The sequence below is a fragment of the Megalops cyprinoides genome, chromosome 19 (genome assembly GCF_013368585.1).
Source record: "Megalops cyprinoides isolate fMegCyp1 chromosome 19, fMegCyp1.pri, whole genome shotgun sequence".
NCBI lineage: Eukaryota > Metazoa > Chordata > Actinopteri > Elopiformes > Megalopidae > Megalops > Megalops cyprinoides.
The window spans coordinates 13,498,940-13,713,770 of NC_050601.1; the positions used below are offsets into that span (position 1 = coordinate 13,498,940).

Here is a 214,831-nt window from a genome sequence, read left to right on the forward strand (position 1 = left end):
CAAATTGTTGTAATGATTGCTGGTGATTCCAATTTATAGATGTTAATTTATAAGTTATCACCTATTGACGTATGCAAAGATTCTGATTTAATTTAAAGTTTGATTGTAAGAACTTGTTTTAATTGATGACACAGATACTTTTCTAAGCCAGGGATGCAAATATTCTCCATCATCAAGACAAAGACAGAACAGACTCCACAATCATCACGTCACACTTTCTGATATTACATTATACCTGCATGTAGCTTCACCATACAGACATGTAAATGTAATGACAGACATGGTTTCAATATGAAAAGATCAAAGGGTTGATTTAATTAAAAAGGGAGATAACTTGCCTATGCCAGTGGTAAAATATGCAGGTTGCGAGCATGACAACACAAAGACTCATGGGAAAGGCTCAATAAGAGGGCGCCATTCGACCCCATAAACTCTGAGTGACCAACAGCTTTCCCGTTCCAAATCAAATTTCCATGCTTTGTCATAGGAACTCAGGACAATTGATCGCAAAGCAGCTGGCTGAACTTTTGCTGGCTCCATTTTCAAAGGTCTTTCAGAGGGGAAGAAAAAGAGATGTGTTCATTCGCAGGCAGGTGATGACCTCTCTCATCAATACAGTGAAGTAATTATGGAGAGAGACTTTTAAGTCCAGGGTTAAAGTCCATAACACTCTGGTCACAAGCGCAGTGCTCTGACCCTTACATTACATTACATTACATTCATTTAGCAGACCAGTCCAGAGCAACTTCCAGCACAGTAGAACGTAAGTGTATCCATTCAAGTTGAATGAGCAACAGTGTCAGACCAGGCGAACAATGCTGGCAGACCAGTGAGCGTGACCATAACACTACTCAAGCCCTAAGTTAACTTGTGCAATCTGACTAGGCAACAGAAGCCAAGTATACTGCCATACATCAGTCACTAGAGCACAGAATCCAAAATACATTGCAATATTACGTATTACTATGTAAAACAAACAGCACACTGTTGCCATAACCATGAAGGGAAATTGCAGATGAGATGAGACAGAGCCTAGCCACAACAGGAAGTACAGTCTGCCTCTCCAGATGATTCACTATTCATTGATGCCAGACCTCACCCCTAAAACGGCTACAAAACCAACGTGATCGGTCCGTTCACCGTGTCTGTTCACGTGCCCCCCCCCCCCCCCCCCCCCCCCCAAAGATCTTTGGTGACCCCCTGTCCTCTCCTGATGTCTCCTTATGTGCACCCACTCGCTCGCTCTTGGCCTCCTGACAAGCAGACGAACCCATGATGTCCGACCAATGAGAGTCTCTTTGTCTGCCTTCCCCCTCGCAGTGCATTGAGCATGAATCAGTGAGACGTGAATACGACCTTCTACTGGAATTACTCGCCCATGTTAATAGACGTCAAATGGGTCTCACTGTATGCGCTACACTTATTTGTTTTTAAAACCCCAAGGATTAATGGGATGGTCTCATCATTAGTGGAGCACAAAGCATGGATTTTTGGGGATGCCTCAGCGTTGCCTCAGATCTGGTCTCTGAGGTAATTCCACTCAGTGGGGAAGCATTTGGACAGGGGTGAACCTGAAGGTTGGGGTAGGGGGTGGGAGGGTGACAGTCACACACACGCACACACACGCACACACACACACACACACACACACACACACACACACCTCTCATCCCAGCAGAGCAGAGGCTGGCAGAGGGCCTTCAATGGACTGTGTTTCTGACCAGAAGCCAAGATATGCCTCTCTGCCCCCAAATGCAGCCTAGGGTCGAGTCAAACAGCTGATTCATGTGTCCGACATGAAGAGGGCAGAGACAGAGACTTGGCTTGGAGCAAAATCCTTTTATGGCTCCTTGTGTTCCCAGATCGGTCTCCTGCCAAACTGGCCTGGCTGCCAGTTCATATTGGCTGACTTCGGACAGGCCTGTCAGCCTGCTCTGGGTCTTTGACTGCTGTCCAACTGCTGTGATGGGAAGTACAGACCAAGGCTGAACTCCATGTTGTTCAAGGCTAACCCTCAGCCATGAATCCCACAGCAATTACCCATCTGACTCTCCGTGTCACGGATGGAGCTGAATTGGGCAGAAACAAGAGATAGATGGCATATAAAATACACATTATCCCAATATTTCAACCCATCACTTCATCTCTGAAGGCTGCTGTTGAAAAATTACTCAAAAGCACTAATGGGCAAAGTAGTCAAAAATAGACTATTAAGACTAAACTGGAATGTGGAATGAAAAGATTCCACAACTGTTCTTAATGACCTATTGTTCTAAATAAAAACATTCCATTTCCAATTGTTTTTGAAAATTATTGTCAGATTTTTTTTTTTGCTTCACTTCCAAAGTATTTTGACAAACAATTTTATGTAGGCCCACTTGGAAATGTATGCTTGTTGGCCTGTCCCAAACCATAAACAAGAACACTCTTGTCTGCCTGCACACCAAATTACATGTCCCATATGAAAGGCAGACGCATGCGATCCAATATACACCTCCCCTCACTCAGCAGCCCTCATTTTGGCAACTTCATCCAACAAAGCCTCCATTGATTCCTGCAGGGTGTCACCATGACACTTGCCTGTGCCTGTGAACCCCAACTCACACTCAGGGTCAGAGTGGATGCTGGGTTGTCAGGGCGACCCAGCCCTTCCCCGCCGATGGCCCCCAAAACAGCGGTGGTGTGGAGGCAGGGCATGTTTGGCAGCTGGTGGGCAGCGTTCCATCTTTATGCAAGCGAGGAGAGGACCAGGGGGGCTTAGTGGAAGCCGACGGTCATGCCCGATGACTCATCCCCTCTTGGTCCAAAGAGCGCCGGACACAATGAGTCTGTCCAGCAGCACTAATCGCTGGGCTCTGGCAGGTCTGACACCGCATAAACAGAGAGCCACCATGGTGTGGCCCGGGCGAGGGCCGTGCAACAGGCTGTCGGGTCCTGTGCGGGTCACTCCCATTCTGTTATACTTCACTGCGCTATAGTCTGGGACCAGATGGCAACAAGAGGGTCTCACTCAGCCATACACCAGCTCATGAACACAAAGAGGGACAAGTGGTGTATGAGAACAGCAGAGAAGATCTTGTCTCTTCATAAAATAAATTACCTCAGAATGTACTAGATGATTGAGGATTTATTACCTTATGACAATTCTCTCATAAACTGATTAATTACCTACACTACATACGAACTGTCACAGAAAGCCAGGAACCTAATGCTTTGTAAGCAGTTGGGTATCTTTATATTGACTGATTTAAGTGCTACTCAGTAAACGCAGTACAGGAAACAGACTACAACACACATGCTAAAATTGACAGTAGAATTCACAACTAAACCTTTGACCACAACTCAAAGACATAAAATCCTTCAATTATAGTACTGAGGCACAACATAAATAAACAAAACAAGCCCTGCAATTGTTGACTGATAAAGCAGGGCAAAAGTAAGGTACAAAACACTAGTGGAGCTGTATGTACCAATGTAACTGATGTCAACATTTATTAGCGGAACAGGGAGCAGCTGTGTGGCTGATTGGCTGCACATCTTGCCAAAGTTCTATAATGAAGGCGACATACAAATAAGCCTGAAGAAGCTGACCCATGTGGACCCATTTGGAACAACTGGATGAGAACTCCAGGAGGATGTATGTGGGTGTTTATACCCCAAACTACACTACTAGTATAAAATAAATGACATTCATGACTTTACTTATTCAGTCCATTAAAAGGCCAGACTGCTCTTGATTCAAGATTGCAGTGATTTAATTAATTTTCTTTTTCTGAAATCTCAGCCAGATGCTTGAACAATTGAAAGAGGAGGTGGGAGGGGAAATGTCAGGAATGGGGATACAATGTCAGGAATTAGGGGTACACCTCTCCGCTCTCTCGTTTTTCGGGTGAGGCTGATGGGACAAAGACAAGCCAAAGACACAAAAAGGGGAGGGGGGCTTAACCAGACTCCATCCTGGGGGACAAAGGCGGCTTTGTGAGGGAAGGAAAGGGTGACGGATAGAGAGGAGGCCGGTACACTAGTGCATGTGAGGTTACTGAAACGGACACGGCCTATTGTGTCCCAAATTACGACAAATGCTGTACATCTCTCACTCAGACGGCTTGGGCTGAATCCAGAATCCTCATCGAGCACCTAGATGAGGGCACCTGGAGCCTCCTGTAAATTTATTCAAATCAATATTATATCTGCACTCTGCTCAACAATATTCCTGAAATATTAGGCTGTACTTCAGAATCTGTGAGACACATTTACTTAGAGGTTTCAATAGTGTTTACACTTGTTGCTATGGGAGAGACCAGGTTCCACTCAGTTGGTTTAATGGCGAAGTTGTAAAGTTTTAATGGCGCCGGTTTTAATGCTTGTCCGCCTTCCTTCCAGTAGGCGGTGCTTTGGAACCAATTCAAACAATCACGTACAAACTGTACTGTGTGTCATGCCTTCAGTGTACCCAAACCCAAAGACAGATTCCGCAGAAACGTTCATCGAATGATGGCAGAGCCGGCGAGGGGTGACTTACACGTGCTTGCTGAAAAACAAAGCCATAAAACTCAACTTGTCAGCTGTTCCGCAGTCAAACTGGCCTCACCAAGGAGCCATTGTCTGCCAAAAGCTTTTCCCAGCTCGCTGTGAAGCCCCCCGTTAGCGGTACTCCTCTCCTCACTATGCATCCCTTCTTCCTTCCTTCGTTTTTATGAGCCTCACGGATGAAAAAAAAGGAAATCTGCTCAGTTGTTTTGCCGCCACAATGGGCTTCATTCATGGAGCTGCTCTTTCGTTTATGGCCACGGCTGACTCACAACCCGCGGCGGCTCCGCCACAGAGAACCAGTGCCTTCAGATGGTCCAGACCAGGGTGTTCCAGAACCGCAGACCTCATGCACACAGAGTCCTGTCCTACTCACCCGGTGAGGAACACAGTGCCCCTGTGCTGTCTGTACACCCGACCTCCTCTTAACCGAGATGGACAGATGTCCCAGCAATGTATGCGGCCTCCTTTAATTTAGGCTGTTTTCACACACAATTCCATACAATTCTGATTAATATTTATGCTGTCTCACATTTGGGACCCATATATGGGTTGTTGAGAATATTATTACGTGTTATTGCCCATGTACTTGTTATTAATGAGGTAATGGATGGATGGCTTAATTGTCAAACATTAGCAAGACTGAGACACCACCCTCATGATGGAATAACAAGCAAAGAATGCTGTGTTAAGATGCTTGTCTTCATGTCTTCACGTCTGTATTTACTGTTCCTGTCAGTAGCATGTCAATCAGCAGATGCCTCACTGACTTTCAGCTACACCTTCAGGAAAATGCCCCTTTTCCCCTTCAAAGCTGACTTTTCAGGTAACCTTGGCAGCACCACAAACAGGAAAGGTAGCAATCAACACCTTCACTGCAGAGGAAGAAGAGAACAGAAGAGCTACTATCAAATAGTAGCTATACCATGAGACTTGTGGATGCTGAGGGACAACAGACAAAACTCCAGTAGTTTACATACTGTCCAGTTTAATGTAAATACTTTTTATATGAGGGACTTTGCACTGCAAGTCCCAAGTCAAGATACATATTCACATATATGTGTAGTATTTTTCTTTTGCTTACCCCAGGGTTCTTTGAATAAACAATACTTTGTTTCCCCAATACTGATTTGGCTGCCCTCTGAACTTTGAGTAGCAGCAATAAGATACTGATTGCTTCCAGGAGTGGCAGTCTCTAGGAATAAACAATACAAGCAGAGGACATGTGAAAACAAATTAGAGAGGCAAAAAAACATGCCAGCATTCCCCAGTGCCTGGGACACGGGGCACACGTCACATTAACCCTGGGCTAAACAAAGTCGTCGTTCTGGGTGACACTTCACTCTGATGCCTCCATGTCAGCTCCTTTCTTTCCTCTCAGCAACGGTAGGAACAAGCTCTTACTGGACTTGTGCACCATGGCATGTGGTATGGACACAATATTGTACTTCTGTACAAACTGTACACCTTGGAAGAGATTTCTGAGAAAACACTGCACATAGGAGGTGGTTGTGTGGGAAAAAGACAGTTCATTACTGGGGCAATCCCCGCTAATCCCCAATTTCCCCAAGTTTTTCCAAGCTCAGAGAGATAAGAGGTACCATTTCTAAAAGGTTTTGGTATGAAATCGTCAGGGGATAATCACATAGCCTTACAGTTTGAGGGTGGGCACCAAATAAAGTCACTAAAGAGGAACCTCTGGGAGCAGGTTGTGTACAGTGTGTGCAGGGACTGAATGGCTCCATGCTCACTGAGTCCAGGCTTTGGTGTGCTGCGGTTATCTGGTGATTTTCATACCTATAACGTGTCTGCTCCATATTAATACTGAGTACACGGGAACATCAGAGCTTGTTTTCAACCCAGTGTCTTAAAATGTTAATAGAACCATTGTGTAATCTCTGCAAAACCAGCTGCTTCAATGATGCTTTTTCAACTTAATTACAGTTGAGAGTCAATATATAAAAATATATGTATTTGTACATAGAGATTCATATATAAAATCCTATTAATGAAAACTGAGATATAAATACAAGAAGACACTTCAAATAAAAAAAAGAAAACAAAGCAAAAAAAATAGACATTCGTTTTCCAAGAAAGTGCATTTCTGATGAAAATGGGTGACAACACTAAGTGATGCAATCAGGGAAGAGTTCCTCGGAAAGGAGTGAAGCTGGGACAGCCCCACAACCAAACCCACACTGACTTTTTCCCTCATGCGAGGAACACTGACGTGGCTATCTGAAGCCATCAATACGACACTCAATAAAAGGCAAAGCAAATAGTCCGTGTCTTTTTGGGGATTATTTTTCCTCATCTTAATCTGATCCCAACGTTGGAGAATCCTGTCTTCTCCCCCCTCTTGCTGTGGGGCAATTCTCTTTGGTTTACTGTGAGCATGTGTGCACAGCAAAGAGAGGTCAAAGTTCAGGGCTGTGCAGGCTCTTGCTTTTCACAGCAGTGACACACGACTGCTGTGCTGAGGAACAGGGAGGACAGAATAAGGCACTGTTCCCATTTTTGCGGGTGGATTCTGAGTGCCCATATTTCATGGCCTTGACCTATGTGAACCACTGGAGAAACAACAGCAAGACATCCACCTTACCAATCAGATCATGGATTGGCAATCAGAACTGGATCCAGGGTCATTATGAGAAGCACCATACTGTTCATAGGGCAGATAAACAGAAAACAGACACATTAACATCCAATCACCTACGAGTATTACCATCTGCTCCTAAGAGCAACCAATTCCATAGGTTAACCTCCATGAAAACAGTGAGTTTTTGGATTTCACTGAGCATAGAAAGTGGAGCCAATGTAAGCCTTTACATTTGGTGCATTTAAAGACATTTTCAGTTAACGCCTTAGACTCCTTCCTTCTTTTAAAAGGCACAGAAGCATACATTAGAACTGTCAATGACAAGGCCTTGAGTTTCTGTGAAGATATGAGCCAATGCCATTCCACCCTCTGATGCACAGAACTCCAGCTGTTGCTCTCCCTGCTCCTAGTACCTCCTGGAATCTTGTGGTGCCCCCTTGTGTGGGGAACTGGAGATGCATGATGTCCGAAGGCTGAAGACTCCCCACTTTACCACCTGAAGCAGGGTGCTGCAGACTGCTAGACTCCCAGGGAGGAGGTGATGACTTGGGGGTGGGGTGGTGGTGTATAAGGAAGCAGTGGGTGTTGGGGCAGGGGTAGACAGTGTCAGCACAGGATCTGAGAAAAAGGGTGTCGCAGTAGCTCCTCGGCGCTCGGCCGGTGTTTGGCCTCCACGAAGATGCAGCGCACAAAGTCGCGGGTGTGCTCCGAGGTCTGGGAGGGCAACACGGGGTTGGTGGGCTGTGTGGCGATCTTGAAGATTGCAGCCATGGCTTCGTAATCTGCCCAAGGGGGCTTCTCTGTCAGCATTTCCACCACAGTGCAGCCCAGGCTCCTGTGAGGCAGTGGAGAGGGTACACAAACACACACACACACACACACACACACGCAGAGAATACTTCAGTGACAAGAGAATACACCGAGACAGAACTACGAAACCAGCCATTCCCTGATACTGCCCACTGACAATACAGCCTCCTCAGCCACTGCACAGCACAATAATGAAAAAGCACAGCACAGAGCAGAACAGCCAGCTGGAGTTGAGCTCAAGGCTTTTACTGGGAACAGGGCAGCAGAGATCAGACCGCTCTATTTTAAGAGCTTAGATGGAAACGTTTCCCCACTGGCTGTTTGCTGGCTGTAGGGACACAGTGACGGTATAGGGAGAAAAAGAGACATCTGCTTCATACTGGCTCCCCTCTGCCTGTTCTATTGCCAGTGTCCTTTGGGAGCCGAGAGCTGAAGACTTTCTAAACCCCCCAGAGACCTCTTTGGCTGCAGGAATTGGCTTGCTCTCTGCTAATCACAGCAATTGACTAACAGTACAGTGTCCAATCCAACTGCACAAGATCACCATTGGGAAACAAGAGGGACCCTGTCAGTGTAAGTCTTAGAGTCTATACTGGGCCTCTTTCAGGCTTTCTATTAAAAACAGCATTTTTAATCTTTTTTTTGTATTTCAAAGGTTATGACATCCTTTATATCAGCTCAGGATGTGTCATCCAAGAGCAGTTTGTGTCTTCTCAGGGCAAGAGGCTCTAAAAAAATTCAGCATTATAATGAGGAAAACACAGGACCATAGCAAAACACTACACACAGTATTGTTCGTAAACATGAGATTTGCACAGCTGAAAAACGCTGATCATAGCTATTGGTCCACTGAGTACTTCTTCAGATTCAATATAAAAGCTCTAAGTGAGTTACCTAATCAATACAATTATAAATACATTGCTTTCCTATATTATTGGCATTTTAGCAGACGCTCTTATCCAGAGCAATTTACATCATTGTTTTTACAATGTTATCCATTTATACAGCTGGATATGTACTGAGGCAATTCTGGGTTAAGTACCTTGCCCAAGGGTACAGCAGTAGTGCCACAGCAGAGAATTGAATCAACACTATTCACATGGTTTTCTAGCGCTCAAGTCTCAATCCTACTGAATGAAGAAGAATGAAGGATTGCTGATGCATTACACATCTACTATTTGCAGCCTTAAGATGCCAACTTTTCAACTTAGAGCACAAACCCTCTGCCCGTGTGCTATGTACGCCCACTGTGATGTATCCTACTTCCTGGTTTTCAGCTGTCCGTCAGCTCCCTTACCACACGTCTGCCTTCCTGCCGTAACCCTCTCCGCTGATCACTTCCGGACTCATCCAGTAGGGGGTGCCGGACACAGAGCGTATGCCAGTGCCCGACATGCAGATGGTCTGGAGCCTCTTGCTAGCACCGAAGTCTCCCAGCTTCACATTCCCCTCAGAGTCCCGCAGGATGTTGGCACCTGGGGACAGAAAGGACCAGGAAGGAGTAAAAATTCCCCTGGAATCATAATCACAAATTTTCTATATAAGACATCCTCACCATAATAATGTCATAAACCAGTTATTAATATGAAAATTAACATGGATATTCAAGCAGTGACACCATAAGACAAGGCAAGTATACGGGATGGGGGTCATGATTCATAAATTCAAAATGGCAGAAGTCTGTGTTGTATGTACATGACATTTTTTAATTAAAATATTAAGGGACAATGCATTCATTCATTCAAGACAGCTCAGTTCATCAGCAATGTATAGCTGTCATGTGCAGAATGGGAAAAGCATAATCTATAAAACTGTTTTCACAAACCCCAAAGGCTGACAGGTGTTTGGATATAACAACAGAAGTGTAACACTTTCACCTTCAGTGTAAATATCTGAGTCATTAGGATCAACACTGAGAACACCTGCTGGAGTGTTAAAATTCACCGTATCAACACTGACTGCCCCCTGGTAACACTGTCTCACAATCACCTAGGCTTTCGAACTAGCCTGTCCGCATTGGTACCTTTGATATCGCGGTGCACGATCATGTTGCTGTGTAAGTAGGACATGCCTTCCAGGATCTGACGGGTGTACTTCCGGGTCACATTCTCTGTCAGAGCTCCGTAGGCTTTCAGCTGGTCCTTTACTGACCCCTGAGGAAAGATTCATTAGCAGCACTGTTCATTTATTCAGTGTCAGATGTTTTTTGTGATCTCTGTGAACTTGAGTCAGTAACAATGCAATGTTGTCAGCCCTCCAAAATCATGCCTGTGATGACTAGTCCCTTTGGTAATGTAGCATAGTTATTCCACTGCATTCCTACAAATGAGACATAACATCTATCACATGCAGAAATGTTCATGTTTTTTCTTACACTCCCTTCAAAGTGTTTTAGTCTTGTGTGTATAGCAAAACTACAGAGAGGTGAAAGCAAGACTTCAATAGACCGGTGGCTGTTTAAGTTAAAGGAAGGAAGTTTCTCATTGATTAAGGAGGACAAACAAAACACCAATACGGCAGACGCATGGGAAAAGTCTCCCAATCATAAAGACAGGGTCTAGTGCGGCAGTGTAGCATAGTGGTTAAGGAGCAGGACTCGTAACCGAAAGGTTGCCGGTTCGATCCCCGCTGGGACACTGCTGCTGTACCCTTGGGCAAGGTACTTAACCCACAATTGCCTCAGTAAATATCTGGCTGTATAAATGGATAACATTGTAATGAACTGTAACCTATGTAAGTCGCTTTGGATAAAAGCGTCTGCCAAATGAATAAATGTAAATGTAAATGTAGTGCTCCTGTAGCTCAGCGGTCCTTCGCCCTGACCCGACTCGACCCAATCCAGACGACCCAGCCCGTGACCCCCGTGCTGTCCCCGTGATGTCATGGGGGGAGAAGACCCACCCCCGGCATGTACTCCATGAAGATGGTGAGGGTCTTCTCGCTGTGGTCGCGCAGGCAGCCATAGTACTGCACAATGCGCTCGTGGTGAAGGTTCTTCAGCAGCTGGATCTCACACTCCAGAGCACTCACCTCCTACAGAGATGCACAGAGAGTGACAACGTGGGCAATGGATCAGACAAAAACTCCACAGACTAGGATAAAAACAGCCTGGCCATGCCTACAGGCAACCCAGCTACGTGAAAAAGAATGAACAGTTACACGCTAGAGACAGAGGCTACGCAAAAAGATGCCCATGTAAGGTTATAATGTGAAGGTTATAATGTATATATAGCCAAGCAAAGCTTACTATTGTACACAGACAGATTCCTCAAAAGCTCTTACGTGCTCGTAAGTACACAGAGTGGAAATTACTTATGCAAAAAACTACCTCAACGCACATTTACACAAAGCATCATCAGTTCAACATCAGACAGACAGGGGAGAGGGAGAAGGCAGGACAGTATGTCAGTATAAGCACACATATTCCCCATCCCTCACTAACACATTATTAGAGTACAGACTACTCTGTGCTCCAATACTTTAGAACAGAAGAAAATCCACAATATTCTATTCATTTCACCCTCAGGCAGAAGAAAACATTTCTGTTACCAAGAGAGGCTACTGCTTAGTCAGAAGGCATATAAACTTGTTCACTGGCTGACCCAAACCCACCAGCTTTTGTAAAACTTTTTTATATTTTTGCAGTTTTGTAAAATCACTCCTGGTACAAGTGTAAAAATATTCAGAACTGAATATTCCATTTGCATGTTTCATAACTGTAGAGCTGTTTGGGCTGAAACATAAAAATATCACTAGCTGTTCCTTCAGACTATCTATCAATGGTACTTAATGCACAGAAGAGTGTTCTGAGGTAACGTGGATGATGCAGGTGAGGTTTCATCCTCTGCTCTCTCACCTTGCTGGTTTCAAGGCTATCCGGGTCAAACTGGACCTGCTTGGCAGCCAGTTCACGGCCTGTATCCACATCATAGCAGAGGTAGACCCTCCCAAAAGTACCTTGTCCCAGCAGTTTGCCTCTCCGCCAGATCAGGGGGGCGCTGGGTGCTAAGGAAAGGTTGACACACAGAGAGAGGAATGTATATGAAAAATTAACATTAAAAATTAGATTACACGATGCAGTCACAATACATTAATGTCAATTTAGCATACGCTATGATTGACTTATATAGGTTACATATTTACATGTTATTAATTTATCCATTTACAGCTGAATATTTACAGAGGCAGCTCTGGGTTAAGCATCATCCACAAGGGTACAGCAGCAGTGCCCCAGTGGGGAATTGAACCAGAAACATTTTGTTTTCAAGCCCTGCTCCTTACCACTGTGCTACACTGCTGCCCAACATCAATTCATCTCTGTTTCACTTGGTGTATGTCTTGGTTTCAATGTGCCACTGATACAGGTGAGAGTGATCAGAAGTGTGCTAAGCAGGGTAACCACCCCCCCTCTAAGGTAGAGCAGCAGCACTCACACTTGTGGGGCGCGCCGCGGTCTTGAGGGCGGAGCCGGCCCTGTGTGTCCGCCAGCTGCCAGCCAGACCAGAGGCTGTCCTCGCTGCCGTTCAGGGAGCGCCGGGACGGGACCAGGGTGAAGAGGTTCCCCTGGGGGCGGCGAATCCGCGGAAACGTCCGCCGGCCTGCAGAGAGGAGGGAGGGACGGGGGCGCACAGGTTCCTCAGATACCGCTCACATTCATAACAGAGGGATGCAGAGGAGAAGGAGGTACTGACATCAACAGTCCAACATTCATTAATTCACCAGAAAAGATTCAAGTCTACAGCATTTACTTTTCTGTTTTTAAATGCAAACTGATCCAGATGTACTGCATAAAACTGATGGTGACCTCTTCTCTCCATTAGAAATTCCATCCCTGGATTGTCGAACCTCAAGAACAATCACTTAATTCAGCAATTTAAATAGCAACTGCACATCCTTTGGCAGACCAGGAATGACTAAGAGTGGACATCCTCTGCGGTGGTAAACAGGCTGAGCACTGCCAATGTTCCCTCACCACCTGCTCATTCTGTTCATGTCATCAGACTGGTTACTCTGCCCAAAGTCTAATGCCTGCAAGTACAAGCACGTACAAACAGGGGAGAAGGTGACTGAACGCCTCTGACCTTCACTGTGGTCCTTGTGCTGGGGGGAGATGTGGTATCTGCGGGGGTATGTCCCTCCCTTGCCCGCCACCTTGTCGTAGAAGTGGTTCTCGTGGTCTGTGGTGGGTTGAAGAAAGCAGCTGGTTATGTTCCTGAAAACGGCATGGCTGTGTGTGGTCATCTTCTCTCCGTGCTGGTGCCTACCTGAGAAGTCCTGCCGGTTGTCCGGGTAGCTCTTGGCCCTGTGTGTCCGGGACTTCCTGACTAAGGGGCTGCAGAGCAGAAGGACATAGAGTCAGAGATGGGCAGTGGCCAGACTCACTCAGCCTGTCCTGGCTTCTCAGCGCATGACCACGGCTTGGCCAGCTCACCTGTCTGAGCTGCTGTCCAGGGACTGGCAGCTGCTGGATACCAAGTTTTCCGTGCTGCTCCAGGGGTCCAGCATCTGGGGAGGGAGGGCATCAGAAGAAGGGGTCTGACTGCAAATACATTCTCTTCCATTTGCAAAGCTTAAAGGCTTTGGCATGAGCTACTATTTTGAGGAGTTAATCCACAGAAATGGCTCATTATGTGTTTGATTTATAGCTTTAACTGTCCTCACATTTGTGTGAGATGATGCCACGCTTCAGTAATGGCACGTGGTTGGGCCTTCTGTGACATGGCAGACTTTTACAGAAGATGAAAAAAACGCCCCCTTGCAGAGCTGCTTGCACTCTATCCCAGCAATGATCAGGCAATTTGGGGACAGACAGGAAACAGACTTGGGTCATGTGACTGGAAACGTGTTCACGTGTTGGCTGTGACTCTAGGTCTGTCCGTGTTATTTGTTGCTGGTGTACTATTTCCAGCCAGTCACCGATCATATCGACAGCACTGCATTAGAAACAGGAAACGGAGGGAAAACACTGTGCGGCTGTGGCCACACACGCGCGCGCGCGTGCCTGAGAGGGAGACAGAGTGAGCGAAACCTTAAAACTGTCTCACCCCTCTCTGTTCCTCTTTCTCATGATGGAACCCCACACACCCTTACTTTGTGGCGTTCTTTCTAGGTACGTACTGGATTGTAGCACTTAATTCTTTTTCTAATGCCTTCTAATAATGTGTTTTCTTGGGCCTTCTAATGCCACAGTCAATACTTGACTGCGATATTGACACTGCACATATTTAACATATTATTTAACACACACAACCATTTACATACATACAGTACCAGTCAAAAGTTTGGACATGCCTGATTAAGAAACATGCATTCAAAGAAATGTTGTTTGAAAGATCAAAAAATGCTTGAAATTTGTTTCATAGACAAATACAAATACTGAAGCTCATGTACATGTATGAATTTGTTTCAAATTCTTCTCTAAAAAATTGGCTGCTTTGAAGAAGTATAAAAAGAAATATCTAAAATGTAAGATAGTTTTGATTTGTTTATTTCATAATTCCATTTATTATTTTATAGCTTTACTGTCTTTACTATTATTCAAAAATGTGGAAAATAGTAAAAATAAAGAAAAACCTTCTATGAGTAGGTGTTTCCAGACTTTTGACTGGTATTGTATATAAAAAACCTCAAAATTATTGTAACAGTGGCTCTACCAAGGTAAACTAAGGTATGTCCAACCAAATTTTTTCCTGTGTTTAGATTCTTCTGAAAGGGCCTCTCGGTGAGACTCACACACTGGTCGCTGGTCTCGGGGATGAACTCTCCCTCGCTGTTGATGCTGGTGTAGGAGCCCTGGCGGGCGACACGCTGTTGCCGTTCTGGGACGTAACCCGGTGGGGGAGAGCTGCGCCCCGTGTTCTGAGGGCCTGCGGTGGGGGGAGGGGAGGGGGGAGTGTCTTAACATTTTATTCAGGTTCAGTAGCTCAGCATGAGGGTATAACAGCAGTTCTGCATCCTGGAAATGATCCTGCAACCCCTGTGGTTACAAGTCCATTTCCTGTAGCGTTACACCACACCCCCACCTCTGTGGCACTTCACTAATATTTTACAGGGAGGAAAACTAGATTAAAACTCTTAAGAGGCAGCAGGTGGGAGACGGGATGAGCAGGGGCACACTCACTGCTGATGAGGTGGCGCCCCCTAGGCTCGGAGGACTGGTAGGCTGCGCTGCCATCCCCAGTGGACTGCGAAGTCTTAATGCGCACTTGCTTACATACTGTGGGATGGGAGGGGGAGGAGACCTGGGGGCAGAGAGGAAGGGGGGGAGTGGGTCAGAACACTGCTGCATAAGGTACCACTGCCAATCCCAGAGTGTGACTTTAACAGAGGTATGATGTCCACCTATGATGACCACCTACAGGTATGGCACAGAGTCCCAATTCTACACTTGTCAACTAGGTTGGAATGAATGGGTAGCAAACTCTCACAGAAACACAGAAGCACAGGTCAGCTTGCATGAACCTTTATTCAGAACATTTTTCTGTCACATGAGTTTATAGTAGTTTTTCAAAGCTGCAGCTCCATGGATCCTTTATCACATATAAAAAGAACACAACCCTCATGATAGGCTGCATATAGAAGAATGGGAACTCACGCCGTTGTGCTCCTGCGTCAGCAGCAGGATCTTGATGCTCTTCATGTTGAAGCTGCGGTCCAGCAAGTCGATGGCTTTATCGAGGTCGTCCTGGCTGCGCAGAGGGATGGACAGCTGCGCAGCGGGAAGGAAGGGGATGATTGGCTCATGTACCTTGATTGGCTCATGTACTTTGATTGGCTCATGTACTTTGACTGCTAACCGCTGTAATGGTGCTGCAGATTGTCTGAGTGGAGCAGTACCTCATTATTCATGTAGTGCAGATCCAGCTGCTGGCCGAACACAGTCTTCACCTTCTGCTTGACTTCTTCAAAGTGCACTGGCCGCCCAAACATCAGGATCCTGCAGCAAATGAGGAGAAGGGGACAGAGAGAAATAAAATCATGCAAGGCACACAGGCTCAAAGAAATGCGTGCACGCACACACACACACACACACACACATTTTCACACGTGCATAAGCACACACAAACATGCACATGCAAAAGTTCTCACATGCTCAGAGGCTCCCTCTCAGCAGTGGTGAAATGAGCTTGTGGGTGAGATCTGGCTGTAGGCAGCTGAGGAACAGAAAGCTGCTTCCTCTCTGCGCACCTAGCATTGCTGTGGTTTCCACTGGCAGCCATAGCCAAACCACAGTCCTGTTATGCACTATATTCCACATACCAGCACAAATGAGAGCCAGCACTGCCTACACTCTAATACACATACACACATCAAAATGTACTCCTACTCTCACTCTAATACACTGATACATAGACATGTGTTAATACATGCACTTACAAATGCTAATACACACACTTCACAAACAAACTACAACATAAAAATAAACACATATAACATACCGTAATGCTATGATATATACACACATACTCACATACTAATACACAGCCACATACACATACACTTACTCTCTCACATACACATACAAATATTAGGGAACATGCTCACCGTCTCTCTCCACAGAACTCAAACTTGATTCTGACATCGTCCTGAAAAGGACAGAGGGAAAGGAGGTGTGGAGGGTCACACAGGCACACAGAAGGCTCGGTGAGACAGTTTAACAGCAGCTCCAGACCACCCTAAGACCTGGTTTGAACCCTACCTAACATTGACTACCACACACACACACACACACACACACACACACACACACAGTACTCAGATGCCTCTGAGCTGTCTGTGGTCTGGAATGCCCTAGTGGGATTCTGCACTAAATCTTTTAATGTTCATTACACAGGTATAAATCATTAACCCACAGTCAACAGCTGAATCAAATTAAATATGCAGTACCATTAAAACAACTGGACACAAATGGACAAGGCGGGTGAAGCTGCATTCTCTGCTCACAACAAATGGACACAACTTTTATTCTTTATTTTTACTATTTACCTCATTTTAGAATAATGGTCTAGACATCAAAACCATAAAATAACACAAATGGAATTATGATATTTTGTGACCAAAAAGTGTTAAACAACTCAAATCTATCTTATATTTTAGATTCTTCAGTAGATAAAACATATTTTTTAAAAATATAATTATTTTGGAAGGAAATTCATACATAGCACAAACATAAATAGTGAATTTGGTGCCTAAGAAACAAATTTCAAGCATTTAAGCATAAGTCTTTAAATCAAAATGTCTTTGAATGCATGTTTCCCGTTAACTTAATCAGGTGTGTCCAAACTTTTGACTGGTACTGTATATCTGCTAAATATGCATACAAAACCTGAACTTAATTTAATACCTACCTGTCTGCTCGGAGAGGTGGCAGCCTTGGGCGGTCCAGTATCATGGCTGACCACGGGCTGTCGCCGTGTCATCTGCAGCGCAACCAGGTCCTTCATAATGGAGTGAAGAGCCTGACGCTCATCTGCAAGGAACGAGAGACAGAAAGAAAAGAGGGACCAGAGAGCCGAGGGAGAGGGAGAATAACCCAGGAGAGGGGACAGTGAGCCAGGCTTGCACAGAGAGAGAGAGGATGTGATACATGGGAAAGAGACAACACAGACATATTGTGGAGGCAAGACGCATCATACGCTGCAGAAGAAAGCTACAGTGTTTTAACTTAAGAATGGGGCTACTCTTTTCTTATCAAACTTTGTATTCACTATGCTCTGAGCATGCAGGATTTTGAAATGATGCTTTCACTCTCAGATGCCTAAACAATTTGAAGTGATATCATACTTAATGAAAAAAATACATGGGGTCATTGTGTTTTCAGCAACTGCGCCAGGAAAGGGTTAAATACAGCGGCCTGTCTTAGAGTATCAGTGAGTTCCATTTGCTAAAGGTCAGACGGTACTTCCAGGCAGGCTCTGCAGCTCCTCAGCTACGGCAGACAGGACAACCAGAGATGAGGAGATCGTTAAAATATGAAAGCCATTCTACTTCTCTGTGGTGTCACCATCACCAAGGAGCTTGTCAGTCCTAGACTGAGAATACTGGTAAAGACAAAAAGCTTTTCCTATGACCTCCAACACATACATGTGTGTTTGGGTAGTTGCTTAATCATTCCTAAACAAACCTAATCCAAACAGTCAGAGCATGAAGTGTGTAACGCAGGCAAACAAGCAACATGCAGACAGCTGTTAGAAACGGGGGGCAAAAAAGAATTCGTTTAGTCTGGAATGTTCATCTTTGATCTGAGAGGACGCTGCTTTAGCTCACAGAGAGGGGGAATTTGTTTCACTTGTGTAGCTTGGAAGGACATCACACAGCATTGTTGCAGGGGATAAGCAGCGTGTTTCCCCAAACACTGGCAACCCATCCTTTTAGATGACTGACTCTGGTGGACCAATGATGATTCCTCCCTACCGGACATGACCCTGGCTTGGCTGGCGGGGGGGGGGGGGGGGGGGGGGGGGGGGGGGGGGCGGGGGGTGGGTGCGTTCTGGATCGGGGTGCATGAGTAAAAACAGCTGACTGTCCTGTGTTCTCTCCCTGTCAAGGATCTATTACTGATACTCCAAAACAAATCTTATTACCGATATCAGTTCCGCAGAGCTGAATGCAAATGATTAATCAACGAGGAATATGATGTTGTACGATTCTATCCACAGTTACAGCTGCACCTTGCATGCATCCACCCCCTCTACCCAAGAAAAGAACCAAGGTCCCCTTCACAGCACATTATTATGCCTTGCCCTGCTGTCATAACTGACAAACACAGTGTTGTGACAAACACCATACGGACCCAAACTCAGCTCAGAGAACGGCTTTAATGCACTGAACGACTGCTCTCCCAGCGTTAACCACTCCACCCCAACGCAATGGAAAACTCACCCATTTTTGCAGAATGCGTTGCCGTTCCCTCACTGCTTGGAGATGTTCAGACGGTCTGCCCTCCGGGGTCACCCATCAACTGCCTGCGGAAACAATGAGCGTGCTCAGCCCGGCCATCCTCCACGGCAGCAGAGGGCACAGTCAAAGTGCAGGATGCAGGGGCACACTGTTGGCCTGCACTCAGAAACACTTTTAACTGATGCACAGCATTAAAGAACTGCTTATGACCTCCTGTCTACAATTCATTTGACATAAGAAATTTCAACCGAGTAATCACCACACCACAGTTGTCTGGTATGTATAAGCCTGGTCCTTTTATGACAAGAAATTAAAAACACTATTTTTGGAAACATATTACTTTTTTAGTTTAATTACCATTTCTGTTAGGTTGCCCCTAGAAATTGGAAAATTATTAGATAAGCCCCACTTATGCATCAAAGTTGCCTACCCCTGGCCAGGACTAATGTTTGTACAAGCAGGCTTATAGTGGTTAGTGTGAAGTCAAAGAACTGATTATCTGTTGTGTGGAATTCAAAGAACAACTGGAATTAGATCCGGACTAGAAAATACAAGTTTAAAATGTCTGGAGTCTAATCTACATTCATTGTAAATGGAAAAAAACAATTGTATGATTCATGCATTACAGTGGTTTTGAGCAGGAAAAGAAATGAAAAGCCAGCAGGCCATCACTTTTTCATACCGCACAAAAAAGGCAACATAAACCTTATATGGTAACAACTTATCTATATGGTCAGAGTCATCAAGAGCACACTGATAAAAAAGGTAGAGACATTATCTTGCAACAAGTGCCAGAAAATGCACAATACTTTACTACTTTACAAAGATGCACAAACTTAATGGTTACTTTACTTGGTAATCTTTTCTTGATGTTCAGCATTATCACCAAAAACACTACTCTATCCCACTTGATAAAACTCTCAAATTACCCATATTCCAAGTTAAATCTCAATATTCCACTTAAATAAAGAATCCAGTGCCTCTTAGATCATGATCTTTGACCCTCAGTGAAAGTCGGTATGACATAGTCTGGCTTGTGGCATTACCTTCCAAAACTATTATCTAAAGACAGAAATTACATTTAAACCATGGAAAGGCAGACATACGGAGTAGATGGTGATTTATAATGCCTCTGGGATGTCATCTAAACAGAATCAAACCAAGGTGAAACTGAATATGGTTTGCATATTTGTAATGGGCATACATAAATACAGACTGATCTCTGCAGTAAGCTTCTGTACAGGACACATCCACCTTTCACCATACAGAGCCCCTGGCAGTAACCATGCTGAGCCACAACTTCCCTGGCAGCTTCTTCCATTCGCCCGCTGTGTTCTCACGCAAAGTGGCCATACTGCTCCAATCAGTGCACATATACAGCCCACCAGTCCAAACCCACTGTTTACAACTAATCAAATTAATCGCCACTACATTAGTAATAATTCAGATGAATGTAATATATGTGTCCAGGCAATGATAATAAGAGAAAATACAACAAAACACATTTCATACTTGTGATCTGAATGGTTCAGCATCTGAAGCTGCAGACAAATGCAGTCATTGAAGATTGGGCTCAGGTGCATGAGAAGAGTGGGACGCCGGGCCCACACCACTACCTCTATTGCGTAACCATGGACACCAGCCCCTGGGCAACAACCACACAGTGGAGGCATCATAGGTAGCACATGGTATGTCAGAATGTCCCTCTGCAGTCCTGGGGATCAGGGTGCACACGGCTTTTATCAACAATCACATCAATCAGGAATATGAAAATGGTTCCACTGTGCATACGCAAACACGCCCTACCCCACCACTGCCCTCCTGTTTAGCTTAAGCAGAGGGAAAAGTCTGGAGTGGTTGAAGGGTACGGGGCATGCTGACCTTCAGACAGACTGCTCCCCAAGTGCCGGTGTGATGTCACGGCTCTGCGCTGGGGCCCGGCGCTGTTAAATATTGACTGCACTCCTTCGGTCTCCCGATTTTAATCACCTTTCTGAAGGAATGTGCAGGAGCAGGAGAGGAGGAGAGCGGCGGAGCGGCGGAGCCCTGCCAGCCCAGTCAGCTGCAGCTGCTTGTTTTCCTTGTATCGCATTTCCAGGACCTGCAAGCGTACACTGACTTTTTTCCCCCCCTTTTCCTTTTGAGGTGTTTAGTCTATGGCTTCTTTTCCCAGCTCCAGTCCTGGTTCTGCCCCAGAGCAGTCATCCACACCAGGCGCATTTCTTCAGACACTTTCAACAGCATGTTAGCTTTGAGCTGAGGCACACTGGCTGGGTGCACACTGCTGTATCAAAAACTGTACTAGTAAACAGTTCTGCTGAGGTCTGTCAGACTGTGGAGTTAAGGACATGCTATGAAAACATATCCATTGCACATTCTCTGGATACATGAAGTGGAAATGTTATATGCAACAGCCTGCAAATGAACATACAAAGAAAGACACAGGGCCCAGCAGAAATCCAGACCCAGGGATGGAGAAATATGGATGGGTTTCAATGGTGAATTAAGGAGAAGTACATGAAAAGTAGCGAGATGTGCAAAGGTAAACCTGAGGCAACCTGAACATAACTGGCCTGGTAAGGACCAGCGTAATGCAATGCAATTTGACAAAATGCTCAGTCACTCGAGGTGAACTACAACTGTGCCAGATGATGGCCAGCAGTAACTGTCAGGCAGCAGCCACACTGTCTGCCAGCCAAACCACCCTAATAAAACTCAGAGGACTTGATTAAAGGCCTCTGTGCAAAGCCTACAAAAATCCAGAGAATTCTCCTCTGGTGAGTCACCACAGCCGCTCAGCACCTAGTCTGCCCTGAGCCGGTGGCACACCCCACACTGCAGCCACTCTCTGCACATACAGGCACAGCTCGACCACAGCCCAATTAAAATGTCAGAGGTCGTGAATTAGACTCATTTTTCGTACAAATGGGTAATTGTGTAGGATCGGCATGAGTTCTGACTGCTTCTACTCAAGGACCTGTATGGGTCAATAGTTATTTTGATGTAAATTTCTAAAATGCCAGGAATCAGCGGCAACCCTTGCCGAACCTGCCGTTAAGTATTGTTAACTCAATGTGAAGAAAAAGGCTCCCACTAGACACGTGCACTTAAAGTTTTTAAACTCTGCTCACTGCTGTGTGTAGTCTCTGCCATCTTTAAAGGAGACCAAAAACACAGGAAAGGTAAGGATTGTGAGTTAAGAGCTTCTAAATACCAGTCAAGTTCTCCAATGTAACTAGTCATCCAAAGATACAGTAGGTTTCATTTAAAACATGTATTCATGACATTATCAATTATTAAAATAGGACTGAAGGGTTACTCTAGTAGCAGTAGTTTGGTCAACAGCTTGTTAAATAAGGCAATATTTTTTCAGACTGAGCTGGATTGGTATGTAACTCAAATCGCAGGTACCTGTTTATGTTTACGGCTAAACTCTGACCCACACACGGCCTCTCTACACTTCCCCGGACGGACATTTAGGTACCAAACAAACATGAACAAAACGCGGACTGTATATTCATTGGCTATCTAAGGAAAGGACGCGGGGTCCTTGCGTGCTCTCCGTGTGCGTCAAGTGGGTAAAACAGAAAGACGGGCTTAACCTCATTAGGTTAAATGTTTTTGGTGAACTGCTGTGAAATAGCATGTTACATTCCTCTTGTGCGGTGGGCTGTATGATGACTAGTCTTTCGGTTATTTCTTTCCATACTGAATCGTTCCATAAATGTTTGAAAGGTCCAAAAGTTCTGGCTGAAAATGGACCCTTTTAACATGCAAAAATTCAAGAAGCTATCACCGCGTATAAGGTCGAATGCATGCATAAATTTTGAACGTGAACCAATATACTTTAAATCACGTGTATAAAATCTAAAAACGCTGTGCAACTTTCAGTTTTTTTCCCCCAAGTAAGACTGCTGTCTGATGATGTTGGTGCTTATTTATTATTATTTATTCAGATAAAGTGCATTTAACCATGTTAACAGGTAGAGACCTTTAGTAAGTTGAAAAAAACGGGAGAGACATCCGATACCGATGTTGGTTGCCAACTGTTTGCCCTGCAGCCATGTCTATTCACACAACATGGTGAGATACTGCACCGTACATCTCACATGACAGCGTGCCAGAATAAGGCAAGCAAAAACCTGGCATAGGATCGCCCCTAGCATCGTTCAAGCTCTGAAAGGCATACACTGTAACCCTGCAAGTGGTTATGTGAAAAGACGAGCTGGAAACAGATGGATTTTCGTAACGATATTCAGCCACCCCCGATCAAAGAAATAAAATCGGAATACGGGGGAACAGCGACCTTACCTGTGTTACTGCGTTGCTGACCTCTGAAGACCAAGCCGAAGCAGGTGATGGTAGAAACTCCAGTTATCGTCTTTCTGAGAGTGTCATCTTTGGTCAGGAGAAATTTTGAACAGACCAAAGTTTGAAATGCTCACGTTTCACCCGCCTTTAGTTTATGTAGACAACATTCTCCGATTATCAGGTAACTCTGAATATCATGAACGCCGATCTTCTCTAACTGCAAGAGTGAAGATTATTTTGGGAACCACTGTTTACGCAGTTACCAACAGTACAGTGGAGGAGTGGCGTACATGAATATAAGCCGGATATCATTCCGCTGTTCAGCGCCAGTCAAGTAAAACACGCACTGAGTAACATTAAATTTAAAATACATCAGTTGAATATCCAGAATATGCTTAAACTACATGGAACACATCACACACATACTTTGCTTAACAATGAGGAACTTTGGCCTTCACTAGAAAACTTTTTTTTTTTTTCAAAAAAGAAACGGTCATTGGCATGACGTTAAACTACTGCTCCACGGCGTGCAAACATAACTTAGCGGCATTAAGAAACAGTTTCCAAATAGGTTTTTAAAGACAACACAAAAGATGTAGATGTACAGTGCCGCTTAAAAATGTATCTATAACAGCACAACCGAGAAAGAAAGGACGAAGCACGGTTTCCGTGATTTGCTGGCTTCTTTTCCTGCTTAACTTTGCAGATTTTTCTTTCTACAATCCACTTCTCAGTACGAAATGTTTTGATGTTGTGCCTGCAAAAAGATTAAAATGGCACTGAGTGCGATACGTCTACCTGAATATGTGTGGGTATACACAAGAGCACCGATACTTAATACGTGCACAAAGCTGTTCATAACGTGTCTAAACAAAGACGTTTCTAATTTTAAAAGGAGTTAAATGTAACGGAATATTAAACTAACATTAATGTACATCGGAACACAGACTTTAAAAACTGTCATGGGTGTTTGATTGGCGACTATACTGTAAATTGAATGCATTCAAAATAAAAAATAATCCAATGCATGAAGTAGCCTGTGTCAGTCCACCTATGAACCCAGAAGCAACATGTAACATGCAGAAAAGTGATGTTTCAACAATAATCACATAAAGCATAATCGATGTCTTCGTCTTTCGGATCTTTCGGAGGGTACATAAAACAGCTGATAAAGTTAAGATAAAGCAGCTTCATCTGTTGATTGCAGGAAACTCAGCATATTGTCCACGATATACATGAAGAAGTGTTATGTCGCCAAATGCTGTCTTTCCTTTGGAGCATCCACAGCTAGACGCATTCGTATTTGTGCGTATCAAAGAACAGGACGGTCGGTAACTTTTATCCTTTCGTTCATTCTGTGTACCAGAACTCAAAATAACTTGGATACACGTGCCTTTTCTGGTAAGAAATGAAAGTTATCAAGGTAGAGCAACTCACAATACGGAGACCTGGACCAACGAAAATGCAAAAACCACGAATCTTGACGTACAATAGCAAGTAAAATGCATCTTATTGCTGCGAATTTCCTTACAGAAAAGCTGTCACCGCAACCCATTCTACAGTTCCCGAATTAAGTAAAGTACTCCAAAACAAACACATCGATTCCCTCGAAGCGCTGTCCTGTGTGACATTTGTATATAAAAGCGCAAAAAAATAACTTTACTATGTTCCCACACACAGTCACGAATTTTCCTAAAACGACACCAAGCATGCTCGGGAGCGCGCAGTCACGGTTGCCAGGTGTCAATTTCATATTTCCCCATGTTTGAGACAAATATCCCCCATTCGAAACTGTTGCAGATTTCCCTATGCTCCCAAAACAAAACAATCTTATTTAATTAAAGTAGTACAACATTCAAGACAATATTACGCATTTATCTTGTAAACACAAAGTACTTATTTAAATTTAGTTTGCTGTATATGAAGCAATTTAATCTTCCTCAAAGTAACAATTGATATAAGAATAAAAGTGCCATTTTATTTATTTATTTTTTAATGAGGCTGTCAGCTCCATCGCAGTCTTGCGATAGACTTCTGGTTTTTGTCTCATTCCTTTACTTTAGCTTGCATCCGCAGTGGTGGTTTTCGGAACTGATCAATGTGAGGACGTAGCTAAATGGTTATTACAGATGGCAATCGTTTGGAAAAAGCATGCTTTTGAAATATGGTTTATAAATGCCGCATTTTATTTTAGGGAATACAGATGGACGAGTTGAGGATGAGTGAGCCGAGAGATGGCTTGTGTTTTTTGGCTGTGCTATATCCAATGAACATGTACCCACACATGACTTCAGTGATTCTCACTGACAGAAAAATGTTCCATAACATATTAAATTGACTAGATTTTCTACTTCATGCACTCCAGATGAATTTTAAAAAATTAAAAAATGTTCCCCCAACAATTGCACCGTGACATCCGTTCCCGATTTCTATCGTCACTTTAAAATCCTCTGTGATTGAAGGATTTTTGAAACGTCTGGCAACGGTGCGCTCAGTTCATATGCCGTTTGCTTGCTGTGGGTAACGCGCATGATGTCAATTGCGCGTTTTAGAGACGGACTCGCGTAAAACCACGGACATTCACACATTTGTGACGTAGTTCTCATAGTCGTAAAATATGTCAATCTTTACTCTGAACATTTGGTACGTTTAGTCCTACACTACCATTGTTCTTAGAGTTGGCATGATGTAGGCGCTGTGCAACTGGTAACATGCCGGTTTTAGTAGATCATTGTGACTTTACCAGACAATGGGTATAGTGTGTGAAATAGAAATTGCTCTTGTACATGAATATGTGTAAAACAGTAAGGTACTGACACAGACTACGGCTGGCAAATAATTTACACATTCAATAACAGTCCTCATTTACAATCAAATCAAGACAGTCATTCAAACATGCAATTCAGATGACTGGCTATTTTATATCATTATCATATGTAGGCTAATGATATACATTATTCGCAACATAGAGAGTAATGTCCACCTGGCAACCCCGAACAGAAAGATAACCACAGAACCCCGTATATAGCACGGGAAAAAGCCCAAAATGTACAGCACTTAGGAATGTTTGCCACATTTGGGGTGTTAGTTGATGGTAGATTTCTATTCAGAGATGAGCTGAGAGCATTTTAAGGCATTTGAAGCCACCTGCCATGTACTGTATGTTACTGCTTCCCTGCCCTGAAGTTTTTATGAGGTTAGATTTATCTTCACCTTGCCCGTGAGTGTTTCTCAATGGAGTGTTTTGCTATGCTAACACAAAAGCAACCAATTTTAGTGAGCTGAATTCCTCTGGCTCCCTTGTAACCCCTATCTCCCACCAGCTTTCAGTAACTTTCCCCCTCTTCAGGTTTGAACAGCTTCTGTTGATTTATACTGCTTTTAAGAAATGTAAATACACGATGGTCTCCATATTTATTCACATCCTTGACTAAATAGGAACAAAGCACGTAATATAAAAATGTTCACCATGGATACTTTTCTCTGCTTAAAGGTCTATACTTACCATGCCCTTGGTTTTTGGATGAGTTGGGTGGGATGACCTGCATGGTGAGGTGGTCATGGGATGTTCCACAGTGTGTGACATCCGTAACAACATTTTTCTTATTGGAAGTTCAATGGAAGCTTCTGGACCTATACAGAGGCATCCAGAGCTGTTTGTTTTTTTTAATTACTTGTAGCATAAAATAAGGAAACACAGAAGAGACTGGTAAGTTGCATGCATTATGATGGTTAAAATCAGACAGCTCTTCAAAGACTGCAGTTAAACAGTCACTGACTTCCACAATTTGGAAGACCATAAAAGAATTCAAAAATGACTACATCTATCATTTTCTGTGGTAGTATTAGAATTAGAAGAATGATCTTTATTGTCATTATACACAGGTAGAATGAAATTTCGCATGGCTTCTCCCGATGTTGTTGAAAGAAGATAAAACAAACAAATAAAGCAGATAAATAAATAAAAGCAGTGTCAGAAAGACAGCAGAGCAGTAATAGCAGCAAATGTGTTTGTGTGTGTGTGTGTGTGTGTGTTTGTGTGTGGGCGCTCACAGTTCCTGTATTCTGTTCTGCGGTTGGGCAGGGAGGGGTGTGATGGAGGCCACAGCTCTGGGAAGAAGCTGTTCCTCAGTCTACTGGTGCGGGATCTTATTGTCTTGAACCGCTTGCCAGACGGCAGCGGTTCGAACAGGGAGTGGCCGGGGTGTGTGGTGTCCCTGATGATGCTGCTTGCTTTCTTTTTCAGTCGGCTGGCGTAGATGGCGTCCAGTTTTGGGAGCTCCTTCCCGACAATGCGCTGGGCCACCTTCACTACACGATGCAGGTCCTTTCGCTCGGCGACTGTGCAGCTGGCATACCACACAGTGACGCAGTTAGTCAGGTTGCAATCGATGGTGCTCCTGTGGAAATTCAGCAGCAGTTTGTCATCCATTGTCAATAAATTTAAGGCTATTGGTCCAGAGGCACTTCTACCAGAAAGAGCATGCATGTCTATCTTTCCATCATGGGCTCTGCGACAGTTGGACACGTCTTCAACAAACTGTCATCTTTAGGTTACAAAGAGTTAAAAATAACCACTCCAAGTTGCACGTGTGAATGTTGCATCTGTGGAAAGGTTGCAAGGCAGAACAATAGCCACAAAAACTTGATCAATTGTTCAATTTGAATTTGAACAACAATTGAGAGCCTCTCATTATCAGGTGTAATGAAAATGTACCTTTTGGACATGATCATTAGCTTTATGTTTAGCATAAAAAGTGACGTTTAAAATGTTCAGGAAGCATCCATGCCCATTGTGAAATATGGTGGGAGGGTTATTATGTTTTGGTGTTTGCATCACAAACTCCAGACCTCAATCCAATCAAACATTTGTGGGTCAGACTCAAGAAAGCAGATTTTAAAAATGTTTAAGTTGTAAATTATATTTGAAGTTCCCTATAAAGACCTCATTAACAAAGTCTAGTTTTGGAGGAAATATACTCTAAATATATTTAAGTACTTTTTTAAAAATGCAACAGTAGTGCTGGTGGAGTACTTGTTTCCTTGACTTCCTGCAACAATAACCCCTCCGACTCCGAATGGAACAGCTGGTAGTTCAATACTACTACTATGTGTCACTCCATAGCATTCTACATCTTAAATGTAATCCAGGTTTCAAGACTATGGTCACAAAAAACAATCCATTCATTGTGAACACTGCCATTCTTTTATCTGACGTTTTCAGATGACCATAAAAAAAGATCAAAATGAATACAAGGGACATTATTTGGTTGTTCGGAAATATGAACATTTTCACTTTTAATAATTGTTTATCTACAGTTCAGCTCAAGAGTAAAATACAAAAAAAGTACAAAAATGAAGAACGCAAACTAACAACCCAAACCACTGTGTGCTTTAAGGCCACATCATCCCTACAGGTCAAGTACATGCCACAGGCTTTCAGGAAATGCTGTCGTTACCTTTCGCCTCCTCGCTAAAAACATTGCCGTTTGCATTAAAAACATAACTACATAAACAAGACACAGCTGCTAATTCACACATTTAATTCATTTATATGCTTAGGTACCTGTGTGAAAACATGCGTACCTTTTAAACAAAACAACGAACAGGATTCGTGCAGTACCCCATGGTACCGCACACTGACGAAAGGATGTACAGTGTTGTTTCGGTTGATGGAAGGTTCTGTGCAATAATCATTGAAAGCTAAACAAAATCCACTCACCACAAGCATCTACAGTTCTAAAACACAGGTCTGAACAGAGTTGGAACTAAAAGACAAGAAACCATGCAAGAGACAACTACCCATGTCAAAATGTGTGTATCCAGACACCCTGGTATTGCACACTGATAGGGCTGGAATGGTTCAGAGAGCTAGAGGACATGAATGAATATTATGCTGAACCAGTCGGGGATATGTCCTAAAAGAGAGCACAAATTTGTAAAGCTAAAAATACTGATCAGCCAACACCTCACACATTGTTTATTTAAACAGGTTTGCTCGGAAACATTCTTCACATTGTGCAGGTTTTCTTCTAAGGCTTATAAATATCAAGTTCTATGTCATGTCTCAATTCACTGTTGCAGCACATTGAGGATCACAGTAACTTTTGATTTCAGAGGTTGTTGCATGTAGATAAAGTTCGTAGTTCATGGGATATCCATAGGGATTTTTAGTTGACTTGAGCCATTGGTGCTGGGCAAAAAATAATAACAATAATACCTATGTAAAATTAATAACTGGCACATTGTTACTTATATACCAAAACAGTGCTGTGGACAGTGGTATGACACACATAAACATTTACCAAAAGGTGAAAGTGCAACAGCTATGGCTCACATCAAAAGCTCCTATGGAAAATCCAATGTTTTATAATGAGGCCTCAGCTGAACAAAAATTCAAACCAGAACACATGTTTATCTGAAACAGATACACTTTCTCTTTTTAATGCCAACAAAGCCATTCCATTCAACAGCTGGTGTTATTTCATGCTAAACCTGTTCTGTTTCAAGGCTTCCAGCAAAGAATTAACCCTTTTCAAATATGTCATTAAACATTTTCGTATATGTCCTTCCAAAACTAAAATACACAAAGAATAAATGTAATGTAGTAAAACTTTTGTAGGATTAGTAAGGGAACACTTAAGAAGAAACTAAATTTCTGGATTTCCACCTTTTTTCACTGGTAGACAAGACCAGCATTTGACTTCTGAAATAAGTCAAGATTTTAATAAATCTGAGACAATGAGCTGGTTATTCAAGTGGAGGGCCTACAACTACATCACATACATTCTGGCGAATTCAGTCTGCGGGCCAAGTTGTAACCAGCCTTCCCTATTCTGGTTTGCTCCATACTGCCTTTGATGTCACTGGAAATATTTATGTCTGACAAGTTGGGGTACAGCCTCCCTCAGACTGACTGGATTCTGCACAGCGTAGACAGGCATACTGAAGGTTTTATCAATGCTTCTTTAGACTGTAACAGCTGACTACAAGCGTTCAGCCAGTTTGCATTACCTCAGATATTCCTCAACATTCTGACCAGTGACATGGGCAGTAGTGGCAGTGTAACATAGTGCTAAGGAACAGGGCTCATAACCCAAAAGGTTGCTGGTTTGATTCCCCACTGGGGCACTGCTGCTGCACCCTTGGGCAGGGTAATTAACCTAATTTGCCTCTGTAAATATCCAGTGGTATAAAGTAAATAATAATATATGCAAGTCGCTCTGGATAAGAGTGTCTGCTAAATAAAAATAATGTAATGTAACGTAGTGGGTCTCTTTTCACTTGCCGTGGAGAGCACAGCCCAGAACATCAGTGGTTGGCCCAATGTATTGCAACCCAGACCCCAGTCCCCCCTCCCCTTTGGGTTTCTATTCTATGAGTGGGACACAGGACAGACAGAATGCAGGCTTTATACCGACTGCCAAAACTATTGTGACAGGTCATTTATTGTGATAAAAAGGAATATTAAAAATCTCCTCTTGTGTCAGCACCAGTCTGGACTCCACCTTATTCCTGAGCAATACCATGGAAAATCCTGAGGTAGAGAGGAATCAACCTTTTCCTTTACCCTGCTATGAATGTCAACACAATTTTTCACAAAAGCTTCTGTATCATTCCTCACCCAGATGGTAGACTCTGCATACTTTACACTGAACGCTCTATTCCTGCATGCTAAAGCTGGAGCTCCATCACTAGAACTCCTTAAATCCAACCATTTAAACAGAGACCAGAGCTCCTTTGTTAGACGGAGGAGCAGAGTGCATAGTCTCCATAATGATAAACAGCCCCTGGCTTTGCTGCGATCTTGTGTGTTTCATTTCAACTTAAAAACTATAAATACTGTAAATAGAGTATGCAGGCAGCTGGGTAATGCCAAAACCTCTTTGACCACATCAGCGCTGTGCTGAGCTTATTTCAATTAAAAACAATTAATACAAAATTAAAAGCACCTTAAAATCCACTGACAGGATGTGGCATGGGGGGGGGGGGTCTCCTGGACAGCTCAGTGCTTTTGTTTATGTCCTCCTTGACAGAGTGTGGCACTGAATGTACAGGACATCAGTGGAATACTGTGTGTACATTCATTCAGCATGAGCTGCATGTCTATACAAATGCCAACTCTATGTGAAGCTTCTCATGTGCAAAGTGAGACAACAGCCCCACCGATCTATCTAGCGTACAGTGCTACGGGAACTACAAGAAACTGACACAAATTAACCTCACAGATATAAACCTTAGACAGTATTACACATTTAAGTTGACACAGTGACAGCTTCAAGCACAATCACTGAGATCAGATGCCCAGACGTGGCAGCGGGGGAAAAAGGCAGCCGAGTGCTCGCTCCCCCACACGGGAGTGGTGAAACTGATTTGCAGGAGATCCGTGGATACAAGCCCTAATCGACTGCAGAACATGAGCCCGTTTCTCTTGCAAAATCAAATGCGGTTTGGTAATTACAGTTTGGCAATCAGTGTTCACCAACCAATTCTTCCTCCCACAGTACTCTGTGAGCAAAGGTGGAAAACTCCAGCGCTCAAAAGTAGAAGTACTTGTATGCTTTTGTTCCACCTATGCACTGAACCAGCTGACTTCACTACTTAGTTCCCCTTCTAGCTGAAGAGTTGTTAGAGAATCCAAGTGATTGGAACAAATACTGGGAGTATTTCTACCTTCTACACCCAGACTTTTCCACCTGTCTGTCTGTGAGAGGTGGGGGAATGCCAGGTGGCCATCTTTCAGTGAGCGATATGTACAGCACACCCTGTAGTTTCACAAATATAGGTATACCCTGTCAGAGATATTCCCCACCTACGTTCCGGAGAAGACTGGAATTTCCATTCATTAATGCATGTTTTTCATTCTTCTAGAAAATTATGAATATCTTTCAGGGGAAAGTCTTGAGAAAAGTGGGAAAAAAATTATGATCAGCACTGAAAATAAGCAGTTTTTGAAATTATCTAAAGCTTATGTCCTCCAACCACAGTGATGTTTACCTGAGAACACATGTTATTTCGGTCTTCCATAATGAAATAAAATTGGCTGAGCAAGCAATCAATGGAACAATAATGACATCACATATATTCTCAGGTTAAGTGGAAAGACACTGGTTTGTTGATTTGTTTGGCTGGTGGCATTTAAAAAAAGGAATGCAAAACAAAACAGTTTGAAAACAGCTAAATCCAATTAAGAAAATAAATGCTCCATTCTATAAAGCAAAAGCCTGAGGTCAATGGAGCAGTCCTTTACTGGCAGGCATGTCTGGGTCTCGGAATGTGAGGGGCTAGCGCGTAGCATTAGCGTGCTCCTCATGCAAGCGGTGTGCTGGGAGGGCTGAGAGTGAGGTGGTGGGCACGTTTCTAAGTGCTCTTGGCGATTTTCTCGGGGTCCTTGTTGGCCCAGAGTTCCTTGTGCTGCCGGCGGCCAAAGCCCTCGTCGTAGTTTCCTTTGCTCTTGAACAGCTGCTGGAAGTGTGGCTTGCAGTAGAACTCACCCTGCAGGGCCGCGTAGGAGCCAAGACTGGGGAAAGGGAGGGACACAGTGCAGGGTCAGGAAACCAGGAAGCTCTGTTGAAACTCATTCATAAGTAGGCCGAATGCAATGCGACATTTACGTTGAAGTACACAGTGCAGTCGTTAGGGGTGGTGGTTTTCATTACATAATATTTACATATTACATACGCATTTGTGTGCACGTTTGTGTGTGTGTGATTGCTACACACAAACTCTATGTGCGTGTGACTGTCTGTATGGCACGGCTCTTACCTGAGTTTGGCATTACAGTGCTTACAGCAGAAGCAGGTTGTATGGAAGATAAACTTGTCCGCCACCAGCCTTTCCATGGGATAGACTGTCTTTGCACAGGATGAACACAGCTCCTTCTGGGTCTTAAAGCTGAAGGACTGAAGACAGACAGACAGACAGACAGGCAGACACACACACACACACACACACACACACACACACACACACACACACACAATCAGTAGGCTGGCATATCACATCTCACAAGTAATAGTGGAAAAGAACTACTAATGACATTAAGGCTACAAATGCTTGATCAAGACTGTGTTAAATTGTGTCATTTACACACTTCACACATTCTATAAGCTTGAGTCTTCGAGGCTGAAATGGAGAATAGGAGAACATCAGAGGCACAGAGAGACAGGGAGGGACAGAAGAGGGCCACTTACCTTGGAGCGCTGCACAGGTTTATCTTCAGGGGTGGTTCTGTTGTCCTGCAACAAAGAGGAAAAAAAAAGATCAGGACCAAAAACCTGTTCCCGCTTCCAGCAGACAACGTAAAAGCTAGGGATAGCCCTGCTGCTTCCCATACTGTCTCTATCCCTCTCCCTCAGACTTAGGCCTCTTACATCACTGGAGGCTCTGCCTGCTGATGCAGCACTGGGGCTGTGCAGCTGTTTCACACTGAGCCAGTATTCCACACACTCGCACCATCAAAAACTGAGCTACACTGCACCATCCGCACACACCAACCATCAACAGCAGTCCGTCAGTGGTTACTACTTTACATTACAGTATTGTCCTTTAGCAGACACGCTTAAATCCAGATCGAGGTTGCAATTGCGTAGGGTGCAATTTCCACATTACCCATTTATACAGCTGGATATCTTGTGAGGAAATTCTCGGTTAGGTACCTGGCCCACTGGTACAGCAACGGGGTGTCCCAACGGGGAATCAAACCACCAGCCTTTCGGTTACAAGCCCTGCTCCTTACCACTGATCTATACTGCTCCCCCCAAGAGTGGCCCGTTCTCTTATGAAACAGGAAGGGACACTTTTCTTCTCCTAAATTCTCATTCTGTACCTGATACCAATGCAGAAGAGCCGAGAAGCTGAAGGCAATGACTAAATGATGAGACAGTGGAGAAACCAGAGAGGTGGGACCAGTTACCAGTGTTAGACTGAAAACGCTGATATAAAGAACAAAACATGGGTCGATATCTTGCAATGCTTTTATGGCATGTGACTAACAGAGGTAAAAAGCCCAAACGTGTGATCACAAAACAAGGCAAGGTTTGCACTGGCACAGAGCAAGCCAGGCCTACAACAGCACATTAAGCAGGAGAAAATCCAGACTGGAGTCCTGTTATGCAAGGGGAAACTGTCTGGCCTTTCAGAGAGGCTTTTTGGTGGCTGCATGTCTGACAGCACAATTGGCAGACAGCTGTTGAACTTCACTTCCCTTCTACTGCCCTTTTATGTTACAGTATCTGATGTTCACACATGCACACACACACACAAACACACACACACACACACACACACACACACACACACACACACACACACACACACACACACACACACACACACTCACTTACACTTCTCCCTGAGCTCTCTTTTGCTCTCACAGCCTGCTGCTGGTAGACGCTTGGGACACACGCTTCACTTTCAACTCAAACTCCCGCAGGAACTGGTTTGTTCACACTCATTTCAAGCCGCCACTAGGCCTCCTTCAGGAAAACAAATGGAGGAAACCGGCAGAAAAAAAAACCCCTTAAGATCTGGGAAAGTGCTGAGCTTCCACAATCGAGCCGAGAGTGAAATCCATTTAACTTGGCAAAGAATTAGGTTATGATGCACTGAACAAATTACGTCTGCTGCCATCAGCAGATGGCGGCTCCTCGTTTGTTAACACACCATCGAAGGATGCATTCGAAGCACGGGAGAGCGGAGATCACTGGGGCTAACAGGAAAAGGCTTCCTCGCTGCTCCATCGGAGGACAGGAAGCTGTGTTGGGAAGACTGACCGAGACTGACCCCAAAAGATGAGCGCTGACGCACACGAAAGGCCTCAACCCAAGAGGAGCTCTGCTCTGGCAGGCTTTCAGACTTGACCCTCTGGTGCTCTCCACCCCTGCCTATCCATCATAATTAAATGAGAGAGCGAACGTGCCTACAAAACACAAGGGTGCTTCAGTAATACTAAGCAAACGCTTACACTGCTGCAGGCCTGTTAAACAGGATCAGGTATGAAGCCTGTATAGGATTATGAAAGGAAACGGGGGAGAATGGGTGACAGCCTGGAGGTGTCACCGCACACAAATGGATGCCAGGGTGACGGGGACGCTGCCAGATGCGAGACAGCGTCACGCTCTCCCCTGGGGGGGGGACCTGCCCTGAACACTCCGCGTGACCTCAGCTCCATTCAATTTACTCTCCGTTTCTCAGAAGCATACAAGCACCACCTACACATCAGCCTCCGTCATCTCATCTCAAGTGTCCCAAAGCAAGTCCCCTTCCCCCCTCAGAAGTGTCTTTGTCTGCAGTTTGACCATTGACCCCACGCCATTTAGTGTCTGATATGGCTATGAGGCCTGATCCAAAGACAGGACCCTGGGGGCGCCTGGGCTGGTCACGTAGGGAATGTGGGTGGGGGATGCACGGGACACAAACTACTGCTCTTTAGAGCTTTTATGATGTCACTTCACAAAGGCTGGACATCACCCACGTTATCCTCTCTAGCAGCTCTGCAGGCCTCCGCATTTCTGCCTCATGCTGGTCCCCCCTGACACTTGCAGATACATCAAGTAACTCACCTCGGCAGACTCAGAGTGTGTCACGCATAGACTCAAATTCAGAAAACACCAGCGTGGAAAACGCAGGACACCCAGCGCACTCTGTACAGAGGGCCAGGATAAATAACAAGCAACACAAGACTAACCTCATGTTGTTGAGTGATTATTGTACTTACAGATTATTGTATTTATTATGGCCTGGGGAAGACCCTACCAGTCGAAACAATCTATGACCAAAGCATGTGCCCTCTGTGCAAATAAGTCTCGGAGCTCAGAGTAGCTCCATCCAGAATAGCCCGTGGACTATGACATGGAACGTATTTAACTGGGAACACACAAACAATGATGAGGCACGGCGGCTTCCTGTAGATGTGAAATATAAACAGACTGCATGCACTGATGCGCGGCAAGCCATTTCCTGTTACTCCGACCAGTGAGGTCACCCTTGCATCTCTGGATCATATTACAGAGAAGGGGAAGAAAGCCCATGCTGCCATAACTGATTAACATGATACTGTGGACAAAGCACGAGGCTGAAGAGTCAATATGCAGCCGTAATGGATATGCAGCCTAACCACAAAGAGAACACAAAAGAATCAATAACAAAATAATGAAAGCCATTTTTGTCGAGATGTAGCAGACAGAACAAAAGGATGTTCTCTCTAACATAATAAGTATGGCAGATTAAAAAACATAACCAAACAAGCCGAGAATCTGGCGAAATCTAAGGGAAAAAACCCTTTGGAAAGTGATGACATACAATGTTACACAAGCACATGTACGTACACACATACACACACGTGTCTTTTGGTGTCTCTGAAGCAGACTGAAGAACTCTGCCATGGCTGGTCCCCTCTGCCTCTTTCCCCACTCTTTGCCTTATTTGAACATGGAAGCTTGTTGCTGACGCCTTGTCCTCACACTTCGAAGGCTGGCAGGCTTCCTGTGTGGTTCCCTGCAGGAAGGGAGACCGCAAACTCCATCTGCAGGCCTGTCAAGAGGCGTCGGCCGAGGGCCGCAGCGCTCACACATACTGATCTACAGGACCACCGCCGTTAGTACAGTGACGCACGAGCCCGGGTGGCCTCCTTCAACTGCACCGGGTCGCAGGAAGATGGCCAAAGCCAGACTTGGATACAAATGATGAAGACCCACAGAGCACGTTCCCACAGTTAATGTCTTGACTTTCTCCTTGCTGGACTGAAAAAGATCCCGAAAGCATTAGCAGAACAAAACACCCCTGACAGTCCCTGGAGTGAAAAGCTCATTTATACTTCCTGGAAATGCGGACGAAAATGTATTGACATCACTGCAAGACAAGGGTTTGTGAGGGCTAAAGGAACCATCCAGATTTTGAGAAGCAGCCACAGAAAAGTAACATTACATTACACTGTCATTTAGCAGACGCTCTTATCCAGAGAGACTTATATAGGATACAATTTTTTCATGCTATCCATTTATACAGTTGGATATTTACTGAGGCAGTTCTGGGTTAGGCACCTTACCCAAGGGTACAGAAGCAGTGCCCCGGTGGGGAACTGAACCAGCAACCTTTCAGTTAGTAGACCTGCTCCATATCACTGTGCTACACCGCCACCCCATAACATTGTAACATCAGCCTATCCTTCAGCCATTACCATTGGCAAAAAGTCCATAGTAGTAGCAATATTCTAGGTTCCACTCATGAGCCTGGGCTAAGGGGTATGAAGAGTTTTCCAAAGGAACAGGAGATGACTTCTGCCATTTGAATGTGCCCTGATCAAGTTTCATCTCAAAACCCTTTCAATGGGACACTGATCTCACTTCAGCATGATGGCTCTGAACTCAGGCAAACACATTCAAATGCATGTGGAGGAATTCCACTATAGGCTGGTGCTTCTAATTCATTGCATGAGGGCTTTTTGCATCAGTTTGCCTTTCTCACACCTTCTTAAATTTTGAGGTCACCCAATATATTCCAATGGCAAAGACAGGTCCTTAAAGCTAGAGATGTCGCAGTCAAAGTGGAATGGTTGGTACCCCCCATCGAGGCTAGGAGGGGTGACTGCTCTCACCCTTCGCTACAAATGGTCAGAAGTGGGATGGCTCGCCGCGAGGCCATCGGAGGCGTGCCCAGTATGTGAGCTGTACAAGGGACCCCCAGTTTCAGTTGACCCCGGTGTGTGAGGGACCCCAGAGATGGGTGAAGCACCAGTGAGTGGGGCACCCTGGGATTGGAGAAGTATGGCAAGGGAATGCATGAGGGACGCCTTGGTGCGTGAAGTGCATGGGCGCGCTTCCCGAAGAGGAGGGCAGTGTGACGGAGTGCGGAGTCACTACGGTTGAGTATGCGCTCTGACTGCCAATACCAACGAGCCTGGCTCTTTGGCGTCGCAATCAAAGTGGCATGGTTGGTATCCCGTAGACCCGGGTTCGAGGCCGGGAGGGGTGACTGTTCTCACCCTTCGCTACAGGGTGTCTGTATCTACCTTTTGAAGAAATACAGCAAAATAGTAGCTGGTTTTAAGGTTTAAAGAAAGTTTAAAGAAAGACCTGGCACACTTAGCTAACTAGCTAGCTAAAGAGCTGGGTCTACACGTCCGACAGAAATGAGAGAACACACACAGACACATATGTGAGGCAGCCGTAGTCCACTCCTGCAGTACACTGCTCCAGCTGTAAAAACAACTTCCACAATCTGAATACCTGTGTCTTCTGGAATTTCATATGGAATTTTTGACGAAAATTTCAAACTGACAGACTGCAGGGCACTGTGCATTGCTTCCATGTGAAACAGCCTTGGGGTGTAAAGGTCATTTGTCCTCTCCTGATACTTTTGGTCACCCTGCAGCAACTTCTGCACTCCTCCTGCACTGCAAATGCAAACCTGGAGCAGGGTCACCTGGCCAAGGGTAGGGGTGAATTTAAGGTCACACTACGCTGTTGCAAAACAGTGAAGGGGAAAGTTAGAGACAAAGCACATAATTGGAAGACTTTGCGCTCGTGCAAGCACCTGTGTACGGCTTCTGTAAAGTGTCGGTAAATGAACAAGCATTCTCCTCCTGACCTGAGAATTTGACACTCAAGTTCTTGCACTTTCATAAGCCTCCTGAGACAATTTCCTGCCAGCTGGCATGACGAACAACTTAAAAACAATGAGAGGCTGACAAAGCTGTGCACTAGGATAAGACTGTAAGGAGAAAATATGAACACCGTTGACGGTTTTAAAGAGCGTACGGGAGTGAGCTATATTTACCAAAAGGAAGAGGCGTGAACCAGCGTAATGATTTTGGTCAAGTTACTCCTTAGTCATAAGCACACCAAATTTCTAGATGTTCATAAATCACAGTGAATAATAACTCCATAAAATAATTCTACAGCGCACGACAAAACATTAAGCTCTCGAAACACAACAGCCTGTGTTGACACAAATGTGCAAGAACACAAGTCACATTCTGATTTCAAAACAGCCTTGAGCAGACTCCAGTGGTGTTATCACACCAGACAGCCAAAATCAACTGAGGCGCATAAATTCATGACAGCATGCCCTATCCTGTCCGACATTCGTGGTGAAAATGGGAAAGGTGGTTTTTCAATGGAATTTTAAATTTAGCATGCATCTAGGAGCCTTCCCCAGAAATCCTTTAGAATCTCATCAAATAAACTGTGAGCCCCATTCTGATGAGGCACCTCCCCATGCCAGAAGCCTGTTTTGCAGGGCAGGGTTACCCAGCTCCAGGCCTGCAGGTCCACAGTGCAGGAGTTCTGGCTCTCTCTCTCTCTCATTAACACTCTCGTAAGCTTTTTCAGTCAAGACAATGGCGAGTCAGTCTGCAAAGTTTCCAGCTGGAATGAAGGCCTGCAGACATCTGAACCCTCAACGACGGGGCATTCAGCCGATTCACCTTAAAGCCAAAGGAGAAGTGACATGGCAAGAAAGGCCAGACTCTGAATGAAAGCTTTTCAGTTCCATCCTGTAGCTGACCAATCTGTAGAGACTGAGGAATACACAAATGACCAGGGAAACCATAAGACTGTTTTATTACTGCTGTTCAACAAAACAAGCAACAAAACAAAAGTTTCATTTTGATAAGTCAAAGACCCTGTTTTCATATTTACGAGGCAAAATGGAATTTCTTTGTAATGGGCTCTAAAAAAGCCAAAAGATAAAGCATTTTCTACTGGAGCTAATGCTGGGCAAGTATGTTCAGTCCATGCTTCACCCATGGGACTCAAAAATCATTCAAATAAGATATCACATAAGGTGAACATAAACAATGTGTATGGTTGGCCCAAATTCACAAGCATTTTTAAAAGGCGCTACTACCTGAATCCAGACACAATGCACAGTTGAAAATGCTGATCTCCATTTTAGTATTTCTGGTCTATAATCATTCCCTTGAATTAAAAATGATCATTTTTAATCATCAACTCTTGAGTTACAACAGGTGATAGAAGTGCACCATCTGAAGTTACAACTGGTATGTGGGGGAAAAGATTTTGTCCCTCTGAAGCTGTTTTTTCTGCCCCCTCAGAATGTGTGCTGTGGGAAAACACAACATAAGAATAATTTTCCTTTTATAATTCCTTTCAGAAGCATCCCACCTTCCATAAACTACCTGTATGCAAACATAATCATGAAATCAGATCAACGCCACACGAGTCCTTCCTACCTGTACAGGCAGAAATGGGAGAAATTACCGCGCGGAATGTAGCTCTACTACATATTAATGCAAGAAACTGGTTTAGCCAGAACACCATGCTCTGTTCATTGCACATTTTCGAAAACGCACATACGAGCACATGCACAATCCAAAGGCGTCAATGCCATGTTCAGCCTTTTAGTTCAGGAAAAGTCATGTTAGTTCATCACCAGGGTACCTGGGAGTAAACGCATTCAGCCAACTAGTCATAGATATGTGTTTGCAGAAGCTTAAGTTTGAACTTAGTGTACAAAATCTTCCATTTTTGGAAAACTCTACTTGAGCCTACAGACATAGTTCACACAACGTTAGCTCCAACTTCATGCTCGCGGTGACTCAGTAACATTTTGCCCGTTTGCAAATCAATTAGCTAATCTTTGTCACATGCATTTTCATCATTTCTATGAAACCCGGTGTTAAGATGTGCTATGTAGTGTTAACTAACTGACATGACGCCGACTCTGTGGAGAGAAGACCCACACAATGAGCTTAATGTCTGGTCTTTGTAGCTACAGTACTTAACTTGGCCAGTCTACCGTCCCCATCAGTTGCTCTGTGCATTTTCTACATGCTTTTTCCAACAGCCATACCCAACAGCCACATCACGTCAACTGATGCTTCTAGCTAAAATGCTTCTAGCTAGTTCAAACACACAGTTTGGCTAGCCACCCAGCCACCACGTTAATTGTGCAGAAATCCGTTTCCCCAATGATATGGTTGTATGCATTGCTATTGTACGCCTGGCAGTTTGCATGCAATTAACCAGCTATCAAGCTAACCGCGAAACTAATTTTAAGTCAATGTAGTTGGCTAAAAATGGCATTGACAAGCTAACATTAACTAGGTAGCTAACTAAAGGGTTTGCTAGTCTAGCTAGAGACAAGCCATTCTGTATACCTTTAAAAAAGGTAACGTTACGCTGCAGCACAATGGACTGATTCTCATCAAGCCTGCCAACTAGATAATTAATTATAATTAATTAACGTTAAAAAATCAAATAAATTGGCAGCCCCGCTAACTAGCAGGCTTGTTCAGAGTTAGTGAAGTTAAATAACAGCGATGAGGGCTAGCAAGAGGCTTAGCTCTGAGGATCCCTAGCTGAGACAAATGAGAAAGGGGAAACACTTACCATCTGCTTAACGTTAGCTATTCTTGCCAGTACAGGAGACAGCTAAATAGAAAGACAACAATGGGGTCCAATCGTCAAGTTAGTGTGGTTTAATCGATGGCTTTCTTATGCTTTTCTCCCTCGTATCTTGTGTGGGTTGACTTCTCATAAGACTAGCCACCACCCGAACCGGCTTTTTGGGTAACTAGCTAGCAAGCTGTTCCTTTCACCACCCTCTCCGCTAGCTGTTCTTGCAAGTAACTATCGAGTCGATTTTTTCTCTTTTCAATAAGCAGGATGTTGTACGCTATTGGTCACATTTACCCCCCCTTTTCCTCGCCCCCTATTTGCAAATAATAGCACAAACAGCAAAGTAGTAAGATTTACGCTGGGGGTCGTATTTTTGTACAGTTAGCGAAATATATGCATGGAGTTGAAAGAAAGGGGGAGAGATTTTTTCTAATTAATGCCAACGTTTTTTTTTTTAAATGAAAATCGCATTTCAGCAATGAAGTTATATCATAACGGTTATTGTATTCTCATGAACGCGCACGGTGACACATGCATTCTGTTAGCGCTTAAGAGAGTTCACTGATTTCCTTACAAATATTGAATTCCAGCTCGCCTCAAAATGGCTATGAGGGAAAAGACGAGTGAAAACTGACACCGTGTTTTTCCAAAGTGGAGATGTGTTGGTAGCAAAAGTGATTTGCCCAACGCTCAAAAGGAATACAAATCCAGGAAGTGAATGTTCTTCCTTTGTTAAAGATATGAACATCTTTATGGATAAAAACACGTTTTACGTTTTTTTTTTTTTTTAAAGTATTATATGTGAGTATCTTAAGATGTTAAACCTTGTACTATGCCATTGAAAGGACTCTGAGTTACAGGAGCTTAGAGTGCTATTATTATTTACGATGCATATATGAAGCAACTGTCCATTAGCTCTGAGTAAGTGCAGATCAGTGCTTACATCAAATCTGGAGATATACTTAGGAAATAAGCCTGAACAAACAACTGAGGAAAATAGTGAACAAGTAAACTATATATAATCCCAGTGTATACAATTAAAATAACAAGAGGCAACTTAAAGCCCATTTCACTTAGTGTTTGTATCTAATGAGTAAAAAAGTTAATAATCTAGGTAAAATCTCAGTGCAAAATGCAAAGCCATTATAGAAAGGCCATTCACGACAGAGGCTAAGCAGTTTCACACTGTTAGCAGAGGTTAAGACTGTTGTGCACATTAAATCCGCAGCTTCATCACTATTACAAAACAGCTTGTGAAGCTCAGCTCAGCTCGTGCCCCATTTTGAGTCCAGCACTTAATCATCAAGTCATCTGGCTGTGTGTATGGGCTGCAGCTCATCCTATTGCCCAAGGAGAAATTCTCTGGGTTTAACAAATTAGAAAATCCAGCTATACTTGACCATTTTAATAGCACAAAGAACAGCACCCTCAGACCTTAATTCCCACTCTCAAAGCATGGCAGTTACCTACAAACGTGTAACAGTAAGTACTTGTGAAAATATTCAACCATCTGAGTATCACTAGAATTTATAGACTGAAATGAACTGTTTAAACTCAAAAAGATGCGTTTCAGAGAGGATGGGAGTCTTGTCATGCCAAAGTTATTTGCAAATTATTACTTAAAACCTGAATCCTGATTGATTAAAGGTGTGTGTGTGTGTGTGTGTGTGTGTGTGTGTGTGTGGCTGTGTGCATGTGGGATTGGCGGCACACATGGTGAAGAGTGTGGAAAATAATTTACAATAATCTAAACATTAATTAAGATTTAATATTTGAACTGACATGGAAACCAGATATAGAACCTAAAGAGAACTAAATTTGGAACTAAATGTAAGTTATTTAGATAATGGGGAGCAAAAGGACTAAATGCTTATGTTCAATTAATGGATGAAAAGAACTTTGAACATTTCTCCGCTAAATGCATCTTAACCTGAATCACAATGTACAAGAAATCCACTAAACATAACCAAAAAGAAAGTATCACGGGATATTCATCCTTCAGTGAAACATATTGTAAAAACCTCATGAAATAGCTATAATAAACAAAAGTACCAACCCAAATATCAATGTCAGCATGACTTTTGATTAGATATTGCACATTGTGAAGAAAGTGCAGCCTACTATGCAAATTAACTTAATGAAAATTAGCAAGTATTGCATAAAATGGCTGAAATATCAAACAAGAGAAATGACCAGTTAGCTCTAATGTTAGCTGAATTATGTCTTACACATCAACTATTCCTTAAACCAACACACCTAGTTTACCCAGTTTCAAGGCAATGACTGCTAAGGGGAAATGACTCCAAAGAAATGACACTCAGGGACTCCAGAGTGGCACAGTTAACAAGGCACTTGTCTTGAGAGCAGCCTAGGCCCTACAGTCCCCAGTGTGATCTCAGCTATGGCATCAGCCAAAATTGACCAGGAAACCCCCGGCAATAGAACAATCTGGCTTCGTTATGCCTGGGATAGGGGTGCAAGGTTTTCCTCATCCTGCTGCTTGCAAACTTTGCATGACCCGTCGGGCACCTGCTAGTTTCTTGGGTGATATTGAATGGAGTAGCGTCTATCCTCCTTTTAGCTCCAACTTCATTATGCCCCATTGTTACTTCTGGTGCAGAAAACGGCTGTTGACCGTGTGAGAGTGTATTGGAGAATTGCATTTAACTTCAGTGCTTCTGCACACCTGCAAAGGTGGTCACAGTGAGACCAGCCTAACTAGGGGTGACTCCAAATGGCTGCATATAGAGGAAAATAACAAAGAATGACACACAAGTCGCAAAACAACCACAATTTTATTAGAAAATGAAACCGTCAAAGCCAAAAGGATAGAATATGTATATTACTTCAGAAAATCATATCCGATAAATGAACACTCATTGTAAGCCAAAACATTCTTCAGTTTTAAAATGGAGCAAGTTGTGCCATTTAATACATGACCTAAAAAATCTGAAAAATTGAAGTATTTGAAATGAAAGCCATAAATAATGAAACAAGAGCTTGTGGGATTAGCTTTTATTGATCAGTGCCTCTAAGAGTAGAAATAAATAACAGCAAAAAGAGTAAATAAACATAATGGACACTAGATTTTCAGATCAGCAGGAAGAGTTAAACGTTCCACTGTGATTCAGCACTTCTGATTACAATGCAGCGATTTAAATTACTGTTTTTCACAGCTGGTTTCACACTGTAAGTGTGACCACTGGGAGGATTCCCAACGATTCCCAACTTCCCATGTGGCAAAATTTGGAGTTGGACAAAAGGATTAAGCTTAAGAAGTTCATGTTGCTACAGTGAAAGGAATCTCATTACAGTTTGACAAGAAAAAAAAACACTTTGCAACCCAAATAATATATGACACATTCACTCTCTCACACAATGAAACACACACTGTCTCATACACACAAACACAAATGCATGCGCGCGCACACGCACACACACACACACACACACACACTCACACACACACTCAAAGCTTCTCTTCAATTTCACAATACTTAACACAGAAAAATCCTCTCTGGGCTTTTTCTGGCACTGAGCTAATATTTTAACAAAACACAATGCAAAAAGCATTTTTCACATTAGTTATGACTAATTCACACAAAAGAGTACAAGTTTGAAAGGAAACAAAGAGATTAAACTTTGACAATGAGTCAGCTGTGTGGTGCTCACAAACATGGTCATATCACTCAGGTCTGCTGAGGAAAGACTTACCCCACCAACCCACTGAACTCCCCAACTGGGCAACTGGTGTGCCCTGCATGTAAGGAGGGTGACAGGGAGAAATGCAAGCTACTAGAACATCTATAAGTTGTCTAAAGTGATTGTCAATCTTGAATAATTGAATTTGCTCTTTGTCCTATCACAGTATTGATATATGTGCTGCCTTTGTTTTAATGGTTAAGAACAGAAAAATGGAGAGCTGCACTTTTTCTATGTAGTATTCATGGCCATTACAGAAACGGTGTTGTCTTCAGGGACAGCAGGATTTGCCTTAGTTATCCCATCGGCTTTTCTTGCGCTTTGGGGGCTCAGGAACCACAAAGCTGTCTTCACTTCTTTCTGCCCTTTCCCCCCTCCCCTCACCCCCTGCTCTGTCCCCACCCTCTCTGTCACCCCTCCAGCCATCCCGTTCTCTGTCCCTTCGGCTGCCTTCCCCATTCCGGCTGTCGCCGTGGCGCCCTCCGCCGTAGCGATCCCTGTCTCCTTGGCGATCGCGGTTGCCAAAGCGCTCCCGGTCGCGATCTCCTCCGCCATGCCTTTCGCTCCGCTCGTTGTGGCGGTAATGTCCGTCTTCGTGGCGGCCCCTGTCGTCGCCGTGCCGATCCCGTGGGAAGTCTTGCGAGGGGTCCCGAGGCGAGGGAGGGGTCAGGGAGGAGAAGCCCTGGGGTGAGTTACTGTAGCTGTCCGAGATGGAGCTCAGGGCTCCTGCGCTGGTGAAGCCGGCCATTTTGGTCCCCATGCTTGGCGTTGAAGGAAGGGCCACGCCAGTGTGGAGGCCGGCCCGGGACCGCTCCGCCTCCCCAGCACCCCCTGTGGGTAAGGAGCTGAGGCTGCCGGCGTTGGTCCAGCCCGATGAGCTGCTGGATGAGGCGCTCAGCTTGGGAGGGTAGCCGGATGCCGCGACAAAGTGATTCTTGTACTGGGCCTGTAAATCACAAGCACACACAATGGCTGTTAGGTGAACATTCGAAGCAGCTGTGCTCAGATTTAGAGGACACAGAGAGAAGTCACAGTGACCTGGAAGGCCTGCTTCATAGCTGACATCCGGTCTCCCATGGCACCTGAGGATGGCTTGTAGGCCTCGTAGCTCCCAACACCAGAACTGCTGCGTTCCTGCCGGGGGACACAGAGTTACTGTATAATTAATCCACAGTCTTACGCATGCATGTGTTGTTCCTTACTAATGCAAGAGCATTGATTATTATTTAACAATACAACAACCTCATATGAAATTCTTTTGTGGTTTCATCACCAGCTAAGCCTCATGCAATCCTCAGAACTCATTTTGCATTTGAATGGAGACAAAAAACTCAAACCTCCTTATGCCTGCTGAGGACTGGAGGCAGACAGCAGCAATGCTGAAGGCATCACTATTGGTCTCATCTGAAGTCTATTCTATGAAGATTTCTATTTTTTAATTGAGAAACACTGACAGGGAGTGAAGCATCCTCTCATTCATCACATAGGAATAGGAAATCTAATAGGCTTTCCAACAGCAGAGTTCTCTGCTCCTGAGACAATTTATTGCACTTCATTTGGATGCCAAATAAATTTAAAGGTAACAAACAAGTTGTTTTAAGGTCCCTCTGATACACAATTCCGACTTGGTATGCATCATCACACCCACGTGTGGCCAAAAACTGGAACTACATCCACACCATATGCTACTCCCATGTTGGTGCCACACTCACATAGCCACAACAAGTACTCATAAAGAACATCAGTGACTCAGCAAGTTGCGTTCTTATGTCAACTCACCGAGGTATCTGCTCCCAGGCCCGGCCTCTCTCGGTAGCCCAAACCTCCTCCACCGATGTTCAGTTTCTTCCCCTTGCCACCCTTGAAGCGAGATTTTCTGAACCAAGGATTCTGAGTGGAAAGGAAGAAGACAGAGATAATATGGTAGAGCATAAATACATGCGCACGAAGAATTGCCTCTGTCCATCCAGTGTTCCCATCTTAATGGATGGAACCCTTTCAACCAGTAAGCTGCAGGTAAGAGGAACAGAAGGATGTGAGATAATAATGCTTTCTCAAGCTTATGAGAAAATGCTCATTTACCTGCATAGCCAGGTCCATCAGCTCCTTACAAACATTCTGATTAGCTCCCTCGAGGTTGCGCACCAGGTCTCCGGCGAATGAGGTGTCTTTGGTGGTGAGCAGGGTGTAGGCCACGCCCTTCTCTCCGGCGCGGCCTGTGCGCCCGATTCGGTGCGTGTGCGTGTCGATGTCTCGCGCCACATCGTAGTTCACCACCGTACGTATCGATGGGATGTCCAGACCACGCGCTGAAAAGAGGACGGTCAGCAACAGCGGTGTTTAGTGCTTTTTTCTTCTGGTAACATCGAACACGTTCAGAGATCACACATCCGTTCTCATTATGATAATGGCGCCCTCTCTCCTCTCTTACCGGCCACGTCAGTGGCCACCAGCACAGGCAGGTTCTTCTTCTTGAAGTCGGCGATGACCTTGTTCCTCTCGCTCTGGTCCATGTCCCCGTGCAGCAGGCCCAGGCTGTAGCCCTCCTGCGTCAGGTTGGTGGCCAGCTCCTCGCAGTTGGCCTTCTTGGTGACGAAGATGAGCACGGAGCCGGCGGAGGTGAACTCCACCAGGCGGCGCGTCAGCCAGCCCCACTTCTCCAGCCCGCTGGGAAGGATTTCCACCAGCTGTGTCACGTCTTCGTTGGCCTGGGTGGACAGGAGGGGCATTGCACTTAGACTGGCACACCTGCATGCTTCTGCATGTTTACACCAAAGTTCAGCCTCCCACACTTACTATATTAGGCATATGTTCACATTTTCTGACAGGTCATCAGTACTCAAAAATGGGCTCTGTTGCCTACTACTAGCTGACAAAATCACGCAATGAGGGAAGATCGGGATTTTTAACTTACCGTGCTTCTGCATCATGACCACAGAATGAAAGCTGGTGGTAAGTTTTTTTTTTTTCTTTTTTAAACTTCTTTGGGATCCTGACTGGATCTAATCAACATGGCGTTCGCAAGATTCCATTACAGTCAGTCTAAAAACACGCTGTTAAACAGCAGTGGAAACATAAATATAATCAGGTAGGGTAGTTCCTGCAGTAAAATAGACTTGACTGTCACAGACTCAGGGTGCAGGGTCGTACCTCTCCGATGTCACCCTGCACCACACGGATGGGGTCCACCAGGATGTCCCTCGCCAGCTTCTCAATCTTTTTGCGGAAGGTAGCGCTAAAGAGGAGGGCTGTGGAGACAGACTTCCTCATTATGGGACAGGAGGTGCAGACTAACACTCTCACATAGAAGCGTTGGAGTAGCACATCATTTATGCGCACACGCACACACACACACACACACACACACACACACACACACACACACACACACACACACACACAGAGGTAAGCACACTTACTCTGTCTGTCAGGACGCACATGACTGGCAACGGACCTGACCTGATACTCTGAAAAACAACAGGACAGTTCAAAAATAATGTACAGAACACTTCCAGACAATTACTTACTGTTTGGATTATTGATTAACATCAGTTTTAGAAAACTATGAGCATTCTACATGTTTGATAATAGTGAACAACTCCAACTACGTGTGCAATTTTAAGGAAAGGCATTAGTCATGCAACCCCTGAGGTGCACCTACCGAAGCCCATGTCGAACATGCGGTCTGCCTCATCGAACACCAAGTAGGTCACCCTCTGCAGGGAGGTGGCCTTCTTCTTCACGTGGTCGATGAGACGGCCCTGTTTGCACACGCACATCGGCATTAACACACAGCGGTCGGTTTCAGAGGCAAGAGGACGCTCGCGACCCGGGACGGGCGGGGATCTTACCGGGGTGCACACCACGATCTCAGCGCCCTCTTGCAGGGCCTTGGCCTGCTCCCACATGCTGCCCCCTCCGTACACGGCCACCGAGCGCAGGCCGTACACCTTCCCGAAGCGCTTGCACTCCGCATGGATCTGAGTGGGACACCGGGGGGCCGGGGCTCGTCAGTTACAGCTTCCGTAGATCCCATTTCCCCCTCACTTAAAACCTCTATTCAGTCTGATGGCACAGTTTGATTGTATTAGGCTTTCTGCTGAAGCACATGGTACACACTTAAGTAATATACCAACATCGCTACACATTACAAGGCTTTATATCAACGTACAGTCTTCTTGCACACTTCAACATACTCTACAATGACAGAGTCTAGAATGTCACAGATATTGACATATCCGTCCCTCTGTCTCCTTCTCCATGGCCTGCTCGCTCTCCCTCCCTCACCTGCTGGCAGAGCTCTCTGGTGGGACACACGATGACAGCAATAGGCCCCTCTCCGGCCTCCAGCTCCTTCTGGTCCATGATGTGCACCAGCATGGGCCAAATGAAGGCCGCTGTCTTGCCACTGCCAGTCTTCGCGATGCCGATCATGTCGCGGCCGCTTAGGGCGATGGGGACTCCCTGTGAGAGACAGGAGCAGACTGTGAGGTCTCCTTCCGGCCCCCCAAAACAGCTTCCTGAAGGTCATGGCTTCTCAGGCAGACCCCGCTCTACAGGCTGCAGGATGACTTGAGTCTTTGCTCTATCAGTGGCCGATATGATTGGTGTGGGGGTAACTGGATCTCCCCTGGGGAACACGGCGGGGTACCTGGCACTGGATGGGCGTGGGCTGCGTGTACTCGGACTTGCGGATCTGGTGCATCAGCTGCTCGTCGAAGCCGAAGTGAGCGAAGCTGGTGCAGGGCTTAGGAGGGGCGGCGCCAGATACCTGCCGGCACCAAGTGGGGCACACAGGGAGGGTGAGAGAGACAGTGATACAAGAGACCGGTTCACAGAAACCTTCAGAAAAAAAAACGAACGCAACACTAAGCGGACACCGTCTTTGATGTTGTTCACTCTGTGCCTGTGAACGCAGCGCCACATTGTGCCTGGAGTGCAGCTTTCGCTGCGGTCCTGGTACGTACCCGCAGGTTGAGTTTCTGTCTGAGTTCCACCACCTGGATGCCAGTCAGGCTGTTCAGCTCTTCGTGCTCGTTGTAGAAGTTCTTTTCGAAGGGGGGGTAGTCAATCTGAAGACAGAGGAGAATGCAATTGGCCAGGGTACCAGAAAATCCTCAGCACCAGTAAAAGCATTTCAGAACCAAACCTAAAGACTGTAATGCCAATAAATGGCTCATTGCTAATAACCACTGAATTCATGACAATGATCTCAGAGGACGCCAATAATATAATGTCTGCAGATGTACAGTGTGTTGGAGGCCAACTCCCATTGGTGGGCATGTTTATTGGGGCAACAAAGGTTTGAGGAATAAAAAGAAATCAGGTCACCATCCCACGCATACCTCGGAGTGATCGATGGGGGGGAGGGGCATGATGATCTTCTTGGCGGTGGGGGCGATGGGATTCCCGTCGCTGTCGTACTCCACGTTGTCCTCCTCCTCCTCCTGGGTCAGGCCGGCGGTGGGGTTCTCCGCCATGTAGCGGAAGTATGCCTCCTGCAGAGAGCACAGAGCCGCGTGTCAGAGGCCGGCCGGCGAGGGGGGGGGGCGCGGGAGCAGAGGGGACTGTCCGAGTCTCAGACACCGCAAAGGGCACAGCTTGGGATCACGCCCAGCTCTACAGTCGGGCCACAAGCTCACTCACTCAGCAACCACAGTCAAGTTAGGAGATGCGCAGATGAGTTTTAATCTCGGGGTAAGTACTCGTAAAAAAAAATGCAAAACCACAATACAATGGTCAATGAACTTATTTACTGCGAAAATGTGAAGACTTTAAAAGGGTCAAGCACCGCAATACTGTTAAACTCAAGTCACAATCTCTGCCTAAGCATTATAGCTGCATTATACCTGCAGGATTCAAACTGCGCGGTTTCCTTATGTCTGGCAATGTGGCGAGAGGAAGTGAATATGGGCTCAGTCTGTAAATGACCTAACTATAAAAAGTGTATTGTAGTGACCTCAGTCAAAATAAAGTGCAGACATAATCATTTAAGGGTCTGAATCTGGCATGTCCTTCTGGACCATCAGGTGCACCAATCAGTTATGCAAAGATAGAAACAACAATCCCCTCTAAACCCTAATGAATTAAAAATAAGAGATGCAAATGCATGGCCTTGTATGCGGCTATGGCTCTGGTTGCACCAAACTGGCCTGCTCACCCCTAGCCCATGTCAAGAAATAGCCTGGCAATAGACTGGCTCAGTTTTACACCTTGAGAAATGGGCTCTTCATTTTCTACACTTGGGTTTTTTTGCCTGCTAGTGTGAAGGCCATTTAAAGCAGCCGTCAGAGAGAGGCTGGCGTGCGCTGAGTGGATGGTGCTGCACGCAGGACTGAGACACAGGTGGAGGAGGGGGCGGGTTTGAAAGGAGATGGAATAAAAGTCTGCTGGGTCTCTCACTCACTTGGTCATCTTCCTCTTCAATGTCATCACGTATACCCCTGGAAAAACAAGCGGAGAAAAAAAAAACTTCCCTGCAACTCGTCCATTCACCCGTCACCCACCCCCACCGACCCCAGCTATTTCTGCCCAGCTGCTGCCATACCCTCACCTCACCTCCTACCACAGGCTGGGGATACAGAAGAAGGGAGTGCAGCCAGACCTGCAAGCCATTTATACAGAGCTACAACCAAGACAGGACATGGAGAAGTATGCCAAAGCTAAACCGTGATGGCATTTTACAATTTTGAGAGGGCCTGTTATGATTTGTTTATGTGACCTGGCATCACTTGCTTCCTAGCCTGCAAAACTAGATTTTTATGCCAATTTAAACCTCCTTCAAGATCACATATGTTGTAACATACTCAAAATAGATGCGCATCTGCAGAAAGTTAAACATTTCAGTCAAAAAAGAGAGAGACTTACTTTGATGTTTTCTTTTCTTTTTCCTTGTCTTCAAGTTTCTTCATGTCCTTGGCTGCTTGGTTCTGGTTGAAACAATGAGACGGTGACAATGCTGTACAATAAATGAATTCAACTCTTTGGTGGACACCAAATCTGATAAAATTTACAAATTACCATTATGTTATCATTATGTAACTGGGAAGGGGACATGAAACATCTTTTATCAGTTGACAACTAAGGGGACACAGGGTGGACCAGGAATGCAAGGCATTGTGTAGCCAATGAACGGAAAATGCTGAAGTGGCCTGTTATAGAGCCAGGTTAAGAATTTGACCAGGAAACTGGGGTAACCACTCCTATTCTGCCAAGGAACCTTTAATTGCCTGTTTAATGACTCAGTACCACTGTTTAATGTCCTTTCAGTCCTGGATCATATGGTTATGGGTGCAACACCTGTGTACTACACAAGACCTGAGCGAGCTACCATTTACAAAGGAGTACAGCTATGCTACACTGCCAAACAAAGAGGTTGGCTAGTGGGGGTTGCTCACTGGACTTCACCAAATTATTGCCTGTAGCGAAGGGCGAGAGCAGTCACCCCATCTGGCCTCAAACCCAGGTCTATGGGGTACCAAACCTGCAGCTTACCCGCAATGCCAAAGAGCCAGGCTTCTTGGTATGGCAGTCAGAGCGCATACTCAACCATAGTGACAGCACTGTCACATTGCCACATAAAAAATATGCTGCAAACCCAAAACCAATTGGTGGATGGGGTATTTTCTTGCTAATATGACCTTCTATGACCTTCTTACTCACCTCTACCTCGGCCATAAAAGCGTCCAAGGGGTCATCATCACTGTCTGAATCCCCATCCCGGGACTGGAACTTCTGTCGTGTTGGGGAGTTCTCCGCAGGAATGTACGGCAGGTCCACGTTACCAGACTCCTCCTCATCATCTTCAAAATACCTGGGTTAACAGCCACAGGAAATCAACCTTACCCTTCAAACTGCTTCACAGACAGAAATGCCACCACAACAAACAGAGAAAAATTGAATATTGCATAAACCGTTGAATTAAAGTACCTCCTAGGTTGTAACCACAGTCTTATAGCAAGTTCACATTATTCATGATTGTGAAAATAAGTCAAGCTGAAAAATTATACGTTCAGCTCACTTGTGTTTCTCACCCCGGTCAGCCCAACACATGAAAAAAGTCCAACTCACGCATTCTCTTCGTCGAAGTTGGCCCTTTTCGTGCCTATTTTATAGAAAGCAGGGAGCTGCTGGTTCTTTCCATAACCTCCCGTCGAACCAGCTGATCCAAATGCCGTGTGGGACTGCTGTGCCAGACGGGGCTCTTCTTTTTTCGCCGTTGCTAGGGTGAAGCCTCCAAACCCAAACCCTCGCTTAGCCCCCGGTCCGCCCTTGTTCCAGTTCATGGCTCGTCTGCTACTCAAGTAAGACAGAAAGTGACGGCACTGGAAGTACTTCCCGAACACATGTCCACTGCTGCCAGTCCTTAAAATAGTGTCCAGTATTCCAATCGTTATTTATCTGACTTGAAGCCAAAACCCATATTAAGATGCACTGCCCAGACTAATAAAACAAACCGTAAGGCCCAACACTGCAAATAGACAGTGAAGTCATCGCGCGGCGTAATCATGTAACGTCAAGCAACTCTGTAACAGAGACAACCAGTTGTATTTCACAGGGAAATGTGTGTTGAAGGCTGTTAAATCTTCTCATTGGTGGCCATCGGGACGTCGTCTAAAACAACCTATTGGCAACCGCTGAACAAGATGTACAGATTTCGGTACTATGAAAAACTGGTTTAACAAACTATATCTTCAACTATCCTGAATAAAATTTAATTTCTACAACACACTAGCTATATAACTAACACACTGCTGATCCTGTTATTGATACACTAGCTGATCTACCTTGCTGCCCACCTAATTCAGCTACTCAGCGGACGGGCAAGCTCTACAACATCGCGAGCATTTTCCAACTTCCAAGTACAGCAGCGTTAGCCAGCTAGCCGTGCACATTTAAAACATTCTTTTATTGCAACCAGGTATCTTAGTAAACTACACTATATGGCCAAAAGTATGTGGACACCTGACCATCACACCTGTATGAACTTATTGGACATCCCATTCCAAAACCATTGGCACTGTGCATTTCAGTAGGTAGCGCTCTCCTGTCATCTGCCAAACCCAGATTCGTCCATCAGACTGCCAGCTAGTGAAGCGTAATTCATTTTTAATTCATCAGTCCAGAGAACGCGTTTTCACTGTTCCAGAGTCCAGTGGCGGCGTGCTTTGCACCACTCCAGCCGTCGCTTGGCACTGCGCATAGTGATGTTGGGCTTGCGTGCAGCTGCTCGGCTATGGAAACCCATTTCATGAAGCTCCCGACGCACAGTTCTTGTGCTGATGTTGCAGCCAGAAACAGTTTGAAACTCTTTGGTGAGTGATTCAATAGAGGATAGGCGGTTTTTACGTGCTACGCGCTTCAGCATTCGGCGGCCCCGCTCTGTAAGTTTGCGTGGGCCACCACTTCGTGCTGAGCTGTTGTTGCTCCTAGACACTTCCACTTGACAATAATAGCACTTACAGTTACCCGGGGCAGATATAGCAGGGCAGAAATTTCACGAGCTGACTTGTGGCAAAGATGGCATCCTATGACAGTGCCACGTTTAAAGTCACTGATTTCTCCAGTACGACCCATTCGACTTCCAAGGTATGTCTTTGGAGATTACATGTGCTTGATTTTATGCACCTGTTAACAATCGGTGTGGCTGAAATACCTGAACTCAATAATTAGGAGGGGTGTCCACATACTTTTGGCCATATAGTGTACCTACTTATATGGACCGACTAAGCAAACTGCGTTTCTACTCACAGGGGCCTGGTGGGTGTGACCACAATTGCTAGCTTGACTAGTAAAGTTAGCTACCTAGCTAGTTTAATCGGAGCTAACGAGCCAACTAGAAATGTTAAGATATGTTGCGTTATTTTCCTACTGTGCAACGTGCTTAATATGCATTCCACAGAGATTAACTACGTAAAACACATGCAAATCTCCTTTCTAAAAACACGTCTGTACCTGTTTTCTCGACGTGAAAAAGATCTGTTTATCCCCACACAGCCTCTGTTACCCTCGGACACGATAGAGCTCTACGTCATCAAAAACAATTGTGCACTACGTAATACACTCGCGACAGAGAGCTGTTGTTGCTCCAAAACTAATAGCCAATCATGGCGCGTACATCCGCAGAGTCCCTCCTTTTATGAGATGCAGCGCTAAAATTGACCAATGGCATAATCCGTGTTCTCCTCTGGAACCCCTTTCGGCCAATAATCGAGATTCTTATGCGTTCCGTCTTGTCAAAAGAGGACAACTGGCGAGTGAGGGGTCGAGGCTAAGTCGCAAGCTTGCTAACGTTACATACTTTTGGAAATACGCTGAAATCTGCTAACTACAGTTAATTCTTATCCTCAATAAGGTATGTGAAGTACTAATTCTAGATTACTGATGTATATAATTGGCTGGTCCTGTTTTATACGACAGAAATTCTTGCAGTGTAAAAAGTACAGTTGGTCCAGCAGCAGCAAACGAAAATCTCATTTGCGTTGTAGTAGCGAGCGAAAAATCTAGATTAGCCTCTGCTAATCAAAATAGTGGTATTGTTGTCTTACGCGTAACTAAAGGTGCGACGGCATTGATTTGATTAAATCATAAATGCTAATACTGAAACATTATTTTGCTGAGTAGTGAGATATTCGTCAATATACCCTGTCAAGTTGCGCGTAGCTCCATGTTATCTGCTAGCATGCTAACTATGCAGCTGCTAACTGTTAAACGTTAGTTTGCTAGCTATCTTGCATTCACTTTGTGTCTGGATAGCTAGTTAGCGGTATTGCTTGGTGTACCCCTTTAGGTAATGGATGAAAGCCGTTAATGGATGTAAAATAAGTCGTATCGTTGATTGTCTCACGTGTTTGTGTTTTGAAACGATTTCTGGTTTATTTAACGATGTAACTGTTTTCCAGCACCTTCGCATTAAGTGAAAAGGCTGATCTACACGCCCTTCTGCGTCCCTCCTTCTTGTAAGTTGTAATCTGTTGTTATAGTAACACCCCCCCCCACCCCAATTAACTAATTAATTAATTAAATAAATAAACGTCAAAATTGCCAGTCGTGAGCGAATCATCAAAAATAATAGGACAAAAGAGATCACATACATATATCATAGATTGTGAAACATTTTATTTATTTTTTAACTTTGTGATGTCTTTTTTTTTATTCTAGACATTCTTCCTGAATGGAGTTTCTGAGGTTCTAGCTGTTGCTACAGGCAGGACCCATGTCTTTTTTGGTGAGTTTTTTTTTGTCTTTTATGTAGGATTTTGGTGTGGGATTGTGATTTTTTCCTGTTTGTTTACCATGGGCTTTCTTCATGTGCAAAGTGATTTTACACTTCTCCTGTTGGTTATTTCAGTGAGGGTGGTCTTAAATAGTGTTATATACGGTCTCATTGGGATATTGTCCGTATCTATAGAATGTGTGTGATGTGTGTCATCTGTCAAGTGGATTTGTGTGTCCTCATGTTGGGCCCTCTCTCTCCGTCTCCATTAGCGTTGGGTCTCGGAGAAGCTGAGTGTGGAGAGCTTGAGGGATCTGGAGCTGTTTGGAGGTGAGTTGAAAGTTCAGGCCAATTGCCCCCCCGCAGCTGCTCACAGCCTCATAAGCTCAAAGCTGCCTCTTACAGCCGACAGACTGCTGGAATCCATCACCTCCCAGTGGAGCTTGAATTACCATTGCTTCTTACAAGGATTAACTGGTTTTGTTTAAATACTTGTTTAAGTTTGTTTCAGTGCCAGGTTGTGCCAGTATTTGGGGCGTGCCAGTATTTTTCAGTTCCATTTGCCGTGTGGATTTGGGTGCTCCTGTTTGCTTAGATGTGGTAGTTGTAGTAGACACGTGCATTGTGAGGTGACTGTGAGTCCATCCTGAACTAGTGTAAGTGCTTGTCTTGTGAGAAGAAATGCTGCATCCAGCTGTCCGCTACCAACACTAAAAGTCTACAGCCTGTGTGCCAGCCTGGTCCTCCTTTGGTCTGTTTGTCAGCACTTGTGAAGGTTGTGTGACTTTGTGAAGTGTACATGTTTTCCAGCTGTGTGGAGTCTATGTGATCATCATAGGTGTGTCACAGACCAGTCCTAAGAGCAGCAGTTAGCAAGAAGGCTAGGGAGCCGGCATATGTAGGTAGCTGGGTTGGATCCCGGCTGCAGTGACTGTGGAAATAAACATCCACACTGGTTTGCAGGGCTCTGTAATGGTAATGAAACTGCTACGGTGGTCTGGAGGTGAGGTGTAAACAGTGGGAGTTTGAGCAAAACATCTTCAGTCAGAAATATTCCATCCTCACAAGGACATTAGTTGGAACAGTGTGTTTGTGCGGGTATTAAGGAGTGTTAAGATGTATGCTGTACACACAAATGCTTGCTGTTTTGGAAAGCTGTGACTGTTAAGTCGAGCAACATATCTGGGCAGGTGTGCATGAAAAATGCAGTACTATTCTTAATAGTGTACTTGAACATTGCTCACTTAATGATTTTGTAGGTCTGTTTAGTTGTCTTCTGACATAGCTGAGAGCAGCTTCAGTAGAATATTGAGTTGTGTTAAATGGTTACACCATTGACAAGGAAGATGCATGTTTTGTTTTGGAAAAAGAAAAAATTACTCATATAACAGTCCTCATTTTTATTACTCTTTATTCTTAGTTTGAAGAATATTCACTTTTTGTGGAAGAGATGAGAGATTAATTGTTAAAGGCTTTGTGTAAAGTTGATAAATCAAAGCATCAGTTTTAGATTGATTCATTAATCAGATGGATAGACAGAAATGACAGATGTCTCTTCATGAGTTGAAGCTGTCTAATGAGATCTCATTAGCTTTTCTAAGCTTTTGCTATTTAGGTTTGTTTTTCTTCTGATCCTGGAACTTGTGAAATACTGTGAATACAGTGAAAGTTCTTTAACAGGTATTTGAGAAAGTCTTGCAGGGTCATCATGTGGGGAACTGCAGGGAGAATGTCACCAGAAAAGCCTTGCTTTGCAAGCTTGTATCATTCATTTTGCTGGTTATTCATTGCTTAAATGTTGCATGTTCATTTATATGTATCGTGACTGTTTTGGTTGGTCAAATAATTCTGTTAGCTACGTCTTCTATGTGGAGCACTGTGCAGTGTGCAAATAAGACATAACACAAGCCCACTCATGCATTCATTTAGGAATGCATCATTGTTGTTTATGGAAATATGAATTCCTTCTCGCCTCTATATTGAAATCTCATTGGACCTTCAGGTAAGATGCTGGTTTCACTCCACCTGTAATATGACATGTCTGGATTTGTTTGGCGATAAGGTGTTCAGTACAATAGCTTCTCTCATGGAAGTGAATGCCAGAGCATACAGTACACAGACATGCAAAATATCCACGGCTTATGTTTTCAGTCCATTTTTGTTAAAATTTTGTTTCCTGAACCCCATTTAGAGTGTTTTTTTCCTCAGGATTGAAATTAGTCAAGAATGTGCAGGATTAAATTTGGTTTCTTCTGTTTATTTTCACCATACTTAATTAATCAGTCTAATGATATTTAAACAACAGTGGCATTGTCCACAGACGACACACTGAGATTCAGGACATTATATCCCTTAAAATTCAGTGTGGAATTGCATAAGTACTACTGAACAGAAGGGTATAGATGAAAAGTGCTGCTTCATATGTTGAAAAAGCCTGGGCAAACTGTACTCATGAATGAGCAGGTCCACCCTGCCAAAGAACCTGCCTCTACTGTACAATGGCAAATGGTTCCTTTATCAAAGATCTGTACCCTCTCTGCATTTTTGTTTTTTTTTTTTTTGTTTGTTTCATCGCTGTGGTTTCTCTACCCCAGAGCAAGCTCAGGGAAGCTCTCACTGGAAAGTAAGTGCGATACTTCAGCTGTGTTGTTCTTGATCCCTCACTGATTTCTCTGCGTGTGTGAACGTGTGTTAATCCCCCCCCCCCCCCCCCCCGAGTTGTGTCTGCGTGCCTGTCGTGCATGGACACCCAGCTCATTGTGTTTCACGCTTTCTGTGATGAAGCTCATCCTATACCTCACCTGCCATAAGGGTTTCATATTGGGGAGGGGGTGGGAGGAGATCTCTGACCCCTACGAGTCCTGCCATCAGCGGTGTCCGGATGCAGGATAAGCGCTTGAGAGAAGAGCCTGCCTGTACGCTTGAATGGTGTGTAGAGTGGATCAGACTCGTCTTTATCTGCTGCTTGTTGCTCTGTCGCTCGACCTGCTGTTAGGGTATGAAGTGCACTTGCGCCGGGCTGTCTGCTGCAGATAAGCTTTGTGGGCAGGGGGCCCATTTCAGGTATGGGGGTGATGAAGGGTCATCATACCAGATAAATACTGTTTGGATTATATCTGGGGGATATGTGGAGGTTGTGTTTCTCTAAAAGGCCATTGCATTCTGAATACAGATGAACAAGTATCCTGGTTCAGGTAGGAGTGAGGAATGGTTGCTTTGAAAGCTTTGTAGACTGCATTACATTTGTACTTATCTACAAAAGAGCTGACCTGGATCCACCTGCTTAAATGTGAATGCATACACAAGGACACACCGTATGTAAAGTAGCTTACAGTAAGATCAGTTTACTTAAAGGGGCACTAAAGCTGAAAGCAATGTTATTTACTTGTTATACCTTACTGTACACTTGATGCAGCAAGTTATTCTTTTTAATATAATCTCAATATGATAAATCAAAGCATGGTTCAGTGGCTATCTTAATTGTTATATTTGTGCAGGGAGGTTCTTTCTTAATATTTTAGTTGAAAAGCACAGTGATGCTTCCAGCTTTCCTATTCGGTGTCTCCAGTCTCCAGAGGGCATAGCAAGACAGCCTGTTCTCTCCATTCAGATGCAAATAGTGGGAGGCTTTGATTATCGTAGTTAGTCATACTTCCACAAAAGACTTTCAAATGAGCTTGTTTTATTGTTTAATAAAAATAAAGGCTCTGTGGTGTGGGCTCCTGTGGTAGTGAAGGTGGGGAATAATATATATGAACACAAGAATGTGGGTGAATTGTATTTTAAAGTTGTTGTCTGGAAGGGATGCCTCAACTTGATTCTTGCAGAGTTCGTAGCTGTGGAGGAAAACAAGGCTGGCTTCAAGTGAATTGTTTGCGTGGGGCTGGTTTGGTATTTTGCAGCATATTGGACAGTCCTGCATATTCAGTCTTCATGTTATATCCCAAGAAAATGCCCCCCAGTGATTTGCAGACTGCATTGTACAGGAATTCATTTTATGTGGCTTTAGTATAGTGGATGAAGGAGAATATTAATATGCCTCATGGGATGTCCCCCATAGAGAAGTTAAGCTCCCCATATACAGGTCTTATTTAGCCTTTATGAAACCCTGTGTGGCCTGAACATGGTGCTGTTTGGTTTCTGTGATTTTCACAAAGTTCCCACTAATTTGACGTAATCCATGCTGTGTCCCTGAGCGGTCCGTCCACTGTCTGTGTCTGTGGCCTCACACTTAACCGTGTAAACGCTGTCCCTCACAAGAAAGTGGAATTGAATGTAAAATGGAATGATCCTAAACTTACAAGTGTTACCAGAGTTCCAAGGGTGGTGGAACTTTACCAGTCTGCAGTGTGTGCGAAGTTGTAGCTTCATATTGTCTGAGAGTAGTTTTACAGAGACACTCTCTAGTTGCATTGCTGCTGAGAATCAAATCTAAAAACCGGCTTGGCCTTGCTGTGCTGGTCTCCATGGAGACCCGTCATGCCTGGATGCACAGCGTCATCCTCTGCTGTAAGAAATATGGCTGCTGCTATCCGTCAAACTCCAGCCCTCGAATTCAGCAAGTCATCCGGAATCTCTGTCTCTTCTTCAGCTTGATTTGGACTAGTTCATTTATTTTTGGAATTGGCTGCCATTGCACAGAAATTCAAAACGGGGTAATTTCCAACAGTCTTAGTGTTTTAGGAAACACTTTGATCTCATGAACAGCTGGAATTTGATGCAAGAGCTTTAAGGAAATGATCTGAGCTTTTTTCAGCTCTCCAAGCTTTTTTATTTTTGTATTTGTAAATATGGAGAAAATTGTACAATGATTACAGTGCATATGTAATAATACTGGATGCATTTTGTATTTACGCTGGTGTTGTGAGACTAATGTGTGGATTGTTGACTGACCAGTTGAAGAAACCAGACTTCAGTTCCCATAATGCACCCGAGAGGAGCCTGCCCTCACTCTGCATGTGTCCAGAATTTTGGGGATTGTTTCACTGTTACCCTCACTGAATGGGGGTGGAGGAGTGGAGCTGAAATAGTTTGACCCATGCAATACCTTTATCCCTCAACAAAGCCAGAATCTGGCTGCCTCTTTCACAATTACTAGTATTCACCATGCAAAACAGTATCACGAGTTCCCTTTATTTGAAACATGCAGTATCACTGAGTTCCAAAGAGTCAGTAATCTGTGCTACCCACCCAGATGCCATGTCCACAAGGTGATCTTGGCGAATGAGTGTTGGAGTTGCTAAACCTCTCTCTTGCTGTTCTTTCCCCCCCACACTGCTTCCTGCTCAGGCCCATGAAGACAGCCACGAGTCCTTGACCTCCCTCCCTCGCCGGGACACCATGGGGAGTTTTCTGCCAGACAGCTCCTCCTATGAGCTCCTTACCATCATAGGTCAGTCCAGGCCAAGTTCTGCCTCAGGGCTCACTCGCCAACCTGTCCGCAGACACAAACACGTCTGCCTTTTCAGGAGACATTGATGCAGATGTGCATAAAACCTTCCTGGATTCAGAATATGTGGAGTGCACGTGATTGCACTGAAGCATTGGAGTGCTTCCAGTACACTTCTTGTAGGTTGCTCTGAACAAGACCGTCTGCCAATTGAATAAATATGAATGTGTTTAGACATGGGATTAAATATGTGATATGCATTATTTGAAAGACGACATTTTAGACCACCTTTTTCTACAGTAGGGACTGTAGGATATTCTGAATAGTAGGTCTTTGTTATTACAACCATTGTTGGAACAGCAGTTAAAGTCAGTCATTTGGAAGTTGCTCCCTCAGATTTGTGACGTGTGTTGATCTCTCTCGTTCCGTCTCAGGCAGGGGGCTGGAGGACCTGATGACAGTCAACCTGGCCAGATACCGTCCCACTGGAGAACACGTGGCCATCCGCCGCATAGACCTGGAGTCGTGCACCAACGACATGGTCAACTACCTGCAGGTGCCCGACACTGAACGTCTTCTCACCATCTCTACGTTTACGTGACTTAAAAAGGAAAACGGCGAAAAAATCTCACCTTTCTCAACACTACAGGGGGAGCTCCACGTGTCCAAGCTGTTCCATCACCCCTGCATTCTGCCCTACAAGAGCATCTTTATTGCGGAGAACGAGCTGTGGGTTATCACCCCCTTCATGGCCTACGGTGAGAGGAAGGACACACCGTTTCCCTTATGTATGATGTGTGCCCTTGTTCCTTCATCGTGCACTGTGCCCGCAGGCTCAGCCAGAGACCTGATCAGCACCCACTTCACTGAGGGCATGAGTGAGCTGGCCATCGCCTGCATCCTGCTGAGCGTCCTGAAAGCCCTGGACTACATCCACCACATGGGCTACGTGCACCGGTGAGCCACACAGCTCCCCCGTACAGGGACACACCATCTTCCAATGGCTGCCTGTTCATCCCTGCTTTGAGGGAACTGGCAAACTTGTTCCTCACTATGATGAGAAAAGGATGAATTTATACTAAGTTCATATGAATGTAGAATGTGTCGCCTGCAAGCAGAGGTGGACACCCCGGGTTCAGAAAGTAAAAGTCCTGCCACGTATTTGTTCCACCCATGCACTACCCCAGCTGAATTTAATTAGCACAGCTCTTCAGCCAGGTAGATGAGCTAATTAGTGAAATCACCTTGTTTAGTGAATGGCTAGAACAAATACATGGTAGGACTTTTACTTTCTGAAGCCGGGGTGTCCACTTCTGCCTGCAAGTTTGCATTGCTGTGCATGTGTGAAAATGTTACCTCATCCCACTGGGCAGGAGTGTGAAGGCCAGCCATGTGCTGGTGTCTGCAGACGGCCAGGTCTACCTGTCGGGGCTCCGCAGCATATTCAGCCTGATCCGGCACGGCCAGCGAGCTCGAGTCGTCCACGACTTCCCCCAGTACAGCGTCAAGATGCTGCCCTGGCTCAGCCCGGAGGTGCTGCAGCAGGTACCATACCATACCAGCGTGCATAATCACACACGCTGTCTCGGATGAGATCTGTTGTCTCATTGCAAATAATCCTCCCCTCTGGCCATTTCAGAATCTGCAGGGATACGACTTTCGCTCCGATATCTACAGCCTGGGCATTACCGCGTGCGAGCTGGCCAACGGACACGTGCCCTTCAAGGACATGCCAGCCACCCAGGTGAGCAGGGTGTGTGGTAGTTTGTAGGTAGGAATGTACGCTCGAAAGCTACCGTGTGAGTGTGCGTCTATCCTTCATCCCCTCTCCCCTCTCTTTCCCTGAGTGCAGATGCTCCTAGAGAAGCTAAACGGCACAGTGCCCTGCCTGCTGGACACCAGCACCATCCCCCCGGAGGAGCTCTCCATGAAGCCCTCGCGCTCGGGGGCCGACTCTGGCATCTGCGAGGGCCCCGGGGCCTGCGGGGCCCGGCACACTAACGGGGAGCCCTCCTCCTCCTCCAGCAGCCACCCCTACAACCGTACCTTCAGCCCTCACTTTCATGCCTTCGTGGAGCTCTGCCTCCAGCGGGATCCCCAAAAGAGGTGGGTCTCTCCCACGCCCATCTCTTCTTACACACGCCCACCATCTGAGCCACATTCTGCTGTCTCACGTCCCTACTCACTGACTCGCGGCCTAAGGTCTGATAATCCTCTGCGGCCTCTGCAGTGGAAATAGGGGTGACAAAGAAAAGAACAGAAATTGATATTCCTGGAAGATTGTATTCCTAGATATGTTGACTACTTTTGCTGGTTTGTCAAGGTTGTTCTATTCTTTTCATTGTTGTGCTTTGTTTCATAGGCCATCTGCCAGTGCCCTTCTTGGCCACTCCTTCTTCAAACAGGTAAGTCCTCTGCCTCTGTGACGTTCACTTAGTAAACGGACAGGGATAGATGTTAGTTTAGGCTCTCCATAGAGAATGACTGGATAGTCCGAAGTGCAGTGAGACTGAGTGATGGTGAGATTCTGTGTTTCCCGTATAATGCTATAGCAAATCCAGACTCCTAGTACCCCCCTGTCCTCTCCAGATAAAACGGCGTCCGTCTGAGGCTCTCCCGGAATTGCTGCGGCCTGTGTCGCCCATCACCAGCTTTGAGTGCTCCCAGCTGCCCGACTCCCCCTCTGGCCTGGCCAGCTTGGAGTCCAGCCTCAGCCACCTGGATGTGGATGACTGGGACTTCTGACAGCAGAGAGGGGCATAGGCCAATTTTAACTAAAAGTGGACTTGGCTAATTTTACTACCCCTGTAAATATTCAAATGGAAAAAAATAAGGACTTTGATAATGAAAGTGGATATTTGGTGGGATGCTTTTCTTGACCCTGCTGTCTCTCAAGGGCTTCAAGACACACGTGAAAACCCTGACAGAGGCTTTTCTTGAACTCACCTCTAGACATGTTACACAGGGGCAGTTTGCTCCTTCTTTTTTCCCTTTGGGCATCTTTCAGGTTTGTCAAAGTTTGGGCATCCTTTTCATGTATATAAGGGCTGGCTGCCTCTCACACCCCATCACTCTTCAGAACAACATCCATGTCCTCATTTGAGTTTTTGTTACCTGATGATTGTTTAATCAGCACACCTTTTTCAACAGAGGTCCTCCTAATGAGCACAACTTAATGTTTCATGTTCTGATACAAAAGTGCCAATTCATGAAAAGCACTGCACTCTCTCACTTAACTGTTACTTCTACTTGAAAGTCTGTTACCTCATGTATAAAAACTAAACCTGAAGATAATGCTAGGTGTGTCAGAGGAACTAAGCAGGATTGCTTTTCTGCATCCATCACTGTTACATTACCCTAACTGAAAACTGAATGTAATAACATTTTTGGATCTGGTTACAAGTCAAACAGGGGTAAACATGAGCTAGAGGCAGAACTGTTTGGTCGTTGTACCCAATGATTAAAATCAATTTAACTCACAGACCTTGGTGAAATGGATTCTCCTGTACCAGTGTAGTAATGAGACTAAACAGTCTACCAAAACATCCATTTATTCCAAAGGACTTGACACTACACCACAATCAAAAAAGGAAACTAAATTAAAAATATTGTTTACTGTGCTTTAATAAAAATAAAAAAGGGGGTTTGCTAGTCTTCTTCATCGGAGGGTGGCTGGTCTGTCTGGGCCTGATGTTTCTGGATCTTGGCCATCAGCTCTGAAACGAGACCGACAGTTTGCAGTGTGGTAAGAAATGGTGCTGACAGACATTCCTCCTCCACTTCCTCAATTCTATAACTGATATCCTATTAATGTTTTATTATGGTATGAGGCATTTATCTGAACATATAATAGCCATGGACTGCACTAGTTACAAAGTCATGCGATAAGTTTTGTAACTTTGAATCCTACTGTTAGTTTCATACTTAAGCATCAGGTCTACAGATGAATTCATTTTTCTGCATATGATGGGAAAAACAGGGCTGTTAAATACTCAGTTATGGATGTTCATACACATGCTTCGTTGTGCCACTGACTGTCGCTACCTTTGGCTGGGTTGAAGACCCCGTTGGTTTGCGCATTGCAAACGTAGCAGCGCTTGGACTTGCGGTAATGCTGAAGAGCACAAGCTTCGCAGAAGTAGTGCCGGCACCTGGAAACAGAAGCGCTAATCAGCACCGCTGGGAAACCTCTCTCCAGATCCTCGGCTTGGGAAGAAGAGGCATGAACATGCCATTGCTGCCACGACAGTTACTTTTCTACCTTTGAATTGAACGGATGGGTGAAAGAAATGGCTATACAATGGCACCCATTTCTTGTATTCATAGTTTCATGGTGTGAGACTAACAACCATCCAGTGCTTGCTTAGCCAATTCAGTGTCACTGAGACTGAAGGTGTTTCCAAACCACCCCCCGCCCCCAATAGAAAAGTACATGAAAAAGGGTGCATCCAAAAAAATTCTTTTCATATATTTGATACTGATCGGCTGTTGGAAGTATGGTCCTCTTGATAACATATTTTAGTCATTCTGCACAGCCACAGGAAACACTAGGGTAGGAATCTCACTTGGTGATGATGGGGTTCTTGAAGGACTTCCTACAGATGAAGCACTTGAAGGGCAGGTCCTCCTCATCACTGCTCACCTCGTAGTTTTCCTCATCTACAAATGCAATGCATGAGCACAGCGATCGCACATGCAGATGGACATCAAGTTACAGAGCAAGAGGAAATGTTCTGTCCACAAGAGCACAGCAGCAGTATACCATATGCTCTCTAATGAGAGCCCACATCCAAACTGTTCAGACTCACCGTTGGCCCCGTACCGCCCCTCATCCAGCTCTCTCTCGATCTGCCAGCCGTGTTTGTAATCAGAACGGTCGTGCAGGAACTTGCAGCTGTCTGAGAGGAAATGCAGATGAAAGCATGACTTATTACCAGCACTGGAGTTACCCGGGCTGCAGGTGGTGCAAGTGATAATATGATTGTACAGACTCTCTCTCTGTTTAAAAAGACATTTGAGTGGCTTTAATTGAATAAAAATAGCATTTGGGGTTTTACTGATTTTCTTTCTTTAAGATGGTCATTCTCCAGAGTTAAAAAAAGATTTTCACGTTTTTAAATTACAGTGATTCTGTTTATGTAGTAAACTGTGTCCTCTGGTGCTATATCAGAAAAAGGGAAACAATGTTCATCATCTATGTGCATAAACCTAAGTCATACTGCACTGACAGACTAAGCTTGTAGCTTCTTGAAATAAACCATCAGGTCAAGAAAGAAGACAAACCGATATGATTAGAGACAATATTTAAATGGGTCTTCTAAGGGACTTGGCAAAATTGGATGCTCTGAAAATAGCAATTATATAGCTACCATGCTAGCTAACCAACCGTGTTAGCTTTCTAGTTAGGCTAACTAGCCAAGTCAAATCAGAATAGCAACAGCAATGCATGCTATGAATAAAAATATAACAGATTACCCTCTGCATTAAACAACTATAGCTCACCAGCTTATTGACAATGGTCCTGCAGGCACATTATACATTATAGGCATTTATAAATCACCATAAATATTTGTACATAAATGTATGTATTAACAGCACAACAGCAAAGGGAAATAAATGCCAAGCACTGTCATTTTTCAAAATAAGGTCTGATCGTATCACTAACTTTCAGTCCTTCCATTATTGTACATCCTGTATTTTTCCTGAGTTTTTGTGATCAAAAACCAAAAACAATTGGGCTTAATTGTAATAGAACAGATCATTGTTTGATTTACACCAACAGGTTTTAATTATATTTTCATTTGCAATTTTTTGACCATATCACTGCAGTCAGTGATACACACTTGGAAACAGGAGCTGTAAGTACTTCAGGAATTTTTAAGTTCATTCCAGCTATGGACACTAAATTCAGATTCACTTTCGACACCTGAAATGTGACAAGAAACCAGCTGGCCTCCAGTCATGGGTACAGAATTTACAAGAGTACCATCCACTTAGCAGGAGAAGGGAGCCAGCTAGAACAGCTATGTTCTGTAAGGGTCACCCAAAACCACAATGCCTACTCACCCCCGAAACCACAAAAGCCCGTCTCCTTGTAGTCTTTGCAGATGTCGGGCTGATAATCCCAGCGCACTGTAGCCCTCAAGTGCTCTGGGGCCCGTATGGGGCCCTTCCTTTTAGAGGGGGGAAAATAGGAGAAAGTATACAAAAGTCACCTTGACTTCTCAGTAAAGTTTAATCTAAGTCTGAATGGATTGAAGAATAAATGACTATAGTGCTACAAGAAGTAAACAGCAATTATGAAAACTTTCTCAACTTTATACAATTTCAAGCATCTGAGAATCGGTGTAATCTTATTTTATAAACAGAGGAAGAAAAAAGAAGAAACAGCAGTCTCACAAGAAGTCTTTCCATTATTGAAACATGAGCACACACACACACACACACACACACACACACACAAGGCTCACCTGACCATACCAGAAGACGCATTGCCCATGGTGGAATCTTTAGGTTTGATGAACTTTTGGTAGTTATTCATGCCACGGTAAATCTTATCGTCTTCCTGTCCTACAAGTTCCTGCAGCAAAACATTAACTTAGAAGCCATCCAGACAAAAATGTCAACATCCTCCCTGAAATCCATAGTGAATATTATTTAGCCAAAACAATGTGTACATTAGTCATACATTATGCATATCCATTCATAACGCATTACGATTATCTTTAAGGTATCACCCATGGTTTACTTGTACAATAGGTGACAACACAGTAAAATGTAATATTAACGTATCTGTCCTTTGCAATCTTTACTACATGTTTCAGCTAGCCGTTTCCATCTTAAAAAAAACAACTTAAATGATTATCATTTTGAGAATAATTATAATTACAATGAAATATAACATCACGCGTTACGCATTGCTCACCTCCTGGATTTTCTGGCTCCGTTCGAAAATCGCCTGTGCGTCTTTGTCCCTCTCTGTATCCAGCGCGTACACCGCTGTCGCACCCATGTCTTCAGGACCTTCTGGTTTCTACCACACATGCGACATTTGAATTGAAAGTTAGCTATGATGTGTTTGCACGTCAATATTGGGATAACGAAGGAGACGGTGCAAGTCAGGTCATTCCACTGTTTCACTAGTTCAGTCGCAGCCTCAAATGGTACTCACTGCTGATCGGGTAGATTTGTAAGACACTGTAATGTTTTCCGGTTTGTCGTCATCACTTTCACTGGAGGACACCTTTTCTCGCTCTACCCTCTTTGTCTGGGGGGAAAGATCAATATTATAATCGATGTCCAATGCAATGCATGTCATACTGCAGCATTTCCGTGTTTCGCTGAATTAGCCAGCTAACGTTACCTTCTGAATCATTGGATTTGAACTGCTGGTCTTTTTTTCCCTTCTGATAACCGCGCTGCTGTCTTCATCACTGTTGCTACCTGAAGAAAGAAAGACCCATAGCTACATAAATCCTAAGAGATTATTAAACTCTAGCTAATCTAGCTAACATAGATAAATCTGAGTAAAGATACTCCATGTTGGCGCTTCCCTTTCTCCAAACGGCTAGCTAGCCTGCTCACCATCATCATTTCAATCTCTGTGACTGACCGATAACACAGGTTGTTAGATACAGTCAAGATGAATGTTCCTAGACATGTCACTGGAAAATGAGCTATTGAATTTAACTGAAAGGACTTTAGCTACCCAATCAGTTACAAGCAGAAGTCAAGCAATGGCTAACTAGTAGCCATGAGTTGCCTGACTTCCTTCATAACGTCATAAGCAAGCTGAAAGATTAGCGTCGTATGCTGAAGCATATCATCGAATAACATTAAGTGGTGTAATTGCCTTTGTCACTGCCGCTGGCTTTTCTTTTCCGAGCAGAGAACTTCTTGTTTGATTTTTTGAACAAAAAGGTGCAAGTCGCCTTGGGCTCATCTTCCGCCATCTTTACCTCCGATTGAAAACACTGTTCGAAACCACGATTCGAAGTTTATCACAGCGACCTCTGGCGTAATGGAACGCGACAGTGTCTCTGGGCGCAACCATATCTCTCCGACAACCTTGTGGGTAAGTGATGGAGTGATGGGAATTTTAGAAACCTACCAAGAACTACAAGAGCAGTTCCAATGTATTTTAGACATCTTTTTCAACAGTAACCAGAAGATACGTTTAAAAACTTTATTCTTGAAAAATGGTTTGTTTTGACTTTTAAATATTTCTGGGTGTTCGTATGGTGTAGCTCACCCCTAAATACAGACTGTAAAACTAAATAGTTTACTAATTCAGTAAGTACTGTAAGACATAGGTACTGTATTTACTGTATACTGTATTTTGTCTCTTACCTGGTCATGGGATGATAAGGTCTCTTTTTATTTAAAAAAACACTTTGTTACTTTGTACCCAAGTTGTGGTGTATTCGTAGACTATTTGCCTGTTTACACAGCCTTGGTAAAATTATACTAAAGATAGCTAATTAGATTAATTGGGAGAACTTCAAGTTCATCATACCGCCATCAAATATTTTGTCTTGTTTTTTTTTTCGGTGCCGAGGGGAGTCACGTGGTGTGCCGCTGGCTCGCCATCAAACGCTGTGTCTGTGATGAGATCATCCATGCAAAGAGTGAAGGACGGAGGGAGGGGAGGACCACATGCAGGGAGATGAGCACAGGGACGTAGCTCAGCCAGAAAAGGGGAGGGGAGAAGACGCACGGGCACGCAGAGGGTAGTCAGCACATCTGTTATGAATTCACTCAAGATAAACAGAAGAGGACATAATGAAGTTGTGAGGGGCAAAATTTGTATGTGTGAATAATCTTAAGGATTTTTTTCCCCTAAAGCATCCGTGGTCCATCGGTACACGGGGATCTTAACCTTCTCCATCAGCACCAGCCATTTCCCTTCCTCCGTTTCGTCTGTAGACCTTTTTCGGCATCCGTGAGAAGTCTGGGGAGCGTTTATGGAGTAACAAGGGAGAGGTTCCATGTTCCAGGGATACTGTGGGCTTGTGCCGCCTCTTAATGCAATTGAGCCGCGACCAGTCAGCGATGGCTATGGGTCTGTCATCGAAAAAGGCATCCTCTCGGAGCGTCGCCGTGGAGCGTAAAAATCTCATCACAGTGTGCAGGTACATGATATTGGGACAGGCGTTTGAAGATGGTGCATATTGTACATTTCATCCGATAAAATTACAGAGACTAATACGAAAGTTTATTTGCACACTCATTAGCCTAAGCATGACTTTTTTTTGCTGTATTTCGGAATAAGGTTGACTAGGCAGGTAGCGTTGAACATTGTGTAACGTTGAGCCAGGCCATTGCCATTTGTCTGTTAGGACAAACTACAAAGTCGTGTCTAACGTCACCCATTCAAGGGCACCAAAATATAAATGCGATTGTTTGGGGGAAATTGTGCTACCTATTGATACTTTTGATAGAAATGCATTTTCCGTATTATGAATAGTGATGACCATAGGCACACGCAATAGCATAACAGAAGCAAAAACACGAACCGGGTCTTCCTCGCAATAGTTGGAAGGTGTACTGAAGGATTCAGGCTTTGTCTCGGGCCTAGCAGGCAATGTTATGTATGTGTGTGAGGACGATTAGTAACAATGTCATTGGAGGTTGTCGTTACTATAAAGGAACCATCCCGGGGCAAGGACACAGTCCGCCGCCGGAGGAGCCGCTGTCGTCACATGTCGTCAAAATAAAACTGAAGTAATGCGTATTGTGTCGATTTGTTATGAATTATTATCTCAGTATCAAAACTATGCGCCACTGATCTTTAAAATGTAACAGCGTTCCTGCTCTGGCGGAAATCACTCTACCTACAGCGCTGGCCAGGTCGTTGGTTAATAGGAAATACACAGTAAACACAAAATGGCTAAGCAGCGGAAATACTGTGGAAAATGTAGTTCGTTTATTGGACACAGAGAGAGAGCCATTCAAAGGCCAGGGTGAATTCCTACTGTGTACCTTCCTGTTGTGTATATGGACAGTGGCAACCACAAAGCATCTTTGCATACCCGGCAGGACATTGGACAAATTGTCTTGTTGTCATGGGAACAGTGCTGAATTGGTGAACATTGTTGCACACAAGAAGATTTTAGTGAATCAGTAAGCTTTGTTACATTGTGTGCTTTGAAAAAAAAAATACACAATGAGCAGAATGTGACACAAAAACAGCATTTTCAATTTCACTTTCTTAACATTTAGATGTAATTATTATCTGATCTCATTTTACAATATTGGTACATATAACATTGATATTCCTTGCTCATAGTGATGTGGGGATTGTCCATTTAGATTGCAGTCTGGTTTTGCTTACAGTTGGCAGTCTTACCCATAGATGTAGCAGTCTTTCCCTCAGGTAATGCTTGTAATGCCCATCTAGATGATAAACTTATCACAGGGCCTATTTACTTCAACAGAATGGAGTATTTACAATGCCGAACCATAGACGGTTGATTAACTGGAACAAATGGAGCAAGGGGAATGTAGTTCTTCAATGTAATGTGTGCAGAAATGAGGCTGCTGAGACAGAGGTAATATTGTAAGCTTTAATGTGGTCAGGGAAAAACCAATACACAAAGTATGCTTATGAGACCCTCCAGTCTCAATGGTTCATACAGGTCTGAAAGACCCCCACTCAGGAATCATTACTTGTATGTAGTCAAGGCAAGCCAAGCAAAATTATTAGAAATATTACTTAGTTAAATATTAAGGAAGCAACCTCTAGTGCTTATTAACATTATTAGTTGTACAAGTTAAGATCTTTTGTTATATCTGCTTGTGCTATCCTGGACTTCCACCCTTGCAAGTGTCAAGAATACACCCCTCACATTTGTTCTACAGGTACCAATGGAGAAGCAGTCTAACTAGCTAACAGGTTATATGGTTACACAAAAACAGATTTTCATCATAGAATTCTGGGACCTACACATTTTTAACTAGCGAAGGATGTTTGGCTGTGTCATCCTTACATCAGCTTCAGGACCACTCCAGGGCCCTAAGATGTCCTTCCTTAGACAGGGGGGCCACTTCCCGCCCCCTCCCACAGATCTGTTGGGTGCCGTTATGTCTACAGGAGGACCTGCTTGCAGTACCGTGAGAAGAGAGGGGTTGCTATCACATCACTTCACTGCTTGGTCTACAGTGCTGGCCTGTCCTGGAGGAAAATGGTGTTGTTGTAGAGCTGCTGGGTCGCCAAGGGCCTCCTTCAGGTCTTCCCTTGGCTGTGCCATGGACCTGGTGAGGTGGTGAAGGCAGAAACCCTGCAGCAAATTGACTGCAAAGGCGTAAAAGCTCAGACAGGCAGGTGCATGAGGCAGCAGTCCATGTGCCAGCCCACACCTGCTGTTGCCAGGTTCCCCACGGTGCCGCCATGCTGTACCTCTGAGGCTTGCTCCAAGCAAGTGGACAACTTCAGCTGAGATGCCTCTGCCTTAAGCTTGTCAACCATCTGTAAGAGTGGTTGTTCTGCCACTTGCGCCCAATCATTAACATTTTCTGTTTCAGTGTCGACCAGCAGCATGTCTGGCAAAGGCTGGCTAACCATACTTCCTGCACTCATTTTAGTCATTAAAACTGGAATGAATACCCAGTGTTACAACTAACTTCATTGTCTGCATGCCTGTTCACACATTTTCATCAGTCAAAAACACCTGTCTCCCTTTTTCCTCCACATGGTCAATTACCAGAATTTTGCACATTGTGGCAAACTGACCAGAGTTCACCTTAAGTTGAATATCAGTGATTTACAGTCTGGGTTTTTTCACTCACTGTACCCTAATCTTGCAGTTATAGAACATTTATTCTACTATTCTTATGTTTAGGCTCTTGACAAGCCAACAGCTGGGGAAATCAAATTTCCACATTCTTATGCTTAATTGTTGTGAATTAATCTATCCCATTACATTTCCAAACATGGTTACACAAACTGTCTATGGCCCCCAAATGATGTTGTCATATCATTATTTCATGTGTTTCGTACTGGAATCTTGCTTCCTCTGTCTAAATGGGGCTAGGAGCAAGAAGTATATCCATCTACTCCTCCACTGGATCAGATTTTCCCCCTATCCTTTGGCATCTACATGGCCCAACTGGATCTGAATTCTTAACCACAACATGCTCAGGACCCATCTTTCACTTGCTAATATCCTCCAACACATTCTTAGATTCACTCATTGACAACATGACCTCAGCCAGTATCTTGCAGTTCTGTGGTTAAGACGCATGTTTCTCACTTCATGGCTTGCCTACATCACCACATTTGCTGCCTGTACTTCATCCTCCTGTTTGCTAAACCACATATTCTGTTCAGTCACTTTTTCTATAAGCTGCTCCATTCTCCATTGCCTTTACACTATCCAGCTATCGAATGCCAGCTGTACCCTCTAGAGTTTCCATCCCTCCCATCATTTCAAAGTAACCTTGCTTATATATCATGTGGAATGCGCTGTTATTCTCAATATTGCCAAGGTCTATCAAATGTATATAATTTGGCACATATCCCTCTATGTCTGATTCCCTCCACTTTCTGATGGTAAACCTCAACCCACAGCTGAGGATAGCAGACATTATCTGACATCCAGCAACACACACAGGTATTCGCATAATCACACACACAATAATGGACTCAAACCAAATACGTAAAAAACCAATGGGCACAGCTTTTCTTACTCCTCTAGGTCCACAAGCCCCCTGGACACTGTCCTTATGATCTCACACCATAACCGTAAGTGGGTGGGCACTCTGTGTGGTCCCTCACTCAATTTTCCAAAGTAGCAGTTGCTTCGGGGCCAGTTTTTCACAACAATTATGTGGAAACTTGACACAGCAAAGCTTCACAATTACCAACTCTCGGCATTTTCCTCCACCACCCAGTTATCTACGGAGCAAACACATTGGCTCCACCCCACCCTCACCCACTTTTGATGGAATCGTTCCCTTTAACGTGGAGATTCCCAAATATTCACATCACACAGAGGGCCAGTACAGTATATGGTTGAAGGATAAACCACAGTACTTACCCATCAGTGAGATTTGTTAGCCAATATCAATTCTTGAGCCTTTGAAGCAAAAAATACAGTCCTTTATTGGGTGGGTCTGTCCGGTTTGCAGCACCACTTTCTGGTGGGAAATTAGGCAGCCAAGACAAAGGTAAAATTTAAGCTTTAATGTGGTCAGGATAAATCCAAGATACAAAGCTTTTGAGACCTACCAACCCAAAAGGTTGAGAGAGATGTCGATGTCTCCTAAGCAATAGTTATTATTTATATACAATATAAGCAAGCAAAATGGTTAGAGGCACTGAAGAGAAAGTTATCGAATCCACTTCTAGTTCTAACTAAGATTAGCGATAGCACAAATTATGATTACTTGTTATATCCACTTATACAGTCCTGGACTCTAAACCTTTGTAAGCGTAAATGCAACACACCTTCCTCATATATGACATACAGACCTTAACAAGCGAAATATTTTTGCAAGGTTATACAGAAATATATTGTACAGTTTTGGGAACTGCTTTGTGAATATGGTATGGTTGCGTCATCCGTGAAAGAACCAGGCATCGGAAACATTAGAACCGGTCCTTGGCCCAGGGTCAAGACGTCCTTCTGACAGGAGATGGGAACTGCTTGCCCATCACCACAGGTGCATTAGTTGAACACTGAGAGACCACCACTCAAAGGCTTTGGAAAGATTCCATATGACCTGTAATTGGACAGTGACAGTCAGAGAATGTCGTTGCCTGTTGGGTGGGACATAGGACCAATTGTCTTATTGTCAAGGGAACACTAGTGAAGCCTTGAAGGAGACATTGTTGTAAACAAGACAATTGGCAGTGACATCACTCACCTCTGTGGAATGGTATCCAGTTTGCTTCCTATAACATTCACTGGCCGTGGGTCATGTCAAACACTGCATTTGTATATCTCTGTTCTCTGTCAGCACCTGGCATTCAAGTCTGCCCTGTCTTCGTGAAGGGGTCTTTCAGAGAATTAGAAGGTGGTTTTAATGTCCTCACTGTTTAGCAGAAATCCTTCGGATAATTGCAATATCATCTTTCAGCTCCTTAGCTCTTCAGGGATGCTATTGCAAAGATACATCCTGATACCTTCCCTGAATGTGCTCATATATTGCACTCAAACAAGCACAGTCATTGTAACCCCACATGAACTAAAGGTGTAATATTGTACCACACAAGTATTAGCAGTTTCCCCACACACCTCAGCATTAGACACACAACGCTCTCATGTGTGTGTTAATGGAGAGATGACACTCTTTTAGCATGCACGTTTATGCTATAGTTCTCCCAAGCTGTCTGCACAGTTTTTAGGGAGACAACTTACTTATTAGATATAAATGATATAATGATATAATGATATAAATATTTTAATTCCATTATTGAACATGAATCAAGGTTTTCCGGGAAGTGAAGTGTGGAAAAATTTGTGTTTTTCTTGAAAACTCATGAAAAAGTGGAAGAATAGCTTTGATTGAAGTTATAGTTCATTTAAGAGCATTTATGGTATATGCTACATCAGAGAAAAAATTACCCAGCTAATATATTTTACAATTGTACCAGTGTTTATAAATGTGGTGTCTATTTGGTGCCCTGTTTCTCTCTCAGTATCCCAAACATTGTCTGTGTTTGTATGTTATGTGTCAGAAAGAGATGTAAATTTGAAATGATGAAATCGGTTAATTTTTCATTCATTTCCACTCTTTTTTTTGTATATCGAATTTCAAGTACACAGTATTATGTTCTTGCATACACACTCTTATCTATGTAGTTATGACACAGACACAACTATCTTCTATTGCTCATTCACCAGCAGACACTAGTGACAAAAGATAAAAGTAAAAACATTTAGGTAGGGTGTGTCAAGCCATAAGGACCATTACTGGATGCATGGCCCTGCTGGTTTCCAAGAGCACGTTGTTGTAAATTTCATTTTATTAAAAGTGATACCAGAGCTACATGTCAACACAGCTCATGTGTTCCATGTTCTTTTGGATGGGATTGTGGTACTGACCTGTTGTTTGATATATTCCTCTGTGAAGTAAAGGTTCCAAAACTTTCAGGCCTACTCTCTGATCACAAGTTACATTCCCAGTACAGATCCCATTGAGATTCTTTGCCCCTACTGATGGTGGTTTTCCCAATATAGATGTCCTTCTTCCCCCTTATGATGGTGATATTGTCCAATGAAATAGAGGTTTTTCCCCTAGTGAAGGTGGTATTGTCCACGATGATGGTGGTCTTCCCCTTAGTGATGGTGGTGTTGCCCATGATGATGGCCGTCTTGCCCCTAGAGAGGGTGGTTTTGCACGTTGAAATGGTAATCATGCTTCTGCTATTGTTGGTTTGGAAAATGAATATGGTAGCGTCGCTGTTGGTTATGATAGTTTTGTCCATACATATATTGACTCTGCTGTTGGTTGTGGTGGTTTTGCCCATGTAGATGCTGCTCTTGCTGTTTATGTTGGTGGTTTTGTCCATCTAGACGGTGGTTTTCCTCCTGCTGAAGGAAGCTTTACCCAGAGAGGTGGTGGTCTTGCTCCGAGTGAGCATGGACTTGCCCAAAGACATGGTCGTCTTACCCCTTTTGATGGTTGTGCTGCCCATCGAGATGGTGGTCTTGCCCCTAGTGAGGCTTGAGTTGCCCATCGAGATGGCAGTCTTTCCTTCGGTGATGCTGGTATTCCCCATCGAGATGGTAGTCCTGCCTCAGCATCTGTTTTGCGTTTAGTCAGTACAATGCATTACCTACAGAACTCAGTGCAAGGTCATCAGTTAAAAAAGAGCTGCAGCCGCAAACCGGAGAAGATCTGACCGCTAAGCCAGGGGAGCGCTGTCCAACTATAACATGGCGCATTTGTTCAACACTGAGACGCAGCTTCTCAAAGACCAGGGCTAGATTCCATGTGACCTTTAGATGGCCAGTGGCAGCCAGAGAGAGAGTGGGACAGTGGATCGATTGTTTTGCTCTGATGGGAACACAATTGAACGCTGAAGGAGACATTGTTGCACGCTAAACAACTGGTAGTGACATCACTGAGTTCCATGGCATTGTTCCCAAATTGCTCTTATAGTAAGCACTGGCCCCGGCGTGATGTCAAATGCCATGCTCTCCATGTATCCCTGTACTGCGCTGGTAGTTGGCACACATGTCTCTGTTCTCACATGCCCATCCTTTTCGTTTATTCATTAAGCAGATGTCCTTATCCAGGGTGATTTACAGAGTGATAGAATGTACAGTATATATTCTCTTAATTCATGCCATCAAAATTTGCTGTGATCTGTTCTCTTGTTCCTATTCAAGGCTGCTACCCCACAGGTATACTTAACTGCTCATTGTAGTATCTTGTTGTGTCTCATATTGCACAAAAGCAAGGTTGGTATAGCCCCACATCATTTAAAATTGTGCTAAAGCTATAACAGTATAAGCTATAACAATATTGCGTGGTAACAGCTCTCTCTACGTCTCTCCACCTTCAGACACCCAGCACAATCACATTTGTGCAAGAATGTCATGTTGGAGGGATCAAACAACTTGTGTTTATTTTAAGCTGCAATACTCTCTGACTCATCGATGTCAGTGTGTTGTTGGTGTCAGCATTCAGACATACTGTTTTGGACACACTCAGTATTTTTATTCAGAGATGCAGTTTTTTTTGGAAGTGAATTGTGAAAACAGCAAGACAAAAAAAAATGCAGCCTGGCATCCAAATATTTTCCCTGGGTATTCAATTTTAAAGATAAGATATGCGCATATATTCTGACTGATGTCAGGAAGGAAATACATAACACCCACAGCTTTGGCAACACATTTCCCCTTCACATAGTAATGCAGTTCCTCCAGATAGTTGTCCCTTCACTATGTAGCATTATGGTTTAGTCAGTTATGTCATTTACAGTGAGGAAAAGATCACTGCTATGGTAGAGCTGCAGGAACAAACCGAAATAGACCACATCCCAAAGCAAAGGGAGTGGTGTTTTTGCTAACATGGCGAATTGGTTGATCACTGAGAGGCAACTTCTGAAAGGTCAGGAATAGCTGCTGTGTGAGCTGTAAATGGACAGTAGCAGCCAGAGAGAGAGTGGTACAGTGGATCAATTGTCTTGTTGTCTTAGGAACACTACTGAATTGGTTGAAGGACACATTGTTATAGACAAGGCAAATGGTAGTGACATCACTCAACTTTATGGCACTGTTCCCAAGTCCCTCTTGTAATAAGCGATGGCCCGACGTGATGTCAAATACAATATTCTGCGTGTGTCAAGGTAAAGCCGATTAGCAAATGTTTCCACTATCCCTAATATGTGCTAACCCCCTTCATATTAATTTAGATAGCTGTCTTTGCCCCAGTGATAGTGATATTGCACACAAAGATGATAGCCTTGCCCCTTTCCCACAGTGATGGTGGTTAGTGGATCGTTAATCCACCTTAATGGATTCACCCTTGGCGAAGGAGGTACAAAGACCAGAACCTGCCCTGTAACAGAGGTCTGTCTTTTGCTCTGTCAGGTTCTCTGTGAAGACGCTCCTGGAGAAGTACACTGTCGAGCCCATCGACGACTCATGTGAGGAGTTTGTCAATTTCGCCGCCATCTTGGAGCACATCCTCAGTCACCGCTTCAAAGGTACCACATCCAGCTAAAGGTCACCTGCGTATGGGCTTATCTGTGAATTCAATGGAGGGAAGGGGAGGAGAGAACTCCATGCTGTTTTCATGCTGTAAAGCATAGAATTTCCCTGGGATAGAGAAGCCAGAAAAAACTATCAATTAGTGATTCCCAACAAACGGAAGAATTTCTAGTTGGAATGATATTACATCCGATTTAGGATACTGCATTTGAGTGATTGAATATTTACTTCATTCCCAGTGAACTTCATTGTATGAGAGATTAAGTATTTCCTACATTATATACTGTAACATATTTACCTTATATTTAACAAACAAAACAATGACTTCTTTGTGACTTCCTATAATTGTGCTACAAATTTGTTTTGGATCAGGTCCGGGAACCTGGTTTAGCTATGATGGGCAGCATAGTTTCTGGGACTATATCCGCCTTGCCTGCAGCAAGGTGCAAAACAACTGCATCGCCAGCATTGAGAACATCGAGAACATCAGCACCTCACGGGCTAAGGCAAGAGCTGCCGGCTGGGGCCACCCTTGAGACCGGATACGAGCAGTGCAAACTACACTCTCCCCCTGCCACTGGAAGCCAGACCCCCAGACATAGTGTTGCCTTATCCCAGGGACAGTGTATCATTGTCACTGTAAGGTTACATCATAGATTAAACCAACAGAGCAGAAGGAATCCAGTGTCTACATATCCTTGGTTCTCCGTAGTGTTGCCACCTGGTGCCAGGCACAGATGGTTGAATGTCTTAACTTTGTTTTTTACAGAATGATACTCAATGAAAGTTTAAGATAGCTGTGAGGAAAGGACATGAGTTTGGAAGCGGGTATACCTTACGGCGTGCAACCTCTGGACAGATGATCTTGAGATGGCTGAGGGAGGGAAAAGACAGCGCAAGCAGCAGCATTCTTTAAAGGGACAGCCAAGCACTGCAAGGACCTGGGCACTTGGAGCTATGTATACCATAACAGTGTTGAGTCTCCAAATAATCCTAAGAAGAAGTAGCAGATGTAGGAGACAGAGACATAGAGGTAGCTTATGAGACTGTGGGAGGCAGTGCAGGGGATCACGGGGTTATGTGTTAGAAGTTCATGTGACTTTGTGTTTTTCCTGCAGGGCCGCGCATGGATACGAGTAGCTCTGATGGAGAAGCGCCTGTCAGAATATGTAGCCACAGCCCTGAGGGACACGCGAACAACCAGGTCAGCACCACTCTGGATCGCATAATTCACAGCTCTGGACTGCAGTGACACCACACGCAAAATTCTGCTGCACAGTGCAATACTCAGCAATGGCAAATAACACAACCTTAAATGATATGTCATGTTAACTGCATGGTTTTATATTTGTACTGAAAGGTGTGTGATTTTGCCCATGAACCATATGATGAATGGTCAGCAGTGTAGCATAGTGGTAAGGTGCAGGGCTTGTGACCAAAAGGTTGCAAGTTCATTTCCTCAGCACTGCTGCTGTACCCTTGGGCAAGGTACTTAACTCTGAATTGCCTCAATAAATATCAAGCTGTATAAATGGGTAACATTTGGATAAGAGCGTCTGCTAAATGACAATGATATAATGTAATTATGAATGATGGGACAGCTTAGCCCCGAGACCCACATATGGCAGCTCAAAAAAAAACACTGGGGTTACTTGGAGGATGCCAAGAGTAGTGGTTATACGGGCTGCCACAAGTGAGGTTTTCCTTTCTCATTAATCTGCATTTGACCTAATGGCTGCCCACCGCCTGTGCAATGGCAGGAGATTCTACGACGATGGCGCCATCATGCTGCGGGAGGAGGCCACGGTGCTCACTGGCATGCTGATCGGGCTCAGTGCCATAGACTTCAGGTGAGAGGAGGCGGAGACTTACTCACACCACTGTCTCATTTCAGCACCCAACAGAAGCCAAACGCGTCACTGGAACTCCGCGGTGTGTAGTGACCTAGTTCTGGAAAAAAGTGCCCTGGATGTACTTTAACTTGTTTGTGGATGAGTAGAGATGATTATTTTCTACCTGCCCTCTCAATAGCTATTGCGGTGAGTCTAACTCTCACATTGCACTGTCTCTTCACAGCTTCTGTCTGAAGGGGGAAGCGCTGGATGGGAAGTCTGTGGCAGTGATTGACTATACACCCTACCTTAAGTTCACACAAAGGTAAGGGGCACTGTGTGTGTGTGTGTGCATGTGTGTGTATGTGTACATGTGTGTGTACGCGTGCATATGTGTGTGTGCGTGTGCATGTGTGTGTATGTGTGCATGTGTGTGTATGTGTGCATATGTGTGTGTGCATATGTGTGTGTATGTGTGCATGCGTGTATGTGTGCATGTGTGTGTATGTGCGTGTGTGTGTGTGTATGTGTGCGTGTGTGTGTGTGCATGTGTGTGTGTATGTGAGAGACAGAGATTCACCCTGTCTCTCTGCAGCTATGACTACATGAGTGATGATGACGATCGGCGCAGTGTGGACAGCAGCACCAGCGACGACAGCGTGCCGGAGCACCCCTACATCCCACTGGTCACGGATGAGGAGAGCTGGAGCAACAAGTGCCGCAAGATGGAGCAGAAGTTCAAGATTGTTTATGCCCAAAAGGTGAAACATGATGATCTCTTGCATTTGCCTCAGTTTTCTGATAACAGTGGAAAACTAACCTGTATAAGTTGGTACGACATGGAAATTCACACTCTTTCAGTCATCTTTGTTGCTATGCCCCTTCTTCTCCTGTGCTTGACTATGCTGCATTTCTCTGCTTCCCCCTGCTATACTCTTGCTGACTGCTCTATTTCTCTGCTTTTTCTTCTCCTGTACCAAACTGACTTTCTGTCACTCTTTCTCCTGCTCCTAACTGTGCCGTATATTTCTTTCTCTCTCGCTCCTGTTCCTAACTGTGCTCTCTTTCTCTCAGTTAGGAACAGCAGCACAGTCCAATCAGCTAAAGGAAAGGCAGACGTTACCTTTTTGGACTGTATCGCGTAGCTCCTCCCTTTGCCGTGCCTGACTGTACTGTATTTCTGCGGCCTGGTCCGTGCTGCAGGGTTACCTGGAGGAGCTGGTGCGCCTGCGGGAGTCCCAGCTGAAGAACCTGGAGACAGAGAACAAGCGCCTGGGCCTGAGGCTGGAGGAGCTGCGGCAGCAAAGCCAGCAGGAGAAGAAGGAGCTGGAGAGCATCGTGCTGGAGCTGCAGGCACAGCTGTGAGCGAGGACCAGCAAGACAAGGCCTCACACACACAGGGACAGCGACACCGGCTGGATAGGCACAGGGATAGCAACACCAGCTGGATAGGCAGGAGCAGACACATTGATTTAGATGTAAACGTGCAAAGCCACAGCAAACACATTGATTTATGTGTAAATGTGCAAAGACACACAGACAAATATGTATGGACTCACAAGCATACATACCAACTCCCTCTTACACACATGCATACACCCACTTACACACATACATCCACACCCATGTACAAACAGTGCAGATGTTATTCCCACCCTGAACCTGGCGTGCCTTTGCAGTACAATAACATGTTGCAGGAAGCGCTGACAGTGCTGCTCCTCTGTGTCCGCTGCAGTGCAACCCTGATAACCTGTGACACCAACCCCCTCGCTAAGGAGCTGTCCATCCCCTTGGTCAACCAGTGGTCCTCACTCCGGACCTTCAACAACCAAGAGGACGTCAAGGTTTTCCGCAGGTCTGCCCTCAGGTTTTGAGCAAGGCCAAGAAACTGGTCAATAAATTTGTGCCATGGCCCAGTGTAGCGAAGGGTGAGAGCAGTCACCCCACCCGGCCTCAAACCTGGGTCTACGGGGTACCAACCATGCCACTTTGACCACGACGCCTAAAGACGTACACCCAGTTTCATGTTTACAGCAAATTTATGCTACTTTATGTCTCCTGTTAGTAACTGACTTATGTATTGACTTGACACTCCTTACAGATTGACTTACTAAGTTAAATCCTCCATTCGGATCCTCTATGTGACAAACATCACAATGGAATAAACTTGAGGGAATGGATATGAATTGAATGCATTGAAATGGCACATACTGAAAGGCACATACCACATTGTCCTGGGGGGTCACAGAGGTGTTGTGGAAACATGCAGCTGTATCTGTAGTTTGTCAGTCTGTTTTGTTATGTGTCCATCTCTGTGTAGAAGGAGCTTTCACAGCTTGAAGCAGCTTTCCAGTGAAGTCAATCTACAGTCTGACTCACAGAAGACAGAGGGAAGACAGAATGGAGATGCCTGGTGCTCGACCGGTACTCACACATGCGCATGCGCACACACACACACACATACACACACACACATTTTACAACTGTTTGCTTAATTCATAAGTTTTTAATATGTGATACAATAAAGGTTTGTGTTTCATGTTTTCTTTCTGCCAGGTAAAGACTACACTCCCTCCATGCTCAGTCTCTGTGGGTCTTTGGCCTCTCTGCCCAGCTGCAAGTCCCTGGCCAGCCTTAAGTCCAGCGAGTATCTGGTCAACATCAGCACGGAAGCTAGTCCTGCCCTCTCTCCCAGCTAGGGGGCGCCACTTCCACCCCTGCACAGCACCCTCAGTGTGGGATGGTGTGTGGCACTTGCTCTTGCTTATACCTGCCATTTTTGTCCCTCTCTTTCCCATCAGCCCTAAACACTTTGTCTCAGAGAACTACGCCCTTCTTTCTGCACTGAAGATTACATGCAGACGCTATGAAGCAAACAAAAAAATAATTCTACAGACCTTTTTTGTTGGCCATTTTTCATGTTTGTGGAAAAAATTAAAATGACAGCAAGTGGACAACTGTCCCCTCTCTCTCTATAATTTGCTTCCTTTCCCCTCTGTGGTCCTAATTTTAAATCTTGTTGAAACTCCAGAAAATGCACATGTTTGAATGTTGGCATGTGCAGAATGACAGTGATATACAAAATGATGCCACTCCAGGACGGCCTAGTTACAAAGTGTAACTGTTCTTTCCTCTGTTCCATGTGTTTTAATCTGCAGCTGTTATATCTATGTACTGTATTAATCTGTCGATCTGTCTCTCTGTCACTGTTGTCTCATTGTTTCCGTTCGTGGTTAGCCTTTGTATTTAGACAGAAGGCGAGACCAGAACTGGATTGACATCTGCTATGATTTCTCAGTGGCTGTTATTTTTTTTTGGCCTGATGTTTCCCCGCTAGTGCTGGTGTCCATAAAGGGGGAGGGCTAACAAAGTGGGTGTGACAGTTTGTGGGTTTGATTGCATGACTGCATAGTTCTGAGCCTGATCTCCAGTGTCAAATCAGAGGCTCATTTTTAAAAGCTGAAACTCTTGTTATGAATAAAGTGTATTAATGTGGATGTGGAAGTGTGTGTGTGTGTGTGTGTGTGTGTCAGAGTGTGTGTGCAGCTATAGATGTAGTCCCACAACTTTTTGTTGTCACTATTGTGTTGTCAATTTGTTCATTCATATATTTGTTTTATACAACTAATGTGTATCTTTTTTATTTATACATAGATATATCTTTTTGTCAACTGAATTCAGAATCTATATGATCACTTTTTAGAGAACTTATGCTGTTTGTCATTTCAAACCCCAATAAAACAGTCTTCTTTTCTTAATGTGATTATATTGTGCTTGCTTGTGTAAATTGATACCTGCATGTGTCCATTCATTTGTTGTGCACTCATTTGTTGACCCGACTCGTGTTTGTGATGTCCAAGGTTGGAGCTTCTTTGGCAGTGATGAGAGGTGGAATTGCCTGGAGCAGAAGTTCATTGGCTGTGTCTTCTTTTCTCTGGTTGGATACTTTTACTGGTGCAGGTGAAATATATCCAGGTGTAGTACAGTGACAGTGAGAAGTGTAACAAAAAGCAGCAATCTATTTTTCCCAATTAGTCGCACATGCAGCTATGTCCATTCCAACTTAGTTTCAGCTACTGAGGAAGGTCAGTCCACAGGGAGGTATAGCTGATGGCTTTATAACTTGTATGCAGCGTCATAAAGTTAAGACTGCAGTCTGTAGTCTGTACTTTGGTTGCATTAATGAAAATTAATGATAATTCAAATGCCTGCAGTGATTACAGACTTTCTATGTTTAGACTCTTATGTTTAGGACTCACCATCTTCATTTAAATCCAACTTGAAACAGGGGGTGTAGGTGGAAAATGCCATCCAAAGATGATTTGTACAATATCTCTTAAGGTGTGAGCTGGTATTGATGGTTGTGGAGTAAAGAAATACTTTAGAGGAAGAGGAAGAAAGAAAACTCAAAGGGAAACCAAATTCTGAGATATAACCTGAATACAGTTTGACTGCGTTCCGGGCAAGGCTAGTCAAAGACAATAGGAAATTCACAGGCTTTCTGCAAGACCCTATTGGATCTCACTGGCTACAAAGCAAAATAAATACATCACTACATCACTGCCTTCCATGGTGTCATCTATTTTTTTTTTTTGGTGTTTACATTATTTTGTCCACCCCCTGTATGTGTATACACACACAGACACACACAGTTTGTTCCTAATCAGACAGATAATATAGGAATTTCCTTCTTGTGTCTTTTTTCTCTGTATCCCCAGCCATTCCATGAGAAGTTGACAGACTTAGTCCATTATCCAATGTCACCTAAACTGTAAATACTTGTGTTTCATCTGGTTTATTCGATCCCCAGGTCTCATAAGCTGTCCCGGGTGTCTAAAACTGTCCCAGACATCAATATTTATGTTGTCTTATTGTGATACTCATAGTCATTTTCATCTAATAATTCGTTAAAATGTTTTTCTCTCTTTCAGTTTGAACGCATGTTACTCTGCTTGTTAATCCAATCAAACCACCCGCTGTCATTTTAATTTTTCCTGACGGTGAGGTTTTTTTTAAATATATATATATATATACAGCATACTCAACTGTTGCAGTTTCTCCACCCCTGTTTGAGATTTCATAATCTATTTCGGTGCTAATGAACACCGGCAGAATTTCATTGGAGGACTTTTAGAGTAGGGGCGGCGCTGCACTGCAACACATGTACCTTCTCAGAGAGGACCCAAGCGTATTGTAATGGTTACTATAAATTATTTGGGTGTGACAGTTGTTCAACCGGTGAATGTGTCTTGAGGGACTGAGAACATTACTCAGGTAGGAGATGTTTTGCTCTTCTGCAGATGCATATCACAAACTTTATTGGAAGTACTGATTTGAGATGATAATATGTCTTAATTTACGCAATGAGTGCGTTAATAATTATATAGCTCACGATGACGTCAACGTTCCTTTCGGCGTGCTTTTGACAATATCACGATAACTGTCGCCAGCATCCAAAACGTGTTCATGTTCGTTATTTACATTACATGCACCGTCTTGTTTTTACACATATGACTCATGTTATTCAACCCAGAAATATACACCCTAGCTAAAGTTTGTTTATCAATTCTAGCATGTCGGGCGCACTGGTGGTTTTACGTTCAAACCTCATCTGAGATGTTAAATACTCATCGTGCTGTCATTCTCTTTGACCTCTGATGACTTTTTTGATTAAATAAATGCAGCTTAAGGATGATTTGTATTGGAATTGTTGCTCCTAAAATGTCCATCGATGTGACTGACCCTTTCATAATTATCATTATCAGAGTCATTGAAAAAGTCATTGAAAGAGTGGCACGCACGCAAAATTTAAGTTTTTATTCGCTACTGAAGAGGTCATTCACTTGCAGCGACTATATGGATCAAAGCAGAAGACCCTTGCAGTACGTCACCTGCACAGACGTGGCAAGATGACTTTTGGGACAACATACTCCAAATTTTAAACCTGTGTCAATGAGACCATTTGCGTATCTGTCTTATCACAGATCTAATCTAGTATGCTGGTTTAGCTATTTTAAATTAGTCTTCTCTAAATATTTATTGGTTGTTGCACAGTTCTGAATTATGTGAAGGGTACATAAGTCAAAAGTCTATGTCTGCATTGTGTTCATGTCCTGGGCTAATTGGTGTATGTGTTGCTGAGAGAAAAAAAGGACATCATGGGCTTGATTCTTATTATAAATAAAATATCCTACCTACTCTGAGTAATGTACTTGTGGCATTAGTATCCTTATCTTCTAAAAAGTACACAGCCTCCACTGGTGCTCTTTTTCTACTTGGTATTGTTTTGTTAGTAATTACGCAGAAGAAAAAATCCAAACAAGAATTAATTATTTCATTTTTTAGTATTTCCATTTCAAGATAAAGATGCCAGAGAAAGTCGCACTGCAGAGTCCTGGGGAAAAGGCAGGGAGCATATATAGACACAAACAATAATCACAATCATTACACACGTCTGTCACATCATGTCAGTCATACTGCAGAATAAAAACCTGGAGTTTTTTAAACGAATACATAGATTCATAAATTATTCTGGACATAGGGTGCTTGAGGCAAAAGCTTTTATTCTAACCTCTTCATGTATTCTTGGGATTTAAATGCACACATTTTCCAAGGACCAACTGAATAAACTGTGTGAGTGACAAAAAAAACAGGTTGATCCACTTGCACAGAAATACCTTTTTTGTAACAAATAAACTATTCCTGCACTCAAGCAAATCAAGAGAATCAGACATCAATATTATGTCATTCCCACTGTCGTATTCACTAACAGAGCATTGCCAGCATGTAGGGGTGCATTTCTAATGTATGTACTGTGGGTGTATAATTTACAAACAGAGAAAAAAGCATTGGCTCCATAACCCTAACCCTGTATGACCTGTGTACAAGTTCCAACAGATCTTATTCTGAGTGTACTACCCAAAGGTAATCAAACATCACATGTTCTTTGGAAGTGTCTTCAAACAACACATCTTTCCTTAACACATCTATTAGTGCTTGTGTATCTTATTTCATTACAGAATTGGTGTGGTGTAGTTAGAGTTTAGTTGTGTGTACTGAAATGTGTCACTGCTAGGACCTGCATCGGCTACTGGCTGTTGTTGAATTTTCAGGTGTTACAGCTTTGTAAAGTGATTTGTCTATATTGTTGACCTACACATAGTCACAGGGTCCAGCACTTGTATGCATCTTTATTTCTGTCTATAATTCCCCAGAATTATACTTTTGACACTTGAATGAACAAAATCGCAAAATTTGGTCATAGATATTTACACAACCCCAGTAATGGCATGATTGACCTGTAGTGGCCTGAACTCTTGAATTCCTTATAGTTCGAGGTAGGGCAGTATTGTGATTTATTTTGAAAGCAAATCTTTTGTTACCAAATTTTATATATAATGTCTCATTTATGATATCCAGTATAAATACATTTCCTCTGTCTCCTATCAGACTTCCACTATATACTCTCACATTCTGGTTCCACTCATTTTCCTCTTTTAAACTCTGCTGTAATACAAACCATCCATGCATTTTTTTTCTTTTGTTTGGAAATATTCTTTCCAAAATATACTTTGTGGGATTTGGAATATGAATTATGCATGTGTCCATCTGTGGTAAGTGCAAGTCTGCATGCACTTTATGTATAGGGTTTGATATATACTGTATATATATGTGTGTGTGTGTGTGTGTGTGTATGAGAGAGAGAGTGTGTGTGTGTGTTTGTGTTAGTTTTAAGGACATGCATGCACATTATCCACAGAGTGGTCACACAGGCTACTGAGATTCCTGTCAAGCTTCATGCTCATTGCGAGATGCCCACCAAAACAAAAGAACTGTGGTACATTTTATGTGGGCACGTGTTGTTGAGAGTCATGGTGGTAACTTTCAGGCCTGTTGTGTGCAGGTGAAGATGGCTGAACGTCCCTGGGTCTCGAATGTGGTGTTCTGCTGCGGCTTTCTGGTGGGCTTCGGCATCTCCTTTATGGCTGTTTGTCACTTCAGAAAGCTACATGTTGCTCCGTGGTGTCAACATCTACCCACATGGTGCAGTGCTCCCACAGGTAAGTACCTGCTGTTTCTAGACAGCCCAATGTGTCTAACTGTACACGTAAGAGTATTTTAACTGCCTGAGGTAGTGATTGATAGGTCTCTCCCTCTTCCCTACTCTCACTGGCCATCAGAGATCACCCCATCGCTCTCCTCACCACCCCAAGTGACTGTTCCGAGTGCCCCTCCCTCAAGATGGCTCCTCTGCTGGATTCTGACCTCCCCTGAGACGCAGTGGTCCAGAGGCGTCCTCATACGCAGCCTCGAGGGGCGCAACTGTGACACGTTACTCATCTTCAGCTCTGGCCCCAACCCAGGTGTCCCCAGAACAGTGGTTGCTTTCAAAACCTCAAAAGGGCGGGACAACTTGTGCCGCAAAACTGTGCCTGTCCTCATCTTGTTGCATGACTGGTAAGGCTATATGAATCCAAGAACATGCCAATTCACCAGTCTCTCAAAGAAGGAGTTACTTAATGCAGTACAGTGATCTGTTGTGTGTCTGTCCTGGGCACACATACTTGCCTTTTTTATTACATTAGTAATATGTTAAAATAAAGTAGTTGGCGTATACATAAAAGTGTATGTACAGTAAAGAAACAAGCACAAGGAAGACACCATAACAAGAGTGAAAAGTGAGTGGCTAATGCATGTCATATGTCATGGGTTGGTTGTTGGTGCGATGGTGGATGATTTTCGGGCTCGCTCAGTGTCACAAAACACCAATGGTAACACATAGTAATGAAATGCCTGTCCGTGTGTGACAAAAAGAGGCCATGTTAGGTGACAAACCCATGGCTCTGTCTTCCTCAGGTCCCTGCAGCAGGCCAACTGGATCGTCAGGGCTGCTGACAACACGGTTGTGGTTGGAAAGAACCTGCGGCTGCTGCTGTCCTGCTTACAGCTGGGTCGGCCAGTCTGCCTGGCCCGCCGCTTCCGCAGGTCCCTGGAGTCAGGCTACATGGGTGGCAGTCTGGGCTATGTACTGCTCCAGGAGGCAGTACGGCGCTACATAGAGGCCATGCGTAATGACAGCTGTGGCCATGACTCCCCCATAGAGGACAGCGAGGTGAACAGCTACCTGGATGAACATCATTGCCACGGGAATCACCCATGAACTGAAGGGGCATGAGACACCTTCTACTCACTGAAGCTGGAGAGGCCGTGTGCCTTGGGGATTTACTACCCAAATATTTACTGCCCATGCAAAGTGGTGTGTGCATGCCCTGTTCATACTATGTTTGCTTTTTGGCTGGGCCTGTGTGTGTTTACAGAAAGATCTACTGTACACATGGACTGTAGATTGCATGCTTCAGCCTTTTGTAATGTTTGTATTCGGAATCTTCTACATTATGCGAAAGGCACTCATAAAATCACCTTTTCCATTTTAAAGACAACCTCAGCTGATTGAGGTTTACTCAATTCCTAAGAGTAAAATCATGGTATTTACCAATATTCATTCTACACAAAGCACATGAAGTTAACTAGCTAGCTAGCATTAACATTTTTGTTTTCCCTTCCAGCTTGGAGCATAGCTAGGACATTGACTCTTTGAGATGACATGTAGATGAAACATTAGAACAATCATTGGCTCAAGAATAAACTGTAACCCAGTATTCAAAGGAACAGAACACCCTCCAGGAGAAAAGCTACCTTTGCTGTTTAGCACTGAAATATTGCAGGATTGAATTGGCATCCTGCAAGGAGTAGCCCTCACCAGCTTTAGCAAATCTAGGTCACAGGTGACTGGAGAAAGACACATTCAGCTCTCTTCAGTCATTATTTTCTTATCACTCCCTCCATGCAGTTGAGTGCTGGTCATTTTTATGTGAAAATATTTTTTTTGATTGGCAGTATCTATTGTTGGTTCAGTGGAATAGTTCCTGTACTAAGTTCACTGAAGACTTTGAGGGGGTTTTGAACTGTCAGCTCAACACAACAAGAATGAACAACAGCAAGAGTAGCTTATGTGTTTATTCTTCTTGGCGTCACTCCTTATCGTCTTGCATAGATCATAAAGTCATACTGAACTGCTTCTGAAGGTCCTGTCTGCATTCCAAGAGGCAGATACACAGGATACCCTCTCACTGCCCTATCTGATGCTTTGAGAACAGAATTGATCAGTGAGTTGAAGTGTCCTTGTTACCTTGGGCATGTTGACCCGTAATCTGTGTACCATTGAGATAATAATATGAAAATAATTTCCCAGAATTACCGATAAATAGCAAATTGACGTGTGTCCGAGGTGTGGTTTGCTATCAGTCTCAGATTCCATTGGACCCCAGGGTATGTGTAATTTCCTAGTGAACAAGATTCAGTTTAACCATGGTTTTAGTCACTTAGCTTATCTAAAGTCCTGGTAAATTCATTGGAGTCTTTGCTCTTTATTTTTATCATCAACCCCTTTCTAAGTAAATGCTGGACAAAAGATGACAGTAATTGGTTCTCAGTTACAGTGGTGAACATTGTGAATGCAAAACTTACTTTGCATGCACTAATGACAATTTCAAATATTTAAAATATTAACACCAAAGAAAAACAAACACAATATACACTAGACAATGAAAATAATATTTTCTTCAAATCTTCAGTCACACATTATGAAAGCTTTCACATCAAACATCTCATCTCAAAGGACACTCTTACTTAAACTAATATCTGATGGAAACCATGAGAACCAATGTTTATGTGTTATGGTACAAATAAAATAGTTGTTTATTTCCTGTCAAACACTAAAATAAAGTGGGCATTTATTTCCTGTCCAGGTCTGTTCAGAGTGTTGCTCCAACATCTCATTGCACTTCCACAATATAAGACTCAGTAGCAGGTATGAGATGGACTACTGCCTGTACCACCTCTCTCCCTCAAGGAGCTACTTCCTCAATGTAACTTGGCCAATAGCCCATTTTGTAGACTTGGCGCATGATATTATTTGATGTCCTCTGATTTCAATCAAGCAAAACATTTCCAGTTGATGTGTAAGGTTTATTGGAAATTAACTTGATGGCAGATGATAAGATATCGTGTTCCATATTTCACTACAATGCCTGCTGATGTTATTCTTTCACGATGACCCCTAATAGTTGCCACCTTTACTGACTTCAGATGACAGGTGGCATGTCAAATCAAAGTAAAGCATTGGCTGAGACATATATAAAGGTAGACACAGGAAGGGTGATGCGGGTCTGCCAGGGCACAGGTCACAAAGGCTGTCATTGATGAACGTGAGAAATGCAGAAAGCATCTTCAGTTTCATAGAATCCACAATCACACAACTGCACATCATTTACAGAGATCCCACTCTGTGCCTGCAATTAAAGTACAAACTTGACCCACATTCAGAAAGAGATGTGCTTCAAATGAAGATGCTTGTGTATTTTCTTGAATAGACTGCCCCCTGGTGACAGTTTTAATAAATTCAGCAGATGCAAAGTTTCTTGACATTTACCCAACCCACAATCTGGATGAGTGCTGAGTGTGTATCCTTTGAGAGAGAGGACAGGTACACATATGTCTAAGTCACACATACCTCTAAATTGGTCTGATGGTTCCAGGGCATTTTGGATGAGTAATACAGGGCTTTCGAAGTCCTGGTGCTCACTCTGTGCTGCTTTCCCCTTAACTGAAACTGTGATTCCCCAAGTAAGCAATTGATACAACATTCCACTATATGTATTTAAACCAGAATATTCAGAAAAACGACTAAGAATTGACTACTCTAGGTAAAGCAGAAGATTCCTTTGACAAACAGATTTGCTTTGTTGGACCATGACCATGAATGGCCATGCTGACTGTGCTATACTTGATACATATTTCAGTGTGCATAAACTTGGCGTGATTCAGGTCAGTAGGGGGAGTTTAGAGTCTTCGTAGATCTTTTGAGTCTGAACGAACCGTTGTACTGAGAACTTGCCAACAGTACATCAGGTCATTCAATACATAGTACACAGGGGGGGGGGAGTTTCGAGTCTTCTAGAGTCAGTCACATGCTGTAGTCACCATGGTCAGCAGCATAGTCACTGATGGCCAGTGGGAGGTGCTTCGAGTGTTTTAGCATTTCAGCCATTGGCTAGTTGTCGTCATGAACGTACTGCTGATACAGTTTTGTGATAGGCTGCTTCATGGACAGACCGCATAGTTAATATCCACCGGAGGGAGAGTTATAGCTGCTATGCCAGTTTATCAGCGAGCATGTTTGCAAAGAGGAAGGAACGAATCTTTTAGACTAGCGTTTCAGTACACTCAGTACCTACACCTCAAAGATTCGTTCAAAAGAGTCGTTCGTTCACGTAGTGCACATCACTATACGTATAGACTCGCTGCAGCCAATATGGATAGTACTGGTTCAAATCCTGCCTCCACCACGTGGGAGGATTGTGTTACCTGAGCTCTCCAGCAGACTTTTACGGCTAAGCTGTTTGTTTATTATTTATGGTTATTTATTTATTTGATCCCTTTAGAAGATGGAATTGAGGGAATTTCCTTAGGACTTAGTTGAGATGTGTGTATTGGCCCCTAAACGGCAAACAAATACAGCAATTACAAAAATCTGACGTGCATAACACGGTCTATGGAAATTCCACCTTTCGATGAGGTTCCACCAAGCCCTCCATGATCTTCTTTTTAAATGGCTCAAGCCGAATTTTAATTAGAGCTAAACCTACTGCTCGTTTTATTATGTTTAACACAGTTGTTCAATTAAATCCCGATTCACTTGTGTAATGTGTTTGTTAGTGAAAATGTGCCAATTTTATTTCGACACAGATGAACATACTTTATGTAAACGTCAAACGTTTATGAAAACATTTGGTCCGTGGAATAAAAACATAAACACATTTACTCTGACTGTTAAACACATTAGCAATAGATGGAGCTAAAAACTTCCCAGGAAAAACACACTCACTCGAAGAAAGACGTTATGAATATTAAATATAGTAGGCGTAAACACAGCTTTTGTGGGCGGTCGCTTCGAGATCGATACTTTCTTTGCCAATAGAGTTAAAGTAGAACTTTTCAGCAGCCAATAATATCGCCGGTTTGGCGTTGGATCCGCCCCGTGTCGCTAAAGGGCCACGAGCGTGTTGGTGTTGTCAGTTTTGCAGGGAAAAGTGGCAAGTGGAAACCCTGACGACGGAGGAGTTTGCGAAGTTGGAACATAATAACTAGAAAGTTTTAATAAATCAAATCGCTTCGCTTTCAAACAGGCTGCGAGATGAAGAGCGCGCAGCGGATAGCCATTTTTGAGAAGTCAGGCTGATAACTAGTTCGGAGAAATATCAGGAAAGTGTCCATATCATCACAAAAGAAATTAGCAAGCTAGTCGAGTTAGCTGGCTGATTGTAACGTTTGCTTTTTGCTGGCTGTCGATCATATCCGGCGAGGATAATGTACCTCTGAAGTTTATACACCGAATTATAGCCAATCAAGTGAAAATTTGCACCATATATTTAAAACGTAAGGTAAACAGAATATCTGAGGTTCCAAAGTGTGGTCGGTTTTCATCCGCCTCCACTGAGGATGTCTTGCAGAAGTGCGGTGGTGCGGGGGGGCACCTCGGGTGTACAGCCTCTCAAAGCCACAGTGCCATTCCAGCTACACAACAAAGCCCAGACGCGCCTCAGAGATGCCAAGACAGGTAAATATGCCAGTGTGGATATGCACATCAAACGCCATATAAAGTACGCATTATTACTGGGAAAGAGTGTGGTGAGTTGCATGGTCTTGGCATAGTTTACTTGTTCGAATAAAACTTCGATACAGTATCCATCAGATGACAAAAACTCTTTATTACGGCCAGACCGTACTTATGCCAAGTCCTTACGATGCATTTGCAAGGTCAGAGTGTGGGGTTTACGTTTCAGCGAGCTTGGCAACGACAAACGACTTCCAGAGGTATTCAACGAGAGGAATGTTCGCCATGAGCTAGCTCCCCCTACCCCTGGCGTGTGTGTGTGTGTGTGTGTGTGTGTGTGTGTGTCTGTGTGCGAGAGTTAGAGACTACAAAGTTGGTATTTTGATCAGCCTTATTGACTGGCTGCAACTGTACAGATATTTTGTTGACATAATTCCGGGTGTTTTCTGTATTTGTAACTCCTTAAACCACATTCTATCAGTTATATTTTACACTGAACGCCAGTATTATAAACTAACATGAAACACGATTAAGGCTTAATGTTCAAAGGAGAAAGTTGTAGCGTGCAACAACTTCTGGAATGCCGTACATGTTGCACCTTTGTGCCCTGTCTTAGAGGAATGGGGTTGTGTGTAATAATTACAGGACAAGAAGAGCCAGAGGACTCTATCACAGCTCATCTGGAAAAGTGAACCATTTCAAACACTTGTGACATTAGATCAAATGCTGTCAAAACTCATGTCTTGAGTTTACCTTGTTTTGGTGTAAACCTAAAAAACCTTTCTATATAAATATGTACCTGTATATATAAATATACAGAATGTTTTTCATAGGTTCTGCTTTGCTTGCTTGAAAACCTCTGTCTCTCACACTAAAGACCCATCAGACTGTAGTTAACCCACATGTACTTTGTATGGCTTTATCATGTTAGACCCACCAGCGCAGTGGGTCCTTGTTTAAAGGGGCTTTGATAGTGTCACCCTGTAAATTTACATCTGCTTAGGCTGTTTCACGATAACTAGTTCAGTCAGCAGTGTGCTTATTTTTATACCACGTCTGTGTGTTGGGGGGGTGGGGGCAGAGACAGAGCTGAATGGCAGCCTGTGTTGTAACTTGTTTCTGGACGGCTCTGCTCACTGTTGGACTGCTTGCACCTGCTGGGGATTATTCAACTGCCAACGCTCACCTAGATAGGCATGTCCCCTTAAGCGAGGGGTCTAGGGCAGGGCATGTGGAGAGGGGAAAAAAATGTATCCACCCAGGCTCATGAGGGTTTCTTTCCCAATTCCTCCAATGTCTGTGCTCTTAATTTGAACCAATTCCCAGATATCTAGTGGTCGTAACATGAGGAATCTTGTGTGTGTCAACTGGCTTGAGTCCCATCACCTGTTGCAGCACAGTATCCAGAAACGGTCTGAGAGAACTCCAAGACCTAATTCAAAGGGCAGTGCTGTGATAGACAATTTCATGACATGCTCACCTTGGCTTTCATGCAATTGCCCTTTTATCCCCAAAGTACACACTAAGCTGCTGTATACTGCCCTGCAAAGAGCAGATTGGAATGGCTTGCTTGCCAGCTTGGGATCAGAGCGCAGAGCGCTGGTTAACTTGTAATGGGTTTGCACTGTGCCCTTCACCAGGTAACTGGGTGATTTCACACTTGAGGTATTCTTAAAATGATTAACACATAAGTATGATCAAAAATATAATTTAACTTGTAAATTTCCATACTTGCACAAATTGCATTCAGAATTTGTTGTTTTTGATGGTTTTTTTTTTCTTTTCTTCTTTTTCCATGTGCCTTCATCAGCTGAGAAGACCAAATCGCGCCCGCCAAAGCCGAGCATACGCCGCACTTTGTCTCTGGACAACATGGTGGGGCCCTACCTGCAGGGCCAGTGGCCCAAGGAGCCAGATCAGGGGATCTCCTGTGTGAACGACAAGGCCACTCAGGTGAGCCAGGGGGCCGGCAGCACAAGCTCTCATCTGCACTGGGCTGGACTGCATCCTCCTGCCCACAGCATCCATTATCTGACATCCAAACACGCGTGCATGCACCCAAAATATATATTTAGTGGGTAGACAAAATTATGGAAGCACCAAACAATATACGAGTAATAAATGATAAAGAGCTGGGTTGCCCTTTTGACTTCAGAACACCTTCAGTAGTTCTTGGAATGCTGTTGTACAAGTTTTGAACTTTTTGAACTGTGGATATGGGCCCCTTTAAGATGGAAATGCCTCCAGTTAATTGAGAGATGAAGGAGGAGGAAATCTAATCTACACCCCATGTTCACCTTGGAAAATGGAAAGATTTTGAGGAAGCAATGTTACACCCGATTGCCTAAAATGGCTTTGTATTGTATTTGGCTTGGCCGTAATTCTACGGAGTAATAATTGGACCCAGTGATGACATGGCTGCCCATACCATAATAGATCCACCAGCATATTTATCAGTTGGGAATAGGTAGTGTAGGCTGAAAGCTTCCTTTGGGTTTCTCCAAGCATAACCACATCCAAATGTAGGAAGGAGTGAAAGTTTGCTTATCAGACTGTATTACTTTATTCTGCTACTCAGAAGTCCAGGTGTTGTGCTCATTCCACCAGGTTATGCATTTCCCTCAGTTACAAGCCGTTTCCCAGTGGCAGCCCTACTATACATATCAGCTTTGTAAAGCTCACAGTATACAGTTTATGCCGGGACTGGGTCAAAGCTATTTAAGTCTATCCGTTAAATATTTGTCAATCCCTGTGAGTGCGCTTCCACTTGTGACTGCTGTTCCTCTTTTCTAATGCAGTTTTTCCTGGCATAGCTGATGCTGTCATGATTTTCGACACTGTTCCCCTTGACACATTAAATTATTTTGCCATCTCTGTGAATGACCTGCAAAGTACCTGCAATTCGGGCACCAACTATTTGACCTCTTTTAAAATCTGTTAGATCTCTCACAGTGCTTTAGGAAGTTGTATAGTGAAGTTGATTTCTAAGAAACCTATTGGTAATTAGTATTGACATTATTGTAAAAAGGGGGAGAAGGAGCCAGGAGGAAAGTATGGCTTTTGAAGCTGAGAATGAAAATTAGAGCTGCGTTTGTCTTTGACAACTCAGTGCAAAATGATACAAGTCTCAACAAACTGTGGAAATACGAATTTGTTGATTCATGTCTAGATGTAGAAAAGTTAACGTAGTTAGCTGTTAATGTCTGTAATTATGTTATAATGCTATAAATATGTAATATTTAAAACTAGAAAAGACAGTTCAAGTTGGCTTGAAAAGGTAATAGCCAGGCCTAGTCGTTACAAGGTTTGCTTGAGAGACCGTGTGTATCAGTGGTCACTGTAGCAGGCCCATTGTGATGTCAGCTGCATGCCTTAGAATGTTCGCATTCCCAAAGTTCTGTCCATGGTGGTCAGTTCAAATGTTTTAGTTACAATTTTATGATTTCATACCTCAAATATACACATCTCAAATATTTTAGGTAGTGACACAAAAAGCACAAGCAGCACAATTACTTATGAACTGAAGTATTGGGCAGGTTTCTTAAGTGTTGCTAAAAACTGTAGGAAAAGTTATCTACAGAAAATGTGATAGAATAAGAAGTAGTTCAGTTTTCTGTAGTGCATGCATGAGTAAGCATGGTGCAGATACTGTTATCTGTTCTTCTTGGCAGCACTGTTGGATAATGTTGAAACCCCATTAAAATCACACCATAGTATCACATATTTGCTCTACATGGCAGAGATTATGTTAAGTAAGTTACACAGTTGAGTGGATGTGCATGGATAGGTCTGTTTGGGTCAAACTTTTCAGAAGTGGCCTGCTATAGACTATAGCGAAGTTAAATTTAGTTGGTAAACTGGTGGAAGGTCACATCTACAATGTAAAATATTTTATTAAAGTGTAATGCGTGTTAACTGAGCCTTTTACATTAAATTACATTACATGAATTTAGCAGATAATCTTATCTGGAGGAACTTCCATCACAATGGAATGTAAGTGTATCCATTCAATTTAAATGAGCAATGCTGTCAGACCAGGCTAACAACACTCCCAGACCAGTGAGTGTGAGCATAACGCTATTCAAGCCCTACCACAAGTTAACTTGTGCATTCTGACAAAAGCCAAGTATACTACGATACAGCAGTCCCTAGAACACAAATTCATAATACAGCGAAATACTACATGTAAATTTAACATCAAATGCAAGAACTAGCAGGAGTTAGGGGGTGAGGATAGAAGTGGAACCTAGATGCAGTCTGAAGAGGTGGGTCTTCAGTCTGTGTCGGAAGATGGCCAGTGATTCCGCTGTCCTAACCCCCGTGGGGAGTTCATTCCACCACTAAGGGACCAGTACAGACAGGGATCGTGTCTGAGAAGAGGTTCCCGCCGGGTCGGGACAGTCAGTTACCCTGTAGATGCAGAGCGCAGCGATCTTGAGGGAACATAGGGTTTGAAGAGGGGTTGTAGGTAAGAGGGGCCGTCCCATTCACTGACCTGTATGCCAGCACCAAGGTTTTGAATTTGATGAGAGCGATAGCCAGTGACGTGAGATGGGGAGGGGAGTAACTTGACTACGTTTACGGAGATTGTGCAGCTGCATTTTGGATTAGTTGTAGAGGTTTGATTGCGCAGGCAGGAAGGCAAGCAAAGAGGGAGTTGCAGTAGTCCAGGCACGAGAGGACCAGGGCCTGAACTAGGAGCTGTGTAGAATACGTAGTGAGAGAGGGGCATTTCCTTCAGATGTTGCAGAGGAGGAATCTGCAAGCCAGACTCACTACTGTCACCTGAGAGGAGAAGGACAGTTTGCTATCAAGCATTACACCAAGGATTGGATTTTGGATTGTTAGCCTAATTTCTGAGAATGCTGCTGTGATTACTCATTGACAGTTGTGCTATGGTTTGCCTTCTCTGTGTACAGTACAGGTGAAGGACTTTTTTTCCTTCAGTGATTTTTTTTTTTCAAGCATGTGAAACGCTTAGTGGGCTGACTTACCTTCAGCTGGTTCATCACATTTGTATTATTTGTATTATTAAATTTACTTGAGCTCTCTTCTCCATGGGAGAGTTTAGCAGAGAGGACATTGGAATCAGGTTTGGTTGTTGCTTTCTGTCTCTTTGGAAAATTCAGTTGTCAGCTACAGTATAAATTATACATTGTATGAGTTATGCCTGGTGGATACGTGGTGACATTGTTAGGAAATTCACTGAACAAGTGGATTGGAAAGGCCTTAAAGATTCTGTAGTTACTGGTGTTGATTTCATGAAGGAAGTCATGCCTGTGAGTCATATGACTTCCTCCAATGATGTAAAGTAAAAGTTCAGCATAAGTAAGTGGTGACACATGCATCATTAGAGGACTGGCAGAGTAAAGCTACCTGTTGTTAGCATATATTCCTTTGAGAAGTACATAACAGAAAGCACTGTGCTTAAAAACGCAGTATAAAGTACTTCTTGATGTCAGCCTAATACAGGCATCCCCTCTACAGTACAGACATCCCTCTCTCCCCAGCCCTCTTACACAGAATCGAGTTGAATGAAATATTAGAGCCATCGTTTTCTGATGTGCTCAGACTGAGCTCACTTGACTCCCCATATGTTGTAATGCAGTAGGTAGGGCTTTTTATAGCCCCAGTCGCATGACCTAAGGTAACTCTAAACCAGAGGTTCCGCGTGAATGTGCGGTATTTGTGTGTCCTGCACTTATTTATTTAGCCTTGGAGCCGATACGCTTTGCCGAGGATAGGGAGGAAAACGGTGCTCCCCTGTATGGACACTGTACATAATTACACTTGCACCTAACATGGCAGGACAGGAGACCAGGAGTTTGTTCACATTTGGAACAGTTTTTGTCATGAGCCAAAGGGACGGTCTTGAAGAATGAAGAGCTCCTTGGTGGCCAAGCATCTGAAAGCGTGGTTGCTACATTAGCTCATGGGGGCTTTTTGCAGCCTGGCGCCCAGCGCGCTTGCTTCAGAAGGCGGCGGTGCAGCCACATCCTCTTCTCCGATGGCTCTGAAAGTAGACGAGGGTTTGCGGGTGCGAGGAGCGGCCTGCCTCTCGCTGATATAAGCGAGGGCAGTTTTCCTTTGTCTGCGTACAGAAAATACCCTCTGTTAAATTGGTGCGCGCAAGAGGTAACATACAAGTACATGCTGTGCCGTGTCTGTGGTCAGCTGCAGTTCAGTGCCCTGACTGCTGTGAAAGGCGAATTCTCTGCGCCAGCTCAAAGTGCAAGTTTCGGTGGCATGAGGGAGGCTGCGTTTACATTCTTTACCACACTGCACTGCCATAACTTCTAAAATAGTGGGCTACTGCAATCAACCTGTTCCATCAGAGTGATTTCTTGTCTTGACCAGACTCCAGTCTGACCACCTGGTCTGCTCAAGACCTCCAGTGCTTTTTGATGACAAAGACTTCACTGTTTTTCCACATGTACCCTGTTCGATGGGACCATTATCACAGAGTGAAGTGTGGACAGTGCTGAACCGCCAGTGCTCTCCCGTATCTTTTTAAAAATCGGTTTCAAGACTGTCATGTGTTTGAGTTAGACAACAAGGGCTGGCCACAGACTGGCCTAGATTTCGATGGCCTGACTATCTTTATTTCTGCTTACTTGTGAATTGCCTGCAGAATGGCTCTGAGCTGATGGGTGGGAGAGATGAAGGTGTTGGTATTGGCCTTATTCTCACCGTTTCTGCTCTGGCTGCAGACACCCAGCACCTGGTCGGAGGAGTCCCGGGGCAGGAGAGGAGGCGTGGGACACAAGCGCTCAGCGTCCTGGGGCAGTGCTGAGCACCTGAAGGAGGTGAGTCCTTCCACTCCAAACCCAGGGGGCCGTTCGTGTCGGCTTCCCTCTGTCCACTCGTAGCTTCCACTTCATGGGCTCAAAAAGTGCTAACAGAGAGCTAGTATGGTAGTGCAGTATTTTATAAGACCTTTTTAGTGGGTCATTCAGCATGCATAGCAGTCAGAAGACAGAACGAGATAATATTGTTTCAAAACCTGAGCAACAGCTTGTTCTTAATGTACGGTTGCCCTCTGTCTGCCAGGAAGTGAAGAGCTGTTAGCTTCATGAGGAGGTTACTAAATTATTTCACTTCACAGAAACACTTTGAGCTTGCTCGTCTGCACTGCTTTTTTGCTGTATTGAAAACCTCCATTGTATTATTTATACTCTCCCCCTATGAAATCTCTTTGATTAAGTCCAAACTATATGCGACTTCCTCCTTTTTGCTCCTTGTTCGAGCTATCCCTGACTCCTCATCTTCCCCTTCTCTACTATTTGCAGATTGCCAAACTCAAACACCACCTACAGAAGCGCTCCAAGCATACGGTACAGGGAGGCTATGAGAGAGACCACCACCAGAACCCTCTACCCGGGGGATACGTCCCAGGATCCACACAGGTACGTCACACACTGACAGACCCAAACTTTTCCCCCTTTCCCTCTCCCCTCCTCCTTTCAATCTCAGAGTTTCAATCTCAATCTCACAGTGCCACAATGACAGACACATTACTCAGTTATAGCTTGCCTGTGCGTTTAATATGATGATCCCGTGTAATTCTGTGTTTAATGTGTGTGGGTCCCTCAGACGATGCCCCTCACGCCCCTGTGCAGACTGACGCCCCGCCTACGGCACAGTGTGGAGGGGCTCAGCCTGGAGCTGGAGAGGGTCTTTGTTCAGGAGACACCTGAAGAACAGCACAAGGTCAGTTTACCCCAATCCTGAGTGTGTTCTCTGCCCCAGCTGCAGCCCATGTGCTTTCCAGCCCCTCCTCCTTCTCGCATAACTCCTCCCATTCCAGTTATGACCCCGCCTCCCTCCTCACAGCCATGCCACAGCCCTGCTGGCGCTATATTACCATTCATTGCATTGCATTACTGGCATTTAGCACACGCTATTATCCAGAGCGACTTACATAAGTTACAGTTTTACATACTATCCATTTATACAGCTGGATATGTACTGAGGCAATTGTGGGTTAAGTACCTTGCCCAAGGATACAACAGCAGTGGCCCAGCGAGGAATCAAACCAGCAACCTTTTGGTTACGAGCCCTGCTCCTTACGACTACACCACACTGCTGCCGTATTCAAGCGATTCTTCTAATACTGTTCCATCATTGAATAAAATCTTTGAATGTGGCAAGTAATCTTTTGTGCAAGTGACTTTTCGTATACCCCCTGCTTTAGATTCTGGACATCCCTGATGGCCACAGAGCCCCTGTGCCACCCCAGAGATGCAGCAGTGATTCCCAGAGTGACCCCTCACCTGCTCCCCTTGACCCCACACTGCTCTCCCCTTCCCCCTCTCCCTGTTCCATGGGAGAAACAGGTGAGTCAGCTGACTGATACAGAACCATTTTTACTGGGCTGCCCTGAGCCAAAATGGTTGCATAAACTGGCTCACATGTGCGTTTTCTCATAAATGGCGTATCCTGCAGATTTTGGGACCCTGTGCCCATCCCCCTCTCCCCCTCTGGGCAGCGCAGAGCCCTCTCCACTTCTGCTGTCCTCCTCCCCTCGACCCAACAAGACCTACACCTTCCAGAGGGAGCCGCCAGAAGGCTGTGAGAGAGTGCGCGTCTGTGAGGAAGCGCTGTGAGTCTGAGCCCGAGCGCACAGGCTGCACATATCCACACTTACAGCACAGACACTCCCACACACCTCGCTGCATGTCTGGCTGCGTTGCACATTGGTCTATAAACTTGCACAAGTGTACCCCAAACACCCACAGACTCTGATTCACACCAGTGTGTGTGAACAGATGAAAGCGACCACATTCTCAGCACACTGATGTTTACATGAATGCTGCCCTCTACTGGAACCTTTCACTTCCTCTGGAAATGATTTGTCAATGTTTTCAAAATGCTTTTATCACCTTAGAAAGGAATATTAAGATGCCCACACAAATGTATTTAAAAATAACATCACATGAGTGGATACTCTTTGAAAAGAGCCATTTATTTCATTTTTGTAACCATCATAGGAATCGTTCAGGGGCTTGTGTGTGAGAGAGAGAGAGAGAGAGAAATCCTGAGCAAGTTCTCTTTTCCGTCTCCTCCATCAGCTCTCCCTGTAAGGGCCAGCCCATCTTGCACCCCTCCTGCCCGGATCCCAACAAGGTGAACTTCACTCCCCACGGCGGCTCGGCCTTCTGCCCCGTCAGCCTGCTGAAGCCCCTGCTGCCCTCCATGGACATCCTGTTCCGCAGTCTGTCCGTCTCCCCCGTCACGGGCCGCTCGGCGCCGGGCGGAGCCCCCTGCCAGGCAGCCGCTTCGGGGGTGGGCGGGTACCTGGGACCCCTCCCGGACTCGGCCACCACTGCCATGTGAGCGGGAGGACTCCAGAGAGAGCGAGAGGCTACAGACTTTGCCTAGCAGAGCAGAGAGGCCATCAAGCTCTCCATCTCATCACTCATATGGCCTAGAGGTTTCACAAAGGACTCCCTGGTGAGATTGGTAGCGGTCGGGGGAAAAGAACAAAGAAACGAGACGAAACAAGAAAAGCATTTCCCCAACCTCTGTGGTGGAGAGGTGACATGGCTGAAGATCGTGCTGAGACACGTCAGCCGCTCTCCTCAGCGTTGGCAACAGTGAGACCGCCAGGCCAGTGCACTCCACTTCCTCAGAGTGCTCTCTCTCGCCCCCTGCTGGGAAGCTGGTGCACCTGAGGTCATCTGGCAAAAGTTTCAAGCACAGGAACACTTACGGAAGTGTGATCTCTTAGGCGTGCCTTTACTTTCTATGCTGTATTTCTCACTCTGTAGGCCTCGTGCTCAGGCTTATGAAATCTCATCTTATGAAAAGGATGAAGCTTTACTTGGCTTACAGTCTGCCAAGCTCGGGAGGAAAACAGGGCTCAAAATGACTGATGGACCAAGTTATCTGTAAAGCCTGAGCGGCATGTATTTGTCAGTCTTTTGTTGTAGACTATTACATTTTGTGATTTACTTTCAATGGAAAAAATGGAAAAAGTCCTTATATGGAAAAAAGTGTAGGGAATGGCAAACGTTCTTGACAAAGTTCCAATGTCTAATCTGAGTGGAAATCCAAGCGAGGATGTTTTTTGTTTTCTCTTTTCCAAATGTGATGATCAACTGCTCAATCTAAATGCACAGAGAGCTGAGAATCAGTGCATTTCTTGAGCTGCTTATGTGTAGGTGCAGAGAAGTTTACATTTGTCCTTCAAAACGAAAGTGGCCTTAGTGCTGACGGATGGGCTTTAAGAGAAGGGCTACTGCTAACATTTGCCCAAATGTTTCAATCACATGTAAGCCTGCAATCTTGCCCTAGAAAAGAAACTATGTAGCGTTCTGAAACTTCATGTTTATTTGTATTCTAAATATTGTGATGCTTATCCTTTATTTAGTCTATCTAGCAATAGGAATTTGGTTTAGATTGACAAATGTACACAACACTATAGTGAGTGAGTGTCATGATCTGTCAGTTGTACCCCACAGCTCACGGTCATTCAGTGTCTTTTTTTGTTTGGTTCATCTATTATCTAAACAACGTCATTGGTGTGTATTGCCTTGCAGGTTCCCCATACATAGCACTTTGGCATGTTCTTGGTTCTGTTTGCTCATACTAAAGCACAATTGTAGTAGTAATTTCAAGTGCCAACATAGTTGTTTGTACTGTTTGTAGGTTTTTCTCAAAAAGATAAAACGAGCAGCCGTGAGCATCTGCCTAACATTGCCGCCTGCATCTCTCGGCCCAAACTTCCCTGTAATGCTCAGTCTGTGGTACAAATGTATCTTGGGCACTAATCTCTGAAAACTATTGAGACACAATAGATGAGTTTGTTTACTGTGTAATAAACCTTTTAATCTTGTTGCGCAGAGGCATCACAGGTAATGCCTTGTGTTTAAATGATCCTTTGAAAACAAGTGCTGTAGATGCCAATCCTGGATGATTTAATATTTGCAGATAAATATTTATTTACACTGTCAACTAGGGTGGAATTTTCTTTTTTTTCCCCCTCAATCCATGTCAAACACAGGAAAAACACAGAAACAGACCAAAATATGAGTAAATCCTAAAAGGGATATTGGTTATAACCTTACAGACCTTCAACATGGATTAATATTGCGGTTACACAAGTGTAGTTTAAAGTGTAAATGTTTTATGCACTTGCTGGTTGTGTTATCCTTTGTGAACAATGTGGAGCTCCTGAATTTTGAGGTGTAGGAAGTGTATTGAGTGCTCTGATTAACACAGGTATGTTTTCCATTCTGAAGTGGTGAGCAGTGCATCCTTGAAAATGCAGAAACCCCCCTGTTTGGTTCCTTCAGCTAAGCCAACCCCTCACTCCAAACTGTAAAATATATCCGGAACAATACATGCTTTTCCTTTAAAAGGATTTCTGCTCCTAAACATGCCGCATGTATTGGGTTCGGTTTAGTGTAACATGGTTCTTTGCACATGTACCTGTGGTAATTCACTCTCTGCTCTGTTGTGTATGGACAATAATAATCATTGTGTCTTTAGTTTGTAAAATGTTTTTTCCCTCTTTATCATATATTGAGAGCTGTTCTAAAATGGGTATGTTTAAGATGGGGCTGTTTGGAAGTGCTATTAAGCTTTTGGATAGGATTAAATTCGACAATTTATTTTTGTTACATTTGCTTAACGAGACATGTAGATGGACTGCGTTTTTCTTCTGTATGTTCAAATATATGCTAAGACATAATGCAGTGGTGATGTTCATTTTTTATTACTATTGTGTGTGTTAATCTTATCCAAATCGGTAGCCAAAAATTTGAGATGTTATGTATTTTATTATCTATGTGTTGTGATTGGCACTTCCAACGATTTTTCGGTCTTGCTAAACATGACTGACGGTAAAATTAAGCATTTGCAAATGACGTCTACTTGAATGACACACTTGTTAACACTGATTTGATTTGTAGATTTGTCTGGGATTCAACCGTTTTGATTTGATCGACCCTATGTGTTCATTAAGCACTAGTATCTTGCGTACCTTGAGGTCTGTATTTTAAAAAACAAAACAAAAAAACAGTGGTGACACACCGGTTCCCTTCCTGAGCACGTGTAGTTAAGGTAGGGGTGGAGTATTTCAAATACAGAGCCCCGCCTGCGGGATTAACCCAGTCCTCTCATAGGGCCCTGTCTTCAGTCCCCGCCCGCCTGGTTTTACACGGACCAATAGAAAACCTACACATCTTGAGACGAAGAATTGTAAGCGACCGCATGCCGAAAGACCCTCGTTTTAATCAGTGTCGACCATGTAAATTGCCTCAATGGAAATGAAACGTTTGAAGCAAATGCATAGCTTGTTGACAGTAATACTTCTGGTTACGGGAGACAGTTATTTTGTGAAATGCACTTGTCCTCTCTAGGTACGTGAAAATATGCGAAGTGTCTGTCTTTGATTGGGAGACTGTACTAAAATAAAATTACTTCCTTAAAATGCCCACTGATGTAAAGTGGATTACCCAGCTGGAGACTATTATATATTTGCTAAAGAATTCCCCATTAAATGAGTTTTATTTTTGTTTGTCAAAGAAAGGTAATGCACAGACCAGGATAAAGCCGTAAATGATGAGTCGTTGATGGGGCCAAACTATGACATGAAATGACTGCTACACCACCATAAACCATAACTATAAACTCGGAACAAAACAGAACAACGGAACAATTCAGGCAAATCCAGTAGAGTCCTGGGAGTTCTTCGGTCCGAGATCTCTAGTGTCAACACTGACGCCGCATTCCGCTGTATGACAACACAAAGCTGCTCCAGCCTCCACCGGGAAGAAACAGCGGGATGGTTGTACCAAAAGCCTTGCTTTGGGGAAGGGGATGCATCTGACAGCTGGGACGGCGAGCACGACAGAATGATGTAGACGAAACTGAAGAATGCCATGGACAACACTTCTGGGCTGTACAAAAGGACTGGGAAACTACCTTGAGTGTTCACGTCTACCCCTGCATCTAGGAAATGTTATCTAACCCGCAATTGTAGCAAGCGGGACAGGAAAGAACTCAAGATTTATCTAACGTTAGCGATCTTGCGCTAAGGGAGTGGCAAAGCGAGCAAGGTGTCATTCAGTGCCACAGATCAGGTGAGCTAGGTAACTTAGACTTCCATGTGGGGCTGCTGAGCAACATTTGTAGGGCCTCAGGACTCAGCAAACAGGAATCCCAGTAACGGAGACGAAGCAGCAACCCCCTTTTGGGGTGACGACGCCACCATTTCCGGGTTTGTGACGGCTGGGAGAGTGGAGCGAGAGGCAGGAGCGAGGAGTCCGGGGAGCGGGACGGTGTCCGTGTCCATACCTGCTCTGCTGGGAGACAGCATGGCCGCGGTGAAGGGCTCTGGGAAGGAGTCGCTGTTGCAGAACGAACGAGTCCGATTCATCTTCTGCTTTTCTGGAGTCTTTGTTTGCTATTTTTACTATGGCATACTACAGGAGACCATGTAAGACATATCGAATGCATGATTTCCTAAATTATCATTTTCTGTCCTCACCTCAATATGTAGCTAGCATGCAATATAAAATGGCCAGTTGCTTTACTAATAAAGGTGAATTTGCCAAAAATATTCGGTTCAACATGTCAGCTAGCCAGCTGGCTGGTTCTCAGATTGACTAGATCTCTATTGAGAAATCGCTAAAACTGTTAAATTATTACAGCACCAATTGAGTTAGAATCTCAGTATTACAGTACCTGTGGTTCAAAGTAAACGTCCTGCAGCGTGTCGTGGTTATACACTGAGAAGTAGCATTTTTTCTCCCCCAAATAGTTGGAAACTGCTTTCGTGTTAAAACTTGAACTACACGCTTAGATGTAATGCTTGCACACTCACATTTTAGTGCCGATGTGTCAAACCATATAAGGACAGTTTCGGAACACCCATCTTAAAAAATACATCGCACAGACATGAAAACGGCCGAATTTAGACATTAATGAAGCTACTCACCGATGTAGGTTGTTATTTCCGCGGGTGTAGTTTTTTTGAGGGGTTTAAATCCAATAATAAGCTGCAATTCTGAATTGTCCCAATATAGTGTCCCGTTACACAGACTTGACGAACAAGTCAAATTGCACGACCATGTGATTTGCCAACGTCAACACTACTGCATACTGTGCTGTAGTGTAGACGTACAGCTGCAAAGTGCAAAAAAACAGCAAATTGCTTTGGTTTTAATCGTGGTCTTGAAAGAAAATTAGATCTGTTGCTCAATTCGTAAAATATGCACTTGCAGCCGGTGAAATCATCCGTTACAATATTATGGACGTAAACATATGGACAGTAACATATGTTATTCGTAGGTCCCAGTGGTTATCTGTAACTTGATGACTGACTCATCACTGAGGACTGTTACCATTTTGCAATCTAGAACAGTCATGGCGTAGATTCCTCTGTGTTTCACAATATGCAAATGTAAAGTATCTTGAATGAAACAATAATAGTTTGTTTTCAGTGAATTGATTGTTATTATCAGTTCAACTGTAAGCAAGGCAGTCAAGTGTATTGGTGTGCAGGTATTCTTATGGGCTGGTCAGTCAAGATTGTTTCTTATTTTGATTGTGTATCTATCTAGAACAAGGGGCCAGTATGGAGAGGGAGACAAGAAGGAGAAGTTCAAGTATGCCACCACCCTGGTCTTCATCCAGTGTATCATCAACGCTGCCTTCGCCAAGCTCTGTGAGTAAATTACATCAAGATAGAGCACGTCACCCAGACTGCTGAGACTTAAAGCAGATACGTTTTCCCACACATTTTTATAGATACCTTCTTTCAAGTTTGGGACTAGAACCGGAGTTATACCGTGATTAGTGTTTTGATATTGGAACATTGGCTGTACTGGCACAATAGATCTGACCAATCAGTCAGATTTCCTGGTTTCAAGTGTTGAACACATTTTGCCCCTGGAGTCATTGTGCCTTTGAGTGTTAAAAGATTGGTTATACAAAGAAAACGCCTGAGCTCAGATCACCATGTCATGCACCATCTGTGTCCTGTGAAGATTTAGCTGTCATTTTAAAAACTTGGCAGTGTCATTTTTACTTGGTAGTAAATTCTCCAACTTTTAAAAGTACCTGGAATAGTTCTGTGAGAGTGTGGAAAACAGGGAAATTGGTGCATTTGACATGCTAAGCATTTACCAGTCAGCTTTGTGAGAGCCGTTGAGTTACATATGTTAAATTTACTTGCTATATTAAAACTTTTCCCCTGGGGTGAATTTCTAAATATTTATGAAGTTTACTATAAAGGATCAAATTGATAGCAAGTTGCAGCTGGATATACATGTAAAACGATAACTGCAAGGTAAACTACAGATTTTCTTCAGAGACCAGCCTGAACAGCTCTTAAGTCTTTGTGTAATGCTGTTTCTGATGTTTCCGTCTCTTCTGTCAGTAATCCAGTTCTTTGAGAAGCCCAGGCCTGATCACACTCGGAGCTGGCTCTACGGTGTGTGCTCCCTCTCCTACCTGGGCGCCATGGTGTCGAGCAACTCAGCTCTGCAGTACGTCAACTACCCGACACAGGTCTGCTCCGCCCACGTGAAAGCAGTGTCCGTCTGCTGGCAGCTGTGTCGTTTCACCACATCGCTATTTCCTGATCCTCTCAACTCTGTCCTTTTCGCTGTCTGACCCACGCTCCAGTGTGTCTCTCTCTGTCTGTGCCTCTGTGCTCGGCTCTGGTTCCTCTCTTATCTCCTCTGCCATAGTCCAGGCTGCCCCAGTTCTACGCTCCAGGTGTCTATCGACTCTCATTAACTGTAGGTCAGCAGTACTGAAAGCGTTTCCACAGCAATCCTTGGCCAGATATGTTCGCAAACCTCAGATATAAAAGTAGTTTAGTGGCAACTTCAAGCTGTTCTTATCCTGTATGAAGCCTCATAGACTGAAAAGGTTTTTCCAATGCTAGTGAGACAGCAGCCTTGTTCAGAGTTCGCACAAGAACATTTTACGTCTGTTGCTGTAAGCCAGATCTGCAGCAGAAGCATTTTTCACTGTGATACTTTTGTTGTGGTCTGTCCAAAACAGGAATAAAGCAAGCACAAGCACCAGAATTTCTTCCTCCCTAGCAAACAGCTGGGAGACAGATTTGGCAAACAATCTCGCTCTTTTATACAAACAAATCCAGTATAGTGTGTAGGTGGTACCAGTAGAGTTGAACTCTGAAGATCTTCTGGGGTCAGTGGCAGTAGAGAACAGTAGGTCAAACTCCATCAGCTGAAATGCAAACTGCTGTATTGGGTCGCATGAGAGCAACACACATCGTCACAGGTGAGTCAGTGTAAATCAGGCTAGATTCATCAAGATGGCTCCCCAGGGCTTTCCCAGCCTGTTTGCCTCACACCCTGTTCTATGCAGCTGACCTCTTCCCAGAATTCAGTGAAGAATTTATTTCTGTATGGGTTCTTAGCATGCATGCATAGGATTGCATGCATATTCTCATCTTTCCCCTGTGTTCTGTTCTTCCAGGTGTTGGGGAAGTCCTGTAAACCCATCCCAGGTAGGTGAGCTCACTTCTCCAGGCCCTGAGGCAGACAGTGCACTGTGCAAAGGGAGCTGGCACACACTTCATCATCATCGTCACACACAGTGGGGCCCTGGTGTAGTGTGACCAATACAAGCCGAAGTGCCTTGTTACCATACACCTCCTGGCTCTGCACTGGCCTTTTCTGTGATAGGCTCCTCTCTGCACTGTCCTTTCAGAGGTTAACCCTTTCAGTTCTGACAGCAGAAGCGGTTTAGTTTCCAGATCCCACCAGCTAGTCTGACTTTAAAGGCTCTATCTGTGCGGTGTGACACTGAGGCAGAGACATTTCATGCTCCTGCTTTTTTAAGTATTATTATTTTCACAGCAGATGCCCATATTGAGGCTGACCTACATAGTCTCTGTTGTACATATTAGCCACTTACACAGCAAGTTAGTGGCTGGTGCTCTTTGGGTTAAGTACCATACTTAAGGGTACAGCAATGGCTTTTGAATCTGCAGCCGGCTCGGTAAGCACCCTAAGCACTTTGCCATTCTAGTGCACAGCTCTGGCACTCATCCCATTTAGGCCGAGGATTTTACATGGGTTATTGATCAGTGAGATTGTACAGGCTCTTTTTCTGCCTTAAACTACTGTCAGATCCATCTTCACCAGTTTATTGATCATATATAACCTTGGAGGATTTTAATGTCTGACTTCAATAAGCCATTAGACATCATTAGACCTGCATCTCAGAAATAAATGGTCTGTTGTGAGCAAATTAAATGACATTAGCTTCTGTTAAATTGTTTTCTCTTAATCAGTCACATGCTAGTGGCCTAGAAGAAAGTGATTATCAATGACTGCTGACTTGTCCCCCTGATCTCCATAATTTAGAGGTAAATGAAGACTGCTCAGACCTCCAGGATATAAATAAGAAATGGCCAAGAATCAACCTTGTTGAATGAATATTAATTTTATGTATAAAATATGTGTCAGGTATTATTATACACAACCAGTCAAAAGTTTTAGAACACCCCCAATTTCTGTAAAGGAAAGACCTACAATTATAAGGGTTATAATGTTCTGTCTGTCTTCCTTTGTGAATTTCCTTTTTCTCGCCATTATGATAGCAATATTCTACTACTTCCTGCATTGCAATATTGTCCAAATAATGCTTCAGAGGGTGTAGTAACACAGTCTGTTCTAACACTGCTTTTATACAGACAGAGGGTTTGTAAGTAATCAACAAAAGTCAGGACACCTGTAGGAGTTGTTTGCATCAGCTTCCAAGGCTTAATTTACTTCCATTGCTGCGGAAGAGCTTACTTGTTCCCTGAAAAAGGCCTTTTTTTTATCATTTTTGGTAATCTAAACTTTTTTTAACCTCTGGCAGTTTACCACTTCCTTTTGTTCCTTTTCAGGTCATTGCTTAAATTTCAATAAAATTGGAGAAATGGAGGTGTTGTAAAACTTTTGACCGGTAGTGTATCAATACAATATAAATTCCAGGTAGTGATGGCAGGTTAATCTGAATATCCTCCAGGTTTACACCGACTTGCATTTTTTGTTCTTGCGTGGATGTAATCTCCTCATCCTTATAGATACTTCACTGCTGTTCTCTGTCCTTTGTCGCTCTGCTGTGTACGCTGCTGATACCTTTCCTGCTTGTTTCCACAGTTATGATCCTGGGTGTGACGATACTGAGAAAGAAGTACCCACTGGCCAAGTACCTGTGTGTTCTGCTGATTGTGAGTGGGGTGGCCATCTTCCTGTATAAGCCCAATAAGGGGGTGGCCACCACGGAAGAGCACCTGTTCGGCTTTGGGGAAATGCTGCTGGTATGCTTCTCTGATGGAACTTCGGTTCTCTCCTGCTTTATTCTGTTAGAGGCCTTTTCTCTGTCTACCATTATATTTCTATGTGACTACAACGCTGTATTGTTTACTGTTGAATATGTTCCTGTTTGTGTCTGTGTTAGTGTTCCTGCCTGTGTGAAGCTCTAAATCTCTGTCTGACACTCTCTCTCTCACTCCCTCTCTCTATAAACACACACACACACGCATACACACACACACACACAGACACACACCTACACACATATATTACAGTGTTTGTTTGATTTTAAACCTCACTCTTTATATACAATATTGTGTGACTATAATCCTCTTTCTCTGTCAATGATGGCAAACCTGTAACTGTTTGTGACTGTGAGCCTGTCTCTCTACTCAACACTGTAATTGTAAACCCTTCTCTCTCTTCTACAGTGTGGTAGTAAACCCCTCTCTGTACACTCCACAGTGTGATAGTGAACCTCTTTCCATATGGCACTGTGTGACTGTTAACCCCGCTCATCCTGGGTCATGCTCTGCGTGACCATCTGTCCCTGGTGTGTTTCAGCTACTGTCCCTGACTCTGGATGGGCTGACAGGTGTGGCTCAGGACCACATGCGGGGCCGCTATCAGACCAGCCCCAACCACATGATGCTCAACATCAACCTTTGGTCCACAGTGGTGCTGGGGATGGGTGAGTAACCTACCTTGCTGTCTGTCTGTCGTCTCACTCATTTAACATGTTAGCTGTGCTCACTGGTTATCGTGCCCATGCATTACATCACAGAGGTCTAACATAGCTCCCAACTGGCTGCTATTTCAGCCAGATTTGTAACCACCCCTGATCTAATACGTGATGAATTTTTTTATTTATTAAATATTAAACGAGAAAATGAACTGAGACTTTGTTTCTCTACGGTGACAACCTGGTGAAGGCAGGTAGAGAATGCAAGGGATTGTACAGCCAATTAGTTGAAGGGGGTGTAATTAAGTATTCAGGCTAGCAGGCTAGTTTGGGACTACTTTCTTCATTATGCATCATGGCCTTTTAAAAGATCACAGTGAGTCAGGGCCTTAGTGTAATGTCTCATCTGGAAAATGGCTGCTCCTGCAGCACAGTGCCCTGTCACTGCACAGAGGCATGAGGTGTCTACTTGGCCCACAGGAAAGATGGCCTCCTACTGTGCTACCAACACCGTCTGAAGCAGTAACCTAGTTTTCTCAGGAGGTCCCACATCCAAATGCTCAGCAATCCCAACCCCACCTGATTGAGCCATCAGACAGGAGCAGAAAACAGGGTGGTATTAATATGATGTGGCATGTCTCTGTGGAAGTGGAGGTGAGAATAGTATCAAAAATGTGGATAATGATTTCTGTTTCCTCCTGATTTTATCACTGGGCTTAATTAGAGGGTTCCCTGTAAAGTTTATTACTTCCAATTCAATTACTTTCTCCAAGAAGGGAGTGAAGGAGAACACCACTAGGGGGAGCCTTTGTATTGCTGTGGATTTGGGCTAAAATGAGTATTTTAACATGTAATCCCTGCTTTTGTAAATGCATAATTCACTTGGTAATAGTTCATTTTCTGCAGCAGAGATAATTCTGATGTTAATAAATTGCTCTTAATAACAGGCACATTTATCTGTTTGGCACTTGAAAAATATGGTTTATGAGGCCTCTGATCTGATATGCTCAGAAAATGCAAAAATTTACTCCTAACTCCTCACTGAAAAAACAACATATGAATTAAATTGTCATAACAGAGCACAAATTATCAGTACTTTAGGTCTTTCAAAAGAAGGTTTTATTCCTGTATCAACAAACATTCCAGCCTATTTTTCAGCTGTTTTGGATATGTATTTTCCTGTGTCTCCTTGGCCAAAAGGGAATTTGTTCTGTGTATTGGCAGTGGTGTACAACCTTTGGCAGTGAGGGGGACTTTGTGGCCCTGATTCACAGAACCTATAGTACATCTTCACAAACACAGACCATTACGGCTGTAAACATTTCAGTTGATCATAGTTTATTTTATGTATTCTAATGCAGAGCACTTTACTAGTGATTCTGCAAGTCAAAACTTTATTCCCCTAATGTCCCTTTCTCTCTTAAGTGATTTATTTGCTTAACATGCCCTTACCCCAGGGTAACTTCCATAGCTAATGTGGCTTACATTTTATACATTATCTCTTTGTACAGATTGATGCCTTATTGATGCAATTCAGGTTAAATTCCTTGCCTGAGCAATTTCCCATTGAGCTGAGCTCCCCTCTCACCACACCGCATTGCTGCCGATAAATGATTTTTAAATGGTCACATCTGGCCCTCTGCTGCTGCACTCCGACATGCAGTAAGGATCTGCAAGTCGAGAGTTCTTTACTTTTTCGCTCCTGATTAAATGATCTGTCTCCCATCTCTTCCTCGTCGCTCTCTCCGCTCCTCGTCTCAGGGGTGCTGTGGACCGGGGAAGTGTGGGAGTTCCTGAGCTTCACTGACCGCTATCCAAGTATCATCTACAACATCATGCTGTTCGGTCTCACCAGCGCCTTGGGTCAGGTAGGTCTGTGGTGAAAGAGTGCATGCGTGTGTGGGTGTGTGTTTGTGTGTGTGTGGGTAGTTGCATGTTTGTTTGGGTAGGGAGGCAGAAACCTTGTCTAAAATGCCCTGCTCAAAATAACATGTCAGCGCATGCATTTTCTCAGAGTGGACCGAGTCATACTTTACTGTAATCAATGCTTGGATTTTAGTTTGCTCTGGCATGCAGGCTGGCTGTGACCTTTGCTTCAGTCACAGCACTTTTAACTTTTAAATGTGTCTAGATGGACGCAGAGGGTCCATTTGTCTCTCTCCATTGTCAGTTGTGACTTCTGAAGTGTCCCACTCTTGAACGCACAATGACCCAAAGCTGCAGAAGTGATTTGCCTGTCTTCTCCTCTCAGACTTTCATCTTCATGACGGTGGTGTACTTCGGACCACTCACCTGCTCCATCATCACCACCACGCGGAAGTTCTTCACAATCCTGGGCTCGGTCCTCCTCTTTGGCAACGTCATCACTACCATGCAGTGGGTTGGCACTGTTCTCGTCTTCTTGGGTAAGTTACAACAGCTAGAGCCCCACCTGTGGCAATGGGCTCCTCCCTAAAGTTACTTAAGCCTGCAGCAATGACCAACTTGCGCAAGAAACTTGGAACATTACTTTTGCTGTATGTGCTTAACCCTGATTCATCGCTTATCTGTGTGGTTTTTTTTAAGGTCTGGGCCTGGATGCCAAATATGGGAAAGCACCCAGGAAGACGACACACTGAGGTGCTCAGGTGCCCTGCAACTGTGTGCGCCTGAGCAGTGCAGTGGTCAAAGTGGCAGCTGGACAGACAGACAGGAATTCACCTCAGAACCTGTCTCTCCTATCTCTCCACTCCAGTGGAGACACTCCAACACAGATCCGTCCAATCTCAGCAGTTGCTGGATTTCCAAATCCCTGGTGAAGAAGGAACTCCAAAATCTCTCGGTTGCTTGCAGTTTTACCAGCCTTTATGACTTGAAAATGGTGTAGGCGTGCTGTCTGCAGCAGTCCCCACCCCATTCTTTATCACATGGAACTATGCTTCCTCAGCGGGTTTATCAATAACACACTCTCATTTTAAAAGCAACAAGACCTCTTGGATGTGAGGCTGTAAAAAAGAAGGGGGACACATTTCAGGTGTCGCACCTGGGGTGAGCTTAGTTGGCAAACCATTTCGCAATATTCTGTACCCAAGCCTCTGTGTTACAACACACTTACAACACAACCCAAGTGTATGTGTAAACCAGCTTCCGACCTGACTTTCCATCAGCACTTTTGTGACACGTTTCGCCAGCTGAACTCTCCTCTATCAAATGCCTTTCCTTCTCAAATTCTCCTGTTCTTTTTCACAAAAACTGCTTAGTTTGTCCATAGCAAATTTGCATTTCCACCCCTATAATCAGAGCATTTAATGCAAGTTTTGAGAAATACACAAAATTCTAAATGAACTGCAGGTGATACGAAAGTATTCTTTGCACTTAGTTTACATATGTACTTACTGTAATGATATACATACCTCCATTCCTATCCCAGGAGACATTTCAGAGGTTGTTAGTTTGTTTATATCATATCATGAAATAGACCTGAAATCTAATTATGTGATATGGGTGTTCTTGATGTCAGCACATCCTTTATATATTTTGTGTTATTCCTTTTTCTGTTACGCTCTGTAACCACACTGACCCATTACAATTTATACTATAATGTTGAAGAGATGGTGGAAAAAAAGGAAAACAAAAAGGGAAATTATTTTACTATACACAAACAGTCTGGTTGTTTATATATATCTGCAAGTAAGGAAGAACAACCCCTGAACAACAAGTATCTGCCAAAAGGTGTAGTTTTGCCAACATCATGTGTGCCCTTCTTACAGGGCAAAACCCAAATAAAATGGATGATTACAGCCATGCCTGAGGGGTCTGTGTATGTGAGTCTTTAGATTTAATAGTATAAAATGTCTCCTTTGTGGAAGATGTGGAAAAGCAAGGCTGTTCTTGTCTCAGCAGCCCCTGGGGGCTTGCTGTCAGAATCAACAGAATGAAAAGAACTTGCATAACCCAGCCACAACCAGTTAAATGATTCTCAACAGAGGCTCTCTGCTGCTCTCACTGGTGGCACACCAGTGATGTCATCACTGTCTCCTTTTCAAAAAACTCTCCTGAAAGGTTAATGCTCAATTCTGTACGAAAATGAATTTGAGGAAACAAACATCTCTGGGCATTGGGAAAGCAATATGATTAAAGGACGGGCAGAGATACGCCGTCAGCACAGCAAACAAGATTTCCCAGTTCACTGTTTGAACAAGCAGCCCTGAGGGCGTCCGGGCTGGAACAGCGATAGCCGCGCTTACCAGCCGCACGTCCAAATTGACAATACGTCAGGTGAAAACCGTGCTGTAATCTGGGATAATATGTACAGGAAGGCCCAGAAATCAGAAGCAGTGGGCGATTCGCCTGTTAAATCGGTGTGCAGTAAGCATTTCTATGTCATATTCATGATGTGGGTTATTTGGGTTGTGATTGATTGGGAAAATAAGGGACAAGTAGTCAACAAGCAACGCTTCATCTTGCAGTGGGCAACAGGCAACAGCTGACCTGAAGGGGTAGTCCATGGGTAGTTATCTCAATTAACAACACGGCTGTCAACAGTTGTGCGTGACTGAAACAGGCAGGCCTGATAGATCAGTTAAATACAGTGACTGGCTTTAACAAACTACGAAGGTTAGTGGTAGCTTTTACGGGGAAATCATCAGTGGCTGCATTACAAACGACACCTTCATTCCCTGTTTCCCTCAGCAGTATTACTCTATGATCAATGCTCAGAAAGTGAGCATTTCACTTGCGATTCCCTCCCCTGGCTGCTTAAGTGCATTGCTGTGATGTCATGCTAAGTGTTCACTTGCTAAAGACTGATAAGCGATCGGTATTACCAAGAGGAGTGGGGAGTAATTTGAAATGATCTCACTGTGGCACAGCTGTTGCATGGATCATTTTGAGATTGCGACACACAGTGATAAATTATAATCACAGGAATTTGTCATGTCATACTTCTGAATGAGAGGAGATGGGTTGCTAAAAACAGGATAGAAGTTGGTAGCCATTGATGCAGATCGAACTTGGCATTTTACGTGGCTGGTTTTGCTACTTCTGAAAGGTCTGCGTCTACTATCTGACATCAGTGTCATCTTAGAAAGCATCTTAGCAAACCATAAACTAACATCCTTCACTACACTAATGCATGCAATATCCGCATCCCCCCCCCCCCCCATGCAGCTTTCACAACTGAGTTTACCAACAGGTCAACGCACGGACCTGTATCTACTGGCTCCGTTTTCCATTGAACTTAAATTTGGGATATGTAAATATGTAAATGGGTATCTGTGTTACAAAAAATCCTTATGAAGCTGACGCAAATGTTAATTGATTCATTACTTTACACATTGAAAAGTGTATTTTATACACAGCCGCTACATTCAAAATCGAAGGGCAAATGGAAATACCCACTTTAGATAATTTTTTATTTTTGCAAATCATGCACTAGATTGGCGCGAATGGTAATATGGAGTGCGTGCCTCTGTCATCAGTGCTGTTGAAAAGTCGAACGTTGTTAATGGCTTAACGTGTTAAAATTAAAATTTCTATATAAAAACAGATTAACAAGTACAGACGATGGTAAATAAATGAATACGTTAAAAATAATAACATGGTAAATAAATAATTGTCGACAGGAATATGTATAAAATAATATATTAACGTTCAGAGTATAAAAAATATAAATTACAAATGTAATTTCTTTAATTACTCATTCTTTTAAATTGTATTTCAGACTGTATTTACATGGACATTTATTTATGTATTGCATTATTTATTTATTATGATTATGAGCAATCGGTACTGGAAAATTATAAAGGAATCTGCACCGGATGCATCTGATGTATTTCGAACATTTTTAGATAGCGTTTCGTCCGTTGTGGAAATGCTTAGCCTATGGTTTTAGGTCTTTGAAAGTTGTTTGCGGTCATGACAGGGATGAGTATTACATGGCTGTACTATGAACTAATTTCCTTCTTTTAAAACGGCCTCTCCGGGCATAAGGTTCCATGATGTGCTGCTTAGAAGTGAACACAGACTTCCAGTACCAAAGCCTCCTATATCTAGGACACCAGTACGATTGATCTAATTCTATTAGCCCCATATAACAATGCCCTCTGGCTCTACGGTAAGCGAGTAGGCTACGTCCTAGGCGTATAGTAGGCCTACCAGGCCCGTAGAAAAAATGGTAGGCTGTTGAATTGAGTGAAACTAAGGAATAACTTCTCTGACCCTCTGACCAAATGGAATTTGTGTGTGTATAACAACATACATAAATAAACATAATTAAGCATATCATTATATTCCCTTAATACGTGATAATTAGTCTTGCACCTTAGTGCAACACGATGAAGTAGGCCAATATTTAACTAAATTCAGAAGCCACTGTCGCCAGCAAAAAAATAAATGAAACAGGTATTATCTTAGCGAAATGAAAATAGAGCAACCTTAACATAAAATAAGAAGTTGACTATGAAAGAATACAAATGCATTTCTTCACCAGACGTTGCTGTCATAACAGTACGACCCTAAACGCCCCAGTTTTAGGTGTTCCTCTCACTGCCTGAAGAAAACACAATTGTATTCTTAATTTAACTAGCTAACACACCACATATGTTTGTAAATGCAAAAAAATTACATCGTAAAAGAACAGTTGGGACGCCATTCTTCTCATGAATATTGGGAACATGGTAAGAACAACCGGTAAAATATCATCTGATAGCCACCAAATAAAGGCCCTCAGATTACCAGGTTTCACTCAAAATTCAGGGCTACGCTGCAAGTTTGACCGGGACACGGTTCACTCAGTTATTGCTGTGCACTTTTGGGAGAAGAAAGTACAACCCGCAGCAGGATGCTAGCTACTATCAGTCGGCAACTCAGAACCCATCCAGCAGTAAGTACAGATAAGGTCCGGAGGGTTTATTGACAAAGTAGGTGAGAGAGCGTCGGCAGTAAAAGTGGGGCAGTGGCCTCCTGTTGTTTGTAACGTTAACGCAGCTATGTTTAGCTAGCTGGCGATGATCCAGGGAATCCCATGTATGTGGCAGATTAGTTAGACGTTTGGAATCGTTTCCTATTGATGTTTTTCCCCCACACAAACATGCGTTCATTGACAACACATTTCAAATAAGTGTGTAAAAGAAATTGCCCGTCTGCTATTTTAGAATCAGCAAGTGATGGTATTTCAGCATAAATTTAGTTGACGTTTACCGAGAAATAGCATAGAATGATCACAAAGTGGTAGCAGTTTCAGCCTCACAACTTTTTACACCTAGCTACCATTGTCATTTGTCATTTGCCATTTGCCACAAAGATAGTTAGTACTATCTTTGTTCCCTGTGTGACAAATAAAAAAGCACACTAAATAAAAGTTTAATGTCCCAGTTGAACAGAATCAGCGAGCTAGCCTGCTGGCTAAACAACTATGCTAAACTTGCTAGCTTGGTAGGCCCGAGTAAAATTGATATAGCAAACGTTTGTGTCGGGGCCTAGAAGTAAACGGGGATAAAACAAGGATGGACATGGATAAGAAAACCCCATATAGGGTAGTTTTAGTTTGAATTTCAGCAGCATTAGTGAACATCGACTTTAATCTGACCAAGTCAGATAGCTAGTTGGTTAACTAGGATATATAGGTTCTGTAGCTAGCTAGCAAACAGAATCGTGAGTAATTTTAGTCAAATGATAGAATCTTATTTTGTTATCAATGGCGTTGCAAGGTTTCTCTGAAAATGAACAGTATTTATTCCTCTCATTGGATTGAACTTCTGTGATCTCGGTGCATTTTAAAGAACAGCGCCGTATCTTGACGCACATTTAGCTCCAAGGATTGATAGTGTGGAGAACCGAATTTGTGACCTGTCAGCTCTCTCTCTGTCACACCAGTTGATTCCACTCTTCATTTTCATCGGTGGTGGTACGACAATGTCCATGTTGTACCTCGCTCGTCTGGCCCTGCGCAACCCAGACGTCTGGTAAGCGTGTGTTTTCATCACATGATGTGTTCTGGAGGTCCATTTCATATGTCAGGGTTCCCTAGAACACTGACACATTACCCGTTGAGTATTGCCCCTTTCCAGTGCCTCTTCTGCTTGGGGCAGCTGGGGGTGCGTGGAGATGGAGTTGGGCCTTGATGGAGCACTAGTTGGAGGCCTGTGAGTGATGTGCTTGTGATGTTTTGCAGTTGGGACCGCAAGAACAACCCTGAACCATGGAACAAAATGGCCCCCACTGACCAGTACAAGGTATGGACTTGTCACTCGGTGATGTAACAGAGCACTACACCTAAAGCAGGCCATTATGTGTTAGGAAATTATCAGGTTTAGTTGGGTGTTATTTTATTTATTTATTTTTTTTTACCAGCAAAAAGGCATCTTTCAAAACTGCAAAATAAGAGTCAAATTATTCTCATCCCGATTTGGATTCTGTAATCTGATTTGACATTTAATCTTGGAACAAATTTTGCTCTTGGGTTTACTGTTATTACCTTGGTCCAAAATAAAAAAATAAGTCAGATCATTTTGATCATACTTGGGAAGTGAACACAGGCATTCAGAATGCCACGCGCATGATAGCGTCAGGTAAGATTGGAACTGTTTGTGAGGTTTATAATGGTTCTTATTGCTGGAAAATAAGGCTAAAACAAATCTATGCATATGCAATTTCATGGTTTAAATGTTGCTAAATAAAAATAGGCTATTTACGCTTGCATGTTTTGCATTTTTATACATATTGTTTCGTATGGCTTTACAAATGCCTCTTACCTAACGTGGACCATGTGGCCTAGTTAAATGCAAATATGGGTCACAAAGGGTTGGATTGAAGTCTGGATCACTTAAGTTTTGAAAGACTGGTTTCTGGGGACTAGACCGGCTTCAGTCCTCGGTCACATGGGAGAAGCATAATATTCGGTGTGCTGTTTTGGATGTAAGATGCTAGTACGGGTCAAGAGTTATTCATTTTTAATATGGTACTGAGCTGAATTCTGAATAGTTCAGAATGACACATCTCTGAAGCAATTTTGCAGTTAGATTTTGGCCCACTGTTATTTTTGACTTGTATGCGTTTGTTTCTGCTGAAGAGAGTGTGTCCCACAGTTAAACTATGGTTGCTGATTTTTTTTTTTAAAGTCATGCTTAGTCTCCATAGTTACAAAGTCAAGATTTACTGATGATGCTTTCTGAACTGATTGCAGTTTTTCGCTGTGAACATGGACTACAGCAAGCTGAAGAAGAATGGCCCTGACTTCTAAGCGAACCTATCCCTCTGCTTGCCAATGGACCAAAGCAGACCTGCAGTCATTAGGATCCAAAAAAATGACCCAAACAAATGCAAGCTAACCGCACAATTGAACCTATGACACTCCACTGTGCTTTGTTTACATAAAATGTCTTTTTACCTTTTCCTTAATACCCATGGTTGTCTGTAGCAATAAAATAAAGATAATAAAGATGGCAACCTCCTCCTGGTGCAAGAAAATTGTGTGTGGCTGTTATTATTGGATATTACTATTTTTCACAGAAACATGCCCTGTGTGTTGTATGCCTATAATAGATTCCTTGCCTGTTGTAGTTTTTTTTGTAAAAAGGCTCCATTTTCTGCTTTAGGTAGTAATTAAGTCTGCATAATGCAGTCTTTCTGACAGCAGCTTAAGTATTGGCACTTTTTAACACCTAGGTAACTTCACGCAAAGACTTTGTATCCAGTACATTTTCAAACTTAATTTTGGCTGTCTCAAATCCAAGGAATGCAATTGAATGTGAATTTGTTTGCATACAAATTCAGATGCATTTTGTTTAGTTTGCGAGCTATTACGCAAGCCAAAATTCTTTTGGTTTCACATTGCAGCATCTTCTTTGTATACAGTTAGCCCATTTACCTGCAGTGGGCAACCTATATGCTGTGCTGTTGTGTCTCTAGTCTAGGCACATACATAGGACTTTCATATGTAGATCAAAATCGCAGATGAGTTCAGTTCCAGACAGGTTAATATCACTCCTCTGTTGCTCCCAGTTCTTTTGTACATTTTGATAGAAAAGGACATTACAAAACCAGGTGTTGTACAAGTGACCCTCTTTAGAGACCCTCTCAGAGAGCCCATCATTTGGTTCAGTAAGATCTCTGAACAACAGTTCCATGTTGGGAGCATCAAATCAAAATGCAGTCAGGCCACAATAAATTAAAAAATTGGTCTTTCAGAATTCATAAACGTGCTCTTCATCCTTGGACATGCAGTTCAGAGAAATTTGCCTGCTCTATAAATGTCAAGAGATCATAATGTAAATCTCAGTCTGGAGAATTTCAAGTCAGATGTGTAAATACGTCAATGAAAATGTCAAGGAAGGATGCCTTTACACTTGAAAGTAAACTTCTGCTAAAACTACCCATCACAGAAAAGGTTACAGTAAGCTTTGTCTCCAGGGAAAAGATGGTCGATAAGATTTGAAAAAAAAAGCATTTGCTTTTTGTATAATAAAATAGTATAGTGATCATAGGCAATAAGCTGTCTGATTATAACAAATGGAGACTAGTAAAGGCCCAAGGAACAATATTGAACATCACAGAACTGAATTTTTAACAGTATGGCCTCTTTTAATTGAATTCCAATTTCATTTTATGTTCTTTTTCCTTTACAAGGACAGGTGTGTGAATCAGGAACAGAGCAATTGTCGGTGCTGACAGCTCTCGGTCGGCAATCTCGAGATGCCCTGAACCTCTGTGTGAACAAATGGCAAATGAGGTAAAAGTGTTCTGTGGGTGCTGGTTCTCCTGCCCAGGGTTTGCCCTGCACCACCCCCATGACCCATGGAGGTGGACACAGCACTTTGTCTGCCTGCGCTGCCGGAGATGCTGGGAAAATAATGAGCGTGAGAGCAGGAACCCGAGACATGCTCTGTTGTAAATTGTCTCCTCCGGGTCATGCAGGTAGCATCCCTGGTCTGAAATACAATGAAATTTAACACAACAACGGTTAGGGGGGAAGTTCCTTTTCTCTGTTAGGTGGATGACTCGTTTCCTTAATTTTAAAACCACTGGAAAGGCATTGTGAGTGATGTGATTTGGAGTTGTTCCATATCCAGCAATTCTAAGAGGGGAGGACAGTCATGTGGACAAAGGGGCAGATTGATTTTTTAAAAATCCTTGATTTTGTGTGGGCTTGTCTGTGGGAATGAATGGGGTTGTGTGTGTGTGTTGGGGGGTAGGGGTGGGGGTGGGGGTAATGGCTGTTTAATAAGGAGTACCGTGGCGCATTGGTTCCGCTTGAATGTAGATGAGTTGCTGTGTAAATAGGTAGTTTTTTAATGCTTATTCCACTATCTCATAATTGTTTTTCCCTGATCAGCTTTATATCATTTATCTCTCACAAGGTAGTCTATGATCCAAGGCAATCAGGTTAGTACATCCAGATGCATCCCTCTTGACGCCTTCTCCCCCCCCCCCCTTCTCCCCTGGCAGCGTTATTTCTGTCTTAAGCCTGATGGAAATATACTGGCATAACATAGATGTTTTCTGCGGACCCTCTCCTTTCGCTTTGCTCAATCAGTCATACCACAGAGGCAATTCCTACGCAGGATACCGCAGTATATTAGCACAGCTCGGCGCGTGCTGAGCAATACTGCTCAGGTACTCCTGCAGTATCAGAGCGTGTGGAATGTGTCCTTGTGTTCCTTAGCGAGAGAAATATTAAAATGAGATCCCGGAGACCGTTCGGAGGGCGTCGGAGATCAAAAGCCTGTGGCGCAAACAGTATGCACATTTAATCAGCAGTGACACTAATGGGTGTGAATATTGACCCCGTCACACACGAGGGTGAAGCGGCGGCTGGCTCGGTGCCTCTCTGCTGGCACCGCACCTCTTCAGCGCTCTCCGGAGGAGGAATGAAAGACCCTAACCCATGCTTGTTTTTAAGCAGACACATGAATTCACCCTGTGGTTGAGTTGTCATGTCTTCACGTACATGGGCGCTAATGAAATCCCTCCTGAGTTTGTCTTGCGTGTTTATCTGGCGCTAGTGGACTCATTGATGTTAAACAACAAAGTGTGTGATATTGCGGGACTTTCGTTGCAGAATTCTCAGCAACATTCATGTTACAAAAATTCAGTGTTGTGTTAAAACAGGAGTCATTCCTTTCAGCTAGTGACCTCCAGTTTAGTGCAACACACCAGTATTGTGTAGCTACCTTTACTGCTGTAACAGACTAGCTTTGGAACAGTGTTTTAACTCATGAATTCAGCTGGCTCTGGCTCATATGCATATGCATAGGTCTGAAAAATCATTGGTTTCTTTCCAAGACTGAAATGTCCCCCTTGGCAGCACTAAGCAGTGTATAATGCTCATGGTGTTAAAGGTGTAACCATTCAGGCAATGCATGAAAATGATATGTTAATATCTAAAGAAAAAAAAATTCAGACCACGAGACATCCAGAGGAAGGTGAGAAACTGTTACTAACAGTCTGTGAGTTACAATATGAGTTACAGTATGAGGGTTAGATCTGCAATTTATCCTCAGGTAAGAACACAAACATGTACTTGTCAGAATCATAGTTGTCATTTGCTAGAGAGTTAGCTATTGATATAGCTTTCTGTATATCGATATAGCTTGGCCAACTATTGAAACTTGCAGCGCCATGCAGCGCTTCTGATATTATTGACTCCTTATATGGCTTTTTGTTTATGTTGTAATTTGCCTCACTTGTAAGTCGCTTTGGATAAAAGCATCTGCCAAATGAATAAATGTAAAAGCTGTATATACATTTCTCTTGAGTGGCAATGCCACATGTCCCCTAATGGTGAGGTTTGTATTGTGCCAGCTTGTATGAGAAAGAGCTTCATATGTTCCACCCACACTTGCTTCCTACAGGTAGGCGATGCTTTCCAATGTCAAATGGTGTACGTTTTCACACTTCAACATCTACATTATTGCTTTACCAGGGACTTTGTGTTCCTCAAAGCAGAGAATATGAGCACGGCACTTTAAAGGCATCTGATAGTCCCTCTGCACACCTTTCCCTTCACAAAAGCAAACAAACATTAACAACTCCAAGTTCTGATCATGGTATCTGCATTTTAATCATACTTTTTTTTTTGATGGGTGAAAAGCAGGTCAGAATTTAAATAGCTGAAAATAGAACAGCTGGCTGGGCTCTTCAGTTAGCGCCTTAATGAAATATGGAAATGTGCCACTCTTCAAAGAGAGCCGCGCCTCTGTGGCGGCCCGGGTCCCCAGCTAACGACAGGCCCACGGACCCCGCCCACAAGCCCGCACAGCCTTCGCCGTGCCACGCGCCTGGCAGATCGTTATCGCCCCGCAGACCGACTGAGCCCTGGCATCTGGCATCATTAAACTTCAAACCCGTGCCTACCTGGGGTGCCGCACGCGTGGGCTCTGTCAGCAGCTGATTAACTCTCCCTGAAAGAAGTGCACCGACCGACGATGTCTCCATCCATGGCAACACTCTTCCCTTTTGTCTCGCAAGCCCCCACTTCTCTCCGCCGCTCTCCAAATTGCCTGGTCTGAGAGACGACTTATTGTACTCCCCTTTTGTGACATATGATAAGCGGGCTCAATAATATGTTGAAAATGTCAAGTCTCTATGGATTCCTCCTACTTTCAGTCAGTGGTTGTCAGTGCTTGTGCAACTTGTCTTGACCAATGCAAAATGTGATGAGTATATTACTTTTACCAGAAGTGGAGTTTCGATCTTTTCAGCTAGTGAAAACTGTTTTTCTTTCACAGATTGAAATCCATTCAGGGATAACTGACTGGATGAGAGAGACAACATTGAAGTGCTAATTGTTGACTGTTTGTATGCCTGATATTGACATATCATACCATTTGAAGTGGCACCTGCAGTTTTACTGAAAAGAGAAAAAAGAAAAAGAAGAAATTCCAAATAATTCTTTAATTCCCAGAGCACAATGGAACTTCCTCACTAAATGCCCCATCTTCTCCTTACCTTCAAACCAGCACCCATTTGTCCTCATTGTATAATGGTCTGCATTTTATTTTGCCATGTCTCTTGAAGAGTTCGTTTTAATAAATGTTTCTCTTTGTTAAAAGAGTGGTGCAAAACTGTGTAGAATGTTGGGAAGTTTTACTTCATCCCTTTTTGAGGGATGTTGCTTGTTCTTTTATCACTGTACAACACGTACAGCAAGAACCGTGACAGAAACCACGAAGTGGGCCGTTATTTGTAATTCTACCAATTTCTTTATTAAGCACTATGGTGCACCACCACTCCGTGGAGGTTTCGTTGTGTCTTTTATTGTCTTAACGCCCACTTACAGGCTAGTGGAGTTGCACGTTCCCCAGACCTCCACACCTCACCACCATTACCAGGGTGTTAGCGAAGGCTGAGGAGCATGCCCTACGTAATAACATGAACTGGAGAAATTCTGTTCTGTAGGGGTGGACAATGCTAGTCCTGCAGTATCTAGTTTTCAGTCTTCGTCAAGCCTTTACTGCTTCATTAATTTAAATCATTTGAGAGGAAGTCGACTCATCTTGTCTACCAGATGTCAATCAATTTCAAAGTGAGACTGAACTCAGAACTCTGCCTCCAGGGCAGTGGCTGCTTATTAGTGTTCTAGCAAGATGCCACAGCGGTACTGTAGCCAATTTGGGTAAATATCTGAAAATGTTATCTTCAGAATGTGGTCCATCACATTACTTTCCTTTTTTTTTTCTGAGAAAAAGTGAAATATGCTTAAGGCAAATTTTGACATCAGCAATCAAAAGCCCACAACGCAGGGCTGACCTCTCACAGCCAGAATGTAGCTGGAGCTATCTCTGTGGAATCTAAAACATACAACAATGATTCTGCTCTTGCACATAGATATTGGATTGTATTAATCATATCCCTTTAAACACTCCTAAATTATTTCATAGACAGCTTGAATAATTGATTGATGTCCGTGCGACTTTGGCTAGTTAGATCTAAATGGATTCTGTTTGCTGAGGGTATGATGCAGCCATCTGGAGGATGGTGTGGAGTGGAAGGAAATAAGGTGTGTGTGTGGGCGGGGGGGTGCAAATAACTGATCTGACATGGGAAATGAATTCAGGAATGAAGCATGACAAAATTATAGTCAAGAGATTAATTTACCCACAACAGCTTCCCTTGATCCTGTGGTGACCCTGCATCTGTCTGTTGTTGTGTGTGAACATGTGCATTGTGAGTTTGGGAAATTTGAGCAGTTTATAAGATATTAGCACAGGTTTTAAAATTAAAATGTTTTGAACACTGGCAATAAGGGTGAGAAGGCTGTTATGTGATTAACTGGACAAGATGGTGAAATCTCAGATGACACTGACTGACAAAAATAAAGTAAAACATTCCTTGGTGGTGAGGAAACCTATTATAGCAACTTAATAGGAACGATGTGATGCAAATCTCTCTATGTAATTTGTTGTTTCTTGATAAAAAAAGAAGTTTAATATTTACTGTTATGTGTTCCCATATTGGTATTGCACCATTCAAATAAATTATAAACTGTATTTCAGGGCTTAATGATGCATTCTGTTTAAACACACCCACTTCACAGATTTCTTGCTTTATCAGATTTTTGATAATTGACAATTTGATGTCCATTGGAAACAGAAAGCATCATGATATGAAAGTAGCCCGATGCAGTGTATTCAGCTGTTAAGGTGAGAAAAGGAAAGGTGGAGTTGGGGTTACAGGCTTTCCCAGCTCAGATCTGAAGATAATCAGCTCTCAGACCGGCTCACCCACAGTCTCCTGCACTGACTGTCTCATGTGCAAGGTGAGATGGAGCTGGGCTGCATCGACTTCTCTACTGTCTGGAATCGAGGCAGTCTTAGCCCTTGAACCCCCAGAGATTATTACCCCCTTACAGAACCTTGCCTTTCCTGTCAAGGGATGTTTCTCTCCTGTCCCTGTGCTAGGCGGCTCTACAGTCAATTTTCCAATAGTATTTTTCTTTCTCTTGTCTGTTTTAATTCATTTAATTCTGAGAGTCATTGCAAGCTGGCTCAGGCAGAATCAGACTTGACTGAAAACCAGTTGACCAAACTGCTGAAGATCATGCTATCGAGCCATGAAACTGTAAGATGCACAATTTCTTTGTGATTACTGTTTAATGCTTAATGTGTCTGGTGATTTTTGACTGCCTTTACAGCTTTGCTGCAGACAAGCAAATACAGTATGTGCAGAGAATGTGGAATCTGTTTTAGATTATGCCAGATAAATTACTATATAGCAAATTTAATCATTATGACCTTGGGCATTCTGCATATTGCAATGAATTTCATTTTGGTTATGAAAATAGACAGGTATGACAGGTTGTGAAACTCTGCACTTTGCCCAAATCTGCCTGACATTTTTTAAATAGTTGTTTGTTCTGAACATTTTATTATTTTGCCAGAATATCTACATTATTCCCTTCATATTGACTTTTTTGTTTGATGAAAAAACTGATTATGGATTTACAGATGTCTTAAAATCATACAGATATGGATTTGCAGACCTCAACAATTCAGTTCCAGACATGTACTTCAACTGAAGGTAGCTGCAATAGTCATTTTAGATATCTTCAATTGATTTGCAAATATCAGTAGTCTTGTTGCAGATATCCACAATTCTGTAATACAGTTCAATGTACAAGTGGTTCAACTGAGAACATCAGCATTTCAGATTAATATACTGTAAATGACATTCAATATCAAGATGCATATAATTCAGCTTCAGTAAAGTAAGCTGTAGACATCTACAGGGAAATTGCAGGTATCTATAATGAAACTGTTGCCTGTAACAACAGCAGATAGTTGCAGATATTGAAAACTGTTATTGTGAATATCCACAGTTTAATTGTGCATATCTAGAACTGAATTATGGATGTATTAAAAAAATTGACATGTACATTTGGATTGCAGATATCCTGAAGTGCAATGTCAATTTCACAGCCTTCTGTGTTGTGCAGTACCTAATTTGTCCCTGTGAATTTTGTGGGAACAATAGCCTGTAGATCTCTCTGGCCTTTAGAAGATTACCCTGATTGCTGTGCTAGTTAGTTCAGGGCACAGTCCACATGTTCCCCAGCTTGTTTATCTCCATACTGGGCCCAGAGGGGATGGACTGGATAGCAGCTCTGGGCAACAGAACAGACCTCTGGACTCCATCTGGAGAGCGGGAGAGTGAGGGAGAGCCAGAGACAGGTGAGCCCTCCCCACCAGCTGCTGCTCAGCTCATGAGCACTGCAGGGAAAACTTTCCTTTCTCTTCTGCGAGTTCTTGCTGTCGTTGTTGTTTGTTCTTCTTCTCCGGTTTGCGATTTCTCTGCGAACCAGATGAGACACATTTCTGAAGATTGATGGAATCATTCCCCATCCTGCTCGAAATAACAAAGCTGTCAATGCATGCATTTGCATGACTATTATAGAATAAAAAGTAGCTGTTGGTTATCATGATTATATTAGCAGGTAGGTCAGGTAGAGTCACACATAGTTAGGTATCACTTAATGGTAGACCTAGAGCTGGAGCAGCATATTTACATCCGTGGTAAGGACCTTCCCTTGTGTTGCGTTATACTGAAAAAGTGAATTACCAGATACTGGCCCTAGAGGGCGGTACGCAATAATGCACACCATTCCCTGCTTTTAGGGCACTGCTCATTGTAGACCAGATCATTGTTAACTATTTTTCCATAGATGCAACATTCTATCTATCTATCTATCTATCTGGGCAAATGTATATATTTAAAAGGAATTACCCTGATAAAGTGCAGTATAAATATTCAACATTGTGAGACATACTGTTTGATGGTTGACTATGACAGGGCATGGAGAAGACACAAATCATTGAAATCCCACAGGAGGAGAGAGGTACTTATAAAGGGTAATCTTCAGTTCCCTTACAGGTTCACAGAATGAAATCAACAAACTAAAATAAGAAAGACAACAGAATAGAACCCTGACAGAAAAAAACTTTGTTTTTAAAAGTAGCTGCTTTTGAGCTCTGGCCTGATAAATCAGGATTTTGTGTCATAAAATATTTAATGGTGACATTTTGACAGCTATCATAGTAAAGTGGATGGTTGTAAAGCAGGGATTGCACATGTTATTGTGAAGCTCACTGGTCATTTCAGTGTGAGAAAAGGACTGTCATGATGCTGTTGTCGGATAGCTAGGTATTTGTGAGTTGGCACAGTCATGATTCCAAGCAGTTTTAAATCTATAAAGACTACATATCTACTTAATGATTCAAAGGACAAAGATTGATATTTTGATGCTTCACCTTTTGTGTCTTTTGCTGTGACACAATACACCTACAGCTTGTTAGATATCAATAAGCATGAGGAATATACAGTATCTGTTTGGTTAAAAATTCATGACTGGGCTGGAATTAGAAGACATACAATCCATTGGTGAAGCCTAATTTCTTTTGTTAGTTCAAGCTCCACTACCATGAACGCATATTCCAAACACTCTTGATGGGGCCTGTAATAAGTCTTGCACTGTGCTATATGAGGTAGGAGGCAAGACTGGTGAATGCAGCTCTGATACAGCAGAGTACACGACTCTTTATGGCAATGTGCCATGGCCCCAGTTTAGTTATGATGACACTTTTAATGTGGAACTGCAACTACCACAGCACAGTCATCGCACCTGCTCCATTGTCTAATAATAAACCTACATAATAATTACATTTCAAAAGCTACATTTTATTTGTTAATTGTTTTTTTTTTCTAGAAATCAAATAACGTGATGTGTTAATTAATAGCCAAACAATAGGTATGAACACTCATTGTATAAAATATGTCTTTCCAGTGTGGAAATAGCTGTTTTTCGAAATGGTGCAGCATACAGAGCCGGCTTACTTTCACTTCTGTTTTTGTCATTAGCGCTAATCTAACTGTTATCATCAAGGAAACAGGTTAGTGAAACCTAATCACAGAAGCCATTACCCAGTGCCTGAGAGCAATTCTAATAATAACAGCCTGAGATATCAAGCTCTCATAGCTGTTCCGTGCTCTTACATAAAGAACACCACTCTGAGGAATTGTTCTCTCTCCCCCAACAGCTACGTGATGTGATGCACAGTTCCAGCTGTTATTACATTTATTAATGTTGTCTGTATTAGGGTGACAGAGAGTTGTGTCTCTTCCCCCAGTGGTATAGCTTGTTGAACGCGTGCTGTGAATCTGCCAAGTGACAGCGCCGACCGTGTGCCTCCGCGTTACCGGAATGCTAAACAATTTGGCCCGAATTGTGCTGTTATTAAAAGCGATTTGTCTCGAGTAGCCGCTGCGCTCCCAGCCATGGACTACTAAGTGTCTCTAGCTCCGCGCTTTTTAACATCTAATATCGAGTGACAGGCCTGACATTTAAGACCTGTCTTCCCCCTGGTCACACTCACCTTGCATGTTCTGTCAAATGCCGGCCCACTGTGTTTTCCCCCCAAGTTGGGGCAAGGGAGATTGGGCAAACTGAGGCATGAAGGGTAGATAACAAACCCTCATGAAATGCACCTTTTTGACCTAAGATGATGCATTTGAAATTAACATGTAATATACTGATCTCACCAAAATCTGAATTACCTTGCAGTGGATGAATCCTTAATTTTAAAACACTGATTTCAAATGGATTGCTTTCAAGAATAGTACTGTGGACTATTTTAATCCTTTTAGGCTTTTTTATTATAGAAAAGATTCTATTGTGAGTTCAGGATTTCTTTTTTGTTGTGTATCTGTTGCTAAGAAATAATTGCCTGAAGTTGTCCTCAGCTGACTGCCTCTCAGGAGACTGGGAATTTGGAGAGAGTTTTCGGAATGAGCTTCTCTTCTGACACTTAATGAACTGTCCAAGGCGCTGGATATGTCTGCTCCTTCCAAGTTGTTATCCTATCTTCTTGTGTAGCTCACATGTGAATTCATTCTTTGCGGTTCATAAATCCAAGTGAAGTATTTTCCAGTGATTGGATGGTTGCATGTCACAGACACCCTAAATCTGCAACATACATAGTCTGCCTGAGGTTTCAGTGGGCTGATGTGCACCACAGGGTGCCCATAGCTGAAACGTCTGAAGCAATAGCAATGACAAATTCCCAGATTCTCCACCGTCTGGCTTTTACAGGAAGCCTAATCCCATTGCTAGTTATTGCCCTCTGGCTTTATCATTACTTTAATGGCAACTGGCATCCCAGCATGCCTTTGGCCAGCCCACCTCGTGCTTATCTAAACCCTTACACACATGCTTTGTTTTCCACCTCCTCCTCTCCTTTCTGTCTAACGCTCCATATTGAGTTACTGGATTGCATCTACTGGATGGCATTTATTTTAATATATTTCATAAATTTCAATAATGGGGTTTAGACTTCAGTACATGAGCCATGTGTCTGTAATAACTTGTTCAGTGATGCCGTTTGCCTACACCTCAACAATGCTGAAATACTTTTTCATGAAAAACACAGAGATGCTTTAAGTCATTCAGTAATGTTTGAGATTTCATTCAGTTTCATAGCTCTGTCCTTTGTAGGTATTATTTTCAGATGTTTACTAGGTTCACACAGGGTACAGTAGAAAAATGAAGATATTCATTCGGAAACTTTGTGAGAGACTCGAAAACAGGTCAGCCCAGGGACTTGTCCAGCCAGTGTGAGAAGCGAAAATCCATAAAAATGTGTTGAGTCCGATACCACATGTGTTATATTGAAATACGTACCCGCTATCTTCCCTTCTGCGAAACACAAGGAATGCCTGCTATTGCTGCTAAACAGACAAGCGACAGAGGTTGTATGTGTCTGAACAGAAATAAAAGACTAGGTCCATTAGACAGCATCTAATAGTGTTCCTGAATTAAAATAAATTACAATAATTAATGTAATGATTTTGTCAGTGGAATTGTCCCAGGACACTTCTCAAAGCGCATTAAAGAAAAGCAATGCAAAATCATAATAGAACATATAATGGAATGGAAAAACAAAGCAATGGAGCAATAACGAATAGAGAATCAAGTCACACAAGATGGTCCTGCTCATAATAATGGGGTGTAAACTATAGCTGAGTGGTGCTAGTTTGTAAACAAAGAGGTGGACTGATGCAATATGTCATTATCATGGGAGCTCTTGGGAGGACGGAAAAAACAACAACAAAAACCACTCCCATTAGCATAAATTAACTTAATTATTTCCTAATAATGAGAATTATTTGCTAATCAAATTATTTGCTAATCAAGGAAAATGGTAACCAAGGGTGTCATTAATGAGCAAATCCATCCTACATTTTAGTGTGGAGGACTAACTTCAACCTAAACAGAAACTAATACTTTTTCACTTAGAAGATATAAGTGTGGTTTGGATATTTGGAACTATATGTGAAACAGCTTAGAGTGACATTATCACTCCGGGATTCATCTTAAAACAACCTGAAACCAGTAGAGAGGGGTGATGTTTGACTGAACTTTGGAACTTACCTTCATTTGTATTTGCAGTATCAAAACATGGTCCCTCCTGATGTATAATAGAACTAATAAGAAGCAGCATGACCAGTACGTTAAGTGACAGTTTCACACACACCCAAAAATACCTCGTATGTAAAAAGAAAATGAAGAAAACAGCTTTCCCCAGCTTTCCTGGAAAGTTAATGTGTAACTGTTTTAATTTCAGATTTTCCTAAATGTCTCCAGACAAGAAGTTTTGTCTCACTTGGTTAGCTGTTGAAAGACTACTGCAAGAATTGATTTAATTTACTCATTACAGATGTTATTTCTCTATGAACATGCAGTATTCTGTGGTAGGAGATTGATTATTCAATCACTATTTCTGGCACATATTCCTGCAGTGAAAACTGAACGATGGCAGCAAGCAAGTAACAAGAGCCGTGGCCTAAGTGTGTCTCGTTGTTTCATCTTTGCTGAGATTATGAAATTATTTATTGATTTGCAATGGTAATTGCTGGCTGCTCATTTCTTCAGAGTAAGTTTGGTCAATACACCTGACTATGCCTGGTGATAAACCACAGATTGATGGAGTAATTGTTGGCACTGAGGGTCATGCGTCAGCTGTCAGTGAGAAAAAAGACTGCTATTACTATTTTATTGTGTCAGGAACTGCAGTAACAGAATCATTACAGATTTCCTAAAATGTAAGGATTTGTAATTAGACCCTCTTGTTTTGTGAAAGTGGCATATGTTCATAGGGGAATAAGACCTCTGATCAGGTGCATAATTATGATGCCACCCAAAATTAGCTCCACAACACTTCCATCACTGAATTACTGCACATGCCGGTATGATCTGAAGAGACATGAACATCTTTTCTTTCAAGCACTCTTTACTGTATGCATGGAGGCATGTACATTAATTATTGCGTGTGAATGACCAACCTAAAAGTGTCAAGTGGAAAGTGTACTTCATCTGTTTCCAATAGACTGTAGACCTTTCTCTAAGTCACACAGGACTTGACTCTCAAAGACATACACCCTAACACAGAGGCTGCATCCCAATCCAGTTGAATGAGTGAAGTGTAAGCAAACAAGTGCATGCTTCCTGTGACACCAGGTAAGTATATACATGCGGATGGAGAGAAAAGTGTATTATCTCGGAGCAGAAGATACTGTAGGAAACTGTAGAAGAAGAGGTGTCTGGTAGTGGTAGTGTTGATAAATATCCAACACAAATCTGAAAGTGGGTTTTAACCCTTCACATTTAGAATAAAAATCATGTCCTCTCCCACACTGATATTTCCCATTACTGCCGAACACTGCTTGGAAAATAAGGAGCAGCAGGGAGGTAAACATTAAATCAATCTACAGGAAGCAGTGTTAGAGGTGAAATATGGCTCAATAATTTTGAAGAAGCAAAATTTGACTTTAAATAAGGAACTCCTGCTCCCAATAATCTTCCCGTTTCAGAACCTATATGTTACATTGTTCATAATTGAAGTCAGTGGGCTAGCTATACATGGTAGCAAATGTTTTGATGTTCTAACTCTTGACAAGTGTTGATTGATGACCATATATATTACCATGATTTCTATTATTTTGAGCCTAGCAAACCAGCGGCAAATTCATTTGTCTGTTTATTTCTAATGTACGGAGATCACTCAGCCCAATGTAACCACTGTTTTGTTACCGGACGTGATCATTTGTGGTCAATTTGGTTAAAAACAGGAGGTGCTTCAGCGCAGCTGTGGTTGAATGGGACTTTCGAAAATTTACAAATCATATGCACACTGTGGTATCATATCATATCATATCATATCCTGAGATATCAGACCAACATGAAGGGAGCAGTTGAGGGCAAGTGATAGTTCCTCTTTCTCATTTAGGATATCCTTGATCATATGACTTGGTGCCATTTTGAGGGGAATTGATTACAGCAATGGGCAGTTAGTGGCTGGACGACTCTTGTCTCATCTCGCATAAAAATAGATGCATTGCTGAAAGATTCACAATGTCTCTTTAAGCAGGTATAGGCAATGCCAGCAAGGGAGTTTTTTTTTGTTTCAGTCCAAATTGTTTCTTTCATAGGATAAGTTGGCTGATGTCCTCCAAATTAGGCCTCAATGTCATCTTTAGCTTTCAGGTCCATGTATACAGGCTGACATTTTAAGTGAAACAATATTTTACTTCTAGTGCTGTACTGTACTGTACTGTACTTCTTGAGTCTTGGCCTTTTAGGGACAAAGTACTGGGCTTGCTAGCAGTGTGGAGTATATTGAGTTTCAGCATCAAGAGATTCTCAAATTAGTCTTACATTTTCATGCCATCAGTTAGGCTGTGCAGCAGACACGGTTCACAGAACTGAGTTAAAATAAAAACAATTATCTTTTTGGAGTTAGGTGATTTTTGGAGCTGTGGCTGATTTCACTGGGTAACGCAGAGTGTGTGCACATTCTAATGGGTGAATGAACCAATTCACATGCCCCCTCATCCCCCTTTAGTTAAATTGAGGGGAATCCTCACAACCTCTCAGGCAAATTTTTACATACTTAAATGAAAAACAATTTTCATTGCAGATCTGTAATTAATCTAAAAATCCAAAACAAATGTCAGCCCCCATTACTTTCTGGCAACAGAGTCTCCGGTCTGACACAGGAGAAATGTATCCTGATTCCTTTACCAGCTTGGTTGAAATGAATGTTCAGGATGATGCCGGGCTTCTCAAAGCCTCCATGTGGCGAAGGGTTGAAGTAAGACCCACCCTGGAGGAGCATTTTGATAGTAATCAGGTTTTACATTATCTTGTCTCTTTATGTCAGCTTCAGCTGAGAAAAGTCACATCAGGGAAATATCTAGACGATGGTGGCAAAGGCACTAGGTTGTAACAACTGGAATGAGAGAGTCAGTGCTGGCCCTGACTGGGGATATTGCACATTTCACACTCCAGTCTGTTCTGTAAGCTACAATAAAGCCCTGGGGAATCTGAGATCAATGAGGACCTGCCATATGATGCATAACAAAGGGCTGCAGTGTGAATCTCTGGATCTTTCCTCAGCCAAACTTTCCCAAATGACCCACCAACCTTCCAGTGACCCCACCTGCCCCACCCCGCATACATACATACACACACACACACACACACACACACCTGCACACATACCTCTGTGCTGATGAGTAGCGGCCCAGGCATGGCAAATTCAGGCCCTGTGTTTCTGCCTAAGAGAACTCAAGGATTTATTTTCCAAACTGCAAATTTAGTGCATTTCTCAATTAGTTGTTAATTTGAGATTTTCCTTACCATGTAGCTAATGAAGAAAACCATGCACAAGCATTTCCTGTTTTAGCTTCATATCTTCTCTAAAAAATGTAAATGACATTCCGCTGCCAGCAGTGACTCTCAGACCCATGGATGATCAATTGAGTGTGTGTCTGCATTATCTTCGACACAGCAGTGGTGCGGCCTAATGAGAGCTCATTGGGAAGCCGATGGCATCATTAATGTCCACAGCATTGTCATTGCTCTGTACTCCTGGGCCTAAGGCCAGAGCCCGATTCTACTGATTGTTATAATGTTTAGCCAAAGCATAAAGAAAAAGTTGTGCCAGTGTCAGTGCGCTCTTACAAACAGAAACTTGCGCATAAAAGAATCGTTGGGTTGTGAGTAATTCGACCAGGACTGATGTTTGGTTCTCATTTTATAAGTGTCATTGTATCTCCCTCATCATTCGGTCATCCTGCCATTTAGAGGAATGCAAAGCTCTCTTGCTGGTTTGCGTCAAACTGGTGAAACAAAGGCAGGATTGGACCAGCTGCCTTGAGGAATCAACCCGAGCATTTTGCCCTAGATAAGAATTTGCGAGATGGAATCCTCTCCGTGCAGAAATTTGCATTCCAACCTTTATTAACCCATTAGAATTGCAGTTACATAACATCAGCAATAGCTGAGGCTATGTTCAGACTGCTTTCACTTCAAATATTTCTCCTTCACTTATTATTATTTTTCTTATTCAGGTATTAATAACTGGCTCCTTCAAGAGCCGGTACAGGGAGATAAATGAAATAGGAAACAGGATATTTCTCCAGTGAGATATCATCTTGGATACTAAAGTAACCCCCGCACACATTAATTGGCATGTTTAAATTACACATCTTCTTCCTCAGGCAGATGCTTAGGTTTGAGAAATATGCAAGAGTAGGTTTAAAAACCCAGCCTTGTTGTCAACAAGCAAGTGTCCTTTGTGACTGTTCAAAATATCCCAGGAAGCTTTTCAACTGAAGTTGAAATGTTTTCTGGGAAGAGAATGAGCTCTCATTGCCTCTTGCTCTGTTTTTTTTTTTTTTTTTTCTCAGATCACAAGACTGACTAATGGGAGTATGTACATGAGTGAGCCCTTCAAGCTCATCGACGGGATGAACAACAGTGCATGATCCCCCCCCCCCCCTTCTCATGCAGCGACCTCATTTGGAAAAGTTGGGCTGTTGTCCAATGGGTCGTACTAATTGAAAGCGCAAGAGCTGCATTCTGATTTCGTTCTGTAGCACAGGGGGTTTATTCTGGAGGAAAAATTGTGCATGTGTCGTTGTATGCACTCCATCAAGAGGCATTTAATCTTCCTGGAATCCTGTTTTCAGATGAAATCAGGTTTCTAGGGGTCACTGAAAACGCCTGGTCTGTGTTTTGAGTCTGTGTCTGTTGTGCCCTGGCAATTTCGAAGCAATACATGTAGAGTGCTTATGAGTGTTTCCTGAGATGTTATTTCATTATACTTTTTTCATTTAAATTTATTTAGCACTCTTTTAGGTGTTAGGTGTTAGGTGTTAGGCAGTTAGGTGTGTGTTCATGTAAATGTGTTGATGTGATTTATAACTGCTGTTAAAAGCATATTTTGCCTGTTCTGTTAAGATGCCTTATGCTGGCACACACAGAGAATATGTAGATAGCTAGAGTTTGCACTGTAAGGTGGACCTCTGTACAGTTTGAGCCATGCATTCCAAGAAATATGCACTCTATGAATGATCAAATTTTACATGCTGATTTCTAATTGTATGCTTTGACGAAAAAAAAAACCCCTCAATCCTCAAAGCAATTTTCCACTTTGAGTTTCTGAAGACCATGGTAACTTTCTCTTTGCCTTAATACAGTCTCAGGTAAGTGAGCACGACACACTGCTGAGTGAAATGGATAACCATCAAGGGGTTTCCTCAGTATAATAAAGAGTGAGAAGTGATTATGATGAGGTGACTGAGAACTGAAATCATTTCAGAGCCTGAACTGAAATTCTGCAGAACATCTATGTACAAAACCAGAGCAAACTGATATGGAATGAAAGCTTTTTCCACTTGCTTTGGTATACACAAGCATTGTCAATTTGGTGAGATCGCTGTAGAGTAGGACTACATGAGCAATAAGGTAACAGGCTCTTGAATGGTAGGCGCCGGTTATAATCTTATGTAACCATAAAGCATAAAGTGAAACCTTCCCTGGAGAAACATACTGCATATAGCCTGTGTAGGTTGATCATACATATCAGAAGACCTTCATGAAAAGGAGAGAGCGATAATGGCAGGCTTGCTACATTTCTTCTGTTCTGCTCGTGTTTTCTTTGTTTCCCTGCTGCAGTTTGTTTCAGCGGTTTGATTCGGCCCCGCAGCGAACGGCTGGTGAGTCTCGGCGGAGGTGTCGGCCTAAGCGGCCCGGTCTGAAGTGATTATGCGAGCGTGTGCGAGAGATCCCTCCGGGGGCCTGCGGGAAGTCCTGTGCGCGAGGCGGCGGCGGCGGCGCTTCGTGTTGACAGCGGCGAAGCCCCCGAAGAGAAGAATCCGCGCCACGAGCGTGCAGCGCCTCCATCCATCTTCCGTAAGATGGCGCGCCCTCAGATTCCCGCCTTTTTCGTCTGAGGCGCGGAGCTGCTCTCAGTTAATCTGCTGAATGCACGAGGGAGCGGCACACAACATGGGAGCGATCCTCGTAGGTCTAATAATTGCTGTATTTCAGATTTGGATCCAATGACCCATGGGCAGAAACAGAAGATGAATTATTCTGTGTGTCTACATTGCTGATTGCATACCTAGAAGCATGCATGAGCAAATAAATTCAGCATACACAGTACCAGTCAAAGGTTTGGACACACGTGTATTTCTTTATTATTACTGTTTTCCACATTTTAAAATAGCGGTAATGACATCAGAATTATGAAATATCACAAATGGAATAATGCAGTGACCAAAAAAAAGTGTTAAATCAAAACTAACTTATATTTTAGATTTTTCAAGTAGCTGAAATATTTAAATGTTTAATTTTTTTAATAAGAACTTCATACATAGGCATCAAGTTCACTATTTATGTTTGTCTTTCAAGCATTTTAGCATAATTCTTCACATCAAAATGTCTTTAAATGCATGTTTCCCGTTATCTTAATCAGGTTTGTTCAAACTTTTGAGTGGTACTGTATTTCAACTCAGTAAGTCTCAGAAACCCGTATTAGGAAGGATGTCAATGAAAACATCAATGGGCTGCTGTAATGTCATTGATATTTGCAGACTTTTGTCAATATTTTAGAATAAGGAAGACAAGCCCATGCTCATTACTTCATAGTTTTTACTTAGTGTGGTGCATATTAATGACTTATTCCTTCATCAGAGTGTGCTTACAAACACAGGAGGTTTGATTAACCCACTGGTTAATTGATTTAAGTTGAGGTATTTGGAATGGCTAAACAACAATTGTATAATAATGAGCTGTTTCTTAAAACACAAATGCAACCATGCGATTCTCCAGTCAATTTCAATCAAGGTAAACGCAAAGCTAGCAATATGGGAATTCTAATGGCCGTGTCTGACAGGAATGAACTGTACCCAGTGCCTCACAATCAATCAATGTCAGCAACAGTGAAATAATAAAAATATTCAGTTAAATAATAAAAGGATAACACATTCATAAATCGATCACACATTTCATTTAGTAAATGCATCATGCAACCTATGTCAATACACTTGTGTAAAGAAGAAGTTACAAATGTCAAATACAAGGACACTGAAATCGACCGACTTACTTGATTACTTTGATTACTACCTAACTGCACGTCAAATTATGGATCATATCATCTAGTTATAAGGCACATTAAGAAAGCTGATAGTTAAAAATTTGCATTAAGTGCCATGACAGAGAAAAGTTTAGGTTATAAAAGTTATATGTCCAGAAAGTTTCTCTTTTTTAGAAGTTTGGAGTCCAAATTACTCCCTCTGTGGCCCAGTGAACCCTTTTCTTTGCCAGAATGGGAGCACGCTTTAAAATTTTTTGTTACAGGTGAACTTTCATCATTTGTGCACATTACCCTCTTCTGTCACATTTTAATGTTTTACAAAGAACAGTAAGCCTCTCTAGCACAGAGAGAGGTGTTTTATTACAAATTCTAATTGCGCTTAAATGAAGTTGTCAGTGCTTGCACCCAAAGCGTTCCATGACTTTATGAAGCATGAGATCTGACCAGGCGGATAAATACCGTTTTATTTCCATCTCTGTATTTTCACTTCTCCTGTTTGTCTGGGTATTTGAAACTGGGCACTTTTTAAAGCATGTAACACAACTGGCAAGTAAGAGTCAAAAATTACAATGTAAGGACGTTTAACAATAAATTATTCATATCATCTCATGCTGGCTTCTTAAGTGTGGCCAAGAAATGTGTTACGAAAAACAGTTTTGTTGCAGCAGTTTTTCCTTTCAGATCATGTCCTTCCACACTTTTCCTTTTCGAATGAAGACTGCTTTCTATCCTTTATCACTGCCTAACAGACAAATCCCCTTTAAATGGATGAAGTTATTTGCTTACTTCCCCATAATCCATCAGCATACTATCGGGGGACCCCAACGCATTGTTATTGTTTTTCTTCTGTGCTGATATTCCAGAGCTTCTCCAACTTGAAGGGGAATTATGTTATAAACAGGGCAGAAATGGGGAATGAATAGATAAATAAACACTTCAACAGGCACATTCCTCCAGAGTAATACTCGGCGGCCTGCTTTCAGCATGTTATATTTCAGTATGTTATGATTCAGCCCGCATGGCCCATACTTTCTTAAGGACATACAATCCCTTTTCCCCACAAAGTCTTTCTTCATTGAGCATGTCACTCTTCCCTACCCATAGCCCTCTTGGACTTTGCTGCTTTTCTTACAGAGAGCATTGTTGAGGAGAGGAATTGAAAGACAGGGAAAGACCAAAAAGTATGAATATTCATGTGGAGGAACCACATATTTTAAATGTATGGCGGAGTATTATGGGGCTTAAACACATTCAGAATTAGAAGTAGAGGCTTTCCATGTTTACCTGTTGTGTTTTGCCTGAACTAGCTCAGTCTTGGCAGCACACTTTTCTAGTCTCAGATTTAACAATTACCTAAACTATGCTATGCTACACTATGTAGGCTCTTTGGGTTAAGTCATTGATAATATTACTGCTTTTTGTCACTCATTGAGTGTCACAGCTCCGCAGCCACATTCATAGTAAGCTTGCTATTGTCATTGGATTACCATTCATTTTGAAGTAACCTGTACAGGAACTCTCTTTGTCCACCCAAACTAAGCTTCATCCAAAAGTCTCACAGCTTCAATTCCAGACCTGATTGCTCCTTCCAAACCTCAATCAGTGGTGAGAATGAAGGCAATCCTTGGGCAAACACAAGGAGGATATAGGTGTGGGCAAGTTATGTGTTAAAAGTAGGCCTTCTGTTGCTGTAATGTTGTAAGATTCATGTATGATCTCATCAGGAGTGAATTTTCTAGCTCAAATTGTCATTGATACTGTTTCATACATTGCAATGGACATTGGTCAACACAGAAGGCCTGTTTTCACCTCTTTCGCCGCCACCCTGACCCTCTATCAGTCCCGCGGTCTCGCGTTGGCACCTCTCCTGTGGGGCGTGTGTAATTGAGTGAGCAGCCTCCCCTGAGTTCTGCCTGTAATCCACACCTTATAAGCACTCTAATTGAAGTGCAAATTCAATACTCCCCCATCAGGCTTTATTAGCTGTGCCTTCACCTGACACCCCAGAAGTAATTATAGGGAGACGGGCGATTCAATCATGCCGCGGAAAAAGGGCCGCCTCGTGTGATTGTCGCTGGGGCAGGGTCGCAGCTCACCTGTACCCCCGCCACCCCAGGCATAACACCCCGCATTACAGTATTCATCACAACCTGTCAGTCTTTATTTCCCACTTTTCTCCCTTCCCTGCTCTGTGTCTGTATCTCTATCTGATATGTTTTAGCCCTCCACATCTGCCCATAAACTGAAGAGTAAAAAAATGTACTCATTAGAGCATTAAGATTTTTAATTTGTTTGTTCTCTTGTCTTGCTTTGCACGTCTTGTGTGCCAGCTCAATTAATGGTTGCTGTACTAACTTTCATCAGGTCTTGTTTGGATGCCTTGCAAAAGCAAGGGAGTCTTTGCTATTTAAAATTCTGCCAAGAGAAATTTGGACTGAAATAATGAAACTTACTGTTAGACCACACGTACTCTCACCACTCTCTGCCTCTGTTCTCCACAACTGTCTCTCTCCAGGATGTTTGTGTACATTTGTCTTCTTTTGAGATGGAACCATACACGGTTCAATTTTTTTCAAGGAATCATCTTTGTGAAAACCAGCAGATAAAGTGGTTAATGTTATGTTTGTATTTCAAAACACTATTTTCCATCTAAAATTGCTGTATGAAACAAAAATGTGTGTGTGTGTATTTCCAACCAAAAATGGAAAACTTGGAAAATGAAAACTTCTGAAAATGTCAAATTTCAGAGATACACATCTTTTGATCTCAAGATAGCCATTTTAGTAATATTAAAAATCATGAGTTATGTATGCCCCTGTATCAGGATAACCACTTTGGCAATATCAAGTTTCTGATTTATGTATCTTGTGATCTCCAGCTAAGGGTCCCCAGAAATTATATCATGTCGCCTTACTTTTCCTTTTTGTCATGCAGTGCCTTATATTTTTTATCCTCTCCTTACCTTTTACCTTCTCTTCACAGAATATGTGAAAGGCATGATGGGTGGATTAGCCAACAGTGCCAATAATAAAGTTTCAAAGTAATAGAGAGCATTTGGAATATACCTCTGAAGTGCAGAGAAAGCCTCATCATTTTTATTTGTATAAAATATGCCACTAATCTGATAAAGCACTTGAATGAATGCCCATCTTTAATGAATATGTATTATATATTTTTTTAATCATACACCCTGTTCTGACTAAGGGCAGAGTTGAGTGGGGTTTCAGAATCCTGATGCGATTTAAAGGCTCCATGGTACTTTCTTTTGCCTATGTAGCAGACAGTGTCAGTGCACATTTTACCTGTGTTGTTACTCTGTTGTTACATAATAGGCATCCTGTTCAGGAGACCTAAGTGCATACTATCAATACGTAATTAATGTGCATTACAAGTTTACATTTGTCATAGCTACTGCATATATGATCTTTCCCGGTTGCAAAACTCCTCCCTGCTAAATAAAAGGTTGAACTAATCATATGTGGCTTTTCACAGCTGTCATTCTTTCACAAAAACAAAGTAGCAATTGATGGTCTATATTATCTGTAGTGTGTTGTGAAAACATTGAATAGTTGACTCAGTGTTTCTATGCAAGCAGATGATGATTACCCAACAACTGTGTTTTTATCATCTAAATAATTACCATACAGTTATATGATTAACTCTTAATTACAGAACACACAAAAACGTGTCACCAGATTCTTTTCTTGTGGCTCTTGCTCTGATGTTATTCTTTCTCTTTCATTGTGTTCTTTGTCTTCTGTGTTGGTTTTCATTCCAGATCATTACTTGTGTCTCCTTCTCATCTGCCTGTAAATTTTCTGCTTTATATAGATAATTCTATTCCTCTCTGAAGATTTCCAAAGACCAATAAATCTGATATATGCTACGCGACCATTTCTTGAGGAGTGGCTGAATTTGTAATAAACGTTGAAATGAACAACACTTCAAAATATTAACAACAAAACAGTTACACAAACTGTATGCACATATGCACACAAACACAGCCCTCCCTCCCCCCTCATGCAGAGGCTGTTTTCTCTTTTATGTCAGATTGGCAGTGGATGCCACTGCAGCTTTAATTAAAAGTCCTCTGCTTTCTCTTGGTTAGTCCCCAAAGAGCAGTGTGTTCTCTCCAACAAATGATTATTTATTTATAATTCAATTAAAACTAGGATTACCAGATCTTTGGTTTACAGTCATATGTAGCTCTTTCTTATTATCTAAAAAAGTGCCTTAGTTCCTGAGAGACATCACAGCATTGACCTACAGTGTTCTCAGTTCAGCAGTCCTCAGAAAAGTAAAAGCACAAACAATATTGGTTCTAGGCATTATTGGTCCAGGGAGAGAAATAAACTCATCATTCATTTCTATCTCTCATTGTTCTCAGGCATTGGTTCATAATTAAGAACACTTCCAGTTCCAGTAACACATAATATTATAGTTTTCTTCTCAGAATTTTTTCCGTTCACTTAGCAACATAGGGGAGCTATTGGTATAGCTTTTAGTTTAACATTTGAATGCAACTCTTTAGCTCTGCCATAATTCCTTCACTGGAACACGATTTTTTAACCTTACAAACTACACAAGATTCAAACATCGCACATAAACATAAAATTGGTGGTGTAGACTTGAAATAACAAAGGTTAATTTATTTTACAGGTATTGAAACAATTAGGAGTTTACAGAGAAAATAAAGAACTGTAATATTCTTTTCTCTCTCATTAGCCGGTGCAAGCCCCCTGCTGTTTTATTACTGCTGGCTTTAATCCAGTTAGGAATAATTGTATGTGGGGGGATATGAACAGTTCTACTGAGGTATCAGGCTCCCTACTCAAATTATTATTTCTTTTTTGTATTTTTCCCTTTCTTTCACCCTTAATTTTGTAATTGCCAATGGTATATTAGGCTCATCTCACCTCACTGTCCTCTGCATTGGCACAGGAATACTGGGGCAAAACAAATACCGTCTTCTGACAGACACACACCCTGACCACAGTTATTTTTTCACACTACAAGTCCCACAGCGCACCAGGTGGGTAAATTCCAAATGGATGATCGGTGCATCTCCCTGACAGTGTCTGACATAGACACCAAAATGAGTCACAGGGAGCTGAGAGTTCAGTAGTGAGGGAGCCCTGGACAATGAAACTCGCCTTATCCAAGAGAAGGAAACCAGCTGTGTTTTGCTTCAACAGACTCCTGGCCTGTGCCAGTGAATGACACGGCTCAAACCTAAGTATGATTTTGGTTCCCACTTGGAGCAAACCCCTCAAATGGCTCAGCCGCTTGGGATCCCATCAAAAGACTATTCCTGTTGGGTTCAGAATTAGGCTATGCTCATGTTGTACAGTGCATCTTGGGTATGATTGACAATTTGCTCCAGAGTGGTGGTTCTTCTTTAGGTTTGGCTGGATGACAAAATACAGTTACAGCTCCATTCAATATAACTAATTGACATGTCCATACACATCCATGTAGGTATATGCTGGCTGTTGAATGAAAATAAAATCACAAACATTTATTTGCATCTGAAAATGACAGGTTTTAGTTTACTCATTTTTTATTGTCTTTTTGGTTACCTGTTGTGACCCCTGTCCTGTACGCGTGAGGGGAATTTGGAGGCGGAACTCGGGGAGAGGGGGGCGTGCTCACGCGTAATTGTCATAACCGTAACCCGGATGTAAAGAAGCCTCTGTGAGAAAACCCGATCCGGTCAAAGAACAGATTGAGAAAAGGTGAGTTTTAATAAAGCAAAACAAAGCGAAAAGGCAGTTTTATCTGATTGCCTTTGCGCGCTTTTGTTGTGGATGGGTATGAATGATTATGAAGTTGCCTTCTGTGTTGTTGGGAGTACGTGAGATGCACTTTTCGCGATTTCTCCAATCTCAGACGGACTTCAGTGTTGTGATGAAGAGTTTAGCTTGCTCCTGGCTGGGCTACAGCTGGTAAGGTCTGTCACATATAAAAAGTAGGACTAGCCTCAGATCATAGACTTCGACAGCTACCATGGCACTTTTGGTGAACAGGGTTGGTTTTTGGTGCTGTTGAGGTTGACAAAATATATCTTATTTGTTGGGATAGCTAGCTAGCTAAATGTGAAACATGACGTTTGTTAACTAGCTTGCTAGCAACCTAGCTCGCAAAGCAGGACAGCTGACTAGCAAGCTAGCTATCAGCTATGTGAAGTTGTTGAAGTAATGCGGGTTGCCATAGCTTTATTTATTTGAAATTATCTTATTTCTTTCCGTACCAATGGGACGTGATGTATTAATTTGTTACTTAGGCTAAATAATCGTTTGACTGGGGATTTATATGGTTTATTTTATGATAAAAGGGGCCTGTGCGATAGTAACAGGAATCGTGTTTGCCAAATAGTGAGAACCAAATGAATGTGAATGGATTAAGGCATCGGCGCTTGCGCTGTGTAGGTCATTGGAGTATCCTGCCAAATAGTGGTCGGTCGTCAGGTTTTGCATGCGCAGTGCAGCGCTGCAGGGGTGCACAGTGCCAGAAAGTGAGCTCCATAGAGAGTACGTAAGGTAATGCTGCAGTGCAGGATAAGGTCCGTCCTCAAGCAAAGCAAGCCGCATCATTATCGGGGCCATTAGCCCGACACATCACAGCAGACAGAGTCAGGGAAAGTTAAGAAATAACAGTCTGCTTTACTGCATGTCTGGAGATACAGCTACTATTACACCAAAGTAATGCTAGAAATAAAGTTTCTTTTATATTAGCATGTGTGCATTGCTTGATTGCAACAGAGGTATTTCACAAACAAAATGACTATTATATGCAGCAGTGGCACACCACGGATTGCTTGATTGATTTACTCTAAATTGATTTTTCAGGGAGAAATAGCTTAATGGCTGCCAACGCTTGGTACGGAGTTCTCTGATGCTCATAAGTGGACATGCGAGTAAGGAAATGACACCCTATTAGCTGCAGCAGCCAGGGCCAGGTGTTAAGGCTGTGATGCAAAACAGCAGTCGAAATAGTAATGCTGCGATGCATGTTGCTGATTATTTGATTATTTCAATAATGCTTTGCCGTAGAAAATGGCAGCCGTAAGTTTGCAAAGTTTGACACATGATAAAGTGGCATGTGTATTTAGTGTCTGCTGAAAGACTTAAGTGTGTTCTGGCTTCTTTATTTCACATTGTATGAACCACAGAGGAAGAAGTCTTGCGCATTCTCAAAATACGATCTCAGCCCCCCATTACTTTAGTATTTCGTCTGATTTTGATATCCTACTGATATTGTCTGCTCCTGGCACGACTGAAACCGCTATGCGCCATGCCAGAGAGGAAGCAGACAGCAGTGATTTTCGCATTTCATATTCAGATATTTGCATCAAGTGCAAAGAAAACTGCTGCCTGATATAGAGTCAGTATTTTTCAAACCTGCTGTCTGAGTAGCCTGAGCCACGTTAACTTAGGGGAGTGTTCAGTCCTTGACTCTGCAGTTTGACTAACGTACAAAAATGATAAAAGTAAAAATGGGAAGCCTACATGCAGCGTAGTAAAATGTCCAGTCATGGCCGTGCTACAGTATCTTCTAGTTAATCTTAATGCTTTTGATTTTAATTATTTATTACAGTGTTTGGCAAAAATTCCTGGAGGCTATAAGGTCCTCTCTCTCAATTTAAGAAGAAACAGACATACTTATACTGTACATACGGTTAGAAATTTCAGTGTCCAGTCTGGGGCTTGACATTGAGCATGTGAAATGCACCATCTGTCTGTCTGTGTTGTCATCTTAGTGTCATTATGTACAGGCTTTGAAGAAAAAAATCAACTCCATTACAGAAATGACCCTATAGCCATTTTGGCACCATATAAAGTTAATGATTTGTGTAATAACAATTAAGTCTTTGTGTTGCTCTGTTCTTGTTTTATTGCAGCACTCATCAGTGGTATATCTAAATATGTCCTGTAGGCAGATAAACAATGGTGAAATAAAACAATCAATCAGTTAAGTCTGAGCTTCGTTAAGATGGCATACAAATTAGGAGAGACAGCATGCAGCACAAATGCATAACGGCTTAAATTTATGAATGTACACCACACTGCTCTTCTGCTTTTGGAACACTTAAAGGAAGACATGTGAACACTAATTGGGAAGACTTTCAGTAATTTTGATAGAGTGTAAAGTCCTTCATCACTACAATGACAGCGGTTGATCTATGTGGTGTGCCGCGGATATTCTTTAGAACTCGGCGCACGGAGGCTGCAACTAACATGGTGAGGTCACTGATAAGATCTGGCGGAACAGGTAGAAATATAGTGCGACGGCATAAATGCAATAACTTTCTACATGTACTTATTTTCTGTAACTTTTGTACATATTTTGATGGCTTATCAAGTCACTTGATTTTATCATAAAATGACATTGCTTGTCTCTGGACACCAGTTGCCAGCTACTTCAGGCAATAAGGATAAAATAATAATAGGAAAAAGAAATCCCATCACTGTTTAATCCTGCCCTTCACACCTGCATCTCAAGATGACAGGAGAACTTAAGAACACAGGGATTTTGAAATGTTTATCTGAAATTCTGGATAAGTTGTAGCAAGCAAATATGGTCTCTTATTTCGGTTATATGGTCTTCAATTCTGTACCATATTACAGTAGGGAATAATGGCTTGTTTTTAAAAGTAAGTTGTAAATTTGTTTCAAACATCACTCTCGGCAGTAATTGTGAGCAGGATAGCAAGGGAATGAATGCATTCAGCTTGTCAGCTGAGGCTATGAATGAAGCAAGATGCATGAAAGGAACCGGCCCCTGGATGGCAGGGATTGCCAGATCACCCATCCCAAGGTAATCTATGGTTTTCCCACGAGTAAAGACAGTCTGTCAGCTGACCCGTCGCCTGTAAGCTGCTGCGTCTGCAACAGATGGAAAATGAAGCAATCAAAGGGAACTGTGGAAGGAATAAATGGAATCGGACATAAATTAAGTTCAGAGGATGCGGAGGCCTCATAAAGCCGTCACCATTAAGGAAGGAGATTCACGGCCGATGCCTTCCTCGCCTGCCACTCATGCATCGAGCCGTGAACCTCTGCCGTTGAAGAGCGTGCCTCCCATCTATGTAAGCAGATACTTCAGACGGAGCGCGGGACTATAAACCGCTGGTGGGAAGCCCTGCGCGGCGCCATAAACGACGCCGCCGAGAAAAAGGGTCATTTCTCATGCCCGTACTGTCCGCGAGGAAGGCAACCCTTATTAACTTATTTACATAAGAAGATGGAGGACGAAGATGTGGATTGGGTTTGGAATGGCTGGCTGCGCCGGTCTGCGTTCAGACAGTGTGAGGGAATATCGCCTGTCACGGCGCATGAACGAGCTGGGCTCAGATAATGCATGTGTTCCCATACTCCTACGCAGAGCCGTTTTCGGTAACGAGACGAGACTCAAAGTGACACTGATTAAGTGAATGTTTATTGGAGAGTAATCAGAAGGGAGATCGGCCTATTCCCCAGACGCGTGTTTCATTCCTACCTTTTTTTTTTTTTTTGCAAGACCCTTTTTGACGAATGTGACGCTCTTTTTATTTTTTTTTCCCCCTGCCGGTTTTAAAAATGTGATGAATATGAAACAAAGGTTTCCATTTCCCAGCTGGGTACCCTTTCCCTGACCCGGGCTGCACTTTGAACATGAATTAAAACTGAGTCAATTCCGCTCGCTCAGTCACGATCACGCGGGGACAAGACAAACATATCAATCGGTGGCAGGCTGTGCCTTGTTTTCAAAATTGTTTTTTATTTTTTTCACTGCGCTCGAAAGCGTATTTGCCACGCTGCGGTAGCTCGCCGTTCCGGCACGGCTTGTTCTGCCTCTTTGGCGTTTAAATAACAGCGTTGCGTCAGGCACTCTGGCAAGTGCCAGGCTGGCTCCTCTTTACCAGATCGGCGGCACACCATACTGCCCACATCTTAACGATATAATCATTAATGTAATAGAAACCTATTCAAACCCTATGTTCCGTCAAGATCGCTACGCTCTGCGTCTACGGGGCGACCGACTGTCCCGTCACAGCGGGGTTGTTCCTGTCAGACACAATCCATGTCTGTACTGGTCCCTCAGTGGGGGAATGAACTCCCCGTGGAGGTTAGGACAGCAGAATCACTGGCCATCTTCCAAAGCGGACTGAAGACCCGCCTCTTCAGACTGCATCTCGGTTCCACCTCAGTCCCAGCCCCCTAACACCTGCCACCTCTAGGATTTGATGTGTATTTTACATGTAGTATTGTGATGCGTTTTCCCTTATGTGTTCTAGCAATTGATGTATTGTAGTGCACTTAGCTTCCTTTGCCTAGTCAGGCTGCATAAGTTAACTTGTCTCAGGTCTTGAATAGGATTATGCTCACACTCACTGGTCTATGAGTGTTGTTAGCCTGGTCTGACACTGTTGCTCATTTAACTTGAATGGATACACTTACATTCTGTAGTACTGGAAGTTGCTCTGGATAAGAGCGTCTGCTAAATGCATGTGATGTAATGTAAGATGAGTTCTCAGCTCAGGCTGAGCAAGGTAGGGTATAGTGTCTGTGACCCTTTCAAGGCATAGATGCCTTCTAAGAAGAAAAAAAAAAACAAGCACATGCGGTGCACATGCAGCCTGGCAGCTGCTGAGCGTCTGTGTCATTATGAGGGACGCCTGTTCATGCTGGCGTTCATCTGTGCAGCCAGGGAGATGAAATGATGAAAGTCAGGGAGTTGTGTAGGTTATATGAAGCGCTTAATGCTCTCATGTCTTTTGGGATAGTAGTAGTTCATTAAATACAGCTTATTATAATGAGTGTCACCATTTATAGCAGTTTTTTTTTTTCGTTTATAGCAGGCCTCCTGATGACATGAACACGTGAGTCACCAGACTATTGTCAGTATGATGTCCGTCTGTCGGTCCTCTGCCCGCCGCGGTGCGATTTATTTAGAATGGTGTCTCGATGCCGCCGGGCTATATGGAATCAAAGCCATCCTGTTGAAAGCACTTGAAACATTCAAGACGCGCCGTTGGGATGGAAACCACTAGCCTGGTGTCATCCCGCTCCCCCCAGCCCCCTCCACAAGGGCCGGAGGAACACGGGAGAGCAACAGAGGGTTCCATTTCTGCATTAATACCCAGCGCCACGCGGCAAATCCCCTTGAACAGGATCCTCGGGATAGACAGCGTCAGGGAGGAGAGGGGGAGAGAGCGTGAGGTGAGAGGATCGGCCCGGTGAAATCAATAGTTCATACCTTTCTGAAATTGAGTTTTTCGAAAAGGAGGAATTGAAGGCAGAATATGAAATCGTCCTCGGAGAGGCGTAACGCGAACAGCAATATCGATTCGGGGGCCCCTGTAGCAATTATAGTTTTAAGTTTTGTCCCAGGCAGACCACAGTCCTTAAAGATCCATAACGCATTGAGACAAAGCCGGGGAAAGATGTCGGACTGTGTTTTTGTGAGGCTTGGCCTTCAAGACTCACAAAGCTCTTCAGTTTTTAACTTTTCAGATGGAAATTACTGGATGCAATGCATAGACATGGACCCCTGCCGTCATCTTCTGCAGAAATGGCTTTTGTAATGGGAGATCCAGGTTATTCCATTTATGTTCAGCCAGGCAGCTGTGAATCTTAGGCATCCACAGCGTTTTCAGGAACTCATTTTCGCCTCTTTGTGTTTGTGTGTGAGTGTGTTTTAAACTTCGCCCTGAAAATGCAGTGAAATGGCTGAAGATTCCTCTGGCTCAGCTCCACCTGTTTTGGTGTTACAGCTTGGTCAGGGGAACATTCCTCTGTGTAGTCTGCTGTTGTGAACTGGGAGACATTACAGAAATAGCAGCACTTGGCGCTTTTATTATAGGGTGTATAGACTCTTAGCGTGCCTGGATTTATTGATGTTCTGCACCAGACTGAAAAACATACAGTTTAAACCTGGTAAAGGGCTTGTTTTCCCTCAGAAGCTACTGCTGTGTCATGAACTAAATTCATCTTAAAGTATGTATGCTACTAAAAAGCCACACATTAAATGACAGCATCATTATTGTTCTGTTCCTTTTTATAGTAGCACATATTGCCTAGATAGCATGGCCTCACATGACACGACATCTTGCCACCACAAGGCAGGTAAGGGTCTAAGAACTTCAGAAAGTGTCCAAGAAGACCTGGCTCATTGTTTTCCTCAAATCTAGAGTGAATATATCATTGTGTCAGTTTTGGTCTTGAACGATCCCAGGGTCTCTGACTCCATTACCAAGTCCAAGAAAGGTATTCCCTGCTTTAATAACAGCGAATAAATACTTTCTCTTTTCGGTGTGATATTTACTTTTATCTCATTCCACCTGTGCCCTCTGCTTCTTTAGAGAGAATTTAGACTATCTTATTAGTTTCAGTGGTCCGTCTCAGTAGTTCCTTTAAGGATGTAAAGTACAGGAGACCCTTACCATACAAGGGGATTTTTAGAAGGTATTCTCAGTGAATGTTGGGGATTGCCTATGCTTCAGGTACTCCCCCTCTGAGCCTGGTCTTACTGCAACACAGGAGATGAAGTGCCTTAAGTTTCTCTTGGCATCTCATCTTTTTAAGACTGGACCGGCCTTATTGCCCTTCTCAATACTATTACTGCTTCAGTTTGTTTTTCTGGTTTTCTATAATGTACGCTTAAGTGTCTGGTACACCTTTGATCTCACATAGCAGACAGTTAATGAGGGCTCACTGACCAGGACAATCCTCCTTTGCTCAAACATTTTGATAAAGATACATAATTATAAGATTTCATTCAAATTCTGCTGTTTCTCGGAGTCCCCAGCGCAGTCATTTCAACCGTATGCTTGTATCAGCAGGTCTAGGAGTGCTGTGTGATTCACAGGGCCGTGCGCGATAACATGATCTCTTATCATGGTGAAGTGCACATTAACATGGATGAGAAAAGGCTGTCGGTAAAAACAGATAAGCAAGAGGAGAGTCTAGACGTATGATTAAAAGACTACTCTTTTTTTTGCTGGATGTACAGAAAACAGATGAGCAGGATTATTACAGAATTTAAAACTGCTCAGTCCCCTTTGATTTTGAGCTGGGCCTGATTGTTTATGTGGGTGGGGTGGTAGGAGTGGCTAGTGCTGAGTGTGCTCGTCTGTGATTTGATGAGCAGGAAGCCCCGCCATCCGCAGGCCCATACCCCAGAGCGGTAATTAAACTGAAACGAACGCCCCCCCTCCAAGTTTTACCCTGCAGCAGGACTTAGTTTAAATGAACACCCCCCTTTTTTTTTTTTTAGCTCTTATGCGAACACTTCATTAAGAGGGCCTGGATTGACCTTGGGTCGTAATCTACCCCAGGATTTTGAGCTGCCGCCAAAAGATTACAGTTAGCACCCCTTAAAAACTCTCCACATCCCACTGCCCGGTCCCAGGCTCCTCCGTGAAGAATTCGTCACCATTTGCCCCACGGCCTCAGTGCCTGCCTTATAAGTCCTGAAAATCTGAAAACCCGGTTGTCTCTCTCCTCTTTTGTCCTTGTGTAAGTACTGTTTCCATATTAATTACGTCGCCTCTGCCATTTTACATGGGAGAAAACTAGAGGAAGTCTTCTCAGGTCGGGAAATCTGGCCTTTAAAATATGCAATTCAATATCCCGCGTGCTTGTGCTGGCTGTTGAACGCTGTGAGAGAAATATTAATTTGAGTCTGCACTTTATAGGTATCTGAGCACTAAACCCAAGAGCTATTCTCTTGCTTTAAAAATAATAGTGGAGCAGGGTAATGAAGTTCACAGTATCCTTTGCAAGTCCCTGAGCCCATGTTCTGGAAATCTTCTGGGATCAGAAGTTTTTTCGAGCTGTTTTATTTTTCTGTTATTTATACATGTACGTCTTTAGCATTTTCCCCATTGCTGTTCTGTATCACTCCATCTTTTCAAAAGTGTTCTTTGGATAGTTTCATGCACAGTATATTCTCATAGATTCTTATAGTGTAAGTGCATTATTGTATTTGTATGTTTGGCACCTGTTACCAATACCCAAATTCTAGTTAATTTTGCTACAAGTAAATTGCATGTCATTCACATTCGGGTGGGGTTTGACAGTAATGGATTCATCTGAAATGTATCTAAATGTGTTTGTTGAGGAAGTCAGTTGGTAGTTAGCAGAGTGTCAATATCAGTACAGAAACAGCCAACCATGTGAGGATGGACAGCACCCCTACTCAGTATTGAACCTCATCATATCACGAGCTCTGTTGAGGTGAGGTTGACCCACAGACATCACCTCCATAACTGCTTTATTTGAAACATCCACCAGTGTGAATGGATCTAGCTCAGAAGTGCTGTGCCTTCTGATGTGGTTGAGGAAGCATTAATTTTTTATCTGGTTCACAGTGTTGCAGTAAATATTCTTAAGCTTATTCTTTGTGCTACTTGTGCTTTTGGGGGGGGGGGGGCACAGAAAGTGAGCTGAGAGGGTATCAAGAGTGTCTGTACATGTAAAAGCAACCCAGGCCGTTTTGAGGACCAGCTGAATCCAGGAAAGTGTAAAAGTCCTTTACTATGTGCTCCTGCTGGTGTGTTGTTGTGAAAGAGATAACATGCGTGGAGAGGAGGTGGTGAGGTGACCTAAGGATTTGTGGTTACATAATGGTACACTTTGGATGTGTAAATGGAGGTAAATTGAGGCCATTGAGAAAGGAAGTAAACAGAAAACATCTCCCAGAAAGTATATTGTAGGAGAGCTGACCTACTGCAGTATCCCCTCAAACTGAAGAAATGTCATCTGGGTAGAACTCAGTGATGTCACTAAGAAAATAACTTTCAAAAATTAGACTCAGCAGCTCCTCCCGCTGATTCCAATTTTAAAATTAGTTCATGATTCATAGCTATTTCCTTCGAGTAGTAAACAAAGACAAATAGTGGTAATTTGATTTTATCTCGAGCCAAGCAATGGTTTTTGCGATCCTGCTCCAAAAACCTAATCGCATTATGTGGTATGAGATGTTTTTTTTTTTCCCCTCAGTGAGGTCCACCAGTCCTCCTTCTGTATTGTCTGTCCAAATGTTTCTTTTTTCACAAAACAAACAAGTTAACGTGTGAGTTCGCTTTTGTGTGCTCCGCTTCTTGTTTTCTTCCTGGTGCTGAACTTTGAATCGTCATCCACCCACCACCGCCAAAAGCCACATGTTCGACATCAGTTCTCCACATGTCCCTTGCGTCTCCGATTGACTCTGGGATGCCAGAGTACGTGTAAACCGGGCACGTTCATGGAGCAGAAAAGATCACCAGACAGTTTAATCCCGTATTTTTTTTTCTTGAACAGTTTCCCCTACAATGTTATGTCTTTTATGAAGGCTGTCAGCTTTGTCATTGTCCGATCCAATTTTTATACAGGTCATATATTTCTGTGTGAAGGTGAACAGGGTATTTGTCCGTTTTATTAAAAAAGCATGCGCTTGCATCCCACACAAGCTGAATGCTAATATGGGGTTGTTATTGCACTGCCTCCTTGTTTCTTTCACACCTTTCACTTGGATTCCTCTCTGACTACTGACTATATGTTAATGGCAGATCTTTATAGATATATGTTGAAAATATTGCCTCATTTTTGCAACATATCTGACAGTGGCACTGTGTCTAGATTTGGACCGGACTGTTGGACCTTTTTGCTCTCTGCACATTTTCTGAAGTGGCCTGTTGTTTGACTTGCTGCTGTTTACGCAAGAACGGCATACCCTTATCCCACTTGTAAACGCAAAAGTAATTAGCATGTTGATCTTGCTGCACTTTTCCAAAGTCTTGGAATAGAAAGTCTCTTCAGGCTGCTAATGGATTCTCGAAATGCACGATGGTACCTGCATCACAAGCCAAGGAGTATTTTCTTCACCATCGCACAAGCTTGTGTTTAGTATCACTATTGGAGATAAAGAAGCCACTCCAAAAGAATGGAAAGCATCACTATTGCTGGAATAAATTTGTGCTTTGGTTTCCAGCTAACTTTGTCATGAACACCTGCTGATTTTCTGTTACATTACGGATGGACAGTAGCAGTAGCAGCTGAACTCTCAAGGATGAAAGGAAATTCTATACTGGCCCTGAGGATTGGAATAACTGCTGCAATCAGACTGCTCTTGGGGCATGAGGTCAGTGCGGTGCCCACAGCTGCTTTGACTTTATAGTGAAACTCCATTAAAAGAAGAAAAGCAATCTTTGCCTCGATAGTATTTGTCAGAAATGTTGGTAAAAGCTGAAATTGGCGACACTCATACTGTTGCTCACTGTGTTAACAGTCGACTCCGTTAGCAGTTAGCAGTTCTGGCGGAGTGTGCAGCGTTTGAATAGTGTTTCTTCACATTAGCAAACTTGTGTTCTGCATCCAACGAGGGAGGGATGTCTCTGCAAGTCCATGGATGTCCCCTCAGGGGTGGGATGGTTGTGCATTTATATGAGTAAGCAGCAAACCAGACTGTATTATTATTATTATTAGTAGCCGTATCTCCGCAGCATACATTGTAAAGTGTCGCACAGCAACGGGTCGGCTGATTGGTCGAGAAAGATACAGGCTAACTGAAAGGCGCAGATAAAGGTGGCAGAAGCAGACGTCTGGATTCGGTTAAGGCGCTCCTATCTTTCCCTCAGATCGGGTGCATTTAAAATACACCCTGTGGGTATGACAGGACTGACATGCAACATATGCACATCCGTCATGTGTTATCCTTCTGACTCCTCTGTTAGTCATGTTGACAGTGTTTTCACACATCATAGCCGATTAGGCAATATGTGAACCGTGTGAGTGTGGTTTTGCACAGTGACTGTGGGGCATTGTGTGAGCTGCGCTGTAAAATGAGGTGAATATTACTTTTAGCCCCCTCCTGTTTGGTTTCCCCCTCTCTCTTATTCTCTCTCTCTCATTCTCTCCCTCCCTCTCATTCCCGGCCCCTCTGGGCACACAGTGATGGGGATTCCTTGGATATTGCTCGTTTCCCCGCTCGTGCGGTAATGAGGTTGATGAATATGCATCGCCTCGGCGCGGGGGGTTGGCGGTGGCGGCAGCGCTCGAGTAACGTGGATAATGGGCCTGCCTACTGGCACGGGGGTCACTCCCCGCGAAGGGGTGAGCGCTGTCTGCGTGCGGCTGCAGCCGCTTTCACCTCCCGCCATTGCGCGTCCGCGGCGGCGCGGGGATGAAAAACGCGGCCTCGCCTCACAAAGCCGGCCGTCCAGATGAAACCCCCACGACGGTTGTAGTCGAGCTTATGAAATGTTTGCTGTTCTAATGAATTATGCTAATGCGTCATGCTATTAAGCTAATATTAGTTTGATAGCGTGCGTCCTTGCTGTTTTTCGCAGGCGTCGTAAATATGACTGGCCTCTGAACCCGGCTTTGTCGTTGTATAATTTACTCATTATGTCCTGTGAACGTTCACAGCAAAAAAAGCGCTTCTCTTACGCCGGTCGGCGCTGGCCGCTGGGGCAGATGGTGCTTTGCTGTGGGAACAGCGGTAGCGCATTGACGTTGCTCATTCCAAGCTTTTATCCCGGTTCTTGATGAGTTGCGATGGCCGTTTGTGACGCAGGAAAGCCAAACACAGCGTGCCGTCTCGCTTATGGTCAGCGTCTTGTCAGTCCGGCTCCGATATGCATTGACCTTTATGAAAGATAGAAGTGTATGAGTCATTTGTGTGTGTGTGTGTGTGTGTGTACATAAACACGGTTATGTGTCCTTCTAACACCTCGTGAGACAGGTCTGTATGTCATTCCTTTAGACAGATCATCTCTTTACTTCATGGGTCGTCCCTGTGAGGATGACAAAAATAATTTGGCACATTTTCTCTCTCTTGCTGTGTGACTGGAGTGTGCAGGGAGGGGGAAGGTGAAACAGGAAATTTGACCGTGGCACTGATAATCAGTTACCTGGATCAGTGTTGCAATGTTTCCTTCTTAATACAAAAATCTGGGGGAAAAAAATCAGTTTTACTTTCAGTAAATTTTCAGAATTTTCAGTTTATTCTCAGGCTTTTTTTTACCAAATTTTCTCAAGAGCCATGCATAAAGTATGAAAATGAATTCACAGTAAATTTCATGTTTCAAAGTGTGAGTGAAAACATGTCTTCCCAGTATCAGTATTGGAAACACTGAAGAAACAAGAATTTCAAGCAAGTGGGATTGCATTTGATTATTTGAATATTCAGGCTGCATATGATTAGAATTTCCAATTATTTAGAAACTCACATCTCTAATGACAAAAGTGGTGATGACATTGCCCTCCTGGTGGCTGTGAGAGCTGTTGCCACCTCGAGAGGTCGGGGTGCCACTTCAAGAGGAGCTCGCTCTAATACCAGCACCTGGACATTAATGGCACATGGCTGTCCCTCTCTGCTCTCCACAGCTGTGAGCTTCTTGCTGCCTGGCGGCTTGCATTTTACAGCACAAGTATCTCCAGAAGCACTGTAAGTCACCAAGCTTATAGGCGCCTGCCAAGTAATTAATTACAATAATTAAATAAAATGGTAGATTAATAATAGTCATTGGAGAGTGAGCAGAGAATTAAAATGGGAAGACAACAGGAGAGGGGGAGATGGGAGAGAGCAGGAGAGGGGGAGATGGGAGAGAGCAGGAGAGGGGGAGATGGGAGAGAGCAGGAGAGAGGGAGATGGGAGAGAGGGAGATGGGAGAGAGCAGGAGAGGGGGAGATGGGAGAGAGCAGGAGAGAGAGAGATGGGGGAGAGCTGGAGAGAGAGATGGAGGAGAGCTGGAGAGAGAGAGATGGGAGAGAGCAGGAGAGGGGGAGATGGGAGAGAGCAGGAGAGGGGGAGATGGGAGAGAGCAGGAGAGGGGGAGATGGGGGAGAGCAGGAGAGAGGGAGATGGGGGAGAACAGGAGAGAGAGAGATGGGGGAGAGCTGGAGAGAGGGAGATGGGAGAGAGCAGGAGAGGGGGAGATGGGGGAGAGCAGGAGAGGGGGAGTTGGGGGAGAACAGGAGAGAGAGAGACAGATAGTAATAGAGTTGGGAGTGAATCTCAGCCCCTCCCTCTGCAGTGCTGTGTGGTGCTCCAGCCGTGCTCCAGTAAGCCCTGGGGCTCAAACACTCGCAGGGTATTAGTACAGACATGTGAAAGTGCAGGAAACGCGTTCCCCAGGGTTTTCTCAGTGCGGAGTAGATTTGCAGCTTTTTTTTTGTTTTAGCTCCGTTCTTGTTCCGGAGCGTAAACCATTCGTTTTGCAAAGCCGGGCTGTTTTGTATGAGGATCGTAAACTCTGATGTGTAGAATACATATGTACCTAGATAAAAGTACGCTGGGTGTTTTTTCATTTTGATTCGACTGCTGATAGTGCCTTTTTTCCTTTGTTCCTCCTGTTCTTGCTCTTCTGCTCTGCATCTCTGTCGCTCCGCCTGCCCGTTTCAGTGCTTCATATTCTTATCTCTCTGGGCGTGTCATTTTATTTTCCTTCACTTTGTTTTATTTTCCCAGCCTATCCATCACGGAGGCCGGCCTTTCAGACCCCCCGCAGCCTAACACCGCCGCGATTCCTACGCCACTTACAGCCGCTGTAACACCTTTGATCCCGCTATCTTTGTTTCTTATAGGAGAAGAGGGCCCAAAGAGCTCCCTATAATGCGCTGCTGCCGTAGAGATGAGTGCATGTGTGCATGCGTGCCTGCGCGTATGAGTTTTTGAGTATGTGCGTGTCTGTGCCGGGCTGTTCATGCTTGCGTTATATTACATTGAGTTATTGGCATTTAGCAGTCGCTCTTACATCAGCTACATACAGGTTTTTACAATGTTATCCATTTATACAGCTGCATATTTACTGAGGCAATTCTGGGTTAGGTACCTTGCTCAAGGGTACAGCAGCAGTGCCCCAGGGGGGAATCAGACCAGCAACCTTTAGGTTACAAGTCCTGCTCCTTACCACTATGCTACACTGCTGCCCCGCTGCCGCTTGTGTATGCACACATGGTTCTCGTGCATGTGTTGAGGCAGGTAAAGTCGATCCTGTGCGCTTGGGCTGTTGAGATGGCTTTGCTGCATCGTCACACACTACTGCACCCAGTGCGTTTGATTGGGTTTCTCCGCAGCATCTCGGTGTGGCTGTCGATACTCCTCGGCTCGATCTCCTTTTGTTCTCCGATCAGGCGTCTTGGCTCCGAGGCGCTAAAGGAGTTACCCTCCCGGGGGCGCTTTGATCTGCCCCTTCAAGCGGGCCGGTCAGGCCCAGCGCCTCACGCCCCGCCGTGTTTAGCCTCCGCCCTGCCCGCTCGAGCGGATATAAAAGCCGGGGCGTGCGAGGCAAAAGCTCATCAAAAGCGCCCTGCTTTCGGCCGCCCAAACCCAAGATGTACTTGGTGACATCTGGCGCTTCCTCGGCGACCAGGGTCTTTGTTCTTGGCTGCCGGTAGAGTTGGGCTGAGCCGCTTTTCAAGTCTGGAGATGCTCACCCCCATGATTCAACGCCATGTGACTCCTGCACCCACCCTCCTGCACCCCTCAGATCCCATTAGTATGTCTATTGCAGTGCAGATGAACCTGGTGCACCTCTGTCTTACCCTGCTCTCCTCCCTTTCACAGGGCTCTGAGTGTCACGTTCCTTCAGAACTGGGTGCCATTCACCCCTGGTGTTAGTGCTAAATAGGCTCTTTCAGTATCAGAAGGAAACCAGTGCATTGCTACCATCGCAGTAGCCAGTTGTAGTGTTAGCCCTTTAGCTGTATAATTTGAGAATGATTTACCCAGTTGTAAACCAATATACCTTGCATTTATCTATGAGAGCTTAAACTTCCTAAATTGCACTCTATGATAGAAGTTATCTTCATGTGGAATGTGCATTTGCCCTTTTAGAGATTTCCTACAGTTGTCTTTACAATATTTCATATTTTAACCAGCAGAAATGAATAAATATCTAGATAATTGTTAGCTTTCTTCCTCGTGTATTTTGGCCTTTTGATAAAAAAAGAACATAGCTAAATCGTGCATTTGTCTTGAGGTAGTCTTACTACCATTGCGTTGAATATACAATAATGACAATACGAGCATGTTGATTTGATCCTCTAGTTTGATAGATGAAAACTCAACATAATTTTGAGAAATGCTTTTGAGGGATTGACATGCCCGTAATGTAGGCTGCTTCGCTGTATGTTAATAATTGATGCTTGTGGTCAATGTGGTCAAGCGCTCCGTGTGATCAGGGGGAAGTCATTGGACGTAAAAACCGAACTGTGGTGTTGTACTGTAACAACAGTACTGTACGAGAAGAAAACGAGACGCACGTGCGATTTAACGAGTTGTCTTTGTTTCGCTGTAAAACACGTGCGTCACCGCTGTTTAATTACCACTGCTTGTTCCATGCGGGGGATTGGATAGCGGAGTGGGTTTGTAACTGTCTTTACTTGCGGAATTAACAGGGTGGGTTCTCGGTGTTTAAGTTAGTGTCAGAGCCCTCTTTCACAGCCATTCATCCTGTGGCGGAGGTACCCCTATGGCGGCGCTATATATAGCCCCGGAGAGTGACGGGTGTGAATGTGAATGTGCGTGTGTATGGGGATAAGCAGCAGCGCCGCCGCCGCCGCGCAGAGATCCTCATCTGGGAGCAGCGGCAAACAGCAGCGGGAGCAGCAACGGAGGCGCTGTCTGCATAATGAATCCGCAGCGGCGGGGGGCCGGGCCCCGTCCCTGTGAAACCAGACCCGCGAAGGCCCGCCGCTGCCGTACCCACGAGCGACCGCGTCTGCCGGAGTAAAAGTCGCTGTGTATCTTAGCTGCAGAGACGAGATTGAACGAGGAGGTTCTTTCGCTACCACCCGGGGACTGCTGGAAGACTGCGTAACTTTTGATCTCCGAAAGATGCAGACTCAATCCTGGCATCGTATTAAAGCTCCTTGCATGTTTGTTTATATTAGTAGCCTTTGAGGTTTGACTTTTTAAGCATTCAGGAGTGTTCATCTGACTATGTGTGTATTATTTGTTCAGTTTTCAAATGCATTTGGGCTGAAAATAAGTAGGCTACATCCCAGAGTTTGTTTTCTTATGGCAAAATTGGCCTGTTCTGAAATCTAAACACTGCTCAGACTAGCCTGGATTTCTCCGCTTAATTGCATAGTGTTTTCATGAGTCAGGCTCTCCCACTTACATTTTCGCTAGGAAACCTGGAAGCAGGAATTGTCTATGACTCAAGGATCCCCTGGATTCCTCCTTCTGAAATAGGGGTCCACCCCTTCTGTCTGAACAGTGGAAGGACTGAGATGTAGAGGATCCACCCCTTCCCTCAGTGTTCTGGGTCGGCAGTATGATTATACGAAACCATGCAAAGATGCACTAAGGTCCCTATTAAAACCCTGCCTGACTGCAAGGTCACAGGAATTTCTCCCCCCTTAACATGTTTGTTTGCAGATGTACACATTTATTTCTGTCTTAGTGGATAAAACGCCTGTCCTTGGCTTTGATTTTGCTGTCACGGTAGCATAGTGGAGGATCGAGGTAGCTCTCCCTCTACCTGTGGGCTTATTTGCGATCCTGCCTGCTGTCTGAAGAGGGGGATCACTGACCAGGGACAAAGGTCTATCCAGAAAAGGCAGTCTCATCCAGGCTACTCTAAGGATATGACATCCCTGACCGTAGCCCTAACCCTGAGTCTGCGGAATAGCCGTAAGGACATGGCAGCTGTGGACTGGATCATTTGGATGAGGTTGCCTTCTTTTCCTGCACAAAACGTGGCTCTGGCGTCTGCAGCCGGCTCCTGCCGGGATGGGGGCAGACAGGTGCATCACAGGACGTGCAGGTGCACAGCAGGTTTCGGGTGGGATTTCATAGGTCCCTGCGCCCCTCGGCACCCCACCCTTCTTTTCAGGAAGATCAAATCAAACAGGAGCCTTAGTGGAACAAAGGCATAAGTGAAGGGGAGCTGTGGGAGAGTGAGCAGAGGAGGAGGACATTGATCTGCGGCGTGTAAGGCTGGAAGGGGAAAACCCCAACTCCCTCTCTGGCCCTCTCGCTCTCTCTCTCATCCTCTCTCGCCCTCGTGTATCAGCATGACTCCCCCCGTCCGCCTAACACACACACACACACACATATACACATACACACACATATACATATACACACACACACACACACACATATACACACATACACACACACACACATATACACACACACACATACACACACACATATACACACACACACATACACACACACATATACACACACACACATACACACACACACACCCCTCTCTTTGCTGTTAGTCCAGGGAAGAGTGATAATAATCAGCTCTCGCCTTGGCATTTTCCATTCCTCCTCTGGAGGGAGAGAAATGGCTTTCCTTTTGGAATGATTGAATGTTGTGCGTCTGTGCCGATGCGGATGGTACGGGGAGGAGTGGTGCTGTTTTGGGGCTAAAGATGAGAGGATGAGCCATTGCGGTCCTTTTTTTTTTTTTTTTTTGTTCTGCTGTACGTTGTGTTGGTTAGCAGCAGCTAAGCCCCCCCAGCCTCGACACACACACAACATGCTTCCTCTCCACGGGGGGACCGTTTGCATGGCATTTAGGCCTCTTTTCTGCAGCTGCACTCCGGTAAACACTGGCTCATGCCCAGCCTCCTGGGGTAAGTTTGCATACACATTCAGGACACTTCAGAAAACATTGAGAGATACACGCACACATACACACACACACATTCCGCGGCTCCGTGTGAGAAGCGCAGCGGCAGAGTGGTTTTCTGAGTGGATTTGCTGGACGTTTGGCACCCTCTCTCTGATGTGGAGAGGGAGGTAAAAGGGAGCAGCACACCTGCAACGGTCCCGAGGGAGACACCCCACCATCTGCGGCGCGAGATAGCGAGAGAGAGGGGGGGAGGATGGGAGACTGAGCCGTGTGGCTTCATTCCTGAGCGGGAAGTAGATCGCCATCCTGAATGCTCTACTTATATGTCCGTACAGGAGTCGCAGTAGGGGGTTTCTTCCCACTTTCCCTCCAGTTCCTCTCCCCATGCCCCTCTCCCTCCATATTGAACCCTCTAATTATTCTCACTCCATGTTACACCCCTCTAATTTCTCCCCCCCATGTTACGCATTATCATTGTTGTTGTTATTATTGTCCTTTAGCAGGTGCTCTTACCCAGAACCACTTACATACGTTACAGTTTTTACATGTTATCCATTTATACAGCTGGACATTTACTGAGGAAATTGTGGGTTAAGTACCTTGCCCAAGGTTACAGCAGCAATGCCCCATCAGGGAATCGAATCAGCAAACTTTTCATTACAAGCCCTGCACCTTACCCCTATGCTACACTGCCGCCCCCAGTAGTGTAGCATGCTGGTAAGGTGTAGCGTAGCATAGTGTACCACTATGCTACACTGCACCCCCCAGACCCTCCCCTTCTGCCACAGAATGGGTCTTGCGGCACAGGTATTTATGTCTACCTTACAAAGGGAATCATAGGTAATGTGATTTTCTATCCAAATCATGATTTCAATTTCAGATAAAATGCATGGGACGCAGATTGGAAGCCAGACTACCTCTCTCTCTCTTTCTCTTTCTCTCAATCTCTCTCTCTCCCTCTCTCCCTCGCATTATCTGGCCTCCTATCTCTCTGTCTGCGTTCCTCTCTCTCTCTGTGAGCTCCAGTGTGAGAGGCGTACATTACTGCGTGTGCAGAACTGTGTTTGCGTGCTGTGACCAGCCTGGGCCATGATTATGATGTAAATGTGACACTTGCACAGTTTTAGTGTTTTTTTGTTTTTTTTTTTTAAGCACGTAGTCAAGCATTAGTGCAGCCTTTTGGGAGGGGACTGAGGGTCATATTACTTGGGGGAAAAAAAAAATCAAGGGTGTTTGGAGTGCAGAAAGGAGCCTTTTTTCTCTTGCTCCTTTTTTATTCTCTTTCTCCCCATGGCTGACGTCCCTTTTCATGTCTGCTCATGTCTGTCCCCTTCCTCCCTTCACTCAATTCATCTCCGGGCCTCTCTTATGTCGTTTTTTTTAATTCCCCCCCCCCCCCCCCCCCCCCTTTCTTCCTTTTGTTCGGGCTGCCGTTCTCTCCTCTTTCATCAGCCGGTGGAACACGGACCCATCATTCATCCTCGTCGCGCGCTCATCATCCGTTTTCTCTCTGCCTCCCCTCCGTTTTTATGCTGTTTTCTGTCTCTTCCCCCCCCTCCACCTCTCTGCTGTCCACGGAGCGGAGGCTGTGCGCTGAGAGGGGTCATTTGGCATTGGGCGGGATCTGCCCGGCTCAATCTCTCCCGCCATGTGTCCTCTCTGAGCCCAATCTCCGAGCAGCGTCCCGGCCGCCCGACGCTAGCGCTCGCCCTGTGATGGGGGCCACAACGGGAGGTTATGAGGGCCGTGTTTATCAGATCCCGCTAGGAGCCGAAACGCGGCCCCCTTAGTGTAGCACGTCTGTACCGCGGACCCTAGCCCGGAGGAAAGAGCTGACCTTTCCCTTAAGTCTGTGTGCAGTGTCAGAGATAACGGGGGTGGGGGGGGGGGAGTTGAGCTGCAGTGGGAGGCTGAGTGGCAGGGGTCAGGGCCACGGGGGTTTTGAACCTGATTGCCAGATTGCCCGAGTCGGGCAGCTCTCATTTCCTGGTGTCGGAGCTAATTACTCCGCGGCCGGCCGAGCCCTGTCTGTCCGCCGGCCCGACCGAACTGAGCCGCCGATAAGCCGGACCACCCCTATCTCTGAGAGAAGGAGATACAGAGAGAGAGGGAGATACGCGGGGAGAGACAGAGAGAAGCGGAGGAGAGACGGCTCCTATCGCAGCTCCTCAGGCCCGGGCGGGAGATCACAGAGGCTGTGTAACGGAACACGGAATCTTGATCAGCAGAGGGGCCCGTAATGTAGGTCTGCGACCTCGTGAGGCTGCCTTCTAATCGCTGCCGGAGGGGCCCTCTCTTTACACTTTCTCAATCTACTTTTAGGCCGAGCCCTGCGTGTTCATACCTTCTTATTTACGCAGGTATTTTTGCTTGTTAAGTCAGTACGCTCTGCCTACAACGGCAGGGCTGTTTCTGGGATGTAGGGGGTGCCTGCACTGCTCTCATGCAGAATTTGTATCCAGATCAGCGGCAGCACCTCCAGCTTCAGCTTGCAGGGATTAAGGGGTAACTGGAGATGCTGCAGCCAGAATTTCAACTAGAACTGCTCGTTGCATGATGCAGGTTGTATTTTTAATCTCGTTGAGGGGGATTCTCCCACCGCTCGAGCGGAGAGGAACTGGGTCTGGGAGGCTGTGGCGTGTTTTCATCAGAAATGGCTCCCACTAGGGTGAGAATAACTTCTGCTGGGTGCGTTTGAAGCTCATGTCTCCACAGTCTGGGGAGATGCAGACTTACTGGTCAGACTCGCCTGGTCTATACTACCCAGAGAGACATGGGAAGACGCACAAACACACACACGCCACTCTGCGCTATTAACTGGCAGTTGCTGGGGTTTGGACAGTATAGAGTTATGTCTGAAAGGCAAGCTTCTCTGTGATTGGCAGAGACTCATGGCATCAAGAGTGACAGAAACCTCTCCTCTGCCTCTCCCTGCAGCTTGACAGACGCACAGACACACAGACGGACTGCAAGCACAGCTGGCACCGCGCTGGCTGCATCCAGCCACACAGATGTCTGAGGGACTTTGATCTGGGTAAGTAGATGCTGGGGGGGGGGGGGGGGGGGGGAATGTGAGGACCGAGAGTGGAAGGAGCACTTCAGGAAAGAGAGGAGGAGCCATGAACCATCTTCCCACCCACTGCCAGGCCTAGCCAATCAGGGTACATTTACAGGTATCACAGGTCTCAACCAAGCTACCAGTACAGAAAGCAGAAAAAAAAAAGTTATTCTTGTCTGTTAGTCAGTCGCTGACAGCATGAATTATTTATCTTTGATCTGTCTTGAGATCAGCGAGCAAAAAATATGTGTATTTAGCCTTCTGCAAATGTAAAATAGCAGCCCAGTGCATAGTTCTAACTGCCAGTGTTTAAACTTACCACTTTTTCAATCAGTGCCTGCTGGGATAAGCATTTTCTTCCCCACTCTGACTAAAAGAACTGCGAGCCGGCAACAGCAAGCAGTAGTGAACTTTAGAACGGTGATGTTTCCAGACACCTCGGCAGGCTGCTGTAATGATGGGTCTGAGATAAAGCACCGGGCTTTAATGTACCCGAGAGCGTGCGTGTGTCCATAAGCAGCCAGGTTCTGACATTGGGAGTGGTGAAAGGTGAGGGGGGGGGGGAGAGCCGACGGAGAGAGGCGCGCGCGGCGGTGGATGCTGACGCGCAGCTGAAAGCCGTTAGCGCTGCCGGCGCTGTCAGAGCCAAAGGCAGCACTCGGCCCGGATCGCGCTTTTTAACGTGAGAGCTGGCGAGGAGGAGTCGGGGGAGAGAGAGCGAGAGATGACAACTGCGGAAGGAAGATGTACGAGGCAAGGGAGGGAGAGATGATGGGAGACAGATGGAGATGGATGTGAGTGGAAGGGGGGGGGGGGGGACTGGATGGTGTGTCCTTTGTGCAGCAGGGCTAAGGAAATGGAGTGAAACCGGATCTCCCTCCCCCAGCCCGGCGACTGGGAATGATTCGATTTACTGCCCCTCCTCCTCCTCACTCACGGTCACTGTCACGTCACCCCCTAAGCAGAGTCCCTGAGAGAGGCTGCCGTGCCCCATAGACTAATGACCCGCTGTGTGAACCACATTGAATTTACAGCTGGGGAGAAGTGGGCCTGTGTGCTGTGCGTGCGTTTGATTATGTGCAGGGCTCTGTGTAATGCGTGTACGTGTCTGAGTGAGTCACAGTTTGAATGCACGACGTCAGTGCTCCGCTGTGGATTTAGAGGTGCGTGAGTGGTCCTTCAGGAATTAAAAGAGGTGTTTTATCTCGCCGGCCGGAGAACCGAAAGACCGGGTCAGGGTTGTGGTGCGTGTCGGCGCAATAACGGCTGAATGCTTGAGTTTGTTGTCGTGTTGTTTTGTTGATTCTACTTGTCTTCAAGGCTGGGGGTTGCACAGTGTACGTCAGTGTGGCTGGACCTTGGCTTATGTGGAGCACCATTCACTTCTCAATAGCTTTAATCAAGATGCAAGCATTTTTTTAAGAGTTAACTAGCAATGCTGGAATATGAACAGCTCTGGAACCTTTCTGAGGTCCAAATTAATTGTTACTTTGATGTGAATGCTGGTATTCATGTCCTGAGAATGGAGTCATAAATGTTGGTATTCATTTTGTTTTTTATGACAGAGGGATTCTATACCTTATGCTTTATTACCTTATGGGTATTGCATAGTTTTTATTGTGTTTACCTAGGTGCAATGGTACCTGCTCCAGTTTGTTTGACTTTAATTGTAATTTGCATCTACAAAGCTTATTTACTGTTATTTCCAGTTAGTGTTACTGCTTACATTACTCATTTCAGCAATACATCATGCGTGAAGTGTCACATCCAAATGATGATGGATGACGGTGAGGTCTGCTAACATGCCACATTTAGAAGGCCACCCCCAGTGTGTTCTTTGATATTGCCTTAGTGGACGAAAGCATGTCTTTAGTTGCATTACATTACATTACGAGAATTAAACAGATGCTCTTCTCCAGAGCGACTTCCAGCGCAATAGAACAGAAGTGTATCCATTCATGTTAAATGAACAGCAGTGTTGGACTAGGCTAACAACACTCACAGACCAGTGCGTAAAACACTTATTTCGCATGTGTGGGTGTTAGGGGGTGCTGAAGGGAGGAGAAGGAGGTGCTCCTTGTGACGGAGACATCCATGGGAGCCCTTGTACACACATTGTACAGGAGGAGAGAGATCCCACTGTGTCACCTGTGTGTGTGTGTGTGTCCGTGTCACCTGAAACAACTGAGTGGGGTTGTTTCTGAGTAAAGACACCCTAAAGAAGATGATTGGACATGATCGGGGACAGGAAGAGGAAGGGGACAGGTGGACAGCCGGCAGCAGGTTGATGCTAAATCGCAGGCTCTGTTCTGACCGGGGCCTTCCGACACCCCAGTCCAGCAGCGGCTTGTCCCTTCTCGGTCGGCCGCGTCAGGTAATTGACGCCGGGCCGGATCTGCCGGAGACCGTAACTCTCGCGCGTGAGCACGCTGCTGCCGCCGCACACGCCCCACCCGCCCCACCCCTCGCTCACCCCCCCTCCCCCCTCGGCTGGCTGGAGGACACATCGCTGCTTGTACGGTGGAACAGAGACTCTGTGTCAGGCCGAGCGAGCGGGCATGTGCAATCAGCTGTCTTAATCCACCAGCCTTTTTCTTTTCTCGTGAACACAGTGGCAAAGAGGCACTGCAGTGACTGATGTGTCATAGTGCACCAAGCTTCTGTTGACTAGTCAGGTCTCACAGGTTAACTTGCGGTGGGGCTTGAATGGTGTGATGCTCACAGTCACTGGGCTGTGAGCGTTGTTAGCCTGGTCTGACACTCTTGCTGATTTAACTTGATTGGACGCACTTCTGTCCTATTGTCCTGTAAGTGGCTCTGGATAAGAGCGTCTGCTAAATGCATGTAATGTAATGTATTGAGAAGATGGCCTGAAAGCTGCAGGTCACGCTGGTCTGCCACAGTGCGGCTGTGTGCGGTATCAGCAGCATCAGCAGCTCCAGCGCTCGGAGCCGGGGGCCCTCCTGCTCCTGGAGGTAGCTTGCGATTAGAAGCCGATGGAGCACGGGAGTAACAGGTGCCGTGCCCAGCTGTGTTCTCAAGCAGATGCTAAAGATCTGAGGCGGATTGAAGAGAGCACTAACCCCTCTGGCAGTGAGCACCTCTTCTGTGTGATGGAGCCTGAGAACCGGCTGCATCTGCTAGCCGGGGCACTTACCTGTGGCCTGCAGACTGTGCGCGTGTGTCTGTGCGTGCGCGTGTCTGTGCGCGTGTCTGTGCGCGTGTCTGTGCGCGTGTGTGTTCTGCAGTCTGCTGACTATGGTCTCTTTCTCACTCTCCCTCTCTCTCTCTCTTGCTCCATCACTCTCTGCCTTGCTCTTCCCCTTGCTGTCACTGTCTCCCTGTCCCTGTTTGGGTCAAGGCTGCGGAAGCATCACGTTTGCTGCTCAGGATTTGATTTACAAGTCAGTGACCTTGAATGAGACAGCACACTGGCTGACGGATTGCTGCCTGGCCAGGCTGCAAAATCTGCATATAAAGGTGATGTTCACTGAGTTATCCTGCATCCCTGAAGTGAAAACTGTGTATAGTTGGTTAGCTTGCAACAAAATAATTAACACGTTTTAGTATGCAGGTTAACTAGTTTGTAAGCCGGCTAACTGAGGCCTCTAATCTGCTATGCTATTTTCTCTTAGAGAGGCTCAGCTTTCCTGTTGAATTGCATGGTGAAAGTGGAGAGAGCCCATAAACACTGACCCCAGATCAGCTGTGTTGTTCAGTAGCTTGTTGTTTAGATGAATATTACATTGAGAAATCTGACCCTAGTCCAGCCCATACTACCTCTCTGGTTAGACAAATGCATGTCAAACCAATCCAACAATACTGTGTTAAGGCGATTTTAAATATTGGTCGAATTACGGGATATAGGTGGCATTTTTGACAATTTTCCGAATTAGCGGTACAAGTAAACAGTGTCTGCCGTAGTTTAAGATATGCAGGGAAAACCCTTATCACTCCTTCACTCACTCATACCTGCATGCACACTCTCACTCTTTCACTCACTCACACATACATTCACAGTCACGAACACACATTCATCCTCATGGCAAAACCACCTAGTATCCTTGCCTGTTGCCTGGCAACCCCCCCAACCGAGCTCGAGCATGGTGAAGATGTGCGGTCATTTCTCTCTTCTCCTCCTCCGTGTACTCTCCACCCATCACCTCTCCTCTCCTCTCTCAGTGTTACCAGCACTCCTCTCCTCTCCCCTCTGTGTAGTGAGGTCTCCTCTCCTCCTCCTCCCTCCCCCCCCCCCTTTATGTGCAATTGGGTTTGTCAGCCTTAGTACCAGTTGACTTAAGGGAGCCCTTTTCAGGGCTTGGCGTTCTCTCTCTCTCGACCGCTCGCGCTGTCTGTCTCCCTGTCTCCTCTCCTCACTTTGTCACCTGTTCTCGCAGTCTCTCGGCCCTCTTGTTATCCCCGGGCCTAATTCCGGTTGCCTGGGCAACCCCTCAAAACATCACAGGCAGCTTGCCTTGCCGCACTTGCTGCTTGTTAACTTTTATGTCCGTTAATGATTGTATTTCATTTCTATTTCTCTTCAGCCCTTGCAGAGCTTGAGGGTCTGGGCTCTGATTAGTCCCCTGTCTTTTTTTTTTTTTTTTTTAAACTCTGCTATCTCCATGCTCCCCTGTCGCTCTGTCCTTTCCTTCAACTTTTTTCAACTCTGCGTACTTCCTGCCCATAGCAACAGATCCAGAATTAATTTTGCTCTAACCTTATGCTAATCCCTTTTACCTGCACAGCTCCCAAACCAGAGTTTGCCTATCAGCAGACAGTGTAGGATTGGGTCTGGGGTTTAGTCCATGAGGAAGGTAATAGGGTAGAAATCCCCATGCGATCACCAGAGTCACCAGAAATGAAACCAAGCTATGTGATCACGCAGCGACATTAAGGGCATTGTGCGAAGCGACACTGAGAGTAATGGGATGTTTTCCTATTTTCAACTGGGCAATAATCAAAACCAACAGCTGACGCTGATCTGAGGTCAGTGCGTGAGGGAAAGAACGCACCACCTTTCCCTGATGGTGTCACATCTGCATGTCAATCTCGCCAAGCATGTAAGTGGGGCTACGCTTATGAACCTGGGTTTGTGTCTGCCCCTCATACGCCACAGGGAAGTGAGAGCGATGCCTGGAGCGCGTCGGCGCGGGTGTGCGCTCTCTCTCATTCTCCCTCCCTGTTGCTGTCTCCCTGGGAACAGCTCTTTTGCTAGGAGAATACCGAGAAGAGCGGCTGCAGCGTGGAGCTGGAGCTTTTCGCTGTGGGCCCGTGCTTCTGCAGATGGTGGGTGTGTTTGGTCTGAGCGTGTAGGTGTCTGCGGATGTGTAGTGAGAAAAGAGTCGGTTGTCAGGATGGAAAATTCCGCCCCGCAAAACTTCTAACATGCCTAATTAGAAAGGGACAGGGCCAGGTAGTCTCTGCCATTAAGATGTGGGAGGACAGCCACCATTTTGTCTCTGTCATTCTCTATATTCTCTCTCTCTCTCTCTCCACTCCCCCCCCGTTATTGTCTCCGTAATTCCTTCATTTAAACTTCAGTGCAATATCGTGTCACGGTCTTCTCGTCTCCGGGAGCAGACTTGATTTCTCTGTTGGTTCAGATTAGGACGAAAGGAAATGGAAAAACCCGAAGTTAATGTGCTATTAGGGCTTTGATCCTTTACAGTCATTCTCGGTAGATTAGCAGGTTGATACCTTCATTTATTAGCGCAATTTAAAGGGTTTTCTCTCTCTCTTGTGTTTTCGCTGGAAGAGTAAGAAACGGAGCCTAGGCCGATGTTCCTGAAGTACACAGCCAAAAGAGCAACAAGTGACTGTATTGACTTGAGAGCGTTGCTTCAAAATGTCATCTGGGCGTCGCATGCGTCTGACACCACAGCCTTATCTGCTTGACATTTAAAATCCCAGAGGCGATAACGCCTCTTCCCAGACTTATATAAAGTGCTCTTTAAGAATGAGATTGGGAAACAGTACTTACACTTAACTGTCATGAATTGCGATTACCATCAGTTGAAAGGCCTCCTCATTTCGGCCCTATCTTCGTTTTTGAGGGCAGGTTCATCAGGAATCGGAGCTGGAGGTTTGGTCGTTTGCCGCTGATGGAGCTTGTCTGGTGGCGCTGCCCTTGACTGTGAGCTCACTGCGGAATTCCCGCACCCCTCTGTCTGCCACACCCTCAGGGGCACGGCAGCATCCCACAGCACGACGACCATGAGTACCCAAACCTTGACCGCAACACAATTACCATAAGTCCCCAGTCCTGGACCACACCATGACCACCACAAGTCCCCAGATTTTGACCACCACAACCAACACACATCCACAGCTCAACACGGCAGGTACTGCTGCAGTGATTAAATAATACCAGATCAGTCATCGTAACTGTGTGTGATCACGTTTCTCATCTTTATTTCACACTTTGTGAAGTCTTCGCCTTCATAGCTCCCGTTGGTCTGTTACTGTCAGCGTATCTGCAGAACGTATATTCGGGAGCTGCGGCTGGAGGCATTTATTTTTCTTCAGGATATAACTTATTTTTAATACAGTGAGGAGAAATGGAGCGGCAGAAGTGAGGAAAGCAAGGAAGTAATTGGGAGGCCAAATTAAGCGGGAGCACAAAGGGCCTGGCATAAAGAACAGCAGACGGATAGCGATGAACTTATTAGCTTCCTACCTTTCCTTTGAAAAGAGCAGCACGGCTCCTTGAAGCCAGGAGCTCTCAGTGATGCTTAACTCTTGCAGTTCTTGTCCTGCGCAGCTCGTTCTCCTTCCTGGCGTGGCTCGGTCAAGCCGAGCGAAAGCCTGACAGGAGGCAGTGGGGCTAGGAGATGTGGAAAGGGGGGCGTGCGGAAGGGGCGGGGTAACATTAGCCAGGCTTGTGATTGTGAAGCGGGAAGATCCGCACGACAGACCTCTTTCTATTCAAAAAGGCCTCAGAGATGTGGTCTCGTTTTTCATTTTCCCACCCGCTTATTTTTTATGTGAAACTATAACGGGTTTCTACAGTTGTATATGTAGCTCTCTGCTTATGGGAAGCAGGTGTTTATTCCCCAAGGCCCTTTTGCCTTGGTGCGCTAATATCTCTGACCACACAAATGAGGACCTCCTCACAGGGTTTGTGCGGCGGGCAGTAAGTTTAGGGTGCGACCCTTGGGAATGCTTCAGGACACGTGAGGCATGCCGCCATGCCCTGAACATCTGTTTTAAGCCTTGCGCAGCATGTTCTCACTCTTGCCACTTGCTTAGAAACGCCTGAAAAGTTCGGCCGGCGCTTAACCCTGTGGCAAAGAGCTGTCAGTCTGTGTCGTGTGGAGAGCGGAGCGACAAGCAAAACGGGAGCGAACAGAAGGCAGGCTCCAGGTTAAATCCTCACCGCCACGGTTTTTCTGAAAGCAGTCCAAGCGGACCCATCCTGACAGAGCTCCCTGGCCCCGATTCCTGGCCCCGGAGCCAGTAGGGCCCTGGACGGCGTGTGTCCGCGGGAAAGCGATGGGGCGAATTGGCCAACGAATCGCGAAATCCCCGCAGCTCTCCAAAATAAACAGCCGCACTTTAGTGTGCACTTCTCCGTGTCAGTAAGGCAGTGTGACAAGTTAAACGAAGGCTAGATCTTAATTGGCTTTGCTGTCACTGAGAGTCTATTATGGAACGGAACGGAAGCTGTGGAAACACTCGGGTGCCTTGGATGACGTTTGTTTTTTTTTTTCCCTCCCTTTCCCGGGTATTATCCTGGTGAGGAGGCTTTGAAGAGTTTGAATAGTGGGAGGCATGGCCCCGTGGGTTTGACCCTCCCTGTCAGCGCTGGGGTGTGGAAATGACAGGTTTCCTTATTTAATAAGAAAAGGTCTCGTTGTCTCTGCCAGAAGGCTTTTCAAACAACAGACCTGAGGAATCCACTCCCTTTCTTGCTCCTCATTTTCCTCATGTAGATGGCATCTTGCAAATTCAGCGACTCGTATTCTGGCTGGACTGGCTCATCATTAAAACTGTTAGGAGGAAAAAAATATGTGTGTGTGTGTTTGTGTGTGTGTACAGGGATGTGTGTATGGGGGGGGGGGGGGGGGGTTGAAAGAGTGGGAGGTGGGAGGGCCCTCCAGTGAAATGAGCTTTTATGCCCAGGGAAACACAAAGCACCTAGCTGCCCAAGGCTATATCGAGTCTGCCAGTTTAATTTCGTATTAGAATGTAAAACAGTTCATTGGGGTGTTTTGGGACAAAAGTGTCACAAACAAACATCGCAAGTAAACATTTCATGGAAAATGGGACTCTGAAAATGGGAATTAATTGGATTTTAGGAGCGATGTCCCTTCTTCCCATTTGGAAGAGTTAAGCAAAGGCAAGAGTGGTGGCTCTTGCAGTTCTTGCATAAGTGACCTGTACTTTTTGGGTTAGATCGTTGCTGTGGATTTAACATTAAGAACATTAGAAGCACAACCGAATGGGTCAGGTCTTGTCAGAGGGACAGTGGCTCTCTCCAGAACAGTGCAGTGCAGTAACCGTTGCTGACGCTGGGCAAGTTTGTTGTAGTGCGTTAGGCTGGGAAGACGAGCAGCGTAGTTCAATGTCTGTAGTTCAATGTGGAGATTTACAGGGATTTTTTTTTCTGTCGCTCGGTGAAAAAGTAAATCCATTTTAGAGTTAAAGGGCCTCTCTGCACAGTGCTTCCTTTGATTTGGCTTTGGGCCTGCTGGTTTCCATGCGTGCTCATGTGCGAGCGGGTGTGCGCATGGTGTGCAGTTCCAGGCAGAGTGTCTCTGTGCAGACGGCAGCAGGCTGCATAGGTGTCCTTACTGCTTTAGCAGTGACATCAACAAATCAGTATCTCTCCCACATCCTGCAGAGTGCCACATACAGTTACTTACAGCCTTTGCATTGTCGGTAAGAAATGTGTAACCCGTGGGAATAAAAATCCTCTGTCCGCAGTTCACGTGCCAATGATGTCCGTGCCTTCCTCTTGGTGGCAGTGTTGCTAAGCGACGGGGAAAGCTGTCCGTTCGCCGCCGTGCCCTGGTGATGTTCCCGGAGTGTGGACCTTGTGATGGGATGTGGCCCGGGGTGTGGGGGTGTGGGGGGTGCTCGGGGCCTCTCTGCAGGGGGCTTGCTCTGCATGGGGGCGGGGAGTTTCAAGCAGTGCTGCCGTGCCGATAGACCCGGGGGGGGTGGGGGGTGTTGTCTCCCTGGAAGGACACACCGGGCCTCACGTGTGCGTGTTAACACCTCTCATTTCACCGCACCACCTTATCCAGTAACTTCACATCTTCCTGGCGTGGGTATATTTTGTGAATTAAAGGCACTAATTAATCACACAGGAGCCGTGCAGGAACGGCGTTCGTGCCGCAAGAACCGTCAAGAATTCAGGTCTGGGACTTAATGACAGCCTGCGGTATCCCAGCATCTGCACAGCAATGCACCTGGACAGCCTTCTCGCCACAGGCAGCAAGAGAATAAGAGACATGGAGACGGACTGTCTGTAGTAATTGGCCTTGTAACCTTGGTACCCTGAGTAATGGATAGTACCGGCTGGCACCAAGGCATACCATGGGAGGAGCAGTAAGATACAGCTGCTCCACCACGCACTGACCCCTTTTACAATGGCAAGGGAACACAGTGATTACCTGCACCTGCCTTTGGTTTGAACGGGTCTCCCCAGGTTATCAGACCTGGCAATGCTACCCGGGTCTGGAGCTGGGTCCGACCTGATAAACTCCCAGGTCTGCTTCAGTGTAAAAGGGAATCCCGGGATTCATTATTTGCACACACTGTGCTCCTACATTCGTCTATTTTTGATTGCTTCTGTGCTCATAATTCCTGTTGTGAAGGACATCAGAAAATGTCTCCTTTGCAGATATTGTTGCTGACCTCGAGTTCAGATTCCTCCCTCTGAATCTCTCACGATTCCATTCAGTCAAGTAAACCAAAGTTTCTCAGCCTGGGGGCGGCGGGATTGTGGAGAATTGCATTCATATTAGCATTATCTATTAACTGACACAGAAAATAAGTTAAAAAAAAAGGTGTTTAAGCAGCATTTGTTGGAAAAAAAAACATTTAGACTACTGCATTTTTTTTCTTATGATGTAGAATTATGCAACAAAAATATCCAAAGTAACTGTCTCTTTCTGTGTTCTGTGTGTCACTGACGCACTATATTACTACAATAGCTCAATGTTCCATAAGCTATGAGACTGCAAAAATTTAATACATCAAGCTAGATAGCTATGAATGTAGCAAATCATGTCAGCTGGTGAGTTTGAGAAAAGTTTGCTAAAATGACAAAAAAGAAGATGATGAGGAAAAGGAGGCAGCAGATGGGTCCTTTGACTAAGTGCCTGGAAAAAAGAGAGGCTTATATGGCTTATATCTGTATGTCCTGCCTAACTAATTAACTGAACTGAACTCTGGTGGCAGCATCATCTGGAATGTCTGTAGACATTTTGGTTGGTTGTCAGCAACCTGTGTAATTTGATAATTTCGCATGTTTGACTGGCAAACCTGGGATTGAGGTGGTCCTTTCTAAATGAGGGGAATCCAGGAAACCCCTGGGTTCACAATCTGGGTAAGAGTGTGAGGAAACCAGGGACTCATATCTCGTATTAAAGCTGGATTTCAGTGTTAGTGTCTTTACCATCACTGTCCAAAAACTACATTTAGCAGGCTTTTGGATACTGGTACATTTTCAATTTGACCTGAAAACTTATGTCAGGAGAAGGGCCGAACTGCCTGGTAGCCATCTTTCTTCAAGGGTATGGTATATCAAAAACCCAAATGGATCTCCTGGAAAAAAAAATCTCATGGAGGTCCTTTTGTTTTTTTTTTCCTTTTTCCTGTTGGAAGTTTTTCTTCTTTCTGACAGTGATCAATACTCCATGGCTTTTAGGGGGTGAGCTTGCAACTCTCAGTCTTCCAGAACCTGCGCTCATTGTGGTTCACTTTTCTTTTAATTGGAGCTGAACTTGTAATCAGCCAAGTTAATTAACCTTGCTTTGATGAACCTGAGGTGAGGCCCTGGATGGTTTTGTGAAGTAAAGCACACCGTGTAGGCGTGTTATTAGGATCTGATCACTGAATGGGACTACTTGCATTGAAAGAAGGCAAATGAGGTAACGCAGAATGTTACTATATGTAACCTTGGCTAATTTTAATTGGGAACTGCACAGTCACTGGGAGAAACTAAGATGATGAGAGAGAATAAATGGATGCATTAAATCAGTGAATCACATCAAGCCAAATCAGGTCTGGTTCACTCTAATCCAGCCCGGTCCTGTCCATCAATCCGCCATCTTTGTGTTCATATAGCACTCGTAATAAAACTGCCGCAGCGTAAGTCATCACGGAGGAGTAGTGTTAAGCTCTAATGGGTATAACTTGAAATGGGATAGGAGGCTGTCCTTACTGAGCTTACTTTTCACGTTTGAGCAGTGTCGTTTGGGGTGGAGCGGGAGGATCCAGCTCGGTGCTTCCAATGATGAGGGCTCGGACATCCCTTGTAAATCCTAACACTAATGCTCAGAGCCTGAGCGATCCTGATTGCTTGTGTGAGTGTCAGCGCTCAATTGGGAGTGTGCTGTTTGTGTGACGCGTGCGTATGGTCTTTGGAAGTGAGTTGGTCCTTCGTTCCCCTCCCTTATCGAACCCAGGACGAGTTGGCACAGAAATGCTTCTCCCAGCCCGCGTGGGGGGGAGGTGGGGCGGGGGCCCCCCGGTGCCGCGGACGGAGCCGTGTTTGCAAGCGGCCCCGTCAGAGAAACGGCCCCGCCGGCACGGCCCGGGCTGGTGGGCCCTTCTCGGCATTTGATGTTCCGCTTTCAACTCGGGAGTGAAAGAGAATTTAAATGGGGGCCCTTACGTGCGTTCTTTTTGCATGTCTCGCTCCCCTTTCATTTGGAGCGCGGCCATTGCTGTAATGAATCCCAGAAAGGCTTCCGTCTCTACAAAATAAGGAGGAGAAGGAAAAAAAGAGGCGAGATGGGCAGCCATCCAGTGACTCCCACCGCACCGCAGTCTGAGCCTTTTTAATTAAAAATATATTGATATATTTATTAAAGCATATTTGTAGATTCACCTCCATGCCCTACACATGCTGCAGAGCTGGGAGTCAGTCCCTCCAAGTGGGGGGGTGCAGTTTTTCCTCTTATGTGTGAAATAAGGGAGGACTGGGGGAACATGCTAAAAATAAGGGACCCCTGATGGTGTGCCGCTGTGTCAGACCGGAGCGTGGGAAAACCTGGGGTGGATCTGGCTGCCTTGGGGTGGGATTCTCCGCGTTTGAAATGCAGTCCTGGAAGACGGCTCCAGCCTGGCGTATGCTTCACTGAAGGAAATCTTTGGCAATTTTTCTTTACGCTGGCTGCCTGGGCTGTTGGATTGAAATTTCTTCTGGCCCAGCTGAGTTTAGTTGTTACCTTGTGCCATGCCAAAGCAAAGGTTTGAAAGTTCGAAAAGAATCCATTTTAAAAGCAAATGATTTGCACAAATATTTGCCCATTTGTTATGCCTCAATGATGAAATGTTATATCAAAAAGAAAAACATTAAAGGAAATATAGCTGTGTGTAAATAAAGCTGTATACAGTGTAATAACTATTTGCACCAGTTTGCCAGCAAGCATGGTGATGTGGGCAGTTGTTCACTGGCTGTAGGTGTGTGTGTGTGTGTGTGTGTGTGAGTGAGAGAAACTGTTACTGCTGCTGTGTGCTGCAGCTGGTGTTTTCCTCGGTGGGCTGCATCTGATCATTGGCGGTTTCCCTCTCCCTGTCTCTCTCTCCCGCCTGTAGTAATCCGTAACGGTGAGTGGAAGCAAAGGCCAACAGAGGGGGAGCTGTCCATCTAATGGATATGAATGTTGTCTCTGCCACTTTTTCGGGTTTCCCATGGGCGGCCTAAAGAAGAGTTAGAAGTGTATGAATGCAGAGCGACAGATAGCTAGACCCCTATAGTATACAGGCACCTTGACCTTAAACGTAAGATTGCAGGACGGGAGGATCGTTGGATGTTATTCTCTCCTCCACTCTGACACGTATGGAACATGGAGGACACTGGCGAGCAGGGCTGATTGGGGTTTCCATCTGAGGCCCTGGGATTTGTTTTGATACATAAAGATAACCCAATTGCACGCACACCTATGGTACCTCATACGCATTATCTGAGGTTCCAGCACTTTCTGTAATACCTGTAATGAATGGCATTAAGATCATTATTTTTTGCTCTGTTTGTTTTTTGTTTTTTTTTTTCCAGACATTGACATGTGCTGGCTCCCTATAATTACATACAGCATAATCGCATGCTCCTTCTCACTGCATCACTGCAGCAGTGATCCTGTTTTAACTCCTTTTACGTACATACCCCAGTTAAGTGCATAACGTCACGGCAGCCTTGAACATATCCAGTTATCAGGAGCTTGAGTGCACCTGAAACTTTGTTAATAATGAGTTGTCTGCAGTTTAATGTCATACTAGATTTTACCTGCATGCCTTCATATTTACTCTCATATTTCCCTGTGTATCATCTTGGATTATATAAAAAAAACTTTCATTGTTGGTGGCATTTCTGCTAGTATCAGTGTGTTTTTTTTTTTAGATTGCTTGTTTAGCAGACAGCTTAGATGGCAGCTAACACCTTATGACAGATATGATGCCAGGCAGGGAAATGAGGGACAAAAGTCACACGCCGCAGCCACAATTTAATTGCCGGGAAGTTGCAGGAAATTTAAATTGCAAATCTTTCCTCACTTCTTCTCCAACTTTGTGATTAATATTTTATTGTTTTACTGAGTAAAAATGCCACCAGTGTTTTTTTTCATTATCAGACACAAATAGCACAGAAGAAAAAAAAAAAAGGAAGAGAATGTAAAATGGTCAGACGCAAACAATTGAAGCTTGTCTTAACCTTAATTAAGCCATGAGGATTTGACAATAATGTTCTGTCGTCCTGGCAGTTGAGTCTGGAAGAGCCGATTCGTGTCCTGTGGGTCTAGTGAGTTCTCAAAGGTTCAACACTTCCCTCTCAATCAGACGCTAATTAACAGTAGGGAAGAAACATACAATACAATATCTTCAGTACCTCTGCTATGCGTTTCCTGGGCTGGATGACCCACTCCGAGCTTGACTGTTACGCTGATTTTGACACCTAAATGCTAACCTGGATTCACAGTCAACACCTGAAGTGGCAAGAGGTGCGCTGGGTCAAGAAGCCACGGGATTCTCCTCTCCACTGCGCCCTGTACTTTCTCAGGGTTTCCTGTGTGTCTTGCTTTTGCGTCTGTGTGGGCGTAACTGTGCCAATGATGCAAGGATAATTTGTACTGCTAAGACTAACTCCCCCCCTTTCTCTTTCTCCTTCCCTCCCTCTCTTCCCTCCCTTTCAGGACGAAGGCAGCTGCCGCCTGTGTTTTGAATCTTCGATCTCTCCACGGCCCAGCGGTGCTGTGCTGACCTCTGAACCCTTTCCTCCCCACACTGCCCCCCCCCCATCCCCCCATCCCCCCCTCCCGGACTGGTGCTCTGGCCCACTCTCCTCCCGTCAAAGCTGGCGATGTCAAGAGTACCGAGTCCGCCTCCCCCCGCGGAAATGTCAAGCGGGCCTGTGGCTGAGAGCTGGTGTTACACTCAGGTAGTGTATGTGCGCGTACGCCCGCACGCTCACACACGCTCACACACACACACACACACACACACACACACACACACGTGCAGGCTCGCACGTGCAACCTGAGAAAGTACTATCGCACGCGTCAGCAGAAACAGTAAGTTCACGGTGAAGGCACAGTGGCTAGTGTGAAACTCAGGTGAATTGTAGCCCTCTGCCAGAGAGGTGGAGCAGAGAGCCATTCTGTTGCATACCTAATGCTTTCTGGACAGGAAGAGCTGTAGTCCATACTCCTCATTGTCAGTGGCCAGATATCCTCCAGAATCCTTCAGAAAAAAGGATGGAGCCATCTAACATACTGTGTGCTACTGATAAAATGTGTTGGAAAAATAGGTAATCTCTGTAATCTCATAATGTGGTTAAATTTTTTTGGCTGTTCGGTGACTAATGGCACACTAATGAACAGGATTACTGTTCATGACATTTAGCGCTGGCAGTGGGGGGGCTGTAACAGGACCTGGCAGCCTGTGCTACCTCACGCACCTTCAAAAGAGAGAGCGTGGTCTGGCTGCAGTGCCTCCATGCTTTCCCTGCAAATCAACACGCAGTCCTGAGCACTGCCTTTGCATTTTGGGAAATGCAGGCCATGCGTCCGTGGCCAGAAAGCGGATAGCTTTTATCCAGTGTGGACACAATCACATCTGTTTCTTATAAAACGAACGGGTGTCATCAGAAGGCAGTAGGCTTCAATTTGAACGTAGAATGTGGAGTGCTTCTGAAAGCCGGTGCTGTGGGAAAAGGAGGAGGGGGAGGGGAGTGTGGGGAAAAGATGGCTTTCAAGGTGTCAGCAGAGAGGTGCTGTCCCACTGTTGGGGTGTAAGGTGTGAATGCCACAGTGCTTAATGTTGGCATATTGCATATTGCACAAGGTTGTGTTATATCTTCCCTTGATATTTTTTCTCACTCTGCCTGGCTGTGCAAACATTTTTCTTTTGTTTCTGAATGTTTTCCTATTTGTTGTTGAGTTAGTGACATGAAAGGCATTTTTGATGTGCAGTTTGAATTTTTGAAGTCGAGGCTAACCATACATTTATTTATGTATATAGTTTATATATTTATGTGTTTGTTTTTTTTTTCCTCCCCCTCTCTGGGGTCTTGGTGTTGCCTGTCTCCCCCCAGATCAAAGTGGTGAAGTTCTCCTACATGTGGACCATCAACAACTTCAGCTTCTGCCGTGAGGAGATGGGCGAGGTCATCAAGAGCTCCACCTTCTCCTCAGGAGCCAATGACAAGCTCAAATGGTGCGGTGCAGGGGTTCTGGGGCGGAGAGGTCCAGTGACTGTTCCTGTCTTTCATAGCTTTGTCGTGTTCTCAGTCCTCATGGTGTCCTGAGTCAGGTCTAGCTGTCCTCCAGTAGGATTATGATATCAGCTCAACAGAAAACTGTTCACGTGACATTCCCAGCACAAAATAAAATGCTATTCAAAATAAAATGAAATACTGAAGCAAACGCATATGGGTGAAAGACGGGACATTTTGCATTGCCTTTCCTCCGGTCTGGGGCTTGACGCCATGTGTTCATGCTGGCCTACTTAGTAAGGACTTTGTCATTGCTTTACCCGTTAAGCAATGAGAGGCACTTTACTGTGCAGCCACCAGGGGGCCATTTGCTGATCAAGGTTGAACCGAAGGTTACAAGGGGATTCTTATGATGCACAGTGCTAATATCGATGTATCTCTACAACCCGCTGGGAACCCCAACTTCTCTATTGATCTCTGAGAGCCTCGTAAGGTGAGGACTGAGCTTTCCTGATTGGTTGCAAGATTCATTATTAATGAGGAGAAGCACTTGAGAGGTGAGATTAACCAGTGAGTGTTATGTCGTGATTGCCCAAAGGAATAACAAGGGTCATTTAGGAAGGCAGTATTGAAAAAGTAGAATATTACAGAAAAGGTATACATTTCACTGAACTGTGTGTAAAGTATGTTATGTTTTTGTGACAGCTATTGTATTTTTTAGTAATGTGCTGTAATGAGTATAAATGATGTTACATTCAGTCTGTTGTGAAGATGTACCTTTGTATATCAGCGGTATCATGATGTGTTTGAAACCTATACAGAGATTTAACTAATTTCTCACCACACTGTGGACTCAAGTAGAATTTCAAGTACCCCATACTTGTTGGAAAGTGCTTGTTCTTAAGATGTTCTTACCAGGGTGGTTTGGCTTAAATTGCTTTGGGTCCTCAAGTGGTGAGATTTCAGAGGGAGTCACATTTAAGTATGCTGAAATCACAGAGAGACGAGAAGCAGAGTGTTCACATTATAAAGAAGTGAGCTGTTGGGTTTTTGTAAACTAAAGCCATGTTGCCCTCTGTGTTTGTGAAACATGACGTAAAACACTCATAAAAATGGGAGGTTTGAAGATGACAGTGAGTTGTCTTGGCCTGGGACAGTAGGTGGTGATTTAGCGTGGTTTCCGCTCAGGTGCCTGCGAGTGAATCCCAAAGGGCTGGACGAGGAGAGCAAGGACTACCTGTCCCTCTACCTGCTCCTGGTCAGCTGTCCGAAGAGTGAGGTGCGCGCCAAGTTCAAGTTCTCCATCCTCAACGCCAAGGGGGAGGAGACCAAGGCCATGGGTGAGTAGGCTACGCATTGCAGGTCTTTTTTCACAGTTAGTGCATGAACGCTCGGTTTAGAGACTGACTCCATCGCATGAAATTGCAGTTTGGAAGCTGGAAATTTACATTACATTAGATGAAGTCTCAGTTTTGTCACTGACCAGTATATGAAGTCTCAGTCTGCATACTGGCTGCACAGGTTTTATAAGCTCTAAGCAGTGTTATTAGGCAGTTTGGCTGACTTGTACATGGTTTTCTCAGTCTTACAGATTTCAGTCCTCTGGGTGTGAGCACTACATGCCTGTGGGTCACATTATCTCTATTTATTTCTCCTTACCTGAATTTTAAAGATTCAGTCTGTGAAAAATAATACATACTCAATCTTACCATTATCATTTATGTATTTGTTTTATTCTGTCTGAACAGTGGTATCAGTCTCTTTTTAACTTGACCACAGAATTTGAAAGCTTGAAATTCTGAGAAAGCGAATCTCATAGGTATGTTTTGTAAGTGCGTGGTGCATCCACCCAACCCATTTTACCTGGTTCCATAAAAACCATTACGTGTGCCCTTTAAAAGGTGCACCCATATGCCACATGCATGCATAATTTTAGTTGGGGCGATTGCTTTCCTGAGTATTCAATTAAAGACATTGTAGGCAGTTCTAATTTTAATTAAGGCAGCAGCTCATAGAAGTATTGACTATGTTTTTAGATGAATTGAAAACCTGCATGCTGCCATTTCCAACCAGTTTTTAATTGGGTTAAGTTTGAGAAGGGGGGGTAAAAAAAAAAAAAACCATAAATGGGAATTAAATTTCTGTGAGCCAGATGTGGCCATTCTCATGAGCTACTTTTCCATCTGGGTGTTTTTCCCCCCATCTCCCGTGGAGAGCGGGACGTATGGAAGCGTTATTTATATTTGAAGTCGTTGCGTCGCTCTCGTTAATAGCCCCCTCAGTGCAGATCGCGCGCGCACGCTACAGATCCTCTCTAATGGGCGAAACTCGCCTTTTATCTCTTCTGTCCGCCTCAGCCATTAGCTCTTTGCTAATGGAGCGAAAAAACTGTAGGGAAGGGAAGTAGAGGGGGGAAACCTGTTTTATTTGAAAGTTGTCCTTTCTTGGGTATGTCTTGTCATTGATTTGTAGCGTGGCGGCGTCGAGCAGCTCGCCCCCATCAGCTCATTGTGCCTTCTTCCTACTCCAATGTTGCTGAATGAGAGAGAACACGGGCTGAAGCTCACCCCTGATCAGTGTGTGCCGTTAGCAGAATGCTCCTGAGCTTATTCTGGAAACAAACAGCAGTCTCAGGAAGCAGGAAGACATGGGAGTTCTCCATTTCCATACACACACAAGTGCTGTTGGAAAAGAAATAATGTATAATTACAACACCAACATGTGTTGCTGTTTCCTTTTGTCTGTTTATTTCCTTTCTGTAATTTGCCATGTTGACATCTGTTAAATGGGCACTCAGAAATCTTGGCATTATAGTTACCTTTCAGGAACAAGCTTGCGTCCCTCATTGTAGGGAGCAGACTGGCAGAGAACCTGTTGTGTGAGAAGCCAGAGTGCCTCTGAATCTGTGCATCACGGGTATCCATCTTTGTTTCGGAAGGGTAAAGACAGTCAACGGAGACGTTCTCTGGGGAGAGATACCCCATACATTTCCATGTGAAGCAGAGGAGAGATCTATGTGGGAGGCCTCTGTAATGAATATCTGGTTCCCCGGTGAATAGTGGAGGCTGGTGACAAAACCCACTGCGGCTTTGTCCGTGAGCTCTGTGACTGAGCTATCAGACCTCATTTTTCTCCTCAGGCTAAAAAAGAGCTGCTGTTGCAAAGACCAACTGGAGCATCTCTCATGCGGGCAGAGTTGAGAGTGTGTTGTGTGCAACAGCGGCAAAACAACTGCAGCTAACAACATGATGAAATTTTATCGATTTCCTTCTCACCAAAAAGAAGCTGGGATGCCATTCTGCCGTGTATCACCCTGTTTTTTGCGGCTGTTGACATCTTGAGTGGATTGGTGATTGCCGTATCTGCATGTGTTGTGCAGACAGGTGACAGTGGTTCATTCATCTGATGGACCCTTGTCTTCTCAAGTTATCCCTACCCTTTTCAGGATTCTGCTCCAGACACTTGGAGAGGTAGCCGGTTTTTCCGGTCCAAGATGGCCATTTTCCAAAAGAACTTTGATGACTTGGAACATGCCGCTGGCTGCATAGTCCCTAATGAGTTTTAATCCGATTAATTCGGGGCCACAGAATAAAGCAAAACCTTTTAGGTGTGATGCAGTGGGAGAGAGCAATGCCTTATGGGAATGCACCTGCAGAGTATAAGGAGGGCAGGGCCTCAGTTTTAATCCTACAGCCGTTGGCGAGCCAGCCAGGAGGTTACTTGCAGCAGCCTGTTCTACAGATCTCATCTTCCCTTTGGTGGCCACAGTACAAGTGCAGCTGACATCATGCCGTCAGGAGTGAAATGGATGTGGGCAAAATGAATCATCATCAGGAGCGGGACAATGAGGACTCCAGGGCAGGATGGAGCAATTGCTGATGTTGCTCCTGTCAGGGCTGTACTGAGCATTGCTGAGAGGAAGTACAGTCACGGTGACAACTGGGAGCAGCTGGCCCACACTGCTTTCCTTTTACAGTGCGGAGCGGTGTTGAAATGCGGTCGCTGTGGCCGCTGGGAGCAGCTGGGCTCGCACCGTTTTCCCTCTTGCGTTTTGCAGGAGGTCAGAGCAGGCCGTGATCTGTGGCTCCGCGGCTCTGAAGTGTTAACATTGAGGCTTATTCATGCTGAGCCTGTGAATAGAGAGCGGCGGACATCGGACTGCTTTATCGGCCGTTCACCGATCCCCCCCAAATACACACACGCGAACACACACACACACACACACACACACACACACACACACACACACACACACACACACACACACACACACACACACACACACACACACACCCCGGAGCCCCCGTGTAGCCAGGAGAGGTCCAGCAGCAATCTCAGCACTAATGGAGATGGATTTACAGACACAGGCAGCTTGTCTCCCTGCCCCTGGCTGTGCACTCCGCATCGACACATCATTTCTTCCCTGGCTTTACGGAGCGCTCTCCTCTCCTCTAAGGGGAACGATTTGTAATCAGTCCCCGGAGACCCGGGCTCAAAACCGCCCCGCCAGACACTCTTTGACAGCTCTGAAAACTCCCCTGTATCGATTCCAAGAGGCATTTATTCAAATGCGGCTGCTGAGACTTTCCTTTTGAAGGGGGAGGCGGGCTGAGGCAGTAATCGGGCCGCGGGGTTGCCATTGTTTGGTTGGAGGCAGCGGGTCTTAATGTGCGATGAAAGTGGTCAGGCAATCGGGCGGGGGCGGGGAGGGGGGGGGGGTCACTGAACAGAATTCAGATACGCTCTCAGTTGTAGCTTGCGCACACAACACACTGACATTTCAGCAGTTTCATTGAATGAGTGTCAACTAAAAGCTTGCGTTCAGCATTGATGTCGACACCTCTGAACTCTGCTGGCTTTCAGTTATTACCAGAAAACATCTGTGGAAAAACAGACAGTGACAGAAACATTCAACAGGTGCAGATTAGAGTTTCTAGACTGTGCATATGTACCATTTCTGGCTGTTCTCATTCATACCTAGAAGGTGTGTTTAATGGAATGTAGCACTAATGATTCTCTGAGAGATTTGAGTCTTGTTTCACTGTGTTGGAGAGGAGATGCTCTTCTGCGGGGACAGTCGATATTGCGTGCACTTGCTGCTGGTGTGTGTGCGTGTCGGGGGTGGGGGGATCACTCCTGTGGGACAGGCAGAAGCTGAGGCTCAGACAGATGGTTCTTGGCAGATTGGATGATAGCTGTCATCCAGATACAGCATTGAGAGGGAGAGAGAGAGGGAGAACCCTTTGTATTTGGAGCTAAAATCTGTTACCCCCGCTAGAAGCCTCTTCACTCTTTATGCAGCCGTCCTTTATGAAGTACCGTCCTGCCCGCCCACACGCGCATGCTGTGACACAGACTCGCTCTCCTGCACTCTCTCCCCACCGAGTCTGACGGCCTGTGTGACGGGCAGACGTGCATGCTGGGTAACCGATGCCTCACTGATGCCTCCGTTGACGTACCCTCTGACACGTTGACTTATTGACCGAGCGGTGCTTCGGCCTCCTGACTGATAAGCCCGGCACCGCGCTGATGCCGACGGCCCTGGCATGCGGGCGCTGGCAGGGAGCTGCGCTGCCTGTTTGATTCATATCTGCCCGGCTCGGTGGCTCCGCTGCGCGCTGCCAGCTTCTTCTGACATGCCGCTCCCGAGCCACAGTGTGATTATGCAGCTGTTTGTTGCCACGGTGAAAAATATCTCCTGATCGCCGGCCAGCCTTAGAAGTTTCTGGCATCTCTTCATAGGATTCGCCAGCCATTGGATTTTGCCAAACAGTGGAGCGCCATTACACTGGGAACCCACACACACTGTTCTGTCCCTTCCTTCACTTCGGCTTCACTGACAGCACATTGACAGCGGCCCGACTAATTATGTTTAAAACTTTCCCTGACTCAGAGCCTATAGAAAGTCCAGATTTATTTTGTTAGGTCACTGGGAGTGCGAGGAAGCTACCACGGGAATGCTGTTGTTACTGTCTTGTTGATGAGCTGAGGAAAACAGAGGAAGCAGGAACGGCTAAACAGCTCAACTCGTATGAAGACAGACTGCTGTAGACTTCCAGGACTGAAAGGAAGGAATCAGACCGCTGCAGTGTTGGAAGCAGAAAGGACAAAAAGCTCAGAGCGTGAAGACCCAGCAATAAAACTGCCATGCTGCTTTGCCCTTACCATAGAATGACACATTTCTGTAAATTTTACATTTACATCAAAGTTAGCAAAATATTATATGAGTGGCCGTTATGGGCAAAGCACCGTGACGCTGACTTGAACGCCTCTGTTGTCTCCTGTCTGATTTTATGTTAGGGGAGCTACAGTAGATGCGCGAAGAACAGCATGTTGATGCGTCGCTAATGCATCAGGGCGAGGTGTATTGAGCTGTGCGCTGTGTGCCGCGTGCTGTTGAGAAGCGCAGCAGCACAGATGGGTTAAGTGGCCTCCCCCCTGCAGGCAGCAGGCAGTGTGCACCCGGGCTAAGAGCCGGAGCAGGAGCAGGAGCAGGTGCGCTCGTGTTCGCCAGCGCATTCTCTCAGGGATCGGGAAAGCTTGCCACTCAGACAGGATGTGCTGTCGCCCCGAACCCGCGCCCGCGAGCCGGCGGGGTACCCGAGAGGCCGCTAGCGCGCCCGAAAGCCTCGGCAGCATTGACTCCGCGAGCCCCGGACTTTAATCCCCATTCCCATTTAGTCCGGCTTAAGCCGGCCGGTGAGTGGGTCCTCCGCACATCATCTCTCAAAGGGTTCAATTTCGCAAGGCTTTGGCCACCTTAGTCACGCTCCCGCTCGCGGTGCACTGGGAAGAATCGCAATAACAGCGGGCAGATGAAACGACCGCGTTTCACAGCGCTTAACCCAACGGGTTAGCGGCGGCTGGAACAAAGGCGTTAGCGCTACGGAAAGGGAACCGGGTGAATTCAAAGGTTGTCGAGTGGGTAAAAAAAAAAAAGCAACCAGAATCAGCAAAAACTAGCAAAATCTTTAATGCAGAGCAAGTGTAATGCTCCTCCCTGGTAGGAGTTCAGGGTGCACGTAGTGGCCACAGAATGCAGTGACGAAATAGGGGAGCCCATGGTCAAGTGTAAATTAACGGCAGCATTGGTGCAGTGAAAAAGAGTAGGGCTTGTAATCGAAAGGTTGCTGGTTTGATTCCCCACTGGGGCACTGCTGTTGTACCCTTGGGCAACATACTTAACCCACAATTGCCTCAGTAAATATCCAGCTGTATAAATGGATAGAACTGTAACCTATGTAAGTCGCTCTAGATAAGAGTGTCTGCTAAATGACAATAATGTAATGTAATGCAATATAAAGCCTTTTTCATGTGTAAGTAAATTAGCGGTGGGGGCCAGTAACGAATAGAAACGAACTGGAAGCCAGTGGAAGCAGGGAACCTTACAGCAGCAGTCTGTAGCCCTCGTGTACAGCGTGTAATTCAGGGAAGAGGCACTTACCTAAAACAGCCTCACAGTGTGCCGCTAGACCAGTTGAATGACTTTGCACCGAAACCATAAACCATAAACAGATCTGCCTCTTTTTTCCAGATACAGTCACCACAAGAGGTAGAACTTGATACCCAGCTGAATTCAATCGGAAATGACCTTACACAGTTGTGCCAGTGCCTCTGCATGCAGGTCTGTGGCGAGAGAGAAGTCTGAGCCGCTAATCGCAAGTAATGCATTTAGTACCATTTTCAGCAGTTATCAGTTTAAGGAGCCGCAGATGCTAATGAAACCCACGGACTGCTAATTGAAGTGGATGTGTCATTTATGATTAGTATGTGGTACTATATCAGATCTAATTAGGCCCTGAGTGCGAGACTGACTTGTTCAATTACAGTTTGATGGTTAAAATGTTATATATAGACAGTAATTGTTACGTGATTAGTGGAGTATGTGTAACAAAGGTATCAATTTTTCAAAAACCAGTTTCGAAAAAAAAAAAAAAACCCGGAAAGAATGTTTGCTTTTGTCTTAAAAATGTGGCTGTCAGTTTTTCATTTCATAGTAAATGGATTAGTCTCGTGCCTTCTTTGAGGGATGAGTAGAACAGAAGTCGTTGAGCTTCCCTATGGCTGCAGTAAGGATAAATAATTTTTTTTGTCCAACGCTAGTATTGGTAATTTGTTGTTACTGTGCTAGTAGATACTTTATCACATGTAAGGATTATGCATTGTTATTCTGTTATTGCTGCACAGAAGTCTCACATATTTCCTTATTATTTTTACACTCTAATAAACTGTCATTTCTCCCCGTGTATTACTTAATTGCAGCGCAGTTGCTGTGTAGTAATGAGGGAACTTTATTGTCGTTGCTATGTGCAGTTCCCTGGCCCAAACGGCCGCAGCTCTGCCGTGTAGTATCAGTCTTTGAAGTGCAAATCGCCGGTGTGGTGAAGAGCCGAGCGTTACCCGTGCAGGTGTTGCATCCTGTACCGTCGGGTCGGCATCGGCAACGGGCCCGAGGCAGACACCTGTGAAGGGAGCGGTCCTGTTACGGGCGGGTGGTCGAATGCGTGGGGAAGGGAAGCGGGTCTGTGTTAGCATTCCGTTGGCCTCTGGCAGCGCTTCCATTGTTTGGGGGGGATGTGTTTTCCTCATTGTCGCGTTGGCATCGCCTCTGTTTCTCTCAGTTATTTAGTCTGAGTAGGCGCTTGAGCGACCGGTTGCTGCGTGGGAATAAAACGAGGAAACCATGATAATGGGAATAATTATTTGATGATGATATAGTTAGTTGATAAGACGTGGAATCCCAGTGCTGGAAGAATTAAAGTGTATTCTTCGGTAACTTCACCATGAGTCTCTAATATGAGCATACGTGGATCTTGAGGGCTGATACTGTCCTAAACAGGGTGAGCGCTGTGGAGTGTTTCTCTGACACGTGGTGCCTGTCTTTGGGTCTTCAGAGAGCCAGAGGGCCTACCGCTTCGTCCAGGGCAAAGACTGGGGCTTCAAGAAGTTCATCCGCCGGGATTTCCTGCTGGATGAGGCGAACGGACTGCTGCCTGACGACAAGCTCACTTTGTTCTGTGAGGTAGGCTCTGCTCCACCATCATTTACATGTTCTGTGAGGGAGGCTCTGCTCCGCCGTGAATGTGTTTGCACTTTGTCAGTGCAGAAGGCAGCAGAGAGGGTCAGGAGCCTTTTAGAAGTCTGGTGGAGGTTAAACTCTCTGCATATGCTAATCTCCCAGCGTAATGCATGCATCTATAAATGTTTAAAAAGTGCAGTGGCTGTTTAAAACAATTCTAATTAACCCGGGGGGTACGGTATGGTAGGGAGCTGTCTTGGAAGTTATCAGGGATGGTGGAAAAATATTTGGGAGTCTGTTTAAAGTGCTTCCAAATAGGTCTTATTGACAGAGGGGCGGGCGGGGCTGGGCGGCGGCTGCAGGGCCCAGTTGGGGGGTGGGAGGGATTTGGAAGGTGGGGTGGGGGGGGGGTACTGGCACGAAATCCTCAGAGCCAGCCTTGCCCAAGTTAGTGTAGAAGAACAGGGAGGAGACACAGACAGCCTCCTGCTGCAGGTCATCAGAGATCCACATAGTCTCCTGACCTTGCTGTTCACCATACATTGTTAATGATTGTGTCAGCCCCCGCACTCACTGGGGAATATGTTTAATATTTGATACTTCAGCCAGAAATGCATATGTGATTGGATTCTTCAACCAGGAATGCATATGTCATTGGATACATTACAGTATGTTACAATACATTGCATTCATTTAGCAGATGCTCTTATCCAGAGCGACTTCCAGCACAATAGAACATAAGTGTTTCCATTCAAGTTGACTGGATACCTCAGCCAGCAGTACGTCTGTTTTTTGGATACCTCCACCACAGACCAGAGGAGTGTTAGCTGTGGCTGGCAGAAAGCATTGCCGTGCAGATCCCCACCAGCCCTCGGAAAGTTCTCCTCTCTGGGTTGACACTGAGCAGCATTAGTCACTTGAAAGTGGCTCTGGGGACCTGGCTCCATGTCTTGTAGAAAGTGCATGAACAAGCCCGGCGCTCTCTCTGCCAAACCCCCCAGACACCTGCAGGTGTTTAATGAGGAGATTGCTCCCATTAAAGGTTCTGTGCTGCCTCTTATCACTGAAAGACTTGTTCAAAAGAAGAGGGAAAAAAAAACTCCTCAAAACAGGAGGGAGCAGGAGAGGGGATAGAGGGAGAGAGAGAGAGAGAGGAGGATGCAAACAGATAGACAAGGCATTTTTTCCCCCCTCCTTGCCCTCTGAAGATCAAACAGATGGTGTGTGGAAGGATTTCTGATGCTGGGCCTGGACTCTGGGAGACAGTACAGATGTTTAAATTGTCTTCCTGGTCTGTTTTTTTCCCCACCTCCTACTCCTCAATTCAATTCAGCCTTATTGGCAAAGCAGGAGCATATGTTGCCAAAATTGTGAAATTACACTGCACTCGTGTTCATTGTACTGTAATGAAAAATAGAATGACAAAGAAATCAAGAAAGAAGTGATATTTATCATTCCATAATACCCCCTGTCTCCAGTCTCTCCACTCCTCACACCCCTCCCATCTCTCCTTCCTCTCTCTCTCTCTCTCTCTCTCTCTCTCTCTCTACCTCCCTCCCTCCCCTCTCTCTGTTTTGCCCAGCGGGGATATGGCTCCTGTGGAATAAATTAGGTCTTTGCAGATTTTTGGCTCTTTTTTCTCTCTCTCATTTTTTTTTTTACAGTTTTATCTTTTTTTTCCCCTTTTCTTTTTAAACACTTTGCTCCTGACAGCACCCATCCTTTACAGGGCTATGCCATATGCTGCGTGGCCGTGCTGGGAGACCGCCGCAGCTGGTCCTTTTTTTTTTTTTTTTTTTTTTTACGTCGGCGCTCCGCCAGCCCGGCCGAGCCAGGCAACGGACAGGGAGCAGCCGGACTCCCCCGCCGGGGAGTGCGCGGGGCAGGCCACTGGCACCTGTATGCCAGCGTGGCACGTGGTTATGGAACTGGCTCATAGAACCACAGGGTTGCTAGTTCAAGTCTTGGGCGTTCGAGGCTGCTGCCTTATGCAAGGGGTTTAACTTCCAGCTGTGTATGTGGTGAAGCGCTTCACAGCTGTCCCCCTAGATGAGCATATAAGGAATGTAAAATATGAGGTTTGCTGCAGCTGGGCTGAACTTGGTGAACTGCCAGCCCAGACCTGTGGCCCATCCAGGCAAGCTGATTGATTTCCTTGAAAGGGCTGTTAAGGGGATGTATTTGTTGTGAGGTCCCAGTGGGTCCCTTGTGTGATACATTGGCAAACGTTAGATAGGCAAGGAGAAGGACAACTCCTCAGTAACCTAATGAACTTTATTTTATTGAATTATGTTTTGTGCCCTTTCATGCATCATGCACCATATAAAAATGGATAAATATCTACAGGAATCAATAAGGGAGTGAAAAAGATGGATGTGTTAATGAATAATTCATGGCTTTGTGGGGATTCAGTCCTAACTTTGACCTACGTGTGATATCTCTGCAACAAGCCTGTCTCTGACAGAGTACGGAACAAACCTTTTGGAGTTCTCTAGCGGTGACAACACAGCTTGGAAGTGTAGTGATAAGGGACACTTGGGGACAATAACAGTCATGTCAGTGCTATGTAGCGAGTGACTGTTTTCTGCTCAGTTTAATTGAGAATTAATCAGCACAGAAAGTAATTACTACAAATTCGACACACTGTCACAGGTTTTACTGTATCCTGTTAAGTTCAGTTGTAAAAACAGCCCTCCTTTCTTCAGTAGCTGCTTTCTGTAGGCCAAAAACTCTAGAATAATTTTACCAAACTGGGTTTTTTTTCCCCCATTTTATACGGAATGGCCTCTTCAACCTCCAGCAAAACCACGGATCTGTAATAAAGTTCTCATGTTTTGTCATGAAGTGATGTTGTATAGTTATGCATCCGCTTTTGTCAGAATGTGCTTCAGTGCAGCAATGGAAATGCCACTCTTAAGAGCGAAGGCTTGAATAGCCTGGAACAAAAAGCCAAGAGAGCTATTGTCACCTCTGCCAACGTGTTTGCTTTGCTGCTTTGGTAAGCACACTTAACTTGAGCCACAGAAAAGACATTCTGTCACTGCCGTGACATACATTCTCCGGCCTGTATGTCCCAGTGATCTCAAAGAAGCTAAAACAAACTCATACAGCGTTCTCACTCAGAGTCAGGTTTCCGTGAAACAGCTCCTTTAAAGTTAAACTCCCTGCTTTGAACAAATGGTTATTTGTTCCGCACCTCGACTCCTAATAAAGCAAAAAAAGGAGAAAAAAAACGAACGCAGAGTCTGAACGAGTCGTCTGAGAATGTGATAGGCTGACTGCAGAGCAGCGTGTTTCTGCGGGCCCTCAGCATTTCAGCCTCAGGTGTAGGCAGGATTCCTGGCCAGTAGCCTGGTGCTGCTGCATCCCAGCCCCTGCTGACAAAACCACCCCCACACCCCCTCCGCCCCGAGCTCCAGCTCTCTGTGTTCATCAGACCAGTCAATACCGGGTCGCACCAGTGACCGCATGACTGTGCGTGATAGCGCGTTTGGGGGGGAAGGGGGCGGGGCAAGTCGCGTTCAGTCCCGGGGAGCAGAGGGATGGAGAATGAGGTGCGGGTTCACTTTGTCGTTCCGCTAGGGGGGTTCGCTCGCCGGAGACGGATTCGTGCATTTTAAAAAAAATCCTGCGCTGCGTTTTGCACAGGGGGGGGCCAGTTAAAAGATCACAGATCTGTCTGAGCCGCCCGGGGGGGGAGAGAGAGCGGACACGGAGGCGTTCGAGACTGATTGAAAAACTCACCCGGCCTGAAAATGCTGGGGGAAAATGAACGAAGTACGGGGGGGGAGAAAACGGCTCAGGAACCTAATGAACTTTTTATTTCATTATTTCTTGTGCTCTTTCATGCATCACAGGGTATAGGAAATGGATAAATATCTACAAGAATGAATAAAGGAGTGGGAAAGGTGGGTGTGTTAATGAATAATTCATGGCTTTGTGGGGATTCAATCCTAACTTTGACCTTCGTGTGGAGCATCTGCGACGAGCCTGTCACTGACAGAGGGCGGTTTCACATGCAGCGGAAAATGAACCTTTCGATTTCTCTAGCTAGGAGCACATGGCTTCGGCACTGGGGGGTGTGTCTCCGGCCTGCAGAGATTTGGAAGTGCAGAGATCAGGGCCATGTAGGGGTCATGTATCCTAAATAAAGGTGCAATAATTGCATGTCTGGGCCCAGTTTAATTCACAATTAATTGGCGCAGAGGCCAATTAGTATGAATTTGACACACCATGTCTCAGAAACCGAGGACCATGGTGCAGTTTTAATTGGTTTAAATGTTCCGTGAGTTGAGGTTGTTTCATCCAGGTGTACATTTTTATGTACTGTAGAAAGGTGCTGTTGAGCTGTGCCATTACTGATATGTCTGGCTCTTTGCATGGGTTATGTCAGTGCCACACCTCCACAGGCATGTGGCAAACCCTGCAACTTCTCTACTCTTACTCTCTTTCCCTCCAAACTTCCTTGAGCCACCCTCCTCTCTGTCCTCCTCACTCTCCCTCTCTCCTCCAGGAACTCCTGAGTGTCTCTCCCTCTCTCCTCCTGAGTGTCTCTCCCTCTCTCCTCCTCCCTCCACACGTTCCCTCCCGCTAATCACAGAGTGCTCGTGCCAGCTGGTAATGAGCGGGTGATGAATTCCTGTCAGCGGAGGGGAGATTGATGGCCGTCAGCGCGGCCCCGGCGTCTGCGCGAAGGCGTGCGCCCCCTGGTGGGTGATTGATGAAGCCCGCCCGGGGACCGGGGGGCTGGAGCCCGGAACACACTTCATCCGCGCACATCCTGTTTGCTTCTCACCCCCGAGAGGCTGTCACACTCCACACGCGAGGCAGAGTTCATTTTCAAAAGCAGGTGTCTGAAGGAGCTGGCTGAAATCCCGCTTTTGCAGAATTGAATTGAGAAGGAATTGTGAATGGGCTGTGAGTCATGGGATGATGGAGCGCTCGTTAGAGCTTCTTCATTACCTGCCCGAGGTCCCCCAGCAGTAGAGGGGACTGTCAGCGCCCACAGGCGCACACCTACACCTCTATCGCGAGGCCACTTTTTGGTAGATGCGTGTCCTTGACATTTCATGTCTTGCGTCATGCGTGCGCTTCTTACGTTTTCTAGGTGACAGTAACTTTCTTCCACGAATGAGCCGCTATCCCCAAAATGTATTTTGTATTATATTAATGTGCTTTAATTGGAAATGCTGTGCTTACACAGACTCCACTTTTTTTCACACTTGCACACATCCTAGACCCATTTATGTACTGGCACAATTTTAGGTATCACGCGTTAATGAGGATGTTTGAAATTTCCATTTTAATGAGCTTTTTGTGTCTTTCTGAATACAAAATGCACTCGCTGGGCTCGAGCCTTTGAAAAGTAGTAATGGTAACGTTTCGGTGTGAAATTCTGCTCAGGTCTTTGTGCTGCCCCCCTAATGAACTCAGTGTAGTGGGGGGGGTCTGGAACTTTTGGTCGAGTTCTGAAAGAGAGTTGCACCTCAAAAACGTAAGGGGAACAAAATGAAGTGTGACAGATAAGCCCATTTGACAGACTGGACATTTTTTTTAGAACCCCGTAGCTTTCTCTGCTTCAGTTTCTGTGCTCAGAGCGCTTTTGGCTTGGTCAGGCAAACTGCTTGGTGCTGATCTGAGTCACAGAGCACTGTCCTGAGTCACAGAGATTGGTCTTGGAGGGAGACAGAACAGAGGCATGGGGCAGGGGATGGAATCGCCGTCACAGAGAGCAGCGGGGAACGAGCATGTGCCCCGAAAATGAAATAACTCCAGCCCGGGACGAGCAGACTGCGGTAATGATACCGGTGCTGTCCCCCGGGAAAATGGGAGAGCAGCACAAATGTGAGTGGTCACGCTCGCGCAGGCTAAGCCGACGTTTTGAGTATCCCTCTCCACGTTCCATAAAGAGCGTTAGCCACTTGTGTGGGACACCCCGAGTGTGAAATAAGTTATGTGAAATAAGTTTGAAATGATCCCCTTTTCCATTACCCAGGTTTATGTACTTCACTGCACTCGGCGCCTAACGCCCTGTAGCCCATTAAGCGTAGAAGGAAGGGGGGTTTGGAGCCTTCAGCTGCTGTGCTGCTTTATTAAACTACATTCTTGCTTTGGCTTTATCTTTCAAATTCCGGTAACAAAGTGCCCACCTGCCTGTCCCTTCCGCATGAGCATATTGAAACATTGGAGTCAATCCACCTCTTCCTCTGGTATCACTTGTCTGCTACCATGCATCACTGGCTACCTTCCAGTCCTTGGACACTTAGTATTACCTTTGAAACAGGGTGACAGACTGTTCTCAAGGACCCCTTGACCCTTTACTAGTAGATGACCAACTCTAGGATTAGCTAACCCATCCCAGCCAGTTTTTCCCACACAAAGTTTAAAGCAGACCCGTGCGAGCGCTTGGGTCTGCCATCTCTCAGCAGCCTCATTCCATATTCTGACAGCTCTGGCTGGAGATGAGGCAGCAGCAGGTAAGCAGCTGGTGTGCACACAGCAGAAAATGAAGTCAATTATGTGCACACACAGACCCGGGCGAGGAGAGGCTGCGCAGTAGTCGCAGTCAGCCGTGTCTGCGTCTGTCTGCGCCGCCGGTCTGCTCCCGCGGGTGCCCCCCCGAACACCCGGCTCCTGCAACTCAGGGCCCCAGTCCTCTCTCCCCCGGGCGCGAGCAGGGAGGAATGAGCCGGCTCTGCCTGCCTCTGACGGAGGGAGAAAACTCCCTGTCATCGGAGGGATCACTCTCTCTCTCTCTCCCTCTCTCTCTCTCTCTCTGTCTGCCTCGCGTCTCTCTGATCAGCAGAGGCAGAGGGGATTTCTTCTCTCACAAGTTTCCTGAGCAGAAGAGACGGCTCGTGACGGCTCTCGCCTTACTGTGTTGTGGCTGCTTGGAGACGCAGTGCATTGCATCCGCAGAGAGGGCGGGTGCCCGCGTCACTGCTGCACACAGATTCCTGTGTATGCGATCCAGTGGTTCATTCTTCTGGGAGGGTTCACAGAGGAAGCCCGCTAATGTGTGGCTGTGAATTGGGCGTCTCCTCAAACGCATACGACAAGGATCAAAGATCAGTAATGATCTTCCAGTTCCCCTTCTTTCAAATACGCTTCATGAAAGGCTGTAGCTTCCGCTTAGTTTTGTCCAGCTCCTTTATGACATGCAGCGTTTACTTACTTCTTCCATTGTTTTCTTAACATCTCTGCCAAAAAAAGAAGCTATTATAAAATCATTCAAATATGGCCTGCACTCGTGAAATGCTTTCTGCCGGCTACAGAACTGTGTGTGTATCCTGCTAATGAGACACTTGGAGCAGTTTGACCTGTGGAGAATCAACTGGAACAAAAATTGCGTTGTACTCAAAAGTGCTGTGGCAGTTGGTTGGCTGTCTTTTTTTTTGTCGCGGGGGAGCAGGGACTGATCGAGTGGATTGACGGATTGGGCGTCTGTGTCTGTGTTGCAGGTGAGCGTCGTGCAGGACTCGGTGAACATTTCAGGCCAGAACACCATGAACATGGTGAAGGTACCGGACTGCCGGCTGGCGGACGAGCTGGGAGGACTGTGGGAGAACTCGCGCTTCACCGACTGCTCCCTCTGCGTGGCGGGACAGGAGTTCCAGGCACACAAAGCCATCCTGGCAGGTACAGCCCGACCTTGGAGAGTGCCTCAACATCGCATGCTGTGAGAATACATAATATCACACAGAGACTATGCATAACCGTCATACACAGGCGTCATACACAGGCATAACTGTCACATGGAGACTATACATAATTGTTGCACACAGCTCAACATCACAAGAGGGGGCTATACATAACTGTCGCACACAGGTTGTGCATAGCTATAACACAGACTACCTATCACACAGAGACAGTATATGAGAGTTACTGTATACCTGACTTAATATGCTGAGGTTGTGTAGCAGACCACATAGGCCAGCTTACTATGGTATCTTGCTGCAGTTTTCCCATGCACTGTTATAGAATAGCCTGTCCTCTGACATTTTTAATCAAGGACAGACAGACGTGCTGGCACATACAGAGAAGGGCCCTAGTCGATGAACTGATAGGTAAATCACAGAACGCAGCTCCGCTGTTCCTGCCTCAGTTCTTTGCGCAAGCCAATTTTATGCACTTTAAAAAAAAAAAAAAAAAAAAAGTAGGTGATGTTTCCACTGGAGAATGGAAGGCCTGGTAATTACAGAGTCAGTGACGGGAGGCGTGGATAATACTCTGAGCTGCAGCGCAGAAAGATTTTAATTGTCTGTTGCCACAAGGCTGTCTCCTCTCCGTCTGCCTCCTAATCCCACCTGTTGCAGATGGTTCAGGGTCGCTCGCTGTTTCAGCTGTCATTCCCTCCCCCCCCATCTCGGCGACACTTTTCTCATTCATTAGATACCAGATAGAAACCAAGAAAGCCAGATTAAATAATAGGAGTACATAACTGTTCTAATGAAAGTTTCTTCTCCTTCCAAAGTTGACGCAGGAAGTATTCTTATTGTAATTTGAACTTCATAAAGTGAATACGCCAGAGCATCGCCAGCACTTCCCTCTTTACTCAGTTAATACCTTCTTAATAAAGCGGGATGTATGCATCAGAAAACAAATATACAGCATCAATGTCAGGTCTGGAGATAAACGTACATCTTATAACGTGGTCTGATGGTGAGTTTAAATAGACCTGGAATTAGTAGTGATAAAGTGAAAGACCATGCTTTCTGAGTCATTTTGGCACCCTTAACTGCAGTTAACGCAAGCTGTAAGGTCATGTTTGCGGTAAGGGAATCATTTTTAACCTGTATGCCGTGGTCCTCTGTGAACGTTTATCACGTCAGGCCTCAGCGCGATTCCATTGCAGTGAAGCTGGGAAATGATGCGATGTTCTGGCTCTGTGTGTGTAGTGTGCACGTAGGCCAGCCCTGGTGATGCTGAACCATCCCCCCTCTCTTTGCAGCTCGCTCCCCTGTGTTCAGCGCCATGTTCGAGCACGAGATGGAGGAGAGCAAAAAGGTGAGCGAGAGGCGCTCTCATCAGTTTCATCAGCACAGATTCCGGGGGGCTCCATCTCCCCTTCCACACCACGTACCGAGATCACATTTCCTAATCGCCACACGTTTTTTAAGTTGTTATTATAGGTTATAGAGTCACAGTAGAAATGGTAACTGTCGATATTTAAAACCATAAAGTATAAACACCCTGTAGCTCTTACCCCAGTGAGTACAGTTCACTGTTTTTATGCTGTCAGAGAATCCATTGCGGTGTGGGAAAATGGCCCCTGAGTGTGCTCAAAAGGCTGCAGATCTCCCAGGCTCATTGACTGCACTTCTGGGAGCGATGCATTCCTCTTCTCCATCGTCTTCTTCCTCTCCGCTGTTGCAATCGAACTGTTTGGGCTTTTTGGTGCACTCTCAAAGGCACCGTTTGTTATACTTAGGCATTTACATTTAGCGTCTGTGATAAACACGTTCCTGGCGGGCCCTCGTGTACAAACATCTCTCCTCTGTGTGAAAATTTATCACCCACGTGTTTGCACTGCGCCCGTGTTCACGGCCTAATGGCACCGCTAGGGAGACTTCACACACCTTGGGTTGCAGGTCTGAATGACAGGTGGGACTCTGCCGCTGTGCTTTTAACCACCTGTTTTACCTCAGCTGCCTCTCTGATCATTTAGCTGTGTGAGTCTCATGTAGAATATGCAAGAGAGAAAACTGGGAACATTGCAGGTTATCCAGTATTAATAATAGTAGTAATAATAGTAATACTAATAACAGTTGGTCATTCATCATCATAGCTGAAAGCAGCAATGAATGAATAATGTGGAACACTCAGGCCAATTTTCAAATCCTTATGAACGATGAAGGCAGTGTCACACTGCCCCATGTAGTCTCACATGTAGTTTGATTTAATAGATTAATACAAGATTACCAATTTTATGTCAACTTGCATTTTTTTTAGCTTGTGGGGGTCATATTGGTTTATTCAAAAGCTCCTTTGCCATTAGGACAGAGGTCAGCATATAAATGTGACAAACCAGATTTGTCATTGAATGGCCCCTGAACCATGTGACTTGGGTAAATGTTAATACAGAGTTGATTGGAATGAAGAGTTTTATTGGAAAATGGCAGAAACCAGTTTTGCAGTCCTGCCTTTCTCCATTTTTAAAATAACAAATTAAAACAATTTAATTTGTTAATATGTCTTTGATTTCTGTAGTTCTTTTGAGCTGGCATATGAGCAGCTGTGTAGGTACATATAGAGACCTCTCATCAACAAGCTTGGTAATGGGCAAGGGCTATACCTACTGAGTCATGGTGGAATTTTACCCAAAATGTAGGAGTCATGCTTTTTTTGAAGTGATGTCAGGTTCTTACCTGTAAATAAAAATGTTAAAAAATGTAAGACTGTGAACCCAGAAACAAAGATAAATGCTCAATTGTCAAAGTGAGTTTAAGACCATTTCTGGTGAGGTCATGTTACCTGGAGAACTGAGCGACTCTGGGGACATCTTGGGTCATTGTTTTTATTGCTGATTTTCTTTTCACTATTTCAGCAATGCAAGTAATTTAAGAATACGTTTTACGGATTTGCATCTGATCACTCCTGAACCGTAGAGGGTGGTCTTTTGTCAGCTTGAGAAGAACATCAGTGTCCTGCCCTTTTTGTGATATTACGTTTTGCGGAAACCTTGTTTCAACTGCCATACCTTCTCCCAAAGTAAAGGCACACCAACCCCGTGCTGTATTTACCAGGATAAACCCAACCTGCCCAAAAAGTGCATCGTTTTAAATTAGAGCATTTGCACCGGAGACCGTCTTTAAACGATCCAGACGGCACATTCACTATTAAGCACAGAGCGCCCACCATCCTGGCTCCTTGATACAGTGTCTTTGGGTAAAGAGTCTCTCTGGGGAGTGTCTTCATTAGAGCTCTTTCCCTTTCTTGCATCAGCAGCACCCCTGTTCATCTGCAAATGTTCACGGTAATGTGTCCCTCCTACGAGGGGGGGGGTTGCGTCGGGTCGGGGACGCACTGGTAGGCACATGTTTAAGCGTACGTTCGAGTGTCACAGATATGCTCGCCGTGAGTCATATGAGCGAGCACATGAAGCATGTTCTGATTTCTTTTACAGCAGAAATGTACACTCCTTTGGACTTAATGAAATGAGGTGTATAATAGCATGCATAACAATGAATAGCAATTTTTCACAATCCTTCTCCCACTTGACATGTAGATGATGAACACGCTGTAAAATGGAAAGAACAATGCGTGCTCACATACACGCGCACACACACACACACACACACACACACAGAGGGATGTAAGTGAGTGTGGATTTGTGTGTGTATGTGTGTGTGTGTGTGTGTGTGTGTGTGTGTGTGTGTGTGTGTGCTTGTGTGTGTGCGCGCGCGCGCACAAGTGTGTGTTTGTGTTTGTGTGTGCATTTGTGTTTGTGTGTGTGGGTCGGTACATTTGTGTGTGTGTGTCTGTGTGTCAGTGTGTGTGTGCACCTCTCCCAGTGTTGGCCAATGTGGTGCGAGGATACAGTAGCAGGCTGTGGGAGAGAGCTCTTGTCTGAAGGTCAGGGCAGGGGGGAACCTGTCTGAGGGGACAGGGTCTGATTCCATCCCTCAGGTCAATACTGACACTGTTGACTGATCCGAGCTACCTTCCTCTTTAGAATACACAATGCTTTCCCTCAGCCTCAGCCTCTGTAAATATTATTCCTCCCATTTTAAGCAGACGACGCAGGGGGTTAAGCGACTCTGTTAGTGAAACAGCAGGGTGTGAGCAATGGGAGGGTTATTTTTAACCTTTATTTCAGATAGATGACACTGTTTTTTTTTTTTTTCACATCACCAGCTCCTGTCTCGCGTCCCAAGGCAAAACATTATGAAACGCGACGTTTGAGAAGCAGAACAGAACTGTGGTTCCCCTGCCTATGGGAGGGAAGGGAGGTGGGGATATAAAGTTGTCATAAATGTAAGCACAAATGTAAGTAGCTGGCACAGTGACGGTGGCCGCAGGGGCTTTCGACTTGTAACAGCAGTGTTAGGGTGATAAACCTGGATGAAACCCCCTGTGGTTGTGTTACTTGGCTTACCCCAAATCTCTCCTGAAGACTCCACAGAAACCAGTGGGCCTGGAGTCTTTTTTTTTTTTTCTTTCTTTCTCTCCATCACTGAGGAGCACAGCTATGGGAGCTGGAGTAACCAGAGCACGTGACTCCCAGCTCTCAGGCTCATCAGGCTGCAGTGAGATTGTACAGCCAGAGCCATAGATTGGAGTCATTTAGCCGCTCTGTCTCCCCGAAATGGATGCGTGTGACACTTGGATGGGAAATTATGCAGCACACGAAGAGGAAATACATTTTAATCGCTGTTTAAGCGGCCGTTCTCATCAGGGGGAGAGGGATCCATCTCCATATTTAGACAGAGGAAACGGATAAATAGGTTAAACCTCTTTTCCACAACTCAATAAAGACATATGGGGTTGTAAAAACGGAAGCTGCATCTTAATAAAGAAGCAATTTGTCTGCCTCGCCGGCTTGGCAGCTGATGGTGAAGTGCTGTGTTAATGGCGTATGTTTCTTTAAAAGGGGGGTGGGGGGGTGGGCAGAAAGTTTTTCCCATTTTACTTTTCTTGGCTAAGTAACATCAAAGCGAACGCCGGAATAATAGGTGAATACATTAAAAATGTTCGTTTACCATGGCTGACCCTGTTAAAATGCAGCGAGTCGTTGCGGCCCGCGATAAAGGAAAGGTATAATTGGTTTGCCGCCTTGTTCTGCCTCTTGGAGTGAAGAAAGGTTTGGGTTTGCGCCGTCGTGTGGATGAGTGATAAAGAGCGCTCTCATGACTGCAGGCAGCGCACGATGTAAATTGCTTCCCAGGTTTCGTTGCGGGAAATCTCTCAGAACCAATTTAGTTTTATCTTTGCGAGGTGTCCGGCTTTGTTTTTTTTTTTTTTCCTGACTTGTTTTCCGGGATGGGTTTGACACTTTGCGCGCTCTCATGGCTGGCTGCATTTGGTAACGCATAGTCGTGTCGTTGGCTTCGCGTGCCCTGGTCTTGTTGGCCTCCTAGCTGTTATAGAGGTACAGAAATGTCTTGTGTCCTGTTGGAAATGTTTGGCATGGGCCGGGGCTCTGCCGGTGACGGAGAGCCTCCGCCCTGACCCCCCTCGCTCCCCCCTCCCTCTCTCTCGTCCAGAACCGCGTGGAGATCAACGACGTGGAGCCCGAGGTCTTCAAAGAGATGATGTGCTTCATCTACACGGGCAAGGCGCCCAACCTGGACAAGATGGCCGACGACCTGCTGGCAGCCGCGGACAAGGTAAGGCCGGAGAGGAGCTCTTTCAAACAATGGCACAGTCAGTCCTCGCAGCCATGAGCCCTACATGCACGCAAACGCAAGCATAAAGACACACACCACAAAAGACTGCATAATTCATGGGTAATTATTACCGATAGAAACCGCCTGTTCTGATTCCTGAAGGACCGCATGCATCACAGTTTCAGATTTCACCATTAACATAACCTATATGACTGAACATGACAAAGAACGTGGTGATTGAGGAGCACACCAAAGGGCGGACAGTGGAACCTCTGTTGGTGGGTCCATTATACCAGCACCGTCACTCCCCTCCCCAGCCAGGCCGTATGACTATTATTTTCCTTTTCTCAGCCTGCCATGATTTCAGTTTTCAAGGATACCCATCCATTGTGTGGTGCGTGTGGGTCACGCAGATTGTGCGAGACTTTGTGCGGAGGCTCCTGCCCGGATGAGCTCACCGTTTCTTGCGCGCCCACCTCGACTTCTCCTCCTGTTTTGTCCTGTTTTTTCTTTGTGTGTGTGTTTCATTCGCTGTCTATTAATAGTGGCATACGCGCGTCTTCAGCGGCAGGCCGCCGGGAGGCGGGTAATAAAGGCCCAAGGCCACGCACGGCCCAGCGGTCCCGAGGCCGCCCCGCGCATTAGGCGCATCTTGCCTCTCGCGCATCGCGTCTCGGCGTGAACTCGTCAATCACAAATTTCAATACCGCCACTTACAAAGGACGGAGCCATGATGGAGGCCGGGTGGAGGGGGCGGCTTGGATTGGCCGCACTCTGAGGCTGAAATGAGCCGGTGTGGATGATGTCATGCCTCCCTCTGTTTTTGGTTCTTACGGCGTGCTAAGTGCCGGTAAACTGGAGAAAGTGCACGCAGCATATAGTGGAGAATAAAAAGCTCAGGGTTTTTTTAATACGTCAGTGAATCTGTACTCATGTACACTACCGTAAACAATGGCTCTTCTGATCTTCCATTTCTCCTCCCACAACCTTCCTGTGTGTGTCCCCTTCTTCTGTCTTACCCTGCATTATCCTCTCACTTCCTGTTATCCTCCCTACACCACTTTCTCGGCCCTTCCTCAATCCCTTCACCCCTCTTGCTGCCTTTGTCTCTCTCCAAATTGCTCTGTCTCTCCATTTTTCCCCCTCCTCCGCTTCAACTCCATCCCCTCTCCCTCTCTGTCCCTTTGCTGCCTCCTCCTTCTCCCTTTCTTTTCCCTCCCTTCCTGTACTCCCCCCCCCCCCCCCCCCCCCCAGTACGCTCTGGAGCGGCTGAAGGTGATGTGTGAGGATGCCCTGTGCACCAGCCTCTCGGTGGAGAACGCGGCGGAGATCCTCATCCTGGCTGACCTGCACAGCGCTGACCAGCTCAAGACCCAGGCCGTCGACTTCATCAACTAGTGAGTGATTCTGTCCCCGCCCCTCCTCCCGCTTCTCTTCCAAACAACTCCTCCCACTGACATCTCAGCATGGCGACCCTCTATGCTCAGAGTATTTCATTTTTTACTCTGACAGAAAAGATCTGCATAGTATCAATCAATCAGTTCAGGTCAGCAATTTAGCTGTTTAGTTTCAATATCACCTGTATAGATCGCACATTTATGCACTAAAACGGCATTGATAGGATAATCCACTGGCAACAGTGTTCTAATAGAAAACAAAGCAAAGAATAGAGCTGTAGATGTGAATGGGTTAAATTCATGGAGAAACCAAGGCCAGCTACCAGCCACCAGCAGCTTGCTGGAATGTGTTGGCTTAGGGTGTGCGAGTTGTGCTTTTCATGCCTTAGCCCAGTTGTCACACTCCAAAACACCTCTCCCGACACTCACGCTGAAACCGAAACGATAATGAACAGAACACCGCAGGAAAACACCCCCCCCCCCCTCCCCTCCATCCCCCCCTCCCGGCTGTAATTCCCTAGCTCACTGGGTAAGGGGGGAGCGCAAGTGCTTTGGAAGTGTTTTGTAATGCAGATTCCCTCTTGGAAACCTCATCATTAATTGTGGCCCTGGTGTTATGACAGTTTAATTTGCTACACTAGCGTTGTTTTTTTGGGGGGGAATTGGCCTCTGGGGACTCCCTGCAGCAAAGCTTTATCAACTGTCCTTTAGGGGAAAAAAAATCAATAACGAAAGATAGTGTAAGAAACAAACCGCATGCTCTAACCAATATAATGACCCTGCCCCCCCCCCCCCCCCCCCCCTTTTAGCAGGCCTGGCTGCAGTGTCAGCCCTGAACTAGTCTCAGGCAGGAACAGGGTGAATTGTGGGACCTCTTGTACTTCTGATGATGGCTTACATTTTATTTTGTTTATACAGGTCTGATTAATCAACTCTGTATCTGTTGTTGGTGCCACGCTGTGCTGAACATCATGTCCCTGCCGCTTGCATCTGAAATATTTCCAGGCGTGCGCACTTCACGTTAATTCAGGGTTAAGAAAAGAACTGTAAACAGTAACCTAAAATGAATCTGAACAGGGATTACGATGAGCCTGTTTAAAGGTTACGGAGGGATGGCGGAGCGCTGGTGGGGACAGACGATAGGCGGCTGGGGCAGAGAGGGGGGAGGTCTAACGCGGCAGCGGGTTCAGAACATCACTGCCCAAATCAAGATTTGACCATAATTGTTTTTACATGTAGCAGTGTAGCACAGTGGTAAGGAGCAGGGCGCTCGTAACCGAAAGGTTGCTGGTTGGATTCCCTGCTGGGACACTCTTGGACAAGGTACTTAACCTAGAATTGCCTCAGTAAATATCCAGCTGTATCAATGGATAACATGTAAAAATTTTTACCTACGTAAGTTGCTCTGGATAAGAGCCCCCGCTAAATGCCTGTAGTGTAATGTAATGTAATGAACTGACTGTATGCACAGTACATGGAACCTTTTGTAATGTGTAAGTCAGCTTGGCAGGGAACAGCACTGTCATCTGCACATGTAACCAGTAAGCAGTTTGGTGTTCAGGTGTGCACTCAGAACAGTCCGCACACTTAAGGATCTCTGCCTGTGAATCCATCCAGCCACGTGTAGCTTCTCTGAACTTCTCTGACTTGACCATTTATTTGGTAAAGGAGATTTTTAGCAGGGTTTTTACAATCGTCTGGGATATCCCCATCTTGACCCAGTTTGCTGCTTATGACTGTTTGCGGTGCATGTGTTGATTGGAACGTGCTTTAGGGAAGAGCAACAGCACCCAGCTAATTTTGTTTTGGATGTGATTAATCTCTGCGGTTGACCTGAAAAAAGTAAAAGTGCTCAAAATAGTATTTATGTCCCTTGGGAGTGCCTAATGAAAGCACCAGAAAATTCCATTAATAAGAGACATTAAATGCCTTTAATGGAAACCAACAGAAAGACTTGCATAAATGCTAGGCAGTAGGTAAGTGGAGCTTGTAAGTAATAGTCTTGCATAAAAATGTAGATGTTTAAAATATATTGAAAATGTTGAGTCCCTCAGTTCCTTTCCGCTGGCCCTCACTACATTACATATCACCTCCCCCTCGTTTAACTGTCATTGAGCTCCTCCTATCCTTTGGCTCTAATTGGCTGTTCCCCCTCCCACTGCAACTTGTGTTCTAGGGTGAGAGGTGATGGTGACAACAGCCCCCCCCCCCCCCCGCCATGGGTGAACTGTAGGATTTAGTATGAGCTGAACTCTCAGCTGCATAACCGAACCTTTCATTGAAGCATTAATTGGCCTTGTATATTTCCTTTGACCTTTGAGCAGCTTTTCAGCAGGTAGAGATTGTTGAAATAAGTCAACAGCTGTCAGCTGGGCTGTAATAAAGTCCAGATGAGAGGGAGTAGGGGTCAACACTGTAGCACCCAGGGCTGACAAGTACCAGCCCGCATCATTCAAATGTCACTTTTGTGTGCTTTCTTATTCCTCCGCAAATTAGAAACAAGGTACCCAAACAACAACAAAAAAGCAGTCTTGACTCAACATTATTCCAAGTGCATATATTATTAAAATCATATCTTATTAAAGAAGGGGGGGTGTCGTTATTTTTTTTGTGCACATTCATCAGTCGCTGACAGACTGACTGGCACGGTGCAACAAAACCCGGATTTAAGAGCATCAGAAAAGGTTGGCGCGGGTAACTTCCAGCATCACCCCCCCCCCTCCCTCCACCCCTCACCTCTCCCTCCACCGCTCACCCCTCCCGGCTTGAGTTTTAATAACCTGCGGCGGTTCTCAGGTGGGCCCTCAGACAGACAGATTTGTTACCTGGCTGAGCGGATAGAGGGGCCGCAGACGCACGCCGACGGCAACTGCAGAGTCTTGCATCGCTCACGGTGACTGCGAGGTCAGACCAGCAGCGCACCGCCACACTTCTGTTACAAATTGACATGCCAGAGAGAGAGAGAAAGAGAGAGAGAGAGGGAGGGAGAGAGGGGGAGAGACAGAGGGAGGGAGAGAGAGGGAGAGAGAGAGGGAAGGAGGGAGAGAGAAAGGAGGAGAGAGAGAGGGGTAGAGACAGAGGGAGAGGGAGAGCGAGAGAGACCGCTCCTCGGCCACAGCTGCTGCCGCTGCTGATCCATTCTGCTGCCAGGGGCACCTCTGATGAGCCCTAAAGACCGAATCGATGACTGTGTGCGTGGAGGGGTCGGTGAGGTTGGTTTGAGGTGGGGTGTGGTGGCTGCAAGGGCTCTGGCTGGTTATGGGAGGATGACCTGCCGTCCTCACTGCGGCTGGAAGGTGGAGGCCGTCTCTGCCTCCCGGCAGCCAGAGTGCAGAAGGTTGAGGAGCTGTGGAAGACGATGACTGATGTCGTAGTGCACCTGGCTTCCGTTGCCTCGTCAGATTGCACAAGTTAACTTGTGCTAGGGCTTGAATGGCGTTACGCTCACACTCACTGGTCTGAGAGTGTTGTTAGCCTGGTCTGACACTGTTGCTCATTTAACTTGAATGGACACACTTATGTTCTGTTGTGCTGGAAGTCCCTCTGGATAAGAGTGTCTGCTAAATGCATGTGATGTAATGTAATGTAAGAGGTGTGGCTCTGCCCAGTCCAGCTCTCCATCACTCACCCTCCCCTATCAGAGCCCGCATTGCTCTGCCAGCAGTCGTTATGGCGTGGCCTGTCCTCATTGAAGCCACACTCAGTTTGGAGAGCGCGGCACGCACACCAGACAAGCGGTACACAGACGCCTAGGAGCGCTCCTTAGTGTGACCGCACATACTCCGTGTCATTAAAGGCTGTTTATTCGCCAGCATGAAAGTGCAACAGAGCACCCCTTGGGGTGACATGAGGGAAGCTCCCGCAGCCTCAGTGAGTCATGGCGGCATCTCCTCGGGGGCTGTCACAGACGAGCAGGCCTTGATGGGACCTACATTAGGGTGCGGTAATGACACAAGGCTACGGGGGGCGCTGCCAGGGAGCACCAGGGCCTTTCAGGTAGAGAGGTGTGCAGCTGAACCCTTTCCTGTCTGCACAGACCACAGTTGGTGCCCATAGCGGTTATATAGCTAAATGAAGATCCTGCTTAGTGTGGGCTGTGGGCTACATCAGGGTTTATGGAGACCTCAGCTGTTGGTGTGGGGATGGACTGCTTGTTATCTTGTCAGTATCCAGTATGTTAGTGCGGTATGGTGTGTGTGTGTTTGTTTGTCGGGGGTGGCAGTGTAGCATAGTGGTAAGGAGCAGGGCTTGTAATCGAAAGGTGACTAGTTCGATTCCCTGTTGAGTACTGCTGCTGTACGCTTGGGAAAAGTCCTTAACCCAGAATAGCCTCAGTAAATATCCAGCTGTATAAAATTGTAACCCATGTAAGTTGCTCTGGATAAGAGCGTCTGCTAAATGACAACAATGTGGTGTAATGAGTGGTTTGATTCCACAATGTGGAGCTAGAGTGACGTACAATTGTCCAAAATGTATTGCGTGTGTGGATTGTGTGTGTGCGTGTGCGTGTGGAGTGTGTGCGTGCGTGTGTGTGTGTATGTGTGTGTATGTGTGCGTGCTAATGTAGATTGAATGTGCAGGAACGCAGAGCACTCGTTGCTGATGCGCTGTCCTCTCCATCTCTCTCTCTCCTCCAGCCACGCGTCGGACGTGATGGAGACGTCGGGGTGGAAGTCGATGGTGGCGTCTCATCCGCACCTGGTGGCCGAGGCCTACCGCTCCCTGGCGTCCGCGCAGTGCCCCTTCCTCGGCCCGCCCCGCAAGCGGCTGAAACAGACCTAGTTCGCCCTGGCTGCGCCCCCTTTACCCTTCCACAGCAAAACGTCTTGCTGCTCTTCCCGTCCTCCTCCGAACTGCAGACACCCAGACGAAACCCGCTGTAACCCTCTCCCCGTTGCCCCCCCTCCAGCCGAAACCGCTGTACTCTCTCTCTCTCTCCACAGCTGATGGGGAAACAAAGCAGGTCGAAACCCGTGAAGGCCAGAGCAGTAGATTCCAGAGTGCCCGCCATACTCCCCCGCCCAGCGCTGGGTAAAAGAGACCGTGTGCATTTTGCATTTGCCTGGTGGGCGAGGGGACTGGGGTGTAGCCCCTGGTGAAGGACTACATTGAATGATTCATCATTGGGTACAAGTACAAAGGAATGGATGAACAGACTATGTGAATTACATCAGCATCAAACCCGGAGGGAAAAGGACAAACAAGCCCCTTTAAAGCTTGGACATCAAAACGCAGTTAATATTTTCCTCAACTTCTTCCATTTGTTTCAAATATTTGCCGTCCTTAACGGCACAGCTTGAAAACGGAGGCGCTTTAAACATGGATGGATGCAGAAGTGGCAATTAGAAGATAAAGACAGTAGGAAAAATACCGCTAACTTAAAAATAGACAAATCTTACAAAGGTTCGCAAGGAGGCAGCACATGACCCAGTTGTCATCAGTCGTTGAAGCTTTGACACAGTCTACAGTACTGGAAAATGAAATGGCACTGTTGATGAAACAGCAGCCCTATTTTTCCTGTTGTTTTCCCTCCCAATGTCTCCTCTTCCACAGACTCTTGATACAGAAAAACTGAAGACCGGAATGGAGGGGGCGGCGGCAGCAATCAGCTGACTGTTGTAGAGACAGCTTGAAGAAAGAGTGCCACATTGAACTCTTGAGATGCATTTTACCTTTAGACAACAGGATACATAAACGAGCTCCTAGAGAACAAAGGGCAGAAAATGTAAATTAAAAAAAAAATTTTGTGACATCTTTGTATTTGAAGTTTTCTCCCAGTAGCACTTGTGTAATTCGGTTGCAAGGGTTCTGCGCGAAAATGAAAAGGGACACTGAGAGCAGAGAACGTCGCTCGATTCTGAGGTGAAAAATCACCAGTAACAATGCGCTATCAGGTCCAATCAGGCATGTAGCTCCTTTTGTGCTTTTGAGTTTTCCTTTTGATTTCAGGAGATAAAAAGACCTCGTGTAGTAAATGTTCTTTCATAGAAGTTTGTACAAACATCAGTGTTTTCAAAAGATGTAAAGAGAACCATTTTTCTCTATGAAAATTAAACAGACTTTTTTTTTTTTTTTTTTTTGGTTTGGGAAAAAAAAAATTGAAATGAACACGTTTTAATGTTCGAGATAACCAAACTATTTCTGTAAGAAAATGGCAAAAAAGCGAAAAATAAAGACATCATCAGATGTTTTTACTCAAATGCATTTGG

At 44.7% G+C, this 214,831-nt stretch overlaps 10 protein-coding genes and 1 long non-coding RNA gene across 15 annotated transcripts; 7 read left to right on the forward strand and 4 right to left on the reverse strand.

Annotated features, from left to right (window-relative positions):
* Nucleotides 1-7,500: 7,500 nt before the first annotated feature.
* On the reverse strand, nucleotides 7,501-23,473 carry LOC118794441 (mitogen-activated protein kinase kinase kinase 3-like). The gene is made up of 17 exons (XM_036552691.1): nucleotides 23,150-23,473; nucleotides 18,821-18,903; nucleotides 17,287-17,408; nucleotides 16,484-16,524; nucleotides 15,776-15,875; nucleotides 15,534-15,647; nucleotides 15,060-15,180; nucleotides 14,672-14,805; nucleotides 13,371-13,444; nucleotides 13,204-13,271; nucleotides 13,021-13,116; nucleotides 12,373-12,537; nucleotides 11,796-11,944; nucleotides 10,841-10,972; nucleotides 9,963-10,092; nucleotides 9,237-9,414; nucleotides 7,501-7,964 (listed from the first exon to the last, which is right to left on the reverse strand). Exons 2-17 carry the CDS (start codon nucleotides 18,822-18,824, stop codon nucleotides 7,736-7,738), a joined length of 1,857 nt encoding a protein of 618 aa, XP_036408584.1. The 5' UTR covers nucleotides 18,825-18,903; nucleotides 23,150-23,473; the 3' UTR covers nucleotides 7,501-7,735.
* A 7,665-nt stretch (nucleotides 23,474-31,138) lies between these two features.
* limd2 (LIM domain containing 2) lies at nucleotides 31,139-41,737 on the reverse strand. The gene is made up of 4 exons (XM_036553376.1): nucleotides 41,503-41,737; nucleotides 33,343-33,387; nucleotides 32,915-33,051; nucleotides 31,139-32,669 (listed from the first exon to the last, which is right to left on the reverse strand). Exons 1-4 carry the CDS (start codon nucleotides 41,503-41,505, stop codon nucleotides 32,510-32,512), a joined length of 345 nt encoding a protein of 114 aa, XP_036409269.1. The 5' UTR covers nucleotides 41,506-41,737; the 3' UTR covers nucleotides 31,139-32,509.
* A 3,436-nt stretch (nucleotides 41,738-45,173) lies between these two features.
* ddx42 (DEAD (Asp-Glu-Ala-Asp) box helicase 42) lies at nucleotides 45,174-55,237 on the reverse strand. 3 transcript variants are annotated; one of them, XM_036552357.1, is made up of 18 exons: nucleotides 55,168-55,237; nucleotides 53,284-53,508; nucleotides 52,876-53,026; nucleotides 52,081-52,142; nucleotides 51,620-51,656; nucleotides 50,559-50,711; nucleotides 50,181-50,285; nucleotides 49,865-49,984; nucleotides 49,501-49,677; nucleotides 49,065-49,193; nucleotides 48,875-48,974; nucleotides 48,633-48,680; nucleotides 48,364-48,461; nucleotides 47,645-47,921; nucleotides 47,296-47,522; nucleotides 46,993-47,103; nucleotides 46,252-46,347; nucleotides 45,174-46,159 (listed from the first exon to the last, which is right to left on the reverse strand). In XM_036552357.1, exons 2-18 carry the CDS (start codon nucleotides 53,496-53,498, stop codon nucleotides 45,506-45,508), a joined length of 2,760 nt encoding a protein of 919 aa, XP_036408250.1. In that variant the 5' UTR covers nucleotides 53,499-53,508; nucleotides 55,168-55,237; the 3' UTR covers nucleotides 45,174-45,505. The 3 variants fall into 3 exon arrangements, with proteins under 3 accessions (XP_036408250.1, XP_036408251.1, XP_036408252.1); XM_036552358.1 differs by having other exon boundaries at nucleotides 53,284-53,505; nucleotides 55,168-55,236; XM_036552359.1 differs by lacking the exons at nucleotides 51,620-51,656; nucleotides 52,876-53,026; nucleotides 53,284-53,508; nucleotides 55,168-55,237 and having other exon boundaries at nucleotides 52,081-52,133.
* Nucleotides 55,238-55,453: 216 nt separating this feature from the next.
* strada (STE20 related adaptor alpha) lies at nucleotides 55,454-64,728 on the forward strand. Of its 3 annotated transcripts, XM_036552360.1 has the most exons (14): nucleotides 55,454-55,567; nucleotides 56,115-56,171; nucleotides 56,374-56,440; nucleotides 56,701-56,758; nucleotides 59,023-59,051; nucleotides 61,718-61,820; nucleotides 62,252-62,373; nucleotides 62,467-62,575; nucleotides 62,651-62,774; nucleotides 63,191-63,362; nucleotides 63,457-63,561; nucleotides 63,670-63,923; nucleotides 64,180-64,222; nucleotides 64,407-64,728. In XM_036552360.1, exons 3-14 carry the CDS (start codon nucleotides 56,429-56,431, stop codon nucleotides 64,560-64,562), a joined length of 1,287 nt encoding a protein of 428 aa, XP_036408253.1. In that variant the 5' UTR covers nucleotides 55,454-55,567; nucleotides 56,115-56,171; nucleotides 56,374-56,428; the 3' UTR covers nucleotides 64,563-64,728. The 3 variants fall into 3 exon arrangements, with proteins under 3 accessions (XP_036408253.1, XP_036408255.1, XP_036408254.1); XM_036552362.1 differs by lacking the exons at nucleotides 55,454-55,567; nucleotides 56,115-56,171; nucleotides 59,023-59,051 and having other exon boundaries at nucleotides 56,421-56,440; XM_036552361.1 differs by lacking the exons at nucleotides 55,454-55,567; nucleotides 56,115-56,171; nucleotides 56,374-56,440; nucleotides 56,701-56,758; nucleotides 59,023-59,051 and adding an exon at nucleotides 59,198-59,356.
* Nucleotides 64,729-64,805: 77 nt separating this feature from the next.
* On the reverse strand, nucleotides 64,806-69,783 carry rnf113a (ring finger protein 113A). Its single transcript, XM_036552363.1, has 10 exons — nucleotides 69,670-69,783; nucleotides 69,181-69,260; nucleotides 68,989-69,084; nucleotides 68,743-68,850; nucleotides 68,288-68,397; nucleotides 67,884-67,990; nucleotides 66,626-66,715; nucleotides 66,383-66,476; nucleotides 65,862-65,968; nucleotides 64,806-65,533 (listed from the first exon to the last, which is right to left on the reverse strand). The coding sequence occupies exons 1-10, from the start codon at nucleotides 69,767-69,769 to the stop codon at nucleotides 65,466-65,468; spliced, it is 960 nt and encodes a 319-aa protein (XP_036408256.1). The 5' UTR covers nucleotides 69,770-69,783; the 3' UTR covers nucleotides 64,806-65,465.
* A 673-nt stretch (nucleotides 69,784-70,456) lies between these two features.
* Nucleotides 70,457-85,041, forward strand: LOC118794443 (RUN domain-containing protein 3A-like). Its single transcript, XM_036552693.1, has 11 exons — nucleotides 70,457-70,948; nucleotides 79,361-79,476; nucleotides 79,853-79,986; nucleotides 80,599-80,684; nucleotides 81,241-81,330; nucleotides 81,557-81,637; nucleotides 81,908-82,073; nucleotides 82,516-82,673; nucleotides 83,048-83,167; nucleotides 83,633-83,736; nucleotides 83,869-85,041. Exons 1-11 carry the CDS (start codon nucleotides 70,842-70,844, stop codon nucleotides 84,009-84,011), a joined length of 1,305 nt encoding a protein of 434 aa, XP_036408586.1. The 5' UTR covers nucleotides 70,457-70,841; the 3' UTR covers nucleotides 84,012-85,041.
* A 9,752-nt stretch (nucleotides 85,042-94,793) lies between these two features.
* Nucleotides 94,794-104,323, forward strand: LOC118795166 (protein FAM117A-like). The gene is made up of 8 exons (XM_036553552.1): nucleotides 94,794-94,990; nucleotides 96,798-96,940; nucleotides 101,698-101,793; nucleotides 102,277-102,393; nucleotides 102,581-102,697; nucleotides 103,182-103,323; nucleotides 103,433-103,589; nucleotides 104,059-104,323. The coding sequence occupies exons 1-8, from the start codon at nucleotides 94,873-94,875 to the stop codon at nucleotides 104,321-104,323; spliced, it is 1,155 nt and encodes a 384-aa protein (XP_036409445.1). The 5' UTR covers nucleotides 94,794-94,872.
* Nucleotides 104,324-107,316: 2,993 nt separating this feature from the next.
* LOC118794435 (solute carrier family 35 member B1) lies at nucleotides 107,317-117,738 on the forward strand. The gene is made up of 10 exons (XM_036552686.1): nucleotides 107,317-107,352; nucleotides 107,519-108,431; nucleotides 109,558-109,661; nucleotides 110,376-110,506; nucleotides 111,449-111,479; nucleotides 113,125-113,285; nucleotides 113,845-113,971; nucleotides 115,724-115,830; nucleotides 116,214-116,367; nucleotides 116,528-117,738. Exons 2-10 carry the CDS (start codon nucleotides 108,310-108,312, stop codon nucleotides 116,578-116,580), a joined length of 990 nt encoding a protein of 329 aa, XP_036408579.1. The 5' UTR covers nucleotides 107,317-107,352; nucleotides 107,519-108,309; the 3' UTR covers nucleotides 116,581-117,738.
* Nucleotides 117,739-120,661: 2,923 nt separating this feature from the next.
* Nucleotides 120,662-123,409, forward strand: LOC118794984 (cytochrome c oxidase subunit NDUFA4-like). Its single transcript, XM_036553299.1, has 4 exons — nucleotides 120,662-120,824; nucleotides 121,817-121,905; nucleotides 122,115-122,175; nucleotides 123,126-123,409. The coding sequence occupies exons 1-4, from the start codon at nucleotides 120,783-120,785 to the stop codon at nucleotides 123,180-123,182; spliced, it is 249 nt and encodes an 82-aa protein (XP_036409192.1). The 5' UTR covers nucleotides 120,662-120,782; the 3' UTR covers nucleotides 123,183-123,409.
* Nucleotides 123,410-148,047: 24,638 nt separating this feature from the next.
* LOC118794032 lies at nucleotides 148,048-183,469 on the forward strand. Its single transcript, XR_005005722.1, has 3 exons — nucleotides 148,048-148,109; nucleotides 168,878-168,974; nucleotides 183,359-183,469. It is a non-coding gene; the product is annotated as an uncharacterized LOC118794032 (long non-coding RNA).
* Nucleotides 183,470-183,525: 56 nt separating this feature from the next.
* Nucleotides 183,526-214,607, forward strand: LOC118795173 (speckle-type POZ protein). The gene is made up of 9 exons (XM_036553563.1): nucleotides 183,526-183,603; nucleotides 184,759-184,880; nucleotides 186,067-186,218; nucleotides 193,773-193,900; nucleotides 201,358-201,535; nucleotides 202,848-202,903; nucleotides 207,103-207,225; nucleotides 208,480-208,622; nucleotides 213,260-214,607. Exons 1-9 carry the CDS (start codon nucleotides 183,526-183,528, stop codon nucleotides 213,402-213,404), a joined length of 1,125 nt encoding a protein of 374 aa, XP_036409456.1. The 3' UTR covers nucleotides 213,405-214,607.
* Nucleotides 214,608-214,831: the final 224 nt, after the last annotated feature.

What these genes read in the sequence shown, in the direction of transcription:
- LOC118794441 (XM_036552691.1), bottom strand. An exon ending in GGGGCGCCACCTCATCAGCA is followed by an intron (nt 14,806 to 15,059) that starts GTGAGTGTGCCC and finishes CCCCCACCGCAG; the next exon opens with GCCCTCAGAACACGGGGCGC. An exon ending in CGTGCACCGCGATATCAAAG is followed by an intron (nt 9,415 to 9,962) that starts GTACCAATGCGG and finishes TTCTGTCCCCAG; the next exon opens with GTGCCAACATCCTGCGGGAC.
- limd2 (XM_036553376.1), bottom strand. An exon ending in AACCTGTGCAGCGCTCCAAG is followed by an intron (nt 33,052 to 33,342) that starts GTAAGTGGCCCT and finishes GTCTGTCTTCAG; the next exon opens with TCCTTCAGCTTTAAGACCCA. An exon ending in CACTGTAATGCCAAACTCAG is followed by an intron (nt 32,670 to 32,914) that starts GTAAGAGCCGTG and finishes CCCTTTCCCCAG; the next exon opens with TCTTGGCTCCTACGCGGCCC.
- ddx42 (XM_036552357.1), bottom strand. Translation starts at nt 53,498, where the DNA reads ATGAACTGGAACAAGGGCGGACCGGGGGCTAAGCGAGGGTTTGGGTTT. An exon ending in CCCCCATCGATCACTCCGAG is followed by an intron (nt 50,286 to 50,558) that starts GTATGCGTGGGA and finishes CTCTGTCTTCAG; the next exon opens with ATTGACTACCCCCCCTTCGA. An exon ending in CTATGAAGCAGGCCTTCCAG is followed by an intron (nt 46,160 to 46,251) that starts GTCACTGTGACT and finishes TGTGATTTACAG; the next exon opens with GCCCAGTACAAGAATCACTT.
- strada (XM_036552360.1), top strand. An exon ending in ACATGGTCAACTACCTGCAG is followed by an intron (nt 62,374 to 62,466) that starts GTGCCCGACACT and finishes TCAACACTACAG; the next exon opens with GGGGAGCTCCACGTGTCCAA. An exon ending in AGGACATGCCAGCCACCCAG is followed by an intron (nt 63,562 to 63,669) that starts GTGAGCAGGGTG and finishes CCCTGAGTGCAG; the next exon opens with ATGCTCCTAGAGAAGCTAAA.
- rnf113a (XM_036552363.1), bottom strand. Translation starts at nt 69,769, where the DNA reads ATGGCGGAAGATGAGCCCAAGGCGACTTGCACCTTTTTGTTCAAAAAA. An exon ending in AGCCAGCGGCAGTGACAAAG is followed by an intron (nt 69,261 to 69,669) that starts GCAATTACACCA and finishes TTCTTTCTTCAG; the next exon opens with GTAGCAACAGTGATGAAGAC. An exon ending in AAGAACCCCATCATCACCAA is followed by an intron (nt 65,969 to 66,382) that starts GTGAGATTCCTA and finishes TTCTGTTTCCAG; the next exon opens with GTGCCGGCACTACTTCTGCG.
- LOC118794443 (XM_036552693.1), top strand. Translation starts at nt 70,842, where the DNA reads ATGCAATTGAGCCGCGACCAGTCAGCGATGGCTATGGGTCTGTCATCG. An exon ending in CTCAGTGCCATAGACTTCAG is followed by an intron (nt 81,331 to 81,556) that starts GTGAGAGGAGGC and finishes GTCTCTTCACAG; the next exon opens with CTTCTGTCTGAAGGGGGAAG. An exon ending in TACCTTAAGTTCACACAAAG is followed by an intron (nt 81,638 to 81,907) that starts GTAAGGGGCACT and finishes GTCTCTCTGCAG; the next exon opens with CTATGACTACATGAGTGATG.
- LOC118795166 (XM_036553552.1), top strand. Translation starts at nt 94,873, where the DNA reads ATGTCTTGCAGAAGTGCGGTGGTGCGGGGGGGCACCTCGGGTGTACAG. An exon ending in GTGCTGAGCACCTGAAGGAG is followed by an intron (nt 101,794 to 102,276) that starts GTGAGTCCTTCC and finishes TACTATTTGCAG; the next exon opens with ATTGCCAAACTCAAACACCA. An exon ending in ACGTCCCAGGATCCACACAG is followed by an intron (nt 102,394 to 102,580) that starts GTACGTCACACA and finishes TGGGTCCCTCAG; the next exon opens with ACGATGCCCCTCACGCCCCT.
- LOC118794435 (XM_036552686.1), top strand. Translation starts at nt 108,310, where the DNA reads ATGGCCGCGGTGAAGGGCTCTGGGAAGGAGTCGCTGTTGCAGAACGAA. An exon ending in CGCTGCCTTCGCCAAGCTCT is followed by an intron (nt 109,662 to 110,375) that starts GTGAGTAAATTA and finishes CTCTTCTGTCAG; the next exon opens with TAATCCAGTTCTTTGAGAAG. An exon ending in CACAGTGGTGCTGGGGATGG is followed by an intron (nt 113,972 to 115,723) that starts GTGAGTAACCTA and finishes TCCTCGTCTCAG; the next exon opens with GGGTGCTGTGGACCGGGGAA.
- LOC118794984 (XM_036553299.1), top strand. Translation starts at nt 120,783, where the DNA reads ATGCTAGCTACTATCAGTCGGCAACTCAGAACCCATCCAGCA. An exon ending in AACTCAGAACCCATCCAGCA is followed by an intron (nt 120,825 to 121,816) that starts GTAAGTACAGAT and finishes CTGTCACACCAG; the next exon opens with TTGATTCCACTCTTCATTTT. An exon ending in CCCCCACTGACCAGTACAAG is followed by an intron (nt 122,176 to 123,125) that starts GTATGGACTTGT and finishes AACTGATTGCAG; the next exon opens with TTTTTCGCTGTGAACATGGA.
- LOC118795173 (XM_036553563.1), top strand. Translation starts at nt 183,526, where the DNA reads ATGTCAAGAGTACCGAGTCCGCCTCCCCCCGCGGAAATGTCAAGCGGG. An exon ending in GCCAATGACAAGCTCAAATG is followed by an intron (nt 184,881 to 186,066) that starts GTGCGGTGCAGG and finishes GTTTCCGCTCAG; the next exon opens with GTGCCTGCGAGTGAATCCCA. An exon ending in ACACAAAGCCATCCTGGCAG is followed by an intron (nt 201,536 to 202,847) that starts GTACAGCCCGAC and finishes CTCTCTTTGCAG; the next exon opens with CTCGCTCCCCTGTGTTCAGC.